General features: G+C 37.4%; 15 protein-coding genes and 2 long non-coding RNA genes across 23 annotated transcripts; 8 read left to right on the top strand and 9 right to left on the bottom strand.

Annotated features, from left to right (window-relative positions):
* Window positions 1-681: 681 nt before the first annotated feature.
* On the bottom strand, window positions 682-5,991 carry LOC119084863 (phenoloxidase-activating factor 1-like). Of its 2 annotated transcripts, none has more exons than XM_037194996.1 (8): window positions 5,617-5,991; window positions 4,982-5,265; window positions 4,600-4,703; window positions 4,458-4,540; window positions 4,229-4,399; window positions 3,981-4,158; window positions 3,754-3,915; window positions 682-898 (listed from the first exon to the last, which is right to left on the bottom strand). In XM_037194996.1, the coding sequence occupies exons 1-8, from the start codon at window positions 5,938-5,940 to the stop codon at window positions 738-740; spliced, it is 1,467 nt and encodes a 488-aa protein (XP_037050891.1). In that variant the 5' UTR covers window positions 5,941-5,991; the 3' UTR covers window positions 682-737. The 2 variants fall into 2 exon arrangements, with proteins under 2 accessions (XP_037050891.1, XP_037050892.1); XM_037194997.1 differs by having other exon boundaries at window positions 4,600-4,625; window positions 5,617-5,989.
* Window positions 5,992-19,820: 13,829 nt separating this feature from the next.
* Window positions 19,821-45,207, top strand: LOC119084837 (serine proteinase stubble-like). 2 transcript variants are annotated; one of them, XM_037194933.1, is made up of 10 exons: window positions 19,821-21,206; window positions 27,781-27,901; window positions 34,138-34,295; window positions 36,553-37,861; window positions 37,920-38,069; window positions 38,285-38,836; window positions 42,788-42,965; window positions 43,460-43,728; window positions 44,073-44,228; window positions 44,297-45,207. In XM_037194933.1, the coding sequence occupies exons 2-10, from the start codon at window positions 27,781-27,783 to the stop codon at window positions 44,455-44,457; spliced, it is 3,054 nt and encodes a 1,017-aa protein (XP_037050828.1). In that variant the 5' UTR covers window positions 19,821-21,206; the 3' UTR covers window positions 44,458-45,207. The 2 variants fall into 2 exon arrangements, with proteins under 2 accessions (XP_037050828.1, XP_037050829.1); XM_037194934.1 differs by having other exon boundaries at window positions 19,824-21,206; window positions 37,024-37,861.
* A 9,653-nt stretch (window positions 45,208-54,860) lies between these two features.
* LOC119084893 (bax inhibitor 1) lies at window positions 54,861-56,205 on the bottom strand. Its single transcript, XM_037195043.1, has 2 exons — window positions 55,589-56,205; window positions 54,861-55,516 (listed from the first exon to the last, which is right to left on the bottom strand). Exons 1-2 carry the CDS (start codon window positions 55,944-55,946, stop codon window positions 55,146-55,148), a joined length of 729 nt encoding a protein of 242 aa, XP_037050938.1. The 5' UTR covers window positions 55,947-56,205; the 3' UTR covers window positions 54,861-55,145.
* A 2,947-nt stretch (window positions 56,206-59,152) lies between these two features.
* Window positions 59,153-81,210, top strand: LOC119084885 (CYFIP-related Rac1 interactor A). The gene is made up of 4 exons (XM_037195031.1): window positions 59,153-59,727; window positions 78,512-78,775; window positions 78,900-79,162; window positions 79,235-81,210. Exons 1-4 carry the CDS (start codon window positions 59,545-59,547, stop codon window positions 79,497-79,499), a joined length of 975 nt encoding a protein of 324 aa, XP_037050926.1. The 5' UTR covers window positions 59,153-59,544; the 3' UTR covers window positions 79,500-81,210.
* A 2,224-nt stretch (window positions 81,211-83,434) lies between these two features.
* On the bottom strand, window positions 83,435-84,527 carry LOC119084906 (nuclear envelope phosphatase-regulatory subunit 1 homolog). Its single transcript, XM_037195061.1, has 5 exons — window positions 84,357-84,527; window positions 84,221-84,292; window positions 84,014-84,148; window positions 83,676-83,754; window positions 83,435-83,608 (listed from the first exon to the last, which is right to left on the bottom strand). Exons 1-5 carry the CDS (start codon window positions 84,382-84,384, stop codon window positions 83,545-83,547), a joined length of 378 nt encoding a protein of 125 aa, XP_037050956.1. The 5' UTR covers window positions 84,385-84,527; the 3' UTR covers window positions 83,435-83,544.
* Window positions 84,528-87,531: 3,004 nt separating this feature from the next.
* Window positions 87,532-88,530, bottom strand: LOC119084915. The gene is made up of 2 exons (XR_005089160.1): window positions 88,169-88,530; window positions 87,532-88,083 (listed from the first exon to the last, which is right to left on the bottom strand). It is a non-coding gene; the product is annotated as an uncharacterized LOC119084915 (long non-coding RNA).
* A 1,236-nt stretch (window positions 88,531-89,766) lies between these two features.
* Window positions 89,767-90,683, top strand: LOC119084905 (programmed cell death protein 5). The gene is made up of 3 exons (XM_037195060.1): window positions 89,767-89,988; window positions 90,102-90,216; window positions 90,287-90,683. The coding sequence occupies exons 1-3, from the start codon at window positions 89,926-89,928 to the stop codon at window positions 90,508-90,510; spliced, it is 402 nt and encodes a 133-aa protein (XP_037050955.1). The 5' UTR covers window positions 89,767-89,925; the 3' UTR covers window positions 90,511-90,683.
* On the bottom strand, window positions 90,671-93,362 carry LOC119084869 (protein disulfide-isomerase TMX3). The gene is made up of 7 exons (XM_037195006.1): window positions 93,028-93,362; window positions 92,702-92,957; window positions 92,251-92,579; window positions 92,088-92,179; window positions 91,831-92,007; window positions 91,585-91,758; window positions 90,671-91,088 (listed from the first exon to the last, which is right to left on the bottom strand). The coding sequence occupies exons 1-7, from the start codon at window positions 93,065-93,067 to the stop codon at window positions 90,873-90,875; spliced, it is 1,284 nt and encodes a 427-aa protein (XP_037050901.1). The 5' UTR covers window positions 93,068-93,362; the 3' UTR covers window positions 90,671-90,872.
* Window positions 93,363-97,420: 4,058 nt separating this feature from the next.
* LOC119084865 (rho GTPase-activating protein 68F) lies at window positions 97,421-104,146 on the bottom strand. Its single transcript, XM_037195000.1, has 9 exons — window positions 103,679-104,146; window positions 101,585-101,743; window positions 101,322-101,401; window positions 101,108-101,253; window positions 100,706-101,023; window positions 100,555-100,642; window positions 100,131-100,434; window positions 99,954-100,060; window positions 97,421-98,025 (listed from the first exon to the last, which is right to left on the bottom strand). The coding sequence occupies exons 1-9, from the start codon at window positions 103,722-103,724 to the stop codon at window positions 97,828-97,830; spliced, it is 1,446 nt and encodes a 481-aa protein (XP_037050895.1). The 5' UTR covers window positions 103,725-104,146; the 3' UTR covers window positions 97,421-97,827.
* A 1,168-nt stretch (window positions 104,147-105,314) lies between these two features.
* Window positions 105,315-106,325, top strand: LOC119084908 (autophagy protein 12-like). Its single transcript, XM_037195063.1, has 3 exons — window positions 105,315-105,513; window positions 105,613-105,749; window positions 106,108-106,325. The coding sequence occupies exons 1-3, from the start codon at window positions 105,420-105,422 to the stop codon at window positions 106,228-106,230; spliced, it is 354 nt and encodes a 117-aa protein (XP_037050958.1). The 5' UTR covers window positions 105,315-105,419; the 3' UTR covers window positions 106,231-106,325.
* Window positions 106,326-108,311: 1,986 nt separating this feature from the next.
* LOC119084829 (helicase domino) lies at window positions 108,312-139,367 on the top strand. Of its 3 annotated transcripts, none has more exons than XM_037194911.1 (19): window positions 108,312-108,551; window positions 109,341-109,453; window positions 109,652-110,139; window positions 110,205-110,373; window positions 111,605-111,719; window positions 116,488-117,458; window positions 117,523-117,613; window positions 117,692-117,831; window positions 118,136-118,270; window positions 118,378-118,817; window positions 118,988-119,311; window positions 119,378-119,564; window positions 119,632-120,783; window positions 124,506-125,357; window positions 127,678-127,896; window positions 130,812-130,847; window positions 132,995-135,628; window positions 135,797-136,162; window positions 139,117-139,367. In XM_037194911.1, exons 2-19 carry the CDS (start codon window positions 109,352-109,354, stop codon window positions 139,237-139,239), a joined length of 8,544 nt encoding a protein of 2,847 aa, XP_037050806.1. In that variant the 5' UTR covers window positions 108,312-108,551; window positions 109,341-109,351; the 3' UTR covers window positions 139,240-139,367. The 3 variants fall into 3 exon arrangements, with proteins under 3 accessions (XP_037050806.1, XP_037050805.1, XP_037050807.1); XM_037194910.1 differs by having other exon boundaries at window positions 108,377-108,555; XM_037194912.1 differs by lacking the exon at window positions 139,117-139,367 and adding an exon at window positions 137,619-137,827 and having other exon boundaries at window positions 108,377-108,555.
* Window positions 139,368-180,442: 41,075 nt separating this feature from the next.
* LOC119084833 (multidrug resistance-associated protein 4-like) lies at window positions 180,443-193,986 on the top strand. Of its 2 annotated transcripts, XM_037194918.1 has the most exons (15): window positions 180,443-180,500; window positions 187,046-187,375; window positions 188,513-188,680; window positions 188,743-188,902; window positions 189,358-189,580; window positions 189,639-189,736; window positions 190,108-190,747; window positions 190,808-191,096; window positions 191,154-191,358; window positions 191,415-191,989; window positions 192,052-192,217; window positions 192,324-192,498; window positions 192,564-192,794; window positions 192,859-193,567; window positions 193,641-193,986. In XM_037194918.1, the coding sequence occupies exons 2-15, from the start codon at window positions 187,191-187,193 to the stop codon at window positions 193,900-193,902; spliced, it is 4,086 nt and encodes a 1,361-aa protein (XP_037050813.1). In that variant the 5' UTR covers window positions 180,443-180,500; window positions 187,046-187,190; the 3' UTR covers window positions 193,903-193,986. The 2 variants fall into 2 exon arrangements, with proteins under 2 accessions (XP_037050813.1, XP_037050814.1); XM_037194919.1 differs by lacking the exons at window positions 180,443-180,500; window positions 187,046-187,375 and having other exon boundaries at window positions 188,555-188,689.
* A 10,146-nt stretch (window positions 193,987-204,132) lies between these two features.
* On the top strand, window positions 204,133-210,110 carry LOC119084848 (L-gulonolactone oxidase 5-like). Its single transcript, XM_037194965.1, has 9 exons — window positions 204,133-204,312; window positions 204,977-205,385; window positions 205,819-205,915; window positions 206,018-206,341; window positions 206,397-206,625; window positions 208,508-208,754; window positions 208,814-208,851; window positions 208,923-208,993; window positions 209,058-210,110. The coding sequence occupies exons 1-9, from the start codon at window positions 204,251-204,253 to the stop codon at window positions 209,438-209,440; spliced, it is 1,860 nt and encodes a 619-aa protein (XP_037050860.1). The 5' UTR covers window positions 204,133-204,250; the 3' UTR covers window positions 209,441-210,110.
* Window positions 210,111-219,668: 9,558 nt separating this feature from the next.
* Window positions 219,669-222,983, bottom strand: LOC119084899 (adult enhancer factor 1-like). Of its 2 annotated transcripts, XM_037195053.1 has the most exons (6): window positions 222,710-222,980; window positions 221,131-221,405; window positions 220,984-221,058; window positions 220,440-220,532; window positions 220,215-220,367; window positions 219,669-220,145 (listed from the first exon to the last, which is right to left on the bottom strand). In XM_037195053.1, exons 2-6 carry the CDS (start codon window positions 221,266-221,268, stop codon window positions 220,077-220,079), a joined length of 528 nt encoding a protein of 175 aa, XP_037050948.1. In that variant the 5' UTR covers window positions 221,269-221,405; window positions 222,710-222,980; the 3' UTR covers window positions 219,669-220,076. The 2 variants fall into 2 exon arrangements, with proteins under 2 accessions (XP_037050948.1, XP_037050947.1); XM_037195052.1 differs by having other exon boundaries at window positions 219,669-220,367; window positions 222,710-222,983.
* Window positions 222,984-227,298: 4,315 nt separating this feature from the next.
* Window positions 227,299-229,207, top strand: LOC119084856 (UDP-glucosyltransferase 2-like). The gene is made up of 3 exons (XM_037194990.1): window positions 227,299-228,272; window positions 228,333-228,775; window positions 228,839-229,207. The coding sequence occupies exons 1-3, from the start codon at window positions 227,430-227,432 to the stop codon at window positions 229,122-229,124; spliced, it is 1,572 nt and encodes a 523-aa protein (XP_037050885.1). The 5' UTR covers window positions 227,299-227,429; the 3' UTR covers window positions 229,125-229,207.
* Window positions 229,208-231,994: 2,787 nt separating this feature from the next.
* LOC119084916 lies at window positions 231,995-234,449 on the bottom strand. The gene is made up of 2 exons (XR_005089161.1): window positions 233,997-234,449; window positions 231,995-232,364 (listed from the first exon to the last, which is right to left on the bottom strand). It is a non-coding gene; the product is annotated as an uncharacterized LOC119084916 (long non-coding RNA).
* Window positions 234,450-237,741: 3,292 nt separating this feature from the next.
* On the bottom strand, window positions 237,742-241,927 carry LOC119085488. The gene is made up of 3 exons (XM_037195903.1): window positions 241,043-241,927; window positions 238,314-240,938; window positions 237,742-237,795 (listed from the first exon to the last, which is right to left on the bottom strand). Exons 1-3 carry the CDS (start codon window positions 241,925-241,927, stop codon window positions 237,742-237,744), a joined length of 3,564 nt encoding a protein of 1,187 aa, XP_037051798.1.
* Window positions 241,928-288,358: the final 46,431 nt, after the last annotated feature.

Raw genomic sequence — 288,358 nt, forward strand, 5'->3', positions numbered from 1 at the left:
ACGGCATCGTAATCCTATAAGCCCCTTCGTACTTCGTACGGGGCTAAAAATTGCGTCACAAAGTGTCAAATGATTCGGCTTTTTTCCGTTTGTCCATTGTTTCAGGACGTATTTTTTCCATATTTTAACAATTTTCTTACAGTACTTTCCTCAATATGTGCCACTTGTGACGCACAACTTTTTTGGTGAACTTTTTTTTCTAGAATTTTTGTAATCAAATTTTTGCGTACAAGCACAGAATGCGTCACCTACGACGATATCAGTTGTTTTGGAAGTATGCCCAGTGACCTGCGTTACTTGCGTCACTTTTACTCTTTTGAGTGGTTTTGACTGATTGAAATTTATATATTTTGACTTTTGTCTCACTAGTAAACGCATCTAACTTTGGGACTTAAAACTTATTAACTTACGACTTATAAAATTTTGGCTTATAAACTTATGAACTTATAACTTTTACTTTATAAGTAGTCGACTTATAACTTATGAACAGCTTAGAAGCATCGCTGAACAAAATCTCCACAAATCTAAGCAATTTGGAAGTCGAAGCTAACGGCAACAAAAGACCGCGTTCACTTGATTCACCGGAGGAACCCTAATTATCAGCACCGACCGATTCCAATTACAAGAACTCAGAAACCAATCTTAACTATGATTACTCAACATTTTCACAGATGGAAGGCATTTTATGTCCAAAAATTAAGTTTTAATAAAATGTCTATAAAAATTACGTTTCTTTTTCAATCGTCCCAAACTTTGGCTTCAATCCAGTCCACGTAAGAACTGACTCTTGAATAAACTCCCGGCAATTTCGATGGACAGCCTTTTCCAAATGATGTGACACCGACCACAGTAGCCAACGGTGAATTATCTAATAATTGTATTGGGCCGCCAGAATCACCTGTCGGGTAAATAAAAATGGTTTGTATTTAAGATAAGCAGATACACATTACTAAGAGCTTTTTTAAGTGCTCATAAGCTTACCTTTTGCTTTATGAGTTAAAATGTTGACATAGTGTGACAGTGTGTATTTTCAACGCACTCCAAGAACAGACAACCGAACAGACTTTATTTACTGTCTCATTGGGCTCATTATTTTGTATGGAACGTCTGTATAGTACAGTGGTATCATACCAATTATTAAAAAATTCTGTTTTTTCGCCTGTTCTTTGAGTGCATCGGTTTTTTTCATACGTTTTAAGATTCAAGTAGAAAATGGCAGACCCCACAATTCGTGCAGATTACTCCAAGAATATTATCTGTGTGTGTATTCAACACACTGCAAGCTTGAGTGATCTTAGTGACAGCTAACAAATAGAATACTATTTTGGATGAAATTCTTTTTCCAATTTTTGTTACATATAGTTCTAAAATTTGTATGACAAAGTGTCCAGTTTCAGTACTCATGCTTAAAGCGCATTGCTGATTTTTAGACCCGTACGAAGTACTGGGGTCTTATAGGTTTACGCATACGTTTGTAACACGTCGAATTGGACTCCCTGAGTAAGGGGAAACCTATTGTGGTTGTCTAGAGATGCCAAATCCGCGAAAAAAAAATGTCCGTCTGTCCGTCTGTCCGTCTGCACGATAACTTGAGTAAAACGCATCCGATTTTGAAAATTCTTTTTTTTTCCCGTTTGGTAATGTCAAAAGACAGGCTAAGTTCGAAGATGAGTGATTTTGGATCGACCCCTCCCGAGCTGTGGCCCAATAAGTGCTTTACGGTTTTTCGAAGATATCTCCGGACATTTAAAGGTATTTACAATACCGATCGACAAAAAAAAAGTTTATGGAAATCGGATGACCGACTCGTGAGTTAGACCCCTTGGTGTGGAACAGGCACAGGGCGGCAAGCAGTTTTTGCTTGTAGGTCGGCCACATTTGAACATATTTCGTCTGTTTTAGCTTTATTAGATAGGTATTGACCGTACCAATCAGGAATTTTTATGAAATTATGTTCTCCGGAGCGTGAGCTAGGTCTCTTGGAGTGAGCTCTTATCTGGCTACTCGGAAGTACAGTGAACGTGGTGTATTTTGACAATATCTCGAGTAAATTATGACCGAATTACCTGAGCAATCTCCGCTTCGCTGATGACATTGTACCGATAGCAGCGAATCTAGGTCAGGCTCAGCTTATGCTACAACAGTTAAGTGAAGAGGCGAGCAAAGTTGGCCTCAAGATGAACTTATCGAAAACAAAAGTCATGACCAACATCGGGGACGATAGAGAAATCAAAATTGGTGACACTGTCATTGAACGAGTCGACAGCTATGTATATCTAGGACATAAACTGAAGTTAGGTCTGGACAACCAAACTGCAGAAATAAGACGTAGGATTGGTCTTGCATGGGCAGCGTTCGGAAAACTCAGACTAATTTTCAAAAGCAAAATGAATAATAGTCTGAAACGCAAAGTTTTCGACACTTGTGTCCTTCCAGTGCTCACTTATGGAGCGGAAACGTTAACTTTAACAAAAGCATCCGAAGATAAATTGAGAGTGACACAAAGAGCCATGGAACGGAGTATGCTTGGAATAACACTCAGAGACAGAATGACGAATCAATGGATTCGACAACAAACCAGGGTCGTTGATGTCATGGAAAGAATAGCATCTCTGAAATGGAGCTGGGCGGGACATATTGCAAGAAGGACAGACGAACGTTGGACCAAAAAGATCATGAACTGGCGACCATATAAAAGACGAGCTATAGGTAGACCACCAGAGAGATGGACAAACGGAATTAAGAATATTGCAGGTACAAACTGGCAGCAAATGGCAATGGATCGTACGAAATGGAAAGAAGTTGGAGAGGCCTACATCCAGCAGTGGATAGAAACAGGCTGAAAAAGAAGAAGAAGAAGAAGAAGAAGAATTTCATGAATTTTTTTTTGTTTGAAAGGTATTAACGAATGTAAAGCGTCGGTACTATTTCCGGTCTCCTAACAAAATGGCTGCTGGCGGCCATATTGGATTTTAGTAAAATAGAAATATCTTGGGAAAAATGGTACTTACAGAGTTTCTGTTAACATGGAAATAATTTGTTATATCTGTGGGGTTTCAGTAATTCCATATATGGACATCTATATATACCTATATACAGCTATATTGAGCTATATACAGGCATTTAGAGCTATATAATAGCAAATTCATTTGTGGAATGTTTATTTATAGTGAAATATAGGTAAATATAGCGGTATATAGCTGTTTAAATAGGAATTTATGAAATTTGTCTTCGTACGGGGCTGTCTATATTGCCTCCGGCAATTTAGTTGTATATGATAACAAGGCAAAGAGTGGATAATGTAAGTGATTTTAAAGGGAGAATAGTTTTTCAGCAGAGAAGAAAATGAAGTAAGAGAAATGAAGAGTTTCACATTAAAGGCTTTTGATACGAATAGGTGTTTCGTACGGGTCGGCGTTAGCTATGTATTTTTTGTCAATTTCGATCTCGAAGAGGAAGTTGGTTTCACACTAAACCTCTCCGTGTTGCCTCCGTTTCCTTGATAGATGTGTTTAAACTTTTAACAATAGATTACATAGTCGTCTAACATGAGCTCTATTGTTTAAAAAAAATACGTGTGTCAAGCAAACGGAGTTAGAATGAAACGATTCGCTAGATGCGTTCGTGAACAAAGTACGAGCTAAAGGTTAGCTTCAATAAAATTCAAATTCTGGAACACAGTTACGTGAATTGCTAACTAGCACTATATGTAATGTGTATATAAGTTAAGCTACTGAATGCATATTTATATACCTTGACAAGCATCGCGTATTCCGTCAGGATCAATTGCACAATATTGACTATCGCTGATGTGATTTTTCGGTTCTGGTCCTTCTTTTAGGTAGTCTGCCTGACAAGAACTCAGTTGTGTAGTCCGAAGGCTGGCTTTCTTCAAAACATCCGAAAGATTTCCATCTGCAACAGTTTCTCACCATAAATAAAAATCGGTGACAGCTGACAGCGTTTATGATGTTTATAACCTTCCGTTATTCCCCATCCTGTTACGATCAGTTCTTGATTCCAAGGGAGGTCATTGCTGCTGGTCCTTAGGCAAGCCGGTAAAATTCTGTTACTGAATGTTATTCGTTTTTCTAATTTGATTAGCGCAATGTCATTTTTACGCGCTTCGAAGGAGAAATGTTCATGTTTTTGGCAACTCTAGTAATAGTCGATTATCGTAGCGTTGTTTTATCCAGATACTAATACACTTTTCAAAGCATTAACTAACCTCAACCAGCATGTTCGTCTTTTTTGCATCATTTAAGATATGCGTTCCCAATTGAACGATTTCCGGTTCCGGGTCGACACAATGAGCAGCCGTTAGTATATAGTAGTCTGAGATGATTGTTCCACCACAGCGAAACTCAATACTACCACTTAATCGATAACCTAGTGCAGCCTGTAGCGGAAATGACGAAAGATTTAGCGATGAAATGTTAACAAAAAACTCCAATTACCATCCAAGGAAACTCATTTCTCTGTGACGATTCACCAATTCTAATGCGATAGTGTGATGCAATGTCCGTGTATTCATTGCAAGCTTATTTAATAAAACATAAATACATTTCCAATTCAATTTTCATTTGAATGCAGCATTACCTAACTCAGACTTTCTTTTGTAGTCACTGCAAATGTGAGAAGAGCTGTTAAATGTTCGTAGTACAGAGAGATGATTATGATGATATGAGCGGGATAGGATGGACCCTACACTTAAACGGATTGGCGAATGATGACATAATGGTGTGTGTTGTCGATATGGTCGATATACCTTACTAGTATTAACTAATACCAGCGTATTTCGATCGTATTATGATAATGAGTCAACTATGAAACATGAAACATCTAATTTTTGGTTCCCACATAATTGTTCATAAAAGGTGTCCCCTTAATATAAATTTCGATTGCAAAGGCAGAGGCTACAACGGACCTCGACGTTCTTTAAAGTAAACTCCTTTGTCATAAGTACAACAATAATATCAACCTTGACTGCGTCGATGATCCGTAAGATGCCTTACGGCCAATAATTTCTCCACAAACACCGCCAGTTCCAGTGTAGGCAAGAATTGGATGTCCACGTGACTTCAGCCAACATGTTCCACCTTCGTAGTTGGTCCAAACAAATCCAATGCAATCCAGACGCGAAAGGCATTGTGATCCACACATTTCACCCGGAATTTTCCGTTCCTCGATATTAAGCCCTGTAAAATCACAGTTTGCAGCCCATCTGATTCGATGTGCGTCTGCCATCACCCAGCTTATGCCATCCTGTGGATTAAATTTACAAATTTCCCGAGAACGAAGGTCAAAGCCAAAATCAAAGCTCTGCAGACATATTTTTCAAAAGCCAAGCAGACACGACAGATAAGCAGTTCAGTGAAAAAAAAATTGCTTAAGTTGATTGGAAATCATATGTACTGTAAACGTAGAGTCATTTAGAACTCCTCGCGAAACTGTCAACCTCTGGGACGCTTGGTTTTCTTTTTACACGAAAATCTAACTTGACGAAAATTTTGTGTTTCTTGTCAAATTAGATTTTTCTTATAAAAATGCCAAGTGTTCCTGTTCCAACAGCTCACGAAATTATCTGTCGTCCGATCTTAACTTGTAAATATTTACCACAATAACTTTTTCCACAGCCACGTAGCCGCAAATTCCTCCATTTTCAGCAAAGAAAGCCTTTTCATTTCCACTTTTAAAATGGCAAGTTCCCCTATTTTCGTAAGTCCACAAAAAACGAGTACATTCTGGCTTTTGAAAGCACAATCCTCCACACTCTTCACCGTTTGATCTAACTTTCCCTAGATAATTGCCGTTAAAGTCGCAGTTGTGCGCCCACTTGATACGTCCGTCTTCGCCTGACTGCCAAGGTGGTAAGTAAATCGCTTGAGCTGACCATATACCAAACGATAGAAAAACTATACACTTGTGACTGTTGACCATGATGATTCTACCATTCGACTCGAACTAACTGATAAACACATTTAACACACATAGCTGATGATCTTAAAGCTATTTTGTATTGCGAATTACGTTTGAATAAACATTTCAGCTCGTTTATCAGCAAAATTATATGTAACAATGCTCTCTCTAGCACCTAAGCGAACTGTGACTGTTTTCATCATGGTTCGTTACTCGAGTGCATGAGTACTTTTAAGAACGCATTTCCTTCTACAACATTTTCATCACTTTATTCTGTATTTGACTATATTTTCTAGATAACGTTTTCTACAACTTCGAAAAGAGAGTAGAGATCTCAAGATACCTTTAAGTACAGCCTTCGTACGGGTCTCTCTTTACATTTTACTCTTCGAGGACTCCACATCGCTTCACAAAAATAAAGTAATCAACTTTGTTATGTGAGTAGTGAAATAAAACATCGTTTGATAGCAGAACAAAAGTAAACGAGCCATCAGAACAGTCGGAGTGTATATATATTGCGTATGTGACCCTAGTGCGTCTGTCACCCTACTTTGACCGTAAGCCTATTGCGCCGGTTAATGTAGTTAAAGTAAAATTATTATGGAATGTGTTCATCTTAGAAATTGCGCATAGCGTAATTACGAAGCCCCGTACGACGTTCCTTTCAAATGAAACAAAAATTTCAAATAGCCCTAAAATTTTAATTTATTGAGTATAAATACACATAGGGCCCTAGTACCGGCCTTAGTCCGAGGACACAAATTTATTTTTTTTTCAACTACATTCTATTCGGCCTTTGATTACCTTCCAAATGAAACAAAAATTACGAAAAACGGATGAAATTTGCTCGAGTTGTATGTAAAATACACATAGGGCCCTAGTACCGGCCTTAGTCCGAGGACCCAAATTTTTTTTTCAAAAACATTCTATTCGGCCTTTGATTACCTCCCAAATGAAACAAAAATTACGAAAAACGGATGAAATTTGCTCGAGTTATATGTAAAATACACATAGGGCCGGGGTAGGGTAATCTCGCACACCACACAAATTCATGGTGTGCGAGATTCACCTCTAAGTGGTGAATCTCGCACAGTCATGACTTTTCGTTACATGTCGTAAAAGGACGCATACTATGATCGCGTGTGCGAGATTCCCCGACACCATAGGGCCCTAGTAGCGGCTTAGTCCAAGGACCCAAATTAAATTTTTTTTCAACAACATTCTATTCGGCCTTCCATTACCTTCTAAATGAAACAATAATTACGACATACGGATGAAATTTACTCGAGTTGTATGTAAAATACACATAGGGCCCTAGTAGCGGCCTTAGTCCGAGGACTCAAATTAATTTTTTTTTTCAACAACATTCTATTCGGCCTTCCATTACCTTCTAAATGAAACAATAATTACGACAAACGGATGAAATTTACTCGAGTTGTATGTAAAATACACATAGGGCCCTAGTAGCTTTTCACTTCTAAGGCCCTAACTCACGGTCCACTCACCCGATTTAAAAAAAACTTTTTTTTCCTGGATTGGTATTGACAATACCTATCATTTGCCGTGTCATTTACATTTCCATCGTTTGTTTTGCCATAAATATCACCAAAAGACCTTAAATCACTTAGGTGGCCCTAACTCACGAAGGGCCGACCCGAATATGCCCATCTTCGAACTTAGCCCCATCTTCGAACTTAGCCTCACTATTTCGACTATCTTTCAGGAAAAAAAAATTTTGAAATCGTATTTGATTTACTTAAGATATCGACGTGACGGACAGACGGACAGACAAAATTTTTATTGCGGATTCGTCATCTATGAACATAGGCAAACACTTTGCCCTTACCGTCTGCTTCGAATTCCATCAATTACACACGGCATCGTAATCCTATAAGCCCCTTTGTACTTCGTACGGGGCTAAAAACAAAAACAAATTGAGTAGGAACTAGGTCACACCTTTTGGACGGGTCAGATCCCTTGAAGACTATTTTTGCAATGTTATTTTGATCAACTTATTTTTCATTCTTAAACTTCCGAAGCGGCTACTATCACCGATACAAAAATTTACATTCTAATTTATTTTTTCATATGCTATAAATTAACTTCAATCGGTTATCAGCTCTCGAAGAGTAAACCTAAACATCTTTGCCGAATCAAGGTCATTCAGTCAGTGACGAGCTGTGAAAGAGTAAACATCTCTGCCAAAACAAGGACGTACTTTAGTCGGTGATTGGCTGTCGAAGAGTAAACATCTCTGCCAAAACAAGGACGTATTTTAGTCGGAGTTCAGCTGTCGACGAGTAAACATCTCTGTCAAAACAAGGACGTACTTTAGTCGGAGTTCAGCTGTCGACGAGTAAACATCTCTGCCAAAACAAGGACGTACTTTATTCGGTGATTGGCTGCCGAAGAGTAAACATCTCTGCCAAAAACAAGGACGTATTTTAGTCGGAGTTCAGCTGTCGCCGAGTAAACATCTCTGCCAAAACAGTGACACATACTTTAGTCGTTGATTTGCTCTCAAAGAGTGAACATACAGTTTGTTCATTTCATTTTTCACAGTTTCTAAAGATTGTCGATATGTCAGAGTTTTTAATGTACCCAGTCAATTAAGTTCTTCCCAAATTGCGCAATATTTGAATTCGCGATAGAAATTTTAAATTTTGCGCCAAAAATTCATAATTTAGGAAGAACTTAATCCGTCGGGAAAATGGTATTTTTTTAATAATTTATTTTGGTTCTACAACCAAAATAAAAAATATTCGCATCATTAGAAACAATTTAAAACGAACGAATTTTTTTATAAATTCATTTCTAAATTATTTCTCACTCGAACCAAACGAAACGACATTTTTGTTAATGCTGTCTAGGAAACTGTCAGCAGACTGTCAGCAGGCAGTAAGTTGCTAACACCAATACACGTATACAAATACAAATTGAAATGTCATGAATATAAAGCGATACCATAGCCGTACTAAAAAAAAGTCGATACATTTTGTTGACACAGTGTTTCGGCGTTTTTTAAAACAGAAAATGTTGTGAGTTTTGATTTCACTTTTAGCCACCTAAAAATGCGTTTTTTCCATATATCGTTGAACAACTTTTGTCTTAAAATAAGTCAACGAATCGAATGAATCAAAAAAATTAATACAAATTTTTGATTTTCCTGACGGATTGACTGGGTACATTTAAAACTCTGACATATCTAAAACTGTGTAAAAATGACATGAACAAACTGTATATGCCAAAACAAGGACGTACTTTAGTCGGAGTTCAGCTGTCGACGAGTAAACATCTCTGCCAAAACAAGGACGTACTTTAGTCGGTGATTGGCTGTCGAAGAGTAAACATCTCTGCCAAAACAAGGACGTACTTTAGTCGGAGTTCAGCTGTCGACGAGTAAACATCTCTGCCAAAACAAGGACGTACTTTAGTCGGAGTTCAGCTGTCGACGAGTAAACATATCTGCCAAAACAAGGACGTACTTCAGTGGGTGATTGGCTGTCAAAGAGTAAATATCTTTGCCAAAACAAGGACGTACTTTAGGCGGAGTTCAGCTGTCGACGAGTAAACATACTCGAGGACGTACTTTAGTCGGAGTTCAGCTGTCGACGAGTTGACATCTCTGCCAAAACAAGGACGTACTTTAGTCGGAGTTCAGCTGTCGACGAGTAAACATCTCTGTCAAAACAAGGACGTACTTTAGTCGGAGTTCAGCTGTCGACGAGTAAACATCTCTGTCAAAACAAGGACGTACTTTAGTCGGAGTTCAGCTGTCGACGAGTAAACATATCTGCCAAAACAAGGACGTACTTCAGTGGGTGATTGGCTGTCAAAGAGTAAATATCTTTGCCAAAACAAGGACGTACTTTAGGCGGAGTTCAGCTGTCGACGAGTAAACATACTCGAGGACGTACTTTAGTCGGAGTTCAGCTGTCGACGAGTTGACATCTCTGCCAAAACAAGGACGTACTTTAGTCGGAGTTCAGCTGTCGACGAGTAAACATCTCTGTCAAAACAAGGACGTACTTTAGTCGGAGTTCAGCTGTCGACGAGTAAACATCTCTGCCAAAACAAGGACGTACTTTAGTCGGTGATTGGCTGTCGAATTGTAAACATCTATGCCAAAAACAAGGACGTATTTTAGTCGGAGTTCAGCTGTCGCCGAGTAAACATCTCTGCCAAAACAGTGACATACTTTAGTCGGTGATTTGCCCTCAAAGAGTAAACATCTCTGCCAAAACAAGGACGTATTTAGGCATGTTCGATAATTCATTCGATTGATAAAATATCGATTATTTCCTTAGAATCGATTATCGATATTTTCAAAAAATCAATATCAATCGAATGTTTTATCGATAACCGAAAATATCGATTGATAATGGTAAATATCGACTGATAAATCGATAAATAGTGACTGATAATTCGATTATCAATCAATATCTATCGATTATCGATAAAACATTCGATTGATATAGTATCGATTATTTGGAAATTTTATCATCGACTGATGATATTTTTCAGCGAACATGCCTAGACGTATTTTAGTCGGAGTTCAGCTGTCGACGAGTAAACATCTCTGCCAAAACAAGGACGTATTTTAGTCGGAGTTCAGCTGTCGACGAGTCAACATCTATGCCAAAACAGTGACATACTTTAGTCGGTGATTTGCTCTCAAAGAGTGAACATATCTACCAAAACAAGGACGTACTTTAGTCGGAGTTCAGCTGTCGACGAGTAAACATATCTGCCAAAACAAGGACGTACTTTAGTCGGAGTTTAGCTGTCGACGAGTAAACATCTCTGCCAAAACAAGGACGTACTTCAGTGGGTGATTGGCTGTCAAAGAGTAAACATATCTGCCAAAACAAGGACGTACTTTAGTCAGAGTTCAGCTGTCGACGAGTAAACATCTCTGCCAAAACAAGGACGTACTTCAGTGGGTGATTGGCTGTCAAAGAGTAAACATATCTGCCAAAACAAGGACGTACTTTAGTCAGAGTTCAGCTGTCGACGAGTAAACATCTCTGCCAAAACAAGGACGTATTTTAGTCGGAATTCAGCTCTCGAGGAGTAAATATCTCTGCCAAAACAAGGACGTACTTTAGTCGGTGATTGGCTGTCGACGAGTAAACATCTATGCCAAAACAGTGACATACTTTAGTCGGTGATTTGCTCTCAAAGAGTGAACATATCTACCAAAACAAGGACGTACTTTAGTCGGAGTTCAGCTGTCGACGAGTAAACATATCTGCCAAAACAAGGACGTACTTTAGTCGGTGATTGGCTGTCGAAGAGTGAACATCTCTGCCAAAACAAGGACGCATTTTAGTCGGAGTTCAGCTGTCGACGAGTAAACATCTATGCCAAAACAGTGACATACTTTAGTCGGTGATTTGCTCTCAAAGAGTGAACATATCTACCAAAACAAGGACGTATTTTAGTCGGAGTTCAGCTGTCGACGAGTAAACATATCTGCCGAAACAAGGACGTACTTTAGTCGGTGATTGGCTGTCGAAGAGTGAACATCTCTGCCAAAACAAGGACGCATTTTAGTCGGAGTTCAGCTGTCGACGAGTAAACATCTATGCCAAAACAGTGACATACTTTAGTCGGTGATTTGCTCTCAAAGAGTGAACATATCTACCAAAACAAGGACGTACTTTAGTCAAAGTTCAGCTGTCGACGAGTAAACATATCTGCCAAAACAAGGACGTACTTTAGTCGGTGATTGGCTGTCGAAGAGTGAACATCTCTGCCAAAACAAGGACGCATTTTAGTCGGAGTTCAGCTGTCGACGAGTAAACATCTATGCCAAAACAGTGACATACTTTAGTCGGTGATTTGCTCTCAAAGAGTGAACATATCTACCAAAACAAGGACGTACTTCAGTGGGTGATTGGCTGTCAAAGAGTAAACATATCTGCCAAAACAAGGACGTACTTTAGTCAGAGTTCAGCTGTCGACGAGTAAACATCTCTGCCAAAACAAGGACGTATTTTAGTCGGAATTCAGCTCTCGAGGAGTAAATATCTCTGCCAAAACAAGGACGTACTTTAGTCGGTGATTGGCTGTCGACGAGTAAACATCTATGCCAAAACAGTGACATACTTTAGTCGGTGATTTGCTCTCAAAGAGTGAACATATCTACCAAAACAAGGACGTACTTTAGTCAAAGTTCAGCTGTCGACGAGTAAACATATCTGCCAAAACAAGGACGTACTTTAGTCGGTGATTGGCTGTCGAAGAGTGAACATCTCTGCCAAAACAAGGACGCATTTTAGTCGGAGTTCAGCTGTCGACGAGTAAACATCTATGCCAAAACAGTGACATACTTTAGTCGGTGATTTGCTCTCAAAGAGTGAACATATCTACCAAAACAAGGACGTACTTTAGTCAGAGTTCAGCTGTCGACGAGTAAACATCTCTGCCAAAACAAGGACGTATTTTAGTCGGAATTCAGCTCTCGAGGAGTAAATATCTCTGCCAAAACAAGGACGTACTTTAGTCGGTGATTGGCTGTCGACGAGTAAACATCTATGCCAAAACAATGACATACTTTAGTCGGTGATTTGCTCTCAAAGAGTGAACATATCTACCAAAACAAGGACGTATTTTAGTCGGAGTTCAGCTGTCGACGAGCAAACATATCTGCCAAAACAAGGACGTACTTTAGTCGGTGATTGGCTGTCGAAGAGTGAACATCTCTGCCAAAACAAGGACGCATTTTAGTCGGAGTTCAGCTGTCGACGAGTAAACATCTATGCCAAAACAGTGACATACTTTAGTCGGTGATTTGCTCTCAAAGAGTGAACATATCTACCAAAACAAGGACGTACTTTAGTCGGAGTTCAGCTGTCGACGAGTAAACATATCTGCCAAAACAAGGACGTACTTTAGTCGGAGTTTAGCTGTCGACGAGTAAACATCTCTGCCAAAACAAGGACGTACTTCAGTGGGTGATTGGCTGTCAAAGAGTAAACATATCTGCCAAAACAAGGACGTACTTTAGTCAGAGTTCAGCTGTCGACGAGTAAACATCTCTGCCAAAACAGTGACATACTTTAGTCGGTGATTTGCTCTCAAAGAGTGAACATATCTACCAAAACAAGGACGTATTTTAGTCAGAGTTCAGCTGTCGACGAGTAAACATCTATGCCAAAACAGTGACATACTTTAGTCGGTGATTTGCTCTCAAAGAGTGAACATATCTACCAAAACAAGGACGTATTTTAGTCGGAGTTCAGCTGTCGACGAGTAAACATATCTGCCGAAACAAGGACGTACTTTAGTCGGTGATTGGCTGTCGAAGAGTGAACATCTCTGCCAAAACAAGGACGCATTTTAGTCGGAGTTCAGCTGTCGACGAGTAAACATCTATGCCAAAACAGTGACATACTTTAGTCGGTGATTTGCTCTCAAAGAGTGAACATATCTACCAAAACAAGGACGTACTTTAGTCAAAGTTCAGCTGTCGACGAGTAAACATATCTGCCAAAACAAGGACGTACTTTAGTCGGTGATTGGCTGTCGAAGAGTGAACATCTCTGCCAAAACAAGGACGCATTTTAGTCGGAGTTCAGCTGTCGACGAGTAAACATCTATGCCAAAACAGTGACATACTTTAGTCGGTGATTTGCTCTCAAAGAGTGAACATATCTACCAAAACAAGGACGTATTTTAGTCGGAGTTCAGCTGTCGACGAGTAAACATATCTGCCGAAACAAGGACGTACTTTAGTCGGTGATTGGCTGTCGAAGAGTGAACATCTCTGCCAAAACAAGGACGTACTTTAGTCAGAGTTCAGCTGTCGACGAGTAAACATCTATGCCAAAACAGTGACATACTTTAGTCGGTGATTTGCTCTCAAAGAGTGAACATATCTACCAAAACAAGGACGTATTTTAGTCGGAGTTCAGCTGTCGACGAGTAAACATATCTGCCGAAACAAGGACGTACTTTAGTCGGTGATTGGCTGTCGAAGAGTGAACATCTCTGCCAAAACAAGGACGCATTTTAGTCGGAGTTCAGCTGTCGACGAGTAAACATCTATGCCAAAACAGTGACATACTTTAGTCGGTGATTTGCTCTCAAAGAGTGAACATATCTACCAAAACAAGGACGTACTTTAGTCAAAGTTCAGCTGTCGACGAGTAAACATATCTGCCAAAACAAGGACGTACTTTAGTCGGTGATTGGCTGTCGAAGAGTGAACATCTCTGCCAAAACAAGGACGCATTTTAGTCGGAGTTCAGCTGTCGACGAGTAAACATCTATGCCAAAACAGTGACATACTTTAGTCGGTGATTTGCTCTCAAAGAGTGAACATATCTACCAAAACAAGGACGTACTTTAGTCAGAGTTCAGCTGTCGACGAGTAAACATCTCTGCCAAAACAAGGACGTATTTTAGTCGGAATTCAGCTCTCGAGGAGTAAATATCTCTGCCAAAACAAGGACGTACTTTAGTCGGTGATTGGCTGTCGACGAGTAAACATCTATGCCAAAACAATGACATACTTTAGTCGGTGATTTGCTCTCAAAGAGTGAACATATCTACCAAAACAAGGACGTATTTTAGTCGGAGTTCAGCTGTCGACGAGCAAACATATCTGCCAAAACAAGGACGTACTTTAGTCGGTGATTGGCTGTCGAAGAGTGAACATCTCTGCCAAAACAAGGACGCATTTTAGTCGGAGTTCAGCTGTCGACGAGTAAACATCTATGCCAAAACAGTGACATACTTTAGTCGGTGATTTGCTCTCAAAGAGTGAACATATCTACCAAAACAAGGACGTACTTTAGTCGGAGTTCAGCTGTCGACGAGTAAACATATCTGCCAAAACAAGGACGTACTTTAGTCGGAGTTTAGCTGTCGACGAGTAAACATCTCTGCCAAAACAAGGACGTACTTCAGTGGGTGATTGGCTGTCAAAGAGTAAACATATCTGCCAAAACAAGGACGTACTTTAGTCAGAGTTCAGCTGTCGACGAGTAAACATCTCTGCCAAAACAAGGACGTATTTTAGTCGGAGTTCAGCTGTCGAGGAGTAAATATCTCTGCCAAAACAAGGACGTACTTTAGTCGGTGATTGGCTGTCGAAGAGTAAACATCTCTCAATTATTTGATGTGTGAACACAGATTTTCAAATCCTCTTTAAGACGTACCATTTTTTGTTTGTCTAACGCCGTTTATTTCAAGACTTATTAAATACTAGGACCCCCGTTTTTGGTGACTGACTATAATAATAATAATAGCGAATGGTTATTGTTCAGCCGGGAGGATACATTTTAAGTGACAGATTCGGCTACCATTTGATGCTATAGCTGGTGAAGGTACTTTTACATGGTATTGTAATGACCTAACACAAGGGACTATATGCTTAACGTGAATTCCGAACCACGCTTTCTAAGTATTTTATACTCTGAAGGATTTTTGAATATTGCGCCTTAGTACCTATAGCAGGCCCGTAGCTACGGGGGGCTAGTGGGGGCTAAGCCCCCTCTGGAATTTCCAAAAAACCGGTTTTTATTTAATTTTCCCCATACTAAAAGTTTTTTAACATTGTTGAGCCCCCTCTGGGACGTCTGAGAAATGGTTTCTACCTACGGGCCTGACCTATAGCAGTGCTAAACCCACTAAAGCGCAGTAGGTGTAGAATACCGGCAGCTCCCAACAATGTATTGAGCGGTAATCGAATATTGGAAAGCAAACGTTCTAACCATTACGCCATTGAGTCGCTGACTGACTGACTGATATTTTCTCAATCGATTTTTGCAGTTGTAACAAAAACATCATAGATTGTTCTTGCTCAAAGCAGCTCTTTGTCTTACTTATTTGTCATAAATAGGTCATTTCTTTTATTTTATTGAAAATTAATTTTCATAATAAACAAAGGGAACTTATTTCGACATTTTCAAACCAAAGATCCATCAGTATAATTGTCTACTAAAAGACGTTGTAAAGAGCTAAAGAGGAGGTATTTCTTGCCTTCTTCACTTCGCTCTGGCCGCAAAGCTCATACTCGTTGAAATTTTCTAGATTTCTAGACTGGAAAGATTGGAAATCAGTTGAGGATTAGTCAAGTTATCGTATTATCAAGGAATGAACAAAGAACGACCAAGTATATTCAAGGTTTTTGGTCATACATCATGTATTTTCAATCATAGTAGTGAACATTGTGTGACAAACATGTTATCAGTGTTTATCATCCGTTAGACCCATGACTTTCAGTCAAGGGAAACTATCAAGTTGTTATTATTATTGTAAAACATTTATTTATCAATCGGTTCATAAAATACAATTACACAAACTATGCTGACAAAGATAAAAAAAGCAATACAATGAATCCAAAGCACGAGAAACGCATATATACGGGTGATGATTAAGTCTCATCAGTATTCCATTCGTCCGCCAAGGACTTAGTCCTGTTACGAAAAATCTTTTTCTATTGAGGTTTTAATCAACTATAACAATTTATTTATTCAAAGCGAAAAAAAAGACTGCTCGCATACGGCGCAGTCAGTAAAAAAACGATCTTTTCAATCAACAAATATTATAATAAATAAAAATCATCCGCTCTATACAGTATAAAATCATGTTGTTCTGGGATAGCCAAATCCTTAGCCCATCTTCGAACTTAGATTCGGGAATTTAATTCCACGTATTCGAAAAAAAAGAATCATCCAAATTGGTTAAAAATACTCAAGTTATCGTGTCCTCAACGAAAAATTGTTTTTCAATCACAGTGAACCCACATTTTTCGGTATTTTCTGGCATAAGACACTGAAGATTAGCCGACTACTTTCCGAGATATCCCGTCGATAGATAGATAGATAGATAGATAGAAACATACCGAGTAAGTTGAAGGGTTTAAAATTCCAGGTAGCTCAATCGGTAGAGCATTAGATTCATAACGTATGGGTCCCGGGATCGATTCCCGGAGTAAGCTTGCTCATGCGGTTTTTTCTAATCAAAGTGTGATTAGTTACTGCAATAGCAATGCCAATAGGCTATTTCGACAGTAATAAAGCCGTAAAAAAAATAATAACTCTACGATTTCTCATGTTTGACAATCATGCATATACACAATTGTAACTTACAGAGCCATCTGTGAAGTCACATAAACATCACACTCATACCGGATTTCAAGTCGAAATGTATCTCTCGACATAAGGATAATAAGACTTACGTTTGACAGTGGTTCCGATTCCACTTTAATCAGTAGGTCCAATTAGACGAAAAGGGGCACGCACAATAGGCCCAACGGAGGCTTAGGTGCAGAGATTCGTCTCACCCCATACAATCTAATCTAAGTCGAAAGATTTTGATTGTTTGGAAAAAGCTAACTACATAGTCGAGTGATAGCATGTTTTGCTCGTATTTGAAGCGAGAATATGATAGAATAGGTTTGGTGGCGATATAGATCTAAGGATTGAAAAACAAAATTTCAGCTATACATACTGTCGCGCCCAAAAGCATTTCTTCGTTTGCTTTTTTCTTACAGGAGGGGCTAGCGCCACGGACTCCGCTATCGATCCGTCCATGATATATTCAATATATGCAAGTTTAAGTATAAGTCGAGACTTGGAGTACCCTTATTTTGATTACAAATTGATGTGATTGCTATGTATGATCTTCAATAACGCTTGCTTAATTTCTTCGCCAATATATGCAAATTAAGAGCTTGAGTCATAGTATAGTCTCAATTATGTTTTATTCGTAAAACGGTAGGTATCTTTTTAGGTTGAAAAGAAAGTTTTTATTTTCGTCTTAAACTGAATTGGGAACACACAATATTATATCAGAACGTGTGCGATATTATTGTCATCGGAAATAATTTGCTCGAGTAAACGTTTTATGTAAAAGAAATAATTACTCACACTGTGAGTGATTCGTTTCCTTAAAAATATGGTAATAAAAGTAAAACTAATTCCAATATAAAGTATAATAGTTTGTCACTGTAAACGAAATTAGCTTATAAAGTCTGCTTCCTTTTACTTAAGATACCACATATTGCCCAAAGGAAACTAACAACAGAATTACGTAAAATGTGTGGCGTGGACTAGACATGAAATACGTAATATTTGATAGTGTGAGTTCGGATGATTAGCTAAGGCCTAACGTATATAAACACTGAAGGTAAAACAAATTATATTCACCCAGGGTTCCGTGAGTTTTTGCGGATTGGCTTTACTATCAGTGTTTATATACTTTGCATGACATAATGAACATGTGGATTGAATGTGCGCCATCTGTTTATACAAGATTCAAGTATGAGAACATTCAATTTTGCTTACCAAAAAGTATTCGAAATTGATACGTAGACTACATTACAGGGATTACAGGGCAAGGACCCATGTTTTTGTTCTGAAAGGGCCAAATCTATCTTGTAAAACAAAGCTTGAAATAATTCATCTTGTGAAAGGAGTGGTTACAGACTTTATTTTAGACTAAAATTTTTAGTTATATTCCTTAACTCAATGGTTTTAAGATTTGACAAACGAATTTGCTGAATTCGATAGATCATTCCGTCAATGCGAAGTCATTTTAGGTTTAATTTCAAATTTTTAAGATTCTATCAAGTTTCAGAATTTTTATTTTAAGGAAAAGAAATCTCGAGCGGAGCGAGCGAATTTTTTTGTTTATACTGACTTTTGATGATGCAAAGATAGGAAACTGCACAACTCTAAAAGTATAAATGAGTCTCTGATTCGAGCAAATAATTACGAAAAGGCTATTCGCACAAAGCGCGATTGTAGTCTTTATGTGAATATTCGCACTTTGTGCCATTAGTACCTTTAAGGAAAAATGTGCCGAATGCAAAATTTTTGAATTCCTAGATTTGTGCAGCTTACAAAGAATCTTCTGACCAGAAGTAGTAAAAATTCATCGGGTTGAAACTTTCTGGTGAAGAGGTTTCTATCAGTGCAGCGGTAAGAACTGATCGGGAAATATCTAAATAGATAGGTACATTATGTCTGTAAATTTGAAGTTAGAAATTTGGCATGGTAATTCAAACTTTCGAACTCATGACTCGCTAAGCGTGTCGCATTCTGCGTCTGAACTCAACCAATTTAACCAATGATTCGATTTTTGTCTCTAAATTGACTTTATCCTAAAATTTTCTTGAAAATGGCGTGGTTTCCTCAACAATTGCCATTTGTGACGCCTGTGGTGGCAAATGTCGATGGCAGTGTAGCCACTTTGAGGGGCACTGTCGCCAATTGCCTACACACTTGTTCCTTACTTTAGTCCCTGCTACATTATATGGTGAGTTTACGTTTAATTATCGATCTCGGCTCGGAGCGCATGGATACCAACAAAACAGCAATTAAAAATCTAACAGTTTTTTTGTCTTAGGCCGTATTCTTTGGGGCAACTCAAAGTTTACAGCCTTGGTTTTGTCCTTCTGAGAAGAAACATGCGCATTAAAGATACAAACCACAACATGTCTTAAAACGGAAAGCATGTCAGTATTCACTTTTCTACAACTGTACTTTAACTCAAAGCTAATTCTCAGTGAAAACATGGTCAATATTTCACACTGTTGCCACATTTCTATCTCAAATGCACATAACCACAACTACAGCAAATGATTACAGTCAGAAAGGCCCAAGAAAATCTAAAAACCGTTCATTGTTTTATTACTTTTATACGCTCTTTCTTTTTCAACATTCATCCAGCGGATATTAGTTGTATATGGTCGTAACCATTAGCTGTATTAACCTACCTGCATATAGAACATTAAATATTATACACACAGAAAAACATGTTCAATCAAAAATACAGAAAAGAAACCTCTCACTGACTGACTCAATTTACCAAATGAACATCGGAGAGATATAATCCTCCCGACCGTTCATTTTAGTTTGGTTCGGGAAAAGAAAAGAACTGTTGTTACACTAAACACAAACACACATATTATATACTCATCTTCAGCGATCGGTTGTTTGGCCCGTGTGTTGTGTTTCAAGCAAACCGCACAACGATCAACAAGTCAAGTGAAACGATTTTTGCTTTTGCCCATAGAGAAATTCTTCGGTTTCAGTGTGGATTAATCGTCTTCAGTGTCAAGGTCTTTACCACTCTTTGTTGAATGGCAAAGAAGAACTTTACCTGGCGCGGATATAAAGATTCTTTTGCTTGTTAAAAAAGTTGTTGGTTTTTTTTTTAAATTTATTAAATTTTGTGACATTGTTTTGTGAATAATTTTTTCTTTTTATTTTCGTTGGTCAAGCCATAAAATTTGCTGCGAAAACCGTACATAATTCCGTTTGGTTTAATGTTGTTGCTTTTTTGTAGTTTTGTTGTACAGAGAAGATAGGACAAATTAAAAAAAAAAATAATAATTACCAAGAACGGTGGAATTTAAGTGCTCTGGAAAACTAAGGTTCAATGAAACTAACTTGTTGGATTCCGATAGAAGTTCAATGAAAGTTTAACGTTCGAAATTACACTTGTTAACAAATTGTTGTTAAACTGGAAGAGGATAAAACGAATCGAAAAGTGTAAAATATTGTTTTTCTAAAAATAAACTGGAAAACATCCAACAACTTGATGAATAAATATTTCTTGTTGCCCATGTTCATGCAGAGAAAGAATATTTTTTTTGTCTTTTATTTTTTGAAGAAAAGTAGCATAGCACACATTTCTATATGATTCAACCAGTTAAAACCCATCTATGAATACCGTTACAACATAACAGTTCTTCTAATCAATATTTACTTTGTGCATTGCTCGCTGATAAATTATTAACCATACATAACGATATATAAATGTATACGGATGTAATACCTACAGTCCATCAAAATTTTAACATTTATGTACACGTTAAGGCGAATTTATAATATTTAAATTAAATAAGAAAAAAAAGTGAAATAAAAAGAGTTAAATTATGTCTTCCTAACGTGCCAAAGTTATAACGGAAGATTACGAAATAAAATAAAATCTAAAAGAAACAAGTGTAACAACATTTCACGAAGAAGAAGAAGTAAAAAAAAACTTGTGAAATAATTAACAGTGAGATTAACAGTGAAATTTAGCTTCTAAATAAAAAAAATTTTTAAAGTCATTTTCGTCCAAAATTAAATTTTGCATCGAATTGGAATTTCATCTAAAAAAAATAATATTCTTGCTGTGCATGGCTCCATAAAACCGTTCCATAACACAAGCATAAATTGATCCATCAGTTATGTGCAATTACGATATCGTTTCTAAGACCATTTATCGTAATTATTACAATTAATAATTCGTATTCTTTCAACATTTAATAAATATTATTCAAGGTAGGTCTTTTGTTTTGTAAAGTTTTTTTTTTTATTTATTCGATTGTAATGAACGGTTTATTACAGTCTCAGATCTTTGTTTCAAGAGGCGCATACGTAGTAGTACCGAGACTTATACTTTTCTGTAACGTTTGTTACCTTTGTTACATTTGGTATCTTAGTGTCTTGCTCCGAAATTTATTTTACTCACAGCGCCTCACGCTAACTTACATTAGCGTTATGCGTTCAAAGGATGGTCTAAGTTTTTGGTTGAGCGTTAAAAATAATTTAAATTACCAATATTTTCGGTCAATTGGTACCAAATTTATGAAAAGAACGGTCGAGTGCCCAAGAATATTTGTAAAAGGAAGATATCCAATGGTCACTCCAGAAATAGTAACGTTCGAATATAATTTTCCAATACTTCATTGTTTGGATGGAGTTATTTTGCCAGTGGCATCGTCCAAACAATGACTTATTAGTAACTTATAGCCCGAAACCACATATTTGTAACAACGAAAGTAAATGACGTGTTTACATTACATAAAGATAGATAACTGGTTTTCGTTGTCTCAGTTAAAACATACAATACAAACAGTCATAAGCGGTAGCTCTAGCCCTCCAATTTTGACACTTGTCAATTCAGTGGTCATGCTAGGAGTGTTGTGATTACTTCCACGACGCTTGCAAATTTTATTTTTACGAATGAGGAGGTTTATTTCTGTTGTTTTCACTATTAATAGTTTCCCTAGCGGTTCCTCAAGTATTCTTCAAATTCTCTAAAATTCTGGAAAATTTGGATGTAAAATCTAAATTTCAAAGAGCTTCCTTCCAGAAAGAGTCCAAGCTTATATCTACTATCTACTCGACTATCTTCAAAAATTTGTAATCCAAACTTATCCTTCTGCTTCTTGATCAAGCCGTTTTCGTTCTCTAAACATTTTGGGCGCTAATACTTTTTTCTACGCTAATCGAAGTTTTTGTCTTGTCATTGCCATTCTGAATTAATAAAATATAAAAAATCTTGTCCAATTTTTTGAGATCGCCTTCAAAAGGTCCTATGGCACTAGCTGACAGTTGCAATTTCTTCTTTTTTTTACTTTTGAATAAAAGGTTGCTAGGAATCTCGCGCCGCGTCATTCACAATAATTCACATTTTGACACATTTTGTATAAGGAAGATGTCACTTTGTGAGTTATTGTGAATGACGCGGCGCGAGATTCCCTAACACCGAATAAAATTAGTGTCGATATCATAAAAGTAAAACTTCTGGAAATATTTCTTCTGTGTTTGACATCGGTATGTTTTCTTGGAATTGAGATTTTAGCGTACAAATAAATAATCTTAAATATGCTCAATTCTTAAGTTCCGTCGATTTTGACAGTTACCGTGACGGCTGACGTTTGGTAGTTTTTACAAAAAATGGCCTTAGGGCCATTCTGATTGTCATTGAAGGTACGATCATTTCACTAAGTCAACTAAGTTCAAATATGACAGACGACAAAGAAATGTATACGAGGAGGATATTTCCAGTTTTTTATTTTATTAAAATAGGAATACGTCGTCGTCGTGCGGGTCTTATGTAGTCATCCAGTTTTGATTTTTTTTCTTTTGCATTACATTTTTATCTAGAGGAAGATTGTGTCTTTATGTATTTATTTTTTTAACTATTTTAACATCACGTTTCCGTATTTACAAGGATTTTGGGTACATCTATCAATTTATAAGTCATATACAAATTAAAAAAAATAATAATTTGTCAGTACTTGTTACCCACAGAGCTTCTATTCTATTAAAATTTTATAATTTGAATTAATGAATATTTACTTTATAAAACATGAATCAGATAGAAATAATTACTAACACTTTTCGTTCCGTACAGAAGCTGTAAAATTCAGTTATCCATTCTGTATGTGTTCTGTTGGCTGATTCATATCTATTTATACTCATTGATAAGTCATATAACTTCAAAACGTAAGAGTCTGAAGCGATTTTGATTCTACTTAAAGCACCGTTACTAGCATTAACACTGAATTGAAATTCCATGTGCTAAAAAAAGTGGATTACTTACTGGTTCGAAAACTTTCATGAGTTTGGCATTTGCAACTCGAGCCGAATGTGATATTTTACTCGCGAAAAACCCCGGAAACAAGTTGTAACCCTACCATCATTGGCGGAAAGCGAATTATCGGAGGGTGCAACGAATAAAAAAAATATGTTGCAATATATCAAGCTGAATCTTATACTTTCAAGCTCCATGCCAACAAAACTAGAACATCTGGAAACTGTGTAACCTATTCGTGCTCTTACTAATGCTGCGATTAATATATATTCAGTTTTCAGTATATGAAACTTCATAATGAAATACAACAAATCACGGACACCATAAAACTTGATCCAATCAAAATATTAAATTTAAGAGTGATATCGCCAAATCTTCAGGTGATTTTTTTAACTTTGGAAACAAGCGGTCTCCGATTTTAATGAGTGATAGCTCGTTGGATTCGTCTTTCAATTCTAGGAAACACGTGTCTTTCACTTTTTCTTAAAAAAATTTGTTTTCTGTGAAAAGCGCTCAAAAGTGAAGACATGTCAGAGGGTACCGAAAAGGGTTTTTCGGCAATAACTCAAGAAAAAATTATTTTAAATTGTTGTAATGCTGTACGATTGTCGGCCTTGATAAGACCTACAGGTAGAGTATACGCACCGCCTGTTGCTAGTTGATCCACGAGAGTTATGACTAGAAATATAGTGAATGTTCGGAGAGTCCGCCTTCTCTGCAGCTTCGATGTTCCACGGAACTGAGTACGGGGTGTTGTAGCTGGCCTCACCTACTATCGTCCCACATATAAATGAACCCAGTACTTTTGTGCTGCAAGCTTACAGAAATTTTAGAAAAAGAGTGGGTGCCGAAATGCAAATTTTTTCCTTCTTTCTGAGGGCCCAACTGCCAGAACAGCATCTGGAACGGTACTACGGCAATCATTTTTTATTGTTCGTTTTTTATGATTTCTCTGAACCAAAATCTTTTTTTGAAAAATTGAAACCATAAACGAAAAATGTGTTTCTGTTGAAGGAAAAATTGGTTTGTGGTTGATGACTTATCCAAGTTTAAGAAACCTTTGCAGATTGTGTAAATTTCTGTAACCTGCACAGGTTTCTCCAAGTGGGTTAAGTTATGACTCCTTCAAAACTAACACATTTATGCGTGCTTAATTGGTTTTACTTTTTCAAATAAATCATCGAAAAACGAAGATTTTTCCGCCTAAATGTAGGCTACAAATTTGAAAAGGGTCCATCACTCTTAATTACGATACCAAATGTTCAATCTTCATAATAAAGTTAGCCATTACCCCCTCGATATCAAAGGATATCAAGGAAATGACGGACAAAGTTAAAAAGTGTCACGATACCACAAATCACGGGCAAAGACCTTATTTAAATAAAACTGTTTCCCTTAATTTTCGAAATTCCGCTGTGAGGGTATGCTGTGCTGTCAGCACAATTGTTCGATCATTATGTTTAATATTTGAGAACAAACATTCCATCTCATCTTCTCGATCAAGTGTTTTTTCTTCAACTGTACTATTGCTGACTAACAAACACTGCTGCCAAAAACACGAAACATATTGTTACATCTGTATTGCTGGGCGATGTGTATTATATGTCAGTGTTTGTGTTAAGTATTTCTGGTTTTTTGACCCCATTTTATTGCAGTCGTTCAAATTTTAAATAACTAATTCTCATACCAATACATGTTACTGACCAAGATTGGAATATTCTTAATTTCTTTTCTTTTTTTCCATTCGACTTCTTCATATTATAATAATGGATACATCGCTGATGTAGTTGTACATATATACACAAGTCCTCAACGGTTCGATGTCAATTATATCAGAGGCAACAATAAATTTCTGTTTCGCTGTTCTGATTTTTCTTTCTTTTTCTATATACTGACTAGTTCATAAGAAGAAATAAATGATAATTTGATTGTTGAATGGGTACCTTTTTTGCACAAACAGTTTTTTTTGGACCAACAATCGTGTACTTGTAACTGATTCGTAATACCTTTGTTCGTGGTTCACGTATTTATTAATTATTTATATTACTGTTTTATTTGATTGAATTGACTTATCTTATTTTTTGTGGAAACAAAATAAAAAAGAACAACTGAGACGTATAATTTTCTCACACGACCAGAATAATAGTTTTTTTTTTAAATCTACAACTTACCATTATAATTATGACAGTTGAAATTGTAATTATTAGCGGACATTGTTCCATTCATCATGTCTCAGAAAGCGACCAAATTCGTTTCATTATTCTTAATTCAAATTTCTTGATTGCTTTTTGGCGGTGGAGGTTTGAAGGAAAGATACCCAGGCTTGCAGGGGATGGACATCGAAAATCAAGAAATGACTGTTTCCTGAGAGTAGATTTTCCGAAAGTGTCATCGAAAGAGAACTTGTCTCTTTTCGAGATGTCACTTATATATCGCTAAAAATTACTGCAATAACTATAAACAAACCGCTACCACTGGAATAGCCTACTAAAATCGATTCACGTCATGCACTACACACGGTGTGGTTGAATGGAGTTTAATTAAACATGTCGTCGCAAATTTGATATTTTTGGATATTCTAAGTCTGCTTGTGACCATTGACCATGAACAACGTTCCACAAAATTTTTTGATTTTCATCCGTGCAGTCCGGAGCACCCAGACCAAGGCTCCCTAGAGTGCTCTGTTGCAATCGATAGGATATGGAATTCTAATAGTCATAGTACAAAAAAAAATTCAGATGGATGCAAGGTGGACAGGTGGCGACTCATTGAAGTTGAAAAATGACGATCTTTGAAAGGTTCTACAGGCGTGGATACTTTAGTCACAGAGGTGGTAATTAGTTGTACAAGTAGAGGGACATTAACTCTACCAATATCCAAAAAAATACTTTTCCAAATTTTCTACATAGCAACTTTATAGTGGTTCAAAATTTTTCTCTCATTTTTGGCCATAATTGTGAAACTCAGCAACACCTAAGTGGATAATTTCTCACACATGATAATTTTTCGCAGCCAAACTGCTTAATTTTGTTTTTCTGCTAGTCTCAGCTTTCCAACAACACCCCACTTGCTATATCTCTGGTCAACAGTGCCGTTCTATTGAGTACCAGTGGACTTACATCTACGACGAAATTTTAAGCATGACCTCAGAAATTGACGTTGACTTAAATATGACTTCTAAAATTTCAAAAAAGTGTTAAACCACAGCACTGCTACTAGCACGAACATAGAAAATGTGCGGAGGCTGATGAAATCGCAGCAGGCACTGCTTTTCTGTTATGCAGATAGATGACTTGTTTTTGTTGTATGAGTTAAAACATACAATACAAACAATCCTAAGCGGTAGCTCGTATCACTAAAGCCTTTAAATTTGACACATGTCAGTTCAGTGTTCATGCTAGTAGCAGTGCTGTGGTTAAACCTAAATCAAATGCAGCGTTGTTTATGGGTAATTCACGATATCCTAACAACAGAGTGCGTTGAGATATATTTTTCAATACATTTGGTCATCCACCCAAGATTCAAATTCTAAAAGGCACATACGGCGTGAATTTTGTCGGAAATTCTACCTATAAATCCTATCCAGTTGTCGGTCTACATTCGTCTTGGTAGGATATTAATCTCAGCTGGCAGGCGCCAAGACTCTACTATGAGAAAAACACTTCCCTTTGGGAATGTTGTGAATTAATTAATCAAAAACACATTCTAATAGAACATCAGGTCATGGATTTGTTCACATTTTCACCACTTGTCAGAAAATTTTCTTTAGCTAAATATGGTGCCGTTTGCAGGGTGAAACTTCACGAAACAACCCTATTCAGCTATAGCGCTTTTGTAGTTTTCTGGGTAAACTAGTACGTCATCCCGCTCCCTATTAACGGCTGCTGGGAATCCCATCGCGCCCGCCGTCGTAATTTACAATTAGATATATCTCGATACCAGCACTAACAAGCGACAGATTTTAAGGTTAGTCGCGAGCTGCTGCTAGATATGAGATATGATAGGCGAAACTTTCAGACGTAACCTCACTTTTTATTTTCCTTAAATGTTTTGTTCATTCTTTCATTTGTATGAGATTTTTTAACGCGGATGGAATTTGTTCATGTTGATGACATTTCAAATGCACATGAAGATCAAGCCCAAGTGGAGCCCAAATTTGATCGGTACAGTGATATCAGTGGTACTGTGATCGGCGCAGAAAATTCTCTTTAACAAACGCATGAGTGGTACTCTAAATATAGTACTGAAATGGGACAGTGTTTTATATAAAGTTGTACTCTATTTGACAGCTGTCACTCGAAGCACTTTTGCTCGAAGTGCGTTGCTTTAACTCATACAACGAAAATACGTCGTCTACACCATCCAATTTTATGTTAATGCTTGGAGCACTAAGGTTCTACGTTCTATGTTCTATGTAAAAATATAATCGCCACAAAAAATAAAACAAAACCAATGCCAGCAATAAAAAACTCTTCCACCTATTTGTTACAGAAACACCAACAAAATTAACAATAATTTGTTTTATTGTTTCAGATGCGTCCTGCTAGTCACCATCGTGTTTGGTACCAGCATGTCTTCATAGCTACAGCATTAAATTTGCTTCAAATTAGTTTAGGAAGCACAGTAAATTTTTACAATCCTAGTATAGCCAATTGTAAGTATATTTTGACTGTTAATTTTTCGAGAAAATTATTATTATTTAATATCATCAATGAAAAATGTCGCTTCATTAAATAAAACAAAATCACTACGGTCCATGTCTTCGTTTAAAACATTTTACACCCGGATTTAAACTAAAAATTCCAACCGTCCCCGGCACTTATTACTCATACTGATTCTTCACTTCAAATTCGTTCAATTGTTGAATTTTGCATTTCTGACGAAAGCACGAATTCGAAAGTAGTTTCAGTGCGTAAATTAAATTATTTCCAAATAAACAAACCTTACGGTGGAATAGTTGGAATGTAGTCATATGTAGTCAATATTACTTATAGCCGATACGAAGTAATGATGGTTCCTGTTCGTCACGTTGGTCTCGTTACTAGCGCCTTCAACGTCAACCAACAGTAGTTACCTTTGATTTGTTTAAGTCCGTCGACTGATTTTACATTAACCTCAAAACAGTTGGGGGAATCGTAATTTTTTTTTACAGTGGCTCGTCATTTACGATAGGCACAATCTTCCCACTTAAATAAAAATTGAAGATTTTTCTCATAAGTAAATGGACAATATGAATAAATTCCATAATATGAATGTGTTAAGTCGATAAGACGACAAGTCCAAAAGAGTTTTATGCTTAGCTCTTTACATCGGTTACTTATAGCGTGAGGGTGACACTATTTACCCTGTAACTATGAATAAGTCTCCAGTGCCGGACTGGCTCAAAAAAGCCCTTCGGGCGTTGCATGAAGAAATTTTTCATAAGACCCTTCGTTGCCATTTCTTCAAACAAAAATTAAAAAGCCCTTCGGGAATCGCCGGAACGCCCATAGGGCCAGTTCGGCACTGTAAGTCTCTAATTCCATCGCAAGAAAACAATAAGAAATACAGCTAAATTAGCATAAAAATAACAGAAAAATACGACATTTTGTTATGAGTGATGAAAAATTCAACTTTCATCACGAGTCACAAACGACGATTTTTGTGCTTGAAAACTGAAATGAGACGTAGCCACAACACCATTAACACAGAAATCACATAAAATTGTTACTATTTGTGGGCAAGGGAACGAATTTTTAATTCAATATCATTAAAACGAAAACAAAATTGTTCATCTTCAATTGGAAACTTATTGTTCTGTCCCTCACTACTTTTATTTTTTTATTCTTTATACACCGATCTTTACTACGGCAACATTCACGATTAGAGTTGTAAAGTGTCAATGTTCCCGTTTGAAATATTTTATTAAAAGTTGAATTTTTACCGAATTACCGCAGCTCCCAGCCATTTCAACAACAAAGAATCCACACTTGATCGCGGCCGGAAAAATATATATTAAAATTGGGAGAGAATTACATACAAATTCTCTCAAGAGAGGTGCCAATTTTTTCGACATGCTCCTGCTCCTTCTATCTCAGTCTTCAAGCACAAAAAACACTTTTGACCACTTTTGACTGTTGCTGGCCTAGATATGGCATATTTGCGACATTTCTTGGATGGAAATACTTTTTATGAGCACAACAAAATTACCAATCAAATTTATCGCTTTCGCGCCATGTTGTGACGTCATTGTTTTATCCCTAGAGGTTTAAATCATTCTTTCAATTTTCATGGGAAATTGTCATTCCTCCATTTTGTTGTCTCTTTTTCGCTCATGCGATAAAGCAGTATAAGGGGAATAGTCGATGATAATCTACTATTAAATGGGGGATTGTACCTATCGTAAATGACCAGCCACTGTAAAAAATTATTAACGATTCCCGCAACTCTTACTGGAAAGAGTACACTTAGTTGTTGCTTCTTTGCAACCAAATAAATTATGAAAGAAAAGTAATTTGTATGTGAGGTGAGTGCGTAGTATATCATATTATCCACTAGCATACTGTCATACATTGAAAAAAAAATGAACAATCGGAGTGTTAAAATTGATGTGCGAATTCCAAATGTGATAAACGAAATCTTTCATTTTTGTCAAAGAAATCGCAGCAATAATTTTGCCAACATTCTAAGCGTTAACTGTACTCCCTATGTAATTGTCAAGGTTGGACTGTTTATGCAAAATATTTATAGATATAAGTCACTTCTTGTATTACCATTTATACATATTCGTCGTCCTATCAAAATAACATCATGTCGAGCAACCGGATTACTAGGTCACCTTTTTCAAAATCAAGTTCATGAAGTCTCATACTCGAACCAAAAGAAAATATTGAAATGTTAAACCACCTACACTGTCCACAACACAGTGCGGCGCGACGTTTGTTGCAGTGGCGTTGGTTGTGGTTGGGCTTTTGTGCAAACCTTATTCATCACTCATTGAATGTTCACGCCGTAAGTGCGCTTCAGAATTTTAATTTTCGATGAATCGATGGATGAACCAATGAATTAGAAAATGAATTTCAGCGCATTCTTATATGAAAATAAAGTGAGTTGACCAAATTCTAACGCTGCCTTTGATTTGGTTGCTGTGCGTTTCAATTTGAATTTGCAGCAGACTTACGGTGTGAATTGGTATACTTGTCGACCATTATTGAAAATTTTTGAAAAATTATGATAACTAAAGTAAGACTGAAGAACAAAGAAAGTAAGACTGAAGGTAATGCAATGCTACAGCGAATCATGTAAATACAAGTACTGAATAGAGATGGTCAATTTTGGGGACATGAAAGAATCCAGTCTGCAAAAAATTCTAACGATCCGTAGACCTATCTCACGATCGACAATGTCTTGCTGACTTAAATACAAATCGTTTCAACTTCAAAAATGTGCAGGAGAAAAAAATAGTACCGTCGGCGTCGCCTCTGCTTTTTTTGTACAAAAATGTTATAGTGGTCCCATCTGACTCATAGCTATGCCCAATTCACAATTTCGCACGAACGAAAAAAATCTTTACCAATAAACTGTTTAGTAATGCCGTACATCGCATATTTTGTGCGGGTCAAAAAACTGATTATTTATGTAAGCACACCAACAGCGCAACTGTGTGATGGTGCGATGACGGTGTTTATTCACAAAAGTAGGTCTTTCCTCGTCTGCTGTGTATCTTACAATTTTTGTAAAGAAAGGCAAACACATCTTATTCGTGTGACTGGTAAACTATGCATATAACATTGTACGCGTTTAGATGGTGGTATATACACGTATGACTGTAAAAATAAAATAAAAATCAACTAATACCGCAGACAGCATGGGTAATAACAATAAGGAACAAGCCACCTACAACACACTCTATGCTTCAGTTTCAGTTTTATACAATTTTATTTGTTTAAATTTTCGTTAAGTGTTTGTAGATCTGATGGTTGACTTTATTTGAATAACATTTTCATGTGTATTGACCTAATTCTTCGTACACTTATGTTTGAGGTTTGTGTCTTTTGAGAAATTTTCTTCGATTCTCATTTTTTACTTCTGTTCTGAAGTTGATAGCGAATGAAAAACAAAATTCAAAATTGCTGAATTGCTGTTGAGTCACATGTAGTAAGTTTAGGTTTTATTTAGGTTTATTCACTTGTACACTATGTACGTACATGTACAAGTATAGTTTAATGACGACGTCAACATCCACAAATAGTGTAACATAGTTCCACACTTTGTATGGATTTAAGGACTGTCAAATTTCAGTATACTGTTGCTTATACCAAAAATGCTATAAAATCACAAGAGGCCCCACCTCTTTAGTGGGTCAGGTCCCTTGACTGACTAAACTTATCAATAATTCCAGTATAAGTTCTCTTACCATTTGTAAGTGAGCTGCTGATCTTTGAGATCACAATCCAATCTTCGAACCTGTCCACAAAACTCACTGAAGCCTTCTGAAAATTACTTGACAACACGCTGATCAAGGAACCGAACAAAACCTCTTATGCCAAATACTTCGGAATTGTTAGATCAGAAATCAAAAATTTCATTTCATATCGAATAAGAAATTTGTCTGCAGATCCGTTGCGAATTAGTCAAGTTATCGTATTAGGGAATGTACAACCAAACAACGCAAAAATTTCGTCTTACCAAGGAAAAAAGTTGTGTTTACAATTACTCCGATCTCATTTCTTCAAAATTGCCCATCTGAAGAGCTTCAACAAAGCACCTAGCAGGGTAATAGATCATTTTCATTATACGGTACTCGCCAACGTAACCCCACTAAATGTTTCGTCCAGTACTCCTTAACCTCAATTAATCGACGTTGACTGCGTTCAATTTACTGGTTTTTACATGAAAATCGTTCGTTCAATTCATTCGTTATTTTTCGACATGTCTGACAGCTGGGATCGTGTCTGACGTTTACAAGGTCATAAAAATGATCTATAGAGGTTTTACCACGTCAAATACGTCAAATAGAGTAGTATTTTGATACCAATAATATCAATGGTAATTTCGCAATGACATTAAGTAAGAAAAAGGTGTGGAAATATTCGCATGCTTACCCTTTTACCCTGTTAGGTACTTTGGCTTCAATCTTCGTCGATGAAAACCAAAGTTTATTGGAAATTTACTCCAGTTATCGCGGTAACAAGTACGCTTTACGGATGTTTCTGCGTTTAACGTGTTCGCTAATGTAGAACATTTTCAAGTGAACTTTTTAGTGAACTTAGCGTTATAGCATAGCATGCACTCTCAAGCACCGATTGACAGTTTCAGGTGATTTTCTGTCATAAGACCTTGACTTTCAGTCAAGTGAATCATAGGTGCTACAAACATAGCAGTTTATTTGTGAAAATTTAAAGATTTTTTTTCTTTATAAGATTACATTGTTACTGACTTCATCTGTTAATTGTTTTTTTTTACATCAATCAATGAAACCTGAACGTATTTTGAATATGTACGTATAGTACATTTGTATAGGCCTGTAATAGTAGTAGCTCTTTTTTCTATTTGAAAAATTATTCCACTTTGAATGGTAGGTATTGACCTTTCTTTTTCATCATTTCACATTACTTGATTTATGAGATGGTCAGATAAATGGTCAATTATGTAATTTATTAGAAAACAAAATTGTTTTCAGTTTTTATTGTTTCTAGAATAGTTTGTAGCAGGTACAATGTACATACCTGATACATATACTGTCATGTTGAAGGATTTTTGATCATACGGCAATTGGACGTATTTTTATTTAAAGGTTTTTTTTTGGTATGTGGAAAAGCGGTCGAAAATGTTCTACGAATCATGTGTGATTGGAGAGCGCCTCGCGACAAGAAACCTGGAAAATCGTTAAAATTCATTTTTCTCACAAATGCTGCTGGTGCTGAAGGTTGAGGGTGTTGAGTGACCATAGAATATTTGAATAGGTGAAGTCATGTAGTTAGGGGCCATTCACAAATTACGCACTCACCTAAGAGGGGAGGGGGGGTCAGAAATTAGACATTTTTATATGAAAAACGCGTGCGAGACGGGGGGGAGGGGGTCAGAAATTAACCGTCCACCGCGTGCGTAATTTGTGAATAGCCCCTTATGAGGAACTGAGAGGGTTTCCGATTTTGTCCACCAACTGAAAGGTAATAATAAATATTGCCGGCCCTAAAATTTTCAAATTTCTGCTTCACAACATTTGTCGTATTCCCTTCAGCGCAAAGCATCGGACCACAAAAAGGGCGAAGCCCCAAGGTTCCGAAAGAACAGGTTAATACAACTCTGAGTTGATCACGAAGGCGGTGACACACAAATCGCGTCAGCGGCTACGACGTTTATATGAAAACGGGCAACTTAACAAAAACAAAATTCCGAATTTTCCTAAAAAACATTTTCTTCAAGTTGATTTTCCACACAATATGTACTGAGTGCGTTTATCAATTTCGGTGTCACCCGCCTTCGTGGCTGTCTTAACCTGTTCTTTCAGAACCTTGCGAAGCAGAAGCTTGGGGTGAATTTGTATGTTTGTTAGTTTCATACGTGAGATTTGGCGTAATAATGTTGTTAGACCCGCGTTGTGTAGCATTGAGTCTTGGCATGCGTTGCCGTTGGCGCAATTTATGTGTCACCGCCTTCGTGATCAACTCAGACTGGTCTTAACCTTGGAAAATGGCAACTGAACTTGAATTTTCAGATCACTATTATGATTTGATGGGTAACTTTGCAAGATGAGTCCGAAATAGCATTTTAACCTTTTGAAATGGAATACAATATGCATTGTGTCGGATTGTTCTGCGAAGTTGAATTTTAGTTTAAATAAATTACAATTTTTAACCTTTTTTATGGGCGATGCTAATATTTTTTCTTGTTACATTCTATTTTCAGTTCAATCACATAGGAACCAAAGAAACCTTCCTTGTGTAGTTTTACGAACCGGAATGGAGGGTACATGCATGTTCGCTATACACTGCCTTAGAGCCAATGGTACGCATTTGGGTACATGTAGAGATGGCTATTATTTCAAGTCATGCTGTCAGATTCATGTAAGTCATTATTAATTACAAAAATTTAGACACCAAAATAATGTCTGTGATGATTTTGTGTTACGAGCGATCGCCGAAACAAAAACAAATCTCATAATTTTAAATTGAGTAATGTGCATGTGCCAAAAAATTTAATTAATTTGGTTCTTTTGAAATCACACGGAAGTGAATAACACACCCAACTCCCAGACGAAAAAAACGTTAAAATTAATTGTTATATTTAAAAAAAATTTGGGCTCATGCGATTCCACTACATATAGAATCGCCTTGATCATGATTTACGATAAAAACTATATTTTAATGATTGGTTACGATAATGAAGAGAACGACCAAAAAAACAGCAAGAAGAAGAAGAAGAACTGATTTTGTTGTCGCGAATTTTTGTAATGATTACGATGAAGAACGGAAAAAATATGCTATCAATGCCAGCAAACTAGATATCGTTGTATTGGTATTGGTATTGCCAATTTGGTAATAAATTCACCAATGAATGCTGAGAAGATTAGATTCATTTTGACAAATCTATTCACGTAGTAAGTGCGCGTCCGAATTTATTTTGAATCAGTGGATATAGCTATTTTGCTAACTAGTTAGTAAATGGGCTTGTTTTGAGCACTAGATGTGAGTTTGCCGATACGAGCGGAGCGAGTTCGGCAACACATCGTGTGCGCAAAACAATCCCATTTACTAACGTGTTAGCAACAAGATTTTAGTTGAAATATGCATAATTTTCAAGCAAAACACATCAACACAAAATCCTACTTCACATGATCGTAGTAGGAATCTGTCAATTGCTTGCGCATAAGTTTCTATATTGGTTATATGCATAAAGGATTTTGTGTTGATGTGTTTTGCTTGAAAATTATGAATATTTCAACTAACAGTAGGTAAAATCTTTTTCGCAATTCCGGTCCATAATCATCACCTTTCCATGCATCCAATTAATATCGTTTTGAAGGTATTTATTTCACAGTGCGTTTTTGATTTTTTTTTCGCACTTGGGCTTTTTCACATTTTTTTCGCACGCTACAGAGCTTGGTACCTTTAAGAAAGACTAAATTTTATAAATAAAAACTTTGCACAAACCAGGATTTGAACACCCAACACCAAAATTCTTCCGTAAACCAAGCAACGACCATAGCCATTCGGCTACAGAGTCACACAATTATACAGAACGTATTGTTGAAGCGTACATACTAATCATTGACTACTTGATTTGATTTTATTTAGCACGTCTCTATACATCACATTGCAATGTGTATATAGTGCAGGTTGCTTGATCGTTCAAATGAATTCATGTTTGCATGTGAATGTTTGGTAGAAATTTTGGTAATATTTTGCATTGGAAAGGTGATTATGGCCCGAAATTGCGAAAAACGTTGTATCTACCACGGTAGGTATGCCGGTATTTTTTCGCACACGACGTCTTGTCGACCTCGGCTTCACCTCGGGTCGACAATCGACATCTAGTGCGACAAAATACCTTGGTAGATAAATAACTAGTTGCTAACACGTTAGTAAATGGGGTTTTGCGCACACGATGCATATCTAGTGCGCAAAACAAGCCCATTTACTAATTAGTTAGCAAAATAGCTATAAACGCACTCTAATGTTAGAATAACGTAGGTTGCACATATACGACGCTGCGTTTGAGCTTGACACTTTAAATTTTCAGTAGAGTTACGACTTAAATTGTGGCATGAAAAGTTGTATATGTATCACCACTGGTTGCTAGGAATCTCGCGCCGCGTCATTCACAATAATTCACATTCTGACACATTTTGTATAAGGAAGATGTCACTTTGTGAATTATTGTGAATGACGCGGCGCGAGATTCCTTAACACCATCACCACTTTCGCTTGTACAACTCGTAAAATCGTCTAAATTCAATCGTCCAAGACAGATACGTAAATAACTATTTAATAATCACTCCTTCCATTCCCATAATAGCTAGCATTCGATAATAGCGATTTTCATAGCATGTACACATAAGTTATGCTGTCAGCCCGAGTCGAAACATTAAATTCCAAGTTAGGGATAAGATTTTATTGTATAGGAGTGAGATCCTCACTCTCACAAACGCTACTTTTACGAACTAGTGCGTAAAAAAACCAATCTACTTTCATTTTGACATAAAATTCCGAATTTTCCGATGCGATTTTAATTTACACAGCTCTTGAGCGACAACCTCGAACATTCCGAAAGGAGGACGTGGCCCATGAATAATTTTTAAAAGAATTTCCAATTTACTTTCAGGACGCGTCCACCTCAGTATTAGAGCATGAAATTAGTGATAATAGCATAGACCAAAATACTATATCTCATTTCCAACATCATCAATCATCGTCATCCGCAGAAACATTAAATCATAAAAGTTCGACAACGGAACGGCCACCCATTAACATTAAGAACACGATCGTTCCATTGCATTCGGTTACAGTAACACATCACTCATCAAATAGCCGTCCGACATTGTCATCGACCAATAGTGATGATAAGTTAGTTTATAGCACGAGCAATGACCCAACTATCTGGGCAAGTAACAGTGATAACATAGTGTTGGATCTACTCACAACATATCAAAATTCCATCATAACTTCCACTGATGCCACCAAGATTGAAAGTACTAGTTCAATAATGACAACGACGCAACCGTCACCATTCACAAAATCACCCACATCGATTGCTGAAGACAATACTAAATTTCAAACCTTTCAATCAGTACAGGATACTGTGACTACAACTGTAAGTTCTCCGACAGTGATGAAAACAAAGAGCCCAAGTAGACGGCCTACGACAACAACCATGAAACCAACGAAACGACATAGGCCTTCTACGAGCGGAAGTGAAACTAGTAAGCCCACAAAGGAGGTTATTGCATCCACAACAAAAAAAGTTGTTCGGGTGCCAACGACTACATCCAAACCAATAACTATAACTCGAAGACCCACAACAACCACTGCAACAACGCTAGCGAATGTGGCTTCGTCGAAACGTCCAACTGCATCAATAATACTGACCAAGCCGACGAGACGAGTTACAGAAACACCCGTCCGACCATTGATTAACAGAAATGAAACGCTGCTCACTAGCAGACCACCTGCTACGAATCTACAAAACGATCCAATCAGTACCCTCGTGACACAATCTACTGCCAAACCAGTCCCTACGACGACAACGTCTCAGCCATTTATTACCATTTCTTATGTAGAAACAACAAAATCGCCCCGTCCGAAACCGAAACCGACTCAACAAATCGTCAAAGTATCCCCGACTAGTCTCGATCATTTAGTGGAGTTGGAGATTCCTTTGTCGACAACTCAAAGTTTTGTTTCGAGTGCTACAACCATCACTCCGTCAACTCTTCAGCAACAACACACACAGTCATCTACGATGTCCGTGGAAACGAAAACAGAGTCCAGTACAAGTGGAATTGACCAACCAATAATTGCTTACAACGAGTCGTCGGCAGAAAATGAAATCAAACCGATTGTAGGGACAACACAACCAACCATTTTGGTCACCTGGAGCAATATCCAAATCGATAACAATACCATCGAAAATGGTAAATTGTTGTCGCTGACAGGCGTGAAGCCAAATCTATTAAATTGTTCCGCTTTTAGGTTCCTATACCGAAACTCCTGCGACACCAACGGATTGGATTTTGCTACCAAGTGTGGTCCCTGTGGAAACATCAACGGCGCCAATCGTTGAACACAGTACAAATATTTCTGACAGAAATTCATCAGTTACTCAACAGACATTGCTCACAGGTAATTATCCTTTCATCATCATGAAAACGTAGAGGTTTCCAAAAGCTCTACTAAAAGCAAACACAGCTAAATTTCTGATGGGGACGGTTTCGAATATTTATGCTGAAAATTGCATTTAAACTTAGGTTTATGTTCCGATATTAAGTCCAGGCTATTATTTGTCAAAAAAGACAGTTCTCAACTAGCTTCTTGTAAATAATTACTTCTCAATTCAGAAACACCCGCTGCGACAACGATTGCCAAACCTGCAGAGACAACCAAAGTTCCCATCACAACCTCAACATCGACCCAACGAACGACCACTCACAAATCAACTTCAAAGAAACCTCCTACCATCACGACTAAACCAACAAGTAAACCAGTTACGACTAAGCCAACAAGTAAGCCCGTTACGACTAAGCCAACGAGTAAACCCTTTACGACTAAGCCAACGAGTAAACCAACTAAAGCTTCAACCACTACGAAAATAACAACAACAACCGAAACGACATCGACCACTGGCTTAGATTCAAGTTCTACACAATTTCTGGCGCCGGTCGAAAGTAATAAAACGGAAACAATTTCGTCAAATGCAACGTCATCGACAGAAGGTCCAATGTCGATAACATCGGGCACTCCAATTGTTTTCCCTACTGATGGTATAACGGAAAGTTCCTTAAATAATGAAACAGTGATCAGTGGCAATGGAACAGCAAATGGTACAACACCGAGTAAACCCCAGTCAGCCAATACAATGCCTTCTTTGGAAGGAATTGATTACAGACAAGGTAAGTAATTCGTTTTTAGACAATCGCATTGCACGTGTTAATATAATAGTTAGAATGCCGTTTCGTCCCGTAGCTGCTAGGCAGCTCGTTCTAGAGCGCGAAATTCCCACGTTTGCAAAGTGAAAAAAGGAATCTGGCAAATATGTGTAGGAATTTTGCGCCAATACATTTTGCAGTTGTGATAAAGATTGATTGATTGATTGATTTAGGGTGTTTAAACTGAAATTGGAAATGGGTGCAAGTTCGACCTAGAGTGTCAATGTAAAATTTACAATTTTTTGACTAAATTTACAGTTTGTCGAGTATCACTCCGTAAAAGAAAAAAATCCTTTCAAAATGCACTAATTCGTCTTCACCACCAATTTCCAATTTTTAGATTCAAGCATGAGTGGTACTCTAAATATGGCACTGAAACTTGACAGTGTGTCACACAACTATAAAACACTGCAAAAAAAACCATTTCATACAAAAAAGTACCTACTATATTTGACAGCTGTCGACTATGATCTCCTTATCTCCTTAGCTTGAAGTGCGTTGTTTCTCGGAAAACTCTAGATCGAGGTCACACCCATTTCCATAATAACAAAAATTAAAAGGCAAATTAATGGGCGATAATGGGGGACAAAATAATCTTTGAATTAAAAAAAAAAACTTCATGGCCAGAGTCAATGCACCATTACACTGAACTTGACAATGACAGCAATAGTGGCTTAGTTGTATAAACTTGTTTTTATTAGTGTAAGTGTACACTGTCCAATTGCGTTATCTGAAATGCAGATACGCAAGGTTCACATCACTGTCAATGAAAGTATTATTCAGTACAAATGCAATGCTTACAAGCCGCAGTAACTGCATGACGACTTCTACTTCGAGATTGGCTTCGGTTCAAATAATGTTTTAGTAATACGAATTGGCTCCAAGTTGTAAAAGATTGATTTTGTTGTGAAAAATGTTATCCGTTTTTTCGCTGATTTATTTCTTCGCCTCCGTGAACATAATAACAATCGCTATGTGTGTGAGATGAAGAACAAAAAAAATTATGTTTTGTTTATTATGTTGGCTATAAAATATGTCTGTGTTGCACAGAAGAGTGCACTTATCAATGTCGCTTGTAAAATGATAGTCAAGGTCGTGAAGATGAGTATATAGAAGATTATTACATGTTTATAAATTGAGTTAGCATTCTGTGTTGACTTGTTATAAGAGTTCATTGATTCGACAAACAACATAGATTGAACAAGAAGCTGTAGGTTAAAAATAAAATTCAGACGTGAAAAAAGCGTAAAGGAAAATGAAGTTTCTTGATGGTTATGTTATGTTATACAAGTTTTATATATTAGAAATAATTGAAAATTCGTTATTTTGATAAAAGAAAACATTTCCTATTTTTTCCAGAAATTAACACAATCTTTTTCATTAACGCGTGATGTGATGAAACAAACACATCTGTTTGTTACACTTAAAAAAACGAACGTGACAATTTGGGGGAGAAATTAAAACATTTCTCAACCAAGATGTCAGGCGCCCGTAGTGCTTTCCCCTATTTTCTCCCCTCAATAGGCCCTGAGAAATTTGCATTTTCGTCACCATTTAAAATGGTCCATTTTATGTTTTCGAAAATAGCATGGCGAATCGATGTGTTCGTTTCGTGGAGAAAAACGGCAAAACACAACATGAACGCATAAAAACGTTGTGGGAGAAAATAGGAAATTCACAAACATAGCGAAATTTCGTTTGTTTTTCCATCGGTATCTATTGTTAACCCGGGTGAAAAACGATGTAAATTTTATATCGAGGGTGTTTTTTGTAGCCAAAACGTAGCGAGCAATCAAGTCAACCCGATTTCATACTTTTTTCCTAAGTTAACACATAGTTTTTCACAACGCTTGCGAGGAAATAGTCATTTTCTACCCTTCGCTGAAACTTCAAAAGACTTTGTATTGAAGAACCAAAGAATTTGTATACTGATAGAAGACGGGTACCGAACACAAAATGCAAGATCAACACCTCGCGAGATTTTTAACCTTAGGCTACAGCAACTGTAGTCTGGTTTGTTTGAATTATATTTTTAAAATTATAGTGCGACCTTCATACATTCTTAATCAGAGTGTTCTAAAAATTTGAAAATGTGGATAACCAAAACCTCGCCTAATGTCAAAAATCTCGCGAGGTGTTGAGCTCGCATTTTGTGTTCGGTACCCGTCTGCTATCAGTATACAAATTCTTTGTTACAAACATGCATCGCGGCTTTTCGACTACTTGAAAAATAATCTGCGTATTTGTGTTGGCCAGGGACTTCTAAGCATTTTTACAACACGCAAAAAGGTCTTAAAACCGCTAACACAGATACACATAGAACTATTTGACAGCAAAGGTATCAGTAGTTTCAGCTGAGGTGAGACACTAGCTATTTTCTCACCTGCCTGCGTTGTGAATTTTTTTTCCATCTTTACTGATTGTCTGAGTTTTTTGATTAAACTCAATCGTTCTTTTTAAAAAGTATAAAATGTAAGAACCAAATTATGCTGCTTATTCCAACGTTCAAAAAGTCACTTTATCTACAGTAATGTCACAATATTCACAATTTTCGTGACACTTTTAGAATCAAAATGGGCTAGATTTAAACACGGATTTCTCAGAACGTCAATTTATAAACTGAAAATTTCGATAATGTTTCATTTACGCATTGCGATCTTCGATAATGTTTCATTTGTACACCATCTTCAATAATTTCTTATTTAGTTATTTACTGAAAATCGACAGATTCTTGACAGTGTACTAGATGTGTGATTTATTGGTGATTTGTGGGGAATATGCAAGGTAAATAGATCACTAAAATGACCGCTGGCGTGACGATCGACGGTTCGGTTTTGTGTGCAAACTAATGACAACCAACTTTGCTTCTAAGGGAATTCCCCGTATTTAGTTCATTTACATTCATTTCAAAGAATTCATTCATTACTATGTGAAATTGTGAAGTTGGTTTCAATTAGTTTGCACACTTTTCCCCACCATTCCTCACGTTTCCGTCATCAGTTTCACCAAACGAAGAGATCTATACAGTGGGAACATTACCTTTCCACACTATATCTACCTTGGGAATATGTGACGGTATCATAGCGTATTGATGTTTCAGTTGATTTTGTAAAATTCGTTATTATGGTAATTATGTAGATAAAATCTTGATTACATATCTAAGTGGTGTTGTTTTACGCATACTATGTGTTGCCGAACTCGCTTCGCTCGTATCGGCGATCTCAAATATAATGCGCAAAACAACACCATTTAGACACTTAACAGGAAAATAGCTATTATTTTCATAGACAGATGACTAGTGTGCTACAGGTTTCTTTTAATATTGTTAAATGTAAACAACAACAACAAAAATAAAGAACTTTATTTCAGCCAGATAAAAAACGCGATCTCCCCACCCCCAACTTTTATTTCAATTACAATTCCTTTTAATAAATAAAAAAAAACTTTTGCAGTTCAAGTTGTTGTACCATCTGAGTAGGAGTTGATTAGTAGTATGATCGCAGCTAACAATCAAGACAATACCAAACACAATACGTTCGATACAGCATGATGATAATATAATTTTGCTGAAAGCTACAATTAAACAATGTGAAAAATTTTCATTCGCCTTTGAAATTGAGCTGCGTATATATTGATGGTCGTCGCGAAACGAAATAAATTTACATTTTTTTAAACACCATAAAAACTGCCTAATATATGCTTTTGTGTACTTTCAACACAGAGTGTAAAATTGTTTATGATTTCAATAAATCGACCAACGCGATAAATTACAGAGGAGTCGATTATTGCTGTGCTCATACCACGATCTTCAATTGTGTGTTTGTCAATGAAAATTAATTGTTTAGAACTTTGTTAACCTAAATGAGAACAAAATGCTTTCAACCATACTAAATTCAACTTTGATCGTTATGGCAGTGTGTGGTAAACGAATGTTTCCCGAACCGCGAATCGTTGGTGGCTCGAAGGCATCCTTCGGCCGATGGCCCTGGCAAATTTCGTTGAGACAATGGAGGACATCAACATATCTGCATAAATGTGGCGCCGCTCTGTTGAATGAAAATTGGGCCATCACAGCCGCTCATTGTGTTGACAAGTAAGTATCTTTTGTTTATTACATAAATCAAGTGTTAGGTTATGTATAAGCAGGTAAACACCATGTCAAAAAAGTGATCCTCTAAGGCTTTTAGACTTTATTCCAAAAACTGGAATAAAACGATTGATGCCCAGCAAAGATATTGTGGTTAACTCTATGCTAAAGCTTAAACCCTGTGCGGCGGCTAAAATCACATAATTCCACCCTAATAAAGGCTGGACTCTTCATAATTTGTGCGCATTCACCCCTAAGTTAGCTAGCAGCACCACAGCACTGCTCCTAGCATGAACAGAAGCAGTGCTGTGGCAGCACACATCTAACTGCATAACAAAGAAATTGCTGATGTTCTAGTCTAGTACTTTTGTTGAGGCAACATTTTGTGAAAAAATCAAATATTATTAAGCTCCAGCAAGCACCATCACTACTGTTCAACCACTGGGGTCGTTGCAAATTTTCCGCATTTCTTTCAAATAATTTTTCGATTCTCATTTCAGTGTTCCACCATCAGACCTATTACTCAGATTGGGTGAATATGATTTGGCTGAAGAAGAGGAGCCGTACGGTTATCAAGAACGACGTGTCCAAATCGTAGCATCTCATCCACAATTCGATCCGCGTACATTCGAATACGATTTGGCACTGTTGAGATTTTACGAACCGGTGGAATTTCAACCTAACATTATACCAGTATGTGTCCCAGAAACTGATGAGAACTTCATCGGCCGAACAGCTTTTGTGACGGGATGGGGAAGATTGTATGAAGGTTTGTTGTTTGATGTTATTATGCTATTATTACTGTTAACACTGCGGGGTCAATATAATTTTGAGTTTGTCAATCAACAAGTAAAATGCATGTTTGTTCCCTGCATTCGAATAGATTTCAAAGTGTTTTTGGAAGAGATTGAATCACCGTAACCAACTGTATCGCCAAGTAACAATTTTAGCGAACAAGATTTTACATTCAAAATCTATAAAGGTCGAAGTAGGGATTCGAACACCTGACTTGATATACTTGACCAACGCTCTTGAATCGAGAAATCTCCGTTTGATCCCCACATACATACAGACTTTCCAGACCCTGACAATAACTGAAAATAATTTTTACAGACGGACCATTACCCAGCGTTCTCCAAGAAGTGTCAGTTCCTGTAATCAACAACACCATCTGTGAATCAATGTATCGGAATGCCGGCTACATCGAACACATACCACACATCTTCATATGCGCCGGTTGGAGGAAAGGTGGCTACGATTCGTGTGAAGGTAAAAACCACTCCACAACTTCGATTCGAATAGTTTTAATGACGAAATTTTGGAATTGTTATTTTTAGGCGACTCTGGCGGGCCGATGGTGATCCAACGGGATGATAAACGTTTCTTATTAGCCGGTGTCATATCGTGGGGTATTGGTTGTGCTGAACCAAATCAACCGGGCGTTTATACAAGAATATCGGAATTCAGAGACTGGATAAATCAAATTTTGCAATTTTAATTTATTGGACATTTATTTGGAGTGTGTGATTTGTACGACACATGCATGAGCTGTTTGTGATTTTTTTTAATCCCTTTCTTTTGAGCTTAAAAAAAGATTCATCAATAATGACAATCTGTCTAATATTTATATGTATGTGTGCGTGTGGCCAAGCATTGTATTTACATACTGTGTCCACAGTTGATATAATAAGTTAGTCGACATACTCGACGAACTATAACAGTAGGTTATATCTGAGAAGTGATAGGTGATTGATGTGTGATTAATGGGGATTCCTTCGATTTTGGTAAATTATTTTTGTCTGACCCGGGTCGTCGAATGAAAGCAGACGTTTTTTTGAAATGGGCTGTCAACGTATCATCCAACACAAATTTTATACTAAATCAGATTATCAAAATGCAAAGAGAAAATTTAAAAGTTTGAAACGTTTGATTGACTCAAAATCATTTTTTTTTTCTTTTTTAAATTTAATTAATTGACTGAAAACTAGCGCAGTATAATTGGAGTTCTTACATCGCTTGAATGTGATGCATCAGATGGGTGGTCATAGCGACGATTTTACAAAAAAATAAAGACAAGCTCTAATACAAATGAAATGAATGAATCAATTGCCCAGTGAATTAAATTTAGAGTGCTCGGATGGTGATTTAGTTAATTAGTCCAAACTCTTTCAATAAGTAAATTTTATGAAATGAACGTTCGAAATGATGGCTCGAATGAAAGCAAAAAAAGAAACTTTTGAAGTTTGATTTTAGCGTGGCCGATTGGCCAATTATTTAGATAAATTTTGTGTTTTCTTAATGTCAAAATTATCATTTTTATTTATTTATATCCTTAATTTATTTGTATTTTTAAATCAAAATTTCTTTTTTTATTTTGTAAATAAATTATTTAAATTCAACGACGAAAGAAGTTTGGAATATGAAGAGCAATCGGGCACCTGTCACACTTTGGCAGACCATCATACGAAGCATTACCAGGGCTAGTGATCGAGACTGTAAACGTTTTGGGGATCACACAGATCGTAATTTTACAACATACGCGGAAATACACCTTTTCCATACAGTGACGTTCAGCCAAAATTTTTATGGAGTGAAGAGTCAACTCTACTGGACAATTTCGAACCACAGTCTCACTTTTCCAATATTCTCTACGACTCTTTCAACCATTGAAAATTCAAGACAAGGATGAGTTTGGAACACCTGCCTGCCTTTGAGAAATTTTTTCTTGATATTCTCGCTTCAGGTGTTTTTAAACTGATCCACTCCACACATACAATCAAATTTGTTTATAATTGTTCATTAGGTTGAAGCTGCTACACCTGCTACAGACGCGCGTGCTAGTGCTAAAGATGTATAAACGTATAAACAGTTTTGATTGTTTGAGTGAATCAGCTGAAAAACAACGGAAACAATGCGACATTAGTACATTACTGCTATAAGGCTGTATATAAGAGACGTGTACGTATATGAGCTCTTGCACGAGTATTAGTACGAGTCTCTTATGTACAGCCTTATATCAGTGAGGTATTTTATCACAGTAGGCAAACATCTCAAAATACAGTGATGTAATTTTGCTTGCAAAAACGTTAGCACTCTAGGGTAAATTTGTTTACTCTTATGTATACGTCGTGTATAAAGCGTACAACACACACACACCGTATGCGATAAATGTTATTTAATTAATTGTTTTTTAGCCCCGTACGAAGTACGAAGTGGCTTATAGGATTACGATGCCGTGTGTAATTGATGGAATTCGAAGCAGACGGTAAGGGCAAAGTGTTTGCCTATGTTCATAGATGACGAATCCGCAATAAAAATTTGGGCCGTCTGTCTGTCACGTCGATATCTTGAGTAAATCAAATCCGATTTCAAAATTTTTTTTCACCTGAAAGTTAGTGAAAATAGTGAGGCTAAGTTCGAAGATGGGCGATTTTGGGTCGACCCCTCCCGAGCTGGGGCCCCATAAGTGATTTAACGTTTTCCGAAGATATATCTGGCCATTTAAAGGCTACACTTGTAAGTGATACGTCTGATACGTATGAAAGGTATTTACATTACCGATCGACGAAAAAAAAGTTTATGGTAATTGGATGACCGACTCGTGAGTTAGACCCCTTTGTGTGAACTAGGTACAGGGCGGCAACCCGTTTTTGCTTGAACGTTGGCTAAATTTGATTTTGATGAATTTTGCTTTATTAGATAGGTATTGACCGTACCAATCAGGGAAAAAAAGTTCATGAAATTCGGTTCACCGGAGCGTGAGCTAGGTCTCTTGGAGTGAGCTTATATGAGGCTACTCGGCCGTAGAGTGAAGGTGGTGGTTTTTTATTAATATCTCGAGTAAAATTTGACCAAATTTCATGAATTTTTTTTTGTTTGAAAGGTATTATTGAATGTAAAGCAGCCGTACTACTTTCCACCTCCGTCGGCCGCCATTTTGGATTTTTGTAAAAACAATATAAATCGGTGAAAATAATTCTTACAAAGTTATTGATCAGTGGGAAGTGATTGGTTATGTGTGTGTGGTGTTTCAAGGATCCCAAATATGGATATCTATTTATAAATATATACAGCTATATTGAGCTATATAACGGTATAGATAGTTATTTTGAGCTATATACTAGCATATTTATCAGTAAATTGTTTATTTATAGGTAAATATAGGTTAATATAGGACTGAGGAAATTTTAGGTCAATTTTAAATTTGTGTTAAGTTTGAAAGGAACATCGTAAGGGGCTTCGTAATTGCGCTATGCGCAATTTTTAAGACGTACAAATTTCATAAGAATTTTACTTTACCGACGTTTACGGGAAGAGTAGGGCTACGGACGAACTAGGGTCACGTGCGCAATAGATGTACGGGTTCGTATGGGGCTCAGTCGCAGCAAACGCTCCGACTGTTCTGACGGCTCGTTTTTGTGTCAAAACATTGCAGGTGTCACAGAGCTATAACTCAAAAACTTCTTTTATTCAAACCTTTATTTTCTGGCTAATCATGGGCGCGCGTTAGTATAGCGCCCGTGACGCAAGTCCTGTTACTAGAAAAAGTTTCAAAAAAAAAAAATTTGTCGTAGACTGCGGAACCATATATACAGCAAATATTGAAGCTCTACAATTCAAATATAAATGACTCCGAATTAGCTTTAAAAGAAACTAGGCAGCCGAGTTCAACGAGCTATCACACGTTCTTGTATCTTAAAATTTGGCCACGCAATAAATCTTCCAAGAAGCCCTATTTCCATACATTTCCATACTCCGTCCGTCCGTCCGTGTTTCCTATCTTCTAAAGTCTTCTTGAAATTTCGGGAGTAGATTCTAATCGTCATTCTAAGACATTCTAGAAAAAAAAATTGGGGGAACGGGCCTCGTTTGGGAGCTAGGGCTCCTCGAAGTTCCCATATATAAGCCCCATATAAGAACACCTTTAAGTGTGTTTGTGTGTGTGTATAGTAAAACAAATTTGTTTCTCGTTGGGTAAGCTCTGCTGACCTCAAACTTTTTTCCTAAATTTAGTATTTTTCAAATTTTTAAAATGTTTTAAAAAATTTTAAATGTTTCAAAATTTTTAAATTTTTCAAAATTTTCAAAATTTTGATTTTTTTTTTTATGAAAACCATTTTAAAGAAAATAGTGTAGTCGATAACGCAATTTTCAGTACAAACGTTTACAAGAGTATTCTGCTTAGATTTCACCCAAAAATACTTCTAAAAGTATTCTAACAAGAAGAGACAGGAAGCTATAGCAAAAACACAAATTTCTCTTCTTACTAGGACACATTTGGAACTTTTTAGCCCCGTTTAATATGATTAATATGCCGTTTGTAACATGTCGAATTGGAAGCAGACAGTAAGGGCAAAGCATTTGGTTATGTTAATAGATGACGAATCCGCAATAAAAAAAATGTCCGTCCGTCCGTCCGTCTGTGACCCCTCTAGCTTGAGCAAATCACAACCTTTTTTCAAAATTCTTTTTTTCCCCGATTGGTATCGACAAAAGTAAGGTCAAGTTCGAAAATGGGCATGGTAGGGTCGGCCCTTCCAGAGCTAGGGCCCAATACGTGTTTTTCAGTCTTTCGACGATATCTACCGAAATACGCACACAATAGCTGCTTGTGACATATCAAATGAAAGGTATTGTTTTTGTGTAGGATGCAACGCGAGCTTGTTGGGAGGGCTCAAAGGTCGTTACTCGGCCCTAAGTGTTTTTTCCACATAAATCGAGTAAATCTCATCCGATTTTGCCAGATTTAGTTTTTTATGGAAGGGAATTGAATACCGAAAATAACGTGGCAAAAAAAGTTTCAAATTTGGGCCCTTGGACTAAGGCCGCTACTCGGCCCTAAGGGTTTTTTGCACATAAATCGAGTAAATCTCATCCGATTTTGCTAGTTTTTGTTTCATTTGAGAGATAATTGAATACCTAATAGAAAGTTGGCAAAAAATGTTGGGTTTCTAAAATATTGTCGTAAATTGTTGGTTTTATTTGAGAGGTACTTCGTACGGGCTTTCGTAATTGCGCTGGCGCAATTTTAAAAATGAACACTTTCAGTAAATTTAACCATGCCCAACTTGACTTGCATTTTGGTAACAGACGCATTAGAGGGTTGTAGACGTATTAGGGTTCCGGGCGTATTACGGCTACGGACGTATTATGGTTACGGACGAAATAGTATTACGGGTCGTACGGGGCTAAGTCGCAGCAAACGCTCCGACTGTTCTGATGCCTTGTTTGGATGAGATATAAGCAGAAGACTCTTGTAAACGTTTTGCGTTATCGACTAGACTAAAAATGAGATTATCATCGAGATTTTTATGGATTGATTTTTTTAGGTATTCATGAGTACTTTTGTAATTAATAAAGTGAGCAACGGTTATTGCTTTTTGGGAAAAAGTGTGTTCGCGAAATTTCGCGGTTTTCGCGTTTTCGGATGGAAGACATAGAGGATATAAATTACGACCAAATAACATAACAGAAAATCAAACCAAACTTCCAAAACAACTGATATCAGTGAAAAACACTCAAAGAGTAAAAGTGACGCAAGTCCCTGGGCATACTTCCAAAACAACTGATATCGCTGTAGGTGCGCTTGTTATGTACGCAATAATTGTCAAAGCAAAAATTAGGCCTAGAAGAAAAATTTTACCAAAAAAATTTTGCGTCACAAGTGGCAGATGTTGAAGAAAGTACTGTTAAGGATATTGTTAACATAGGGAAAAATACGTCCTGAAAGATTGTACAAATGAAAAATAGCCGAATCATCTGTCACTGTGTGACGCAAAATTTTTTTGGTAAAATTTTTCTTCTAGAATTTTTTTGGCCTAATTTTGCTTTGACAATTATTGCGTACAAGCGCAGAATGCGTCACCTACAGCGATATCAGTTGTGTTGGAAGTATGCCCAGGGACTTGCGTCACTTTTACTCTTTGAGTGTTTTTGACTGATTGTTTATATTACTAGTTGCATTGCCACGTTAAAATCAGTTATTTTAAGTACTTCTTATTTCTTAAATCTCGCGTCTGTTTGTTTAATATCTACCCAAGTTGTTCTATTAAATCTTTGCACCAAGACCCCATCATTTCTACAGCAAGAACGCGGAATGGTATTATTATAATAATTACTCCGCACTGCACCCCATTTTGTCAGCCGCCGATCACTTGACTGAGGCCATTTGTAGCCGTGATAAGGAGTTATTTGACCTGCTCTGCAACTAGAACTATTTGTTTGGCCAAATTTTAGATCAACAGAATATCTTTATATCGCCGACTAAAAAAAACTTGTCGTAATGCCCGAACTTTACTTTGGATTATTTTCCTAAGGTTTCCAGTACGAGCCGGTTCGAGTTCTGGAATCGAATTCGCTCAAAAATCCTTTTAGCATAAGTTACGAGCAACGTTTTACCTAAACGACGAATAAATCTGGAGATATGTGTTCTGTGGTAAGTATCTTTCCTTCTCATCGCAGGCTTTGCGATAAATTTCAATCTTTTTTCAGTCGCAGTTGAAAGTATAGCAATCCGATTCAGTAAACATTTATCTAGTGCGACTCATTTTATTTTAAACAAAAATGAAAATACCAACAAAAACACATACAAGTGTTGTGCAAGAACGAAAGAAGAACGAAACTTCGAACGCTTACACACTTACATTTGAGTGTTTGATTTGCTAGACTTGTACATGCAACAGGGTATGACTAGCCACTTGTGGTTAGTTGTTTCCTTGGCACTGTCGCCGGCCGTGGCCTGATGAGACGTTGGCAAAAATAATTCATTAAAACTTTTGGGAAATTATGAAGTTACATTGGAGAAACCATGTCGCTTATTTTCAAAATGAAAATGAAGCAAGTACAAGTAAATACAAAAGAAATTTAAAAAAAAACTCGGAAAAACAATTCGACGGGTTAAAGGAATTGAACAGCTTATCTTTAACTCTCTTCCGCTCTTAGACCTCTTAGGTCTACTTTACACGTTTTTGATGAGTTTGACTACAGCCCTGCTACTAGCATGAACATAAAAAATATTCAGAGGCTGATGAAATCACAGTAGGCACTGCATTTCTTTTGTATAGATAGATAGATGACTTCGATGTGTGAGTTAAAACATACAATACAAACAATCTAAGCGGTAGCTCTTATCACTAAAGCCTCCAAATTTGACACTTGTCAATTCAGTGTTCATGCTAGGACAAGTGCTGTGGTTTGACCCACTCATCTCTATATTCCACAATTGAACATAATTGAAAGTGACGCATCAATTGTCTCTATCGGAGTCACATCATATCTGTATACTTCCGGTTTCCCTGTCGATGTTTAATATTCGTTTGTAATTAATGCAAAATCAAGCAATTATATCCGAAATTGCGTAAATATTTATTTTTTCCAAACATAATAACTAAATCAGCGGATGTATCGTTCAACATAAGTTTTGTAGAACTTAGTTCTACAGTAAGCTCGGCACACTTCAAATCAATTTTTCTCACGGGTCGCAAATAACTATAAAAAAAATGAAAATATCTTTACTAACAACTGTTGTTGTTATTTTAATTGGTTCGGCTAGGGAGGCCAACCAACTGCAAGAAAATATTCCCAACAATGTTATTTTCGAGAAAATGGTTTACCAAATATTCAATGAAACGTTGATCAAAGATGGAATTATCAAATGGAAAAAGGTTGCATACAATACCCTTGTGTTCAATGCAAGCATGACCATAACGGAACCACTCAACGAAATCTGGGTTCATTCCGTGCTCTACTACAAGTACAGACAATACCAAAAGTATTTGATCGATATATGGGTAGAATATTGTCGTTCCATAGTGGATCCAAAAAATCATCCCATCGTACAAGTGATTTTGGACAATTTTTTTTCGTTACGCGATTATTATGATATGAATTTCGATCTTCATTGTCCAATTTTTGGTGAAATGAAATTCCGCACAATACGCAGTCTTAACGTAAGCAAAATAGTTATACCATTGATGCAAGCTGGACGATATCGGGTTAACTTTTACTATACATTACAACAAAATGGTCCTGTTTATGCTGCAGGACGTGTTTATTTTAGCATATCCGATCTGAGAATTTGGTTTTAGTTTTTTTTTGCTATTCACCGTTTCGGTGAAAAATATCGTGCATCAATTGTATTACTGGTGAAAAGAGTAGAATGCACATCTGAGAAGCAACGCCATCTGTTATCAACTCTCTGAAGCTAAATATATCACCACCATCACCAAGGTAAATATAGTGAGGAGGTAATGCCATTCAGACGCGCGGCCTAGCACATAAGTTCGATGCCAATGACATCTTTTTTTAAAATGGTTGACTACGATTTACTTGTATTTCACAAAAATATTTTCGCTATCTCACAACAGATGGCCCGACTTTCTATTCCATTTTTTGCTTTCAACGAAGGGATGAGATGGCGTTTGTATCGAACTTTCGTGCCACCGCACATCTGATTCGGCTATATATTATATATGGCATTACCTCCTCACTATATTTACCTTGACCATTACCACATACCACTGAAATCAAATCAAATGTTTATGGACTAGATGAAAGTGATTTGAACTAAGAATTAATGAATAAATGTTCAGAGTTTTAACCACATAGGAAAAAGAATGTTTACTTTAAACCACCAGCAGTAAGTGTGGATAGAAATGCATAACATTTTTACCAAGGTTGTATTATGAGGAGGTTGGGTCGATCACCCTTCACTGGAGTTTTATCGCAAAAACAACATGGCGGATATCGGTAGCTTAAATTACCTTCGGCCTGCTTTCTCGTTACGTAAATAACTATTCAGTTCAAAATTTCGAGTGAGCTCAAATTACAGCAAAGTTTACTGGATTTTTGCGATAACAGCATGTCGAAAAATATCGAATGAATTGATCGAACGATTTTCATGTAAAAACCAGTAAATTGAACGCAATTACCGTCAATTGATTGAGGTTAAGGACTACTTGACGAAAAATTAAATGGGGTTACGTTGACGAGTACCGTATAATGAAAATGATCTACAGAAGTACATGAACGTGAAAATGGCTCATTGTTTTACAAGGGAAGATAACTTGTTTGGGAAATCACAGCATGTAATAGTTATCCATTACATAACTCGGGATAAAAAGTGAAAAGTCTCGTTTTCGTGTGTTTATTTACCTCGGCTTCGCCTCGGATCAACAAAATTCACACGAAAACTCTACTTTTCATCTTTTTATCCCTAGTCATGTAAAATACAATTACATAACAAGGGATAACAAGTTGAAAAGTAGAGTTTCCGTGTGAATTTTGTTGATCTTAGGTGCAGCCGAGTTATGAGTTATATGATTTATTTTACATGCGTTTGAAAGCTAAACCAATTTTCTTGTTTTCCCCAGGTGTGTAATAAGCCAATTTCAACCCTATTGAAAACAAAAGCATGTAAAATCCATTACAAAACTCGGGATGAAAATTAAGAGTCACTTTTTCGTCTCATTCTTAACATCGGCTTCGCCCAACGCAATGAGTGGTACTCTAAATAGAGTACTGAAACTGGACAGTGTATCCAACAAACTTTGGCGCTAAATTTGTAAACATTTTCATACAAAATAGTACTCTCTTTGGCAGCTGTCACTCAAAGGACTTTTGCTTGAAGTGCGTTGCTTCGCCCCAAATCAACACACACGATAACTTGACTTTTCATCTTTTTATCCCTTGTTATTTAAGTAACTAGTGAACAGTGTCACACCCCTGCATTGACACCGAATCCCAACCGGAGATAGAATTTTGTTCTAAAACCTAAAAATAAATGCGACCCACCCCACAAAAGGCCACGGTTGAATTGAAAGACCTACTTCAAACTCATACATTTTCTGCCGTGGTGTAATATATACTTGACTCAACGGAGTGGTTCCCTGGAGAGATAAATAGGACGTTGTTTCATTTCGTACCGTACGTGTCTATGAGATTGTGATGGTATAGATCTACTAATAAATTGAAAGAACGATACAGGACGATATAGTAACTGTAAAACGAACCCGATAGAATCACAAATGACACTTTGTCTTCACATTCATGAATTCGCTGGAAGCCGATGCGAGGGGCGGTGTAGAAACTAGCGGAAGAACAGGAAAAAGATTCTGCTACTTTGAGCAAGGTATATATAAACATACTGAAGGTAACGCAATGCCTCAGGGAATAGCAAGAAATACGGATCCCAACTTTCGGGTGAATTATAAGATTTGTTATGTTGCAACCGTGACGTTTAACATAATAATGTTGTTGGAACTGTGTTGTTTAGTATTGAGTTTTGAATGTGCTACAACATAACAAAGTGAATTACACTTGTGTTCAACATTATAATCCGTGCGTTCTTGCGGATTTGCGTTACATTCAGTATGTTTATTTACCTTGACTTTGAGGTTGAGGTCAAAATTTGAGCTGTAAGCATCGTGGTTTTTAAACATAATGTAGAGTGTTCAAGGGTTCAAGGGCAATTTTGTCCGAATTCACGCCGTAAGTGTGCCTAAAATTTGAATTTCAAGTGATGAAAAAGTGAACGAACTGAAAAATACATTTCAACGTATGAAAATGACGCTGCGTTAGAAAGAATTACGCACTTTCCATTTCGAATTTCTACCGCACTTACAGCGTCAATTGTCATCAAAGCCGTTACTATGAAAACGGTAGAAGAATTGGATCCTGTTTCACTTGAAAGAGCGGAAATGTTTGCGCTTATATAGATGTAATAATGCTAATACACATGCTTCGTTTCGGTAGAACTGCGTCACGCATCTGTATCGCGAGTCATCTGATTGATGGATTGTTTATTAAACAAATACTTAACGTTTATCGCGACATCGCCCAGATACACACAGACGATGACACACAATTATAATATTCGCTTCAAGTGAGTGTAAAAACGAATCGTTTTGCGATTACAAAAAATAATTTAATCGCACCAATGAAACAGTTTCTTTGTTTTTCCATTTTGTTTTTTAAACAGAGTAAAGATTCACAATTTTTTTCTTCTTCTTCTTTGTTTCAAATTGATTTCACACTCATAATAATCAGTAATAAGTGCCCCATAAAAATACATTAAATTTTTTTTGTTTCCAACTAAAAAACAGTCATCTAAAACACCAATGGAAAAATTAATTATTTGAATGAAAAAAAACGCCAAAAAACGGGCAAAAAATATTGCACGTCAGCCATTTACTGGTTCTTGCGTCTACGTTGATCACGTTCCTCCTTTTGCGTCAGAATGATCAATAAACGTCGGAACACGGTGGCTAAGTCGAAGAACAGATCCAATGAATGTTTCACAAAATCTGTATTGCCAGCGCGACGTTTCTCCATAATTGCCTGTGTATCGTACAAAACGAAAGCCGACATAACGAACAGTCCAATGTATAGATGCGCCTGATAGATAGCCTGTGACTGCAGGAACAAATTAGCCAAACTGACCAGTGTAACGGTGCTGAGAATGGACATCAACATGCCACCCAAAAACAGGAACTTTCCACGTTCGGCTAACAAAGCAGCACAGCTAAGCGTTATGAATACTACGCTCGTACCGACCAATGCTGTGAATATTTTTGTATTTTCACAATTTTAGCTTCTGGGTTAATAAGTCAATGTCAAATGTCCCACTCTACCTGTCATTACAATCTGTGGATTAACGGCAATCACATGATCTAGAAGCGGTCCTAGAGAATGTCCGGAGAGCGTTCCAAACCCAAGTAGCATGGCTAGGCGGGTGTAAAAATTCTTTGAATTATCAGCTGTTGTGCTGAGCAACAGAACCAGTCCCAATGAGCCTAGAGCGCTCAACAGTCCAGCTTCCCAAATACCAAATAAATGCACAAATGCACCAACCGCTGCGCATATTGTCGTGGCAGTCAGACACGAATAGACTTTCACCAAGTGATATCGAACGGTGGGCTCAATTTTAGCGTTGATATTTCCAGCCAATTTTGTGAAAAAATTCGAAAAACCATCGTTCATGGTTGCCATGATGATTTATCAACTTTTTTCTTTGTTGTTTTTTGTGTAATATTCCAATATTGAGCAATGTTTTTTTGAGTATTTCCTTTTTCTTCTTCACTAAACTTGTGTTTTGTGACAATCAGAATTGTTCACAGTAATGTTTTGGTCTGCAACAGACGTAAAAAAAATCTTTTTATGTCTTTCTTTAGTCAATGTTAACGTCGTATTACGAAATTTTTCAATGTTGAGTGTATGTATCAAGATAAGACACGTCAGTGATAAATTTTGTCGGACGACAAAATTTATGAAACACGAATAAAGTGAGTACGTTTGTTAACATATCACTCGGAGTGCAACTCTGTGAAAAATTTTCAAATCTTCATTAGCCAAACATATCATGCGACCTCTGAGTTTTTGATTATTCTGGCAGTGTATAAAAAACAATGAAAGTGTAAACCGGCAGCCCTTCAAAATTCAGTTTCTGTTCTCTTTACTGCAGGCACAACGCCATTACCATGTATCGATGACATAAACAGCTATCAAAATTGTTTGTCTACATTGGAGGCTAAATGTCCGAATGGACTTACTGTTAAACAACTCATACGACTTAAGGCGAATGGTCGCAACAAAACGTGTCTATGGGTAGCAACGTATGTTAAAGGAAACCATCGCCCCATCCCTCGGATTGAGGCGAAACAGATGATTGCAATGCTACGACAAAGTGGAAGCCCCGAAGATGGCCTATTGAAAATGGTGGGTCACTCTAAATTGAACCATTTAGAAGGAATGTTCGGTGAATGGAGAAAGGTAAACTGTAAATGCGGTTTTTTTAGACTGACAGAAGACAACAGGGACGAACCTAAGAGTAAGTTTCAAAGAATTATTGTGACACACTTCAGATTGAGAATCTGATCAAAAATACGTTTGATCAGCAGACCCAAAAATACTGACAGAAAAAAACAATCCGTTCCTTATGCCTACATTAGAATTTTCGTCGGGAAGTTCTCAAAATGGTTGCATAGCGGATTTGTCGTTGCTCGCAGCTATAGACGATGACTATTTCTGGATGACTGTCTTCGCACTGTTATCTTGCTGCCAATGGGAAAAAGCCATTATTGATCGCAACGCAACGGATCTTTATTTCATTGGGTCCCTAGTGCAATGTAATCGTTATCGTTATCGGTGGTGTTTGTAACCCCTTGATGTTGTCTGAGTATTTATCAGAAATACTTCAACACGAAGATCACAGCAATCAAACCGAAATACGTTTTTGGGTCGATGATTATGTACTGGAAATGCTTGAGTTGTACGGTGAATTCGAAGAGAATGTGATTGATGTATTCGAACCGCTAAAGACGTCAGCATTGTCATTTGCGAATCCACACTTGTACGATTTACTAACGTTGTTCATGGCAGGTAATAGCTTCATTTGTTGATAATACACTTTAAAATTGTATCTTAATCAATGTTGTTACTATTTTATATCCAAAGGAGGCGAGCATTATGTTCCGAGTCCAAATGATTCCAATGAAGAAGAAGAGCTCATCATCTGTCAACCATGAACACAATATTTTCTTGAACAACAAGCAAGGCGACTAAATATGCGAATTATTGTAGTTCAATTTTTACACTCGCCAAACCATGAAAACACTGAATATCACGCGTCAAAAGTTATCGGAAACCACACTTTTTTAGTTCTCTCTTGAGAGAATTCTATAGGAACTGACCTCCAGAGACTTTCCTCAAGTCCAAAGAAATTTCGAAAAAAAAGGATGGAAGGACCCTTCGGATGGAATTCTAGGAACTGGCAGAAAAGCATATCAAGCTTTCATCAATTCCAGAAGAGATAACAAAAAACTGCTAGAAATGCTAGTTTTCCTTGAGTTCTAGCTTTAGGATGCATTTGGGAAGACTCAGACCCAGTCGTATAGTTACATTTCATTCAAAGGTATCATTGTCTTGTAATTTCTGTGACAAAAAATCTGTGAAAAAAGTACTGGTGCTTCCTAGAGTTGTGGCGCTCGATTCTTTGATATGTCAGAGCTCGGCCAGCTATCGTTGGTAGGGTATGAAATTACCTTTCCAAAAAACCCCAACACGTCAAAATTTAATAAGGAATGGCCAGGAAAATGAGTCTTATTTTCAACGTGAGTGCGATGTTCCAAGGTTGGTCCTAGAGCCTCCTAAATTTTGGGATGACAGATGCTTCCTCTGGCACTACCTAACTTCCATCGGATTTTTCGATGGATTTGGGCTTTTTTCGATGTAAGTGAGGTGTTCTAAGATTGCTTTCTAGATTTTGGGATTCAGACTGATTTCTCTAGATTCTTTTTATTTCCTTAAGGTTTATTGATGTTTTCGAAATGACATACTTACAAAAGTGGTGATATCAGTCAAAAACCCTGATAAGGTAAATGTGACGCAAGTCCTTTATCTTACTTACAAAATAACTGATATCGCTGATGGCGTCGCATTGTGCGCCTTAAGCAAAAGTTTTATCAACAAAAATCGACCCAAAAAATTTGTGAAAGAAAATTTTACAAAAAGAAATTTGCGTCACATGTGCTGCTGTTAGGAAAATGATTAAAAAATGTACGGAAAGAATTTAAACGGAAGAAAACCGAATCATCTGCCACTTGTGACGCAAAGAAGCTTCTAGTTTTGGAAATCGTTATGGGTCTAAATAAGAAATAATTAGCGATGCAATTCGTACATATCATTTTTAGCCTAAAAATTTTAGGGCAGTACTGCGTCATTTTCATACAAGGAAGCGTTTACTTTTCGGTTCACTTTTTCATCGAATCGTTCACTAGAGATTCAAATTTTAGGCACACTTACGGATTGATTTACAAGGATAGAAACACGTTGTTGTGTTCACGGCCGAAGCCGGATTATGAATAAGTTTATTCAATATGATGTTCCGTATATACAGGCGGTTTACAGGATACTCGTACTCGATGCGATTTAAATGATTGACATACTGTGATATTCACAGTACTATTTTTTTCGAACAAAATTCACCACTGAAAAAATACTGAAATCTTATTGGCTATTGCGAAAAATGCAAAATGTCAACAATATCTCTGTAAAAAAAATTAAACTGTCGATGGAACAAAAATCTATTATGTCTCTGATACATTATGGCGAAGTGAATCGTTGAACCATTGAACGCACCTATTTGTCGGATAGCATATTCCGCGCCCATCCCACCATAAAAACGAAAACCAATCTGTCACAGCATTTTTTCCGCGGAATTCAGTTCAGCGAGATTTGTAAAGTTAGTCAGTGTATCGCGTATTTTTCGCTAATAAATAAAAAAGTCCTTTCTGCAATAAGAAAAATTTGAAGTGACCGAGAAAATCGCTGATCCAACAAAAGAAACTTGAATTAATAAAAAAAAATATGTGGGAGACAATGTGATGGTTAATGAATTTGTGTGAATCGAAGAAAAAATAATAGAAAATAAGGTTTTTTTATCTCCGCAATTATAATATATACCATACCAACCACAAGTGGTGTCTAGTGTGTTGTTTTTTTTTTCTTTATCAAACATTTGTTATCTTTTCGACTGCTAGGATTTGTAGTTAGTTTAGTGAAATAAAAATAAAAATTTATCGAATAAATAATGGGTAAATTGTTGAGTTTATTGGCAAGAGATGATTCGAATTGTTGCACCCCGAAAACGTATGATGTTTTCCTCGATTTCGAAAATGCAGCCCCTACTGACACAGAACGGGAAGTTTATGACGAAGTTGAACGTGTTTTACGAGAATCGGAGGCCGTTCTGGACGAAATACAAGTGTACAAGGTGAAGATTTTATTCTCGTTCTTTTTTAGTTATTCGTTTTTTTTTGTCCCAATCCCCATAAATTACTGATACTGTAAGTAAAAGTTGACTTGACACTCCACTAAGAATTGTGTTGCAGAAAACTCACAATGGGACACTGAACTTTTGACATTTTTTGTATTTAGATTAAGAATGTTATTGTAAACAAAAAATTGTTCCACACTATTGCCGAATTTTCAAGTTTTTTACTTTTAATTTATATTTCCATTACGACTACGACCCAAATTCAACCCAAAAGCATACCTTTTTCGTGAGAAAATTAAGAAAAAATGACATGAGAAGAAAAGAGAGGCATATATAGAAGTATAGTCTTTTTTATGTTTGAATGATATTTGAAAATCAGAAAACAATTAATTAAAAATATAAATGTTTATAATTTTACGATAGTGTAGAATAATTTTTTGCTCAGAATAATGTTGTCTATCGAAATTATTGAAACTTCAGTCCCCCATTGGTTTTAGATTACACACTTTACGTCTACCCTGTGTGTATTTTGTGTAGCGAAATTTCTTCAATTATTTTATAAATTGATTTAGGTTGACGAACTTTTCATTCAAAAATAAGAAATCTGAAAAAAATTCTTTGTCCCCTTCTTCGTTCCCTTTTTTTTTGCTCGTCGAAAATTTCTGTTTGTGTTCGTTCCATGCAGATAAAGCAATATTACAAAGTTCGGGTAATTTTTGTGGAAACACATTCAGTCAAGGTCAGTACGATGCGTGTTTTTGTTTCAATCGTTTTATTCGTATACACACCAACTACAAAATTGTTAATGTGCTCATCGTGCGGTGCTTCAATTTTTTTTTTTTCGGTGATTCATGCTCCTAACATCTTGTTTAATATTCCGTTTTTTATCCAAATTCTGATGGTCGCAGGCTGATGTGCTTTTTTAAAATTTGTTATTTTCTTGCGAGTTTGACTTCTTTTTTTAAAATTAAAAGTAGATATTTAAGTTAATGTAAATATTGTTTGCGATTGGGCTTTCGACAGTTTATAAATTAAATTGAGTTATTTTTGCTGCAGTGTTGATTTAGGTTTGATAGTTAGTTGTGCGTGACTCTAGGTGCTCTAGAATAGGTAGTGCCATAATAACATTCATGTGGATTAAAACACCCAGAAAACCATGTTAATACAAGACATAAAATTGTACCTTTTATTGAAAAATTACAGTACAAATCAACGATTAAAGGTGGCTACCACCATGCTCTGCACCCGACAGACCACATTGTTTGCTTCACAGAAATTCGGTTCAAACGCTTCGAGTCCTATAATCTCGCTAACTTCTCGTTTCTGTTTTCGTATTGGTTACTTTTGAATGGCTGAGTAATTGCAATATTTCTTAGAATTAAGATCTTCACTTCCTTCACTTATTTTTGGTTCAATCCGAGAGAATGGTGGATGTATTGTCATCGCGTAGTATCAAGAAAATTTAGATGATCGATTAGCAATTTATCTGAACGTCAGGTTAGTGCAACTAACAGAAAATTTTCATCGCGAAGTAATCTTATCAGAAATTGATTTTTTGCGTGTGTGTATATCGTCGTACACAGAACATATCGACAGTGATATCTTCTTACGGCAAATATTTATCAGCAATAAACAATTACGTACATTCCCATTACAAGCGACAACTGTGGCAAACAAGCTGTTGTTTGGAAAATAACTTATTTTAAATAAGGGAAGGGACAAAAATGTTATTTCTACCACGTAAATGTAGTGTAACAGAGGATCAATAGCGGAATTTGTGGTACAGCTCAGTCACAATATATACTAATTAGGGTGTAGCATTTTGCAGTCTTTTTTTTATTTTTTTACGGCCTGCGGGTAGGCTCGATGCAGAATGGTCCACTGATCACGAAAATAACAAAAAAAAAAAATAAAGTTCGAAACTCCCATGCGCACCTCTGAAAACCGAGGTGGTCACAGAGCCATAGTGAGAGCAGTTCTGCCGCCTGTGTTGAAACAAATTTGTTAGGTGTATATGATAACTACTCGTAGAGACTGTGGCTTCAATTTGGCATACTTTAAAATTTAAAACGAGCCATCAGAATAGAGATGTGCGGGCCGCCCGAAATTCACCTACCCGACCCGGCCCAGCCCGGCCCGACCGGGCTTGGGTCCGGGTTTCAAAAATTAGTCGGGCTCGGGCGGGCTCGGGTTTCAAAAAAAAAGATTCGGGCTGGCCCGACTTTGTTCGTCTTTTTAAAAAATGTGAAATTTTAAAGGAAAATGTAAAGAAAAATTGCAATACAGTCCGAGCGTAAGCTTACTTTCAAGTGTTCGATAGATTTGTGAGACTACATTATTATAACGATAGGTAACTGACCGATTTCCAATTGTAAGCCGCGCCAATTTTAGGTTTTTTCGCTCAGTAAAAAAAATACGGGCCGAGTCGGGCCGGGCCGGGTTTAACTACAAAATTCTCGGGTCGGGTCGGGCTCGGGCATTAAAAATTAGTCTGGGCCGGGCTGGGTCGGGTTTTGAAAATAGGTCGGCCCGCACATATCTACATCAGAACAGTCGGAGCGTTTGCTGCGACTGAGCCCCGTACAAACCCGTATATCTATTGCGTACGTGACCCTAGTGCGTCTGTCACCCTACTTTGACCGTAAGCCTATTGCGCCGGTTAATGTAGTTAAAGTAAAATTATTATGTAATGTGTACATCTTACAAATTGCGCATAGCGCAATTACGAAGCCCCGTACGACGTTCCTTTCAAATGAAACAAAAATTTCAAATCGCCCTAAAATTTTATTTTTTGAAGGGCCTAGTATTAGAGATGAGCGGGCCGACGTTTTTTCAATACCCGACCCGACCCGGCCCGATCCAATTTTTTGAACCCGAGCCCGACCCGACCCGAGACATTTCTCTTCGCGGCCCGACCCAACCCGACCCGAAAAAATCATCGGCCCGACGTGACCCGACTTTTTTTTACTATAAGAAATTTAATGAAAAATCATTTTCTACGCATAAAAGCTTTGCAATAATCTTATACGCGAAGTAAAATAATAAAATAAGTTAGTGTTTCATGCTTTATAGGCTTTTATTGGCTTACTTTAAATTTGTATTTCTAAGTCGGGCCGGCCCGAATTTTTGTTTTCAAAGCCCGACCCGACCCGGCCCGAATGAATTTTCAAAACCCGGACCCGAACCCGATCGGGCCGGGTCGGGTCGGGTCGGGCCGATGTATTTCGGGCGGCCCGCTCATCTCTACCTAGTATCGGCCTCAGTCCGAGGACCCAAATTTAAAATTTTTTTCAACTACATTCTATTCGGCCTTTGATTACCTCCCACATGAAACAAAAATTACGAAAAACGGATGAAATTTGCTCGAGTTATATGTAAAATACACATAGGGCCCTAGTAGTGGCCTTAGTCCAAGGACCCAAATTTAATTTTTTTTCAACAACATTCTATTCGGCATTCGATTACCTTCCAAATCAAACAAAAATTACGAAAAACGAATGAAATTTACTCGAGTTCTATGTAAAATATACATAGGGCCCTAGTAGCATTTCACTTCTAAGGCCCTAACTCACGGTCCACTCACCCGATTTTAAAAAACTTTTTTTTCCTGGATTGGTATTGACAATACCTATCATTTGCCGTGTCATTTACATTTATCGTTTATTTTGCCATAAATATCACCAAAAGACCTTAAATCACTTAGGTGGCCCTAACTCACGAAGGGCCGACCCGAATATGCCCATCTTCGAACTTAGCCTCACTATTTCGACTATCTTTCAGGGAAAAAAAAAATTTTTGAAATCGGATTTGATTTACTCAAGATATCGACGTGACAGACGGACAGACGGACAGACGGACAGACAAAATTTTTATTGCAGATTCGTCATCTATGAACATAGGCAAACACTTTGCCCTTACCGTCTGCTTCGAATTTCATCAATTACACACGGCATCGTAATCCTATAAGCCCCTTTGTACTTCGTACGGGGCTAAAAATTCGACTCACCGACGAAAAATTACAAAAAGTGTTCCCGAACATGACTTTTCCAGAAATTTTTTGGAGTTAAAGCTTTCCAAAATCTGTGACTGGGAAGCAAAATAGTCGTGTCGTAGCCCATTTTAAAGGGAAATTCAAGAGCTTTCAAACAAATATAGACTCGACGTAAAGTTTCACCGGGTTGCAGATTCATTCATGGAGGAATGCCTCCAAATAAATTTCTAAAAATCCAAAACTGAATTCTAGATTTTTAGAAATTTATTTGGAGGCATTCCACGACTATTTAAGTAAAGTCCAGGGTGCCGAAAGTTGACAAGCCGCAATTATTTTGAATGTGTTAAGTGATTCTCAGTATATGAAATTTTGGCACAAAATTTGAATTGGCTCAGGAATTTTCAAATTTTACGCCAAAATATCATAGCTTGGAAACACTTAATTGACTGGAACCATCAATGACTTTTAAAACTCTAAAAAAATCTAAAATATGTTCCGAAATAGAGCAAACCCACTGCAGCGAAAGTTATGCTACAAATTGTAGTGACTAGTGATGAATCCCTTGGTACAATATATATCTTTAGTTGCTGTGCCACCCAGAAACTGGTTTTCCGTCACAGACGCTAGCTTTAAATTTTAAAACGTCAGGGGTTTTCGCGAGTGAAATATTCTATCTAACGGCTTGGAGATTACTGTTTTGTGTTTTGATTTGGGCGGTTGCATCTGTCGCCTTCGCCTCTTTTAGCAAACGCCACACTTACACTACCGTATGCGTGACGTAGATTTTAAAAATTGATTTTAAGCTTTCGGCTGCTAACAGTAGCCTTCATCAGGGAATTGTGAAGATTACTTTTTGTTTGTATTGGTTACTGTGTTACTGTGTTAGTGTGTGTCTAACCATTACAATTATTAATTCATTAATTGCTCTTAAAGCAACATGCTAAAACTGTGCGTTCCTTCCGGAGTTTGCATAACTGTCGAAATGAGATTTTTTTCTACCTAAAACAGTTTTCACATTTTTACACAATATTTACGTACACACACGACTATGTGTAATCTATCGTGGCATGTGGTATAAATACTAATAAATTTATATGTGGAACTGTGCATACCGTCATTCTATTTTGAAAGAAATCAGTTTTTTTTTTGTTGCACACAATGTATTGTGCGTAGTTTATATGTTCCAGGAAATTTAAAAAAAAATTGATTTAAATCAACACAAGAATAAACGAGCACGCAACACGGGTCCCAATCTAAACAGTAACCAAATTATAAGTTTGTCTCAGCTGTGCACAACTCTTATCACAACGAAAGAAAATTTTCGTAGTAAATAAATGAACATCTGTCTGACCGTAAAAAGATGCAAATATTTATTTCAGCATTTTCATTGTTCGTAATTCAACTTCTTGTTATCTTGTGTTTCCCAATTATACTCTAAAATTTTCGTACACTATTGAAGGCTCATATTTAGCCCCTTCGTCACGTTATGCATTCCATTGCTACTACCTATTTTATGGACGTGCTACTGTCACTAATTTTTGTACAAATAATCCCATTTCCAAATTATCGTCACACCATTCTGCTTTTAGATTTATCGCACCACTTGTTCACTCACAACAGTCAACCCTCCTCGTTGCCTCTATAAATTTACCGGATAATTTGATTAAAAATGAATTTTCAAAGTTGCATTTCCAAAAGAGTTAATGTGGAACACGGGGGTGTTCAAGTTAAAAGCTTAGGCGCTCTCATATGATTGTTTTTATGAAAATCAATTTGTTCGCACAGCACATTACGAAATTAGTGTGGTATTTACAAAATAAGTCAGGTGATGTGAAAATGGCTTTGACAACTAGGTATTATGTCCTTTTCCCAGTGAAGAAGTTTACATGATGGAGAGTTAATGAATCCGGGTTTTAGAGCGGTTAGTTCATACCATAAATAAACCAGCTTCGAACGATACACGATTAATTTTTGGTAAGAGTTATTGCAATTCCAGGGCCGTACTAAGCAACAAAAACGACTGTAAAACCAACGAAGGCACTTCTATCTATTGCTATTTTAGAGAAACAGATAAAACGGGACTGAAAAATGTAGGGAATTTTCTTGACTTTAATTCTCCTAAAATATACCATGAGGGCTCATTTATCTGTTCCGTTCACCCTGTCTCGTGTTGATTTCTTCGTCTATGTCGTTTCGAATTGAGTCCAAATGTATTTGATTTGCTGCACGCACACCAACTGTTTTATTAATGATTCCTCAAACACAACAGCCTTCTTTTACAGAGCACATTTAAAATGCAATTAACATAATTAAGAATTATAAATTGTAATAAAGAGTGGATCTAAAAGCATGCACAACACCGACGGACGGTCATACATCTAAAAAAGAAAAATATTTATTTACCTAGGGAAATAAACGAATCACAACACAACAAGTTAATTAAAATTTCGTTGCCCACACGTTCGCTGCTATGGTAAATTTCATATATCCGTCGATCAATGGATTAACCGAATGTTTTTGTAGAAGAAACTATAAATCGACACAGGTTTTGCAAGAAGTGCGTGCATTGTTGTTGCTGTAGATTTGTTCCGTGTTATTTTGAGGTATTCTCACTGCGGTAGGCATATAACATACCACAGTTGATACGTTATTTAAGATGTTTTCAATTCTTTACATTGTACGGATACCAATTTTCTCATTTTATTGCATTCAACGCGCTAGTAAAAGTCTTTATTATTTAGTCATTCAATTGGACACAAATCTGTTCGCATGTTTTGTTTGCTTCAACCAGAAATTAGTAAACAATCTGTCATTCCACTAAGACTATGTTCTTGCTTGTAATTGAAATATGTCTTTGCCTAGTAGGAGGTTTGTAGTCCGAGCCGAAGGCAAGTTCAAACAATATATTTGTAAACTTTTCTGATTATTGGATACCGTTGAATGCTTAGAAGAACTAAGGTTGAATGTACTCAATTTAATTATTTTTTTTACTCGCCCTCAGGCCATCGTAATTATAAAAACTTTGAAAAACGCTAAAATAAGAAGGCTCACTCATCTTCTGAGTCCAAATCCTATATTCAGCACAGTCAGATAATGCGTAATTAAAAACCATGAAATTGATTGAATGATAAAAAACCGTTAAGAAATTCCAGCTAAAGGTTTAATGTCCACTTCAGTTTGACGATACACACAGAACGACCGCATTAATCTTAATCAATTTCTTCTCCAGTGACATTAATTTACTTTTATTGTTACTGTTCTGTTTATTGTTGACAATGTGGGGCGTTCTTTGCGCCAAATATAACAAATTGAATTCATTTTGCTGTAAATGTGTTTCTTTTAACTAGACAATGAATACACATCATCGTGTGCCTAAAACAGCATTTATCACCGAGTTGCATACAACGTTTTTCTCAAAAAAAAGCCAACGAAAGTTTTACTTTTCGTCACTGAGTTGCAAAAGAATTGATCGTTATGACACAGGAACACATACCATTATACCAAATTTATCTTGCTTTCTGTATAGAATGGACTTTAGCAAGTCTTAGCTTTTTTCGACTTGGCCTTGGACGCGAGTGTGTGTCTATTTTTGCTTTTTCCAAAAAATCTATCAAAAAATTGTAAGAAGCAAATATTTATGTGTTACCGGTAAACAACCGTTTCCGTTTCCCGGTTTTTTCCAAAATGGTCGGTCTAGTTCGAATCGAATTCGTTCCCGATCTAATCTGTCACTGGCTTTTTCACACCGAAAAGTAGTAAATAACAAACTTTGCTTTACTAGGGAGGTAATCGAGTCATTCCCTCCCTAGGGAAAACCATTTATTTCGCTCGTAAAGTAAAATAGCCTACTTTATCAATGAAGTAATCTCCTATAATTCATTTGTTCAAATTGAATGCGCGAATGCATCTCCTTAATACATCCACAATAAATTAAGAGCAGGCCCGGACTGGCTCAAAAAAGCCCTTCGGGGAAAAAGTTAAAAGGCCCTTATTTTCGGGCGACTCTTTCCAATTAGGCCCTCGATTCGTATTACTGATTACAATTGTGTAACTTACACAGTATACGTGAATCACACAGTGCCGCTACATCACACGGACAATTGCGACATTTGCCTAGGACACAACGATCTGGGGCGCAAAATTTGAAAAGAAAAATTGGAAATAGCTCAGGTAAATATTCGCTAGTGGAACATAAAAATGTTACAACTAACGAAAAATGTATTAGGCATGTTCTTTTGTAACATTTTCGTGCATGGTGTTTTTTCAATACAAAACAAAGATATTGCAAACATTGGAAATGATTTGAAAACTGTTTCTTAATGATTAATAAGGATGAATCTTCATATTAAAATAAAAAAATACAAACTGTTATGCAAAATCTGCCAAGTACAACAAAATCAATCGTCGTTCCGAACGTTTCTAAAGTGAGAAAAATTGTATGCAGTCATCAACGGCAAAGGTGTTTTCTTATAGTTTCATAATTAAATTTGAACCATTATTTAATTTAAAAATAAGAAGAAGGGCAAAACTTTATTTTAATCACGGATTAAGTTAAATTTGATTGAAAAATTAATATAAAATAATTAAAAATATCACCGTTCCGAACGTTTCCTCAGTAAAAAAATCCAAAACATCATACCGATAGACAAAATTTTTTCGAACAAACCGCTACTAAAGTGCAGTAAATTGGTATACAAATAGCCCTTTGCGCGCTATTTTACATTGAAAACAAAAGATTAATGACGCCAAATACCGGTAGCAACCAAAAATCCGCTACAAATTTCTGTAAAATACCGGTAAATGTATATTTTTAACACTAGTACGACAGTCCCTGTGTGTGTTAGTACAAATTGTGAATTCTCACTGAGCGTGGAAACTGCCATTAAGAAAATTTCGCTCACTTCGCTCGCTAGTGAAAGCAGGGCTTATTATTGAGAATTTTTTTCAGAATTTTCCGAGTTTTTTCATAATTTTTTCGGAATTATCCAATAATTAATATTCCCAATAAGCCATGTTCTATGACCGTTAGAAAATTCCCATTTTTGGTACATTTTCTGGAAACTTTATCTAAAGCCGGTAGAAAAGACCCATTTTTGGCACATTTTCTGGGAATTCTATCTATGACTGAGAGAAAATTCTTATTTTTGGCACAATTTCTGGGAATTTTATCTAAAATCGCTAGAAAATTCCCATTTTTTTGCACATTTTCTAGGAATTTATTCTATTGCAACGCTTATTATTGAGAATCTTTTTCAGAATATTCTGAATTTTTTCAAAATTTTTGGAATTTTGGAATTAAAATTCTCAGCAATAAGTCCTGAGTGAAAATATATACAAGTAATGATTAGGAGAGGAAACAATTTCGGTGTTTTCGGCAATTTGTACAATAAATGAGCAAGGAGAATGCCGTAAAATAATACAATTATATTCGAACCAAATTTAATGTGAAAAATTTGGTTCGAATACATAAATCGAATAAAAAATTAAATGAGAGGCCACAGTAGGAAATCGAAGAAAATATTGAGAGAATTGACTCAGTACGAAATCGAATAATAAATTGTTCGCTGAAATTGGCTACATTTGTTTAAAATTTTAAAAACCCCTGTCGGGACTTCGCCCAACTGAAGCAAAAGGCCCTTCGGTAATCGCCCGAATGCCCAGTATGGCCAGTCCGGGTCTGATTAAGAGATATCCCGAAAAGGGTGATTCATAGCTAGTTCGATTGCTGTAAAACCATACAGTCTACAGTCAGTCGTATTATGACATTGGCATTTATATTTCTGGGAGAATGAGACCATTTCGTGAGGGTTGCTTATCGCAAATGTTTTGAATAAAGTTGGAAAAATTACGGATGACGTAATGTTTATCAAGCAAAATCGTTTTCACTTATAGTTAATTGGTATGCTTATAATTCATAATGAGTTTCATGTTCTAAATAAACTCAAGTATTTGTTGTAAAATAGTTTTCTATATTTTATAGATTGTGATATTGCGCCAACGAATTTGTGTGTTCATTTGCGTTCGGTTAATCACAAATTGACGTATAATTAAATAATTAAATGCTGCGTGAAATTTCTTTTTGTTTTATAGTTTATGGTCTGAATGAGTTATATGAATGGCTCTCTTTTCGCACTTGAGCAGAATTCCGTTGTGAGAGACATGTGTCTGTACGATACGTAATATGTGAACGCTATTCTGTTCCAAGCAAACATAATCAATTTAACGCGTCAAGATTTAATAAAATGATATAGAAAACTGGTTTACCGACGGTACGCAATAAATTTCAAAAAAAGTTACCTACAAAGCTACAAGTACAATGGGTACAATGTCTAGAACTACTAAAGACAATATGAAACCAAAACAAAAAGTTTAGACCAGCCAGAAAAGTTGATTCTGTGAGCACGAAAATAATAAGTATGTTACTGGCCCTCGTTGTCCATAGTAAAGATTTCCATTAAGGCCTGGCTTGTGCACCGAGCGAACACAAAAATCTGACAGAAAATGTATGGGCTCTCTGTTGTTTGTTCGCTTCATCGTATGTATGTACTAGATCAGCGGAAATTTGTGTGAATTTGTTTTCGTTCGATCAATGTATATGGCAGTTTCCACGCTCAGTGAGAATTCACAATTTGTACTAACACACACAGGGACTGTCGTACTAGTGTTAAAAATATACATTTACCGGTATTTTACAGAAATTTGTAGCGGATTTTTGGTTGCTACCGGTATTTGGCGTCATTAATCTTTTGTTTTCAATGTAAAATAGCGCGCAAAGGGCTATTTGTATACCAATTTACTGCACTTTAGTAGCGGTTTGTTCGAAAAAATTTTGTCTATCGGTATGATGTTTTGGATTTTTTTACTGAGGAAACGTTCGGAACGGTGATATTTTTAATTATTTTATATTAATTTTTCAATCAAATTTAACTTAATCCGTGATTAAAATAAAGTTTTGCCCTTCTTCTTATTTTTAAATTAAATAATGGTTCAAATTTAATTATGAAACTATAAGAAAACACCTTTGCCGTTGATGACTGCATACAATTTTTCTCACTTTAGAAACGTTTGGAACGACGATTGATTTTGTTGTACTTGGCAGATTTTGCATAAAAGTTTGTATTTTTTTATTTTAATATGAAGATTCATCTTTATTTATCATTTAGAAACAGTTTTCAAATCATTTCCAATGCTTGCAATATCTTTGTTTTGTATTGAAAAAACACCATGCACGAAAATGTTACAAAAGAACATGCCATATACCAGGCTTTTAGCCAGTAAGTGTACTATACTTACCGGTCGTTATAGGTTTGGGATGTAAAGCGACGAAAAATGAAAACCGTTAAATAAAATCAATTAATGATCACCTTTTGTGAATATCACACCATGATCACTTCTTTGACTATTATTCTTAATTCCATCATCGATTGGAAATTCCCGGACATTTAAATATGTGACGCAATCGGTTGATTTGACCATTTAAAAGTAAAAATGTTCAAAATTTCTCGTCAGACTAAAATGACTAAGAAATCTTTGTTTTGCTTATGTCATTACGGTATCGTCATGAAATCGTTAGTAAGCTACCATATGTCGCATGAAGATTTTTTTTTTCTCATCACAATTTGATTCGAGAATAAATACAGACTTTTGTAGCGACTATTTGTATAAGCAGGTTTTGGTGGGCTTAATGCGAGTGCGCGTATGCGTCAGTTCGATTATGAAATGAAGGTAATACGAATGTGGTTTTAATGTACGCTACGAAGGTTTGTATGAAGATATATTGACAAGCGATCCATTCATAATGAATCAATACAACACACTTCCAGCACGAGTGTTATTCTAAAGAGGATACTGAAACTTGACAGTGTGTTATATATGAAACACTGTAAAAAACAATTACATGCAAAATAGTACTCCATTTAAAGCCCGTCATTGGGAAATGACAGGACAGTTTCCCGAAAATGTATGGAAAATTTTATCACAAAAATTCACCGAAAAGATTCAAAGAAACTCACCCATGATGCTTTCTATTGTATTCGTGCACCGTCTCTTTATGTCCCCAAGGCATATTTAAACACTAAAACACTTTTTACTCGATGCAAAAACAAAAAGTTTTTTTTTGTTTTGTCGCGATAAAACACAGAAAATATTTCGACACAACTGTGACACTCCGCTATTATAAGGACTAGAATGAATGTTTGCTGTGTTCACTTCGGCGGTAAAATATTTTCATTCAAAAAAGTGTCCGACACTTCAACGATGGTTGACATTTATTAAAATTGTAACCTCTCCCACTTCTTTAGTAAGCTAACAAGACTTCGCTGAGTCTAATTATGCCACCTCTTCGAACAAAAATATCGGCTGAGGTCGAATAATTCTCCGCTGAGCTTTAACAAACCTCCGCTGAGCTCTAATAATTCTCCGCTGAGCTTTGACAAACCTCTAATGAGTTCTAATAATTCTCCGCTAGGCTTCAGTAAGAGTCCGTCAGATCTTAGCACGTTGTAGTAAGGCAATGAAGCTAAGCGAACACTTAATAAGCATCAGAGGGTACCTAATAATTGTTGCTATGATTTAATAAGACTCCACTTAGCTTTGGCAGATCTCCGCTGAGTGTCCGATTCGCTCCATTAAGCCTTCCTGCAACTTGCTTAGGCCTAACGGACACTTCCTGAAGCCCAGCGGAGAATTATTAGAGCTCAGCGGAGGTTTGTTAAAGCTCAGCGAAGAATTATTAGAACTCAGCCGATATTTTTATTCAAAGAGGTGGCATAATTAGACTTCGCGAAGTCTTCTTAGCTTACTAAAGAGGAACGAACATTTATTTACGCTCAGCGCAGTCTTACGAGAGGCTAAATTTTTAATAAATGCTCTCCCATCGTTGAGAGAATGTCCGCTGAGCTCTCGTAAAGCTTTAAAAAATGGTCGATGAGCAATAATGTATACGCTACCCTTTGTCAACCGTTTGATGATTGTTTTTAAATGTCCGACACTTTTTTGAATGAAAATATTTTACCGCCGAAGTGAAAACAGCAAACATTGATTCTAGTACTTATAGTAGCGGAGTGTCACAGTTGTGTCGAAATATTTTTTTGTGTTTTTGTCGCGACAAAACAAAAAAAAAAAAATTTGTTTTTGCATCGAGTAAAAAGTGTTTTAGTGTTGAAATATGCCTTGGCGACCTAAAGAGACTATGCCCGAATACAATAGAAAGCATAAGAGGTGAGTTTCTTTGAATTTTTTCGGTGAATTTTTGTGATAAAATTTTACATACATTTTCGGGAAACTGTCCTGTCATTTCCCAATGACGGGCCTTAACAGCTATTGACTATGATCATTGGTCTAATTCGCATTTAACAGAAATCATTACTTTTATTCAACGCGGTCTTATAGGGGATACAAACTATGGTTGGTCTAAGATCTTCGTATTTGTAATTGACGGCTAAATATACATTGTCCATAACCAACGAACTTCAAACAAAACTGATCATAGTCAGCAGCTGCGATGCCAAATGGTATGAATGTCCAGTTTCAGTACTCTATCATGGCCCTTCCTCAACATCTGTTACTTGTTGACGCAATTTTTTTTGTTATAATTTTCTTCCTAAAATTTTTCGGGTAAAATTTTTGTTGATCAAACTTTCGCGTACTATCCTCATCAGCTGCCATTTGTGACGCATATCTTTTTGCGTGTCGAATCTGTAAGCGTCACCTACACCGATATCAGTTCTTTTATAAGTGGATAACAGGACTTGCGTCACACCTCCACTGTAAGTGGTTTTGGGCGATTTAGAGTACGTCTCTTGCTGGAAGTGGGTTGCTGTAAGGCATGTGGTTTAAATAATGTGGTGATGCTCCTCCAATACTGTCAATAGTTTCCCCAATTCAATAGACTATATTTCATTACATTATTCTAATTCGAATATCGCAGTGGCATCTAAATGTTTCGAAAGTAGTGCGCTTAAATTTTGCTTATTATAAATAGTTATAATTGAAATTATAAAAAAACATCTTTGGCTCTCCCGTCATTGTTTATGAATTTATTGGTTTTACCAAAACATCTGGCAATGAATGTATCGAAATTAAAAGTTTCGCGAGACATTTTTAATGCTCACGATATTCGTTGAATGGTTCAGTAGTAATATGAAATGCAATACATTTGTATATATCGAACAGGAGTGAGTTTATCTCATGTGAAAAATAGGGGAGCCGAATGGAATAAAATTATTTTTTTTTGTCTTCCATATCCATAAATTGAATAACTTTTTGTTGGTGTTGCTGTTGGAATTCTTCAACCAGTTACATTTCAACACATAATCACGACCGGATGTAGAATAATATTATTTTTAATTTATATTCATGAGTGACACTCGCAATTCAATTGGACAAGAGTTTTATGGATTAATGAATAGAAAGATTCTGTTCGTTTTGATGCATAAATGGGGGAACATGATTCATTTGATTCATTTTGGCGAAACATATGGTTATAACTCCGTGTCGTTTGTATTTGTTTTCTACACGCTGTAAACGCATTTGAAACGATACAATCGATAGCTGCTAAAAAAAAACCCAAATCGAATCTCTAATTCATGATTCTTTTTCAATCGAAATAGCTATTTTGCTAAGTAGTTGGTAAATAGGATGTTTTGCGCACTAGATGTGAGTTTACCGATATGAGCGAAACGTGCTCGTCAACATATTGTGTGCTAAAAATCCTCATTGCCTAATGTGTAAACAACAAGGTTTTATGTACAGTCCCTAAACCTGTAGAAATGTTTGATTTGAGTATATTTAGCTTATCCTTCTGTCACATCTTTTGACAGCTTTTATCGTTTTAGTACGTTTGTATGCTTACTAAGAGGACCGAAAGTAAAGCTGTCAATTGACATTTCTTTACTTTCGGTCCTCTTAGCAAGCATACAAAACTTAATACGTAACTCTTTCGGCCTACTCAATCGATACGTAAATAACTATTTCTCTCCCAGCAGAAAAAACCCTATCCCAGCAAAAAACGAAACTATATCGAATGCCGCAATAGCATTCAAAAACGAACATTCGGTGAAATACTTTTTTATCACACCAAATGTTTATCATTTTATACAAATATGTTCATCTCTATAATAACACAACATGTAATTTAAACAAAACCAAATCAATTGTTCATGTGTTACATTTACATTATGGAAGAGGAACGTCTTATTCTTTATCCAAATTTGTGCCCACCTAATTGTGTTTTTCTTTCTTTGTTTAACAAGTGTAACTTTCTGCAATAAGTCACTAAATACAAGGTTCTGAAAGAACAGGTTAAGACAACTCTGAGTTGATCACGAAGGCGGTGACACGCAATTGCGTCAACGGCTGCGAAGTTTGTATGTAAAATGGAACTTAACAGAAACCAAATTCTGAATTTTCAAGAAAAATATTTTCTTCAACTTGATTTCTCACACTATCTGCTTATAAAATTTGGTGTCACCCGCCTTCGTGGTTGTCTTAACCTGTTCTTTCAGAACTTTGACTAAATAAACATTTCGATAAATTTATTTAGTGTCTTATTGCTGCTGGGAGAGAAAACGTACTAAAACGATAAAAGCTGTCAAAAGATGTGACAGGAGGATAAGCTAAATATACTCAAATCAAACATTTCTACAAGTTTAGGGACTGTACTGCTAGTGGAAGCATTCAAAATTTTCATGCAAAACCATATCAACCCGTAACTAACACAGAATGCTACTTCACATGTTCGTTGTAGGATTCTGTCAATTGCGTGCGCAAATACTTATATCTTGGTTATACTTTTGTATTACATAGATTTGCGCACGACCAATAACCTCTCTAGCAAAAAAACTTCGTTTTGACGCTGTCAAAATTCCACCTTATTCCTTTGTTTGTAGGATCGTACACTGTTGACTAATATCTAATTTTACATATAAAATGCAAAGGCAAGGTGCATTTTTACCACCTTAATAAATTTAGTTAGGTTAGGTGGTTTAGGTTGACAATTGGTCGTGTTGAAATCAACTACGTTTGCTAACTAGATTGTTGAATAATCTTTTATGCCCCCAAGTATGATAAGTGCTTTTCCACTAGACGTGGGCCGTAGGCCGAGTACGAAAATATACACATCGAGTGCCGAAAAAGCATATGTCGTCCGAGTTGCACTTAATGTTTTTCTCAATAGGGCAGCGGAAATTTTACTTTTCGTCAGTATTTGCATTTAAAGAAATCCGATTCATACGCATCGAGTGAACGTGTTATTACCTCTTTTGTATCTCTAAAAAGTTTTATATCAATTGATTCCGATTTGGTAAAATATGGGTCAGTCTAAGACGTACACAGTGCAGTGAATAGACTTCTTCGACTGTATTATGGGCATCGATCAGCTATGAACTCATAACGGAAATGTACAAAACACAAACCAAACTTATGCGTTAAATAAAAAAAAACTATAATCTCAGACTTCCGGTCTTTGTTGTTCGAAATGGAATTCAATAAATTTAATCGAATTTATCCGTTTAACGTTTAAATTTGAACAAGCAACCAAAATATTAAAAAAACAAAACAATTGATAGATATTCGATGATGGCCATAGAAACGTTTTTAGTTCCGAAACACATTTTCATTAAAGTACAGCCCCAAACTTATACCGACTTAATTCTCATTCGAAATTAGGGATGGACGATAATGATTTTGATAATTATTTATAATCGATTATCGATAATCGATAAATTTTTTTATCGGAAATTAATCAAAAAAATATCGATAATCGATAATAATTGGTATTTTGATATAATATCAAAATATCGATATATAGACACATCGATATTTTCTGATAAAAACCCGATATATTTTGATATGTTTATAAATCATCATTAATTTTCCGATTAAGAGTCATATCGCCAACACGACATATCGAAGCGTTTTTCTATTGATAAGGTAAAAGAATAGTAGATGATAAAAAATTATTGCCGTAGTACCGTTCCAGATGCTGTTCCAGCTGTAGAGCCCAGAGTGGAGAGCCGAGAAATAAACGTCGGCGGCGTCTAGCCGTCCAAAAAAGCTGTGGCGGCGGCGGCTAAGTACGGCTTAGCCGTTAAAAAGTTCAGGCGGCGACTGGGCCTAGCCGCCGACCAAAAAGATCGGCTGGCGGCGGCTGGATGACAAATTTTTGTAATTTTCACGAATTTCTGCGATTTTTTACGAATTTTCACGCTTTTCACGAATTTTCGCTCTGTTCACAAGTTTTCGCGCTTTTAACGAATTTTTGCGCTTTTCATGAAATTTCCCCAAGTAGCATTTCAGAAAAAATAACTTATTCGTTAGAATAACGTTGTAGCAACGTTGTCACAACGGTTTTGCAACCGTTGTTGCCCGGTTATAGTTTAACCTAGGTCAATTAACCGTTGGATAACAGTTAAACAACGAAAAAGTTAAAAATTTAAGGTAGAGCAACTATAATTTTTAACTTTTTCGTTGTTTAACGGTTATCCAACGGTTAATTGACGTAGGTTAAACTATAACCGGGCAACAACGGTTGCACAACCGTTGTGGCAACGTTGCTACAACGTTATTTTAACGAATAAGTTATTTTTTCTGAAATGCTACTTGGGTCAAATCTTTTACGAATCGAATTTTCGCAATTTTTACGAATATTTACGATTTTCATAAAATTTTGGATTTTCACAAACAAAAGACCATGTCCATCGACAATATTTTCTACAAATTCTTGGAAATTTTCTTAAATTTCTCAATTTTTCTTGGAATGTTGTTTTGAAGAAAAAATAAAAAACTTACGAAAATCAAAGTAGAAAATATCTTAAAGATAGACATCGCAAGGGACATTAAAAGTAGGAGTACATTCTCAAGTGACGGTACTGTTCCAAAAAATGAATTTAATGTTGTTGGTTTGTGTCGTCTTTTTGACTTTTTTGGATAAAATATGCACCAGCCGCCGAGTTAGCCGACCTAAACCTCTGGCGGTGGCGGCGGGTTGTTTTGGGCCTAGCCGCCGTTTTTCGGCGGCTGATATTTGGCGGCTCTCCAGTCTGGTAGAGCCCTCAGAAAGAAGGAAAAAATCTGCATCTGTGGGCTTGCAGCACAAAATTATTGGGTTCATTTATATGTGCAACGATAGTGGGTGAGGCCAGCTACAACACCCCATACTCAGTTCCATGGAACAACGAAGCTGCAGAGAAGGCGGACTCTCCGAATATTCACTATATTTTTAGTCATAACTCTCGTGGATCAACTAGCACCAGGCGGTGCGTATACTCTACCTGTAGGTCTTTCGTAGGCCGACAATCGTACAGCATTACAACAATTTAAAATAATTTTTTCTTGAGTTATTGCCGAAAAACTGTTTTCGGTACCCTCTGACATGTCTTTAGTTTTGAGCTTATTTCACAGAAAACATTTTTTTTTAGAAAAGGTAAAAATACGTGTTTCCTAGAATTGAAAGACGAATCCAACGAGCTATCACTCATTAAAATCGGAGACCGCTTGTTCCCCAATCGCCTGAAGTCTTGGCGATATGACTCTTAATATCAAAAAATCGATATTTTGATAGTTATCGAAAATTGATATTTTGATAATTATCGATAATTATCAAATTATTGATAATGATTTGATTAATCAATTATCGATAATTTCTTTCGATCGATATTATCGATAATTTTGAACGTCTCCCATCCCTATTCGAAATTTATTTCCTCTCATTATATCTCAGTAACGAGAACTCAATATAATACCTACAAATAAACTGAAATAAATAATGACCAAAACTTCAACTGTTTACAGGGAGCTGGGAAAGAGATTCGAGAAGCCATAGCCGATCCACAGCCACAATGTCAGGAAAAGGCGTGGAATGCAGTATTACCGCTTGTGATAAAATTGAGACGGTGTTACGAACATTCATTGGAATTAGAGCGAATAGTACCGAAACTGTTGGGGCAACTAGTTGGTGGACGGTTAAATCCTACACAGCATTTGGAAACACAACAGGCGTTAGTGAAACAGCTGGCCGAAATATTGGAATTTGTTTTAAAATTTGATGAATATAAAGTGAGTCGCTAATCATTCCATGATCTGCTTAACGAGTAAAGATCGTAGTGGAAATGTGCTGCCAATTTCATTATTACCAAATGAAAGCAAACCAATCCAACCAACCAATGTTTTATTTTCGCAGATGAAAACCCCTGCTATCCAGAACGACTTCAGCTACTACAGGCGCACAGTGAGCCGGCAACGAATTGACAATACCAGTCAAATGTTGGTCAGCACGGAATTGGCTAATCGAATGTCCTTGTTCTACGCCCATGCTACTCCAATGTTGAAAGTTTTAAGCGAAGCTACGTCCAAGTTCGTCCACGATAACGCTGACGATGTGGATAATACCACGGAGACGTTGGGTACAATGGCAAAAGTTTGTCTCCGAATGCTAGAAAATCCGTAAGACTTTTGCGAAAAATGTTTGTTCGATGGGACGGAAAGTCATTTTTTTTTTCGTTTCTTTTTCAACAGAAAATTGCTATCACAAATTGAACGAGAAGAGACACATTTGCTGGTATTGCGTGTAATGGTCGGTCTGGTCATATTGTACGATCATGTGCATCCGGTCGGAGCGTTTGCTCGTGGCGCTCATGTGGATGTTAAAGGATGCGTTCGGCTGTTACAGGCTCAGCCGGCTATCAAGGCGGAGCCACTGTTGAACGCTTTGCGGTACACAACCAAGCATTTGAACGAGGAAAACACACCGAAAAATATTCGAAATTTGTTGGCGGCATAATGACAATGGTCCGACAAAATTCATTCTATCGTTTCCTGTACCGTTTTCCTTCCTTTCTGTAATTTTTGTTTTGAGCGAGAACAGTGTTTTGTTGTTTGTTTTTGTTTGTTTGAGTTTATCAGAAAATAATTTTAGACTTAATAATGGAATTGTGTAATTTTCGTTTTAATGGTATGATACGTAGACTAAGAATTGCATCTGGAAAAAATAAAGAAGAGAAAACGAAGGATTTATGAAAAAGGAAGGCAGAGAGATCAGTATATATAATAGGAATAATTTCATACAAAAAATTAGTGAATTTCTTTAGTGAATAAGGTGAATCTATCTTTAGGCAAATTTCGGACAAACTAGCAAAATTTTAAGAAAAAAACAAAATTTTTATTATTTTGAAATGGTTGATGCTTAACACGTTTCACTTAAGATTAGATTCGTTTTCTTAAAAGTAATTTTGACTCAAGAAAGACGTTGTTAAAAACGTATCGCACAAATTCACAAAAGAATAGTCTAAGTGGATGCTGCCAACAGCCCATTGTATCCAAAAATTAGAAATAAAAAATTCATTTGTGTAGAGATTGGTGACACGACCAATGAAGATAAGAGAATTACCTTAGCTACTCATTGCAACGTGAAAAAGGCCGGAGTCTAATGTTTCCTTTGTTCTACTGTCAAATTTGACAGCAGAACAAAAGAAAATTTTGAATTCGGTCTATTCTCTTCTGCGTTTCTAAGTGCAGCTGCCTGACAACTACAACACGTCTCTCGAACGTAAATTGGTTCTTTTGGAGTTTCACTTTGATTTGTTCAGTAGAGTAAATGTGAAACATTTATTCCGCCACTTAGTTGGCAGCTGGCTCGACAACCATTAGACTATCCATGTGAACTTTATAACTGACGAATTTTGCAACTCCGATGATATGGTTTTGTGTAACTGTTGTCAAAATTCTCGTGGAAATCCTCATTTTCACATACTTAATGTTTCTATTTACCTTTCTAGCCAAATTCTTCTACCCACAATAAACAACATATCCGTTTGACGCTACACCACCGATTTTACCATTAGTTTTAATCCTTATTAAGCTCATTTTGAGCATCAAATCATACATCATCATTCGCAGTGGAGTTCTTGTTGCTCAATTTTAATGACTAAGAAGACGAATTGACAAAAATGATCGCATTGTGAGATTTTAGGTTTTCGTTGGAGTTGGTTGAATTCAGAATGTTCCACATTCCAATTTAATATTCTCTTTGTAGTTGAAAATTTTATGCGTCACATCTCGTGTGAGCACTGCTCGGTGAGTGGAGTAGTGAGTGAGCGTAAGGATGAGTGTTTGTGGAACGTATTGTAAACCTAAAATGAAATTAAAATGCCATAAGTTAAGTAACACAAAAGAAAACGAATGCTCAACCAAAAACTGAACGATAAAAAGTCAGAAAATTTTGAGACCAAATTCATTTTCTGCATTTGAGTAATTTTAAAACCAAAGTGTGTTCGTTATTTGATTTGGTGGACGAAAACGAAACAGAAAATAACGTAAACGTATTTGTAAGTTTCTGGATTAATGAACGTTCGGGAAAACATTTAAATTTGTCAAATAATGCGTTCATATGAAGCAACAAAATATTTTAAAAAATTTCCTTTTAATTTTAAATCAGAGTTAACCAACCAAAATATCGTAAAGAATAAATGGACATTTTCTTCAATTAAATTATTTAAAAAAAACAAACAAAATAAAAGTTTTTGTTTTTATTAGTACACACCATGGCAACATTAAGTATTTCAAGCGTGACAACTATTTGCACCCGTATCTATTACATTTTCAACCATATATTGCATCTCTTTTTCACGGGTGATATGGTTTTTGAACGAGCCCCGTAGCCGTCGGAAAGTTTATTCTTCGAATGAATCTCGGTGAAAGACGATTATAAATCTCTGCCACACAAAATCACAAAGATCCAGAAACTTTACGTCACGAAGCCTAAACTGCTCATCTAGATGCGTTATAGTGCATTACAATGCCAGTGAACTAATTTGATATCTCGTATCCAGATGAGGAAAGAAATCTCAGGGCCTTTGTCCGAGCTACTTTTCCTCATCGTGACACGATATGTCAAATTATTTCTCGTGTATAGTACATTTTTAGACCCGTACGAAGTTGAAGAGTGTATAGTACAGCGTTTTACTTTACGAGCGAGGGAAAAACTTTTTCTTGTTGAATAGATAGGCACATTCCCTCTCTAATAAAGTAAAAACCATTATTATCCGGTAAATTCGCTTAAATGCATCGAAACCCATATGAAAAACAAGCTCAACGATCCATATTCCAACGGGCGATGAAATCATTGTTGGATGATTTTTGATAAAATTTTTGTTAATAACGTCACCTCATGCGCATGCCGCATGACGATTGAGACAAACACATCGTGAGTTTATAAAATGCATTTTTCATCGAATTGCATACAGCCGAGGAAAAATTACAATTACGATTCAATTCTTTTGCTTCAATCCACATGCATTGTAACCAAGATGATATCATTTTCTATCTCTTTTAAAAAATGTACGACCGCGAATGTGCTGGCTTTAAATAAAAATTAGTTTTGTAGTCGTTTGACCAGCTTTGAAAAAAGTCAGCAGTTTTCAGAGCTGGTGAAACCAAATAAATTTTCTGTTGAAAGCTAACAGATTCGTGGTCGTTATTACGGTCCTATATTTTTGAAAAAGGATTCTGATGGAAAGATTTCATCATAAATAATCTAAAATCCAGTACTTAAAAAACGTCCAAAATGGATGATTTTCAGCAAAGCATCGTAAGAATGGACCCTTTGCAGATTTGTAATCTACATTTAGGCGAAAAAATATTCGTCTTTTTGATGATTTCTCTGAACCTTTTTTTTAAGTAAAACCATTAAAGCCCAAAATTTGCTAGTAGCCCGACCTCGATGCAAAATCTTTATCGTAAATAGTTCTTGCTGAGAAACATATATGGCATGTTTGGTATCATTGGAAAGCTTAGACTTCAGGCTATATTTAACAAGGTATGTTGTGTTGAAATATGTCAACTGGCAAGTTATGGAAGTAGCCCAAGTTCACCGAGGGTAGCAAAAAAGTGACTTTTTTGAAAAAGTACCAAACGAGACCACTTTCGAAATTTTGTTATTGCCATTCGAAAGAGCACATTAAGTTCGTCTAGAATCGCTATTACAGTGTTACGTTGGGCGCTTTGTCGTGGAGTCATCAACCCTTGAAGTAGGTAAAATTGCGACTTTCAGCTTCTATTACTCTACGACCAAGTTCCCGAGAGAAATAAGTTTTACATGGTTGATCTTAGAATTTGTCCCCCTACCGATTCCAGCTTCATCCACTGGTCCAGCAACTTCCACGGAACCAGGCGACGATATTCCTAGTTCTCAGAAACGGCTCAGCGGTTCCGACTGAAACATGTGCCGTTGGATAGTAAATGCCTACCCTAACTCAGCTATGAAAAGAACCGAGATGGAAGTTGACATGTTTATTTAAAGTTCGTTCAGCCCCACCGTGAGGTACTTCAAAAGACTATTTTTGTAAGCAACACTAACGGCGGACTTTTCACAATAATTTCATTTTCTTTCTAGTTTAGTTGTTATAGTTGGGCCGGGTAGCTTAGCTTCACTGGGCTCACATAGCTACGCGTATTTCGTAACCTCAATTACCCAGAGAGTCGCAGTTTCAAGAGAATCGTATTTCTGTAGTTATCATGAAATCGCGATCGATTTGTGTGTGTAAAATCTACTCGTATTTTAATGGAAGGGTGAGCAGCGCCAAAACAAAACATTTTCGGCCACTGAGAAAACTTCCGATCTGATTGCTGTGCTAGGCAATGATTCGAAACTAGACCTCCATCAAAAACGCAATCACTGATAGCATATTGACATGGATCAATAAAGACACTTTCAATTTTCTTTGTGTTAATGCTTTAATTGGTCAGCACCACAATCAACATCCGCTACATAAACAAACCATAACAAAAAAGAATTGTAAACAAAACTTAAAAAAAATAATATTCAGCCGCTAGTTGGTCGGTCTCGGCATCAGAATTAATTTTCCCGTATCATCACAAGACATGTTGAAGTCGCTGAAATGTGAAAAAAATGAAATTGAGGCTGGCTACCGAAGAAAATTAATAATTTTTTTCTACCAACCTGAGGACTGATCTCGTTCTCGATGTTAATATTTGCGGTGCAACAACCAATTTATGAATTCCGAGCAAAAAAAGTGCAACTGAAAAAGTCAAGAAAGTCAGAAATTTTCAAGAATTCATCAGCAACGACTTTGATCTCTACATCGAATCGGATTGCTAAAGGAACTTAAGATACAGACGTTGGGCTTCTCAGCAGGATGTCTGAAGCATCGCTCAGAACGGAACCGCAAAACCAAAACCATTATCTTGCTGAAGGCCCCATAAACCCGAGTCGAAAACTCGTTAGAATCTGGATCGACCAACTAATGCAAATCGTACGATTTCAACATTCACACTTACTTAGCAATACTGTGGCACAGGTGAATATTGGATGGTTTAACAAAGACTCAGTTAATGGCACCACCGAGGTCCGTGGATCTGTCAGCCAATACCAAGCGCCAATTGATGTGCTTATTGACATAAGGGTAAGTACAACTGAAAGTGATATTTTTCGAACAAATTAAAGAGAACCGAATTGAGTGAACCACTACGAAGAGTGAAACTTACTGCGCCATCGAAGCGTTGAAGGGTTTAGGCAGGCTATTACTTCCGTTAGTCGTCGCTCGAATGCTTTTAAATCTGTAAGACCAAACTTTTAAAAAGAAATTCTTTGAAATAGACGAAAAACTGCAGCTTTGCTTGCCTTCACATGCCGATGGTTCTAATGACATTTTGATTTAAACTAAACTTAATATTGGGATAGCACCGAGCAAGCTACAAATTTGTTGGATTTTTGCAACAAACTTAAATCAACAAAATAAAAGTTTCTATCGCTCGCAATACTTGTCAAATACCGCGGATAATGGAAATGTCAAACGAATGCAACCACACGCGTGTGTGCATGGTGTGCATCGAAAATGCATTCTGTTGATTCTGTTCCAATATGTCACTTCGTGGCGGGAATTTCAAACTTATTGTAGAAAGGTGACGTAAGTTTACTTGTTTATCTAAAGGCTAGCATTCACCGTGTGACAGAGAATGTAAAATGCTTTGAAAATAACAAAAATCTAAGAATTATTCTTAGATACATTATCCTGATCTGATGAATGTTGGATGGTAAGAAATGCATAGGATATGCTTCTATCAACGCACTTCAAGCAAAAGTAATCATAGTTGACAGCTGCCAAATAGAGTACTGTTTTGTATGAAATGGTTTTTTACAGTTGTGTGACTTGAAGTGCCTTGCTGCTGTAGACGAAATCGTTTCTTAATTTCTGAATTTTGTTGTCATTTTCTAGTATATTTGTGAATGATAAATTAAATTGAACCGATCAAGAATTAGATTGTTTACTTTTTACATTTCACGAATTACAAGCATTTGTTTTACTCTAAATAGGGTAATGAAACTTGTACTCTATTTGGCAGCTGTCGACTGTGATCACTTTTGATTGAAGTGCGTTGATTCCATTCATATATATGAATAGCAACGCACTTTTAGTATTTCGGATGAATAGTTATTTTCCTAACGCATGCTAAAATAGCTAATTTAGCGAATTAGAAATTTTCAGCACGAGCCAGAGGCGAGTTCTAGAATCGAATTCGCTAAATGGTCCCTTAGCATAAGTTAGGAACAGCGTTTTTCCTGAACGACGTTGGATTTAATTTATCGTATGGCGTTTACAATCAACATATCACAGGTTGTAATAAACTAAATCATCAAAAAGAATTGTCAAATGTTTAAACATTAAGGTCAAGATTCAACAGCCATTCAACCGCTCCCTCATCCAAACGGTTTAGCCCATCTAATAGGCCACCTAAAAACTTCCTGATCTGGCAGTCGTTCACTATATGATCCATAGTTTGGTCCGGTGCGCCAGAGTCACATACCATTGATTCAGCTAAATTCCATCGAAACAGGAAACGTGCGCAGTTTCCGTGACCGGTTCTTATGCGGTTCAAACGAACCCATGCTTTGGAAGGTGGAAGGTTGAATCCGAGTGGTTTTTCTCGTTTCGCGCCAGTCCTAAGTTTTAGGACCTGTAAATCGTAAAGAAATGATTTTTCCCGCACGCGATATCGTTCGGGAAAATCTGACATTTCATAACAAAATATCATGGCCGGTGCATATGTCGTATTTCAGTTGCCCGGTAGGGATGGGAGGCGTTCAAAATTATCGCTAATATCAATCGAAAGAAATTATCGATAATCGATTAATCATATCATTATCAAAATATCGAAATTCGATAATTATCAAAATGTCGATATTTTGATATTTATCCGAAAATTCATGATAATATACCGATATATCGGAATATATCGATAAATATCGGATTTTTGTACCGAAATATCGATATATCGAATTATCGATATCTTGATAATTATCAAAATATCAATAATTATCGATTATCGATATTTTTTTGATAATTTTCGATAAAAAAAGTCGATAATTATCGATTATCGATAATTGACAATTATCGATAATCATTATCGATAATTGACAATTATCGATAATCATTATCGCCCATGCCTATTGCCCGGTGCACAAAGGTTTTTTCATTTTTTCAGTTGTGTGACAAACTGTCAAGTTGCAGTACACTATTTTGAGTATCAATCATGCTTGAAGTGCGTTGATGTAAATCTGAATACTGAATACAGAGATTGTGTTGGCTTTATAGCGTCGGATTTCATTTAAATTTTTGCGACAAAGTTCTATCAAATGGCTGCAGAAATCACAGGTTGAATGTGGCCACAGCACTACTAGTATAAAATATAGTTAAATTACTTTACTTTTTACATACACAAATATCCCGCATATAAGCAGTGCTGTGATGTGGCATTGTCAGCCCTTGTACAATAGCCAGTGAGTGTGGTATCACTTGAAAACTCTTACCATATAGAATGCGATGTATGTTTGCAATTGATTTTATAAAAAAACTGACGCATAGGGTTCGTTCTACGATCACGGACGTACACCAAATTTTCAAAAAATTTCATTTGTTAGAAGTTCTAATCGGAAAAAGCGGGATGACGTGTTAAGTTGTAGCTAACTTAGCTAAGCTAAGGACATCATCTATTTATTCCAGTTCGATCCACAACGTTGATTCTGTTATTGGCCATAAAAGGCTGTTGGATTAACTAAATAAATAAATAATTGGTTTATCTTTATGAATGGTATAAAGGCGTTCAAACGCCATCTGAAAAGTCATTTGTTCGGTGAAAATACGACTGCGTCATTCCTTGTGATTGGACAGTAGTCTGCTTTAGTCGGTTTCTTTTTTTTATGTTTTTGCGTTTAAACGAGTTTTTAATTTGAATTTTTATTAATTTGATTTAATTCTGTCTCTTTCTAATTTCTTAGTTATTTGATTTATTGATTCAATTTGTGTTTTTTTGTATTTTTGTTTAAATTTTATGAAATTAATTGATTTATGCTGGAGTAAGAGTTTGGTTGATTGACAACGACAACAAGATTCAATAGATATAAAAACTCCCTCTTTTTCTTATAAGAACAAATTTAATCTAAAGTAAATATGTTTCTTTGAGTCATCGTCACCTGAGAGTCGGATCATTTCGGACCATTTCTTCTCTCTCCATCCAACCCAACAGACGAAATTTCTTCCATTTTTTTATGCCAATCTTTGTTTCTCGTCATGATGGGTTTTAAGAATTGCTGGGGGAGCCCCAAGAAAATCAAACAAAGACGGAGCAAAGTATTTTGGACCACTTAAATTTTGGGAGTATTTCCGACGATGCTTTCTCTCATTCACTGGTATGGGTCCCAATTTTCAATTATGGGAGATGAATCTCCCTGGAAAATGACATCACTTTTGTCAAATCCAACATGAGAGCGTGCATGTTATGAGATTAATGACAACAAATTTCGATTTACTAAAATTACGTTTATTGTAAATGTCATGTCAAAAGAAGTTTACCCGCATAATGTTACGATTCAGTTTTTTGTCCTCTGTGCACTGGTTCTGATGACCACACACATATAAAAAAAATGTTTCCCTTAAAATATTAGGCCCTGCTTAATGAAGACGTTGAGTTAAGATTGTCCAAAGGCCAACATGTAAAACTAAATTTTGTCGTCAATCAAACTAGTGGCTGATTCGTCTGGGCCGTCTGCGTCAATTTGTCTTTCGTTTTCTTCAACGTTATCATTGTACAAATTATGCTATACGTTAGAAACAGTTCTGATGTGACGAAGTTCACCAATGTAATTACAGCGAATCGATCGCCACTGTCGTAATACTTCTCGAGCCGGAAAGCGGCCAGGCCCAAATGGAAACAGATCATTGCCATACTAGCAATACAGTAAAATTTGAGTCGTCCCAGCTTCTTGGCATCATCCTTTGAGTAGTCACTGTGTAATGTAATACCACAAGCGCATATTAGTATAACAAAGCTTAGTCCGAAGGCAGTCTGGCCTGTAATAAATAACAATGAAATCAGTCATTTTATGGTGGAAAATTCCTCAATAAAAACAAAAATTTCAAAATTAATTGCTCTCACTTTCGTCAACAAAAAACACAAGCACTCCACTTAGTCCAATAATTAACGTAGCTACAATTGATAGCATGATGATGATGGTGTGTACGGTTTTGATTTTAGCATAACTGTGCGAAGACAAAAAAAATTTCCACAAGTTAGTGTTTATCACCACACACTAGATAAACAAGTCAGAGCTAAAAATAAGCTCTCCGCTTTCAATTTCAAACTATACAAAATGTTTGCGATGTTTACTTAAATGAAAAGAGCATACGTTTTCAGTCTTCTTTTTTTTTAAATAAATAAACAAATAAACAAAAAAAAAACGAAAACAAACACTCCAAAAACTTGAAATGTCTAAATTTTATGTCACAGAAATTTTGACAATCGATGGTGCAGTATAGAATGGCTACGTTTCATGACTACCTGCGGTATAGACTGTTATGATCAGAGCGAGAAAACCGAAGGCTAGTTATTATAACTTGCCTTGGGGTACTTGTCAAAGTATTTGCTTCTCTTTCAACGTGGTACTTTGAGAGCGAGAGGACAGAAGACCAGTTTATTTTAACTTGCCTTGGGGTACTTGTCAAAATACCTTTTTCCCTTTCATCATAACACTCTATGAAAAAACTTTGTTTTCCCAAAGATTCTGAAAGGACAGGTTAAGACCAAGGTTCTGAAAGAACAGGAACCCTTTGGAAACGTGTTGTTTTAATACAAAAATTTCAAAAATTTGTGAACTAAAACACAACAAAATACAACAATCCAACACTTTTGGTTTACCGTTAGTAACCATAGAGTTTTAAGCAACTCTGAGTTGATCACGAAGGCGGTGACACGCAATTGCGTCAACGGCTGCGAAGTTAATATGTAAAATGGAACTTAACAAAAACCAAATTCTGAATTTTCGAGAAAAATGATTTCTCACACAATCTGTACTTTGTGCGTTTATCAATTTCGGTGTCACCTCCGTGGTTGTCTTGTTATTTCACAGCACGGTTCTGAAAGAACCAGGTTAAGACAATTCTGAGTTGATCACGAAGGCGGTGACACACAAATTTTGAGTTCAGCGGCTACGAAGTTTATATGAAAAACGCGACGTAACAAAAACAAAATTCCGAATTTTCCTAAAAAACATTTTCTTCAAGTTGATTCCACACACAATCTGTACTGAGTGCGTTTATCAATTTCGGTGTCACCCGCCCTCGTGGGAGTCAAACTGTTCTTTCAGAACCTTGATTTCACAGAACCTTGTAACATTTTGGATTTGAAATGATGAAACGAACTCGAAAGAAAGGCGTCAATCAAGGTTCTGAAAGAACCAGGTTAAGACAATTCTGAGTTGATCACTAAGGCGGTGACACACAAAATTTGACAGTTAGATGTTTTTTGTTGAACAGACTCATTACAGATTGTTTGAAATGTTAACTTGAAGAAAAAAAAAAGTTTTTATCAAGTTGACATTTCAAACAATCTGTAATGAGTCTGTTCAATAAAAAGCATCTAACTGTCAAAATTTGTGAGTCACCCGCCTTAGTGGGTGTCTTAACCTGTTCTTTCAGTACCTTGGCGTCAATCGCGTTAATTCACCAAGTGAGTTGGTTTGATTCCACGTTGTCAGTGTGTGAGTGTGTGCTGTGTATCTGCTTTTATTGTGGTTGATTAACCAATGTGAAATCCTATTTTGGTTCTAAGTCATCATTCGAATAGTTTTTGCATATGCTCTCAGTTTCCCGATCGCTGATCATTTTCGAGAACCAACCATTTGAACATATCGGACAATGAGTGACGCGGATTTGGAACGTATTCGGCAACAGCGGATGGCCCAAATGCAATCTCAATTTGTAAGCCCAATCAAAATTTGTTTTTCTGTTGTTGTTGATTTCAATCAACATAACCTCCGTCGGTGATTTTGATCAATCGATTCCATTGATTTTGTTATTTTCAACGTACAAAGGGTGGTGGCAATGATGCTGAAAAGCAGAAGGCACAGGAAGACCGACAGCGACAACAGGAAGATGCAAAAAATTCCATGCTGTCACAGCTATTAGATCAAAACGCACGAGCTAGACGTAAGTGCAGGGTTGATGATTCATTGGCTACCACTGTTTCACTGACTGTTTTTTTGTGTGTGTGGAACAGTGAATACGCTTAAGATTAGCAAGCCGGAGAAAGCTCAAATGGTCGAAGGAATGATTATTCGAATGGCTCAATCGGGTCAAATACCCGGTAGACTGGACGACGAACAATTGATTCAGCTGTTGGAAAGTCTGAATCAGCAAATGCCCAAAAGCAATTCGACGGTCAAATTCGATCGACGTAGAGCTGCCATGGATTCCAGTGATGACGAAGATTATGGTTTATGAGTGAGGAGCAATTGAAGAGACAATGTGGAATGTCACACCTATTCGCACGTTTCATGTATCATGTACACATTTACTCAATCCTCATCACTACACAACTTTTAACGGTAAAATGTGTGTGTTGCTTACAATTAAAAAAATTTAAATTTCGAAAAGAAACAGCTTAGTTCACAGAATTTGTATTTATTTGGAGCAGATCATTTTTGTTTGGTTTATACAGTCTCTTGCGGCTCGGTCGGAACACTCATTACTCTCGTTTGTATCCGATTTCTCTTTCTAATCTTTGAAATAAATTAATTGTTTGAAAATTAGACAAACACACCCAACTCGAAAAGCCGATAAACAATTTTCGGCTAAAATACGATTTATTCGCGTTTCTCGTGACCGTCCTCGTCATCTTCGTCTGCGTCCAGAATATCCGCACAGCAAATGGAGTACATGATCAATGACAAAAAACCCAGTGGAAGACCGAATATTACGGATGTAAGGACAGGATTTCCGCGCCACATATCATTCAGCGAACGCTTCGCTTCAAAATAGCTGCGATACAGGCGAACGCTGAACGAATTGCCACCGTAGGCCTGAAAAAGAAAGAAAATCATTTTACTACTAACTCCTGCATCGGACCCAAAGAGACCCGAGACAAACTTGGAAACGGTGGCGGGACATTTCTACACGGTTAAATATCATCAGAAAAACGATATTATCGTTTTGTGAATGACAATATTGACGATATTGAGCATGTAAAATTATTTTAAGGATTTCCTTAGGTTCACACATGGATCGCAAGCATTTTTATTCGGGATTTAGATAATAATAAGACGAGGGGGAAACTACGCGATGAAATCTTGTTCCGCCTATTTCCATTAGTGTCTATTGACGGCTATTTGCGTCTATTGCCAGTTGTTGGTTGCGTAGTTTCCTCCTCGTAATAGGAGTTGCAATTGCTGAGCTTGCTTTTTTAGACGAACAATTCAATCCCTGCCAATGTTGATGCGCTTTGATAAACTTTCACATTCAACCATCTGCGCCCAGTCAAAAACTACATTCAACCCAATCGATGTCAATGACACTCACCGTGGCTTTCTGCTGGTGTATGCTCTCCAAAAACAAATGAATCGCATCGGCCGTCAATTGCATCGGATCGTCGTCGGGTATATGGTGTTCGGAGGTGGTAGCGTTCAAAACGAGTAGATGCGGTGTGGGCAAACTGTCCATAACAATTGAATGGGCAATATCCGGACTGCCAATCTGTTTCGTTAAAATTGAAAGAAATTGATTTTCAGACACCTTGAAGATTTCCAACATTTGTTGCACATTTACCCATCCGAATTGGAATCGGGAATGATATTTGGAATGATGTTTCCGGCAGATCGACTCAATCAAATCGCGAAACTCCAGTTCGTGACTTGCAATCTCGTACAGTTTGTTCTCTTCGACCACTGCCAGAACTAAATATTTTTTCGTCAGCAACAATTGATGAATGTTGGCTCGAGTAATCTGGAAGGAGAGAAGATATTTTGTTAGAACTGAATTGGAAGCGCTGCGTGCGAAATAATGAGAACGAATGAAGATGTTACCTTAGGGAACAGCAAAAATCGTTCTTCGTTAACCCACTTGTGTAGTGACTCGTTCAGATGCGACACCTCCACTTCGTTGAAATTATTCGAGACTGCAAAGACATACAATTGAGAGACCTTTGTCTGTATGTGAAATCAAACAACAAACATGGACGATACGTACGCGGAAAGTAGTAGTGCGATTTCTCCTTGTAAACCAGTATCGATGGTACCGTGTCGACGTCGAAATGCTTTTCAGCAATCTCACCGGATGTTGCGTAGAAGAATCCGTGCGGTTGAAAGTGTTCGGCAACCGAATGGTATGCGTCCCACAAAACTCCGTCCTGCTTTCCGACAAACGTAAAGAAAATTCCATTGTTCGTTTTCAGCATGTCGATACTTTCGACCCGGGCCACTTGCTGTATGGGTGGATTGGACATTCGCGTTGCGAATGGAATTAGTTCGTCTTTGGTACGATCGCCATTGTAAATGAACTCTTGATGTCCCTTGATACTGAGAAAAGGGCAACAGTTAATGAACAATTTCACTAATCGAACTTCCTACGGTTGTTCTCTCGTTTCGAGTTCGTCGTGTCCATAGTATCGATTTTGAGCCATGTGTGTGGCAAAACTTACAACATGATCGTCGGGTAAGAATTGATCTTAAAATGTTGTCCAACTGCTGTAAAACGGGAAACATCAATGCGGCCCACTCGTACATTCGTATTGGCTAACGATTGAGCTACGTGGCCCCAAATCGGTTCGGTACGCTTACAGTGTGCACACCACGGGGCATAAAACATGATAAACCATTGGCCCTCATGTTTCACTTCTAAAAATCGATCGCTCAGCTCCAATACTCGTGAACCGGATGCGATTGATGTGATTGTGACTGTTTAATTTAGAGCTAATTTGATTAGGAACTAACGTACAACGATACAGTGGTTTGGTTGGATATTTACCTAGGATTATTGAGATCGAAAATACGAAATGTTTTTCCATTTTTAACTTTATAAAAGCCGCTTCGTTCGATTATGTTCGAATCGCTGATTTCGGAATTAAATTTGGCTCATTCCATTCAGGCTCCGTCCACTCTATGTTCACAGTTTATTTATAAATTTATAAAAATTTGCAACATTGTCACTGATGCAAAAACGTATAAACCAACAACAACAACACAAAAAACATTATATTTTTTCGTGCAGTGAAAATGTCAAGCATCCACCCTCCCATAAAATTGTAGATATGAACATTGAACGCATTCAATTTTCATATGGAATTAGGGTGTGCTGCTTTTTACAAGGTTCTGAATACAAAATTTGCAATGAAAGTATGAAGCTGAAGCAGGTATGGCCGATCCCGAGATGTGTGTGGGGAGGTTGTGCCGATAATCATTTTTCTTGTTGCCACATCGCAAGAAAAGAAAGTAATGAAAGTCGTAGACAACAATGACAGCTAACGAGTAATTTCTGATTTAGAACTCTAGGTAAGTTTCTGTCACAACATCACTCGAATGCAATAAAAGTTATATTCACCCGAAACTAGTTTCCCATGAGCTTTTGTGGAAGTACATTATCATCAGTTATTACGACTTTTGGGGCCGTTATCGCAAAAAATGCACGTTTTCTTTAATGCAATAAAGCATTGTATTTCATATGGAGTGGGATTCTCGCTATCGCTCGAAAGTACCATATGAAATAAAGTACTATTATAACGTTAGCCACAAGTCAGATTCAATTCGTTAGATTGCAACACATGCCAAAACTCAATAGATCATTTTCATGACCTTGTAAACGAAAGACACGATCCCAACTGTCAGACATGTCGAAAAATATCGAATGAATTGAACGAACGATTTTCATGTAAAAACCAGTAAATTGAACGCAATTACCGTCAATTGATTGAGGTTAAGGACTACTTGACGAAAAATTAAGTGGGGTTACGTTGACGAGTACCGTATAATGAAAATGATCTATACTAACCAACGCAGTCCCAACAACATTATCCGCTGAGCGTTGGCGTGACCTTCAGTGTGTATTCAATTTGGGCGTAGCCTCCTCATATAAAACCTTGTGCCTATTGGCCCTTTTTTTTTTCAACGCACACACAATTTATAGATCATATTCAAGGCAGTTTGGAATGCCATCCACGTTGAAAAAATCTCGTACAAATGATTGAATGAACTAAACATTTAACGAAACTTTAGTGAGGCTACGTGTGAAAGTAGCGTATCTTTGAGATGATCTGTGTCAAAATAATAAGAAAATTAGTGCGTTTTCAAAACCTCCGGGCCGACATTAGGTCATATCTTTCTAAAGATCATCTTCAAGGCCATTTCAAATAGCATCCACGTCAAGAAATACCATCCACGTTAAAAAAAATCCCATACAAATGAATGAAACCTTTAACGAAACTTAAGTGAGGTTACGTCTGAAAGTACCGTATCTTGAAGATGATCTATGCTTACATTGTCCGATGTTGAGGAAAGTTGAAAATATTTTTGAAAAAAAAGTCCTACACGCACGGAATCTTGAAAACTGACACATTTTCTGTTTCTAAGGTTTATTTGAGTTTCTGATTTCTACATATAAAAATACATGCAAAATTCACAAAAACACCAATAAATCACGAAACAGAAAGTGTGTCGGTTTTCCAAATTCCGCGAGTGTAGCAGAATATAGATTATTGATTGTATAGGTTTCTTCCAAGGTGAATTGAAATGTCAAACTGGCATCCGTAGAAGCAACGCACGGTGTGCCTTAACCAACTTTAAATGGAAGTGTCGCACCACATCGGATTTTTTTTGCTAATTCAATAGGGGGAGGTAGACTGGTTACAAAAATAGCAATAATAAGAAAAACGGCTGGGAGAATTTTTTTTGCGACCACTTTGAAGTCATTTTTCCATACATTTTCATGTATTTTATGAAAATGACAAAAATGTTTTTTTCGCCAAAATACGCATTCACAATTTTTATCATTAAAAAACATTATTTTTAGCAAAAAATTCTTCTACAGTATGCCTCTAAACACTGAGATTTCGTTTATACACCCAATTTATTTTTCATGTCCAGCAGAATTTGATATATCCAAAAAGCTGTATAAACGAAATCTCAATGTTTAGATGCATACTGTAGAAGAATTTTTTGCTAAAAATAATGTTTTTTAATGATAAAAATTGTGAATGCGTATTTTGGCGAAAAAAACATTTTTGTCATTTTCATAAAATACATGAAAATGTATGGAAAAATGACTTCAAAGTGGTCGCAAAAAAAATTCTCCCAGCCGTTTTTCTTATTATTGCTATTTTTGTAACCAGTCTACCTCCCCCTATTGAATTAGCAAAAAAAATCCGATGTGGTGCGACACTTCCATTTAAAGTTGGTTAAGGAACACCGTGAACGCACTTCAAGCAAAAGTGCTTCGATTGACACCTGCCAAATAGAGTACTATTTTGTATGAAATTTTATACCCACTCTTTTTACAGTGTAAAATTTTGTATGTAGTACTGTCAAGTTTCAGTACATTATTAACAATGAATATGTCAAATTAACAAAAGAAAAAAAAAGTTGTGGTTATGGTTCTATGGATGACATCGGTTCGCATTCGGTTAGTGTTCGGCTTTTTTATACTTTCATTGGCTTAAATAATACATACATTGATCATCTTCACGAAAATAGTTTTAGACGTAGCCTCACTTTAGTTTCGTTAGATTTTTCGTTCATTTGTTTGATATTTTGAAACATGGATGAATTTCAAACGTACTTACTGGAATATGATCTATCCACATAGCAGTGTCGCAAATCAAAATTTTATCGTTTTTTGTCGCATCGTACTAAATGTCCTAGCAAAAGTCACACATTACAAGTCGCTGCATCTTCACTTGTCAAACTTGTAGCCTACATTTGGGCTCAAAAGTTTTATATTTTTGATGATAACTTTACAATTGCCTACATTAAACTACCTCAGCAAAAGTATTGAAATGTGTCAGGTCTTTGTTAGGATGTAACCTAAGTTCGAGAAAACTCAAAATTTGTGTCAATTTTTGGTACCTATTAAGTTTTCTCTGGCTTAGGTTGCATCAGAAACAAACATTTCAATTTTTTATTCACACCTAACACATTTCAATACCAATACCTCTGCAAAGGTAAAGTAGACAATTGCAAAGTTATCATCAAAAATATAAAAATTTTGAGCCCAAATGTCTACTACAAATTTGCCTAGTGAAGATTCCTCTTAAACTAATTATATGTGGATTACAAAAACAAACCACCCCACTACCCAGATCTTCTCCTAACTCAGATAAAATGTCGGTATTTACTTTTATTCAAGTTAATACTTTTTATCTCACCCGTCCTAGACAATGAAAGTCTAGAACAGGTATGGTCGATCAGCGAATTCGTCTTAAACGCACTCACATTTTATGTCCAAATAATATGAAAATGAGTGTGTTCAAGTACGAAAATCAAATTTTTATGTCCTCCGGGCGGACAATAGACCATACCTGTTTTACACTTTCATTGGTCCTAGACATAGAAACTGTCTCTAACATTTGCTTCACATATGTGATCACATTATTTGAAGATATGTGAGTCACATGACTTTCAAAGGACACATTTGCCACTGCTACCCGCTACCGCACATCTGACGAGTTCGGACAACTTGTATTCATGATTCCCGCACCTCCCTCAGAGTTCATTAATAAGAACCAATTTTTGTTACATTAATAAATTTGTTTTTATTCCATAACATTATTACATATTCGTCTGTTTTGTTTTTATATTCTTTTTTCTTTTACACTGTTCGTTACTACAACAATTAATTTATTTTATAAAATTAATTTAAAATTAGTTTCACTTTGCGTATTTTGTTTGTTTTATAAAATAGTAGAGGTACGGGATAAAATGGTGCGATTGGTATAAGTTCGATGTGATGCATAAGGTAAATTAGTTACAGGATAGGTGATTTGTCCAGCGGTCCAGCCGGTAAATGGTTCTAATTGTAGAATTCCAATCAATTTCAACGCACTCTGATATAAGAATACCGTGAATCACTCATTACATACGACGCTGCGTAGCTTCACTGTACGTGTACATGTAAGCGAATGTGATCGGAGAAATAAGACGTGAACTGATCACGTGACCGAAAAAAAATTGTTTTTTATAGTTCAACATGTAGCCTACGGTCTGAAAGAAGGAGTTGATAAAGACAATCACGACGGCGACCGACAAGCAAAATTTAATTCAGTGGATTTTTTCAATATCAAAATTTTCGCAAACAAAACGTTCTCTTTTATGTCGACAGAGGAGCCACTAGTAAATTTTGCACCGGTAACTCTGAGGTGTCTTCAAACCGGTTCTTTCAGAACCTAGTATTAGCCTAGTGCTACTATAACTCGTACCGAGTGATGTGTCCATGTATTTTTAGGGATTTAAGATAAGGATTTCCACTTTCAATTATCATAAATATTTCTTTTTACACTTTCTAGTTGACTGAACAACATTTTATTTACACTAGAGCATTGCTTGCAATATTAATGATTTCTTTGGTTAGTACAACTGCAGTTGGTTACACATTCCATAATGATTTAATCAAAGTCGTTAGGTAACTGTGTGAGTTGTATATACGAAATGAATTTAAAAAAAAGAGTGTTAAATGTACGGCTTACTGTTCAACTGTTCAACCAACAATTAAAATAATTAAAAAGAAATGAAATTTAAGAAAAAATACACAGAAAGTAAAACTCGTTTAAAGTAGCCTGGGTTAATCGATTGACTCTTTCTGATTGATGTCGACCATGTAAATGTCTCTGTGATTTTGCAGAACAAATTCCAGGAATGCATTGATCGGTCCGATTTCTTCCAACGACATTTGATTGTGTTTTGCCCACACTAAATTCGGTCCAAAGACAATGGCCAAATTGGATGCAGTCATTTTGTTTAAGTCTTTGCATTCCATTACCTTCGTTAAAAAAATAAGAAGCGAATTTTAGACGAAGACCAACTTCAAAAATATTTCAAGAACTTTTTCGAGTGAAACATGAACTCACTGTGACACCCAATGAGGATAATAGTTATTTGTTACCGAGAAGAAAAGTTGGAAATTTCATGTCGAGGGTGTTGTTGGCAGAGCGTAGCGAGAGCCACAAGTCAACCGAGAAAAACGAGCCGTCAGAATAGTCGGAGCGTTTGCTGCGACTGAGCCCCGTACAAACCCGTACATCCATTGCGCACGTGACCCTAGTTCGTCCGTCGCCCTACTCTTACCGTAAGCCTAATGCGGCCGGAAACGTCGGTAAAGTAAAATTCTTATGAAATGTGTACGTCTTAAAAATTGCGCATAGCGCAATTACGAAGCCCCGTACGACGTTCCTTTCAAATGTAACACAGACTACACTTACCACTGATCAGTGACTTTGTAATTATCATTTTCATCGATTTATATTGTTTTTACAAAAATCCAAAATGGCGGCCGACGGCCATTTTGTTAGGAGGTGGAAAGTAGTAGGGCTGCTTTACATTCGTTAGTACCTTTCAAACAAAAAAAATTCATGAAATTCGGTCAAATTTTACTCGAGATATTAATAGAAAACCACCACCTTCACTGTACGGCCGAGTAGCCTCATATACGCTCACTCCAAGAGACCTAGCTCACGCTCCGGTGAACCGAATTTCATGTTTTCCTTGATTGGTACGGTCAATACCTATCTAATAACGCAAAATCCATCTAAATACGTTCAAATTTGGCCAACCTACAAGCAAAAACGGCTTGCCGCCCTGCACCTAGTTCACACCAAGGGGTCTAACAAACGAGTCGGTCATCCAATTTCCATAAACGTTTTCGTCGATCGGTATTGTAGATAACACAATTTATTTATTCAAAGCGAAAAAAAAGACTGCTCGCATACTTTCATTTGACGTATCATTTACAAGTGTAGCCTTTAACTGGCCAGATATATCTTCGGAAAACGTTAAATCACTTATGGGGCCCCAGCTCAGGAGGGGTCAACCCAAAATCGCCCATCTTCGAACTTAGCCTCACTATTTTGACTATCTTTCAAGGAAAAACAAATTTTGAAATCGGATTTGATTTACTCAAGACATCGACGTGACGGACAGACAGACATACGGACAGACATACAAAATTTTTATTGCGGATTCGTCATCTATGAACATAGGCAAACACTTTGCCCTTACTTACTTTGCTTCGAATTCCATCAATTACACACGGCATCGTAATCCTATAAGCCCCTTTGTACTTCGTACGGGGCTAAAAATCAAACTTTTCTTCCCTAGGTCAACGCGACACTTTTTACAACGAAGGCTACCAAAATTCCACTTGAGGTGAGAAAATGACTACAATGTTTACCTCACATCCGTTTCGAAAGCCTGTGTTGTGAAAAACGCTGACTTGTCGGCCGACAAACAACACACTCAAAATGCAATTTCTAACTTTTCCTCCTCTGTGAACAAATAACTATTGTGCCACACTTCTTGTACATCTACGACTCTCTTTCTCTTGGATTTTTGGGATTAATATGGTAATAGTGACAACACTTTTTGATGGTGCACCAACATCCTAGGTGTCGAACTCCAGGATTTCGAAAGATTCTTCGTTCTTCTTCGTTTGGTTTCTCTAACGGCTTTTGGGATTATAAAGGTGGTAGTGGCTTAGTTTCGTAAACCTCCATCACTGTCTTCTAATGATTCCATTCTATTTACTGCGGTTTGCCTTTGTCAATTTTACTCATTTCAACCATTCTAAAATTACTGAAAGGAGCCAAAGACACCCTGAAGATGAAGAATACGTCGCAAAGCTAGAGTTCTCGACCTTTTAAGATGCTTGACTCCGCGGAGTCTAACCCGAAATTGTAACGATGGACCACTTACCTTCACTAGAAATTCAATTAAATATTTAAAAAGTTCATAATTCTCAATAGGCAGTTTTTCTCGTAACATTTGTTTAACATTCCTGGATCGCTCCTCTTTGGGATATTCTAAAACGAAAAGAACAAACTGCGTTACCACTTCATTCCCGTCACACACACACTACTTAACTCAACGCACCCAAAAAGCTCGTAATTTCGTCGTACAATTCGTAGGTCAGTAACGGCTCCTCCAGATCTCGCAGGAACGTCTTCAGCAATCCAGCTATTACGTGAGTATCGACGTCCTTAAAATCGACATCGTTGCCGCCATTCACTTTCTGTTTCAATTCAACGACTTTGGCATAGTGACCGGACCGACGAAAAATGCCCTCCGTATCGATAACGCCAGTTATGGACAGTGAATCAACGCATTTCCGAACGATCGGAGGAATGTAATTCAGGCACGGACTGTTTTGATTGATGAATTTAAGTGATACGCCGAACTGTTGATAGAAAAACAGTTGGACAACGATTAAAATCACACATTCATTCGGTGAAGTAAATGAGAAAAATGAATGTTGACGATCGAGAGTCTGGCGTCAACAATAATGCGATTGTCGTACCTGTGTACTTTTGGGAATCTTATCGTCAGCTACCATTTTAGTGCCGTCCACCACCGACTTATTTCCTCTACTGTTCTTCTCGTCAAATCTGAAACCGAAAGCACAATGTACTCCACCGCCTTGGCCGCTCCAAAGAGTCAGCTACACTCACTCGTAAATGTTTTCCGGTAGTTTCAGTTGATTCAGTCCCAACGATTGCCTAAGTTCATCCAAATTTGAGATGTAAATCAATTTGTTTTTGAACTTTTCGCTGATGAACGGCTTGAAGAAATTCCAAATCAGGCGAATGAACAGCGTCGGATGAACGACATACAATTTTTTCAAATTTTTACGAAAATTGCGATCCAAATCTTTGTAGGAATTCCACAGGAACGGGATCGACGGTTTGTTGTCTTCCTTCAATCCCTGATGGAAGTAGACGATAACGTAGTCGTTTTGAACGTATGGCTCCATTTGTTTGATTATGTATCTGCGCGTTGGGTGCGAAAAAGAATTCGGTTAATTTAGACACGATCCAATACCTGTCAATAGTACAATTCACCACATAACATACTCAATGAAAGTGGTGCCATTTAGATCTTTTTTCTCGGGCAGGCGGCAGGCGTAAATGGCAAAAATGTGCTGTCCCTGTTTGTCCGTACCGTAGAAATCGATAAATTTTAATTTCGCATAATTTTCCATGGCCGACAATTCGCTGGCCTATTCATAAAATGACAAAAGAGATCATTGTCTTAAAATTGAATGATTTTTGCCCTAAATCAGCTTACATCTAACGGATTCAATTGCTCCTCATAATTGTCTGCTTCCAGTGTTTCATTAATATCGTCGTCGACATTTGCGAAGTCACCTGAAACGATGGTATTGAAAGGTGTTGGTGCTACTAGTTCACAAAGAAAATTCTTTTTAGAAAAATAGTATAAGTGGGTCAGCGGCACGTAAGAGGTGGTAATGTTTACTCAAAGGAAAAGCGTAGACGCGGACACCATACCGATCCACAAATCGTTTGTATTGCTATGCAAATGTCACTTACCAGAAACAAAGTCTTCATCGTCTAAGACAATTTGGCTAGGATCTGGTGCATGCGTCAATTCCGTATCATCAAATTCCAAATTTGGTTCATAGTCGTGCCAATCACTCAAACTGGGATGCGGTTCCTCCGAATCGGTAATGATTGGATTTATCGCGGGTCCTGCAAGTAAAGCATTAGGATGATACACTACCACGCACAGGGCTGTTTCAGACTATATTCGTTTATTCAATGTCATTAAATTGACATTCATAAGTAGTTTGGCCATTTTTCAGTATTTTTATGAGCCGCATTGGTTCCTTCACCAATGACACTCCGCACTGTCAGCTCCTTAAAGATTTTCCAATTGTAGTCAATTACGAGCACCGAAACAATAGATTTGTGCGGGCTCGTAACTGAACGTTTGCGGGATGTAACTGACAGAAATTTGAATTATTCAGTCACTTTTCTATGCAAAGCTCATCCCAGACTAATACTTGGTATCCCCTTACGCCGTTTTGCCTACATTTAGCTAAGCCACGCCTCTTTTCAGAATTGGCCGAGGTGTAAGGTAGGGTGACACTATTTCACCGAAATTATTCACGGCGATTCTGCAGAGTATTTTTAAGAAGTTAAACTGGAGTAAAATGGGAATAAAGATAAATGGAGAGTACCTGAGCAATGTCCGCTTCGCTGATGACATTGTACCGATAGCAGCGAATCTAGGTCAGGCTCAGCTTATGCTACAACAGTTAAGTGAAGAGGCAAGCAAAGTTGGCCTCAAGATGAACTTATCGAAAACAAAAGTCATGACCAACATCGGGGACGATAGAGAAATCAAAATTGGTGACACTGTCATTGAACGAGTCGACAGCTACGTATATCTAGGACATAAACTGAAGTTAGGTCTGGACAACCAAAGTGCAGAAATAATAACGAGGATTAGTCTGAAACGCAAAGTTTTCGACACTTGTGTCCTTCCAGTGCTCACTTATGGAGCGGAAACGTTAACTTTAACGAAAGCATCCGAAGATAAATTGAGAGTGACACAAAGAGCCATGGAACGGAGTATGCTTGGATTAACACTCAGAGACAGAATGACGAATCAATGGATTCGACAACAAACCAGGGTCGTTGATGTCATGGAAAGAATAGCGTCTCTGAAATGGAGCTGGGCGGGACATATTGCAAGAAGGACAGACGAACGTTGGACCAGAAAGATCATGAACTGGCGACCATATAAAAGACGAGCTATAGGTAGACCACCAGAGAGATGGACAAACGGAATTAAGAATATTGCAGGTACAAACTGGCAGCAAATGGCAATGGATCGTACGAAATGGAAAGAAGTTGGAGAGGCCTACATCCAGCAGTGGATAGAAACAGGCTGAAAAAGAAGAAGAAGAAGAAGACGCCTCTTTTTCATTGTTTTAAGAGTATACGGAGCATAAGCGCCTTAAGTGGAAATCAAGCATAAGCTTAAACGCTTCATTTCAACTTACCAGAAACGTACTCCGTGTGAGAGACAAAATTGATTTTTTTTTCAATATTTGCCTTGTTTACTTGACAGCTCGCATTCTCATGGCTCTCACACGGAGTACGGTTAATTGAGTGGAAACCATACTTAAGTGTCAAATGTTGTCCAAAATGTTTTTTTTTGTCGCTCAGAATTTTTCACCCTCTCGCCTGTCATAACGGCCAAACGATTCGTCTTAACAGCCCCTAACGATCTGGACATTTTATTTTAGAGAAAGTGAAAATTCATAACGCTAATTTTGAGAATCTTTGAATTTGAATGACACAATGACACGGTAGGGATTAAAACGTACAATTATAAATATGACTAAGCGCACACTTAAGTGTGTTCGAATGACTTGGTTGGATAATGTAATCATTAAAAATGTATTTTCAAATTTTGTTTTTACATTTTTGTGCCATTAAGACAGCTTACTGATTAGATTAAACTGGAAAATGAAACGGGACTGGGGGTCATTGCTTGCACTGATTCAAGAGTTGACAAAAAGGGATACTGACGCATACATACTTGACGATTGGGGCACACGTTTTTGGTAGATTTAATTAGAATTAATTGCGAGGAAAAAAATTATGAAAACTTACCTGGTAGCCGTGGTGGAATATTTGATTTATTAGCTAGCGGATCCATGTTTTAATTCGAAAATATAAATTATTAATCAAACAGTTTACTGAAGCCGAAGCATTCAAGCCAATTAAATGTTTGCAACAAAACGTAAAAAGTCAATAGTTTCTAACGCAATTCGTTTTCCTTTTTTTTGTAAGATTTTTGTGTGTTTTTTGGAATTAGCATAAAACGAAAATTTACGTCATTTCCATACGTATACGTCGCACAAAGTAGTCCCGACAAGATCTGAACATTAAAATTTCGATTCCAATTTAAAGAACAAAAATGATCGGAACACTTTCTTGATTCATATTGATTTCCGTTTAATTAGTGCTTATCACTCGACTGTTATTTTGTGAGATTATTTTGACTGAAATTTATTTTGTTTTTGTTCATTTTCTGATTGTATCTTTTTCTGCGTAACGTTGTTATCAATGTTTTTCGGATTATTTTTGTCAGGTTGTCCATGGTGTTGATGAGTGCGATTAAGGCTTTAAATCTGTTAACACGAGCAAGGTTCTGAAAGAACAGGTTAAGACCAAAGTATATAAACACTGAAGGTCCCGCTGATCCGCAAAAACAGTCGGATCCCTACTTTCTTCCGGGATCCGTATTTCTTGCTATTCCCTGAGGGTCTCCGGTACATACCTTCAGTGTTTATATTAGAGATGTGCGGGCCGCCGCGGGTTTTTATCCGGCCCGACCGGGCCTGGGCCGGGCAGGCTTCAAATCTGTCGGGCCGAGCTTGGACCGGACCTAAAAAATCAAATTTTTGGCCCGATTTTCAAAGTTTCGCGCACTTTTTTATATGAAATTTGCTTTCGGGCCGCCCGAAAATGTCGGCCCATCCGAGTTTTTATCCGGCCCGATCGGGCTTGGGCCGGACGGGCTATAAATACGTCGGGCCAGTTCGGGCCGGGCTTTAAAAATGAATTTCGGACCGGTGGATTATTATTATTTGCATCACGTCCGCGAACTTACGTGCGGGTATGATTTCGCAGCTGTCAGAATCTGTAGTTGAAATTTGACATTTTATATAGCTTTGGGACAAACCTATAAACCGGGACATATAGATTTTGTAAACGGTCTCATGTTTTTAATTATTTTGACATATAGTGTGAGTGCATTGAAGATAAATCGGCCATACCCGGTTTTAAGCTTTCATTGATATCGTGATTAAAGTTGAATCCGTTTTGTCTGAGTTTAGCTCCCCGTTAACGTGACGTTTCTACTGGTTAGATGACTTTTTCATTGTTTTATTCCAACTGTCATGTAAATGGCTGGAAAACGGACGACTGTGAATTCAACTTAATTGTCGTGGGGAAGGTTCTGAAAGAACAGATTAAGACACTTCTGAGTTGATTACGAAGGCAGTAGCATCAGAATTTCTCTGTGGCACCAATTTGGTTTGGAAAAGTCTAAATGACTATTCCAGCTTACAAAAAAAATAATCTTCAAGTTGACGTTCATGCAATTATGTATTGAGTGCGTTTAACAAATTTAATGCCAACCGCCTTCGTTGGTGTCTTAACCTGTTCTTTAAGAACCTTGAATAAAAGTCCAGTGGTGGGCAGGTGACAAACGCTTTCATTTCTGACATGTGTGTGTAGTGTAGTGGTCTGACATATTAAGTGTCAAGCCTGGACACAAAAAATAAATAAAAATACAGAAAAAGCATATTTCGAACGGAAAGATAATCTAATTTAAGTGAATTCTACAATGGATAATCCAACTGATGATAAAAAAGAAATGTCAATGGAACGTGAGTCTTCGACGGATACTGCACCAGAAAAGCAATCAACTTCGACAAAAAGTAAAAGGACAAATTTTATACTTTCAAAACGAACAGCATTAAATTTCACTTTTCCTGCTTTCATGTTTTCTTCTGTTTTCCCTTCCGTCTGAAAATCAGTTGACATACTTCTCAATGCGACTGGAAATGTTCCGATAATGAAAAAACGTAAATGGGCTGTAGAGGGCAACAAACCAATAGGGTCAATTATTTCCTTTATTCATAAATACCTGAAAATGGACGCGGAAGAGAAGTTGGTAAGTTTAGCCGAAATAAGGTAATTGACCGTGATCTACACATGCGAAAAGCTGACAGTGATTTGCTCCAGTAAATTTATGGGTAAAATAACCTCTGTCACAAAACACGGTCTTAAGTAACCGTGATTCGCGCTGTGGCGTTTCGCATACAGCAAATTATCGATTTTATATGAACTTCCAACTTCCACAAATCGCAGAAATTATCAAACATAATTAATAAAAATCCAATAATTCTTAATTAAAGTTCCGCAAATCACGGTCAAATACCTCACGTAAGATTCTTCATCTAACCGAAATTCGGATTCCGAATCGCCTTCAATTACCGAATCTACACAAATTGAAAATTCCATTTTTCCAGTTTTTATACGTGAATCAAACATTCGCACCGGCGCCGGATCAAATTATAAAAAATTTATATGACTGCTATGGATCGAATGGCAAATTGGTCCTGTATTACTGCAAGAGTCAAGCCTGGGGCTAATTTGCGTTACATTTTATATTATTTTCAGACTCTCATCTTAAGATTAAGCTAATTTAACGCATTTTTTATAATAAATGTTGTGTTCTTATTTTAAATTGCATTTTATCGAAGATTATTTAAGATAAGCCCCTTTGTGCTTCGTACGGGGCTAAAAAATGTTCAAATGATCTGTATGCTAAAATAACCGTACGAAAACGGAACGCTGTGAAATTCAGCATGAATTCGATTCAGCTGTTTCTCAGCTGATTCACACAAACAATCAAAACTGTTGATACGTCTTTATACGGTTTTACCACGCGAGTCCATGTAGCAGATTCAACCGGATAAACTAAACAATTTTGATTGTATCTGTGGATCAGTTGAGAAACAGCTGATTTAAATTCATGTTGAAAATTTTCACAGCCTCTGACTGTGAATTCTCCAATCAAACTCATTTCACCTAAAGGACACATATTTTCAATTTTTTTTTCTTAAGGGGCCATTCATAAAGTGTGCACGCAGTGTGCGGTCATTTTTTGACCCCCTCCCCACCGTTTCGCACACGATTTTCCATATAAAAAGTTCCAATTTCAGACCCCCCCCCCTCCCCCCTTAAGTGCGTGCGCACTATTTGAATGGCCCCTAAGTATTGTTTCCATTAAAAAACAGCACTTCGTTTAGCCTCCGTCTACATGACAGTTGTAAAATAGAACAAAAGAACTGTCACGCAAACGGAGTGGAAATTGAATTTATTTCCATTTTTTACTCCGTTTACGTGACAGTTCCTTTTGTTCTATTTTACAACTGTCATGTAGACGGAGGCTAAACGGAGTGCTCTTTTTAAGTGGAAACTATACTTTATTAGTGTTGAAATATCACGATTTCGTCGCGTATTTCCAACGTCGTTTAGGAGAAACTTATGCTAAAAGGACTATTTAGCGAATTCGCTCTCTCTTTCGCTAAAAAAGCCTTTAAATAAGTATACAACCCAATCTGGATGATTTTTATGGCGGATCTTGTGCCTAAGAATAAATAAATTAGCTTCCATTACTACAACTTTCCATATAGGGGAAAAACTATTCGATTTTTTCAAAATATTGTGTGGTCCGTTCGTAACACAAACACTTGAAATATCGGAAGAGAAGTAGAATAACAGCGAATAGTTTACCTATGCCTGCATATCGCTACGATGAAGTTGCTCTCATATGTTCATGTTCGAACAATCTGGATTGCATTCATAACTTATGCGTGACACAACGGGGGAAGGAAGTTTCTTATTTCGTGACAGACTTTCTATTAACAAATGGAGTAATTCAAAACAATCCGAACGGAAAACATCAAAACTATCCACAATGAAAACCCAGACATATTTTTGAAGCTGTCGGCACCATTTTCTAACATTTGCACAAAAAATATCCATGGTTAAAACTGTCAACTAAAACTAGAGCAAGCTAATAGAGTGTTATGATGAAAGGAGAAAGAAATATTTTGACAAGTACCCCAAGGCAAGTTATAATAAAGTGATCTGTGGTTCTCTCGCTCTCAACGTATCACGTTGAAAGAGAAGCAAATACTTTGACATGTACCACAAGCCAAGTTATAATTGACTAGTCTTCGGTTTTCTCGCTCTGATCATAACAGTCTATGTAACGAGAGAATCTACGCTGTGCTAGTTGGGAAGACCTAAACAATAGATCTATGACATACATTGCACGACTGTTACTTTTTATCTACAATCTACACCCAATGGATTTCAACAATACCCTCTCTAGCAACCTAACTACATTTATTAAGGTGGCAAAAATGCAACGTAGCCCTTGCATTTTACATGCAGAATTAGTCAACAGTTTCTTTGCTAGAGAGGGTATTGGTTTCAACCATTGAGATAGATTCATATTCTAAGTATTGGCTACACCACACCAACTATACCACTGTTAGCAGAATTTGAAAAAAAATGCTCTTTCTTCGGGCCGACATCTATGTCAATAAGAGAGAACTCAATAATGCAATTTATTGCCTCTTGTTGGGCGATAAAGGCGATAGATGGAAGTTTATAAAAATGTCAAATTTCAACGCGTTCGACCTTTTTGACAGATATTCGCATCGTGTTCGTGTATGTGTTCGGCAGACATTTCACATTGAAAGCGTTGAATAGTAAAAAGAAGTTGATGCTCTATGTGCTCTCTGTGAAAAAAACATTTTTTATTATTTCTCGGTTTAAGGTGGAATTTAATAAAAACGCGTTATAGTTATACGGTGCTTGTGATTTCCTCAACAATTCTATGCCATTTTAATTTGTTGATGGTGTCGGATCGGCCAGAAAAATTGTGATTTTACTGGGGGTAGGTAAGCGATATTTTGGATTAGATTTTTTTTTCGTCCGCTCAACACACGAAAAGAAAAAAGAAAAATGGCCACGGCAGTGAATCGAATATTCAATTCGTTCATTGTTCCGAAATTGAATTAAAAACCAATTTTTGATCAAACATAAAGAATTTTGCATGGAAGTCGTCAAATTTCGTGTTATTTTTGGTGATAGACATGAAAATATGACCGACCTTCTCTAATTGTTTCTTCTTTTTTTTCCCCGAGCGGTGACATTTATATTATTCCACTGAGCGTCTGTGAGTTGAACGAATTTTGTATACACAGCGCGAATAATTTCAGTTTGTTATTGAATGTCATTCCGGATAGTTTGAATTCCATTCGGGATAGTAGCACCGTTGTAAGGCAGATTATGCAAAAGTGATGTAATGTTACATTTTCGTCACTGTAATGTCATTTTTCATTGTTTTGGAAGATGTTACTATTTCAGCTGTGAAAATTCATCTCACATCTCGAGGACAAGGTATTCTCGGCACTGTCGTTGCCGTAAAAGTTTTTTTTTCACAGCCTTTGAAGGCTGAAACTCTAAATCCAAAAAATTCTCTTTCTTTCTGGTTCCGTGAAATTTCACCCGAAGTAATTAAAGTAGAAAAAAAACCTCAACCACTTGTATTAAAAGGGCGAAGGCTTCAAAAACATTAAAATTTCCCGCTTTTTACAGCTTCGGAATAGTTTTTAGTCCGTTCAACAAACAAACAAAAGTGCTTTTCGTCCCGATGTTAAAAAATGTTTTGTTTCTGTTTCAGATGCATGAAAAATGAATGAAGCCGGTTCAGCAGGAGGGGGGCAAAAAGGGCATGTCTCTGCCCCTCCTGCTGTGTTTTCTGACCGCAGATCAAACTACAGCGAAACCACACAGGTGAGAGAGATGTGTATTACCGCTAGTATTTATGAACGCAGAAGAGATTGTGTAATGGAAATTGGTGTAAAATGTTAAAAATGTTGTAAAACTTGCGCGAAATTTTACTCATACAACCTTCCAAAGTGACCTACTCCATAACGTTTCCTGAATTCATCAATTGATTAATTTTAACAAAAAATTCATTTCCCCATAAAGATGTCCAACGTTGGATCTGCGGTGCCTGCCACACAAATGTCACAGATTGGTAGCGTTGAAAAAATTAACCCATCCGATCAGAACTCTATGCAAACGGCAGCAGCATCCAGAACATCGGCACATTACGAATCTGGTGATAATCCGGGCCGTCAGAATATTAAATCGGTCGAAACGGTACAACAAAATAGTGCATTAGTTAAAAGCGGTATTAGCATCGGTGGAGGAGGTGGTGGCTGCTTAACACGAACACAAAGTGCGGTCACCAGTACGAGTGGTAGCAGTATTGTCTCAAGCAACAGTCATTTAGTCACAACAACGTCAACATCATCATCATCATCACTGTCGAGTCAGTCGGCTGATTTGAATTTATCGCCGCCTAAGAAACGTGTTAAAATATCCGATGACAGTGACATTATTAATGACGCGGTGGCATTAGAGAAAGCCATTTTAGAGTACAACTTTACGAAGTTAAAGAATATAAAATACAGGTAAATGATAAAGCTAGCAAATGTCCGACGGGAAGGATTATTTTCATTTCCTTTCATTTGACCAGGCACTCTGAGTATGTTGCTGAACTGTTTTTTCTGCAAAACAATGGAAATATGATGGAATATCCGACGTGGAGAAAGAAGTCGAACACACAGCAACAATTTATACATTTTATGAAATCTCATCGCTTGGAACCGCCTCCGTTGGAGGAAAGTGACCAAAGCAGTCGTCCGGTATGTACTCCATTCGTTTTCTTTCTTTTTTTTTGTATGTTCACGAGTCATTCTTACTGGCGTTAATCCGTTGCACGATTCTTCTTCCCTTTCGACATAAAGTTTTCACAGACTCGGACCTTATATGACTTGTTTAGTGCAGAGTAGTGCTATAACATCTCGCTCGCTAGGGAGTTCTAATGTTCAAATGCGCAAAGATCGATTCAATACCTAAAACATATGACAACTTTTTCTGTCAAGTGAGCAGAATAGTCTGGGTTATGGAGGATTCCCAGAAAAGTGTCACGAAACAACAGCTAACTTTGAAGCTCATTTCCCTTGCCATTTTTTAACCAATTTTGAGCCTCAGCTCTAGGAAGCATCAGTATTTTTCTCGTGCATTTTTTTTAATGAATAGTGTGAGAATTAATGGTTGTTTCGAGCGATTTCCACCATTATTACTTGAAAAATCACAAGACAAAAATGTCTTTGTATGATCTGCGACGTTGCGATTAATCCTAAGTACTCCCACATGCACCCCAAAGCTAGAAATCAAAGGTACTTCGCTCGGTTTTATTAATTTCTCTTCTGAACTTAGCGAAAGTTTGAGGTCTCCAGCAGAGGTTGGTTCCTCTAATTCCATCACACCTCTTCCATCTTCTAGAACTCAAGGATGGCAGGCACTTCGATCAGCATTTCTTTAAGACTTCTTTCTAGATATGGAATCAACCGTTGATAATCCGTTCAAAGCATCTAAAAATATTTGACGGAAATGTTTGAGTTTTCAGTTTTACAGAAAAACCGATTTTTATCGGTAATTACCGGTTCATGGGACCCAAAAAACCAATTTAGTCAGGAAACTTTGACCCCTCCCTGGTATCCAATAGACAAAAAACATTAAAATTTCCTAGCGAGAGAGACGACTTTTTTGACATAGCAGCCCGGACTAGATAGGACAAAAGGAACCGTCTAAAATTCTACATTTCCGACACTTCCGAATTCCAAACACCTTTACCATACAACCTGATCGAGCTTCTCACTGTGACTGAAATCCATCAATTTTCCGTCAACAAAGTGAACATTTGCGAGCTCGTAGAATAAAACTTGTTTGTTTAGCAGGTGATAATTTTATCATAAAATTATTCACAAGATACATTCAAACATCATCATCATTGCGTCCACTGGTGGATTGTCAAATCCCGAAAGTTATACTTTCCTAACACTTTATTAACACGAACACTTATCATTCCAGCCGCAACAAACAATCTTGCCTCATGGAGCTGAAATTAAAATTCCCGGCGTTGGTGCGACACCGGTAGCGGTATCGACAACGTTACCAGCTGCAGTTGTTCAACTCAGCCAGCAAGGTAAGCGAACGCTAATTTTTCCACGCCAAACTTTGTATCTGTACATTTTATGACTAAACACACAAGACATCTAGTTTATTTTGGTTTTTATTTTTATTTTTGTTTTTTACTATTGTTTCGAACGCAAATAATCCAAAAATCTATGATTTTACATACTCTATGGTATACATGCACCCATCAATTTCATTAGGATTTTATCTTTCGTTTTTCTTTAATGGACCAAACAAACCCTGCAGCATATTTTGTTCGTTGAGACGGTTTTTATTTCAATCGAATTCGTTTTTGTTTTATTTATTTATTTATTTTTTAAACACAATTCGTTGAAACAGTGCAAGTGCACCGAAATTTGGATTTAGAATGTAATGGAACATCATTGTCTTCCTGGTGAAGTAGTAGACTCAATTAATTCATTTCAATGTTCAATGTGACGGCTTTTCTTTTGAAAGTCGCAGGGGAAAATATCAAATCATCATTTCAGTTTCGTTGATTGAACTATTTTAATAAATTCCGATTATTTGATGTAATCAAACGTAAGGTTCGAAACCGACTCAAAGAAAAGTTTGGTTTGGAAAAGTCCTATTAGCCTCAGTCCTCATCCCACAATGCAGAAAATCGATTTTTTTCTGTCAAAATGAAGGTGTTAGAGCCAACGGAAGAATGAAATATAAAAAAATCAATTTTTTTTAAAGTCTGGCATGCGTGAAAACTCCAATATCCGAATCTTTAAGTCGTCAAGCACAACATTTTTTTTTTTTTCAATTTCATTCTTCATTGAAAAAATTCTGACAAATTCATTTTGAAAAAAATTTGGACTTTCTACGTGATGGCTGAGGAATACATTTTGGGTCCATTTCCATAAAGTCGTAGAACAAATTAACGTTCGTACCCGATGAGCGTCGATAAAAGCCGTTGGTTCTCTCCATGTAAACTGAATGCCAAAAGTAATTTTAACATTTAATTAATCGTCGGAATGAAACAACTAAAGAATTCAATTTAAATTTAAGTTGGGTCCTCTAATCTATATCTACACGTCCTTATCACTGCTTCAACGAATTGGCTGCCAAATTTAAATTATTTTGATCATAGGTCGTTTATCATTCGCGGCTATAAATAGGAAGCACGTCCATATTGGATAATTGGTATTGCGAGCAATCAACATTATGCGCTGAAATTTAGCCTTAAAAAACTGTCTTTTGATGATCACGTTGCTTATGATTGGATGAGTGGAGGGACCAAATGCTTACTCATCCCTCATACGAAATGGATTATTTTTCTGGCACTTTGCTAATTCCGATAGCTGGATCCCAACGAGGGCCACCTTCAGCTTAAAAACATAGTCAACATTCCAAGTTAATGTAAACGTGATTCAATTATTGTGACGTGAGCAATGAAAGAAAATCAAATTTCTATTGGTAGTCCAGTCCCTTGTGTCAATCCGCTCGCTTTAACTCCGCTTTTGTGGAACAAATTTTTTTCATGGCTCCATTTTCCCAAAAAAATCCGAAAAATTGCCACACTTTTAGCTCGCCTCACTCCGTCAATTCGAAATCGATTTCATTGAATAAGGGCTTTCTGGAAAGTTGAAAGGCCAAAAAAACATGAACAAATTCGATAAAAATACGTGAAAGCTTTATGTTCTAGAGCTGGGGAAGATGATAGAGCATCAGGAAGGTACTTAACACTTCTGGTGTTCAATCTGGAATTGAAAGTATTTCAGTGCAAAAATAATAGTTATAAAAACGAGTTATACAAGTTTCAAAAGCTTAAAGCGAGCGAGCCGACTTTTTCTGACACAAGGGCAATTGAGGTCACCTTGGAAATTCGAAAAAGAAAGTTGAGATGCCTTTAATATTGTGAAATGCAACCATCGTTTCTGCCTTCAAAAACTGTTTCAGACGATTACGTTTCAAAGGATCCTCTGTGATGAACCGTAACACCCAGTTTTCAACATCCAAATATTTCATTTAATTTCAGCGTTTCATTTCCACTGATTGTTCTTAATATTTATCACGCGCAGGCATGAATGCGATAAATATCGATATTAAATCAATGCAATATGGATGCTTCAAACGATGCGTAATATAATATTTAAGCGGAGAGTATAACTGTGATCCTCGTGTTACCAATTTTTCTTATTGCACACACTAACTTTGATTGTATTTGGGGTTGTGTTTTTTTTGTTATGTCTTTAGGTAATATACCCGGAAGACCCCAAGGGGGTCGTCACGGTATGGTTTTTGGACAAATTCCTGCACCGTCCATCATTGGCAGTCTTCCTGTACTTCTGGTGCCAGGTAGCACCTCTCTAAATTTATTTTTCTTATATATTTCTCAGTTTAAATGTCGTTGTTCCAGAATTGTTTCTTCTGTTAAAGTTTTCTTATTTTTCGTATTGATTGGCTGAATTAAATTCAACAGAAATAAATTTTGCTTTTCCAATTTAATTTGATATTGCTGTCGTCAACTGTATTACATATACTTATACTTATGCAGTGCATGAAGAAAATGTTTGTTTTTAATTTATTTTCATTTTCTAGTTTCTCTGGAATTACATTTTCTATTTTAAATTAAAAGAAAAATTCAAACGATTTTTCTCAATTGTAAGTAACGAAACTGCACAATTGATTTTTTTGATTAAGTAGAATTCTTTTCAAAAAAAACTTGATAAACTGACCGGTCATAGACTTAACTCTATCCATAACGATTCACTTAAACACATCCTTGATTAATAACTGAATCCGCCCGTTTAAGAAATCCAGCGATATTGGCGCCATTTTGTATATTACCCGGTGTAGCATAAGCTGAGACTGCTTCCATGCTCGAACTGTATATGTTTTTCATAATTTCTCTCAGTCTTGTATGTACTTCGTCTTTTTGCCAATGGCTCTTTGTCGAATTTTGTGTCATTTCCAGGCCCGAATCGGCACCCCCACGTTATGTAAGTTTTTTCTTCGACTGTGAACCGAAGACATTGTTCGTATACTTGCGTAACGAGGTTAACATTCTCTTGGGACGTAACGCATTAGTTTTTGAAAGAGACGAAATATCATTCTGACAGAATCTGTTGCCTGATTTCGTCGTTTACATCTTTCGCCCCATAAACACTGGGACACTTACGCTGTAGAAGAAAGCGGGACGACTCTATACGGAGAATCTGCGTATAGTGTTTCTTGGTTAGTCCAGACCCTTGTGTAAGAAAAAATGGCTCCGTTCGCCAAAAATCTACTGAAAATGTCGATTTTCGAAAAAGAAAATTTGTTCCACACATTTTCCTTCCCAATAATGTTAGATAACTGAAAAACTCGAAAAACATAGAGTGAGCGGATTGTCACAAGGGACCCGACTGTGGTGACTAATCGCACCACTTCAACTGAAGATTCTATTATTCGGATTGTCGAGGTGAGAAGAAAAAAATCGCTGGTACTGAACGAGCGTCTAAGATCCAAAAGCGCCATCCGTGGTATGCCGTTTTTCACTGTCCATTGAAAAAACTAAATATTTCCGTTAAACATGATTAAGAGCAATGGACCCTTTGCAAATTTGTAGCCTACATTTAGGCGGAAAAATATTCGTTTTCTGATGATTTTTCTGAACCAAAATCTTTTCTTGAAAAAGTAAAACCATTAACGCAAAATGTGTTACTTTTAAGAGGCATCGGTGCTTTGCTGAAAAGCATACATTAGGGCGATTTTTAAATGCTGGATTTTAGTTTACTTTTGATGATATCTTTCCATCAGAATCCTTTTTGAAAAATGTACGACCGCAATTCCGACCACGAATGTGGTAGCTTTTAACAGAAAATAGATTTGGTTGTAGCAGTTTGACCGGCTCTGAGAAACGTTTGCAGTTTATGAAAATTTCGTTAAACTGCTCACTTATCTCAGAGCTGGTTAAACGATGAGAAGCAAAACTAATTTTTATTTAAAGCTAACATCTTCGTCGTCGGAATTGCGGTCGTACATTTTTGAAAAAGGATTCTGATGGAAAGATATCATTAAAAATGAAATATGAGGCACACAAATGTAGGCTACAATTTTAGCTAAGTACCGGTGCCTCTTAAAAGGAAAAATTGGTTTGTCAGTCATAACTTATCCCACTTGAAGCGACCTTTGCAAATTGTGTAAATTTTTCTAATTCTTCTAATTTTTCCTTTAGTTTTTGCGTGCTTCAATGTTTTCATTTTTCAAAAAAAAGACTTTCCTTCAGATAAATCTAAAAAAAGAATATTTTCTGCCTAAATGTAGGCTACGAATTTGCAAAGGATCCATTGCTCTTAATGCATCAATGTATGTATAGGAATGTTGTCTTCTTTCTCATGATTTTTATAAATCAAATGATGATTTAGCTAAAATTGATTTCGAATTCTCAAAACTCTACTCAGACTCTAATTGTATCTTCGTGGTAAATGAAAAGTAAAAATAGACAAATCGAATCCAGTGGAAATTGACCACTTGTGCAGCCGATTGGTCGAATCATAGTTGTATTTCGGCTTTACACAGAGCCGACGTGAGATGCATTCAATAGTAATACTCACCATTTCTCTGTATTACCATACGAATTGTAGCTATTTAGATTTTGCTTTTCAAGATCGCATAATGTTTGAAACATTGCATTGTACGCTGCTTACGATTTCACGTTTTTATGTTGTTTTTTTGCCATATCTATAATTGCCGTTTGTGTTTCATTTACAATTTGACTGTACGTTCAATTTGATATTTGATACCATGGAATGAACTAATAACGTCAACTATTCTATTTCAACAAACAGGTGGAACTCCATTAGTGCCCGATGTGGCGTCAACCGATAAACGTAAAATGGCGTTGCCAGTCAGCGCTCAATCCCCATCACAAGAACAATTCTCGGTCAAGGCCCGCCAAGAAGTCTATGTGTTGCAACGAGTATCCGAGCTTCAGCGTGAAGGACTATGGATGGAAAAACGACTGCCTAAAGTACAGGAACCACAACGGCCGAAAGCTCATTGGGACTATTTACTGGAAGAGATGGCCTGGATGGCCACCGATTTTGCGCAAGAACGAAAATGGAAAAAAGCGGCAGCCAAAAAGTGTGCTCGAATGGTACAAAAACATTTCCAAGAAAAGGCATTGGCCGCCCAGAAAGCCGAAAAAGCGCAGGAGATGCAACTGAAGCGTATAGCCAGTTTTATTGCAAAAGAAATTAAAATATTTTGGTCGGATGTCGAGAAGCTGGTCGCATTCAAGCAACAACAGAAAATCGAACTGAAAAAGAAGATCGCGATGGACCAGCAGCTGAGCTACATTGTTAGTCAATCGGAAAAGCTTTCCATAAAAATTGTTGAGGGGTTGAACAGAACAGCCAACGATGCTAGTGCAGCAGCTAGTCTAAATTCAAGTCGAATATCATCGCCGAAACCAAATACCGCCTCAGACGATGAATTTGAACCGGATAATGTGTCCGACGATGATGAGGAAACGATTTCAAAGGCCGAATTGGAAGACGTAGAAAATGTGGACGATGAGGTGGCCGCATTGCAAAAAGAATCCGAAATGGAATTGGATGCGTTCATAAGTGGTCTACCAAAAGACTATCTGCAGAATCGTGATAAAATCGTTCTCAGCGACGATGACGAACAATCGGATGAACAGTCCGATGAAGAATTCAAAGCAACCGGCGATAGTGATGACGATGAGGATACAATTATCGAACAAGAACAAAATGAGAACAAAGACGATCACCAAATGGAAATCGACGAACTGAATGTAAGTTGAATGGAAATGATGGAATGTTGGGATGACTAAGGTGTGTTTGGTGTTTGATTTTCAGGCTGAAAATAATCTGACAATAGATGAACTAATGGCAAAATATAAATCAGCTCCAAAGTCGTCGAGAATGGACATTGATTCCGATGATGATTGTGAGTAAATCATCCAATTAACTTCAGTTAAATGGACCCATTGATGTGATTTTTTACTCTTCCGCTTTTGTTTCACAGCCACTGACAACGAAAGTTCTGAGGAGTCCAATCAATCCGATGACGACGAAGACGTCGAAAAATCGGACAAAGAAGACACTTTGAACGAAAGTTTCGGTCTGAAGAGTCTATTGGAGGAAGATTCGAATAAGCTATCACAGGTGAGTTGTCTCGTTTGTCTCGCATACGCCAACTGAATGTGTAAAATTGCACCTCAATCACTTTTGCGAATCGAAATATTTGACTGTGTTCGTAGAAGTACGCTACGGTGCATACATTATGAATTGGCAATAATTCAATCAATTTGTTCATTTTCGTTTTGATTGATAAACATTTGGATCAACGAGTTGATGCTACAAATTTATGTACTTTGCTGTGACTGTATTTGTTATGAAACGTCTGCGCGTTCAAGCAATGACGGACGGACTTTCGATTCAATTTTAAATTTATAAAAATTCTCTCAAGGCCGACAAAGATGATCTAATCAACGATGCCGCCGCAATTGCTGAAAGAATCCAGCCCAAGGGGAATACACTGTCGTCAACAAATGTCATCACACCGGTGCCAGTTTTGCTGAAGCATACGCTGAGAGAGTATCAGGTCAGTAACTTCATAGTTTGCAACTTCCCCAACTTGAAAGTCAATGTTCGAGGCCCCATGGCCCGAGAAATCCATGTTTGACAAACTTCTCCATTCCCCACTTGTAGCACATCGGCTTGGATTGGCTGGTGACGATGCACGATCAGAAACTGAATGGCATCCTGGCAGACGAAATGGGTCTGGGCAAAACCATCCAAACAATTTCGCTACTGGCCCATTTGGCATGCGTCAAAGGTAATTGGGGTCCGCATCTGATTGTCGTGCCGTCATCGGTGATGTTGAATTGGGAAATGGAATTCAAGAAATGGTGTCCCGGATTCAAAATTCTCACGTATTATGGGACGCAAAAGGAACGGAAACAGAAACGTATTGGCTGGACCAAAGTCAACGCATTTCACATATGTATCACATCGTACAAATTAGTCATTCAAGACCATCAAAGTTTTCGACGGAAGAAGTGGAAGTATTTGATATTGGATGAGGCGCAAAACATTAAAAATTTCAAGTCACAACGATGGCAGTTGCTGTTGAACTTCTCCACTGAACAGTGAGTGTTACTGGTTGCACACAAAATTATTATTTTTCTGACTTGAGTAGAAAGTTGGTCTTAAGCCGCGTTTCTTTGTTTGGTTGACGTTGTCATATAAATAGCTTTTGGAACGCCTTTCTGCTTCAATTCTTTAGCAAGAATAATAAACAAATCGTTTTCCCGTACAGGCGCTTGCTGTTAACCGGTACACCGTTACAAAACAATTTGATGGAGCTGTGGTCACTCATGCACTTCCTTATGCCGCACGTGTTCCAATCTCATCGAGAATTCAAAGAGTGGTTCTCCAATCCAATGACTGGCATGATCGAAGGCAACACCGAGTACAATAACTCAATCATACAACGGCTGCACAAGGTGTTGCGACCATTTCTGCTGCGTCGACTGAAATCGGAGGTGGAAAAGCAAATGCCGAAAAAGTATGAGCACGTTGTGATGTGTCGTTTGTCGAACCGACAGCGATATCTGTACGATGATTTTATGAGTAGAGCAAAGTGAGTTTTCTTTTGGTTCAAGCAACGACCGAGACGGACAGTTCTGAAATCATTTTCTCTTTACAGGACCAAAGAAACGCTGGCATCCGGAAATCTGTTGAGTGTGATAAATGTGTTGATGCAGCTGCGAAAAGTGTGCAACCATCCCAATATGTTTGAGGTGCGTCCAACTATTTCACCGTTTCGCATGGATGGGCTGAGCCTACGAACTACATCCTTAGTTGCCAACATGTTGGACTATGATCCATTCAATGTAAGAGCTCATTTTTGTTACACTCACCTCCTCCACTTGGTGTTAACGGATTAATTCTAAATTGCAGCAAATCGACTTGAATGCTTTCAATCTCGTACTCGTACAATTAGAAATGTGTTTGACCGCCTACGTGGCGTATCGGATCAAACGGCTACAGACACCGAAAAGATTAATCGAAGAAATCGATTCGTCGTCGGATCCTCCGCCACAACCACCATCGATTTCGTTTAAAATGCATCTGTCGTTGCTCGCAAATGGCATGCAGAAAGGCACAGCGAACTCAAATTGCGTTAAAGTTGGCACCAGTCCAGCTATGAAGACTGAACGAACGAAAAGTGTTCCACAATCATCTAGTTTAGTAAATACAAAGTCGAACCATCCAATTCCAGTAGCTGACATCATCATTCCGCCGTTGACCACATCCACACCGACGCAATCACAAAATATGAGTTTGCGAAAGCGATCGGATATACAGGACGTACAGTCACCACAATCGATAACTCCCGTTCGACGACAAGTTCTCTTAACACCGACCACCGGTCCGAAATCGTCAACCATTCTGACTACATCGAGTGGTCAGCGATTGACTTTCGTTAAAAGTTCAACGCCGCAACGACCGCATGGAGCTATTTTAACCAACAGCAACCGGGTTGTTCCACAACAATCGCTCAGCACATCGCTGGGTCAACAGTTCAAACAGCCCTACACTCAAAGTGCCAGCAAATCGTCACCGATTCTGCCGGACGAACAAAGTGAATTCCTAATCGTCGAATCTGAAGCGTTGCGCAAAGAGAGACGCGTTCAAAAGTTGCAGCTACTGTCCAAACTGAATGGACGGAAGTGTGACGTATCGCCAGTATACGGCAATGATCTCAGAGAAACAATGTTTCAATTGTGTAAGATGTGCGAAAATGCCGAGAATATACCGTGGAATTCCCGCGGCTATGTGCACTGTCAGCATGCCGTGCTGAAGCGTGATTCATGGAGTCTAACCGCTGCCATTAAATCGTTTGAGCAACGAACCGATGAGATGCGATCGCTGTTCGGTAATTTTGTGATTTTCGTGCCGGCCGTTTCGGCGCCGGAACCGTGTTTGACGATAACGCATCCTAGTCCGTGGAAGATAAACGAACAATTGACTAGAGAACGGATTATCCGGACTGAAATGTCACCGAAATTAGCTCTGCTGCATCCGATCATTTCAGCTATGAGTACCCAGGTGAGTTTCGATCATCTTCTTTTATCTCCCTCCGCACTTTCTAATCAGTTTTAGCATACACTCAATTGTGCCTAGACTTTTGCAAAAGTGCCAGAAAAAGTATGAGCAACTTTCCAGCTTTAGAACATTATTTTCATTAACTTAAAATGTTCTTCATCCTACTAGTTGCCACAAAATCAATTAACTCGCTCATTCACTTATTGGTGGGCATGGAAATAAATGCGGTATCCTAGATACCGGGAAGGAAGTTTGATTATGAATTTGAATCTCGATTTTATTGCTAAAATGTACAAATTTTAATGTTTTTAACTCGCTATCGACGGGAACTACTCTTCGGGGATTCGCTAATCGAGAAGTCAAATGAACGAGAAGAGCTTGTAGGGAAATCCTTATTGGCGGGAAGAACTCTTCGGAACTCTCTTATGAGCGATAAGAACTTGCAGGGAAGCCTATATCAGCGGAAAGAACTTATTGGGAAGTCTTTATCAGAGGGAAGAACTTATCGGATGGAAAGTCTTTATCGGCGCGAAGGACTAAGTCATGGATAAGTCCCTTTCCGCGGGAAGTCTTTATCAGTTCAAAGAACGCATCGGGAAGTCTTAATCAGATCTGATCCTCATTTACTTTGTTCAAATTTTTGCCCTTGACCCTTGACTGTTTATCACGGGTCTTCAGAAAATACACCGTACGCAACACGATCTTACTTACTTACTTAGGCGGGCACTACAACCTACTATTGGTTTTGGCCTCCTCCAGCAATCTTCTCCAATCGGACCTATTCTGCGCCAACGTTCTCCAGTCGCTCACTCTTAGTACTTTTAGATCAGACTCAATTGCATCTTTCCATCTCGCTCTTGGTCTTCCTGGTCTACGTCTTCCATCGGGATTTGAATTTAGCAGTTTCAGTGGTACACGTTCTTCGTTCATTCTTTGTACATGACCGAGCTATCTTAATCGATTGATTTTGATGAATTTGACTATATCAGGCTCCTTGTGAAGCTGATACAGCTCATGGTTGTATCTTCTTCTCCAGTTGCCGTTCACATTGACACCTCCAAAAATTGATCGAAGAATTCTCCTTTCAAAAACCAAAAGTGTCTGTTCGTCACTTTTTGTCATGCACCAAGCTTCCGATCCATATGCTACAACTGGTCGAATCAGTGATCTGTACAATTCGCACTTAAGATTGCGGTTGAGTGTTTTTGACCGGATGAGTTTTTGAAGACTGTCCTGTTACCAAGCGTTACCCTTCTACGTATTTCCTCTCCGATGCTATTATCACTATTGACCAGCGACCCAAGGTAAATAAAGCTGTCGACAGTCTCGAAGTGTTTTCCATTCACCTCCAGCGTATGGTCCATTGATCTGCCATCAGACAATGAAGTTGTCATGTACTTGGTTTTTCTCTCACTGACCTTGAGATCGAACTCAGCACCCCTATCTTCAATTTTCGTGAAATTCTCTTTAACGATGTCAATGTTCCGTCCAATTAGGTCTAGGTCATCAGCATATCCTAACAACTGACTCAACTTTCTGAAGATTGTACCGCTGGTTTCCACGTCGCTCTCTCTTATCATCTTCTCAAGAACAATGTTGAAGAATAAAGCTGCCAGTCCTTCGCCTTGTCTAAGTCCTTCCAAGGCTTCAAAGGTATCAGATAGATTGTTCCGAATTCTGACCTTGGCTCTCACATGTGACAGGGTCATTCTAGCCAAATGAATAAGTTTTTTGGGGTAACCAAGTTCCACCATCGCATTCCATAGTTTCCCCCGAAAAACCCTGTCATATGCCGTTTCAAAATCAACAAACAAATGGTGTAGAGCAACATTGAACTCTCTGCATTTCTCCATCCTGGTATCCACCCTGGTATTCACCAGTTGCTGGTTCCGAATACGCCATGAGACGCTACCGTAAAATATCCGCAAATATTTTGTACATGTGTTCAATAGATTATATCCTCTGTAGTTGCTACAATCCAATTTGTCACCCTTCTTATACACTGGACAAATGATTCCGAGTTCCCATTCTTCTGGAATTTCTTCACGTTCCCAAATCTTCACAATCAGCTCATGTAACCGTGCACACAGCGCATCACCTCCGTATTTAAAAAGTTCTCCGGGTAGATTGTCTGATCCAGGGGCCTTGTTATTATTGAGTTTGAGAACAGAAGCCCCAACTTCCTCCAGTGTAGGTTCCGTCACACCTTGTGCGCTCGATTGTGAATCCGGTTCCGCTACTTCTTCTGGAGCTGTTGACTGTTTCCGTTTTTAATGTTTTAACGTAACACGATCACTATGATTAAAACAGTTATTTATGACTGTCATAATGACATCGAGTGTAAAAACGTCAAATGAAACATTTTTGGGCTCTCTGTTAACACGATAAATTGAGCGAATAAACAGAACAAAAGGAAACGAGTTTACGGCCAGAGCGGAGCGAGCACCATAGTTCATACGAATTTAAGGTTTATTAAAGACACCCGGCATTTGTTAACCGCGTCATTTCATAGATAATAACACTCTAATGTGAGCATAATACCAGACGTGTATTTACCAAAAAATAGGTTATCAAGTCAAGTATTGATTTATGACGTAACGTTTCAGGATGTTTCGAAGAGAAACTAAACAGAGTTAAACTATTAAGGCCAGGTTTTGCGATAGTAAACACCTTCACCTGGCCTGAACGAGACACTTGAACTGTTTTAGTAGCTCTTCTAATTATGCTTTTGTGGTCATTAAAAGTACATTTCATTGAAATCAATCAATAAATCATTACCCATACAATAAAAGAAGTTCAGATAGTCACCCAACAGGTGGGGCCTAGTTTTTATTATAATGGTGAGTTTTACTTCCCGATGAATTACACTATAGCGAGCTATATTTCTGGTGAGACACTTGGCAGCACACTGCACAAATTTAAGAATTTAAAGATTTCGCCAGCGGCGTATTTCTTATTTGAATATTTTGCCCGAACTTAAGTTTCTCTGAAACTTCTTGCATCATCAAAACCTAAATTTTCAACAAATCTCTCTCGCTCCGCTCGCGAATCTGCTTTTCCCTTAGTTGACATTTAGCTTGATTAAGTCAGAACTTGAAAGATTTTTGATTTATTTTTTACGGCCACACATCGGACAAACGCTTTTTTACTGGTTGCGTCTTACAACCTTTTTTTCGCTTTCAAATACACGAACAAAAACTTTTGGTACGAAGAATGGATGGAATTTCTTCAGTCGAACAAAGACCTTGCAATTAGCTTCTTCACAAAGTTTCTCTCAGACAAATTGAAGAGCGCAAAGTCAAAATTAGAAAGTCCTGAAAAGATTACAACATTGAAGTAACTACATTCACACCAAGATTCACACTAGAGTCTTCACGAGAAGTAACGAAATGAACAGATAAATCATATCGACGCCACCGCGAAATTTTGGTCATAATTTTCGGATACCGGAAAGTTTAGACTTGGTTGCCGGGAGGAAAACATTATTTCCATGTCCGCTACGCACTTTCTAATCAGTTTTAGCATAGACTCAATTGTGCCTAGACTTTTGCAAAAGTGCCAGAAAAAGTATGAGCAACTTTCCAGCTTTAGAACATTATTTTCATTAACTTAAAATGTTCTTCATCCTACTAGTTGCCACAAAATCAATTAACTCACTCACTCACTCATTGGATGCAGCTCGATTACAAATCTCATAACAATTTCAATTTTATTTCCCTTTCCAGTTTCCCGATCCGCGACTCATTCAATACGACTGTGGTAAATTGCAAACATTGGACCGCCTGTTACGACAGTTAAAATCTGAAAGTCATCGCGTTCTCATATTCACGCAAATGACAAGGATGCTGGATGTATTGGAAGCTTTTCTGAATTATCACGGTCACATCTATCTGCGGCTGGACGGTACGACACGTATTGAACAACGGCAGGTCTTGATGGACCGATTCAACAACGACAAACGCATTTTCGTATTCATTCTGTCGACCCGATCGGGCGGCGTTGGTGTTAATTTAACTGGTGCTGATACTGTGATATTTTACGATTCCGATTGGAATCCGACGATGGATGCCCAGGCTCAGGATCGATGTCATCGAATCGGCCAGACGCGCGATGTGCATATTTATCGGTTGGTTAGTGAGAAAACCATCGAAGAAAACATTTTGAAGAAGGCGAACCAGAAACGATTGCTTGGTGATCTGGCTATTGAGGGTGGCAATTTTACGACCGCTTACTTCAAGGGATCAACGATTCAGGATTTGTTTTCGGTCGACAACAATGATGAAGACGCTTCGTCACGATTGGCCGAAGTGCTGGATCGAGACCGTGATCGACGGCATAGATTGCAAGAGAATTTGGCAACAACATCCAATGGGAGTGCTGACGAGAAATCGGCAATCGGTGCACTGGAGTCTGCATTGGCTGCCGCTGAAGATGAACAGGATGTTGAAGCCACTAAAATAGCTAGTGCAGAAGTTGCAGCTGATTTGGTAGAATTCGATGAGAGCATTCCGATTGAAGAAGGCGATACGAGCAAAGTGGTAGAAATGAGCAAGGCTGAACAAGAAGTGGAGAATATGGTGAGTTAACTTAAATTTCTTTCTGTTTATGTGTTTACTTAGTGGATGATTTGCAACAATTCTTTACGCTGACAACTCTACGAATGTGTCGTAGAATCTAGACACTCGAGTGCTCAATGTATGCATTTCACAAAACATGGATTTAAGATTTTCAATTTTTAAATTCAAGGATCGGGAATGCAATAGCAAATTTAAAAGTCTTTCAGACATAGTTCAATGATCCAATTAATTGAATTATATCACTCAAAGTCTGACAAAATTTAGTTTTCAACTGAAATGTTTGTGGACACTCCTGATAATGTGGTTGGCGCCATATCCTTCCTCCAAAAAGTTGCTATGTTGAATGGGCAATTGATTTTAATAAAAACACTTTTCTTCACAATGATTCAACGTCATTTTCTCCTTTTAACAACCTCTTCTCTTCACCCCAGCCTTCAAACTTATATTTCTACGTGAATTATCAGCTTCACCAATTATTTTCAGTTTATCCTTTAGCCTTCTCGTCAGCTCTGTGCTCTGTCCTGAATCCATTCCTGTACAACGATAACAGGTTTCTTAACTCACAATCAACGGTTCATTTTGTCCATAATTATTTTCGCGTCTTTCTTCAGTTAAGGGACTTCTCGTTTCACATCAAGCGATGCGGTTTTTCACTTTTCTGAGAGTTGATAGTGTGTGATTGGCAAATATGTCTCCTACATCTTTGTTCGTAATCCTTCGTCGATAGGGCGGAATAAGATTTGTGTCTCCAAATGACATATTAATGGCTAAGTGCCTCTCTGGACACACTTTTGATATCGTTAATGTAATTTTGCTGGTATTCGATCGAACCTACGATTTGCACCAGAAATAGCGGAAACAGCGTACAGCATCCCGTGTCAAGTTGTCCTTTCAAAACTGTTTTAATCAGTTCAAATCGAGCTCTGTTCCTTTCGCTCCAAGACAACGTTGGTATCAGTTCGAGTCTGAATGCAAAATACATCGAGTGCTGCGCTGCGACCGACAAATTGAGCAGAGAAAAATTGGAACATTTGATATAAGTAGGTTAATGTCTTGGGTTAGATTCTTAGCGTTGACTAAATTTTTCCATTTATTTTGGATGTAGTATCTCGAGTGACCACACTAGAACGTCCACACATTTTTTTTCAGGATAGTCAGTGCATCATCAGGATCAGAACGCTGCTCTTGACATCTAAATTGTCTACGGATTTTTCAAATTTTCTTGAATGTTTCGTTTGGCTTGATCGATTTTTGGATTTTGATGTGCAAGACAAGATCTCAAGTTCCGTTTCTGTTACTTCTTCGAGTGTTTAGGAAATGTCACAGATATCAAGCAAAATATGTAACTCGAAGCGGGTTACGTTTAATTCTTACTGACACTCAATGTACCTATGCATTTCACAAAACATGGATTTAAGATTTTCAATATTTAAATTCAAGGATCGGGAATGCGATAGCAAATTTAAAAGTCTTTCAGACATAGTTCAATGATCCAATTAATTGAATTATATCACTCAAAGTCTGACAAAAGTTTGTTAAGTTTTTTAAGTGCGAATACGGCATTGCCATTCTTTCCTACCACCGCCAGATGCATTCTCAAAATTAACATAAAAACATCGAGTGTCTGCTACTTGGAAAATACATCGTGTGCTGCGTTGCGACCGATAAATTGAGCAGAAAAAAGAGTAGGACATTTGATACAAGTGGGTTAATGTCCTGGGTTAGATTCTTAGCGTTGACTAAATTTTTCCATTGTCTTTCGATCTAGTATCCAGAGTGGCCGCACATTGTTTTCAGGTAAATCGGCGCATCATCAGGACCAGAATTGCTCTTGACATCTAAATTGTCTATTGATTTTCGTATCCACCTCGTCTCTCGTCTTCTGCTTCTGTTGCTACTCTGGAATAGTCCACCACTTCAGTTTGTTGCTAGTTCTGACGATACGAGTGTTTAGAATATTGGATTTTGGTCAAAATCACAAAATCGGGCCACATGTAAATGTCACAGATTACAAAGAGAAATTGCAGACCCTCAATGTACCTATGCATTTCATAAAACATGGATTTAAGATTTTCAATTTTTAAATTCAAGGATCGGGAATGCGATAGCAAATTTAAAAGTCTTTCAGACATAGTTCAATGATCCAATTAATTGAATTATATCACTCAAAGTCTGACAAAAGTTTGTTTTCAACTGGAATGTTTGTTGGAAGTCTGCTCGATACTCCACATCAGTTGCAGATCGTGCAAATAATTATGTTGAAATGTTAATGTGCAATCAACTCTTTCTTGATCATAATTCGTCTGTTTTCACCTTTCAGCTAAGTCCAATCGAACGGTACGCAATGCGCTTCGTAGAGGAGACTGGTGGTTTGTGGACTGAACAATTGCGCTCCGCTGAGGCCGAGATTGAACAGCAAAGGCGTGAATGGGAGGCGAATCGGCTGGCTGCACTCCGCAAAGAAGAAGAAGAAGCAAAGCGAGCCGAAGAGGAGGAAAATCAACTGTTAACATACTCCGGCGTGGATGCTAGAAATCAGGTTAATAACAAGTCTAAGAAACCAGCTAATCGTAATTTAGGTAGAAATAAGCGTTTAGCCAGTAAGCGTCGACAAACCGAAATTGTTAAACCGAATCGACGATCCAGAAATATGACTCCCAGTCGCCGTTCGCTATCGAACAGGCGCTCCCAATCAGCAAATGCAAGCCCGAAGAAACGAAAGATCGAAGAGACGAACGCAACGAAAAATCAGACCATTTCGCGTAGCATTCCGAAGCGTTTGTGTCGGCAGACCAATAACAGTCGCTCGGAGACCACGGACAATGACAACGATGTGTCTTCAGATGGCGGTAATGCCAGTTCGAACGAGTCGAAAAAGGGGACTTCGGACAGTTTCGTTGATAGTGAGGAAGATAGCTTGGATGTGTGCAGTTTGGACGTTATGTACGACGAACAACAATCCGAATCGAATAGCAATCAAGCTCCGTCCTCATCAGGCGTTGATAATGAGAAGAGCGATGTTTCAGATAATAACAGTGACAATGCTGAGAGTGATAGTGACCTGAATGGCAAAGAATGTAATGCTAAACAGGCGAGTGGGGAAAAGCGTCGAACGTCATCTACTAATCGACTGGACATAAACAGTCCACGAACACGATCCCGGGGAACTGTTAAACTGAATCTGTGGACTCTCGATGACTCGCCAATTTTGCCAAGTTATGGCGGTCGGTCAAAACGAAATCAGACCAAATCCTTTTCGAATGAGTTGAACGATAAAAGTGTTAGCGAAAATACGAATCAGTTGAAAGCCACACGTAGCCGATCGAACAGCCCGTCAGAAAAGTCGAACGGAAACGATGAGTTAACGGTCCGATCGAGACGAAATCGTTCGAAAAGTCAATCAAATGAACGAAGTAGGTCGCCGAGCTTGTCCAACGATACGGACGGAAATGCTGAGGACGGCTCAAAAAGCCATTCGACCGAAGCATCGTGTGTTCCGACGAATTGCATCGGTTTGAATAGTCTAGACTGCCAATCGAATCACAAACTGAACCAAGATCGACGCAATACAATAACGGTAATGAAATTAGCCCAAATCAAAGACGGCTTAGACGGATCGAAGCCACTGAAAACGAAACGATCAGCCGCGAAAAAAATTACGACCACGAACGGTAGATCATCATCGACGTTGGACTCGTGGCTATCGTCATCAAAATCGGCGAAAATCGTGTTAAACAAAGACGACGATGCAATTGCAAAGCATCTGACAGAAATGGCTGGACGAACACGACGCTCGTCAACACTCAAAATTCATTCGGAAAATGGTCCGTCCTGATAGGACGGCGACCATCATACCAATGAAATTGAACGGTTGGCCAAAAATGAGAAGGCATAATTGGTCTGTAGATACAGAGAGAGAGTGGAACGAATTGAATCGATCGTATTATTATTATCGTTTTTATTATTACAAATTATTATGATTACACGCTGAACCACTGAACCACACTGTCTGTGGTATGTTGAGTTTTTTTACAAAAACAGTTTACTGAAGAGAGAGAACCACAAAAAAAACTCATTGAGTCTGTGAAAGAGAAATTATATTTTTTTTACATTAAAAATGCGAAGAAGCCTGGTTGTTGCAGTATATATATTGAAGTGAATGGATGAATTCGAAGTAATTATCGAATTTAGCTTTGAATTATTGCCAATTTTTTTCTTTTAAAATAAGTGGGAGCCATATAGAACATTGTGTGTCCATACCCATGTAAAGTTTGACTTTCAGACAAAACTTTTAAACCGGTTAAAACAAAAAAAAAATAAAAAAAAAGTTGTGCCAGACGTGCCTGGTTGAAATATAGGTAAATTTCGCGAAACGGACGCTCTCACCTTCAAAATCCGTGTTTTTTTACTGAATAGAACCAGAGATAGAAAACGACTTTCTTCGAGACATAGGTATGGATGCAAAATGTTCTATGGCTCCTAGACTACTACAGAGATGAACTCTCTAAATGACCGTCTTTTTCTAAATCGCTTATTTCTCCAACTTGTCTCATTTCCCCATAACGAATATAGAGAAATGATAGAAGTAAAAGAAATAAGAAATTTAGAAAAAGACTGTCATTTAGAGAGTTTATCGCTGTAAAGTAAGAAGAGCAACTAATTTTGTTTTTGAGAATGTAAGTGACCATGTCGCAAAGAACCTATAAAATGTTCACCTCTATCGAACTAATAATAAAACCTACTACTACTTATACTTATTAATTGTGTATAGATAGCGTTAAACCTGTGACATTAGTTTAAACAATTAACAGCATCAATGAATTGTAAAGTAATTTATATGAAAGAGAAAAAAAAACAATTTTTTTTTGGTAATTTTAAGGAAAACTCCTTGCTAAAAAGAAAAAACAAATAAAAGAAAAACGAAAAGTTAAAAAAAAATGATTTTAAGAAAGTTGTGTTGTTTTATTTTATAAATGCGACGGCATTGGAATTGCAAATTAATTAAAAAAACGAAAAAAAAAGCTCTGTTTTGGTGTTACATACTTGCACTGTGTTTTAGTAAACAAATTCAGAAGTATTGATGAAAATATGTTTGGCAATGGCACGAGAGGCTTTAACAATTCAATTGAGAAAAATCTCATTTTTCTAGATTAATTTAACGTTTAAAGCGATTGATTGTAAAGAAATTTATTTTATTATTTTTTTGAAATTGCGGCACCAAAACAGCCATTTTGCGCCATTCCCAACTGCCTCGTAATTCTATATATTTGAAACAACACAGCGGCAAGGTTGCAATAAATTTAAATTTAACGAAAAAAGACGAAAAAATTTTGATGAAAAGAACAAAAAATTAATTTCTGTTTCTGAAACAAAATCGATTTTTCCAAACAAAAAATAAGAAACCAATTTACAGAGCCTTTTTGATATTAATTTGCAATTTCTCTCTTTTTATAGATTTGGATAAGCGACAATACCATGGAAGAAATGCCGGTGAGTATTTAACATAGCTTTTTGTCAGGTGCTGGAAAAACATTTGTAGACAAGATCGATAGAGTATGTTGAAAATGGAAACTATCGGTTTTTCTTTTCAACTGTTGGGGAGGTGCGGGAAAACAGGAAAAGTATACCAAATAGTATAAACACTCAAGTTGTGACAACAACATCTTTTACTTCGTTAACTAATTTGTCAACAATTATTTCATCTTAAGATTTACGCAAGAAAATTGCACAAAAAAGGAAATTCGCTGTTTTCCTGACTCCTGGCTACCGATCTACGAACTCAATTTTTAAAGACCTTAGATTTTTCTGATTGATCTGTCATTTGACATAACAACACATCAATGTTAAGCAGATTGTTCTAAAGTTATCCGATGAAAATTTAAGAAAACAGGCGAAAACACACAAAAACAGGCTGACTCCGGGCACAATGGCTATTGATCTACGAGCCTGACACTAAGGCTGTCAGCGGACTTAAACCGTTTAGCTCTCCGTTTACGTTCTAACAATGGAAAGTGGGAGGAGCTTCAATTGTTCACTCGTAAACGGAGTGCTAAAACGACGTAGGTCCGCTGACAGCTTAAATCCATAAATATTTTTTGATTCGTCTTGTAAATATCTTTCATTTGAGACATCGGCCATATTTTTTGAGCGACAACGTCCGGAGATTCACATGAAAAACAAGCAAAACACGCTGTTTTACATATTCTGATTCGTCTCGTCAATAATTTACATTTGACATATCGCACACGATTTTTGTCACTGTTTTGGAGCACTTCCCATTGCGTTTCGATACATTTTTTTACGGCAGATAGTTAGGTGGGCACCCAAAACAGAGGTAAACAACGTAAAGCTCTTAATTTTTTTTTGTGGTGGGTCTTTTTTCATACACATTGCCTACATTAGGAATAAAGAAAACTATTTTTTCGAAAACTAAATATCGAGCTGCCACCACAATATTTACTATTCACGGCTCACGTTAATACTTTGTCGATATTGCACAAACTGGTTGTACTCGTATGTGTTCACGGTATTTACTTCCATGCCTTAGGTTTATCAGTAAACCTTGGAACTCCCTATGCAACTCTCTCGAATCGTAAACAAGTAGCAGAGTTTCACAGACGTCTTTACCACCTTAATAAATGCAGTTTGTTTGCTAGAGAGGGTATAGAGTGTTAAAAGAGGGGAATAACATGGGGAAAAAACAGTTAATTTAACTGGGCTCCTTGACACTATAGGTAAATCATAACAACACTGTGTGGTGAAATGACGCTTACAGCAGAACAAATCAATGTTGAGACTTTCGAACAGTTCATAGGCATGGTGTGAGACTTTGAGAGACTATTTGCATATAAGCCTTCTATTACCCATCCATTAAAAAAAAATCGATTCGGCTAAATTTGACACAAACTGCACCAAAAATTCGAATGTCTTTTGGGTGGTTGAGTTTTCTCTTTTGCTTGATCTATCTTAGGTAAAATGTATGTGAAATGTATGTTCCAGATCATTAGTTTTGGAAATCTAGGAGGGTAGACTGGTGTACATCTCACTCAATCATCCAAACCACAACAGAAAAGCTTAGCTATTTCTACAGTTTCTCTGGAAGGAATATTTAATGATACGAAGTGTTGTTACGAACAGCTCGACCACTATCAGAGCTCAAAGTTTAAGTTTAAAAAAAGTGAAATTCTACATTTATAGTTCCAAGTACGAGCTTAGTTCTGAGGAGGAGTATAGGGACTATTTTGAGGAAAACGTTCTCCCAAATTTTCCCATATTTTTTCAAAAACTATTTCCGGAAAAATAGAAAAAAAATAGTGAAAAGTGGGAAAACATTTTTCTCAAAATAGTCTCTGGAGGAGAATAAGTCGTTAACTCAATATCGTTACAGAGTGCTAAAGGAGAGCCATTTCTGCCTAGGCTACTTCCACTTCAAAATGAAAGAAATTTCAAATACAAATTTAAACTGAGTCTGGCTTTCAATTCGTTTATTCATAAATTTTTGACAGCTCACCTCGAGATCAGTTAAATTAAACTGATTTTCGCTCTCATCTACACATCGAGTAGCCTTGTGACTTAGATGAATAAATTTTACACTCTTGATTGGTACCTTGAGGTTCATAAAATTCCTTTTTTTACAGCTATGGGGTCCACCAACGCCACCACAGGACGACAATGACATATACATCGATTATTCTCTCCTATTTCTGTACGAACCCACTCCTATGACGGAATCGGAGCTACCTCCGGTCTATGTGAAAAAGGAGTTCAAACGCAGCCGTGTCGACGCTGGCTTCTTCATTGACAATCGTCGGCCACTTAAAATGCGCAAAGAAGACAATTACAATCCTCCACGATCCTTGTTCGATAAACCGAGTCCAGCACTGGCTAAATTGAGGAAAGACTTGAAACTGCAACGGTACAGAGGCATTTTCAAGACTCCACTGCAGATTCCCGCTCTAAAGCAGCAAGTCCCACTGAAACCGTTAGTAGAGCCCGAAGGTATGGTGGATTGGATCATTCACGAGGACATTGAGTTGTTGAACGTTATTCAACAGTTGCAAGGGCTGCCATTAAATTTAATGTTGTTATCGCCTGGACACACTCCGAATTGGGACTTGGTGGCTGATATCATAAATCAAACATCTAGAGTGTATCGCACCGCGAAGCATTGCCGGTATCGCTATGAGGCTGTTATCGTTCCTCGAGAAGAGGGAAAACTAATCGAATCTCCGAAGAAGCAAAAGAAAACGAAGAATCCGCTAAAGACATCCACCAAGAATCTGCGTACGTCGCAACTTTACGCCAACGACAAAAACAGTTCGTTCTCAAAATTGCTTAAAGTTAAATACGACAACATCAAAACAGCGTACTTGAAGAGGGGACCCCAACTAAAGCGAATGCTGGTGAATCCAACGCTAAGGAATCCAAAGCATACAAGCATTCTAAACGATTTTGGTGTCATAAATTACGATAGTCCGATTACGCCGCAAGAAATAGCAGTTCGACGTGTGGAAAAGCTAAAGGAAAAACAGAGGAGCGCAATGCCCAATTCGGTACCGGATCTGGTACAACAACAATCTATACAAACAGCGACACTCCCGTCGCAAATCATAGCGACCCAATCGCCTACAGCGATCATAGTACAACAACAAGCTTCTTCGCAACAAAGTCAACAACAGCAACCACAATTACAACCGATACCATCGAATGTTCAGTCTGTCACAACGTTGGTACAGTCTCAGCAAATACAATCGCAACGTACCTCCATCAACATACAGCATCAACAATCTCCGCAAATAGTGAAAGCGATTGTTGCCTCTCCTCAACAGCCATCGTTGATTGCAAGTACCGTACAACATATTCCAATTAGCCAAGCGCAACAAATCCAACACGTACAGGCCATTCAGCAACAACAGCAGCAGCAACAGGCGCAGCAAAACATTGTATCTCAGTCACCCGTGTCGGTTGTACTTACTACACCGATTTCCGTCATGACATCTGTACCTCAACAAATGCAGCCGCAAATCGTTTCCATTCAACAAAGTGTTATACCCAGCAGTACAGCGATCATAAGCCAATCAACTGGTACGATAGTGCAGTCCGTTACACCACAACAGCAAACCGGTCAGGTCGTTTCTGTTTCACAATTGGCTGGAGTCGGTACTGTTTTCACCACATCCTGTCTACCGACGAATGCAACGGTGGCTACGTTATCTACATCTTCGTTACGCGGACAAAGAATCGTCACGGCACCAGGATTACAAGAAGTGGTTTTACATCAACGTTCAAATGCACAAAGTCCAACGGTTGTTTCGGTCAGCGGAATAACTGGACAAGCGTTTACACAAGCACAACTCCAGGCATCTCAATTACGATTAGCTGTTAGCGGTGGCCAGCAGGTGACTGGTGTTGTGACTAAAGGTATTCCAGTCAATTCGGTGACTGGCAAACCAATCAATCAAGGCACTCAGTCCATATTTTTCCGACCGCAATTGCGACAACAACAACTGAAAGTTATCCATCCAGGACAAGCTGGTCAAAATATTGTTGGCCCAGCTGGTACAATCATATCCGGAGGAATTGTACAAACTGCAAGTGGTCAGACCGTTCAACTTCAGCAGCAGGTGGGGCAAAAGGTTACCGTTGCTACGGCAGGAACACCAGTTCAAATGGCAACCGGTCAAACGAAGACGCAATTCGTTAAACAAATTGGTGGCAAACAAACGATTACACGGCAAGCAACTGAAGCTGAAATGTTAATTGTGAAAAGGCAATTGATTGCGCAACCGCAACAGCAACAGCAGAAAACGCAGTTAATTAATCAGTCGCAGATATTCACACCATCGAGCTTACAAATCCAGCAAGCTGGTTCAAGTGGTCAACAACAAATTGCTACGTTGGTGAAGACATCTGTTGGTGGTGCTGGAACTGTCGGTATGACATTGTCACAAATCAAACCTGGCCAACTGAAAGCAACGATCCCGAGCCAAGGGTCAATGCGACAAATTCAAATCCAACAGCCCGTGGCTATTGGTCAGCATCGAAAAACTGGCAAAATGACGCAGATTACTCAGGTGACGGCTAAGCCGGGTACTAGCGGTGGCATACCAACACAATTGATTGTACAGAATCCCAACAAGCTGGCAAACACAGTGACCGTTCAGCAAATTCAACAAGTGATACGACAACCAACTGGTCAAATTGTATTGGGCAAAGCGAGCGTCGGACGAGTCATTCCAGTGACGATGTCTTCACAAGCCCGTCAAATACAGGTAAGTTTCCCATATACGTCTCCATTTCGATAATCAAACGTTAAGAACGTGCATGCTTTCGCTAAAGAGTTGCACTCTCAATTCAAAACAATTCTGTTGCAATCAAAGGTCCAAGTATGTCCAAGCCATTTCGTTCATTTCGTTTTCTTTTCGTTTTCCAACAATTAGGTTGTCTCGTCGTCAGCTATTGCTGGAAATACTATTCGAACACATCCGACGCAAACGAGTATGGGTACAACGCATACGATCAAAGTCGCACCGGGTACAACGCCTCAACAGACACAAGCGATTTTCTCCGCTTTGCATCAGGTGCAGCGACAGAATGCTAGCCCAGTTCGCTTGCAACAAACCGCTTCCGGTTCTCTGGTTGCGTTAACGGTTCAACAACCACAAGGCGGAGGCAATATTGTTGTTTCGACTCAAAATACTGGCACCGTTGATGCATCACCCTCAAATGCCATTGTACAATCGGTGCAACACATTCAACAACAGCAGCAGCAGCAGCAACAACAACAACAACAACAATCAACACAGGTAAGAAATGTTGTGAAGAAGCGACTGCAATCAGTTAGAATTAGCAAAATTTCGTAAAGAATTTGTGTTTTCACATCTTTCATTTTTTTCGGTGTTGTGTTGTCCCGCCTTCCGTTTGTGCTTGTCTCATTTTATATTATTCGCATTTTTTTGTTGATTTTTGTCCATTTTGAATTGAACAACACGTAATGGTGTCCTTAACGCAGAAGAGCTTGTGATGTCCTTTAACACATTATTCATTACCTGTAAGTGTCCTCACACGCAGTGACGTACGTATCGAATTTCTTTTGTTATAATTTATAACAAAAGATATTCGATATGTAGGTCGCTGAGTGTGAGGCATCGAAATAATGCGGTATCGTGTGGTATCATAGATACCGGGAAGGAATTCTGGTTACAAGCCGAAGCCGATTCTTTTCCCCAAGTGTGCAGCAGGAAGAAATCATCGGAAAGTTTTTATGAGCGGGAAGGTCTTGAAGGGAAGTCATTATAAGCTGTAAGAACTAATTGGGAAGTCTTTATCAGCGAGAAGAACTTACTGGGAAGTCTGTCTTTATGGACAGGAAGAACCTGTAGGGAACTCTTCATCAGCGGGAACAACTTATCGGAAGTTCTTTGTAAGCGAGAAGAACTTGTTGTCAAGTCTTTATGAACGAGATGAACTTGTGGCAAAGTCTTTACAAGCGGGAAGAACTTATTAGGAAGTCTTTTTGAGAGGGAAGAATTTATAGGGAACTCTTTAGCAGCGGGAAAGACTGATGGAGAAGTCTTTTTCAGCGGGAAGTCTTTATCAGATCCGATTCAATTTTACTTTATTCAAATTTAATTTTTATGAAATAGTGACTTACACTTCCTGATGAATTATACTTTACAACGAACTATACTTCTCACTAGTTACTCCATCTAGACACTTCTTTGCTCGAACTTAAGTTTCACGAAGACTTTGCATCATCAAAAAATTTAAAAAGAAAAATTGCTCCGCTCGCGAGTCTACTTTTCCCTTCGTTAACATTTAGGTGGATTAAGTCAGAACTTTTAGGTTTTTTAACGATTTGCAATTAGCTTCTTAACAAAGTTTCTCTTCGACAAATTGAAGAATGCGAAATCAAAATTAGAAAGTCCTAAAAAGATTGCAACAAGTCGTCACGAAAAGTAACGAAAAGGCCAGAGAAATCAAATTGACTCCACCGAGAAATTTTGATACCGGAAAGTTCTGACGTCGTTACCGTGCCCGGTAATAAACGTCAGATTTCTGTCGTGTGTTTATCGATTGGTTTAAGGACACCGTTGTCGGATGTTGTTCAAATGAAATTTGAATTTTATTTTATTTTTTTTAATTTTTGGTTTGTTGTGTGAATGTGATCATTTCAGACAATTAATGTTTAAATTAACTTTAGAAAAACGAAAAAGAAATTTATTTTTATATTTAACATGATAAACATTTGGTTGGTTTCAGCCTCTAAAACAGTGAATCTTCTGTTACTACTCGCTCATCCTTCAATTCAACATATTTACAAGAATTAATTTACTTTTGTTTTTTGGTTTTTTTTTTTAAATTATTATTTTGTACTTGTAAACCAAAAACATTATGTGTGTCCGCGACGAACACGTTTTTATTTAAATTTAATTTCTGTTCCGACATTATAAGTGATTTTTGTCAAAGCAGTATTCTTTGTGGATTTAAAATTCCGTATAAAAATGTCATTGAAAGTCCGTCAGATGCTTTGTGAAAACATGTTAACGAAGACCGTGTTACGTTTAATTTTATCTTAATAAATTGAAATCGATCTGTTCGTTTTCGAAAACATAAGAACAATTTTACGGATCAACTCGAAAGCCAATGTACCTTGAATGTTGTAATTCAATTCGTGCTGTCAACACAGGACTTTATTTTGTCCAAAAATGTGGTCAATTTTTGTATGTTTCAATCGGTATTTTCCTAGAAAAAACCACTGGAATGATGTAATGCAAAAACCAGCGCAACCCCACTTTCTAGTGTATTCGAGTGCTTCGTAAAATAAAGTGTAAATCAATGAAAATGTGCAGCACTTACGATTTTAACAGAACTTCTTCAACGTCAAGTTATACTTTTCTACAACTAACAAATTCTACTGAATCCGTTGTGACTGAAGGAAACATTGCGCTGTACTCGAATTCATCCGGAAATAGGGTTTCGTTATTTATTTAATCATCCGAAGGTTTGCATTACATACGGTCCAATTGACGTTTTTCGTTGTAGTTTATCGTAACAAAAGGAAAACTAGTTGTGGTACTGTTGCATTCACAATCTATCGGTGTTATACATAAAAATCCGATAGAAAAGTTCTTTTTCATAAGTTTAACGTACAACTAAAGTCAGCCAAATTTGTTGCTATAATTTCGCTTTAGTGGTTTTATCAGCTGACCACACTCATGTACGTTAAAGTCAGCCAGAGTTGCTATTATTTTGCAGCAGCTGTTTTTGCCAGCTGTCCCACTCGTGCAATCACACTGCTTAAATACGGTTTCTAGGCGTACGAGTGACTTCTAAACCATTATAAAGACGTACAGTTAATGTTTTTGTTTGAGTGACCCAGTTGGTAAAACAGCTATGAAGCAAATTTAGTGTTACGTAAAGCAATGAAGAAGAAGTGACTCTCTATCACATGCGTCTAAATTAACTAAAATTAGTTTAAAAAATAAATTCAAATTACAGTCAGAGGCAGTGAAATTTCAGCATAAATTCTCTTCAGCTGTTTTCCAGCTGATCCACACATACAATCAATACTGTTCGTTCGTCTTTATACGGTTTTATCACTGCCACGCGCGTATAAAACCTTTTTACTGTGAGTGTGGATCAGCTGAAAAACACCTGAAGCAAATTTATGCTGAAATTTCACTGCCTCTGACTGTATGTCTTGGAACGGTATAAAGCCAACTTTATTAATGTAAAATTTTGTATTTGAATTTCATAGAAAAAACAAAAGCAAAAATCTCTTTGCGTTTTGATTGATCCTCCGCAAGACAGAATATCCGCAACGGCAAAAAAAGACAAGAACTCAATCAAATTAAAAAAACTTTTCAAGAAAAGCCAATAAATGTCAGAGTAAAATATGGCATGGGTTGCGTATTGGAGGCGTGAATGTTGTAGTACTTAAAGGAAAGAAATTGCAACTTTCAGTCGGACTTCAGAAATTAACTGAACAATTGTTGCTTTGAAAGAAATGTGAAGGAAAAAAAATGAAAGAAAATTTAGCCACTTATGTACGTACACTCATATAGGTTTTGATAAATTTATTATCGTTTTCGAATTGAATTAATGCACAGAATGAATAAATGATTAATTTGCAGAAAAGTCGCTTATTCTGATTTCAATTGTAACTCGTTGTAGAGATTTAAATTAAATTAATTTAAAACAAAAAAAAAAATTGTGAAAAGAACGTAGCTTAAAGAGAAATATTTTGTAAATTTGATCCTAATTTTTTCTACCATTTTTTTTAGTTATTATAAAATAATTAAATGTGTAAGATCTTCGGTTCCAAACATTTTTGGATAGTAAAATTAATGAAGTTTTATATTCCTGTAAATAAATTATGTAAATTTTTATTTAGCGATAATTATTTTAAGTTCTGTAATAATTATCCAGTGAAAACAAATAAAAAAATGTAAAATTAAAATCGATTGGTTTCTTCCTGCCTGCCCGTTTTCTTCATGGATCTGTGCTAACAAGTAGTCACTTGAAAGGGACCTGGCTGGCAACACGGAGGTAAATTTATTTAAACACATGTCACATGTCAGTGCTTCCAGTGTTGAAAAGAAAAATGGTAACAGCTGATACCGGTCATATGCGAGTCTTGTTCTCATTGTGGCTCCCCGAATAGCGAACGAACACTCACCAGTCACCAAAAGCCTTGGATGATCGGTTTAGTCGCATCGGTGTTTAACGGTTGTCATGCCGCACGTTAGTAAGACCTCTATTACAAAATTTAAAAAAAAGTTTGGTTCTAAGGAACATATTCACAGCAACTTTTTGACTTCCACCACTTGGTACCGATATTCCAAATGGAATTTGATTAAAATCATTTCTAATCCACGCCATTAGTCGTATAAATTTATACGTCAGAGAGAGCTTTTTTCTCCTTTGTTACGATCTGTCAGTTTTTCTATTTTGCGATTTTGTATGGAAATGAAAACTACAATTGAGATATCTTTGCTGTTTTAAGTAGTTTTTCATATTTTTTTGGAGAGAGTCTGACGTATAAATTTATACGACTAATGGCGTGGATTAATCAAAAACGTTGTAGCGCTTTTTTTTATACCATCAACTAGTTTTATACAATTCATAATACTCTGCAAATGAAAGCTCAAGAATTTAAAAATGGCAGTTCTTCAATCATTTCTTGTTTCATTTACTGTTTTTGATTAATTAGAAATGATTTTAATCAAATTTCATTTGGAATATCGATTTCAATAATAAAATAATGGTCCCAAAGCATCTATATGTGTAAATAATGTGAAATTCTACATGTTTCGTGCCCAGTGTAGTGCTGTTTTAATAGTAGATTACATTGGATGCTGCGGAGGTAGTTGATTATATGAGGGGAAGCTTTGGAAACGGTTATTTTGACAAGTGTAGAGTTTACATATCCGAGCCGAAGGCGAGGTATGCTACTACACGAGTCAAAATAACCGTTTCCAAAGCGAGTTGCTTAAACGAATCTAGCAGAGAGATGCTAATATGACGGCTGGGACGCCGTTTCGACGGATAGAGGGAATTTGTCCATTATTTCTGAAAAAAATTGAACCGTATGCGACCAGCTGTCAAATTGAAAAAGACATAACCCCAGATTTTTTTTTATACTTCCAGCATCACCAATTTTAATGAAATAAATTGCTAACATGATCCTTGTGAGATCAGAATGAACGTAAGTCCATTTATTTATAACTCAGATTCAGTATTCGTACACAATTTCCGAATTGAACTTTTTTCAATTTTGGAGACCAATTTTTGAACGCGTATATCTCAGATAATACGAAAGTACCTTGCAAATAAAACCCTTTACGTTAATTTTGACACCGATGCAAACGTATTTCCATATTCTGCTTCTCGAATCATTGTAGTCAAAAATTAATTATTTTGTAAACAACCGACCAATTTTGGAAAAAGTCAGCCATTTTTGACATTTCATTCGTTATATGAAAAAGGCTGACAAATTCCTTCTATCCGTCGAAACGGCGTCCCAGTCGTTATCTTAGCATCTCTCTGGAATCTAGTCTGCTCATGAAATCGGCTCACACTTCTTCATAACAATAGTCCCGAAAGCATCACTGGCTGTTACCAAAAAAATATTGACTGAAAACAAAAAAAAATACCAAAAAAATCTGATTCGCAAAGTGGCAGATCTACAAGAAAATTTATTGTGTACAATTTAATTTTTGCGAAGCTGAAAGCGTCAACTCTAGCGATATCATTTATTTTAGAAATTGTGCTACAAAGATTGCGTCACACTTTTCTTGTAAAGGTTTTGTTGAGATATCACCCGTTTTGGAAGTTTTAAGTCAACAATTTGACGAAAATAAAAAATTTGACGAAATTCGAATATTGGACGAAATTCGAAAGACAAAAGTTGAAAATTTGACGAAATTTGGTGAAAATCAGCTACTTCGAAAGTGACCAACTTTTTCCAGCTGCCCAACATACCCTAAAAGTGACCAAATTTTTCTAATTTCCCACCATGTAAACCATAATGTTCAAAAACTTTGAATTTTGATATCTCGACCAAATTACAACCAACTTCACAACAATCATCACAACACTATCAACACAAAATGGCTTTACATTTTTATATGAGAGAAATTGTTCCGAAAATTAATTAATTAATTCTACAAAATTCTGATCTTTCCTGTGATAATGATGAATGAAACTTAAGTTCTAATGGCTTGACTAAGGTTCGTGCAAAGTTTCATGGAGATTGGATTGGATTCCTGCGGATTTTTCGAGATCGACCATCGATAGATAGATAGATAGAAATATACAGAGTAAGTTGAAAGATTTTGATTGTTTGGAGAATGCCATTTTTCAAGTATTCGTACTAAAAACTAGAAGCCATCTCTTTGGTAACGACGACCCACAGAATAACAAAAGTAATGGTAGGAAAACTCATGAGGAGTACATACCAGACCATTCTTAAAAAAATTAACAATGTGGACGCCCAGTCCATCAACGACGCAATTAAGTTGACGAGTCCGGCGATGGCAGGTATATTGGCAAGGCTGCAAGCAAATCGGGTGCTCCTGGGTTTTAGTCCGGACAGAAATCAACCAGCTGTTCTACCGCCACCACCAGCAGTCCCATCGCAACCACCAGTAGTCGCATCGCAATCACCAGTAGTCGCATTGCAACCACCAGTAGTCGCATCGCCACCCACAAGACCACCAATGAAAGTGTAAAACAGGTATGGTCTGTTGGATATCACTTGATAATAACTTATGTTGAGTGAATGAACATAGTAATCTAATTGAATGTGTAAATCTAGTAACCTTAGTTAAGGACTAAAATCATATAAATACGGTGTATTTGCTATAATAAATTCAGTCAATAAATTTCGAGACGACAAACTGGTCGTTTCATTATAGATTCCGGATTGGAATCCGTGAAATTTCAACATGGTCTACTTAAACGCACTCATTTTCATATTATTTTGACATAAAATGTGAGTGCGTTTAAGACGAATTCGGCGATCGACCATACCTGTTCATTACTTTCATTGAAGACCACCACCACCACCACCCCCTCCACAACCGACATACCAGTCAATGAAAGTCGATGCCTTATACTGACTCGGACAGAAAAGATTTAAAAGAACAAATCCAAAAACTGCAGATAGATTTAGAGAAGATGTCAGAACTACACTTCGAGAAATCTATCCAGCTTTCGGAGACTCAAGTTATAATTAAAAGGCAACAGCAAGAAATCAGGGAATTGAAGGAAATGTTAGGAGTCAAAAGACTAAATTTTTTAGTTTTTTGTTTGTGTAAATTCTGGTATTTGAATGTATGAGCCGAAAACCATTTTTTTATTATTTTTTTGAGTCATTCCCAACATCCTGATCCTGCACTCCTCGCATATTACTTTCTCAAGACTTTTGTGTTCCGTATCACGGAGAGTCACAAAAAGGGTCGCTGCCAGATGTGCAGATATAAGAAAAACTATTTTTTCCTTGTATTCTTCAACTTTCCTTGTATCAACAGCATCGGTTCAGGTGTTCCTCGAAAATCAGAGCCAGCATATTTGAGTTGTCTCTTGTATTGTAAGTTGATGTGTTGTGGTCATCTTTTCTTTTCTGTGGTTTTCTACACACGGCCACGATCATAAATTTTTGATTTTAGATGTGTTGATGCGAGGGGTGACTCACTTCTAGATTAAATGGAATAAAAATTGGATTAAATGGATTAAATAGGAAAAAAGTTCATTTTACCAAATACTGTAAAAGTCTTAAAAACTGCTGATTTTGATCGAACCACGTACTACAACTCATACTACAATGTTAAAAAGCGAAAAAATCCACTTTTAGGAGTTTTTGGTGTAAAGTGGATTAAATGGATTAAATAAATTTAATACCATTTTTAACAAAAACAAGGCATCAGAACAGTCGGAGCGTTTGCTGCGACTTAGCCCCATACGATCCGTAATCCTATTTCGTCCGTAACCATAATACGTCCGTAGCCGTAATACGCCCGGAACCCTAATACGTCTACAACCCTCTAATGCGTCTGTTACCAAAATGAAAGTCAAGTTGGGCATGGTCAAATTTACTGAAAGTGTTCATTTTTAAAATTGCGCATAGCGCAATTACGAAAGCCCGTACGAAGTACCTCTCAAATAAAACCAACAATTTACGACATTATTTTATAAACCCAAATTTTTTTGCCAACTTTCCATTGGGTATTCAATTACCTCTCAAATAAAACAAAAACTAGCAAAATCGGTTGAGATTTACTCGATTTATGTGCAAAAAGCACTTAGGGCCGAGTAGCGGCCTTAGTCCAAGGGCGCAAATTTGAAACTTTTTTTGCCATCATTCTATTCGGCATTCAATTATCTCTCAAATGAAACAAAAACTAGCAAAATCGGATGAGATTTACTCGATTTATGTGCAAAAAACACTTAGGGCCGAGTAGCGGCCTTAGTCCAAGGGCCCAAATTTGAAAAATTTTTCGCCACGTTCTTTTCGGTATTCAATTACCTTCCATAAAAAACTAAATCTAGCAAAATCGGATGAGATTTACTCGATTTATGTGCAAAAAACACTTAGGGCCGAGTAGCGGCCTTAGTCCAAGGGCCCAAATTTGAAACTTTTTTTGCCATCATTCTATTCGGCATTCAACTATCTCTCAAATGAAACAAAATCTAGCAAAATCGGATGAGATTTACTCGATTTATGTGCAAAAAACACTTAGGGCCGAGTAGCGGCCTTAGTCCAAGGGCCCAAATTTGAAACTTTTTTCGCCACGTTCTTTTCGGTATTCAATTACCTTCCATAAAAAACTAAATCTGGCAAAATCGGATGAGATTTACTCGATTTATGTGGAAAAAACACTTAGGGCCGAGTAACGACCTTTGAGCCCTCCCAACAAGCCCGGGTTGCATCTTACTTAAAAACAATGTTCAGCAACTTTGTTCTACTCGTCAATACCTTTCATTTGATATATTACAAGCAGCCATTGCGTGCGTATTTCGGTAGATATCGTCGAAAGACTGAAAAACACCTATAGGGCCCTAGCTCTGGAAGGGCCGACCCTACCATGCCCATTTTCGAACTTGACCTTACTTTTGTCGATACCAATCGGGGAAAAAAAGAATTTTGAAAAAAGGTTGTGATTTGCTCAAGCTAGAGGGGTCACGGACGGACGGACGGACGGACGGACATTTTTTTTATTGCGGATTCGTCATCTATGAACATAACCAAAAGCTTTGCCCTTACTGTCTGCTTCCAATTCGACGTGTTACAAACGGCATATTAATCTTATAAGCCCCCAGTACTTCGTACGGGGCTAAAAATTTTCCTATACCTCACGAGTACTTAAACGAGCTGGGGATCGTGCAAATCTATTTTTCGCAATTACTTTACAAATTTTTCAGGTGGGTAGCCTAATTATTTCGGTAAAACAAAAAATTTTTTTTTTGGATTAAATGGATTAAATGGATTAAATGGATTTAATGGATTAAATGGATTAAATGGATTAAATGGAAGTGCGTCACCCCTCGTGTTGATGTCAAAACATACATAAACCGCGAACATATAATATTCAGCGAATAAAGTGTTTTGTTTCCTTTTGTGACTGCCGTGACAAACTCAAGTGTCAAAAAAGCGATGTGCATCGATGATGACGATCAATTTTAATATCGAGTAGAAAGTCACCTATCCCAGCCGAGAAAAGGTGTGGAGAAATTCACCGTCCTTTTTTGACATCGATAGCTGCATGAAAACATCTATAATAAAAAACACGGTGCACGCGTCACCTCGGTGCACCACGCGTCACTTTGGTGCACCACGCGCCATCTCGGTGCACCACGCATCACCTCTGTGCACTACGGCCTCTGAAGGCCATCCATCCGATGGTGTTTTCCAGAATCGACCTCCGACGTATTACCGGAGCAGATCCCCGAGGATGTTTTTCAGAAACGGCCTGCTTGCAATCTGCCGGTAAAGCCTCCGTTGCAGTTTTTCTAAATTGGCCTCTGTCTCACGCGCACGTATGATTACTAAATTTTTCTAGGCGATTGATTGTATAATTGGACCAACTGAAAATCAGTAAAAAGTTGAAGCAACAACAATCACTCGTAGGCTCTAGCTCGAATCGAATTCAAACGGAAAATCAAATCAAATCTATTCGATTTAATTGCAAAAACACGAACAACGGTTTCAATCGGAGCACCTCAATTAATAACTTTTTAGCCCCGTACGAAGTACTGGGGGCTTATAAGATTAATATGCCGTTTGTAACACGTCGAATTGGAAGCAGACAGTAAGGGCAAAGCTTTTGGTTATGTTCATAGATGACGAATCCGCAATAAAAAAAATGTCCGTCCGTCCGTCCGTCCGTCCGTCCGTGACCCCTCTAGCTTGAGCAAATCACAACCTTTTTTCAAAATTCTTTTTTTCCCCGATTGGTATCGACAAAAGTAAGGTCAAGTTCGAAAATGGGCATGGTAGGGTCGGCCCTTCCAGAGCTAGGGCCCTATAGGTGTTTTTCAGTCTTTCGACGATATCTACCGAAATACGCACGTAATAGCTGCTTGTGATATATCAAATGAAAGGTATTGACGAGTAGAACAAAGTTGCTGAACATTGTTTTTGTGTAGGATGCAACGCGAGCTTGTTGGGAGGGCTCAAAGGTCGTTACTCGGCCCTAAGTGTTTTTTCCACATAAATCGAGTAAATCTCATCCGATTTTGCTAGATTTTGTTTTATTTGAGAGATAATTGAATACCGAATAGAATGATGGCAAAAAATGTTTCAAATTTGGGCCCTTGGACTAAGGCCGCTACTCGGCCCTAAGTGTTTTTTGCACATAAATCGAGTAAATCTCATCCGATTTTGCTAGATTTTGTTTCATTTGAGAGATAGTTGAATGCCGAATAGAATGATGGCAAAAAAAGTTTCAAATTTGGGCCCTTGGACTAAGGCCGCTACTCGGCCCTAAGTGTTTTTTGCACATAAATCGAGTAAATCTCATCCGATTTTGCTAGATTTAGTTTTTTATGGAAGGTAATTGAATACCGAAAAGAACGTGGCGAAAAAAGTTTAAAATTTGGGCCCTTGGACTAAGGCCGCTACTCGGCCCTAAGTGTTTTTTGCACATAAATCGAGTAAATCTCATCCGATTTTGCTAGATTTAGTTTTTATGGAAGGTAATTGAATACCGAAAAGAACGTGGCGAAAAAAGTTTCAAATTTGGGCCCTTGGACTAAGGCCGCTACTCGGCCCTAAGTGTTTTTTGCACATAAATCGAGTAAATCTCATCCGATTTTGCTAGATTTTGTTTTATTTGAGAGATAATTGAATACCGAATAGAATGATGGCAAAAAATGTTTCAAATTTGGGCCCTTGGACTAAGGCCGCTACTCGGCCCTAAGTGTTTTTTGCACATAAATCGAGTAAATCTCATCCGATTTTGCTAGATTTTGTTTCATTTGAGAGATAGTTGAATGCCGAATAGAATGATGGCAAAAAAAGTTTCAAATTTGGGCCCTTGGACTAAGGCCGCTACTCGGCCCTAAGTGTTTTTTGCACATAAATCGAGTAAATCTCATCCGATTTTGCTAGATTTAGTTTTTTATGGAAGGTAATTGAATACCGAAAAGAACGTGGCGAAAAAAGTTTAAAATTTGGGCCCTTGGACTAAGGCCGCTACTCGGCCCTAAGTGTTTTTTGCACATAAATCGAGTAAATCTCATCCGATTTTGCTAGATTTAGTTTTTTATGGAAGGTAATTGAATACCGAAAAGAACGTGGCGAAAAATTTTTCAAATTTGGGCCCTTGGACTAAGGCCGCTACTCGGCCCTAAGTGTTTTTTGCACATAAATCGAGTAAATCTCATCCGATTTTGCTAGTTTTTGTTTCATTTGAGAGATAATTGAATGCCGAATAGAATGATGGCAAAAAAAGTTTCAAATTTGCGCCCTTGGACTAAGGCCGCTACTCGGCCCTAAGTGCTTTTTGCACATAAATCGAGTAAATCTCAACCGATTTTGCTAGTTTTTGTTTTATTTGAGAGGTAATTGAATACCCAATGGAAAGTTGGCAAAAAAATTTGGGTTTATAAAATAATGTCGTAAATTGTTGGTTTTATTTGAGAGGTACTTCGTACGGGCTTTCGTAATTGCGCTATGCGCAATTTTAAAAATGAACACTTTCAGTAAATTTGACCATGCCCAACTTGACTTGCATTTTGGTAACAGACGCATTAGAGGGTTGTAGACGTATTAGGGTTCCGGGCGTATTACGGCTACGGACGTATTATGGTTACGGACGAAATAGGATTACGGATCGTACGGGGCTAAGTCGCAGCAAACGCTCCGACTGTTCTGATGCCTTGTTTATCAACATTCTGTTCGGTGTTCAATTAGCTAAATGCAAAAAAAAATTGAAGGAGAAACACTTGGAGTCGCCCAGCCTATCACTCTAAGAACCCTCACACGTGGTCCACTTAGTCTGCTTTACCGAACTTTATTTTCTGGGTTGGTATCGACAAGACATATCTTTTTTAGCAATACTCAAAAAATCTTAAAACATTTAGGGGGCCAATTTTCATAAAATAACCCAGAATTGTCACTATCTTTCAAAAAAAACGAGCCGTCAGAACAGTCGGAGCGTTTGCTGCGACTGAGCCCCGTACAAACCCGTACATCCATTGCGCGGCAATGGGTCAAAATAACTAAGAAATAATAACTAACGACCAAAATAACTAATACCAAAATAACTAAATACAAATTTAACTATATGAACCAAATAACTAATTTCCAAAATTACTAGTAACAAAATAACTAAAAAGTCGAAAAAACTAGGAAAAAAATAACTAGTGCCAAAATATTTAAATTGAATTATAACGATGTGAATTGCAAAATTTTTGCTATCTCGCATCACTGATAACATCAATTGGTTCATACTTCACTTTGTACTATTTACAATCATTATTAAGCAAATGATTGGTTAATATCTTCAGCAAATATTTTTGGTCAACACTGTTAGGGCTATTGTTTAAATTTAATGTAATTGGTCCACCTCTCATTACACATTAAATCGTCAACCGTTCAACTAGTCAACTTTTGATAAAAAAATTTCATTTTCATTAATTGTGTTCCGTTATGTCTTTGTTTGAAGTTGTTACTAATCAAAAAAATGGGCTTGTCGCTCTTCATAACGGATTCGAATATATTAAACACGGGAAATCTAAAGAAACCCAGTATTGGAGATGTACAAAGTAAGTAAATTGTAATGCATTTCTGGCAATGTGGAAAATTTTCAATTCTTTTGTGTTTTTGAACAAAAGTTATGCCACGTCTCGGTGTCCAGGGCGCATGAATACCGTTGGCAATAATGTTAGAAAAGTGCTGGATCACTCTCACGCTCCTGATGTTCGGAATGGAAATGTTCGGAGGGTACTACAAAATATTCGTCATCAAGCTGTTACCACAACCGAACCACCCAGAAAGATATTACGTAACACAACCAGTTTGATTGGCAGAGTGTCGTCAGTGGAACTACCCTCCAACGCCAACATAACACGTGCGATACGCCGGATTCGCAATAAAGTTGGTGGTCATCCGAAAAATCCTAAAACATTGGAGGAAATAATTTTGGAAGGTGAACACTTGGTGACTTTGAAAGGTGAAAAATTTCTTTTCCACGATAACGGATCGGATAGTAAGCGAATCTTGATATTCACAACCAACACCAATTTATCGTTCTTGTCATATTGCGATGAATGGTACATGGATGGTACTTTTGATGTCGCTCCAGTGATATTTAAGCAATTGTACACCATACATGGTAAGGCCAAAAAACCAAAATTTTTATTTCTAATATTGTTACCATTTTGGTAATCATTTTTGTATGAGTAATCATCAGGTAGACGAAACAAAACTTATGTGCCGTGTGTGTATGTTTTGGCATCTGGGAAGGATTTCTTCACATACGCTGAGATTTTTTCGCAGTTAAAAGAATACCAACCAAGATTGAACCCAAAAACAGTTATGTGTGACTTTGAACAGGCTGCTATAAAGGCAATTAAGCAAATATTTCCCGAAGTTCAAGTCTACGGTTGCTTCTTCCATTTGTGTCAATGTATTTACCGGCACATACAAGCATACGGCCTTCAAAGTGTTTATGGTGAAGATGAAGAGTTTGCTCAATATATGAGGTGTTTAGCTGCATTAGCTTTCGTCCCTCCAGAGGATGTTTTAAATCGATTTGAAGAATTGAAAAAATTAGATTATTTTGAGAAGAAGTTGACCGGTTCATCTACTGTTGATGTTGGTGTACAAAAGCTTTTTGATTACTTTGAAAAAACTTGGGTCGGGCACTTTGCTCGCAATAGATTTATCAAGCCATTGTTTTCAATTAGTTTGTGGAATGTGTATAATCTAACTTTAGCCTTTTTTCCAAGAACAAACAATGCTGTGGAAGCATGGCACAATGCAATCGCAATATTGTTCGGTGTGCATCATCCGTGTATTTATAAATTAATTGAAGGTATTAAGAAGGAACAAGATAATACCGAAATTACCATTGCTAAAATGATGTCCGGCTTACCAACTGACAATCCGCCAAGTAAAAAACAAATTGCACTTGGTGATCGATTGGTCGCAGTAGTAAAAATGTACAAGGTTGCACACTTCGACATTAAAGATTACTTATTCGGAATAAGCAGTGCTATTTCTTACCCTACCACTAAGAAAAGCGATAAGTGATGCACACACAGCAACATTGCAATTGAATTGTGTCCACATGTAATTGTAACATATTTTGTGATGTATTTTATATAGAAATCAGTCATAATTTGTAATTGATCGCAATGCCATTGTTGTAATTGTAGGTGTAATAAAATTTATCAATTTATTTATATTATTAAGGTGAAAAATAAATAGAATAAGGATTCAGTATGAATAAATGCGTTTGACATGAGCATGCCTGTTACTATAAAGAATATGTGAAGCGCCGCAGGCCGTGAACCTAATGGAAAAATAAAAAAGCGGGGTCGAGGGGCGGCAGCCCCCGCTGTGGGGGTCAAGGGGGTACACCCCCCTTTGCGGGGTCTAAGGGGCAGAGCCCCTAGCGGGGTTTGGGGCAGAGCCCCATGCTCGTAAGGCCACCTGCAAGGTGTTATACGGCTCACCGCAGGTGCGGGGGTTTGGGGGCAGAGCCCCCGCTACATAAAATATATATATTTCTGAATTTATAGTCATTTTATGCATCAGTTGTTTATGCAGTTAATCATTTTGTGTATTAGTTATTTTGGCAATTAGTTATTTTGGTATTAGTTATTTTGGTAACAGTCATTTGTGCATTAGTTATTTTGGTATTAGTTATTTTGGTAGTTAGTTATTATTTCTTAGTTATTTCGACACCAAGCCCATTGCGCACGTGACCCTAGTTCGTCCGTCGCCCTACTCTTACCGTAAGTCTACTGCGGCCGTAAACGTCGGTAAACTAAAATTCTTATGAAATGTGTACGTCTTAAAAATTGCGCATAGCGCAATTACGAAGCCCCGTACGACGTTCCTTTCAAATGCAACACAAACTACACTTCTCACTGATCAGTGACTTTGTAATTATCATTTTCATCGATTTATATTGTTTTTACAAAAATCCAAAATGGCGGCCGACGGCCATTTTGTTAGGAGGTGGAATAGTACGGCTGCTTTACATTCGTTAGTATCAAACATAAAAAAATCATGAAATTCTGTCAAATTTTACTCGAGATATTAACAAAAAACACCACCTTCACTGTACGGCCGAGTAGCCACATATAAGCTCACTCCAAGAGACCTAGCTCACGCTCCGGTGAATCGAATTACATAAACTTTTTTTTCCCTGATTGGTACGGTCAATACCTATCTAATAAAGCAAAATCTATCTAAATCCGTTCAAATTTGGCCAACGTTCAAGCAAAAACGGCTTGCCGCCCTGTACCTAGTTCACACCAAGGGGTCTAACTCACGAGTCGGTCATCCAATTTCCATGAACTCTTTTTTCGTCGATCGGTATTGTAAATACCTTTCATTTGACGTATCACTTACAAGTGTAGCCTTTAAATGGTCAGAGATATCTTCGAAAAACGTTAAAACACTTATGGGGCCCCAGCTCGGGAGAGGTCGACCCAAAATCGCCCATCTTCGAACTTAGCCTCACTATTTTGACTATCTTTCAGGGAAAAATTTTGAAATCGGATTTGATTTACTCAAGATATCGACGTGACAGACGGACGGACAGACGGTAAAAAATTTTATTGCATCTTCGTCATCTATGAACATAGGCAAACACTTTGCCCTTACCGTCTGCTTCGAATTCCATCAATTACACACGGCATCGTAATCCTATAAGCCCCTTCGTACTTCGTACGGGGCTAAAAAGTTCAATATCTGATGCGTTTCACATAACTTATCGTATATACATATGGATACACAGACGTACAACAGACAAATCGTTTTTGAGCTCCAATTGTTATGCACTAATCCTATAATCACAATCGTCACGTGACAATAATCCCACGACATCGATGTTCAGCAAATTAGCGAAAAAAAGATATTTTTTACATATCAAAGTTTGCAACGTTCGAAAAATCCAAATAGTGCGTACAACAGTTGTTACTGCAACTTAAATTTATTGATTCAATGATAAAATATAACAATCAGTTTCCCTTTGCATGTGAAGTTACGAACATGAACTTTTAAAAATTTTAGCGCTCACAAAAAGCGTACCATTTTTGACACCTTTTGATCTAGTACGTTTAGCACTACCATTTTGACGTATATCTATCAGAAACATTGTTGATGTTTACAAAACCACCTTTGATGCAATTGGAATTTTGTAAAGTTTGAAACGAAACTCAAATATTTTTATATAAATGTTTAGTGTTTGATGACCAAATGTTGTACAATCGATAGGCCTTATCTTTTCGCAGGTAATTTAACGCCCTCACTTGGAAGGGCTGACATTTAGGGTTTAGCAAAATGTCAGGATTCGGCACATTTCAAGTGAATGAACATGCACTGATTCAAATTTTTATTTTCGAAAAAAATTGTTTTAGGAAAATGATCCAGCAGCAACTGCTTACATTATGCTTGATTTCCTCTTACGCCGTTTACGCTCCGTTTGCACTCCGTTTACTCTTTAAACAATCAAAAAGAGGCGTGGTTTAGCTAAACGAAGCCTAAACGGCGTAAGAGGAAATCAACCTTTAGATTAGAACTTTAGAAACCAGATACCTTTTCTTTGAATCGATGCTGATGATGAGGCCAATGTTGATATTGTCTGTGTAAACACGAAATTTAAGCGACACAAAGAACTCAACTATAAAATGTCATTTTGATGTCCCTTGAGGCGCTTGGAATATCGTGTAGCTCAAAATCTCAAATCGGTCTACTGACCTCAAGCATAAAAATTTTGTTCTAGGACCCCCCTCGACTTTCATTTTTGAACAATTGTTCCGAAGAGACCAATGCTCTACGACGCCATCTTGTGGGCGTACTAACTTCAAAGTTGGTCCCCTTTTTTGGCACTTTCTTTCACTTTTCTCGGAAACTAAACCATGGAATCTATTGATATGCACCTTAATCGATAGGTATTTTCAGTGCCTAACTACGATTTTAGTTTCATCTAATCCTATGGATACGTTTTCGAGAAAATCAAGAAAAACCACCCAAAAACCACGTTTTGGTAATTTGCGGTGGCTCACATGCCTGTGGCAGCTCTTAAATGTTGTTATTTGGAAGCGCCGACCTCGAAAATCCTTTAGACACAAATTTCACGCCAATCCATTGATTTTACGCGAAATGCCAGCCATTTTTATTTTCAAAAATTCTGACTTTGAAGCCACCTAGCGGCCAAGCGACACATAAAATTTTTTTTTCCTGAATCAGCATCTAGAAAGTACGATGCCCTGCGAGCATCGTATAATAGATGCCGGGACAGTTATGAATTAAGGCCACTTTGGTAGTCAACTACCACTTTGGTAGTCAACTACCACTTTGGTAGTCAACTACCACTTTGGTAGTCAACTACCACTTTGGTAGTCAACTACCACTTTGGTAGTCAACTACCACTTTGGTAGTCAACTACCACTTTGTAGTCAACTACCACTTTGGTAGTCAACTACCACTTTGGTAGTCAACTACCACTTTGGTAGTCAACTACCACTTTGGTAGTCAACTACCACTTTGGTAGTCAACTACCACTTTGGTAGTCAACTACCACTTTGGTAGTCAACTACCACTTTGGTAGTCAACTACCACTTTGGTAGTCAACTACCACTTTGGCCGCTATCACGCTGAACACCGAAGTGGATAAATTTCACGTGCCGATTGAATTATCTTTTGAATATTGCTCTGAAGATAATCCCCAAATAGCAAATGATTTCGTCGAAGTATTTTCATACAAGACAGCAGACTATGAACGAATAATAAGGCGATTGGATTCCATTAATTTTGCAGAAATTTTTGATCGTATGGACGTAGAAGAATCGTTTAATTATTTCTTTGAATTAATCGACAGATTGATAGTCGAGTATGTGCCAAAAATTCATATCAGACGACAAAATAATAGGCCAAAATGGTGGACTAGAGAGTGGCAACAGAAGTTGAACAAGAAGAAAAAAATGTACAAACGGAAACCGAAGAATGAGATGACACCAGAATATACAGAAGCCGTAAAGGATTTCAATGAATTAAACGAAAGGCTGAACGAAGAATATATTGATCGAATCCAGCAAGGTATCATTGAAGATCCAGCGAAGTTTTGGTCATATGCTAAATCGAAAAAGAAAACTGCGACGTATCCACGTGAAATGGCATTTGGTGAAAGGAAAGCAGACAGCCCGCAGCAAGTAGTTGAAATGTTTGCAGATTACTTCGAGGGACTATACACAAAAGACGAGGAACCGTTCGATTTTGACGACGAGTACGGTACAGAACCTGATGATGCATGGGAAGTCGAGCTGTCGATGTCTGATATTGATACAGCGATTGAGAGGTTGGATGCTAAAGGTAGTGCTGGATCCGGTAATATTCCGCCAATTTTTGTGAAAAAATGCAAGGACGTATTGGTTTGGCCACTTTGGATTTTGTTTCGTAAGTCGATGGAACTTGGGATAATATCTTCAAAGTTAAAGATCTCAAAAGTGGTGCCTGTTTACAAGAAGAAAGGGAAGAAGAACGACGTTACGAACTATCGCATCACAGCCATCAGTTCAGTCATATTAAAAGTCTATGAGAGTGCGATTCAGCCGAAGCTTTTAAGCGGAATAAACCCAAAAGTTTGTAACGCGCAGCATGGGTTTAGGCCTAGACGATCAGTGGAAACGAATTTACTAAATGTGTCCATCGCAGCACATGATGCTTTCTTTAAGAAGCGGCAACTGGATGCTTTCTACGGTGATTTTCAAAATGCGTTCGATAAACTTTGGCATCGGATGTTAATAAGAAAGATGAAATGGTTTAGCATAGGAAGAAGAACGGCAAAGTGGTTATTTGAATTTGTCAGTGGACGGCAATTTTATGTGGCTATTGGCGATGTCAAATCAAGAACCTATGTAGCGACTTCGGGTGTTCCAGCTGGTAGCATTCTCGGCCCAACGTTGTTTTTAATTGGTGTCAACGACATAGTTGAATGTGTGGTATTTGCACTTCCACTTCTGTTTGCAGATGATATAAAGTTACTCATGCAAGTTGGTTCGACCGCTGATGCGAGAGAACTTCAAACTGATATCAACAATGTTCTGAGATGGAGTGAAATAAACAGGCTTCCATTCAACCAGGCGAAATGTGAAGTAATCACGTTGGCACGAATAAATGATCCGTATTACGTCACGTATTTCATGGGTGAAAATGTCATCGAACGCAAACAGGAAGTTAGAGATCTCGGTATTCCAGTAGATACTAAATTCGATCTACTAGCACACATGGAACGAAGTATTACTAGGGCGAGGCAGTCAATGGGCTACATAAAGTCGATATCGAAAGGGCAGTTTGGTACGAGAGCATTAGTGGTGCTATACAACGCCTATGTGAGATCGAAACTAGAATTTGCTTCTGTCATTTGGGATCCATATCAACAGAATTATAGCGATGATATCGAGTCCGTCCAAAAACAGTTCGTGATGTATGCATTGGGTGACACAAATCGTATTCCGCCATACCGATTGTTACCATATGAAGAGCGATGTGAAAAACTTGGATTGGATAAACTATCAACCCGTAGAAAGATAAACAATGCATTAATGGCATATGATTTGTACAACGGAAGGATCAATGATGTGAACATTGAGACGAGATTCATCAGAAGACAACACCATCGACAGCTTCGGAACGAAAGACCACTAGCTGAGACCATCTATGAAACGAGATATGGGTATAATCAACCGCTTGCTAAGATTATTCGGACAGTGAATGAATTTGGTGGTCTAATGGCGATGAATCGAAATGAGTTCAAAGTGCAAATAACGAAGAAACTGAAAGAACAGCCTCATGATGAATTGGATGATGGAACGTAGATTTTTTTTTTTTTTTCTTCGTGTTTTTTATTAGAATGTTATTAGAATTTTTATTAGAATTTGACGAAATTTTCCGTGATGTGTTCATTGTATTTGACTTTAATGATTTTTTGCTTCAAATTTGTATGGATTTTTGTAAATCGATGTTTGTATACAGCTGATTACATTGGCGGTGAAATAAATGAAATTGAAATTGAAATTGTAGTCAACTACCACTTTGGTAGTCAACTACCACTTTGGTAGTCAACTACCACTTTGGTAGTCAACTACCACTTTGGTAGTCAACTACCACTTTGGTAGTCAACTACCACTTTGGTAGTCAACTACCACTTTGGTAGTCAACTACCACTTTGGTAGTCAACTACCACTTTGGTAGTCAACTACCACTTTGGTAGTCAACTAATAATTTGGTAGTCAACTACCACTTTGGTAGTCAACTACCACTTTGGTAGTCAACTACCACTTTGGTAGTCAACTACCACTTTGGTAGTCAACTACCACTTTGGTAGTCAACTACCACTTTGGTAGTCAACTACCACTTTGGTAGTCAACTACCACTTTGGTATTCAACTACTACTTTGGTATTCAACTACTACTTTGGTTAGCAACTAGCACTTTGATAGTCAACTACCAAATACTCGATTTACAAATAGACCAGCAGGCAGAATAATTTCTTCAGTCGGTGTGCATCTTTCGAGGAAGAAACATCTTTGCTACTAAATATTTTGGGGGTCCAACTAGCAACAACTACCAAACTTTCAAATTGCAATGTCTGCTATGAGCGATCGGTTACCAGATAACAAATAATAATTGATTTGTCTGGTGTTGGTTTGCTCATAGTAGCATTGCAATTTTAACTTTTATCAATCGAATTTTATTTGTGACACAGACGGACGGACGGACGGACAGATGAAGTGCCCACAATAGGTCTTTTTTTCCTATGGAAAAAAGACCTAAAAATCCTGTGTAAAAAAGAGAACGAACAATAGGCGGCGGTTCAAAATCTTTCGTTCAAATGACATTATTTTTAACGTGGATGGCAGTTCTTAACGTGAATGGCATTTCAAACGGCCTTGAAGACAATAATTTAAAAACTAGGTCACACCTTTTGGGCGGGTCAGGTCCCTTGACTACTAAATGTATTTTTGACGTATTCATAAAAACTTGTCACATTTAATACATATTTACTATAGTAATGGCTCCACGCAAATGACAGTAAAATTTGACAAAAAAATCATCGAGCGTAAGGTGGAATGATTTTTGACCACTTTTTGAGCTCTCAATTTTCTGATAAATTTTCAATTTTCAAGATTTTCAATCAACCTCAAATCATAAAATATGAGTCGTGTAGATTACGGCCCTCGCTTCGCTCTGACCGTAAACTTCCAACTCGTATGAGCTGTCTATTATTCTGTTTGATTGCCTTTTTGTTACATCAGAGTAGATGCGAAGTTTGTTTTGTGATCCACAAATTTAACAAAATAAAAAAGTGCGATGGATGTTCTTCTCTTACACATTTGCGAATGAACTTTATTAGTTTTTGGTTCATCGTTAAAAATAGCTCAGTTTACCAATATTTTCGGTTAATTGGTACCATAAAATGTCACGACTCGTGTGAATTACGGCCCTCGCTTCGCTCCGGCCGCAAACTTCACACTCGTAAAATTTTTACAATATTCTCTTTGATTCGTTTAATCCATGTATTTAACAAAATCTTCAGAAATTAGTTGAGATAATGCATCTTATCTTATATTATTAATATTTCTTACACTTTTTAATCAAAGTGTGCTAATTTGATAACAGGCATTTTGCTGGCGTAAGATGTGGTCGTAAAGGGAATAAAAAACTACCAACTTGATAAATGACAAACAACTTGATAGTTGACTATCAAATTTGTTAGTCAAGTATCAAGATGTTAGTAGTTTACTAGCAAGAGATGTTTACACGTTGAAAGATGGGCATCAAATGATGAAATTATTCTTCCTACTAGTTTCATGCACGTCGAAAATAAACTTCAAACTTTCATCAAAGTAATCTTTTTTAATTGAGGCTTTGATCAACAGTATAAAACCCCTTTTTTCTCGGATAGCTTCCAGATCCTTTGTCCTACATAGCCCATCTTCGAACTTAGCATCGGGATTTTAATTCCACGTATTTAAAAAAAAGAGTCATCCAAATTGGTTCCGAATTACTCAAGTTATCGTGCCATCAACGATTTTTTGTTACCCACATTTAACGTTTTTCATACATTTTCAATCACAGTGAACCTTTTTGTTACCCACATTTTTCGGTATTTTCTGGTGTAAGACCCTGACTTTCAGTCAAGGGAATAATTTGGTTACGATATTGGACATTTTGGCGAAAGTAGAATTCTCGCCTATACATAGTTCCCGCGTCTCAAAAAAATTTCTTCGTTCTTTTTTTGGAAGTTAGACTGCGTCGAGTCCTCCGCTATCGCTCCGGACATGACATATCCACTCGTTTAGTGGTATGGTACATAGAGCTGCATAAAATAGCGGTCGAATCCAGTATTTCATATTTTTGTATGGGAATTCACATTCAAACGTTGATATCTTCTTTGTTTTTGAGCCAGATTCTGCTAGGTTTGCATCTTTCAGTGAGTTTTATCGACTTAAATCCCCATTTGTGGAAAATGTTGAGTAAAAAAATTTCTATTTAGTCTGAGACTTTGATGAATTTAAAATTCTGTGTTAAAAAGGTTAAATTGTGTGTACATTCTGTGCCATGTCATAATGCGAACGCACTAGTTATATTTTCACAGTGCCTTACGCCCAAAAAGGCCAATCAATTTCAATTCTTTAAATTCAAATTTAATTTGGATGCATTATAACGGTTCTTAATAATTTATCGATTCTTTGATCGCTTTAAATTCTTTGTATAAGGTTCAGTGTGTGAGATACTTTAATTCAAAAAAAAACCCTAAAATCTGTTGCATATGCAGAGTCTGCATTGCAGACGGAAAACCTTACAGACAATTGGTTCTACTAGAGTCCATCCGCCATAACCATTACCGGATGCGCTATCGAAAAATATCAATTCACTGTCATCTATGGCTCTCAATCCATCGTCTAAATAAGCTAGACCAAGCTATTTCACAATATTATACAACATACTAACGGCGTATGGCTTTGAAATGACTTGCAAAAAAGAAAAACGTTCAACAATTAAACTGAATGTGAGAGTGTATTTCAGTATTTCATGGATCTGTGATTGTATTTTACACAACAATATCTTCGTTATAGTCAAACAATTATTTGTGACCATCATCAGCAACGGAACAATGTTGGCAATACAAAATATTTTCCCATAGCAGTTACGTATCTGGTATAGTTAGTCCAATCTGCAGATCCTGTGCATACTGATAGCTTAGTAGATAATGCCAAATAGGAACAGACTTATAAAAAAATAGTCGTCCTACGGGCTAAACAAACTGAATAAATCTCGTTCTGATTTTTTTCTATAACTGTGTGGAGCTACTATATTTATTGGACGAGGTCTTGAACTTAACAAGCATAAACGCTTTGTAATTACACAACATGGAAAGCAATTGAAATTATCGATGAACTTATATCGCAGCTGCATATTTGACACTAAGTCGATTGATTGTTTCAATTAGCTCTCGGTTTCTATGTACAAAAATCTTGCGAACGACTACACAAAGAACCAATTTCTATGCCTAACACAACAAAGCGCAAAAAATCACTTGTTGCCTATATTCACTCGACGAGATGGAAAAGATAAAAGAAAATACAAAAATAGCTGCACACAGAGATACTATTGACTATAATATTACATTACTCTGACATTGATAACTATATGTATGCCCGGCATTGGGCAACGGTTTTCTTTGACATAATACAAAAATGTTCAGCTCCCTCGTGGAGAGCATTTTTCATTGAATTTTGACTCCATTGGATCATGAAATCTTTTTTATCATACATGAAATTGGATACATGAAATCTTTATCTATCACGAAGTTGCAGTTAGAGTATACCATAAACAATTGAATAGGTTTCTTCGGTTGCTAGGAATCTCGCGCCGCGTCATTCACAATAATTCACATTTTGACACATTTTGTATAAGGAAGATGTCACTTTGTGAATTATTGTGAATGACGCGGCGCGAGATTCCTTAACACCGTTTCTTCCAATGTGAATTGAAATGTCAAACTGTCATCCATAGAAGCATAACCTCAACATTATTAACAATTAATATGTCAAATTAACAAAAGAAAAAAGTTGTGGTTATGGTTCTGTGGATGACATCGGTTCGTATTCGGTTAGTGTTCGGTTCATTCTTTTCCGGGAAACCGTTGCTTGAAAGAAACCTTTTAATGAGAAATACTATCAGATGGTACACGATATGAGTTCTGTCATTTCGATCTTATAGGTTTCAATGATATTTGACAGATAAAAAATATGGCCAGGCAACATCGCAAGGATATGTCTAGGACATTATAGCAAAATGAGAGGCTCACGTGGTTTTGAATAATAGCAATAGTTTATTGCCACCATGAATTGGCTGTTGAGATAAAAAAAACTGGTCACTGGCGCGGTGATCGAGTCTTCAGATGGTTCTCGACACAGGTTAACCCGACCAGACTCTGGAACGTGACTGCCCATTTAGCTGGGTCCCGGTAAAAATTGTCCTGTGGGACATAAGCAGGTCAGAGCAAGGCACGAGTCAAAACAACGGACACTTGCCAAAGCGTTCACCCCGTCGACGTTTGTCCATGTCGGGCGCCACTTCAATGAAAGGATGGCGCCGACAGTGCTTTTTCCAGAATTGCAAAGAAAATACGTACCGGTTTGGCTCACGAATCGATAACACGGAATTATTCACGGTCGCTGACACGGAGACACAACAAGGATACTTATACAGCAAAGACAAACCGGGAAAAAAAACGAAGCGAAAGTTTGACAAGAGGGTCGAAAAAGCTCAACGTAACGATCCGAAATCCAAAATTCAGAATCGCAATGACGGAGAGATTCGATAGAGAATGGCGGTGATGCACGTGTCAACAGATGAAGAATGTGAAAACGAAGTGGTATGTGACAGTTTGGGTCGGTAATGAATGGAGTGAGTGAGATAGCGACGACGTCGGAGTGTGCAGTGAGGGGTTTGACAGGTCGGTGTGGTAGAATGAGCCGCGATCGTTTGAGTGAGGGCGGGTGACGAATGTCTGCTGAAATGTACAATGGAATGCGGGAAGGATGTCATCAAAACACGCGGAATAGAACAGATAAGCAGACAGCGGTACGGGAGGAACGCGAGGATGGCGGAAAGCCACGTGTGTGGTAAGTACACTGGCTAGAAAGGTAATTTGGATGGTTGAGTTGAATGATTGACGTGTGATATTTGTAGTTAGTCCGACTGTTAGACCGAGCGGCGGCAGTTGTTGTTAGTTATCTCTGTAACATACGGAGATATATAAGTTCTAGCAACTTGAGTGGCGGCCCAGCGCTGCTGACCTCAGACTGGCCTGGGGAATTCTCGCGAGACAACCAGGACAGTCTATGGTCAGCTTGGATGGCCGAAATGTAGCAGGAAAACCCGACGCGCTTTTCCCTTACTGTTCTAAGAGAGCCTCACTAGGATCAGGGCCTGGTCCCCAACTCAAGATGTGAAGTCTGAGTCTGAGTCACTGGCGCGGTGATCGGGAAATCTGTTTTGTCATAACACTGTCGTCCCAGCCCTCTATTTGAGTGAAGTCAAAGTCAGCTTCGGTGCTTGAGAGTGCAATGCTTTTGTGCTACAAACCAGAGAATTCATAACAGGTGGAGCAGCGCCTTACACTTGCATAGTTTATCTTTATTCTTTTTTTGTAATATAAGCCACTCAGTTACTTATTGCTAAAATAATATTCAGTTATCACATACGCGCGGTGTTCGGATGTCAAAATTACTTAACTAGAAGAATAATTCAAAAATTACACTTCAGTTCTATGTTGTTGTCTAGTTTTCGCTTATGTGATAAAATAGAGTACACACTTGTCACTTTCAGTCTCGCCAAACCTCGACTTCTTCGTGACAAGTGTGTAATATATATTAATGCTAAGTGCTACATTGTGATGTTTGTATTTTACACATGTCTGTCATAAGTTTCGCTGACTGAAGAGATCTATACATTGTCCTTATTATCAGAATGTGGCGATTTAACGCTGCGTTACGCTTTCCATTTTTAATTTCTGATAGCTAACGTACATCGCGAATTGCAAATAAAGAACATTTTAACTTTTAAATTAGACTCTACCTTGCGGTTATGAAGAGTCTGTTTTTTTTTGTTGGAGTTAGCTTGCTTTATAATATAAGACTTTTTGTAACGATCCGCAACATACCCAATGAAATTTCGACTATTTATTGATATATGTTTTAGTTTACTATTGATTGTCGTCGTGTACAGACATAAAACACGCATATTCGATAGCGGCAATTTGTAATTAATTAATTATACGGTAATGCTTGTTATTTGCTTATATTGCTTATCAGTGAAAATTGAGCAGACAGTTTACAATATTAAAAACATTATAATAAACTGTCTGCATCAAAGGCCACGATTATTATAAAAATCAAATTAAATTAAAACATGCCTCGTCACGTCTGTTATGTTGATATATCAAGCATTAATGATACGTCACTGTTGTGGCATATAATTTTTGACGATGATAAAATAGCACACAAATTGTATAGTCGCTGTCCGAATGGTACTAATTGACTGTTTCATAATCACATGCGTACGCATGTTTACTATACTGTAACGTTCAGCTGTGCAAAGAAAACAAACTGTCGGTGCATTGTAAAATGATTTACCGGAAATTGATATTTACTTTACAAAATCCGATCATTGATTGTTATCTTACATCTGAAATACGAATTCAGATAAATTTGTACAGGCCAAAAACAGCCTCAGACATAGTTTTCTAATAAAACAACTGAGATTGATTTCGTTCGCCACCACTTTGACGATATTATTGTGACGAGTAAGTTATTTTTAACGTCAAACTCAATGCTCGAAATTTTATTTTTAATTGTGATGAAATTGAAGTGTAGTGATATTATGGTATCGTAGGTTAAGCAGTGTAGATACTTTGAATTTGCGTGTATTTTTCATAGATACTGTATCACACGTACACGTACAGTAATACTCTTACTCTGACTGTCAATCTGACAATCATCTGTTTAATGTCAAAAACCAATGACTTGACTTGACTTGACTTGACTTGACTTGAGTAACCAAAACGTGCTCCTGTGAGCGATCCCATGAGAACATTGGACGTGAGGATTTTGGTTTGATTGTGAGTCAGACCCTAATCCCCCCTTTTCGTTCTCCTTGATTACATTCAAAGCACACATTAGTATGTCTCCACTCTCCCCGTTCAACTTTCACCTTTCGAACTTAATGTGTGTTCTGAATGCTATCAGTGTAGGGCACACCACTCTGGTTTACTATTTTCTTATATACCACAGAGTACTTTCTGTGGTAACTAACTCAACCACCGTCGCTCGATCTATGTGGTCGGACTAGCTACTTTATCATCTTTTATCAATTACCTTTTCCCTTTGATTTTACCTTTTCTTATTTTGTCACGCTCTGTACCTTTTTAGTTCTTTCATATTTATTTTGTTTCAAGTGTCCTTCCTTCGTCATCTGCAACATCCGAGCTGGCTCCTGTGAACATTCCCAGAGAGTTCGAACGTGAAAACACTGACAATGGAGTTACCACTTGGTTTTCCCTCTTACACTCACAATTCTTATTGCTAAGAAAGCGCTGGGTCGCTACTCGGTATGCAGTAGACTTATATACTAACAACAATCACCGTCGCTCGACCAAGTGATCGGACTATCTACTTTTGTTTCATTTTATTTCAATCAATTACCTTAGTCCACAACCCACATACTTACTAATCACTGTCGCGTGTCAATGATCATTCTGTTCAAGTTTGTTTGTTTGTCAATCATAGTGTCCTGAATATTCCATTTTTGCTTTTCATTCATTCATTTTCATACCCCATTCATTCATCATTGTTTCATCCATTGATACACTTCGTAACATCCCACGATTTTTAGTTCTTATATACCATTTGCGTCCCATTATCATTCAAGTGTAAGTGCCATGAGAGTCGCAGTGGAAGGTAATATTGGTTCGGGGAAGAGCACTTTTCTTGGTTATTGTGCTTCTTTGCCGAACTACGCCGTTTATCCGATTCTTAGCATATTCCTCATTCATCCTCAGTTGTTATTTCTTTCCATTCTTTGCACATTCGTTCATCCTTTTGATTCCGCTTGCGCATGCATACAATCACTCCATTACAGAAAAAGACAGAAACAGAAATGTATTAGCATTGCTTCCCTCTCTCCCGACATTAATATTTCTACAGTGTACAGTGTACTCTGATCTCCGCTTCTTGTGACCTCAGTCAACAACCTGCAATCCCTCAGCATCACCAAACATCATAAGAAATTACATACCAAGGTTTTGAAAGAACAGGCAAAGCCTCTAAGTCGATCACGAAGGCGGTGTCACAAAAACCGGGCCAACGGCTGGGAAGTTTATTCCCTTTACCGCATCACGGGTTTTACAAAAGAAAACACACCGTACATAACACGTTCACCATGATTAAAATGCATGGAAATGTGATGAAAAAACGTCAAACGTAACAACTTTGTGCTCTTTGTCAACACGATAACTTGAGTAAATCTCAACGGATTTTCGCAAAAATTATTTTATTCGACGAAGAATGGAAATCCTCAGGTAAAGTCCGGAAATGAGCGGTATCGCTTCAACCATCTGATTGCAGTTCTCAGAAGAAGTATCTTCTGCTCTTCGTTAACACGATAATCGGAGTAATTCTCAACCGATTCAAAAAAATCATTTGGTAGAGAATGGAATTCCCGAGGTCAGGTTCCAAGACAGCCTAACGTTAGCCTAACGATCTAGCTGCTGTTGATACAAATGAATTTTTGTATCTATTTCAATAGCACCTTTTTGCCATGTGATTTTGCCTTCTAAACAAAACCGAACAAACAGAACAAAAATCAACGAGTGGGAAGTTTGCCAGAGCGAAGCGAGGGCCGTAATTCACACGAGTTTAAGTTTTATTGAAAACATATACGCAAACCCTTACCGTGTCATTTCATAGACAACGTTTTGAAGATTTTCAGTGAAACCAAACCGAATTAAATTACTAATGAGAGATTTAGACAGTTCTAGTAGTCCTTCTTCTAAACACGCTTTTTTGCCATCAAAATTACATTTCATTGCAATAGATCATGGCTAATAAAAATACCATTGACACGTTCAGACATCAAAGGATCTGTCCCACCCAAAAGGTGGGATCTAGCATGAGAAATGCAACTTAACAAAAGCAAAACACTGAGCATCCGAAAGAAAACACTTTCTTCAAGTCGACCTTCCACACTACCCGTAGTGAGTGCCTTCGTGGTAGACTTAAACTGTTCTTTCAGAACCTTGGTCAAAAAATATATAAAATACAAAAACGCTTGAGCGCTTTCACACACCATGCGCACGCCCAAACGAAACAAATCATACATGCGCCACTGGCAATTAACAACCAGCGTCGTCCGTTTCCAAACATGATTACGCGGGAACTACATGTCTAATTGAAACCGTCGAAACTATCTTATCGATAGATCATCATCAAGGATGTCCGAAATGACATCCACGTTAAAATACAAATGAATAAATGAACGAAACATTTAACGAAACTAAAATGAGGCTACGCCTGAAAGTACTGTCACCTGAAGATGATCCACGGCATGAATTGCGTTACATGCTTCGTTCATTCACTTGTATGATTCTTCCCCAAGGCGCATTTCAGACATCCCTGGATACGACCCACGGACAGCTGCAACAAAAAGAAGCTCTGGCTATTGCACTCACTCACAGTAACACGAACTAACGAAGCAACAGACGTGGCACAGCGAACTCTGTAAACTACCACGCAGCAAAGCCTACTTAGAAGAAGAATCGGCCGACGTTCACTTTCCGCTCAATGCAGACGGAGCCAAGCGTCTCTCATACAGAGTGCTTCTTCGGCAAGCGGAAACCAAGCCTGACCCAGGCTGAAAACTACACAAAAATTGCTGGAAATTCTGCGACGTCAAGAAATCCAACAAATTCGAGAAACTCAAGAAACTCATTTCAGGCGCCAGGTAAATGACATTACTAGTCTGCCATTACCATCGTACACATCCAGAGCTCTTGGGCACTTTCCACATTTTGCAAACTTTCGCAGAGCACAACCAAAAAGGTCAAAATGCCTCAGGATTTTGCTGTAAGTGCCACATGGCTCACCTTCGGAAAATTCAACTGCCATTTGCTAAAAACTTTGGAGAACCTTAGTAAAATTCAGCGCTCAGTCGGAAGTCATTGTCGTCGTAAGCATTTGGGCAGAACGACTATACGACCACAAAAGCGACAGAAGAGTGCGAAGAAGCAACAAAAGAGCGTGAATGTCTACAAACGATAGCCGTGAAGCACAACTAAAGCCAAATCGTCAAGACCCTTTTCGGTGATCCGTCACACTTTGGCAAGAAAAATCCCCAGAGAGCGAAGAAACCTCTGGCGATTTTTCCTGGCGCTTCTTCACACTCTATCGATTTCTAGCGACAATTCATCACTCTTGACAGATTTGTTAATTTGACAAGAATAACAAAGACCTGAATGCGAAAAACGCCAAGAAAAGTCAGCAGAAAGTGAAGAAACGTCATAAAGACACATTCGCAACTCCCTTCTTCGTCATTTAACCGAAGCACCTTACGGAGAAAAAAGCCGAAACGTATTACTTTCATAAAAAACGCTTCCACTTCGTGAAAAACGACTCTCGTTTACCTCAAAGAAATTTCTTCCGCAGCAAAGGGAAATCCGTTCACACAAAAAGATTCTCCTTTGGACTAGTTCCGTTGGCCACTTTCTTTTGGGATAACGGCAAGTTAACGCTTCTCACAAACGATCGGATCTAACACAAACGTCGAGGAACACATCTGCCGTAATTTGCATAAGAAACCTAGTGAAAAATTTAAACAAAAGAATTCTATTGTTTAAAACTTCCACCAAGCTTCCCATACAAACCACGGCAGACATTAACATAGGCTTATGAACACCAGGTAGCTAATAAGTTGAGGCAGGAAATGGGAAACGACGAGAAATCTAGAAAATTCGGAAACCGACTGAAATCGGGAAAAAGAACAAAAATGGGAAAACGACCAACAATCGGGAAATTACGAAAAAACGGAAAAACTGTAAACCTGTCGAGAATTCATCGGAAAACTAGAAAACCGTAAAAACATTTCGGAAAAGCTGAAACAGCTTCAGACAACATACTTCTTCCTCCATACTTCTTTCAACGCTTGCCAATGCTCTCACCGCACAGATTCCGCCTTTCTTTAGACCGATTTGAGGATTCTCGCATCGCGGCATTCACAACAATCCACAAAGTGATATCTTCCTTAGACAGAATGTGTCACCCTGCCAATTATTGTGTATCACTCGTTGCGGTATCCTCAACAGTCTGGACAGCGTTTCTGTCGTATCGCTCCCACACATGCTGACTCACAGGGCAAAATCCACAGATGGTTCACTAATAACGCTTCTTGGATTAAAGTATACTAAACGCCAGCGCTCCTGGATACTAACGACTGCATCCAGCTAACTAAGTCATGTCAACTAGTACATACCTATGATACTGCATTGGTAACCGTACATGGAAGCATCAGAACTTGTAATTGGTTGTGTCCCGCCCAAGATCCAGTACTCTTCCATTGTTTTCTTTTCTTTTCTCGTTCTCGCAGTACAACTTTCTTTGACAGTTCGTGAGCCCAAAACGATACGAATCCGGGGCATAATTCGATATTATTTCGCGTGTGTCTCCCTGGTGTCATTTCCATCATAGTCGTGGTCCATTTAGTCGTCAATTACCCCATATTTTATTAACTTTTCACAATATTTTCGCGGAGCTCAAATATTTTTCGACCGGTCGGCTTCGCCGCCTACCAATCATCCTCTTTTCTTAGACATCTTGTGAATACCTTTTATTGATTAGGAAGTACCCTTAATTCCTAATAGGATCTTTCAACAAGATAAAAGTCTCGAAAAAGTAAACTTGACTATTTTCAGGCATATCCTGGTGATAATAGGTTAAGTTAATAGGTTAATAGGTTACTCTCGTAAAAGGCGTCATGGAGAGCGGACGTGTTTCATCACAGCTCTCATAAACAAATTATTTCTTGTGCAACTTCATTTATTCTGTGACAATTTTCTTAATTTTAATAATTTTACATCCGTGATTAATAGTGAACAGTGATTCCACCTTGCAATTTTATAGATTTTTGACAAAATCAAAATTTATTTCTTTTCATTTTTCAACTCGCTATACAATTGTGTATGAATTTGGTCTTTTGTGTGTGACCTTTGTAATATTTTAATTGTTTGCGTACATGTGCTTCGAGTGAGTAAAAATCAGTGTTTCGAATTGGATCGCTAAATGCCATCATAATGCGATGAGTGATGCAATTGGTTCGAAAGAACTTTTGCCGGAAGGCGTAATGGTTGGTCTCTCATAAAGTCCGACTTTAATGTTCCTAGGAACTTTTTGGCCTTTGGGCTTTCGGTTCGAATGTGAACTTTTCTTTTGTTTTACAGATTTGGACATTCATTTATTTGTCTCTTCTACATGAAAAACAATGCAGCTTAAATTACATTTATGCTGTGTGTATGTATGTGTCATTGTTGTTTTTAGAGTTCGGGAACACAATGACTTCGTTTTTATTGTCACGCTTTCATTACTAATAATATGAAAAAATATGTTGACAAAACCGAATGCTTTCTCAGGTGCGGCCTGGAGAAACAGATCTTTGCAACCGGAGGAAATTCCAAACTACTTAGCTAGCTTGGATGATCCCAAAAAACTGCAAATGTCTAACCAAAAAATAGTGAGCACAATAGGCCCAACGGAGGCCTCCGTGCGCGTTCTGCACAGAAATGAGCAGAACAACACTACCCTTAATAAAAAAAAAAAAAAAAAAAAAAAAGGTCAAGTTCGAAAATGGGCGAAAATGGTAGGGTCGGCCCTTCCAGAGCTAGGGCCCTATAGGTGTTTTTCAGTCTTTCGACGATATCTACCGAAATACGCACGCAATAGCTGCTTGTGATATATCAAGCTAAATACTAAAGGTATTGACGAGTAGAACATTGTTTTTGGGTAAGATGCAACCCGGGCTTGTTGGGAGGGCTCAAAGGTCGGTACTCGGCCCTAAGTGTTTTTTGCACATAAATCGAGTAAATCTCATCCGATTTTGTTTCGTTTGAGAGATAATTGAATACCGAAAAGAACGTGGCGAAAAAAGTTTCAAATTTGGGCCCTTGGACTAAGGCCGCTACGCGGCCCTAAGTGTTTTTTGCACATAAATCGAGTAAATCTCATCCGATTTTGCTAGATTTAGTTTTTTATGGCATCTAATTGAATACCGAAAAGAACGTGGCGGAAAAAGTTTCAAATTTGGGCCCTTGGACTAAGGCCGCTACTCGGCCCTAAGTGTTTTTTGCACATAAATCGAGTAAATCTCATCCGATTTTGCTAGATTTAGTTTTTTATGGAAGGTAATTGAATGCCGAATAGAATGATGGCGAAAAAAGTTTCAAATTTGGGCCCTTGGACCAAGGCCGCTACTCGGCACTAAGTGCTCTTTGCACATAAATCGAGTAAATCTCAACCGATTTTGCTAATTTTTGTTTTATTTGAGAGGTAATTGAATACCCAATGGAAAGTTGGCAAAAAATTTTGGGTTTCTAAAATAATGTCGTAAATTGTTGGTTTTATTTGAGAGGTACTTCGTACGGGCTTTCGTAATTGCGCTCTGCGCAATTTTAAAAATGAACACTTTCAGTAAATTTGTCTTGCATTTTGGTAACAGACGCATTAGAGGGTTGTAGACGTATTAGGGTTCCGGGCGTATTACGGCTACGGACGTATTATGGTTACGGACGAAATAGGATTACGGGTCGTACGGGGCTAAGTCGCAGCAAACGCTCCGACTGTTCTGATGCCTTGTTTATAAGGGGGGAGTACTCGAAACGTGACGTAATTCTTAGGGGGGGTAGCGTGAATATGACTCAGCGTGACAAGGGGAGAGAGGGTGTCGAAAATTCGATAAAATAGCGTGACGTCATATGTGAACAGCCCCTTATTCTCCTCCAGAGACTATTTTGAGAAAAATGTTTTCCCATTTTTATCCAATTTTTCCTACATTTTCCCGCTTTTCCCTATTTTTTTTTGTATTTTTCCGGAAATAGTTTTTGAAAAAATATGGGAAAATTGGGAGAACGTTTTCCTCAAAATAGTCCCTATACTCCTCCTCAGAACTAAGCTCGTACGTTGAACTATAAATGTAGAATTTCATTTTTTTTAAATACTTAAACTTTGAGCTCTGATAGTGGTCGAGCTGTTCGTAACAACACTTCGTATCATTAATTATTCCTTCCAGAGAAACTGTAGAAACAGCTAAGCTTTTCTGTTGTGGTTTGGATGATTGAGTGAGATGTACACCAGTCTACCCTCCTATATTTCCAAAACTAATTATCTGGAACATACATTTTACCTAAGAAAGATCAAGCAAAAGAGAAAACTCAACCACCCAAAAGACATTCGAATTTTTGGTGCAGTTTGTGTCAAATTTAGCCGAGTCGATTTTTTTTAATGGATGGGTAATAGAAGGCTTATATGCAAATAGTCTCTCAAAGTCTCACACCATGCCTATGAACTGTTCGAAAGTCTCAACATTGATTTGTTCTGCTGTAAGCATCATTTCACCACACAGTGTTGTTATGATTTACCTATAGTGTCAAGGAGCCCAGTTAAATTAACTGTTTTTCCCCATGTTTTTCCCCTCTTTTAATACTTTATACCCTCTCTAGCAAACAAACTGCATTTATTAAGGTGGTAAAGACGTCTGTGAAACTCTGCTACTTGTTTACGATTCGAGAGAGTTGCATAGGGAGTTCCAAGGTTTACTGATAAACCTAATGCATGGCAAAAAATACCGTGAACACATACGAGTGCAACCAGTTTGTGCAATATCCACAAAGTATTAACGTGAGCCGTGAATAGTAAATATTGTGGTAGCAGCTCGATATTTTGTTTTCGAAAAAATAGTTTTCTTTATTCCTAATGTAGGCAATGTGTATGAAAACAGACCCCACCACAAAAAAAAATTAAGAGTTTTACGTTGTTTACCTCTGTTTTGGGTGCCCACCTAAAGTATAGTTTCCACTCAAAAAGAGCACTCCGTTCAGTCCCCGTTTACATGACAGTTGCAAAATATAACAAAGGAACTGTCACGTAAACGGAGTAAAAAATTGAAATAAGTTCAATTTCCACTCCGTCTGCGTGACAGTTCCTTTGTTCTACCTTACAACTGTCATGTAAACGTAGGCTAAACGGAGTGCTCTTTCCAAGTGGAAACTACACTTAACTATCTGCCGTAAAAAAATGTATCGAAACGCAATGGGAAGTGCTCCAAAACAGTGACAAAAATCGTGTGCGATATGTCAAATGTAAATTATTGACGAGACGAATCAGAATATGTAAAACAGCGTGTTTTGCTTGTTTTTCATGTGAATCTCCGGACGTTGTCGCTCAAAAAATATGGCCGATGTCTCAAATGAAAGATATTTACAAGACGAATCAAAAAATATTTATGGATTTAAGCTGTCAGCGGACCTACGTCGTTTTAGCACTCCGTTTATGAGTGAACAATTGAAGCTCCTCCCACTTTCCATTGTTAGAACGTAAACGGAGAGCTAAACGGTTTAAGTCCGCTGACAGCCTTAGTGTCAGGCTCGTAGATCAATAGCCATTGTGCCCGGAGTCAGCCTGTTTTTGTGTGTTTTCGCCTGTTTTCTTAAATTTTCATCGGATAACTTTAGAACAATCTGCTTAACATTGATGTGTTGTTATGTCAAATGACAGATCAATCAGAAAAATCTAAGTTCTTTAAAAATTGAGTTCGTAGATCGGTAGCCAGGAGTCAGGAAAACAGCGAATTTCCTTTTTTGTGCAATTTTCTTGCGTAAATCTTCAGATGAAATAATTGTTGACAAATTAGTTAACGAAGTGAAATATGTTGTTGTCACAACGTGAGTGTTTATACTATTTGGTGGTATACTTTTCCTGTTTTCCCGCACCTCCCCAACAGTTGGAAAACCGATAATTTCCATTTTAAACATACTCTATCGATCTTGTCTACAAATGTTTTTCCAGCACCCGACAAAAAGCTATGTTAAATACTCACCGGCATTTCTTCCATGGTATTGTCGCTTATCCAAATCTGATTTCTAGCTTTTAAGCGGAATAAACCCAAAAGTTTGTAACGCGCAGCATGGGTTTAGGCCTAGACGATCAGTGGAAACGAATTTACTAAATGTGTCCATCGCAGCACATGATGCTTTCTTTAAGAAGCGGCAACTGGATGCTTTCTACGGTGATTTTCAAAATGCGTTCGATAAACTTTGGCATCGGATGTTAATAAGAAAGATGAAATGGTTTAGCATAGGAAGAAGAACGGCAAAGTGGTTATTTGAATTTGTCAGTGGACGGCAATTTTATGTGGCTATTGGCGATGTCAAATCAAGAACCTATGTAGCGACTTCGGGTGTTCCAGCTGGTAGCATTCTCGGCCCAACGTTGTTTTTAATTGGTGTCAACGACATAGTTGAATGTGTGGTATTTGCACTTCCACTTCTGTTTGCAGATGATATAAAGTTACTCATGCAAGTTGGTTCGACCGCTGATGCGAGAGAACTTCAAACTGATATCAACAATGTTCTGAGATGGAGTGAAATAAACAGGCTTCCATTCAACCAGGCGAAATGTGAAGTAATCACGTTGGCACGAATAAATGATCCGTATTACGTCACGTATTTCATGGGTGAAAATGTCATCGAACGCAAACAGGAAGTTAGAGATCTCGGTATTCCAGTAGATACTAAATTCGATCTACTAGCACACATGGAACGAAGTATTACTAGGGCGAGGCAGTCAATGGGCTACATAAAGTCGATATCGAAAGGGCAGTTTGGTACGAGAGCATTAGTGGTGCTATACAACGCCTATGTGAGATCGAAACTAGAATTTGCTTCTGTCATTTGGGATCCATATCAACAGAATTATAGCGATGATATCGAGTCCGTCCAAAAACAGTTCGTGATGTATGCATTGGGTGACACAAATCGTATTCCGCCATACCGATTGTTACCATATGAAGAGCGATGTGAAAAACTTGGATTGGATAAACTATCAACCCGTAGAAAGATAAACAATGCATTAATGGCATATGATTTGTACAACGGAAGGATCAATGATGTGAACATTGAGACGAGATTCATCAGAAGACAACACCATCGACAGCTTCGGAACGAAAGACCACTAGCTGAGACCATCTATGAAACGAGATATGGGTATAATCAACCGCTTGCTAAGATTATTCGGACAGTGAATGAATTTGGTGGTCTAATGGCGATGAATCGAAATGAGTTCAAAGTGCAAATAACGAAGAAACTGAAAGAACAGCCTCATGATGAATTGGATGATGGAACGTAGATTTTTTTTTTTTTTCTTCGTGTTTTTTATTAGAATGTTATTAGAATTTTTATTAGAATTTGACGAAATTTTCCGTGATGTGTTCATTGTATTTGACTTTAATGATTTTTTGCTTCAAATTTGTATGGATTTTTGTAAATCGATGTTTGTATACAGCTGATTACATTGGCGGTGAAATAAATGAAATTGAAATTGAAATTGTAGTCAACTACCACTTTGGTAGTCAACTACCACTTTGGTAGTCAACTACCACTTTGGTAGTCAACTACCACTTTGGTAGTCAACTACCACTTTGGTAGTCAACTACCACTTTGGTAGTCAACTACCACTTTGGTAGTCAACTACCACTTTGGTAGTCAACTAATAATTTGGTAGTCAACTACCACTTTGGTAGTCAACTACCACTTTGGTAGTCAACTACCACTTTGGTAGTCAACTACCACTTTGGTAGTCAACTACCACTTTGGTAGTCAACTACCACTTTGGTAGTCAACTACCACTTTGGTAGTCAACTACCACTTTGGTATTCAACTACTACTTTGGTATTCAACTACTACTTTGGTTAGCAACTAGCACTTTGATAGTCAACTACCAAATACTCGATTTACAAATAGACCAGCAGGCAGAATAATTTCTTCAGTCGGTGTGCATCTTTCGAGGAAGAAACATCTTTGCTACTAAATATTTTGGGGGTCCAACTAGCAACAACTACCAAACTTTCAAATTGCAATGTCTGCTATGAGCGATCGGTTACCAGATAACAAATAATAATTGATTTGTCTGGTGTTGGTTTGCTCATAGTAGCATTGCAATTTTAACTTTTATCAATCGAATTTTATTTGTGACACAGACGGACGGACGGACGGACAGATGAAGTGCCCACAATAGGTCTTTTTTTCCTATGGAAAAAAGACCTAAAAATCCTGTGTAAAAAAGAGAACGAACAATAGGCGGCGGTTCAAAATCTTTCGTTCAAATGACATTATTTTTAACGTGGATGGCAGTTCTTAACGTGAATGGCATTTCAAACGGCCTTGAAGACAATAATTTAAAAACTAGGTCACACCTTTTGGGCGGGTCAGGTCCCTTGACTACTAAATGTATTTTTGACGTATTCATAAAAACTTGTCACATTTAATACATATTTACTATAGTAATGGCTCCACGCAAATGACAGTAAAATTTGACAAAAAAATCATCGAGCGTAAGGTGGAATGATTTTTGACCACTTTTTGAGCTCTCAATTTTCTGATAAATTTTCAATTTTCAAGATTTTCAATCAACCTCAAATCATAAAATATGAGTCGTGTAGATTACGGCCCTCGCTTCGCTCTGACCGTAAACTTCCAACTCGTATGAGCTGTCTATTATTCTGTTTGATTGCCTTTTTGTTACATCAGAGTAGATGCGAAGTTTGTTTTGTGATCCACAAATTTAACAAAATAAAAAAGTGCGATGGATGTTCTTCTCTTACACATTTGCGAATGAACTTTATTAGTTTTTGGTTCATCGTTAAAAATAGCTCAGTTTACCAATATTTTCGGTTAATTGGTACCATAAAATGTCACGACTCGTGTGAATTACGGCCCTCGCTTCGCTCCGGCCGCAAACTTCACACTCGTAAAATTTTTACAATATTCTCTTTGATTCGTTTAATCCATGTATTTAACAAAATCTTCAGAAATTAGTTGAGATAATGCATCTTATCTTATATTATTAATATTTCTTACACTTTTTAATCAAAGTGTGCTAATTTGATAACAGGCATTTTGCTGGCGTAAGATGTGGTCGTAAAGGGAATAAAAAACTACCAACTTGATAAATGACAAACAACTTGATAGTTGACTATCAAATTTGTTAGTCAAGTATCAAGATGTTAGTAGTTTACTAGCAAGAGATGTTTACACGTTGAAAGATGGGCATCAAATGATGAAATTATTCTTCCTACTAGTTTCATGCACGTCGAAAATAAACTTCAAACTTTCATCAAAGTAATCTTTTTTAATTGAGGCTTTGATCAACAGTATAAAACCCCTTTTTTCTCGGATAGCTTCCAGATCCTTTGTCCTACATAGCCCATCTTCGAACTTAGCATCGGGATTTTAATTCCACGTATTTAAAAAAAAGAGTCATCCAAATTGGTTCCGAATTACTCAAGTTATCGTGCCATCAACGATTTTTTGTTACCCACATTTAACGTTTTTCATACATTTTCAATCACAGTGAACCTTTTTGTTACCCACATTTTTCGGTATTTTCTGGTGTAAGACCCTGACTTTCAGTCAAGGGAATAATTTGGTTACGATATTGGACATTTTGGCGAAAGTAGAATTCTCGCCTATACATAGTTCCCGCGTCTCAAAAAAATTTCTTCGTTCTTTTTTTGGAAGTTAGACTGCGTCGAGTCCTCCGCTATCGCTCCGGACATGACATATCCACTCGTTTAGTGGTATGGTACATAGAGCTGCATAAAATAGCGGTCGAATCCAGTATTTCATATTTTTGTATGGGAATTCACATTCAAACGTTGATATCTTCTTTGTTTTTGAGCCAGATTCTGCTAGGTTTGCATCTTTCAGTGAGTTTTATCGACTTAAATCCCCATTTGTGGAAAATGTTGAGTAAAAAAATTTCTATTTAGTCTGAGACTTTGATGAATTTAAAATTCTGTGTTAAAAAGGTTAAATTGTGTGTACATTCTGTGCCATGTCATAATGCGAACGCACTAGTTATATTTTCACAGTGCCTTACGCCCAAAAAGGCCAATCAATTTCAATTCTTTAAATTCAAATTTAATTTGGATGCATTATAACGGTTCTTAATAATTTATCGATTCTTTGATCGCTTTAAATTCTTTGTATAAGGTTCAGTGTGTGAGATACTTTAATTCAAAAAAAAACCCTAAAATCTGTTGCATATGCAGAGTCTGCATTGCAGACGGAAAACCTTACAGACAATTGGTTCTACTAGAGTCCATCCGCCATAACCATTACCGGATGCGCTATCGAAAAATATCAATTCACTGTCATCTATGGCTCTCAATCCATCGTCTAAATAAGCTAGACCAAGCTATTTCACAATATTATACAACATACTAACGGCGTATGGCTTTGAAATGACTTGCAAAAAAGAAAAACGTTCAACAATTAAACTGAATGTGAGAGTGTATTTCAGTATTTCATGGATCTGTGATTGTATTTTACACAACAATATCTTCGTTATAGTCAAACAATTATTTGTGACCATCATCAGCAACGGAACAATGTTGGCAATACAAAATATTTTCCCATAGCAGTTACGTATCTGGTATAGTTAGTCCAATCTGCAGATCCTGTGCATACTGATAGCTTAGTAGATAATGCCAAATAGGAACAGACTTATAAAAAAATAGTCGTCCTACGGGCTAAACAAACTGAATAAATCTCGTTCTGATTTTTTTCTATAACTGTGTGGAGCTACTATATTTATTGGACGAGGTCTTGAACTTAACAAGCATAAACGCTTTGTAATTACACAACATGGAAAGCAATTGAAATTATCGATGAACTTATATCGCAGCTGCATATTTGACACTAAGTCGATTGATTGTTTCAATTAGCTCTCGGTTTCTATGTACAAAAATCTTGCGAACGACTACACAAAGAACCAATTTCTATGCCTAACACAACAAAGCGCAAAAAATCACTTGTTGCCTATATTCACTCGACGAGATGGAAAAGATAAAAGAAAATACAAAAATAGCTGCACACAGAGATACTATTGACTATAATATTACATTACTCTGACATTGATAACTATATGTATGCCCGGCATTGGGCAACGGTTTTCTTTGACATAATACAAAAATGTTCAGCTCCCTCGTGGAGAGCATTTTTCATTGAATTTTGACTCCATTGGATCATGAAATCTTTTTTATCATACATGAAATTGGATACATGAAATCTTTATCTATCACGAAGTTGCAGTTAGAGTATACCATAAACAATTGAATAGGTTTCTTCGGTTGCTAGGAATCTCGCGCCGCGTCATTCACAATAATTCACATTTTGACACATTTTGTATAAGGAAGATGTCACTTTGTGAATTATTGTGAATGACGCGGCGCGAGATTCCTTAACACCGTTTCTTCCAATGTGAATTGAAATGTCAAACTGTCATCCATAGAAGCATAACCTCAACATTATTAACAATTAATATGTCAAATTAACAAAAGAAAAAAGTTGTGGTTATGGTTCTGTGGATGACATCGGTTCGTATTCGGTTAGTGTTCGGTTCATTCTTTTCCGGGAAACCGTTGCTTGAAAGAAACCTTTTAATGAGAAATACTATCAGATGGTACACGATATGAGTTCTGTCATTTCGATCTTATAGGTTTCAATGATATTTGACAGATAAAAAATATGGCCAGGCAACATCGCAAGGATATGTCTAGGACATTATAGCAAAATGAGAGGCTCACGTGGTTTTGAATAATAGCAATAGTTTATTGCCACCATGAATTGGCTGTTGAGATAAAAAAAACTGGTCACTGGCGCGGTGATCGAGTCTTCAGATGGTTCTCGACACAGGTTAACCCGACCAGACTCTGGAACGTGACTGCCCATTTAGCTGGGTCCCGGTAAAAATTGTCCTGTGGGACATAAGCAGGTCAGAGCAAGGCACGAGTCAAAACAACGGACACTTGCCAAAGCGTTCACCCCGTCGACGTTTGTCCATGTGGCAACGGGCTCGGGCGCCACTTCAATGAAAGGATGGCGCCGACAGTGCTTTTTCCAGAATTGCAAAGAAAATACGTACCGGTTTGGCTCACGAATCGATAACACGGAATTATTCACGGTCGCTGACACGGAGACACAACAAGGATACTTATACAGCAAAGACAAACCGGGAAAAAAAACGAAGCGAAAGTTTGACAAGAGGGTCGAAAAAGCTCAACGTAACGATCCGAAATCCAAAATTCAGAATCGCAATGACGGAGAGATTCGATAGAGAATGGCGGTGATGCACGTGTCAACAGATGAAGAATGTGAAAACGAAGTGGTATGTGACAGTTTGGGTCGGTAATGAATGGAGTGAGTGAGATAGCGACGACGTCGGAGTGTGCAGTGAGGGGTTTGACAGGTCGGTGTGGTAGAATGAGCCGCGATCGTTTGAGTGAGGGCGGGTGACGAATGTCTGCTGAAATGTACAATGGAATGCGGGAAGGATGTCATCAAAACACGCGGAATAGAACAGATAAGCAGACAGCGGTACGGGAGGAACGCGAGGATGGCGGAAAGCCACGTGTGTGGTAAGTACACTGGCTAGAAAGGTAATTTGGATGGTTGAGTTGAATGATTGACGTGTGATATTTGTAGTTAGTCCGACTGTTAGACCGAGCGGCGGCAGTTGTTGTTAGTTATCTCTGTAACATACGGAGATATATAAGTTCTAGCAACTTGAGTGGCGGCCCAGCGCTGCTGACCTCAGACTGGCCTGGGGAATTCTCGCGAGACAACCAGGACAGTCTATGGTCAGCTTGGATGGCCGAAATGTAGCAGGAAAACCCGACGCGCTTTTCCCTTACTGTTCTAAGAGAGCCTCACTAGGATCAGGGCCTGGTCCCCAACTCAAGATGTGAAGTCTGAGTCTGAGTCACTGGCGCGGTGATCGGGAAATCTGTTTTGTCATAACACTGTCGTCCCAGCCCTCTATTTGAGTGAAGTCAAAGTCAGCTTCGGTGCTTGAGAGTGCAATGCTTTTGTGCTACAAACCAGAGAATTCATAACAGGTGGAGCAGCGCCTTACACTTGCATAGTTTATCTTTATTCTTTTTTTGTAATATAAGCCACTCAGTTACTTATTGCTAAAATAATATTCAGTTATCACATACGCGCGGTGTTCGGATGTCAAAATTACTTAACTAGAAGAATAATTCAAAAATTACACTTCAGTTCTATGTTGTTGTCTAGTTTTCGCTTATGTGATAAAATAGAGTACACACTTGTCACTTTCAGTCTCGCCAAACCTCGACTTCTTCGTGACAAGTGTGTAATATATATTAATGCTAAGTGCTACATTGTGATGTTTGTATTTTACACATGTCTGTCATAAGTTTCGCTGACTGAAGAGATCTATACATTGTCCTTATTATCAGAATGTGGCGATTTAACGCTGCGTTACGCTTTCCATTTTTAATTTCTGATAGCTAACGTACATCGCGAATTGCAAATAAAGAACATTTTAACTTTTAAATTAGACTCTACCTTGCGGTTATGAAGAGTCTGTTTTTTTTTTGTTGGAGTTAGCTTGCTTTATAATATAAGACTTTTTGTAACGATCCGCAACATACCCAATGAAATTTCGACTATTTATTGATATATGTTTTAGTTTACTATTGATTGTCGTCGTGTACAGACATAAAACACGCATATTCGATAGCGGCAATTTGTAATTAATTAATTATACGGTAATGCTTGTTATTTGCTTATATTGCTTATCAGTGAAAATTGAGCAGACAGTTTACAATATTAAAAACATTATAATAAACTGTCTGCATCAAAGGCCACGATTATTATAAAAATCAAATTAAATTAAAACATGCCTCGTCACGTCTGTTATGTTGATATATCAAGCATTAATGATACGTCACTGTTGTGGCATATAATTTTTGACGATGATAAAATAGCACACAAATTGTATAGTCGCTGTCCGAATGGTACTAATTGACTGTTTCATAATCACATGCGTACGCATGTTTACTATACTGTAACGTTCAGCTGTGCAAAGAAAACAAACTGTCGGTGCATTGTAAAATGATTTACCGGAAATTGATATTTACTTTACAAAATCCGATCATTGATTGTTATCTTACATCTGAAATACGAATTCAGATAAATTTGTACAGGCCAAAAACAGCCTCAGACATAGTTTTCTAATAAAACAACTGAGATTGATTTCGTTCGCCACCACTTTGACGATATTATTGTGACGAGTAAGTTATTTTTAACGTCAAACTCAATGCTCGAAATTTTATTTTTAATTGTGATGAAATTGAAGTGTAGTGATATTATGGTATCGTAGGTTAAGCAGTGTAGATACTTTGAATTTGCGTGTATTTTTCATAGATACTGTATCACACGTACACGTACAGTAATACTCTTACTCTGACTGTCAATCTGACAATCATCTGTTTAATGTCAAAAACCAATGCACCGCAAACCATGTTGTAAACGAAAGCAATCACTAGTTTTAACAGCAAATCCACAGACAATGAATGCGACGCAATTCTTCCAAAAAAATCCATTTATTTGTTAACGTTGGAATTATATCAGAAAATATAAATCTTAGTGGAAAACCGCTTTAAAATGACGAACAAATGAATACCGGCACATGAAAATTATACAAAAAAGTTCTTTACGTCTAGTGTAACAGGTACATATTCGCCTACAACATCAATGTATCAATAATACGAAACTTATTCAAGACTCCGTCTCCTACCAATTAATTACGTAAAATGACAAAATTGTCCTCTGACAAACAAAATTTACATAAATAAGTGTCATGCGAAATTCATCTGGCAATATCGATGTTTAGACGATCAGTGGCGTCACATTCATTTCCAACAAACCAAGCACCAAAGCACCTAGTAGGGTAATAGAAAAAAATAGAGTAATCTAAGTTTGCGATTATTTCCATACCTTCTTTTACTTAATGTCATTGCAAAATTGCCATTAAGGCTGCTAATGGTATTATTGGTATCAAAAAACCACTCTATTTGACGTGGTAAAACCTCTATTACCCTGTTAGGTGCTTTGCAAGTACCAATGCCACTGCGTTCCGCAGTTTCATACACAATAAGGGGGCTAAATGACCTTAAAAAATCTCTTCTAATGTTTATTTTTTAGTGCGTTGCAAACACTTCTTACGATTATTCTTAAGGGACAAACAATTACATCTGCACATTGATTCACATTACTTGGTATTTATGTTAATTTATAAAGTTATTTGTAAAGTTATTTTGAGGGATTCTTTTGAAAAACAGCCTACCGAAATCGGACGCATTTTCTAGTGGACTTTTTTACATGTGCCTAAGAAAGGTATTCGACCCTAGAAGCCAAAACCACTTTCAAAAAAATTCTTCGAAGTTTGTGTGGCTGGTGAAAGGTGAGCCGTGCAGGGTCGTGTGCAAAGTTCTGAAAGAACAGGTTAAGACAACCACGAAGGCGGTTGACACCAAATTTTATAAGGAAACAGATAGTGTGATAAATCAACTTGAAGAAAATATTTTTCTCGAAAATTCAGAATTTTGTTTTTTTTTAAGTTCCGTTTTACATATAAACATCGCAGCCGTTGACGCAATTGTGTGTCAACGGCCTCGTGATCAACTCAGAGTTGTCTTAACCTCCGTTGACGCAATTGTGTGTCACCGCCCTTGTGATCAACTCAGAGTTGTATGAACCTGTTCTTTCAGAACCTTGGTCGTGTGTGGTGTCATTAGAAAGGTAATCACACGTACTATTGAGCCAAATAGGGACTTATTGTGTTTAAAATTCATCGACACTGAAATATGTGCAGTTGAAGTTTTCAACCGAAGACTTACACTATTCTTACTGAAATTTCCCGAGGTACACAAAACGTACATGGTCGTGTGGGGTATCGATTGACAGGTAATTTAATGTGCTTTTGGGCCAAATAGGGTCTCATGTAGTTTGGATGCATCTATGATGAAATATGTACACCTAAACATTTCAACTTCTATTTCATCGTAGATGCATCCAAATCACATAGTAAGACCCTATTTGGCCCAAAAGCACATTAAATTACCTGTCAATCGATACCCCACACGACCATGTACGTTTTGTGTACCTCGGGAAATTTCAGTAAGAATAGTGTAAGTCTTCGGTTGAAAACTTCAACTGCACATATTTCCAAGGCTGTATACTTTGGGGAGGTAACGCAGATCGCCATTTTATTAGATACGCGGGAACACACCTTTTCCATACAAACAAATTCACCAAAATTGAATTTGTATGGCGTGGTGAATTTTTTGTATGAAACGTGGTGTGTAACCCGCGTATCTGCATCTGCGTGACCTCCCCAATTTTAAACACAATAAGTCCCTATTTGGCTCAATAGTACGTGTGATTACCTTTCTAATGACACCCCACACGACCCTGTACGGCTCGTGTAACTGGAGAAATTTTTGTAAGAAAAGTTCAAGTTTTCGGTTTTTGATCACCTTTCACCAGTCACAAAAGCTTCGAAGAATTTTTTTGAAAGTGGTTTTGGGTTCTAGGGTCGAAGTCCTTTCTAGGCACATATAAAAAAGTCCACTGGGAAATGCGTCCGATTTCGGCAGGCTGTTTTTCAAAAGAATCCCTCTTTGATTTATTTACTACAGTGAACGACATCTCAAATGTCTCACTGTCAAATTTTTCTGAGAATTTTATTGTGTCATTGCAAATTCACAATGACATTCTCTGAAAAAAATGACAGTGAGACATTTGAGATGTTGTTCACTGTAATTTATGGAGTTTTTGATTTATTGCAATGGTGGCCCAGAATATAAACAATTCGGTTTTAAAATTGACAACATAAATATCAATACATTTTTCGATACGTTGTTGTTTAAATAGTCAATTAAGTCAATTTATAAGCATATATCTTCTCGAGAAATAACGTTCATAATAAATAAAGCTCACTCTATGGCAACAGATGTATTTAGTGCATCCAATACGGCACGCCACCTGTTATCATTGCTCTGTCTACGAAATATGGACAGATTATATTGCACTGAGTCACCATGGCAAATGTTTCGGTTAGCGTAACACTGTAGAGAAGTACAATTTGCTGATAAAAATGTACTTGGCTTTAATTTGACGCATCGGGGATAATACGAAAGTATATTAAATAACGGAACTGTTCTTATCGTTCTGTTATCTAAATGACACGATAAGAATTTGCATAATTAATTAGATATAATTATTATAATGGATTCGATAAAGCTACCGTTATTGCTCACGCTGGAGGTGAGTGAGAATAAATGCCCAGCTCAATGCCCACAATTTTTTTAATGTTCAAAATAATTTGAGAATTGGTAATAGAGTGTAGAAGTGAGAGAGATGGCGAAATAACAACCTATTGTTCCATCTCGGGTCTTCTGTCAGATTCTTTTGTATTATCGATGACAGCAGACCCCGAGTTGATTTTCCATCTCTAAAGCTCAAATGTGATAGATTTTTGTAAAATTCTAGTACATTTACACTAATTTCAGCGATCTATTTATTTGTCAACTAACTTCACTGCTATGTGACATTTCATGGATATTTACCAGAAGTTCAAATTCTAAGACGTTCTGATTGCTGTTCTAAATCCAAAACAGTTATGTATAAATATCAGTTTTAATAACCTTTCCCATTCACTTATTGTTAACATTATTCTCTATTATCAACAATGCGATGACAAAGACAAAAATGAGACAAACAATGAATGACTGTTATCTTAATTTACAATGACGTGACGGATAACCTGTTAATGATATGACAACCAGATACAAACAATTCCTCTATGCAATTTATTTACACACATTAGACTGATACGATGCGACGTAATCGAAGAGGTCTCTTTTTCTTTTACTTATATTTCGATGGTGTTAGTTTGAGAAATAATCGAAAACGACATTAGAGTGGCCGATACAACGTCAGCTGCCAAAACCGAAAGTACAGATCTCGTATGGGTGTTACGGAAATAAACCTTGACAAGGCAGCTCTCAAGGCAACCGCATACACCTTGTTTGCAAAATTAGGAACCCTAAAATCGGACTGTGCAAATTTCATAGGACTATCACGGTGGGGCTGAACCACATTATTTTGAGACTTCCGTGAACATGGGGATATTGGTTTGGAAATGATTGGAGAATGTTTTTTGAGTGATTTGACCGCAAAATCAAAATCGTTTGGGTGGGAATGCTCGCAAAAGCTATATTTGTTGCTCAAAATGTAATCGATGGAACACTCCTGATTAAGCCACGAATCAGAATGTCTTAGAATAATGTTTTAAGGTTGTAAAATGATTTGTATGACTCAAATAAGTCTCTACCATTCAACTGAAACCCATTTCACAGGTAATTAGACGATAAAAACTTAATTTTAAGATATTTAGTGTCCCCAACGCCCCTCCTCAGCAAAAAAGAAGTTTTTCCGAAATGTACCCAAAAACTAAAAACGCACATCGATTCAGGGACCTTTTCGGAGCTCAGAACAGCATTCAGTAAAATCGGACCAGCTCCTTCCCTATACAAAATTTTTCATTTCATGAAATTTCATGCACCCCTTCGAAACCATTTTGTCACAAAAGTTCAGTGTCCACTGGACATATTTTGATCGAAGTTAATTTGTATCTTATAGTCAGAGGTCATACCTTTCTAACGATACCCCACTCAATAAATCGAGTCGCTAACTCGAAAACAGGCTAAATAGTTAGGACACTCATATTGAGTAAATAAAACGTTTTTTAAAGACAAATTTATGAAAATGAAAACTATACTTTCTTTGATTACTCCGTTTACTCTATTTTCGAGTTGGTCGACTTCGCGACAATTTTCAAGGCAACAAACTCACATGAAATACATTGAGTGGGGTATCGTTAGAAAGGTATGACCTCTGACTATAAGATACAAATTAACTTCGATCAAAATATGTCCACTCACTGAACTTCTGTGACAAAATGGTTTCGAAGGGGTGCATGAAATTTCATGAAATGAAAAATGAGCTCCCAAAAGGTCCCTGAATCGATGCGCGTTTTTAGTTTTTGGGTACATTTCGGAAAAACTTCTTTTTTGCTGAGGAGGGGCGTGGGGGACACTAAATATCTTAAAATTAAGTTTTTATCGTCTAATTACCTGTGAAATGGGTTTCAGTTGAATGGTAGAGACTTATTTGAGTCATACAAATCATTTTACAACCTTAAAACATTATTCTAAGACATTCTGATTCGTGGCTTAATCAGGAGTGTTCCATCGATTACATTTTGAGCAACAAATATAGCTTTTGCGAGCATTCCCACCCAAACGATTTTGATTTTGCGGTCAAATCACTCAAAAAACATTCTCCAATCATTTCCAAACCAATATCCACATGTTCACGGAAGTCTCAAAATAATGTGGTTCAGCCCCACCGTGCTATACGTAATGTTCATGAGGGACTTAGTAAAAAATTTAAACAAAAGAATTTTTGTGCAACGGACAACTGAAATACGACATATTTTGCCATTCGATTGAACAACGAAGTAAATTGATGTGTGTTGTCTATTTCAGTTGTCCGGTGCACAAAACGTTGTTCGTACCTCGACAGGAAACAAAACATAAAAGGCTTTTTTAGCGAACTCGATTCCAGAACTCGCCTCCGGTCATTTACTGGCTTGGTACGAAAAATGCTATTTTGTTTAATACTTTCACTAAGTCTCTTATGCAAATTACGGCAATGTATTCGTACGCTTCTAAAGTAACGACATTTGCAAGGGAACAGCGTTTGATATTAGGTTTTGTGAAGAAGGTGTTTGCTGGAGAGCTGCTTTGACCTTGACCTGAATCAATGCACCAGTTCCTTTTTCATGTGGTCTGCATGTGAATATGACCCCCATTGAGAATGAATACAACGTTTTTTCAAAAACGGCAACAGAAGTTCTGTTTTTCATCAGTGATAGTTGTAAAATAGTTATTTATGTAACTCAGTAAGTATCATAATGTTCAAAATTTCCAAACTTTAGATGCCTCTGTTGCATAAATCGTTACAAAGGATCGGCCTCGTGTCATAATTGCACATCTAGAGCTTAATAAAATATTTTGCATTCGATGTCATAAATAACCATTATACCACAGAGAGTTAAAATGTTTTAGTTGCGTTTTCTAGCTTCTTGTTATGTGGCATTGTGGTCATTGTATCCATTATAATTATCAAATGAGAAATAATAAGTATCTCAAACTAATTTTTAAGTTTTTTTTTTAATTTACAGATAAACAGCTTAAGGAAAAACTGTCTGTGATAACGGTGCACTTAAACAACATAATGATTTTAAATAAAACTGAACAAAATAGAATTTAAATGAACGTCCCGTCACATAATAATAATAGAAGTAATAAAAAGTCAATCAATACAATATGGAATCGGTGAGACGAACTTTACAGCCAAATCCCCGGGAAAAGGCAAACATAATATCGGTGTTATTGTTCTGGTGGACTGTCGGTATATTTAAAAAGGGGTACAAAAAGGTTCTGGAACTTCATGATTTATGCCAACCATTGAGTGTAGATCATTCCGAAAAGCTTGGCAATCGTCTAGATGTGTAAGTCACTACTTTTTTTTTAAAGTTTGGATACTGTTAATAAGAGCGTTAGGTTCAGCTTATCTGAAGAGCAATGGACTCGTTACAAATTTCTAGCCTATATTTAGGCGGAAAAATATTTTTTTTTTGATGATTTCTCTGAGTTGAAGAAACCATTGCAGATTGTGTAAATTTATGTAAACTGCACAGGTTTCTAAACGTCGAATCTACACATGGCTAAATTGTTGCCTACATTTCGGGGCAAAATTATTATTATTTTGATTTTGGACTCGCATCATTTTTCGAAAATGTACGACCATCGTTTAGTGTTAAAATGGGTTAGCTCTCAGTAAAAATTTAAATGTTTGTGGTGATGTAACCCAACCCCGAGAAAACTCAAAATATGTGCCGATTTTCGTGAAATATTGAGTTTTCTCGGACTGAGGTTACATCTCCACAAACATTTAAATTTTTACTGAAAGCTAACACATTTTAACACCAAACGTTGGTCATACTTTTTGCGAAAAGTATGCGAGTCCAAAATTATCATCAAAATAATAATAACTTTGCCCCGAAATGTGGGCAATTTAGCCATGTGTAGATTCCTCTTAAAGTGAAATAAGTTATCACCCGCAAACCAATTTTTCCTTTAAGAGCGCTCACCCCTTGGTAATTTTCGAGCCTACATTTGTGCGCAAAAATATTGGTTTTTTGATGATTTCTCTGAACCAAAATCTTTTTTTGAAAAAGTAAAACCATTAAAGAGCGCAAAAATGTGGTACTTTTAAGGGAAAAATTGGTTTGTGGTAGATAGCTTAACCCATTTGGAGAAACCTTTGCAAAACACATAAATTTACACATTTGCAAAGGTTTCTCAAAGTGGAATAAGTTACCATCCACAAACCAATTTTTCTCTTAAACGTAACACATTTTTGTTTTTTGGTTTTGGTTTTACTTTTTCAAAATAAAAGATTTTGGTTCAGAGAAATCATCAAAAAACGAATATTTTTGCGCACAAATGTAGGCTAAAAATTGTCAAATGGTTCATTGGTCGTAATATCTGTGTTTGAAATCATTAATAAAGGCTTCGAAATTTTCGAAGAAAGTTTTTCCTCTATAGTACGGTAAAATTGTTAGAATAATAGTTTGACCTTTCAGAAAATGGCGGAAACAAGTAAACAGCCCTGGCCGGCCATCTTTAATTTTAGCAATCGTAGCCACATTTTGGCGAGAATATTTACTGCTTGGATGCATTTGCATATTCAATGACATTTTCATTCGCTTAGCTCAACCATTTTTACTCGGTCGCCTGTTGCTATACTTTAGGTAAAGTTGGTATGTCAGTGGTTTTTTACCTCTGCTGTTAACTAAACAATTCACGTTCGCAGACCTAATTCGACTATGCCCCATGAAGAAGCCGTGTATTACGCTGTTGGAATTGTTGGCCTTAATGCTCTCAGTGCCATTGTGATTAATCAATTTTTTATAGGAGGATTCCACAATGGCATGAAGGTTCGGGTTGCCGTTTGCAGTATTATTTACAGAAAGGTGATTAAATATTGTTTCATATTTACGAAAGAATTTTTCACATTCTTTTGTCTCATTTTGAATAACGAGAACAAGAAGACTTCAAGCATGAGAGTACCACTATAATAGTGTTTAAACTGAACAGTGTGTCATTGTCATGCAAATGTTTTCATACAAAGTAGTGTAATCTGTCCACTAGCACAATACTCTAATATGAACGTTACTGGTCATTTGCCTAAGCGTAACGTTAAATATATCAAATCAAACCTCGCCTTCGGCTCGTGCTAGGATCCCATTTGCTAAAAACATAAGTTAGGAATAACATTTTCTCTAATGTGTGTCGAAAATGAGCGGAGAATTCGGGATATTTCTTCACTAGATTAAGGTTGTTTTTGGGCTGACCACTGATGCCACTTTTGGTTGATCTTAAAATTGAAAGTTCATAGAGAAAGTTAACACTTTAATTCCACCATCAGGCGTTAAGACTGTCACAAACTGCTTTGGGAGAAACGGCTCTAGGAAAAGTGGTCAATTTGTTGTCGAACGATGTGGGCCGCTTCGATATCGTTTCAATGTTCTTACATTCAATGTGGTCGGCACCATTAATGGCAATAATTGTCGGCTATCTGCTTTGGATAGAAGCCGGATGGGCTGGAATGATCGGTATTCTTGTAGTTTTTGTGGTAGTTCCTCTCCAGTGTAAGTGCACATTCCGTTTCTAAGTATTTAGACTGAAAATAATTTTCCAATTTTTCAGCATACACGGGCAAATTGTCGTCAATATTTCGACTGCAAACAGCGCTGCGAACCGATGAGCGTGTACGGTTTATGGACGAAATTATTTCGGGTGTTCAGGTGAGAATAATAGACAGCTTGCCCTTGCCCTTATAAAACTGTAGTAAAACATGTTTACTGCCTGCCCCATGCGAAAGTTGAACATTAAATAGCAATTTGTGAAATTCAACTGTCGCATTTGATATGCAGTAAAACAGAATAAATAAGATGCTGCGAAAGTAATTCATTACATGAGGATAACAATTTTATGATAAAAGTGAATTACTTCAGCTAATATTCACTAGCATTTGTACTTTACGCATTCTTTACGATTCACGAAAATTCAGAAAATTAAGTGAAAACTCGCTTACAAATTGTCACACTCCCTTGTGACCAGACACATACCTGGAAAACTCAAAATTTTTCGATTTCAATTTCCTTATCTTGCGCAGGTTATCAAAATGTATGCCTGGGAAAAACCATTTGCTAAACTAATTGCTCACGCCAGAAAACTGGAACTCAACATCGTACGAAAAAATTCGTACGTTCGTGGCCTCTACATGACGTTCTTGTTGTTCACTACGCGCATGGCTATTTTCTGCACAATGCTTTCCATTGTACTGCTGTCGGGCAGTGATCAATTAACTGCATCCAAGGTATTTGTTATAGCGGCGTACTTTAACATTGTCGCCAGCACAATGTCTCAGATGTTTGTCCGTGGTGTGGCTGAAATTGCTGAGGCATTGGTTGCGTTCCGACGGTTGCAGAACTTTTTGGAGTATGAGGAAAAAGATTTGTGTCGATTGGAATATTTGAAAATAGCTGGTACTGGCTTGGAGTTGACGGACAATAAAAAGTCCAATAATAGTGGAATGGGAGACAATGCAGTTTTGATCAAAAATGCAACAGCTCGTTGGATTCCGCTGAACAAAACGGAAGTACAGAAAGATGGCGAGAAAAATGGGCACAAATCTGATTCGAACGGAACAGGCAACAAGAAAATGGAGAATGAAACTCGACAGAATCCAACTTTGGATTGCGTGAATATTGATTTCAGGAAAGGCACACTGATTGGTATAGTTGGACCAGTAGGTTTGTAAAGTAAATCTAATGGCTAAGTCAGTGCATGTGATTGTTAATTATCATCCGTAGGAGCTGGAAAATCGACTCTGCTACAAACGATCCTAAACGAATTACCTTTAGAGTCGGGCGCCATTTCCGTAAATGGTATCGTTTCCTATGCCGCTCAAGAACCATGGATTTTCGCTGGATCAGCAAGGCAAAATATTTTGTTCGGACAGGAAATGAATCGTCATCGATATGACGATGTGGTGAAAGTATGTGCGCTAAACAAAGATTTCGAACAGTTTGAGTTCGGTGACAGGACAGTCATCGGAGAAAAGGGTACGTCGTTATCTGGTGGTCAAAAGGCTAGAGTTAAGTGAGTTTATTATGGGCGGAAAATGTAAATTTAAAAATTAACATTTCGCCCTTTCAGTCTGGCGAGGGCTGTGTACCGGGAGGCGGATGTTTATCTATTAGATGATCCTTTGAGTGCAGTGGATGCGCACGTTGGTAAACATTTGTTCAACGAATGCATCGGACCACATGGTCGTTTGGCGAAAAGAGGTGCCACCCGAGTGCTTGTCACTCATCAAGTGCATTTCCTTAAAGATGCTGATTGGGTGGTCGTCATTAGAGATGTACTGCTACTCTATTTTAGTTTCTCAACCATGCATTTCTAACCTACTCATTGCAGGGCAAAGTCGAAATACAAGGTGCTCCCAACGATTTATCGAAGAGTGGTATTGATTTCGCTTCACTCCTCACTTCCGACGATGTCATAACTGAAGGAACTGATGAAAATTCACTGACTGCTAGAAGACTTAGTCGTACCGATTCAAGGTCGTCTATCAAGTCTTCGAAACAATCGTTAACAGAGAACGACATTAAGTTAGCCGATGAAAGTAAAGCAAACGGAAAATCGGTCGAAGCACTGCAGCAGATGGAAGCTTCATCGAAGGGACAAGTAAAAGGATCGGTCAGCGGAACGTATTTCACGTCAGGGGCAAATTTTTTCGTCCTCATCGTTGTCTTCATTTTGTTCGCTCTGACACAGGTGTTGGCTAGTGGTGCCGATTATTGGGTGTCTTTTTGGACCAGTCAAGAGGAGCTCAGAAGTTACTACGCGAACGTAAATAACTCTGAAGCGGAATCGTCCTTTAACGAAACTGAGCCAATCGATTCAAATGCAAGCCATTTACTTACTACGGAAACTCTTATTAACATACATGGCGGATTGATGGCCGCGCTGTTCACTATAGCCTTATGCAGGTAATTGGAGAAATGATTTTCTTGAACGTTGAAACGATTTTCCTCACTGCCTATCGTCACAGATCGCTCAGCTTCTATACCATTTGCGTTCGGGCGTCGCAGAAATTGCACGATTTCATGTTCGACGGCATCATTTCAACGTCAATGCGTTTCTTCGATACGAATCCATCGGGGAGAATTTTGAACCGATTTTCAAAGGACATGGGTGCAACGGATGAATTTTTGCCGGTATGGTAACTCCCATAGCACACGCAAGACATATTCCAAATCTTCTATGAAATGGAAGCGACGACACTTGACACAGCCATCTTACTCTGCGTTCAATTACTTTCAGAAAGCGATATTGGATGCAACTCAAATTATTTTGAACATGTTTGGTGCGATCATTGTCACAGCCATAGTAAATCCCCTATTTTTGATACCAGTCGGAGTTTTAGGCATCTTCTTCATTTACGTCCGGAAAGTCTATTTGAAAACTGGCAAAAATATCAAACGTTTGGAAGGGATCAGTAAGTTCGATTCGGTTTTACTTGGCTTTTCCTAGCAGCTACTTTACGTACCTATGCAATTCCAGCTCGATCACCCGTTTTCACACATCTGGCTGCTTCGTTGGGCGGTTTATCGACAATCCGTGCCTTTGGTGCTCAGAAAATTTTAATCGAAGAATTCGACAACCACCAAGATATTCACTCCGGAGCCTGGTACATGTTCATAACAACAAGTTCAGCGTTCGGACTTAGCCTGGATGTCATGGCACTTATTTTTGTGGCTGTCATAACGTTCACCTTTCTGGTAGCCGGTGAAGGTGACATAACAGCAACCTTTTCCATTTTTCGTCAATTTTATCCTTCTTTCCTTTCTGCTCGAAGGAATGATGGGTGGTGAGGTCGGATTGGCAATAACGCAAGCAATGGCTTTAACCGGGATGCTTCAGTGGGGTATCCGCCAAAGTGCTGAAGTTGCCAATCAACTAATGGCAGTCGAAAGAATTCTCGAATACCGAGATTTGAAGCCTGAAACGACACCGGAAAAACCTCAAACACTAGCTAGCCAGTGGCCGGACAGCGGTAAAATCGAATTCCGAAACGTCGTTTACCGCTACTTTCCGGAAGCAGAACCAGTGCTAAAAGGACTTACGTTCGTCGTAAACCCGAAGGAAAAAATTGGTATCGTGGGCCGAACCGGCGCTGGCAAGTCATCGTTGATTGGTGCGATCTTTCGATTGGCTGTTGTTGATGGCGAAATTCTCATCGATAACATTGATACTTCGACCATTAAGTTGAACGATTTAAGGTCAAAGATAGCAATTATTCCCCAAGATCCTGTGCTATTCTCGGGAACGTTGCGGAGGAACTTGGATCCGTTTGAGGAATATCCGGACTCGAACATTTGGCAAGCATTGGATGAGGTTGAATTGAAAGATATTGCTAGTGGACCACTGGGGCTTCAGAGTTCCGTTATGGCTGGCGGAAGCAATTACAGCGTTGGTCAAAGACAGTTGATCTGTTTGGCACGAGCAATATTGCGCAAGAATAATATTCTTGTTTTAGATGAAGCTACAGCGAATGTGGACCCCCAGTGAGTAGCTTACTTATTCTTCGTAGGCAAGACTGTCTACAATTCCGTTATTATCTCCATCTTTTTTTTGCAGCACTGACACACTAATTCAGCAAACAATACGAGAAAAATTTGCAGATTGCAGTGTGCTCACAGTGGCACATCGTCTGCATACCATTATGGACTCAGACCGTGTCCTGGTCATGGACTCGGGCAAAGCTATTGAATTTGCGGCACCGCACGAATTGATGCAAACGAAAAACGGAATATTTTATGAAATGGTACACACATTGGGTCCTCAGGAAGTTGACCGATTGACGAGAATTGCAGCTGAGAAGTTTAAGTCCACCCACTGAATTTGTAATTACTTAATTTCGTTTCTTAATTTTACTGTCACTTGCGTGTATACTTAAATTGATTAAATAAAAACAAAACAAAAAACTTACAATTTCCGTTTGCATCAGGGCTTATTTTTGGGAGTTTTTTTTAAATACAAATTTTCAGAAATAAAATTCGCAAAAATGAGCCCTATCCCAAACGCAAAGCCTATTTATCTTTTCTTTCCATGGGAAGACTCACCTTTTATTAATATAGCTGCATGACCTTGACCATTCTCTCCAGATCGACATTAACCTGTCACATACGTATGATACGACTATCCATCTGTTACCGATAATGACGACAAAAAAATTGACAAGCTCTGGGTAGTATTGGTCCTTTATAGAGTAAAATTCTTATTAAAATAAATTGAAGTACAAGATTTGAAATCAACCGAATAAAACTACTTTGATCGATGGAAGTAATAGACCCGATAATAATATTCGTGATTTTTTCGTCAGGTCTCATCTTTTGCTCTAAAAAACCTAGGTCCCACCTTCTGGATGGATCAGATGACTTGACTGAATTTTTCATGAATTACATATTGTATACCGTAACACCAACAGTCTTCCTTTGTGGTACATCGGCAAGTCACTTTTGATGAATTTTTTCAATGCCCAAAACGATTTCCACGCTGCGGAGATTCGAGCATCTATTGCTATCTCTTCGGTATTATTGCATGACGTAACCTAGCCGAGGTTGTTATAACTCCCCCAAATCGTACGTCGATGGTCATGGGATCACGCATAGTTTCCATTAAATACCGAAACTTACGTGGATGGTCCTAGGACCTTCGTAGGATCAAGCATAGTTTCCATTATACCGAAACGTTCGTGAATGGTTGTAGGAACAAGCTTAGTAGAACAAAAATTGACGAGTTTAAGTTTTAATGAAAACATACTCCATTTCTTACCGACCCGGAGCATTTTATAGACAACGTTTCGAAATTTTCAGTGAAACTAAACAGAATTAACTTCTTAATGAGAGAACGTTCTAGTAGTTCTTCTCCTAAATACGTTTTTGTGGCCATCAAAAATACAAAATTACATTTCATTGAAACAAATCATTGCCAATACTATCGGGAAGTTCAGACAGTCAAGGGATCTGATCCACCCTACATGTAGGACCTAGTTCTTTTAAAGCAGCAATAGTATTTTGCATAACAAGGGGCGAAAGTAAAAAAATTCAAACGTGTGAAGTTTGCAGCCCGCGCCGCAGGCAATCACACGATTTGAATTTTTTTACTTTTGCCCCGAGTGATACATACTATTTTTTATGCCAGATACTGCGGAAAATTTTTATTTTCGCGTCCGAAACAAAACATAAATTTAATTAAACTGTTGAGTCATCAACAAAAGTTGCGGCAGCCTCCTGGTATAAAAATAAAAATAATTTAATTTGCTCATAAGACATTTGGTTATCGTCAACACAACACTACACTCAATACGTACTTTCAATCAAGTGAACATGTGCTTTCGTTACATATGAGGACCGAAAGTAAAATGATGACAGTGACATTTACTTTCGGCCCTAGGCCTGAATTTTTTTACTTTCGGTTTTACTTTACCATTTGAGGACCGAAAATACAAACTTTCGCAGTATTTGGCATAAAAAATAACTTTTCATGGGGGAGTTTCGAGATTATTCTCGGGTTTTCGACCCGAGTTATTTTTTATGCCAAATACTGCGAAAGTTTGTATTTTCGGTCCTCAAATGGTGACCGAAAGTAAAAAAATTCAGGCCTTGGGCCGAAAGTAAATGTCACTGTCATCATTTTACTTTCGCCCCGTGGGCTTGCGTATTTGCGGGCCGAAAGTAAATGTCACTGTCATCATTTTACTTTCGGTCCTCATATGTCTCGAAAACACATGTTCACTTGATTGAAAGTACGCATTGAGTGTAGTGTTGTGTTGACGATAGCCAAATGTTTTGTGAGCAAGTGAATGTATGTTTACAGTAATTTCATTTGTTAAATTGTTTTTATTTTTATACCAGGGGGCTGCCGCCTCCTGGACCCCCGCGCTTTTCGGAATTTTGGTGTTTCTACAGCAAATTTTGTTGATAACTCAACAGTTTAATTTAAATTATGTTTTGTTTCGGACCGAAAATACAAATCTTCCGCAGTATTTGGCATAAAAAATAGTATGCATCACTCGGGGCAAAAGTAAAAAAATTCAAATCGTGTGATTGCCGCCCTTGCCTGCGGCGCGGGCTGCAAACTTCACACGTTTGAATTTTTTTACTTTCGCCCCTTGTTATGCAAAATACTATTGTATGCTCGCTAAGAGGACCGAAAGTAAAGCTGTCAATTCGCGGGTCAATTGACATTTCTTTACTTTCGGTCCTCTTAGCAAGCATACAAAACTTAATACGTAACTCTTTCGGCCTACTCAATCGATACGTAAATTAGTTATTTGTGTATCTGTTTTGGACGATTGTTTTTAGGCAATTTCGCGAATTGTGCGAAAGTGCCTAAAATCAATCGTCCAAAACAGATATTCAAAAAAAATTTCATGTAAGGGGTCGAAAACCAGAGAAAAATCTCAAAACTCACTCATTTTCGGCCCCGACACATGAAAAACTATTTTTCATCTGCAAATTTGTTCCTTTTTTTTGTAAGCAATTTTATTTTTTGCTCAAGTTGTCGTGTTAACAAAGAGCAAAAAACTGTGTTACATTTAACGTTTTTTAATCACATTTCCATACATTTTCATCAAAGTGAATAAGGCTTGGAACAGGTCAGGTCAGGTCAGTAGAAAAAATACCTGAGGGAATCAGGTCAGGTTCAGGTAATTTCCAGACCTGACCTGACCTGAACCTGAAATAATATAAAAAATACCTCATCTGACCTGATCTGACCTGAATTTGATAAAAGAATATTTTGGGTATTATGGGCGTTTTCAGCTTAGATTTGAGTCAGGAGGCATTGTTTTGGAGAGAATACACTGAGAAAAATGTTGACAGTTCTGTCCCCAGGTAATGTAATTTTTGATATAAAAATCACATTACCTGTGACAGGTAATGCTGTTTTTGTATGAGAATAGTATATTACTTCCGAGGTTGTGTATTTGATAAGTGGGGTGTTACAGCCCGACCCGAAGGGGAGGGCTGTATTCCCCACTTGTCAAATAACAACTTGGAACCTCGTAAGTACAATGCTTTACGTGATTAGGCAATGTAAATGAAAATGAAACATGCCGTTACACGTAAATTACATTCCATGGGGAAAGATTATCTGTCACAGGCACGGGCTTTTTTAAGCGAGTGTTTCACACATTGTGTGTAAAAACTTTTTACATGCTGCATGCGTCGAAAACCGTACTTTTCATGTTTGAACCATGTCTTTCGACGCCCTCAACATGTAAAATCTATTACATAACTCGGAATAAAAGTGAAAAGTCTCGTTTTCGTGTGTTTATTGACCTCGGCTTCGCCTCGGATCAACAAAATTCATACGAAAACTCTACTTTTCATCTTTTTATCCCTAGTGTAAAATACTATTAAAAGTGTGTATTTTACACACTTTCGGGTTTACACAAAAAGTGTGTATGTTACACACTTCTCTCCTTAAAAAATATATTTGCAAATTTTTCCATTCTGAGGTCTTCAGAATTAATCGTTTTGAGGGATTCTTTTGAAAAACCGCCTACCGAAATCGGACGCATTTTCCAGTGGACTTTTTTATATGTGCCTAGAAAGGACTTCGACCCTAGAACCCAAAACCACTTTTAAAAAAATTCTTCGAAGCTTTTGTGACTGGTGAAAGGTGATCAAAAACCGAAAACTTGCACTTTTCTTACCAATATTTCTCCAGTTACACGAGCCGTACAGGGTCGTGTGGGGTGTCATTAGAAAGGTAATTTTATGTGCTTTTGGGCCAAATAGGGTCTCGCTTTTTGCGATTTTTTTTTTGTTCTAAATACGAGGATAGATCGATCAAGAACCTTTCTCCGCAATCGGTTTTGCGGAATTTATTAGTTTATAAGGTACATAGTCAATAAGGGTGGATGTAAGTGAAGAAGAGTTATGATTTCGGCATGAAGAGCACTTTTTCAACGGTTCTTCCCTTGCGGGTGAGATTTTCGGAATAATTTGCCGTCTTAATTCGCATCGCTCATACTCTCAACATTTATATGTAGATATGGAAGAATCAACAAGAAAAATATATTCAAAATGCAGCAGGTGCTTGCCACGAAATTAATAAATAAATACCACGGTAAGATACAATTTGGCTGGCGTATAAAAATCTGTGATAATTGGCCACTTCGCTGGTTTATTATTTTTTATTTTACGGATAAGATAAATAACTGCAGGCAGAATGTTCACACAAGAAGGTATCGCTGTGCACACATTTTAATAACAAATCGAAGAGACATGATATTTTATCATTTTTGATGATATTGCGCATAATGCATCTTTGTCGTCTGTAATATAAATTTTGGTTTTGAGCAAGAAAAAAAGAGGAACCGAAAGTACGGGGCGCATTATTCGCATAGTAATTATTCATTTTTTGTTTGCTCTGACGCGTCTTAGAGATGAATTTTAAATATTTTTTTTGACTTCATTGCATCGTAAAAAATAATGATTTTGATGAACCGGCCTCTTAAGCAAAGAGGACATCAATCAAGTGTCAGTCATTGACTTTTAGGTGTAATTGTAATTTATACGGCCGATTGATTGGTCAGGTATGTATACCATGCAAAAGCAGACAAATAATAGGTTTATTAAAAAAAGGAAGAAATTAACAGTAACCACAGCAGACTTATCGAAAACAAAAGTCATGACCAACATCGGGGGCGATAGAGAAATCAAAATTGGTGACACTGTCATTGAACGAGTCGACAGCTACGTATATCTAGGACATAAACTGAAGTTAGGTCTCGACAACCAAACTGCAGAAATAAGACGTATGATTGGTCTTGCATGGGCAGCGTTCGGAAAACTCAGGCTAATTTTCAAAAGCAAAATGAATAATAGTCTGAAACGTAAAGTTTTCGACACTTGTGTCCTTCCAGTGCTCAATTATGGAGCGGAAACGTTAACTTTAACGAAAGCATCCGAAGATAAATTGAGAGTGGCACAAAGAGCCATGGAACGGAGTATGCTTGGAATAACACTCAGAGACAGAATGACGAATCAATGGATTGACTTGACTTGACTTGAGTAACCAAAACGTGCTCCTGTGAGCGATCCCATGAGAACATTGGACGTGAGGATTTTGGTTTGATTGTGAGTCAGACCCTAATCCCCCCTTTTCGTTCTCCTTGATTACATTCAAAGCACACAGTAAAACGTCTTCACTCTCCCTGTCTAACTCCCACCTTTCGACCCTTACGTGTGTTCTGAATGGTATCAGTGTAGGGCACACCATTCTGGTCTACTATTTTCTTATATACCACAGAGTACTTTCTGTGGTAACTAACTCAACCACCGTCGCACGATCTATGTGGTCGGACTAACTACTAAATTTGTGAATGTGCATAGTTACAATACAATGTGGAATAATATAATGCCACAAGGAGAAAAACAATTACCTGATAATAAGCCGTTTACATTTTACCTGATACCACACTACTTACAGGCTTTTCTTCATTTTCCGCACATTTCATTCATGCTTGCCAGCACTTTCAAGCCTAAGTGATTTGGCCAGATACGGATCTACATGCACGAAATCAGCGTAGACCCGTAATTGTTATAATTGTTATAACAATTGTCGGCAGTGGGGAGATGAACCAACCGCCTGAGCTTTTTCAGTACTCTGCAATATTTCAGCATATTTGACTTCTATCATCCTCCTACTTGCAATCTTTTCCTAGATTATTCGCGAAACTTCATCCTTCAATTGTACACTCTCTTCTTCGAACCGGGAATACACGTAGGATGGGTGTGAGTTTCAAAATCACATTCATTCATGGCAGTGACTTCGTCATTTATCGTGTGTACTGTGTACGTTTCAATTCAGCTATTTGCATCCTCAGTGCGGAAACATCCATTGGCTCATCAATATGTTACATATAAAATAGAGAAAGAGGGAAATATAGTGAGAGAGAAAATTGAGAAATTCAACCGCTAATCTGGTTTCTCAGGTTCTTTGGTCAGATATCCCGGAATTCGGTCCAAATGCAGATTCATGGTAACTGTCCCGCAATAAGGTGACAATTCTTTTATTACTGTTCATCAAGCACTCCTTTGCGAGTTATACCGGTTGTCTTATAAAACCATTCAGAATGAAAGAATTCAACCAAAGCGGCAGCGGGGAGATGTACCGACTGCTAGCGACTCTAAAAATAATCTTCTCAAGGGGGAAGCAAACGCATCCATCACGAATAACTTTCACACACGACTTCCTATAAGTCGCTTCTCGTCACACTGTTAGGACGTTAACTTGGAATGAGTCAAATCCTGACATTTTTCTTAATGCTAAATGACATTTCTTCCAAGTGAGGGTCTTAGGCTAAAATCACCCGGTTTGCAATATCATAACGCAAAGACTGAAAGAGCTCACAACAACAACGATCGCCGTCGCAAGACAAACTGATCGGTCTAGCTATAAACCTTCTGTGGCAAGGAAAGTCACCTGATTCATAGCTCATACAAGCCAGACAGTCACAGCTCAGCATGCCAATCCAACATGGGGGCACACTCACTCCATTGCATCCCATAAAGAGAACAGTGGTACTACCTGCAACGTTCCTCGCACGAATTGTCAGTCAAAGCAATTATGTCAACGAAAAGGTCATGGAGCTACACACCGCAGACAATTCTCCTCGTAATAAATGCCCGAGCCAGAGAATGTTCCTTGTACGAATCGTCAGTCAAAAGTATGTCAACGGAAAAGTAATTCAAACAAGCACCGCAGAGAATCATCCTCGTAATAAATGTCCGAACTGGGGATGTTCCTTATACGAATTGTCCGTTAAAAGTACGTCAACAGAAAAGCAATTGAGCTACACACCGCAGTGAACTCTCCTCGTAATAAATGTCCGAATTAGGGAAGGATCCCCGCGCGAATCGTCAGTCAAAAGCACGTGGTTCAGATCCACCTAGGCAGCCGCACAGTTTTGAGAACAACAAGTTCTACCAAGGAGTCCCATTCACAGCACAGACAAACGCAATTCGCTAAAGCAAAGCACCTAGCAGGGTAATAGAGGTTTTTACACGTCAAATAGAGTAGTATTTTGATACCAATAATACCATTAGCAGCCTTAATGGTAATTTTGCAATGACATTATGAAAAAAAAGGTATGGAAATATTCGCATACTTCGATTAAAGTACTACTTTATTTTTTTCTATTACCCTGCTAGGTGCTTTGGCTAAAGTCACACCACATCCTCATCGTAGATATGCAATGGATCAGTCTACTCCAAATTCGGTTCTTTAGACAGCACGATTCCTATCCTTCAGGTGAGGAGCCTGCCAATATTCCTACATCGTCTTTAATGATCACGTCCACAATTCGGTCAGATGATTCAATAGAAAAGAGGGTTGTCCATTGGTTCTCTAGCACATTCATTCAAGCGCTCTTGCTGGCAGTTCGTCTTTAGATTTCCATATTTATCCAGCGGTATTCTCAGTTTTCAAAGAAAATTTTTCACGAGCAAAATTTTTTACATCCGTTCATTTTCACACCGCCTACTACAACACACATTGCCAGCGCAAATTACTAGCCAGGTGAACCGAACTGAACTGAATTGAGCCGTAACGGATACGTCTATGTCTCTTCAAGCGTTTCTGTCAGTGTGTCTGTTAGTTTAGTGACCTACAGAATGACGAATCAATGGATTCGACAAAAAACCAGGGTCGTTGATGTCATGGAAAGAATAGCATCTCTGAAATGGAGCTGGGCGGGACATATTGCAAGAAGGACAGACGAACGTTGGACCAAAAAGATCATGAACTGGCGACCATATAAAAGACGAGCTATAGGTAGACCACCAGAGAGATGGACAAACGGAATTAAGAATATTGCAGGTACAAACTGGCAGCAAATGGCAATGGATCGTACGAAATGGAAAGAAGTTGGAGAGGCCTACATCCAGCAGTGGATAGAAACAGGCTGAAAAAGAAGAAGAAGAAGAAAGAAGAAAAAGAGAAGAAGACAGCAGACTATTGAAAAGATAGAAAATTTGATCACGCGTATTACGCGGTATGGGCCGAGGGATTTGTTTACGATAAAGTTGCTTGGCAGCATTTTCATGAAGTTCTTTTCACGAAATGGCCGTATTTAAACGAAAATCTGTAAGTCGATAGCAGAAAATCGGTTCCTTATTTTATAGAGATGATGCATAGTCAGGTTATATATATACGTATATATATAGTCATACGCACGAGTGGTATTGGTAAACCCATATGAACACGTATAGGACAGTGTGGTTGTATGAGTGGATCAGCTGAAATACAGCTGAATCAAATTGCTTCATAGATTTAGTAGATGAAGGCAACTGTAAGCACAATAATTCTAATTTCAACAAATTAAAGTTGCAATCAACCCTCGGTGTGACTTTGCTTACCGGAACTTGATTTACGTAAAATATTTTCTCCTTAGAAGTACTTACGAACATTGCTATTGGCCTTCACTAATTATGAAGGGAATCAAGCTTCTGATTTATTTAATTAATTGCATGTTTGTTGCCTACCTTTTATATCATCATTTCACCTACCTGTGAAGGTCATATTGTTTCATTCAAGATATCAATACAATTACTCACTGAATGTTAATCAATAAAATCGTAAATTGTGTCAACATAACAATGTCTCGAAACCACATAAAAGTATCAATAACTGGGGCCATGAACTCTACACTTACAGAGCAAATATGAACTATATTTTGTTGCATTGGTAATTAATATTCATATAACTTACAGCACAGGCAATTAAATAGAAACTTGCGTGTAGGAAACATGAATAGACATATCCAACAATTTCTTTCTTCAAATAGTGCAGTAAATTGGGACCACAACACTGCATTTACAATTGTCTCTAAAGACCGTGTGATAACACAAAATATAAGATTTATGTTAGCGCCTGATTAAAATCAATTTGGCGGCCTTTACATTTTCTGAGATTTTTTTGGTGATTTCCCAACAAAAAAAAATCAAAGAATCTGTCAGTTTCAGAGCAAATTTGTAGCCTACATTTAGGCGGAAAAATATTCGTTTTTTGATGATTTCTGTGAACCAAAATCTTTTTTTGAAAAGGTAAAACCATTAAAGCACGCAAAAATGTATTACTTTTAAAGGAAAAATTGGTTTGTCAGTCATAACTTAACCCACTTGGAGAAACCTGGCAGATTACACAATTGGGATAAGTTACCAAACCAATTTTTCCTTTAAAAGTAACACATTTTTCGAGCTTTTTTACAGGCTTTAACATTTGAAATGTCTCACTGTCATTTTTTTTCTTCAAAGAATGCCATTGTGAATTCGCAATGACACAATGAAATTCTCAGAATAATTTGACAGCGAGACATTTGAAATGTCCAAGACTGTAATGGTTTTACTTTTTCAAAAAAAAAACATTTTGGTTAAGAGAGAACCAACAGCATAAAACTAATATTTTTCCGCCCAAATGTAGGCTACAAAGCAAAGGGTCCGTTGCTCATAACTTGATTTCTGATCCAATCCTCAAAGTATGCAAACTCTCTGAGTAAAGTTAGGCACTTAATTGATCTCTTATCGTATTGGGGTTACGTCATACGAGTCATTCAATATGTAATATCGTTGCAGCCGTCAAACACACTGCAATTACCCGAATTACCCGACTTCAGTACGTTACTAATGCGATATTAATCGCTAAAAAAAATTCCTTTGGAATCGAACCCTAGTAATTTTGGAGGAAGGCTGTGGTAATAAAATAACAAATCTACAAGCAACAGCCAAAATCAAACACATTTTGGCACTGTAAAAAAAATCCGTAAAAATTGTTCATACAAAATAGAACTCTATTTGGCAGATGTCAAAGGAAGCACTTTTGCTTGGAGTGCGTTGGTTACTATCCTAAATGCTAGAGTATTCTACGGAGGTCACAGTTTAGGCACACGTGCTGCATATATTAAATTTTCACTTCAATATTGAACCTTTTGACATTTGTATTATGCAAGGTGGAAAGCTAATTAAATTGCAAACCGGTTTCGAAAAATGTTTCTACAATTACATTAATTACACAATTGTTTTTCCTTATTTTCGTTGGCATTCGTAAAACGTTTGAACATTTGCTTGGAACAGTGTTAACAGGTTAACAACGCTATACAGACATTTTTCGCAATCACTAATTATATTTTTTGCAAATTTATTGAGATCAGCGTCGAAGTGGAATTCGGAACAGATATGAATTTTACTTCGATCTGCCTATTTCTAATCGGACTGACTTTCGTGCGATCGGGAGGAAGGTATGGTATGTGTGTCGTACGTAATTTGGCTATTCTACCTAATGTAAGCTTAGAGGAAGGCGAGTCGTTCGAGTCCAATCCGAATTAGAAACACATCTAGGCCTATAACCTGTGATGATCAATTATCATGTTTTCCTATTAATTTAATTTTGTCGGACCCGGATACAATTTGGCAATTGATTTTTCTAATTTAATTTGATCTGGCTTGGTTCGATTCGGACATCGATAGATCTGAACGTTTTTTCAGTCTTATTCTATATCGTTTATAAACCGAGTAACAGCAAAAGTGATCATCGCCGACAGCTGCCGAATAGAGTACTACTTTGTATAAAATGGTTTTTTACAGTGTTTTACAGTTGTGTGACACACTGTCAAGTTTAGGTGGCCTATTTAGAGTACAACGCATGCTTGAAGTGCGTTGCCGAGTAGCATACAACAAAGCCAACGAAACTTTTTCTCTTCGTCACTGAGTTAAGGAAATGGATGTTCAGATTCGCACTGCACAAATTATACAAAAGTCATATCTTCCTTGCGCCCTGTGCCATTGGTATCATTGCCAAATTTATCGATCTCTTATTCTTAGCTCTATAATGAGAACTCTATCTTAAAATACAGGCCACCTGCCATTCGAATTGTTCTAATTGAAATTCGCTCTGACCTACAGCATAACCACCAAAGAATACACTTCATACAGACGAATACCATTGTGTACACCATCCGATGATATACGATACCCGAACACTAAAGAACAAGTGGTCGACATTGTCAAAGAGGCAATATCCCGGAATGTCACAGTTAAGGCGTTTGGAGCCCGTCACTCTCAAACAGATATAATATGTACGGAAGGCATACCGGTCGATGTTCAGGGTATTCAACATTTTCGCCTGCACGACGATGGAGTCACTGCCACATTCGGAGCAGGAGTAAATTTAAGAGATGCTACTGAATTCCTTCGACGACACAAGCGTGGTTTACGAACCACACCGGCATACGGGAATATAACATTAAGCGGTGCTATTGGCACCGGAGCGCACGGCTCGACGATTAGATATAACGCATCCATTTCGTCGCAGGTAACCAATGAGTACAAACATTTTATCGAAATGAAGGGATATCCCCAAGCAATGCAACAAATTCCATATAATGTTCACCAATTATTGCGAACGTTGAAATGCATTATTGAATTGATTGAATTAAAAAAAAAATGTTTTGAGCACAGATGAGGCTCACAGCTTCAAATAACCGCGGCATTGCTTTGTCATTCAGAAATCGATTCAAGTGTACTTGAATGTTCGAAGAAATGCGATTTAAAATCTCGTCGCGGAATATAGCCATCAATCAAGGGTATTCACTCTGCGAAATGTAAATTGATAAAAACCATAACCCTTTCAGAGGGTATTGTAAAAACGTTTGCCGTTTGCTTTGTTCATCATTTTAAATTCAACCTGTGAGGCACTCTTTAACCCTTTATGTTGATGGACATTTTCCCATATTTTTTCATCACAGGTCATCGGCCTAACGATCGTTGATGGTACAGGAATGGTGCGAAGCATTACTGATCCAAGCGATCTGAGGTCCTATCGACTAAATTTAGGATTGTTGGGTAAGACTAGCTTCGTCAAGTAGGGACTATTGTTAGAAATCGCTAAAATACTCCCTCTGTCGTCAAGTGTAGACAGTCAAGATCTAAACTTTCTATTTGTAGGCATCGTGGTTGACATAACACTGTACACAGTTCCTCTGTATAAAACACGTGCCCATAATTATGCCGTTCCCGACGAAGTACTAACAAACGGTGTAGGAACAAACTGGGCTAAGACCACAGACCAAATCGCTTTTTATTGGTTTCCCGCCTTCCATGAAGTAGTTATTGCCAACTGGACCATTGTCGACGTTCACACACAGGGAAACGCAAAGACAAATGATCACGTACCATCGTCTTATGCCAGTTTCAATGCACTTGCGGCCTTCGGAAAGGAGATCATTTTTGGCCTCACTTCCAGTACGTGCGCTGTAGCTAATTCGCTTGGTATGTTCGTGAAATTATTTATTTTTGAGAGACACCACAAGCATCCTCTGTTTAGGCTACACAATTCTTCACGCCGTTGAATATTACATGCAATTGTCGCTGTTGATTCAAACACCGAATTTTGCGCCAATTTATACAGAAGACGAGTATACCGTCACGAATCCGGCAATTGGATATTACGATCTAATGTTCGCTCCAATTTGTTATGACGATGAAAGAGGTCCGCTAGGATCAGCCTGTGTGTGGGCACACGGAGAGAATGAGATCACAATTCTTGATAACGAGTTAGTTAAATTGTTTGGTAAAATCCGATGCACCATGCACATGTGCTTCGCAGTTCAAGTCTGAGAAATTGCAGATGATAACAAAACGCTTCCAAACTTCAAAATATTTGATTGAGTATGTGAACTCACTCAGATTGTAGCAGAAGTGAGGCACTTTATCTATTACACTGCACTGCAGAGGGCGTTATTTTTCTACGAAAAAACAAAGAATCCGAGTTAGAATGTCATCCCCTGCCATCCGAAGACCAGTTGCAGGGTACTTCTCATTGAATATTTTCATATAAATTTGTGACATGCCCCCAAGGCAGTCAGAATAACTGGTCAAAGTTTTATTTCCTTATCTCTCAATACTTCCATGTAGCCTTTAAAAGTAAAAATTTATTTTCTTTTTACGAATTTTCGTAGATTTCTTCTGAGCAAGTTTTAACTTCGAGATATTCCAAAGAAAGAATTGAAACATAGCTAACGCCGACCCGTACGAAACACCTATTCGTATCAAAAGCCTGAAAAACTATTCTTCCTTTTAAATCACTTACATTATCCACTCTTTGCCTTGTTATCATATACAATTAAATTGCCGGAGGCAATATAGACAGCCCCGTACGAAGTCAAATCTCATAAATTCCTATTTAAACAGCTATATACCGCTATATTTAACTATATTTCACTATAAATAAACATTTCACAGATAAATATATGCTATTATATAGCTCTATATGCCTGTATATAGCTCAATATAGCTGTATATAGGTATATATAGATGTCCATATATGGAATCCCTGAAACCCCTCACACTTACCACATTATTTCCATGTTAACAGAAACTCTCTTAGTACCATTTTCCCCAAGATACTTCAATTTTACTAAAATCCAATATGGCCGCCGGCAGCCATTTTGTTAGGAGACCGGAAATAGTACCGACGCTTTACATTCGTTAATACCTTTCAAACAAAAAAAAATTCATGAAATTCGGTCAAAATTTACTCGAGATATTGTCAAAATACACCACGTTCACTGTACTTCCGAGTAGCCAGATAAGAGCTCACTCCAAGAGACCTAGCTCACGCTCCGGAGAACATAATTTCATAAAAATTTTTTTCCCTGATTGGTACGGTCAATACCTATCTAATAAAGCTAAAACAGACGAAATATGTTCAAATGTGGCCGACCTACAAGCAAAAACTGCTTGCCGCCCTGTGCCTGTTCCACACCAAGGGGTCTAACTCACGAGTCGGTCATCCGATTTCCATAAACTTTTTTTTTGTTGATCGGTATTGTAAATACCTTTTATTTGACGTATCACTTACAAGTTTAACGTTTAAATGTCCGGAGATATCTTCGAAAAACCGTAAAGCACTTATTGGGCCACAGCTCGGGAGGGGTCGATCCAAAATCACTCATCTTCGAACTTAGCCTGTCTTTTGACATTACCAAACGGGAAAAAAAAGAATTTTCAAAATCGGATGCGTTTTACTCAAGTTATCGTGCAGACAGACAGACGGACAGACAGACGGACATTTTTTTTCGCGGATTTGGCATCTCTAGACAACCACAATAGGTTTCCCCTTACTCAGGGAGTCCAATTCGACGTGTTACAAACGTATGCGTAAACCTATAAGACCCCAGTACTTCGTACGGGTCTAAAAATAGTTTGAGCCGAGCCACTTAAATTTTTGGTTGGACCGCAGAGCCCATTATTTAGAACGTTTATCAAAAGTCCTTCTTACGCTATGTTCTTCGCTTAACATAACCTATGTACCTATCGATATAACTAAAAACGATACTCCAATAGAACGTAGTACTGCGACAGCGCGTGTGCAAAGCACGGATTTAAGTTTTTTTTTTCAATTTTTTTTTTTTCATATTTTAAGTCTACTTTAAGGTTTGCCCTTGACCTAGCTGATATGCCAAACTTCATCAAAGATGTGAAAGGTGTTCTAAGTAAAACTCCAACGGCCTTTCCTCTGCAAGGTATTCTAATGCGGTTTTCAGATTCATCAGACATTTTCCTGTCAACAGCTTACGGTCGCCAGACAGTTCACTTTGAATTCTACGTTTGGAACAGAAATGATCCGTACAACGATCCATCGGGATGTTTAGCAGGATATCAGACGATTCTACAAATTCTAGTAATTGAAGTGCCACACGCTCGAATGTCCGAATGATTTGGGTTTTCATTTATTTTTAGACTCGAAAATATCGAGCCCGTTCGCATTGGGGGAAGAGGTATCTATATTCAATGTTGTTACTCTAAATTACGAAATAGTTCTTAAACCGGTTGAACCATTTATATCAAGCGGATTGGTTTATCACAATAGTGAAAGCATCGATCTGAAATTGGATAGGGATGCTCGTCGAGGATTCATTGGTAATTTTAGTTCTTGTACATAAGATCACCGCAAATAACATCGAAAAATGGGTTTATCATTTAGCCGCGATGAATAAATTTGATCCGAATGAGATTTTCATTAACAATTTCGGGCGCCGCATCAAACGTAAAGGAACAACAGTTGACATTGACCCGTTGACAGTGCATTGTGCCTTATTGGACAATTGCATTTGCTCCAAAGACACCGACTGTGGAATAGATCAAATGTGTACAACGTTGCCGGGATATACTTACAACGTTTGCAGGACAATAAATGAAGTGCCAGAATTTACGGTCGATAGGAGCGTTTTCCCACCCCCACTCGGTGTTTTGGGATTCCTTTTAAACAATATTCACACGCTGGCCGGCGCAGTCCTTGCAAACTGCTCTCTAAGTGATATGGTTGGTGGAGTACTGGGTGTACTTGGAAAAGTTGGTAAATTTTAGTCTAATATTAGGCAAATCGTTTTTACGTTTTCCGATCCAAAAAGTCTGATGAAATTGGTTTTGGTCAGTATACAGATGGGCGTCCATTTTCGGTAAATTTATTTGGAAAAATAATTCTACCAACATGGGTCCTGGCATAAAGCGCGTCACATTTTTTAGTTAACTTTTAATTTATGTTCCCCTCCTCCGGTCTAATACCACATGGTGTCAGTTGTTTAATTTTATGTGACTCCACATTGTGACGCATGTTGTTGTCGTAGAACTGTGATATTACACTACAATCGCTAAACCTACAAATAGCAAACCGGTGCAACTTTCTCAAATCTTAAGTTCAAGGTTGGTAAAGACCAAGGTATATGCTGGAGAGGTAATGTCATTCAGTCGCGAGTTTCACAAAATATTGAGTGTGTCTATCTCAAGACAGTTGGCCCACCAGGTCTCTACATTTATTTTTTTGTTTCTAACGAGAGGAAGAGATGGCATTTGGCTCATTTGGTTAAATGTATCGTATCAGTACCCACGAAATCCACCTTGGAAAAGACTTGATTTTGCTAAATTTGCATGTAATTACGACGTTTAGCTGTTGTGAAAGGTGTAGTGAGCTGAAATGTACTTAGTTTCACATAAATAAAATCAAATTTAAGACGAAAAATTTATTAATATTGAAAACAACGCAGCGATTTAGTCTTCATAGTTGGATTTTATGATTGACCTAATTTTATAGTATGCAGGACGATAGCATTCAAGATTCTACTTGTTGTAGCGTCTTCACTCTACAATTAACTTCTTTTTTTGCGAACTGAATAACGACGATGCACAAAAAGTTTGAAAGGTAATATTAAACGAGAGCTGAATGTTAAGCAAAAATGCACAAATGTTTTAACGCCACAAAGTAACAACAAAACACCTTTGTGCGAACCTTATAATTTACCAATCAAAAATTACCAGTTATGACAATGGGTGTTTGGTTTTCACATTGTGAATAATTTAATATTTTTATAACAAATATTTCGATGGCCAATGTAAATACTACTTGCGGTGGCTATATAGTTTCGATTACATTTTGCATCGAACGATTTTTCGGTGTTCAACATCACACGATCCAGCAGCACTTTGTTTTGTAAAATATACGTTGCATTTTAATTTTCTTATTATATGCTAGCGGTAAAGAGAATCGCCTTTATTGCCTACACGCCACGGAACATTATCATTACATGCAAATCGACCAACAATGGAAAGCGTTCATTATATTCAGTGAAAATCGCTTTTTGGTGTTTTGATAGGAAGTTTATATAAAAGGATAATGTCTGCTGAACCGTTGAAATCATGTTTTCGGTCTCATTTGTAACCTGATTTTAGAATTCTGGATTCAATCAATCCTCTCTAGTAAACAGATTTCATTTTGACGCTGTCAAAATTCCACCTTATTCCTTTGTTTGACTAATTTCTAATTTTACATTTTACCACTTTAATAACAGTAGCTAGAGAGGGTATTCTTTCGATGAACAAAATAAATTTTTAATTTGTTGAAAGCGAAGAGACACTAGTATCCGTTGGACCGTTCGTAAAAGCGTGCCTAAAACATTTTTGCGACCTACAGCGGACGAAACTAGCATCGAAACTTTTGTCGGTTTCGATGACTGAGGATAAATAATTTTGGTGTACCGATCTAGCAACAGCTGATTTTGTATCAGCTGGTGTCTATAGATCATCTTCAAGGCCGTTTAAAATGCCATTCACGTTAAAAAATCTCATACAAATGAATGAATGAACGAAACATTTAACGAAACTTAAGTGAGGTTACGTCTGAAAGTACCGTATCTTGAAGATAATCTATTTCATTGTCAGTACGATATAAAGCGGACAACAAGATAAACACAAAAGTAAACAATCGTTACAATGAGCATTTCACCAGCTGATACAAAATCAGCTGTTGCTAGATCGCCACATCGAAATTATTTTTTCATCCCTAGGACCCGAAAAGTCCGTCGGATATGAAAAATATTATTCGTACCTTCGTCGCCTTCGGCTCTGTCTGGAAACCTCTCACACGCTAAAAAAGACTTTTAGTCCTAGATACGAAATATACTATTTTTTGTTAGCATTGTTAGCGTTATCAACCAGGTCAAGCATAGTTGTTTGAGTTATTATTTGAGTACAAAATACTCGCGTTTGGCTCGTCACGCAAATCACACTTTATGAAAAAAGCAAACATCAGAGCGCGGAACGTAATGTAGTATTAAAATTGAAAACATGAAAAATTGCTGAATGAAAAGACCTCAATAATTACGCGCTGGTGAATCTAAAATCAGTGCAGTGCGGAATATAAATTAAATTCTGAGATAATGTTTCTTCTGCAAACATGAAATTATAACTTTGAAATTATAAGCAAGAGGACGACAACGCGCTCATCTCGTATCATATATCCGCCACACTTTTACGCAAAAAAACAAAAAACAAATTGTGTAGCGAATGTTCTTTGTGATTGAAAAAGGAATGAAGAAGATTTGACCGGTGAAATAGATTGAAATCGATTTCTAAGTACGTTGAAGAAAGAGTGATGTTGTAACGCCCGCTTGATGTATAATTATTAGTTATTTGCGTATCTGTTGTGGACGATTTTAGGCAATTTCGTGAGTTGTACCCCGAACGAAGTGCCTAAAATAAACAGATACGTATACAACTTTTCATGCTGAGGGTACTTATCACGAGAAAAATTCCGTAATTTATGCCCAAAGCATGAAAACATTTATTATCTACCCTTAACAACTTCTCAAGTACACAAACAGTCTGGATTAACTTTCACTACTAGATAGATGGAATGCGCTCTCTAGCAACGTCAAAATGTCGTTTTTGCTATTTACAAATTAGTGAATGTGCAGTGTTGTTCAACTACTGTATCCACGCTTCCATTTTGGAACGTGTGACGCTTATTCGCGATCTTGGAGTCTTTCTTGACTGTGCACTCAATTTTAATTTTCACTTTAAATATGTTGTATTGAAAGCGTGCTCGATGCTTGGATTCATGAAACGAATGTGTTACGGCTTCACCAACTTGAGAGGGCTTGTTAGTGTCTACTGTGCACTCGTTCGCTCGCATCACGAGTATGCCTCAGTTGTATCTTATCCCTGGCAAACCGACAGAGTAGCCAAGGTCGAGTCGATACAAAAGAACATTGTCATTTATGCCCTCCGTAGGACTGTTAGGAGAGACGCTAATTACAGGCTTCCCTCCTATGTGTCTAGGTGTAAAACTCTCGGGATCGAGACTCTGTCGAGGCGAAGACTAAATCTGTGCGCATTTTTCGTGAATGATCTTCTCAGCGGTCGTATTGATTCTCCCGACCTTGCTTTCGTCGTTAACCGACCTTCCAGGTCCCTCCGTTTTCATGAGTGTTTGCACGTTCCGACTCATCGCACGTTTTACGGCTTTTTCGAGCCGGTTTACAATTTGTTCAGGATTTTTAACAATTTTAGTCGTTTAGTTGACCCGCGAGTCAATAGGGCCACGTATCGCCGTTTGATCAAGTCTCTGTCAATTGATTGTGAACTGAAATTCGCTGTTGGCTCATATGTTTTCTGATACCATAGCCGAGTAGTTGGATAAAGATTGGTTTCAGTATTGCTAAGACGCGATCGTTTATTTTTCTTATTCAAGTTTTTTGTAGTGATAGTTGGTTTTCGTTCTAAGTTTCGTCAGGTTTCATTTGAGGAATTGTCTTGGTTTATAATTTTTAAGAGTTTGATTGTTAATCGTTGTAATCGGTTATCATCAGTTGGCAAACATGCTGTCGATGATTATTCCGAAAAAAATAAAATTAAATTAAATGCGTACTTACGTCCTTATTAAACTCGTGTACCCGACCGCGTTTTCACACTATAATGACGAAAGCTCAGAAAACATCGGAAAACAGAATAGAATGAAGAGCCGCCGTATGTATGGTTAACCTTTCAGAAACTACTATGTCATATGTTATCGAGTGAAACGACAAAAAAGAGCGTGACCTCCTGTTAAGGTTATTTTTTACACTAACGTTATTTGTTGAGCGAATGAAGTAATAGATTTTGTATCTAAAGAAGGGCGATACCTTGAACAGATCTGTTACCGATTATATCGCGATAGGCTTGCCGTTTCTGACAGGTTAACATTCCTCTGTCTAAGAAACATTCCTCTGTCTAAGTTAAAGCTAAAGTGGTATTAATAGTTATTTATGTCCCTCACTGAAATATGCTTCTTTAAGCACTAGATGGGTGAACATCATGTGCCTAAAATCATTAGTAAACAAGTTATTAGAAAGTAAAAAATATCTTTGCAGATGGACGAGTATCCAAACGTAATTTACACAATATGTCATAAGCACGTCTTTTAATTCAGAAATAACACTTGGTCCTTCACTGTACTATTTCACCTTTTCACTGCATAAGTTGGGTAAATATGGGTAAATGCATAAGTAGGCCTTTGATTTTGGTGCAAAACGCTTACTAATTCAAACCCTTCTTCGAATGTATTTGCGTCCTCTGCTCCTGCCTGATTTACTTTACTTTGCCGTGTTAAAACTAAATTCGAAGAAAAATTCTGTTTCCTGTTTATAAAGCGTAGTCGAACGATGTCCTGTTATAAGGGTTCAAGCCACACATGTTTTCTGTCTCGTTTTTTCGCACAGCTGTCAAATTTGAAAATGAGACAACAAATGGCTTGCACCATTATAACAGAATATCGTTCGCACTAAGCACGAGAATAGTAATTTATGCAACTAGTTGCGACCTTTGCAACGTGTTGCGTACAACGTTTTCTGCAACCAGCTGCGAAAAATGAAAATGAAATGCAAAACATAACTCTATCTTTAACATACATTCCACTATGTGAACGATCAAGTAGACTGCATTTATGTACGCTTCAAAAATTGGTTCACTCACTGAGATAATATATCTCAATAGCCGAATGCGTTAGAGGTGTTGCTCGATAAGCATTGGCTTTTGGTGTCGAGAGTTAGAAATTTGGTCGGGGCAGAATTTTTATTTACTGTTAATAGTTCAGAAGGAGCGGTCAAAAGTAAATCCATTTCACCGCTAGTGGCGAAAATAGTTATTTGTGTATTTGGTTTGGACGACGTGTTTAAGCTATTTTTGCGAGTTGTTACAAGCGAAAATAGCTTAAAAACATAGCTAACGCCGACCCGTACGAAACACCTATTCGTATCAAAAGCCTTTAATGTGAAACTCTTCATTTCTCTTACTTCATTTTCTTCTCTGCTGAAAAACTATTCTTCCTTTTAAATCACTTACATTATCCACTCTTTGCCTTGTTATCATATACAATTAAATTGCCGGAGGCAATATAGACAGCCCCGTACGAAGACAAATTTCATAAATTCCTATTTAAACAGCTATATACCGCTATATACCGCTATATTTTCCTATAAATAAACATTTCACAGATGAATATGCTATTATATAGCTCTATATGCCTGTATATAGCTCAATATAGCTGTATATAGGTATATATAGATGTCCATATATGGAATTACTGAAACACCCCACAGACATAACAAATTATTTCCATGTTAACAGAAACTCTCTAAGTACCATTTTTCCCAAGATATATCACTTTTAATAAAATCCAATATGGCCGCCGGCAGCCATTTTGTTAGGAAACCGAAAATAGTACCGACGCTTTACATCCGTTATGCCAACGGCGACAAGACAGAAATGTCAAGCAATAAATGGATGGGAAAAAACGTTGGCACACTCCCCACTACTCCCCCATAGATGGCGCTGTACTGGACATACATCACATTTGAAAAATATGGCGGGACAACGAACATGGTGTGAACGATGATGGCCATTCTCAATGGATCGCACAAAATGGACAACATCATCACTTTGGCTTATCGGACCTGTTACGACGTAACCTCCCGATGAAGTGCTCATCGTAAATATCAACAGAACAAACAGAATACATAACTTAGACATAAGACATTGTAATAAGAATAGAAAAATGTTAGATATTAGATGACATAACATGTAACCATACGATTAATAACATTCGTTAATACCTCTCAAACAAAAAAAAAATCATGAAATTCGGTCAAAATTTACTCGAGATATTGTCAAAATACACCACGTTCACTGTACTTCCGAGTAGCCAGATAAGAGCTCACTCCAAGAGACCTAGCTCACGCTCCGGAGAACATAATTTCATAAAAATTTTTTTCCCTGATTGGTACGGTCAATACCTATCTAATAAAGCTAAAACAGACGAAATATGTTCAAATGTGGCCGACCTACAAGCAAAAACTGCTTGCCGCCCTGTGCCTGTTCCACACCAAGGGGTCTAACTCACGAGTCGGTCATCCGATTTCCATAAACTTTTTTTTGTCGATCGGTATTGTAAATACCTTTTATTTGACGTATCACTTACAAGTTTAACGTTTAAATGTCCGGAGATATCTTCGAAAAACCGTAAAGCACTTATTGGGCCACAGCTCGGGAGGGGTCGATCCAAAATCACTCATCTTCGAACTTAGCCTGTCTTTTGACATTACCAAACGGGAAAAAAAGAATTTTCAAAATCGGATGCGTTTTACTCAAGTTATCGTGCAGACAGACAGACGGACATTTTTTTTTTCGCGGATTTGGCATCTCTAGACAACCACAATAGGTTTCCCCTTACTCAGGGAGTCCAATTCAACGTGTTACAAACGTATGCGTAAACCTATAAGACCCCAGTACTTCGTACGGGTCTAAACATCGTCCAAACCAAGTCTTTAATAGTCATTTGTGTACCTGATTTGCACGATTAATTTTAGGCAATTTCACGAGTTATAGGCCGAACGAAGTGAGGCTTACAAGCGAAAGTGCCTAAAATCAATCGTCCAAAGCATGTGAGTTTTCATGCAAAAAAAGACTCTTCGATCACCACCTAAATTACGCATGTAAAAGTTCAGTTTTCGCAGCACAGTTGCATACTAGAATTATCAAGAGGGACATCCTCGACTCAGTAGACAAAATTTCTCTGATAAATTAAGTTTGAAATGTTGTTGTAATGCTACTGTGTCGCAACTTTATGTATGAATATTTTGAATTTTTCAATGTATTCCGCAGGACAATTCTACGCTAAATTGCGACAAATGCTGGATTTCGAGTTGCTTTAATCGATGCAAAACATGGAATAATGTCAAAGAAACTTGACGATATAGGTCGGCCAAATCGTCATCCATAGAGCCCTAACCAAAAAATTATTATTGACAAATTGTTCGCAAAAGCGTTTAGGTTAGTTATGGTACTGTGGATACTCTCATTCGTTTTCGGTTTGTCAAAAATGGTTTTTACCGTACGATGGAACTAACCAACGCAACTGAATTTATATGATAATTGTGCACTACTGTGTCGTGGGGGTCTCTTATTTAAATTCTGTTCTCGTATCTGTTCTTGGAATGCGTTGAACAAATCTATTGTTGTGCAGTTTGAGTGTGGGTTGAATTTTCACGTTATAAATAGTTCTTAGTCATTCAATCAATCTGTTCGGACGTCCTTCAAGAAATTCTTATGTTCCTTTCGTATTCTCGTTGTTATTACTGCCTCCGGAGTTGTGAAAACCAACAGGTTATGGGCCCAGAAGACGCGTTGTAGGACAGGGATGAATTTGTTTGAAATCGAAAATTATTGAAAATCAAAATTACGGAAGTGGTTGGTGGTGACATGATACTGGAATGATCAGGACCGGAATCGGTGCAATCGGAAGTAGTACAATTAGAAGTGGTCCAATTGGAAGTGGTACAACTGATATTAACACAATCGCAATGGCACACGATTATAAATCGGAATCGGCTGGAAATTGTGCACGATTTGGACATAATGAATCGTGGAAGTCGAAAACGGAATGTGAATGCTTAAAAATGTCAGTGGTGTTGGGAGTGGCGCAAGCCATAGTCCAGCTGACATTCGTATCGAAAATGTATTGGAAGGGATGGAAGAGGGAATCGACTTATTCGTTGAAAAAATGGGTGCTCGTCTAGTCGCAAACATTTTTAAGTCTGGTGTTCTGCATAAGGTGTCCGTCGCTGTGGATCGAATGGTGTGCAATCTTGAATTAGAATGCGGGAGTGAAATGAACAATTTTAGGTTAAAAAAAATCTAGTTAAAGAGGTGTTTGGCTGTTTAGTGGAAAGGTATAACTCATGATTAAACAATTAGAGATGAGAACGGTAGATTTGATCATTACAATTAAGGAGGTGTTTTGGATTATGGATAATTGTAATTCCCTTGACTGAAAGTCAGGGTCTTACACCAGAAAATACCGAAAAATGATTGAAAATGTATGAAAAACGTTAAATGTGGGTAACAAAAAATCGTTGAGGGCACGATAACGTGAGTAACTCTCAACCAATTTGGATGATTCTTTTTTTTTAAATACGTGGAATTAAAATCCCAAGGCTAAGTTCGAAGATGGGCTATGTAGGACTAAGGATCTTGAAGCTATCCGAGAAAAACGGGATTTTATACTGTTGATCAAAGCCTCAATTAAAAAAGATTACTTTGATGAAATTTGATTTTGTTTGGTAGTTTGGGTAAATCATATAAGTTTGTTTTCGACGTGCATGAAACTAGCAGGAAGAATAATTTCATCATTCGATGCCCAACTATCAGTGATAGTTTGATAGTTGACTATCAAATTTGATAGTTGACTAACAGCTTGATAGTTGACTATCAAGTTGTTTTGTCATTTATCAAGTTGGTAGTTTTTTATTCCCTTTACGACCACATCTTACGCCAGCAAAATGCCTGTTATCAAATTAGCAAACTTTGATTAAGAAGTCTGTCAAATTTTAATAAAAAAGTTAAAGTTTTGTAGGGAATATAAGATGAATTATCTAAACTAATTTCTGAAGATTTTTTTTTAATTCATGGAATTAAATGAATCAAAGAGAATATTGTAAAAATTTTACGAGTGTGAAGTTTGCGGCCAGAGCGAAGCGAGGGCCGTAATTCACACGAGTCGTGACATTTTATGGTACGAATTAACCGAAAATATTGGTAAACTGAGCTATTTTTAACGATGAACCAAAAACTAATAAAGTTCATTTATTACCATGTCACCATGTGAAGGTATATTAAGTACCGGGGACTTCCTATTTTTACGCAAAAGTGGAAGAGACGAACATCTATCGCACTCTTTTATTTCGTGAAAAAGTCCTCGTTCCACATTCACAAAAGAAACTTCACATCTACTCTGATGTAACAAAATGGCGATCAAACAGAATAATAGACAGCTTATACGAGTGGGAAGTTTTCGCTCGCTTCGCTCTGGCCGTAATCTACACGAGTCATGTTTCATTTATGATTTGAAGTTGATTGAAAATCTTGAAAATTGAAAATTTTTAAGTAAATTGAGAGCTGAAAAAGTGACAAATTTTACTCTCATTTGCATGGAGTCATTAATATAGAAAACATATCATGTATTAAATGTGACAAGTTTTTATGAATACGTCAAAAATACATTTAGAAAAGTGTCAGTCAAGGGACCTGACCCGAGCAAAAGGTGGGACCTAGTGATCAAGTAGTCCTTTAGTGAGTTTGAGTGTGCGTTGGATTTTCACGTTATAAATAGTTCTTAGTCATTCAATCAATCTGTTCCATCTGTTCGGACGTCCTTCAATAAATTCTCATGTTCCTTTCGTATTCTCGTTGTTATTACTGCCTCCGGAGTTGGGAAAACCAACAAATGACAGTTATTAAAATCTGTTCGTTTGCCTGTTCTTGTAGTGCGTTGGTATAGCATAGAAAGTAGTATACGTGCGGATTAATTTGTATAGTTTTAGATTTAATTTTTAGCTTCCATATTTATGAGTTGTGAGGTCTCATGACATCATTTTAATGCTCGATCAATTAATGAAAAATTTCGGCGATTTCGTGAAACATACAAAACAATCTCAAGTTCCAGCCTCAAAAACGACTAAACGAACTGCCAACGAATGAATTCAATGAAACAACTGTGAGGGTTTTGTTAAAAAACATTAAATATATTTTCAATACATTAATAAAATGTTAATATTTTGAATTTCCTTATTACATTTTCGGCTTAGCTTTAATAGTAATTGTATGGCCCTGTACGGAGGTTTCTAATCGTGACTAAAAACACATAAGTTCTCTTCGCTAAATGTTTACACCTGCTTAATTTATCGTTCCATTCAAGTTTTTGCTTCTTCTTTTTTTAATTCAATATTCCGTTTTAAATAGAAAAATCGTCGGTTTGCTGTACAATTACATTTTCAGTTCTTTATTTATAATGTGTTCTCTTACGAAGGTATTTCTTGTAGTAAAGGTATTCTCTTCATTAAAATTAGTGGATGTAACGTCAATAGAATTTCGGCATAATCCGATTTCTTATTTTATTTACAACTTCTTGTCTAACTGATCAAATGTTTTTTTTCTCCTCTCTCTTCTCTTTCTTTAGTAAAACAAAACTTAAGTACTAAAGTGTTCAAATAATAATAGAAAAAGAAATAATAAAAAGAAAAACAAACGAAAAAGTATACTCACAATTCGAGCATCAATTTGGGGAGGGGCGCTGTGTCGTTTCTTTTCATTCTCCTAAGTTTTTCTCATCCGCATCCCGATTCGCACATACTTTCAATCATGTACTCGCTTCCGATTTTACTGGTTCCGCTTTCGAATGTTCCATTTGCACCACAATATGCTGTGCCTGTTGATCAACATTATCGACAATCAAATCGGCTTCCGTTTTTAATGCGTCCAAATGACCACTCATTACCAGGATATGATCGCCTTGCTGCTGTTGATTGTGCAAATTTTGCAGTTCTTGCATTTCTTGCATAAACGGCTTGTCGCCCACATGGATTTTTATGTGATTGTTTAGCGTACTCGACTGACGGAATTGCTTTTTACACACGGCACACTCGAACGGCTGTAAGAAAAGAAAAAGCGGAACCGATATGATCGAGCAGAACAACGAGAAGGGGGAGCCGTCTAAGTATACCTTTTCGCCGGTGTGAATCTTTTGGTGATTAGTTAGTGTGCTGAGCTGTCGAAACGGTTTATGGCAAAAATTGCAGCAAAAAGGCTTCTCTCCCTGGAATAAAAGTGGATATAAAATTCCTCCGCCAATTTTAATGATAGCAAATAGTCAGACATGCTCTGCACATGTTCAACAATTTTTAAAGAAAATTAAACTTCGCACAAAAGCCCATGTGACGCATAAAAACCCACACAATGATAAGCAGAGCGCAGTGTTTATTTGCTACAACAAAGTGGAACTCCACACGTCCAAAACTCCCATTTTCTTTGGCTTTATTTCGAACAAGTTTCCTGCGACACTGAGCGACGTTTTCCTATACAGTGTTTAAAGAGCGTAAAAGAGAGAAAAATTAACTGGTTCCGTTGGGTGATACGTCAAAATTTGTATGTAAAAGTCCAGTTAACTAGGAAAAAACCAGTTAATTTAACTGAGCTCGATGGGTGAACACTCTTTTTGACATTCTCTTTGAACACTATATACAGTTTAATGATCCAGCATTACTCACCGTATGTATTTTTGAATGGTTTGTTAGAGTGCTGGACTGACGGAATTTTTTGTCGCATGTTGAGCATTTGAATGGCTGCAATAATGGACAACGGAAAGTAATGGTCAATTACCGCGTGATTGCAGAACGTTTCGGAAAATATTTTACCTTTTCTCCTGTGTGGATTTTAAAGTGATTTGTTAGCGTGCTTAATTGACGAAATGTTTTCTCGCAGATGGCGCATTGAAACGGTTTCTGTTGGTCATTGGTGATCGTCATCTTTTTGGGAGATATTTGTGTCGACATAGGCCCTCTTTTCGGTTGATGTCCCAAAGGTAAAGCGCAGCGTTAGTATGGGATGCTGAAGTTTTTGTTTTTCGCGAAGATTGGACTACAGCTGTGACGACGTTAAAATCATCATGGAAGTGACTGATTGATTTCGGCTAGAATGAATTTTTTGACGTTAAAACAACAAGAAAAAGTTGGGGATTTTATGTGATCAGGTTGCAGAAATCATTAGGGCTGAGAAACTGAATTCAGTCCAGAGGGAAAAAGTGCTAGGCTGTAAACTACATCATCAGGGGTGAGGGATCTAGTATACAGAAACTGATCTCATTCAAAATTCGCCGTCCAACGCATCAGAATGTTCTGACATTTGAAACAGAGCGTTTTCAACGGATCTCCAAAGACTTCGTGGTCTCCCCCGAATGAAATCTATTCCAAATCCAAGTCGACAGGTAGACTTTCAAAAATTTTCTACAATTGTGACTGTTAATAGAATTACTATTTCAATCAATTCTACACGCCCTCCCAAATCTTATGCACTGTGACAACTATAGTGCACGTGAAATGAAGTCAACAAGAATTGGATTGAAATTTGTCGATTTTCGACTTGAAATGGTAGGCTGACACTTCGATCCCTCTTCTAATATCTCTCTCAACTCCTTTCACTGATATCTTTGAATTAGAACACTCGTCAGACGATCATAATTGTAAGAGATGATTCTCTACATCAAATGCAGGGCAATCACTAAAAGTATTTTCAGTTTCGTCTGAAAAGTGCTGAATTTCGCTGACGTCCACTGTAATCATGATATTTATCTAATAGAAACATTCAGCTTAGAAAATTCTCTTTTCATTTAAATTAAGAAAATCTAAATCCATCGAAATAACGTGAATAACATGAGATATGGAGCACCGTGACCGTAATCAGTGAGCAGAATGTTCATTCAAAATTGATTGTGCTCAGTGTATGATCTTGAACATAGTAACTACACTACCGTCTAATACATATTCAAGAAAATAAAATTATGAGCTCACTACTGTAGAGAACGCAACGTCCCCTTGAACTTGGCTAACTTAAGATTATGGAGACTGTTTTTCGTGTACTTTGCAGAACTTTTTCGTTATGAAGAAAACCGTAAAAGGAGTTATATAAGCCGACAACGTTGGGCTCCAAAAATAACAACTATTTGCAATACCGTCGATAATATTTTAATAAATGCAAAGTGTGTATTAATCGACATACCAAATAAAAATAACAAGAACGTTGACGTCACAAACAAAATCAAAAACAACAAAATCCAAGTAAACAAGTCTAACTTTGGAGTGAGGTTATGTTGAACATAATCGAAAGATCAGTCACAGCCTGAAAGAATCGCACCGATTTTACATAGAATTTTAGTCGAAAATCGATTGCAGCTTAAATGCTAACAGATTTCAATTTCCAATTATTTGATTTGCTTACAAGTTTCGTTGTTTCATTTAAAATTACGAGCAATTCTCTCGTTCACCACATCGTACATTTGGAACGAACACTTAAACTGATTTATTAACCGATATGGACGCACTCTACAATTACGTTAATATACAATGCCGGCTTAATTTTGATAATGAAAGGGTTTACTGGCCGATAGCATTACAATTTTTACAAAATTTACTGAATAATTGCCTTCAAGTTTTACAAATTTTTCTTTATTTTTCTTTTCAGATGACAGTTGACAGTTTACCATCGGTATGACACTTCAAACGAAAATGGTACAACGAATTGTAGAAATTTGGTTTTGTCAAGTTTATCTCTCCAAAGACTTGCTACAACTGGAGCTGGATTATCGTTCATATCGGATTGGGATTCCATTCCACGAACATCGGTATAAATAATGGATATAAATGTGTAGTACATTGTGTACATTTTCATAGTGTTTTCTGTTTGTTTGTTTTATCATGTCAATTTTTATTTTTATCTGTCTAGCTCATCGATATAATATAGGGAAGATAAACAAACACAAAGAACGTTTATGCGGAAAAAATGTATAAATGTGTGTAACGCAACTTAAGTTCTATAAGAAAGCACCATACAAAAAGCGGAATGAAGCCATACAAATATTTGAAAATATGTCAAATCTAAATGTCCCTTTCCCTTTTTGAATGTACTTTTTAATATCCTTTCGCTTTACAGTTACCAAGCTAGACCACGAATATGTTATTGACAGTCAACGAAAGCCCACGTAATGTTCACATTTCGTCACTGAGTTGCATACAACTGCAAAACATAGCTCTACATTCAACATGATGTCTATTTTACTGTGTAGAGAACCTCAGTTGGCCTCGTTGGCCTCTACAGCAATACAATTTTTTTTTTCAATGCCGTCATTCGTTGCACTATATTTTCTAGTGCAATAATTGCACTGTGCTTCTGGTAAAATGTCACATCAGTGAAGTTGGTCCTCATAAAAATAGAGTAGTTTGTTTACCATCTTGTCAGCAATTTTTCTGCAGCTGAATTGGCGCTTTTGTAGTTTTCAGTATAAGTTAGTACTGCTCGCCAACCTCAGACATATTTGTGAATTTCCATTTGCATCCAACAAGTAGCAAGGGGATTATCGTCAAGCTTCAAATAGCTCTATTTCAATTTACAGCTACCGATCCGTATTTGGTGCACGAGGTAGATTTATACACTATGAAGAGAGAGAGATAAAGAGAGGGAGAGAGAGAGAGAGAGAGTAGCGTTCACATGCCAATTCATCTTTATGCAACTCGGAACGATTCTATCCAGGCTATGTGTATCTTTTTCAATGTCGACTTCACAAAGTCAGAAAAACGGTTGGGTTTCAGTAACGGATCAATGGCACCCCGAACAAATTGGAAGCCATTAATATTTTATCTTGACGAATTTTTGACAGTAACAGAGGGTGAGGAGATTTACGGCACGATCAAGATGAATCGAAACGAATTCAACAAATTTACCTTTAAGATTGTTATCGATTAAATAAGAGAACTTGTACCGAATTCGGTGTAAAATGCGAGGTTGTAAATAAATGAAAATTTAATCCATGAGTTGGCGTGTTTTGATGACCGGAAGTTGAGAACATCAGTGATGGGAAACGACTTTCAACGAAAAATCAAAACTAGAGATGTCAAAGTAAGAGGTAAGCAATGACCAACCTTTATCTAACAAAGGACTTAAGACACCGCGGCATCCTGGTTAGCTTTATCGCTCGAATTTTTTTTTTTAATATTTCTGAAATTCGCTGAGAATTGTGTCCGTCTATCGTTCAATTAGTGATCCTTCGGAGAATACATTTACAGACTACCCATTTGTAGTTATTTAGAGACACTCAGTCATTGACACGACATCGATCCAAATATTGAACTAGTCACTTTGAATGTTCGTTTTTTAGACGTTTTTAGAGCTCTTAAAGGTTTTCTTTTCGAGTACCGATAAAAGTTCAACGAACCGATATATGGATAAGGCCACAATTGAAACAGTAAATTCCAACTTCTCGACATTTTTCATTAATGGCCCGGTTATGCAACGTGAAGTTGGCTTGGGTCATCGTAACAAATTCATGAATACACACACATGACAGCAGATGGGTATTTTCACAAAATGTAAACAAGTGCGCACCATTAGCTCTGGTCTTTTACACACAAACCGTTTACACGTTTTACGTACGAATCAGGATACATAGGAACCACGGCAGAGTAAAATAAACCAGTCAGTAGCGGTTCATTTTCGAAACGTCAAATAAGGGATTTAATACACTAGACAGTTTGCGCAAGTGACATATAAATTATAAGTCAACTTATAGCTTCGAAATTATAAGTTATAAGTCAGTCACTTATCAGTTATAAGTTAGGTGGTTATAAGTCATAAGTCGGCTACATATAAAGTGTTTATAAGTTATAAGTCAGTGAGTTATAAGTTATAAGTGCATTTTCAAAATCTCTCAGAAACGTCCAAAAGTATCAAAAAAGTGTGAATTCGACGTTTTTGAGAGATTTTGAAAATTCACTTATAAATTTCACTTTATATGTAGCCGACTTATATCTTACGACTTATAACCACCTAACTTATAACTGATAACTGACTGACTTATAACTTATAATTTCGAAGTTATAAGTTGACTTATAAGTTATATGTCATTTGCGCAAACTGTCTACTCTATGAAAATGAAGTCATGTGAACACTGACATAAATTGAAAAATTTTATTCGCAAAAAATATAGGGCTACTAGATTATTCAGGTCCCTGGTCCAATCGGCGCTACTGCCTGCTCAACTTTACTCTGTCGTGATACGAACTTTACAAATCATAATGGTTTACCCCTGATGTGTCATAGATTTCATGGTAAAACATCGATTTAAAGAATGTTTTTATCAAAAATACGTCACTAAGTCTCATGATTTGTTATTTATCAGTTAAAGTATAGTTTCCACTTAAAAAGAGCACTCCGTTTAGCCTCCATTTACATGACAGTTGTAAAATAGAACAAAAGAACTGTCACGTAAACGGAGTAAAAAATGGAAATAAATTCAATTTCCACTCCGTTTGCGTGACAGTTCTTTTGCTCTATTTTACAACTGTCATGTAGACGGAGGCTAAACGAAGTGGAAACTATACTTAAAGCAGGAGTATACTGTGATGTGGTTAGTAGAATTGACTGTATTAAATGTACGCAGTTCTACTGATTATTGCTAGTCAATATTCACCAAACTCCTATATTTCGTAACTATTACGTAAGTCGAAGATATTTTGTGTAATTAGTCATGGGCACAGTGCATGACACCATCTTCAAAACTCGGGAATCTTGTAGAAAACTGAAAGAAATAGATACAATCGAAGCTATTGATTAGTTTAACGTTCGATTAGATAAAAAAAAGAATGTTTAGCGATGTCTATTGAACTCAAACGACTTATGTAAGTTCTTCCATTGAATTTCTTGTGGACGAGCGTTATTACTATGATTGTTGTCAAGTCGAAAACAAAACTAAACTTATCCATGCTATATCTACGATAATTTTTATCGAAGTCATTATCTAAGTAAAAAAAAGAAGAGAAAAACATTAGGGGTAGACCAAAAGACTATATCGTAGTAAAATCCTACTTTTCGTCGCTGAGTTGCATAGATACCTATTCATTTTTGTTACAGTTACAGGCAGTGAATGTTCATCATGAATTTGCTTCTGCTGTTTTTTTTTAGCTCATCCACACACACAGTTTTGCTGAAATTTCACTGCCTCTGACTGTAATTGAAACATTTCTTTTTTCAAACTACAACACCTCTCGAATCAGAAAAGATGACTAAACTCAAGTATCTTAAAGTTTGATTCACATCACACGCAATTTTATGAATATCCCCAAATAACAGATGATTTTGGTTTACCCTTACCAATACTTTACGCTCCTATGAGTAAGCTACGTTTTACATGTAGACGGAAAACTGTTTGTCATTCAATCAAATCGCATCTCACCGATTACAAATAAACATTTTTTTTATCATAATTTTCAATATCTTGGACATTCAACACATTCACAATAACAAAGTTAATAATCGTACAAAATCAAGGTTTTGCTTCGGACATGTCAGCCGCCAAAATCGAATGCAGCCATGCTTGCGTAGATGATCTATAGATATGTAGAACGTCTTATAAAGCTTGTCACGTTCGTCATGTTCATGTTCATAATTAAAATGAAATGGCTGTATGTAACAACCCAATCCTTCCATTCTCATTTTTTCTTTATATTTGAGAGGTGATGGTGCTGCGACCGAAGTAAATTACAACCAGATACATGAAAATCCAATGGCTAATTTTGCTGTGCATTCATTTGATAAGCAGATCCATTGCCTTGATCGTATCAGACGGTCAATGTAAAGTGCATAGTGCACCCTATGCGTCATTGGAGCGTATCATAATAATCACCAAATAATCTCTCACTTTCCTATAATTTTGTGTAGCTGTGCCTCATAAGATTTTATTATCGGCTGACACATCTCGAATTTACATAGATAGCATATGGTATGGTTTCACATACAAATGAATTCAGTATTGAGATAAATCCCAACGTATAACACAGTAATAAGGTAGTCGTAGTTGTTACAGAATTTTGTAAATTAGTTGCTATAAAACTAAGGCTTAAGACAGAAAGGTGTCGTCGAAACCAGAAGTGCAAGTTGAGGAATTAAAATGAGAGCTTTGTGCATTACTGTGATAACATGCATCTGGCTGTTAAGTTTAAGTGAAAGTGTCGACGGTGCCAAAATTCTTTCATTTTCGTTCATGTCCAGTAAAAGTCATAAAATCACTTACGAACCACTGCTTCGGGAACTGGCTCGAAGGGGCCATCAAGTGACGGTATTAAGTCCTATTGCATCGAAGAATGAAACGAATTTCGTTAACATTCCCACCGTTGATCCGGACCTAGCGTTCGGCAGCGCTCCAAATTTTTTCGAAATGAAGCAATCTATGAGTCCGCTGATTACTGCTATATTCAATCCATTTCTCATGATGAGAAGCTTGATGACACCAGTCTGCCAAATAGGCTACGCACTTCCCATCATAAACAAAGTGTTGGAAGAAAAATGGGATTTGGTATTCTTTACACCGTTGTTCAACGAATGCTTGTATGGATTGGTTCATAAGCTCAACACCAGTACTGTACTCTATACACAAACAACCGTTCCGACTTGGATAGCTGACAATTTGGGTAGTCCAAATCCACCGTCTTACGTATCAAGTATGTTGGTTGGTTACGAAGAGCGAATGTCTCTATGGGAAAGAATGTTCAACTGCTTTCGAACAGTTTTCGACTGGATTGTAATGAATTGGTTTTATTTCCCAAGAATGGAGGCAATCTATCGCGATGCGTTCAATGACCCGCAGATGCCAGGAATTAAAGAAATCGAGAGAAACGCGAGTATTCTTCTAATGAATAGCCAGATCAGTTTCTCATCTCCACGACCTTATCTACCCGATTTGATTGAAGTTGGAGGATTGCATTTGGTGCCTGCAAAACCTGTACAGCCAAAGGTTATTTCATTCTTTATTTTATAGTTACCAACTGTGTTCAATGGAAAATATAACTTGCAGGAACTGGACGATTTTCTGAATGGAGGTAAAGACGGTTTCATACTGTTCAGTATGGGCTCTGCTCTACAAGGAGTTGACATGCCGGAAAACTACCGAAAACTGTTCCTCGGCGCTTTTTCCAAATTGAAGCAACGAGTTATTTGGAAATGGGAGACCGAAGAGATGGATGATCTCCCGCCGAACGTAAAGCTAAGCAAATGGCTTCCACAGCAAGATGTCTTAGGCCATAAAAACATTAAACTATTCCTAACGCACGGAGGTTTCGGAAGTACAATGGAAGCACTTTACCATGGAGTACCCTTAGTTGGCATACCAATGCTCGGGGATCAGCCCAGTAATATGAAGAAAGCGGAGAAAAAAGGATTTGCCATTCCGTTAGACTTCAATACGTTAACCGAAGAAATTCTTCTCAATGCAATTAACAAAGCCATCAATGATCCCAGGTGAGTAGCAGCAGTCAGCCGAATATTTTTAGGTTTTTAATTTTCTCCACTTTCATTGGTCAGCTATCGCCAAACCGTTAAAAAACTTTCGAGCGTTTTCTTAGACCAAATGGAAAAACCATTAGACCGAGCAGTTTTCTGGATTGAGTATGTACTTCGACACCACGGAGCCGTCCATTTGCGATCAGCAGCCAGAGAATTGAACTATTTCCAATATTTCTCGGTTGATGTTTTTGTTATTTTTGTAGCCATAATTGTTATCGATATTTTGATTTTGAGAGCAATATTGAAGAAATGCTTCAGCTCGAAGTCGAAACCAGGGGCCAGCAAGAAGAAGAAGGCCCAATAATTTGGTCGATTCTTATTTTCGATTCTTTTTTAGTTTAAATTATAATTAAAATGAATTTTCAACTGTAGTTACCAGGAAGTAAATAGCCTCAATACAAACAACACATACTCTTCGGGGTTGGACTCATTTTGTATAAGGAAGATGTCGAAGATGTCACTTTGTAAATTATTGTGAATGACGCGGCGCGAGATTCCTTAACACCAGTTCTCGTCTTCGGCTTGAATTTACGAACTGTGCGTTTGTTGAAAAGACAGTTGACGCTCAGAAACACTTGTGAGTTTTCGTTTATGACAAAACTGTTTCCTCATGTAATGAATTGCTTTCGCAGCATCCAAAGTAACACATGATTGCGTGTTGTTAAATAATAACTTGCTTTGCTTGTCTAACAAAATAGCGATCCGAACGCCATCTAACTGTTTTGGGTCGATATTGAATTTTAGCAGTTTGCACAACATTCAAGCTGTGATATTCTTGTATTTCAAGTGTAACATGAAACAACACAACTTTTGATGGCTGAACCAGACATTAGAGGGAAATTGTCAAGTCAAGACAACCAGCTTGGCCTCTAGAATAGCTATGATAGACACCCGAAAAATTGTAAAATGTCTAAAACTAAAATCAGATGCGCAGAAACTTCTAAATTAACGCCAAGGTTCTGAAAGACGATTTCAACTTAACAAAAAAAAATGTTTTCAAGTTGACTTTTCAAACAATATACATGTCTGAATTGTCAAGATTTGTGTTTCACCCGCCTTCGTAAGTGTCTTAACCTGTTCTTTCAGAACCTTGGTAAGTGCGGTCGAAATTGAAAATGGAAAGTGCGGAGGTCTTTCTAACGTAGCGTCATTTTCATATAATGAAGCGTTGAAATGTATTTTTCTTCCTGTAGTACCAACACCGTCACATTCACTCACCAAATTTAGTACCGAAAGAGCAACATTCTCCCCTACTATTTTCTCTCAATTTTCATTCCCGCTTATGTCATTTTCGATCCTATCTTTATTCTTTCCCAAATGTGTCAAGTTGTTGTATGTACGCGAATGTAATGTTTTTAGTGTTTTGTGACAATGCATTCATAAGGATTGCTTTCAGCATTCATACGGACTGCTTTCGGCATTCATTCGGATGTCTTTCGGCATTCCTACAGATTGCTTATTTTTCGACATTTGTGAGAATACATGCATTGCACACGGAACGGACTTCTTTAGGCATTCATACGGATTACTTTCGGCATTAATATGGAATGCTTTTGCACCGGTATGTTGTTCAGTTTTGTTGTTATGTTTTGTTCGGAATGTGACTTTGGTACTCCAGGAAGAAAAATAGTATACAAACCACGGATCAAAAAGGTGTGTTTTAGACCCAGGTGGTGAAAACGTCCAGGGATGGAGCGACGCGAAGCCTTTTTGATCCTTGGTATGTAACATACTATTTCGGTTCACTTTTTCATCGAATCGTTCACTTAAAATTCAAATTTTAGGCAAACTTACGGCTTGCAAGAAATTGAAAATATTTTTGATAGTTTTTCTGGGGGAAGTTATTACATCCACTCGGTAGATTGTTTTGCAAACTTTTTTATGCTGTTGATTGTCGGCGTTCCAGAAGAAAGTTAAGATGGAAAATCGGAAATGGATCGGTTTTTTGCAACGGGGGTAGCGGTAAGTCATTATGTGCCTAGTAACTTCCACATTTATTGCTGTGTTGAATAATATTAGAAATACATTAGATTGTGTCGTGGTTCAGTGCTGCTTTGAGTAGAATAATGTTAGCTGCTAAACCTAACTGGATAACTTAAACTCGGGTCTATTATGAACACTGACACTGATGAACGTTGTTAGATTTACCAAGTCGAATATTTTAATGTTTTATCCTAAGAAGACAGAGCACTGCTCCTAGCATGAACACTAAATTGAAAAGTGTCAAATTTTGAGGCTTAAGTGAAGAAGTTCCCGTTTATTATTGTTGATAACTCATTCATCGAAATCAAGTTATCCATCTTTACAAAAGAAACGCAGTGCCTACTGTGATTTGATTCCGAATATGTTCTATGTCATAGCACTGCTACACTACACGTAGCAGAGCTGTGTCTTTGTTCATGCTAGTATCACTGCTGTGCCTACGATCATATTACTGTACCGGTTGCTCTTAGGCTGATCTATACGTGTTGGAGGTCCGAATTCGCAGTCACTAATGCTATTTCTGCCAAAAGAGACGGCAGATATGAGGTCGTAGTTCACCCAACTTTATCAATTACGCAAAAGTATGTAGCCCAGCACAAACAGTCATTTTTCGATTATGTGTTGTGTTTTTAGTCACAACAAGAAATCATGACTCATGTCTTAGCACAAGGAATGCAAAACATACTTTGATAGAAAAGTCCTCCGCATATTTCGTATGTTCATGCTAGGAGCAGGGCTATGATAATGTGCTATGTATGTCGCGTGGAATAGGTTTGTCCCAAGTAACTGTAAACACGACTAGTCGTAAGAACACGATTTCATCCACAGAGATCGGTTTTCACGCAAATATTGATGACGTTATGTCTCTATGTATGAATTTTGACAATTGACGCCGTAAGTGCGGTTGATATTCAAAATGAAATGTGTGCAACACTTTCTAACGCAGTGTCATTTTCATACAAGGAAGCGTTGAAATGTATTTTTCGGTTCACTTTTTCATCGAATCGTTCACTTGAAATTCAAATTTTAGGCACACTTACGGCGTGAATTAGTATGGCCTTGGAACAGACGAATTTTGAGACAATTTAGCTGAGAAAACATTAAGTCGACTGTCCCATGTCTCAGGAACATTGTAACAATGAAAATGACTCACATAAATAATTCTAGCCAAAAATGATTGAAGGGATTTCATACTTTCGACTTGTAGTTTATTCGGACTTGATATAAATATTAAACTTAACAACTACTGTACAATTCAACATTCTGTCAATAAATCAATTGAAATAAAGTCTTAGTCATCGTAGCGTCGACCTCTTTTTTTGACACACTTAACAACCGTCACTGCTGCGATAATAATCACAATAAATCCAAATAGAGCCCAGTTAATTGAAATACATATCCAGGCTGGAGTTATATTGTCGCATTTTGAGGTTACAATTGTCACAGTAGCCGTTATCAACCAAGCAACACGAATGATGACGATGATGGCCAAGGAGTAGTTTACGTAAGCTACATTTTCTGGTTTAATTTGGATGAAATTGCGGTAAAATTCTGGAATTTGCTGTAGGATGAAAGTTGTCATTTTGATTGATTACTGAATTACTTGCGGTTTTCACGTCAAATCAGGTCAGTCCAATATTATTTCAATCCGATTCAGATTAGAAAACCTGGACTCAGGTTAGTATCAAGTTTGACAAGATAACAATAGAAAAGTTTGAATTAGGTCTCTTTTGCGTCTTCTCGTCACGTGTAGATTCAATTGGCATCGGAGAATCTAGCACACGCGATCATAGTATGAGCCCTTTTACTGCATGTAACGAAAAGTCATGACTGTGTCAGATTCGCCCCTTAGAGGTGAATCTGACACACCATAAATTTGTATGATGTGCTAGACTACTCCACGCCCGTGTTTTTAGCCCCGTACGAAGTACTGGGGGCTTATAAGATTAATATGCCGTTTGTAACACGTCGAATTGGAAGCAGACAGTAAGGGCAAAGCATTTGGTTATGTTAATAGATGACGAATCCGCAATAAAAAAAATGTCCGTCCGTCCGTCCGTCTGTGATCCCTCTAGCTTGAGCAAATCACAACCTTTTTTCAAAATTCTTTTTTTCCCCGATTGGTATCGACAAAAGTAAGGTCAAGTTCGGAAATAGGCATGGTAGGGTCGGCCCTTCCAGAGCTAGGGCCCTATAGGTGTTTTTCAGTCTTTCGACGATATCTACCGAAATACGCACGCAATAGCTGCTTGTGATATATCAAATGAAAGGTATTGACGAGTAGAACAAAGTTGCTGAACATTGTTTTTGGGTAAGATGCAACTCGAGCTTATTGGGAGGGCTCAAAGGTCGTTACTCGGCCCTAAGTGTTTTTTGCACATAAATCGAGTAAATCTCATCCGATTTTGTTAGATTTAGTTTTTTATGGAAGGGAATTGAATACCGAAAATAACGTGGCGAAAAAAGTTTCAAATTTGGGCCCTTGGACTAAGGCTGCTACTCGGCCCTAAGGGTTTTTTGCACATAAATCGAGTAAATCTCATCCGATTTTGCTAGTTTTTGTTTCATTTGAGAGATAATTGAATACCTAATAGAAAGTTGGCAAAAAATGTTGGGTTTCTAAAATAATATCGTAAATTGTTGGTTTTATTTGAGAGGTACTTCCTACGGGCTTTCGTAATTGCGCTATGCGCAATTTTAAAAATGAACAGTTTCAGTAAATTTGACCATGCCCAACTTGACTTGCATTCTGGTAACAGACGCATTAGAGGGTTGTAGACGTATTAGGGTTCCGGGCGTATTACGGCTACGGATGTATTATGGTTACGGACGAAATAGGATTACGGGTCGTGCGGGGCTAAGTCGCAGCAAACGCTCCGACTGTTCTGATGCCTTGTTTTTTTTGATGACTTATGGCGATACCCTTGAAATGTAATTAACACCTTTGTTTTTCTCTTGGTGAACAAAGAACTATTTTTAACCTAAATATATAGCTACGCAACCGGAGTTGTAAAAACTTTGATTTTATGTAATTACTGGCAAACTTAACGAATCGATGTTGCTTATTTGATCATTTTATTTATTTTTAATTTCAAAGGGACATCGCAAGCCAACACATCGAATGGTTTCTCAATTTTGAGATTTTAAAACTATTTATTTGTTCACAATCATTTAGTAAATTAATAACATTTACCTGCAAAATTCCCAGGACAGTTCCGAGAATCATGACTATTAAAGCAACATTATGACAATGCCTTAACATCGGAACACCCAATGCTATTGTAATAATATGCCCGATAGATGTACCAACGAAAAAAATCAAGAGAACCACGAACTTTCCCTTCTTTATTCTTTCATTTCTAACATCATTATCATCTGTTACAATAGCACGTTGAGAACTCGATTCCGGATCCATTGATCTATCTATTTCCAGCATTGAAGCTATTCATTGCCTCGAATTTATTGATTTTATTAGATTCAGAGTCGTTAATGGTGACAACGAAATGATCCGTTGCCTTTATGGTACATTCTAATTGTAATAAACACGAAGCTAGTTCCAGAGTTTGGTGTGATTGCTACACTTTTAAATTGTCTGACTTATCTCTTTTGAGTTATTTTGCCAACACTAACTAATAATGACAATTTGAATCAATACCTTTCCTCCACACAAACAGTGTGTTAATTTCGACATTGTGACGCTACAGCAGATAAAATTGATAAGAGAAAATTTATCAACTTTTTCTCTATGAACGTATTTATGTACTCCTCATTGATATGGTGTTAGTCACTCAGTGTGTACTTGGGACAAATGACTAAACTTACATCGGTATCAGGGCCTATTATTGGAGAAAATCGATTTCTTCAACTTCGGTATGTACATTTTTGGACACTCAAGAAACCAATGATTCCCCTAGCTTATCCTAAGATATGGTAGTCCTGCCAGCCAAATAGAGGGATTTAATCAGATTGAATTTTACTTTTCGTTTTCTGTTCGTCATAGGTACCCAAAAAAAGGTGAATGTCGTCAGAACTACCCTTAATGTGTGCTGCAGGAAATTCCGCCTAAATCTGTGTTGTCAAATAATATAATTGTTGCATTTTCATGATTTTTACATTGGAATCCACTTCATTAAATATCCTTTACTGCAGACTACCGCAGCACTAATCAGTGCTTAATTTGTGCTGACAAATGGCATTACTATAATTCTTCAAATTGTCGCACTTATACCTTCAGACAACAACGAAAACGTCGTTCCTCATTGGATTATTGGTTACTTCGAATTGCCACTAATATCGTTTTCATCATTTTTATTGCCTGAACATATACACAAAAGAATCGCGGAGTCTCGAAGATACACAAATATCCAAAAATCCAAATATCGTTGCTAAGTCCAAGGTTGTATTGAGTGGGCTACGCCGATTACCATTTTTAGCCCCGTACGAAGTACTGGGGGCTTATAAGATTAATATGCCGTTTGTAACACGTCGAATTGGAAGCAGACAGTAAGGGCAAAGCATTTCGTTGTGTTCATAGATGACGAATCCGCAATAAAAAAAATGTCCGTCCGTCCGTCCGTCCATCCGTCCGTCCGTCTGTGACCCCTCTAGCTTGAGCAAATCACAACCTTTTTTCAAAATTCTTTTTTTTCCTTGATTGGTATCGACAAAAGTAAGGTCAAGTTCGGAAATGGGCATGGTAGGGTCGGCCCTTCCAGAGCTAGGGCCCTATAGGTGTTTTTCAGTCTTTCGACGATATCTACCCAAATACGCACGCAATAGCTGCTTCTGATATATCAAATGAAAGGTATTGACGAGTAGAACAAAGTTGCTGAACATTGTTTTTGGGTAAGATGCAACGCGAGCTTGTTGGGAGGGCTCAAAGGTCGTTACTCGGCCCTAAGTGTTTTTTGCACATAAATCGAGTAAATCTCATCCGATTTTGCTAGATTTTGTTCCATTTGAGAGATAATTGAATGCCGAATAGAATGGTGGCAAAAAAAGTTTTAAATTTGGGCCCTTGGACTAAGGCCGCTACTCGGCCCTAAGTTTTGCACATAAATCGAGGAAATCTCATCCGATTTTGCTAGTTTTTGTTTCATTTCTGAGATAATTGAATGCCGAATAGAATGATGGCAAAAAAGTTTCAAATTTGGGCCCTTGGACTAAGGCCGCTACTCGGCCCTAAGTGTTTTTTGCACATAAATCGAGTAAATCTCATCCGATTTTGCTAGTTTTTGTTTCATTTGAGAGATAATTGAATACCGAATAGAATGATGGCAAAAAAAGTTTTAAATTTGGGCCCTTGGACTAAGGCCGCTACTCGGCCCTAAGTGTTTTTTGCACATAAATCGAATAAATCTCATCCGATTTTGCTAGATTTTGTTTCATTTGAGAGATAATTGAATGCCGAATAGAATGATGGCAAAAAAAAGTTTCAATTTTGGGCCCTTGGACTAAGGCCGCTACTCGGCCCTAAGTGTTTTTTGCACATAAATAGAATAAATCTCATCCGATTTTGCTAGATTTTGTTTCATTTGAGAGATAATTGAATGCCGAATAGAATGATGGCAAAAAAAAGTTTCAAATTTGGGCCCTTGGACTAAGGCCGCTACTCGGCCCTAAGTGTTTTTTGCACATAAATCGAATAAATCTCATCCGATTTTGCTAGATTTTGTTTCATTTGAGAGATAATTGAATGCCGAATAGAATGATGGCAAAAAAAGTTTTAAATTTGGGCCCTTGGACTGAGGCCGCTACTCGACCCTAAGTGTTTTTTGCACATAAATCGAATAAATCTCATCCGATTTTGCTAGATTTTGTTTCATTTGAGAGATAATTGAATGCCGAATAGAATGATGGCAAAAAAAAGTTTCAAATTTGGGCCCTTGGACTAAGGCCGCTACTCGGCCCTAAGTGTTTTTTGCACATAAATCGAATAAATCTCATCCGATTTTGCTAGATTTTGTTTCATTTGAGAGATAATTGAATGCCGAATAGAATGATGGCAAAAAAAGTTTTAAATTTGGGCCCTTGGACTAAGGCCGATACTCGGCCCTAAGTGTTTTTTGCACATAAATCGAATAAATCTCATCCGATTTTGCTAGTTTTTGTTTCATTTGAGAGGTAATTGAATACCCAATGGAAAGTTGGCAAAAAATGTTGGGTTTCTAAAATAATGTCGTAAATTGTTGGTTTTATTTGAGAGGTACTTCGTACGGGCTTCCGTAATTGCGCTATGCGCAATTTTAAAAATGAACACTTTTGGTAAATTTGACCATGCCCAACTTGATTTGCATTTTGGTAACAGACGCATTAGAGGGTTGTAGACCAGTTCAACGGCGCGAGTAGATTACAAACAAGCCATACAAGACAAGAACGAAATCTTCAAACAGCACGAGCAGAAAGACATCCAGGAATTCTTTGAAAATCTGGAGGGACATGACCCCCAAGTCCGCATAAGATTAACATTTAAATTTCTCAGGCGTTATCGTCAACAGAAAAGTGGCACAAACAAAGGAATTAAAATACCACTAAGCTCTTGGGAATCAGCACTCAGGGATACAAGCACTGAACCACGAATACATACTATTGAAGAAACAGACCACTGGCCGATAGGACCACCACCAACAGAGGAGCACATTCAGTCCTTCTTACGCCGAATGAGAAATGGTACTGCTGCCGGTGTCGATACAGTAAATGTGGAATTGCTCAAGGCCGCACCAGAACCGCTCATTAAAGAACTTACTGAACTAATAAGTGACATCTGGTTCCAAAACAAAGTTCCATCAGAATGGTTGACAACCATACAGATACCGATCCCGAAAAAAGGGCGACCAAAACGGATTGAGGATTTTAGAAGAATCACACTGTGTTCCGTTGCATACAAGGTCTATACGATGTTCTTGCTTGAAAGATTACTAGGACACGTACATATTCCATTATACCAAGCTGGATTTCAGCGGAACAGATCGTGCGATGATCAAATATTTGTGCTAAAAAGAATATTGAATTGAATTGAATTTATTTCCACCGCCAAAGACTGGCTGAATAATCTGATACATTTACATAAATACAAACATAGTTTAACTAATACTATCATACAACAAATCTGTACAAACAATCACAGCAGATTAATACCTAATTTATCAATAATCACACTTTTAAAAGACAGTCTATTATTACACTTCGTCACTTCCGTTTTATGTTCATTAATGAGCCTAATTAGACGAACTAAAGTCTGATTAGTTAAGTACATATTGGAATACCTTGGCTCGATCAATAGTTGCATCGTAGACTCTCTAAAATTGTAAGCACTTTGGACGTTTCGAACAAATCTTGGTGATATCAAATCGTCGACAATATTACGTTTGTAAATGTCGAAGGCGAGTATTGCATCTGCAACAGTACGTCGTTTTTCCAAACTTTGTAGCTTCAGTTGTTTGCATCGATCTTCATACGGTGCAAGTCTGTATGTTGTCGCGTTGCTTCGGCTTTCCAATAAGTAGATTACGAACTGCTTCTGTACGGATTCGATATCGTCTTTGTATACTTGTGCTGCTGGGTTCCAAATGGGCGATGCGAACTCAAGCCTCGACCGAACGTATGCCACATAGAGTATTCGCTGCGTTTCTTTCGTAAAATTGCCATTTGAAAAGTGTTTTATGCAGCCAATTGTCTGGCGACACTTCATTGTCATCTGTTCGATGTGACTACCCGGATGAAACCATCTATTAACCAATACGCCCAAATCGCTCGTTTCCTCGACTCTGCTGATGATCTTATCGCCCATTGTATAATCGGCACGGATGAACGATGGTTCGTGTCGATATAAACTGAATATGTAGCATTTTTCCTCGTTGAAGAATAGACGGTTCGCTGTATTCCAGTTTACTACATTGTCGATGTCGCGCTGCATTTTACGTGTGTCGTAGTGGTCAGAAATTATGGACGCCAATTTAATATCATCCGCAAACAGTAGAGTATTCGCGAATTCCACTGAGTCAACAATGTCATTTATGAACACAATAAACATAAGCGGTCCGAGTGAACTCCCAGGCGGTACTCCTGATGGTGACTCATAGCATCTTGATTTGGAATTGCCAATTTGAACGTAATTGGTCCTACCAACCAAATATTGACAAATCCATCGTGCAGTTTTCTTACCGATTCCAAATCTAGCTAACTTGATAATTAACAACAAAATTACTAACTTATCGAATGCCGTCTTGTAGTCGCCGTAGAATATGTCAAGCTGTGCTAAACGTTCAAAAGCGGCATGTGCCAGTATAGACAACCCTAGCAGATTCGTGACAACTGATCTTTTGTCTCTGAAACCATGTTGTGCACTTTTCAATTGAGGCTGGATCTTTTCACTGACTTTACGTTTCATGGCAATTTCGTGGATTTTAAGAAGCAGCGTTTGAATGGCAACGACTCTGTAGTTCGTAACGTTAGCTTTGTCACCTTTCTTATGGACAGGAACAACCCGCGACATTTTTGCTGCGGCCGCAATCTTTCCAGAATCAAATGATTTTTGATGCAGCAGCCAAATAGGCCATACGATCGTTGGTGCACACATTTTGATAACCAATGGCTTAATGTCATCCGGACCAGCACCACTTTTCCAATCAAGCGAATGAATTGCTGCCTCAATGTCGAACAACGATAAATTTATTTCCTCAGCGCCACTTATAGGAACATAAACATCGTCGAAGTTCCAGTTTCCTTCGTCCTTTACATAAATCGATTCGAAGTAATCAGCGAATAAGTTGACAGTTTCTTCCGTTGATGTGCCAATTTTATCGCCATATTTCATTACGTCAGGATACCTCTCGTTACGACCGTTCATTTTGACAAATTTCCAAAATTCCGACGGATTTGACTTGATGTTCTCTTGTGTGCGTAGATTGAATTCATCGAATTGACGGTCACATTCTTCACTAAATACCTTTTCTGCTGCCTCATATTCGGTCATTGATGCCTGCCCATCACCCTTGCGCTTGTGCAGTTTGTTCCGACGATTCTTTAGATGCTGAATGTCCTGATTCCACCATTTCGGTTTGTTCGAATACTTTTTAATCGTTCTCGTTGGTATGTTTTGCTCAATGAGAGACTGCATCGTTTGAGTGAAAAATTCGTACGCTGATTCGTCATTTCTCATGTTGAATTCGTGCTGGAAATTTATTGCTTCCAATTGTTGTGCCATCCTTACATAATTTCCACGTTTGTATTGACGAACAGTGACGGTTTCCGTATACGACGATGATTTCGAATAATCCAATTTGATTTCATACGGAATGTGTCTGGCGTCTTGCTGTGACTGCTCGATGATAGTATGTCGGTCACTTGTTACGTTTACTGCATCAGACTCATTCACGAATACCAAGTCCAAAACGTTTGAAGCATTATTGCGGAAATTCGAGAGTTGTGATAGTGGCAGGCTAAGCATTTTGTCCAAAAAGTCGAGCGCATCAGTTTGGAAGCACGAACGATTTCCATTAGCATTGTGATCGGTCGAAGCATACGGTAGATAGGCGTTTTCATCGTCATCATCGAGAGACCAGTTTATGTCATGTAGATTGAAGTCGCCCAGGACAATTATTCGGTGATTACGATACTTCTCTACGATGAGTTTCACATGATGATAATGTTTCAGAGCAATGCTCAGGTCAAATACACTCATGTAGCAGACGTATAGGATTAATGACCGAGGTTTGATGTGTATCTCGACCACCACGAATTCGCTCGCCTCCTCCGGTCCAATTTCAGAATTGATCGGAACTGAATTACTTCTCAATGTATAATGCACCAATACTGCAACTCCACCCGATCGTCTCAACATTTGTACAATTCTGTCACACCGGTAAACATTGAATTTGTCTGGAAAATATACACTGCTGGATTGTCCATTGCCAAACATGGTTTCGGTGAAACAGAGCGCCTTGTAAATGGATAATTCGATTTTCATGTTGATATTTCGTTTGTTCATGATGCTGCGGACGTTGTTAAAGTAGATCGGTAATGTATGCAAACGTTCGGTATCTTCAACTGATTGTGATAGTTCCAATGGCAAGGTTTGACGGGTTGCTGAATTACCACTTGCGTTTTGGAAAAATGACGTGATGAGCGATTGTAACTTCGGCATACGATTTGGACATGCGACAATAGAATTTATTTTCAAATCAATTGGTGTAGTGTCAACGATTGCTTGGCGAGAACATATACTGTTTAATTTGTTACCTGAGCGGTATCCATCGCTGTTTGATCTGGATCCTTCGGTAGGCGTTCCGAGTTTTTTGATGCTTCCACTTGTTGCGAAGTTTGTCCCACACGTGCTCCAGTTGACGGTTTATGTTCAATTTCGAATTCACGGATCTGACTGTTTGACGGCCAATACATCGGTTGCATCAGAGTACTGAAATTCGCTTGTTTGCATCCAATGAAGAAGGATACGAACGAATACGTTGTGATGTCGCGATTCTTCTTGACCAGTTTACGAACTTCAAATTCAGTTGAAGCGATTCCAGTCGACCCCTTGATGTGCTCCGTTATTTCTGCTTCCGTCGTATCTCGATGAATACCAGAAATCCAGACACCCTTCTCGTGTTCCAGTCGACCAGCTCGCTTTTGTTTGGGCGGTGAAAGAGGTTTTCCAATCAAGATATTAGAAGTACCGGCAGTCACAGGCTTCGACATTTTCGGCGTTTTCATTGGCTTCAATGATTTCGGTATTTCCATACGCTTAGTAGACCTTGGCGTTCCAATCGAATCGATTCCTTTCCGTTCTATGCTGGCATATGTGGCTTTGGACTCATTGGTAGATTCAACAACTGCGGCTGTATTTTCTCGAACCGTTCCATTCATTTTCTCCACCGATATCTGCAGACCAGCGATCGTGTTCGTTTGAGAATCGATTTTCTGAACCAAAGCGTCGATTGCAGTTTGAAGTTGTTGATTCTGCTTAACAGACGTAACTTTTGGCGATGTAACAACAAAAGCCGGTGACTTCGACAATGCCAACGTTGAATTTTGAATATCAATCGTACGCTGAACCATATTTCCTGATCCATTCGGTTGTTTACGTTTCGGCGATTTCGGATAGGCCAGGCACTCATCACAAACCATCCTGATGTTGTCGATAATAAAAATTTCCTCGGGATTTCTTCCTTCAAGTCCGTAGCATCGCCAATGTATCGGCTCTTGACAAATGATACATTGCCAGTCCATATTCACATCCCGGTTTTCCTTCGGACACTCGTTTGAACATTTCCGGATCGACGGCATGATCAGTTAATTAAAATCGTTCGACAGGTTGAAAGTTCACTGCTATGGGACTATAGACGGCTGCGGTCGAAATTTTTTGACAGCGACGGGTGGCGTCTGGACAATCAAATTGCGGTTATGTCCTTTCACACAAAGTTGTCTGCGGCTTACGAAGCAAAAACACTTTAATTCACTATAACTCCAACAATTTACTATACTACAACACTTGCTGAGTAACTTCAAACACAAAAAACGTACAAAAACTTTTCATAAAACAGTCAATTTGACGATCAAAATAGGCGTTACAAAAACTTGTTGTTGTTATTCTTCTTCTTCTTCACTTCAAATCCCGAAAAAAGGGCGACCAAAACGGATTGAGGATTTTAGAAGAATCACACTGTGTTCCGTTGCATACAAGGTCTATACGATGTTCTTGCTTGAAAGATTACTAGGACACGTACATATTCCATTATACCAAGCTGGATTTCAGCGGAACAGATCGTGCGATGATCAAATATTTGTGCTAAAAAGAATACTAGAAGAACGCTGGAGGAAAGGACTGACAACATACGTCCTAGCTATCGACCTGAAACAAGCCTTTGACCAAGTGCTACTGAAAGATATGGCAACAATCCTTGGACATTATGGAGTACCACAACATCTTACCAATCGAATCATCAACGCTTGTCTCTACGAGGAAACAATATTACAAGATAATGGACGCAGGACAACAAAGTACCGCAAAACGACAGGCGTTAACCAGGGGTGTCCTCTTTCTCCCAATCTGTTCGTTATTATACTCTGTAAAGCCTGTGGCTTTAATCAAAAGACCGGTGGATTGTATTTTGTTTTAACAATTTATTGCTCGAAACTAATTTACTTGTTATCACTACGACAGCAGAGCAAGGAATGAATCTCGTCTGCCGAGCACTCTCAATATATGCAACTCATTCGATTTGCATATATTGAGAGCGCACTGACAGAGAGAGTGGCCGCGATGTTTTACATGTTCTGACACTTACTAGTAGTAGCCCCATCTATGGGTCGCTACATTACTCCCCTTTCAGCGAAGCGAACACAGAATTTATAATAAAAAAAATTAAACTTTATATTTGGTTCATATTCAACTGATCAATTGAGCGGGCAAACAATAATAAAAATTCTTGAACAGACAGGGTTTCACTTGAAGGTCACTGACTTCTTCCTATCTGCCTTATCCACCTTAGTCACTGACAAAATTCCAAACGCCGGCTTTAGCCTATCTATGGATACCGTGTCATTCTTTCCATTCATATTCAGCACAAATCCCTTCCTTAACCTTTTAACTACTTCGAAAGGTCCATCGTAACGGGGGTACAGACTAGGTTTCACCTTGTCAATCCTAACGAAGACGTGCGTACACGTGCTTAACGCTTTCGGAACATGTACTTGAACTTGTCTCGTCACTGCTGGTTCCACTGGCTTAACACTCCTCATATGTCTACGCAGCTTGTCGACAAAACTGGAAGTATCTATCGGGTCGCTCAGAGGTGTATCGACAAAAAATTCTCCCGGAATCTTTAGCGTCTGCCCATACACCAATTCAGCTGGTGAACAACCTAGTCCTTCTTTTACTGTGGCTCTTATTCCTAGGAGGACTATAGGTAACTCATCACACCAATGGACCGTATTGCATCTAGCTACTATCGCGTCCTTGAAATTCCTGTGAAAGCGTTCCACCAAGCCATTAGCTTGAGGATGATAGGACGTCGTCCGAACCCTACTTGAACCTAACAACCTACATAGCTCAGCAAATAGCCTAGACTCGAACTGTTTACCTCTGTCGGTTGTGATTTCCAACGGCACACCAAACCGCGAAATGTATTGGCTCACAAGGCATCTAGCTACCGTTTCGGCGGTCTGATCCATTATCGGATAAGCCTCAGGCCAACGAGTGAATCTGTCTACAACAGTGAGAACATTTGTGTACCCATTGGAAACGGGCAAAGGACCAACTAGGTCAATATGAATATGATCGAATCTACTGGCTGGTGGTACAAACTTCCCTATTGGCGATTTAGTATGTTTCACTACTTTGGCTTTCTGACATGCTATACAAGCCCTAGTCCAGTGATTTATATCTTTGTTGACACTCGGCCAGAAATATCTGGATGTCACTAACTTTCGCGTTCCCCGAATCCCAGGGTGCGACAACGAATGAAATTGTTCGAAGATAGCTCTTCTAAGCGGCTCTGGTACAAACGGACGATTTCGGCCCGTACTAACTTCGCACCAAAGCTTGCCCATGGATAGTGGCAAATCTATTTCCTTCAAATCACATTTAGAGCTTTTTCCTTGCCTTTGCATCAACTGCGTTATCTCATCATCATCCTTTTGGAGTTCGACCAATGCCTTTAACTCTAAATTTAATTTCAATGAAGCTAACTCTGGCTCATCTATTCGGGATAGAAAATCAGCAACTACATTGTTCTTTCCTTTAACGTGCTGAATATTCGTAGTAAACTGAGAAATGAACTCTAAGTGACGGCTTTGCCTTGGACTTCGCTCAGCTATTGAAGTCATAATCGTGGTTAAAGGTTTGTGATCCGTATAGACAACGAAATCTCTTCCTTCTAAAAAGTACCGGAAGTGTTTTATTGACAAATAGATTGCCAAAAGTTCCCTGTCAAGAGCACTGTACTTGACTTCCGCTGCGCTCAACTTTTTAGAAAAATAGCCTAACGGTTGCCAGATGCCTTTGTGGTATTGTTGCACCACTGAACCTACAGCTTTACCAGAAGCGTCTGTGAACAAACTGATAATTAAACCCTTCTTCTTCGGATGGACCAACAACGTCGCATTAGCTAGGGCTTCTTTGGCTTGATTAAACGCGTTATTACAACTATCAGGCCAAGTAAATTTAAAATCGCGAGTCTTCTTTCTCAGTTTCTCCATCTCTGCCATATGAGCATGCAATGGAATCAAAATCTCTGCTAATTTAGGTACAAATCTGAAGTAGTAATTGATCATGCCAACAAAACGTTGGGCTTTCTTAAGAGAATCCGGTGCAGGGAAACTGGTAATTGCTTCGACTCTCTCTGATGCGGGCAAAATGCCATTCTCGTCAATGAAATGACCTAAGAATTCCAATGCCCTCACACCTAAAAGACACTTGGATGGCTTGACGTTAAGACCATATTCGGCTAGACGTTCGAAAAGCTTGTCCAAATGAGCTTTATGTTCTTCTGGCGATTTACTGAAAACCAAAATGTCGTCTATGTATACAAAGACGAAATCTAACCCTTTGCAAACTTCATTCATGAATCGTTGGAACGTCTGAGCCGCATTACGCAGGCCAAATGGCATCCTAGGGAATTCAAACAACCCAAAAGGAGTTATGATGGCAGTCTTGTGCACATCTTCTGGTGCTACTGGAATATTGTGGAAAGCCCTCACTAGATCAATTTTTGAAAATATCTTACACCCATCCACTTTGGCATTGAAGTCTTGAATGTGTGGGAGAGGGTATCTGTCCGGAATTGTCGCAGCGTTCAACCTACGATAGTCACCACATGGACGGTGATCCGGACTACGTGGTTTCGGTGCCATGTGTAATGGCGAAGATGTCTGCGACGACGATGGTTGGCAAATACCAACTTCATTCATGTAATTGAACTCTGTTTGAGCAACTTTGAACATATCCGGCCTGAGTCTTCGTGCTTTAGAATATGGCAACGGACCTGTTGTATGGATATAGTGAAGGACATTGTGCTTAACTGGCAAATTGAAATTTGGTGGAGCAACTAACGACGGATATTTTTTCAATACATCGCCAAACTCGGTGGCAATGGAATACAATCTCGGAGTCGGCTCGAAGCAATTGTCAGCCCTCATAGCGTTAACCTCTAGTGAAGTCATTGGGTCAATTAACTTTCTGTTCCTTAAATCTGGCAAAAGTCCGTGCTTAGCCAAAAAATCAGCTCCTATTATCGGTTTGTTCACATCAGCTAGGATAAACTCGTGAGAATAATTTCTCTTTAATCCCAGCTCCACTTCCATAACCAAAGTACCGTACGTTTTTATCACTGAGCCGTTTGCTGCCGTAAGTTGAAAATCTTTATTTAATTTGAAAAATTTAGCGAAAGTCTTCGGAATAACGGAAACGTCCGCTCCGGTATCTATCAGAAACAACATCTTACTTTTCTTATCTCTAACAAAAAGGCGGCAAGATTTTAATAGAATCCCGCTGCTGGCCGCTTCTACAGCAGGATTTTTTAGTTTGGGTTATTGGCTTTGCCTGAAGGTTGGCTACTATTGAAAGCACACGGCTGAGTGCACTTCGTAGATCCACTTCCAAACTTAAAATGATCGTAACAGAATCTGCCTCTGGGATTGAATCGTGGACCTCGTGAACGATTGCGATTTCTGTTATTAGAGCGAGCACGAGAATTAAAGTTCGCCTGTGGAGAATAGCTTCTACTGCGATTTCGTGATCGATCAAAGGAAAGTTTTTCTATCATTGCTCGCAGCTCGCTAATTTCAGCTCTCAAATCACCGTTACTCGAGCTGGCAGCCACAGCAGAAATGTTAGCTGTTTTAATGGCTTCCCACACTTGGTCAGCTAGCTTTGTTAATTTATCTACGCCCTCGCTCTTCTGAGGAATCAGAGCTATACCGATTGACTGAGGGAGCCTATTCATCCACAACTCTTTCAACAAATCTTCACCCACTGCGGTGATGCTACCGGACAACTTCTTTAACGTCCTATAATACTCCGATGGCTTTTTGTCTCCCATCTCTTCTTCCGACACTAACTTTCTAATCCGAGCCTCTGTACTCAAAGAGTGACGCTTAATCAAAGTATCCTTCAAATTCGCATACAAGTCAGTATCCGGTGGATTTAGCAAAACGTCAGAGATTGAATCGGCAATGTGCTCGGGCAATGTGCCCACAACGTAATTGTATTTGCTAAGGTCCGCAGTGATTTTACCCAACGCAAATTGCGCCTCAGCCTGTATGAACCAAATATTCGGATTATTCGACCAAAACGTCGGAAGTTTAACAATTAACGCGTTAACATCAGTTGGAGTATTGCCTCCTTGTTCACCAGTAGGCGGAACAGGTAGACCGTTCTGCTCATTAGTCATTCTGTTGCACTATTCACTCTCAAACCGCAAACAATGTCAGAAAATATAATAATCGCAAACACTCACCCCAGTCTGGTCGACGAGACAGTCTTCAATCCGTTAGCTCAAATCTAGATCCCTAAGTTCAGTCGTTTCGAGAGCAAAATCTACACTTAACTCTACGATGATGACTGGTGAAATGTAAATTCCCTAATCCAAGCTCTACGTTATGGTGATGATCAAGAACAAAATTTAATTTCTCGAAACGCTGCCTAACTTTGAGCAAATTATGATGAAACCGTTATATAATACAAATGAATATGGATTACAATATGATGAAATGATTTGATTGATTGGGTGTCTCGTGTTCCTTTGTGTCGTCGCAACCGTTACGCCTCTATTGAAAATGGCGCGCCCAAATTTTGGAATTTTCCAGCACTCAGATACGTTGTCGCGCCCAAAATTTTCAAGGTCGTTGTCCCTTTGTGTTGTAACTTTCCAGCACTCAGATACGTTGTCGAACTCAAAATTGTTGATCCACGAAAAAATAACGCACCGAATGAATCTCAGCGTAGAATTCAACTTTAGTTTCTAGGTCACGTACCTTTTATCCCCACAGGTTTTGTGCCTGTGGAGATTTCCAATTGACTGGGCTTTCAATAACAATGAAATGTATCTCTTCCGTGTCCAACCACTCGGCCGGATGAATTGTGCTCGGTTACCAGAAATTGAACTTGTCCTTGACTGCTACACGCCGATCCAAACTTGTAACCAGAAATGTTTCCAGAAATGATTTGCTGATCCCGTTATGACGCCCTAGCTCACACCAAAATTTTTTGTATTTGGCGGCCAGAGAAATGGTTCGATGGTCTCGTTGTTTTGTACTAGCTCACACCAAAGTTTATTGTATTTGGCGGCCAGAAAATCGTATACATCCACTCGGTTATAAAATTGAACTCGATTTGCTTTACACAACTACGTATTACACACTTGGGGTCACCAATGTAAAGCCTGTGGCTTTAATCAAAAGACCGGTGGATTGTATTTTGTTTTAACAGTTTATTGCTCGAAACTAATTTACTTGTTATCACTACGACAGCAGAGCAAGGAATGAATCTCGTCTGCCGAGCACTCTCAATATATGCAACTCATTCGATTTGCATATATTGAGAGCGCACTGACAGAGAGAGTGGCCGCGATGTTTTACATGTTCTGACACTTACTAGTAGTAGCCCCATCTATGGGTCGCTACAACTCCATGCGATCTTGGAAACAGTTACAGAAGTCTTGGGCAACTACGACCTTAGCGGAATTAATCTATCACTTCCTCTTCTCCTAGCATATGCCGATGATTTGATACTGCTGACAGACAACAAAAATGACCTCGACCGATTCGTAGAAGAATTTTCAGATGTAGCTCAGGAGGTAGGACTTCGTATCAACCCCGAGAAATGCGAGCTGTTAATCCGAGATCCACACAAAGTCGAATTGAACGATGTACCAACGCTTCAAGTGGGCAAACTAAACATCAAAGTAGTGGAGAAAATGAAATACTTGGGCACATACATAACCAGCAATCTAAACCGGCCTTTGGTAGTACGCGACAGAATCAAAATGGCATATAAAATTACGCATTCACTTCTGCCGTTCTTACGCTTGCACAAACTTCCAATGAACTTAATAACGAAAATATACAATACCGTTATCGCACCAGTAGCTATATATGGATTGAAAGCATCAACGATGACACGCCGAAACAGAATCTCGCTTACAAATATGGAACGTCAGATACTACGAATTATGTCCGATACGTCGAGTGACAAGCCATCCAGCACGCAACCAAAAATAATGCTACAAAATAAAACGATAGTCAAAAGGGTGATGGTTCAACGAATACGCTACCACCGGCACATTGAACGAAGACCACACGATCATATTCTTAAAGTCGCGAGACGCTTTCGAATCAATAGCAAGTACAAAGTGGGTCGGCCGTGTTTCATATGGGAAGACACATTACTTAAAGAAGCAGCAAAATCGGGAACCACCGATCTGTTACCAAATGTGGGAGACGACGAATTCGATATGAAAGCTGTAGAACAGGCCATATACGACGGCAATATATCCGAAGAAGAAGAAGAATAATACCACAAGTTTGTATCGTTATAATCTGTTATTAAATTCTTAACAGCTAAACCTGAGTATTCAAGAAAGGTGAATCTCACAAGGAGATCTTAAATAAAGACAATTAATATGAACCATTCTCAGAGCAAACGCACGATAGTCATCATAGATGAAAGGTGAATCTCTCAGAGAGACCGGAAACTCGTCACTAATGTGATAGATGGTGAATCTCCCACGGAGATCGGAATAGCAACAACAAACTAAACATAAATGTCGTAGTTAGTCGAACTGTACACCAGCTGAGGGTCAGTTCTTTGTGTGTTTGTCCATTTTCCACATACCTGGTTGGCCTAGCGTAATCTAGGAGGCATAGCGAATGGAATACATCGCTCGCTGGGTATAGTGAAGTCGGAGTCGGAGTCGGAGACGCATTAGAGGGTTGTAGACGTATGAGGGTTCCGGGCGTATTACGGCTACGGACGTATTATGTATACGGACGAAATAGGATTACGGGTCGTACGGGGCTAAGTCGCAGCAAACGCTCCGACTGTTCTGATGCCTTGTTTCACTGGGGCCGTTTCGCAAAAAAAAACCATGGCGGCTATCTTGGGCAAAGTATATAAACACTGAAGGTAATGCAAATCCACAGTTACACACGGATCCAAACTTTCAGGTGAATTTTAGCTCTGTCATGTTGCACACGTATTGAATTCGTTTGCGTCAAATTGCATCAAGTCGTGAATTTGGAACGATTTAGCAGTGTTATGTTGCACAAGTCTAAGTTAGACAACATACGAAAATGGATTGACCTGAAAGTTTGGATCCGTAATATCTCTGATCCGCTGAGGGTAATTTCTCTGATCCGCTGAGTTTCTGCATTACCTTCAGTATTTATATACTTTGATCTTGTTAACTCTAACTGCATTTCAGTAAGAAATTTGAACTGAACTGAAATTGCGCCATAATTTTGATTGACAATTACAGCACAGCGATTGGCGTAACCTAATCATTTACAATCTTGAATAAGTCGAATAATGACTGAAATCCAATAGAGTGTTATGATGAAAGAGAAGAAGATATTTTGACAAGTACCCCAAGGCAAGTTAAAATAAATTGGTCTTCTGTCCTCTCGCTCTCAACGTACCACGTTGAAAGAGAAGCAAATACTTTGACAAGTACCCCAGGGCAAGTTATAATAACTAGTTTTCGGTTTTCTCGCTCTGATCATGCTTTTAGTGCTGCTAGAGGTTTTCTTATGAAAGCTTTTAGGTACGGAACAGAATTTGAAAGAGAAAACTCTACATTTTGAATAGCAAGCGCTATTCACTGCCCAGCAAAATAATAGGTGTATTCCCATCAGATTTATCAGCGGCTGATAAATTTAACTTGCCGATAAACTTGACGTCTAGATAAATTTGACAGAGAAGTTAAATTTAATTTTGATATTTCACGGGAAGACCGGAAATTTTTTTAAGTTCATCCGAATTTCCGCACAAACAGAAATTGCGTATTTAGTGATACAATCAAATTTACCAGCAAATAAATTCATAATTTGTCACTACTTACTTCTTACATTCATTCCGATATAAAATTTTAAGGAAGAGACTATTGGCACCGGGTGCCAATAGTCTCTTTATAATACTGTGGCTAATGGCACCGGGTGCCAATAGTCTCTTTATTTTACTGCGGCTAATGTCACCGGGTGCCAATAGTCTCTTTGCTATACTAATGCTAATCGCACCCGGTGCCATTAGCCATAGTATTATAAAGAGACTATTGGCACCCGGTGACATTAGCCACAGTATTACAAAAAAATTATTGGCACCCGGAAAAATTAAAATTTGAATAGAAAATCCGGATTTTTTGAAAATAAAACTTTACGAAATGTAACGTAAAGGGGGATTTTCGATCCTGAGGAATTCATCGTTTTACGAAATGTTCGATACCTTTACGTTACATATCTCAATAGGATGAATTCCCTAAGATCGAAGAAACTACCTTTTCGTTACATTTCGTAAAAGGATGAATTCCTCAGGATTTAACAATCCGCCTTTACGTTAAATTGTGTAAAAGGACTAATTCTTTAAGATCGAACAAACTATCATTACGTTACATTTCGTAATAGGAATAATTTGTTAGGATCGAACAATCCGCCTTTACGTTACATTTCGTAGAAAGATGAATTCCATAACATCGAACAAACTACTTTTACGTTACATTTCGTAAAAGGATTAATTCCCTGGTATCGAACAACCTGTCTTTACGTTAAATTTCGTAAAGGGACGAATTCCGTAACATCGACCAAACTACCTTTATATGTATATATACATTTATTCATTCAATAAACACTGACATTACAACAAGGTTTGCCGTTACATACAGTATATTTTACAAATTGGTCATCGCTTTCATTAGTTTTAAATTGCGTTAAATTTCGTAAAAAGACGAACTCCCTAAGATCGAACAAAATACCAAACTAATTTGCATAAGAAACACTTAACTGTACTCTACTTTACTCAATTTTTAATTTCATAAGAAACTACTTGATCGAAAATGCAAATAAATAATTTTCAAAAGTAACTTTTTCTACAAATAATTTTCAAAATATCCAGATTTCTTATTCAAATTTTAATTTTTCCGGGTGCCAATAGTCTCTTTATTATTTTGTGGCTAATGGCACCCGGTGTCAATAGTCTCTTTATAATACTGTGCCTAATGGAACCGGGTGCGATTAGCATTAGTATAATAAAGAGACTATTGGCACCTGGTGCCATTAGCCACAGTATTAATAAAGAGACTATTGGCACCCGGTGACATTAGCCACAGTATTATCAAGAGACTATTGGCACCCGGTGCCGATAGCATATTCGAAATTTTAAACTTCATGCGTTGTTTATCTCAATAAAATAAACAAAAAAGTAGCTCCGAGGCTACAATAAAGTTATCGGCATTTATCCGGTTAAATTTACTGATGAGTGCGTTTGACGTGGAAATGTCATATTTATCGACGGTTAAATTCAATGAAAGTCTAGAACAGGTATGGTCGATCGGCGAATTCGTCTTAAACGCGCTCACATTTTATGTCAAAATAATATGAAAATGAGTGTGTTTAAGTACGAAAATCAAATTGTTATGTCCTCCGGGCGGACAATAGACCATACCTCTTTTACACTTTCATTGGTTAAATTTATCAGCATTTACTAGCAAGGTTCAGAACTTTGTTTACTAGCGCTGATGGGAATACAGCTAATGAAATTAAATTCTGTTTCGGCATTGAAAACCTCTTCCTATAAAATGATAGAACTTTTGACCTCTCAACGTAAATTTCTGATTTCGGCAATGGCAATTGGGCGTCAGCACTTGAGCTGCACTGTCACGTTTCTATGAAAACGCAAAGATCATGAGCTTCGTTTTCGGGTGTTAATATGTTCTCGGTTTTACCGAAGAATAGTAGCTTTATGGATTACAATAAACTTCTTACCTTTCCAAGATCTTGATCTTTTAGTTCTACCATTTGTTTGTTTGGCGAGCACGATTTGAGGCGTTCATAAATTATGTAACGCAAGAAGGGAAGTGTGGGACTTACGGAACTGTTCATTTTTTTTTTAAAGTCTTATACATTTTGCGTAACGGGGGAGGAAATCTTTAAAATATGTCGAAGCTCTACACTCAACAAGCCATTCAATTCAAATCAAATCAATCATCGATCAAGATCGAGTAAAATTCTGAAAATCTATTCTTCGTTGTTTGGTGAGACTTTTGTCTGCTTCATTTTTCCATGAGGTGGTAACAACAAGTGCCTCGATCACTTCTCACTCTCTTTTGAGCTTCGATAATTCACATTTTTCATTATTTTATGTGATTGTTTCATGGTTATCAGTGTGTCAGAATTGAAAACAAAATTGAGAAGGTCCGCGGTACATAATTTTTTATGGATAATAATATACAATCGCTGTGTGTACGTGTATTGTTAAATTTGATTTATCTTTCATATAATTCTTTGACAACGGCAGGTGTTTCATATTTATGTAATATTTTATTCGTTTCGTTTTAGGTGTGAAGTTATTTATTAGCAAACGTTACATATTGCCCATATTCTACGTGTGAACGGTATATAACACATAAATATATTGGAATCAATGGTCTCTTCAATAAAATTTGTGGTTTATGAACGCTTAGAACAGCATGAAAAACACTTGTTAAGTACAAAATCGTGCAATGCGAATCGAACTGTGCATTGAAGGGCAAGGCATTCATTATATTTCTGAGAGAATCGTGAGTAAATGAATTTTAGCATTTCAGTATAAATCTGACCGATTCGTTTTAACGAAATGTGGGACTTAGCAACGATAGTACGATATTATATAAATTTTGAAATCCTTCCAAGATAACCATTTCGCAATTGAACACATTTGATTCGCACCATGGCAGAGTAAATTAAACCAGGCAGTAGCGCTTGATTTGACTAGCTCATTTTCATACAGTGTATTAGGTCCCTCATTTGACGTTTCGAAAATGCACCGCTCCTGCCTGGTTTATTTTACTCTGCCGTGTACGTACACATTCCATTTGTTTGAAGGTAATGATTACATATGGACAACATTTTCGACAAAATTAATTTGTCATAACTTCAATCCCTTACTGTTGTCTTGACTGATGTGACACTCCGAAGACTACAACAAAATTTATGTTTCGGAATTTGCTGGCGGTCTTTGGTAAAATACAAAAAAATAGCATGAACGTTTACCAACGCAGTATATTTGTGCCAATATGCAGAAGGCGTATTTCCAACGTTTACGTAAGAAATATCCGGTCTATTTTTAATATGTTGCGCAAAAATGTTGTGCAACCATAAAATTATTCGTTTTGGTCTACATTAAAAACAAGGTTGAAACATTTTAAGGGATTTTATTGCAACGTTTGAACGACGGTTTTTTACTTCGCCTATTTAACAAGTAAAAAATGCATTTGCCTGAACATTTTCGGTTGATTGTATTTTAACCAGAGTCGTTTTATTACAGAGGTCATATCTTAATTTTTTTATGGTTCTGCATTCTATTACAGTTTAGATTAGTAATAACAGTCGTAAGCTTTCAACAGATTTTCGAAAATAATTTTTTTGCCATCACTGAAAATTTGGGACATCAAAGGTAATCAAAATTGGATTTTTTTCAATTTTTCCTTTGTTTATTTGACAGCTTTCGCACGGAATACTTTTTGTTGAGCGGACATCATACTTAATGCATGCTGAAAGGCTTTTTTTAGCGAATGAGAGTTTTCCAGCACAAAACAGATGTGATATTTGGAATCCTTTCAGCATGCGTTGGGAACAACATTTTTTCGGAAATACGCGACGAAGTCGAAACATTTCTACACTACTAATGGGTCTTCACTCTTCAATTCTCGACTGCAGAAATTAATGATTTAACTATTTTCGTTAAACGGTTTGTCTGTATGTTGTATGGTAATTCGGTTTAAATTCATTGAAAAACATTTTTTTTTTGAAATCATAAAATCATTTAAAAAAATGCATTTCAGATCAAATAAAAAGGAAATATACCGAAAGCATGCTAGAAGGCGGCAGATTGTTATGTAACAAGAAGATTGGAGATTTTTTTCTAATGCAATTTTTAAAAGGTCGAACAATAAACGGAAAAAAATGAGAGTTTTATGAAACGTTGAACTAAAAAAAAGTTTATTGAGCAATTACCCAAAAAATTGGTATTGCCGTCGATTTATTTTTTTCGATTTACTTTTTTATGGACTCTTTTTACAGGCCATGGAACGGGGATGGAAGAACTAAAATTTTATTGGACTTTTTTAAGTTTTATTTTCACATTTTTTTCACGTTGCTGTAAAAAACGTGACACACTTTTTTAACGAAAATGGAACAATCGACAGTTGTGATCGCTTTTTTTGAAAGAAGCCATTTTTTATGAATAGAAATGTGGTCTGTTTTTTACCATTGTGGCAACTTGTTGTTTGAAGAAGAAGAAAAAAATGGTAATTTAATTTATAGAGCGCACACTTATGGAATAACGTTCACAAAAAGGTCCAACAAAAAAAAAGTTCAAAAATGCTATTTATAACGCTACCGGTAAGTAATTAGGATGAATGGAATAGATTACGAGCTCGTTGATGATGGGTTCAATAATGATCACAATAATTACTGTTGCTTTGACAGTAGATCAAATGAAAATCCCTCTTTCGAGTCGTGAATCCAAATTAGTCGAAAATGATAAAAAGCGATTCTTCTTCTTCTTCTTCTTTGTCAGCCATTGTATATTCACTGCTGGATGTAGGTCTGTTGCCACTTGCTGCCAATTTGCTCCTACTGCTCTATTGATGCTATTTGCCCAACGTTCTGGTGGTCTTCCCATAGGTCGGGTTGTTGGTGGTCTCCAGTTCATTATCGATTTTGTCCAACGTTTATCCGTCATTTTTGCAATATGACCTGTCCAATTCCACTTTAGAGACGCTATCCTTTCCATGACATCGACGATTCTTGTCTGTTGTCGGATCCATTCGTTTGTCATTTTGTCTCTGAGCGAAATTCCCAACATACTTCGTTCCATGGCCCTTTGTGCAACCTTCAGCTTGTTTTCTGATGCTTTCGTTAATGTCAACGTTTCCGCTCCATATGTTAGGACTGGGAGGACACACGAATCGAACACTTTCCGTTTCAAGCTATTATTCATCTTGCTCTTGAAGATTAGCCTGAGTTTACCGAATGCTGCCCAACCTAGACCAATTCTTCGCTTTGATTGTCCAATCCCAATTTCAGTTTGTGACCAATTAAAACGTAACTATCGACTCTTTCAATCACTGTGTCTCCAATTTTAATTTCTCTGTCGTCGTCGATGTTCGCCATGACCTTAAACCCACTTTACTCGATTCTTCGTTCAACTGCTGTAGCATTGTTTGTGCTTGATCCAGATCAACTGCTATAAGGACAATGTCGTCTGCAAAACGGAGCAGACTCAGGTACTTGCCGTTAACGTTCATTCCCATCCTTCTCCAATTCAATTTATTAAAAACACTTTCGAGGACTGATGTGAATAACTTCGGAGAGATGGTGTCTCCTTGTCTTACAACTCGACCGATTTTGAAATTATCCGTGTTCTCACCAAGTCTTACACACGACGTGGTATTTTCGTACACATATCGAATTGTATTAGAGGACCTCGATTGCAATACCAATACCTACTACGGTTGAGGAAATTTCTTCTACTCAATACGTTCAGTAATAACTGTTTATGCCACCGAGTTGCATACAACGTTTTTCCCAAAAAAGCCAATGAAATCAATTTTTGTCACGGAGGTGAGAAAAACGATTTCTAGTGCGACTAATGCACATCTGCGGATAAACATCTTCAAGGGGAAAGCTTATTTCCCGAGCCGAAGTCAAACGATATAGTCCTAATCGATGATAAACCAAAACCAGAACCAGAACGTAACAGAACCAAGTACACTGTCATATCTGCCGTATATCAGAAGAAAAACAATTTCCAATAAAATAACAAAAGATTTACTGGAAATTGTTTTTTATCCAAATTACGGCAGATATGTGTGTAATACTCAGTGACGAAAAGTTGGATGCAACTCGGTGAAAAGTGTATTTTTAACACACGATACAATGTATTCAACTGTTTGATAGTTTGCATATTGCCATGCGTGCTTACCCCACTCACACTACGCAATTTAAAGGTTTAATTACCTAGTATACATGTGACTTAGACCTTTCACATTTTAATTCTAATTTTATCTGGAAACTAGAAAATTATCTGACCAATTTTTTTAGATTCACAAAATTTGACTATATATAAGGAACCATCAGAAATTCCACTGACGCTTTGTACTGCATATTAAATAGCCTCAATATTTACAACCTACACACACACTCCCCGAGGAGTATATACTGCATATATATGCCTAACCTAACATCCATCACACTGTAACGATTTCTGGTATTATACTCGTTCATCTGACATACAAAAAAACCTTAAACTCTTTTTCTACTCGTCCTTGAACCCTAAACATATTTTCAGCATCCATAAAACTTTGCTTCACAATGGATTTATATCGTAAAGTTAAAGTGTTGTGCCTTACGCTCGCTCTGCACAAACGTAACGAAAAACGAGAGCAACGAGTAATACATTGACATAAAAAAAAGAGTAATAAAGTATTAACAACTAAGTAAACAACCAGGAAATGTACCTACCTCCGTATCAGTTAAAATAAATCAAAAACAAAATTGCAATGACGAGTTAAACATAAAATTTTATTGCATCTTGGGAAAGGGATAATTGTACTAGACGTTCTTCGGTTCATTTTGCTCTAGTTTTGACGCAGATCGGAATAAGTTTTATTTGTCGGTCTCGCTTCAAGGACAATTGAAGCTAAACACGGAACAATTTTGTCTGTGATTCATTTCTTATTTCGATTTTTAGTTTGTGGTTTTATAAAATGGATATAACGAGAAGTCAATCTGTCGATTTTTCTGTTCAGATAAAAATGAGTTTGATGCGACATGTTGACCGGTTGTACAATCGTCCTATTATCACCGAAAATTCAAAATTATAAGTGTCAAATCCAAATCAAACGCAGCGCCAATAATGTGGGTTATTCAGGTAATTCACGATATTTTCATACCAGAAAGTGTTGATTTTTCAATTCACTTGTTTATCCACTGAATCGCCCAAAATTCGAATTCTGAAACGCGCTTCTTGAGTGCAATTACAAAGCAAATCCGCTTTATATAAACACTTTTCGACAAATATACCTCATTAACAGATTACAGATTCGTCTGCAAATCAATTTCAAGAATCAATAGGTTGATATGACGCCATATCAACATTCCGTTATTCGACAACATCTATGTGACGTCATTGAAATCGATATTTAAAATACTTCAAAATTGATCACGATTAAAATTTTACTTCGATTGTTTGGAAATATGAACAAGAAATAAGTAATTTTACGACAAAATGTACTAGAATTATAGGAAAATGTATTACATTTGAGCTTCAGTTTCCAAACAAACGAGTCGATTGGCCTGTAGAGGCGCCATATTCTCACTGGACTATTTTTTTGTGTAACAACTTCACATTGATTCATTCCCATGAAATGTCACAGCAGTGAAGTTTGTTCATGAAAAAATAATTCAGTGACAGCAGTATTTTTATGAAGAAAAGTACTAAATTGTTATAGATTTTACCCTTAGTTTCTAAACTCCATTCTCCTATAGCAGGAGTGGTACTGAAACGTTACAGTGTTTCACCCAACTGTAAGAACATTTTCATATAAAATAGAGTACTTTCTGCAGCTGACCACTATGATCACTTTTGCTTGAAGTGCGTTGATAGCATTCATTAATCCATTTCAACGCACTTTAAGAATGAGTGGTACTCTAAATAGAGTACTGAAACGGGACAGTGTATCAAACAAATTTTGGCAGCGTAATAAATTCTCATACAAATTAGTACTCTATTTGGCAGCTGTCACTCGAAGCACTTTTGCTTGAAGTGCGTTGTCCATATCCATCATTCCGATCTTGAAGGTCAGATAGTAGTGCAGATCATTGCGACACAGCGAATGCAGATCACTGTTGCCGTGAAAGCAGCCATAGCTGTTGTTTGTAAATTAAAAACTTGAGTCACACTGGACTTGTATGGACCCAAAAAAAAATTGTTTCTACAAATTTATCAACTAATCACGTGCCTACTTGATGATTGATATTTCCTCTCAATTTATTTTTCCTTTATCGACATGTTCTTGAATCATTGCACACCCATACCCAGCCACGAAAAGATTAAAAATTTTCCATTTCAATAAAATTGTTTGAAATAACAAAAATGTATAAATAATAACAAAAAAGTGGCATAAAAAAAACACATTTCGAAAATATAATCAAATTAACGTCATCACACAGCCTATCAACATCATAATAAGCACTGACCTCTACACATTTTTCGGTTATTGATTTTACTATGAACCGCATAGAAAAAAAGCTCTACGCTCCGACGATAGAGGCACATACGAAAAAGCCACACAAATCATTTTAATTAGCATATCAGTTGATGTTTATTGAATTACAATATACTTCCGAGTGGCAATGGAAAAAAATATTCTTTCATGTTATCACAAATATTAATAGATTAGACCTCTAACAAGAAAAGTTAACACATTTTTTTCTCAGTCGAACTCCACCAAACTTAAATATTATGCGAACTGAGTACTCAGGTCTAACACTACTGACACACAATCAATCGAGAAGGTCGTACGAAATTTGTTTTCAAAGTAACTTGTGTATGGAAAACGAACAAGAGTTTGTATTTTTGTCTGCTCTGTCGAAGGTTTAATCACTTTTACGTTGTTTTGGTCGATTTTTCGGTTCATTGTTTAAAAGTAAGTAAAAATAGATGATTTATATACTGACGACGAAGAAGCTTATTCATTCGGATGAGTTGATTCATATTGAAATTTATTCGAATAAAATTGATTGAGTAATCGGATGGTTCGTTCATGAATGGATTGATCGAATATTTTAGGTTTTCTTTTCATTGATTTAGGCATCTGAGAAATAAGACAAACTCCTGCAGATTGAGTTTTTGAAAAAAATTCAGACCTCCTACTTCTCCTTATTTTCCTTATTTGTGATGAACCCTCCTTAACCTTCCTTATTTTTAAAAAATTCTCCTATTTTCCTACTTTTTCGACAAAAAAAACGAATGAACATGGGAAATGAAAAATTTTCGCTCGCTTCGCTCAAAATATTACTTTATATCCACTCACTTGTACCAAACAGGTACCAATTATTGATTAAGAACAGTAGAACACTTTCAATGTCGTTGTATGAGCTAGACCTAGAGAGAATCATTGTGATATGAATAGTTCTATCAAGGCCAGGTTATTTGGGAATTAATTCCCAAAATTCAGAAATATTCCCAAATATTGAACTGAATTAAAGAAGTCGTCTGTAGAGACGCAGACGTCGTTTCACGGTTCATATCATTTTGTACACAAAAAGTCAGTTTTGTACACAAAACTTACATTTTGTACACACATAAAACGCATTTTGTACACAAAAAAAATGATTTTGTACACAAAATGTTCATTTTGTACACAAATAAAAAGATTTTGTACACAAACATAACTGATTTTGTACACGGAAACCATAACATTGTACACACAAAATATTATTCATACACAAAATTGTTTATCTTTTTAAGCTTCGTGCAATTTTTTGAATTAACTTTGCGCGATCTCAGCTCATAAGTTATCAAGTGTGACAAAAAAAAGAAGCTTTATCTCAATGAACCGATTAATATGTCAAAAGTTTGTTATCATTTACTGCATTTACTCCTCTCACCTCTGACATTGCTGTAGTATGTTGTATTTTCTTTGTGCGGGGGCTCCGCCCCCAAACCCCCGCGCCTGCGGCGGGCTTTTCTTTACGCCCTGCAGGCTGCCGTACGTTCATGGGGCTCTGCCCCAAACCCCGCTAGGGGCTCCGCCCCTTAGACCCCGCAAGGGGGGCTGTACCACCCTTGACCCCCCACTGCGGGGGCTGCCGCCCCTCGACCCCGCTTTTTTTTTTTTTTAATATTCCACGGCCTGCGGCGCTGCTACATAAATAAATAATTTTTACCAATTACTTTCTCATCTCAAACAGCTCATTATTAAAACACGCTAACGTCGCTGAATCAATATATTCTTATATCTCTCAAAATCATCAAATTTATGTACAAAATGATATTTCTATGTGTACAAAATTATACTTCTTTGTGTACAACACGAACTTACTGTGTACAAAATGAACTTTTTGTGTCCAAATTGATCATTTTTGTGTACAAAATAAGCATTTTGGTGTACAAAATAATCATTTTTGTGTACAAAATCATGGTTTAATAATAAACAATAAACTTTTTGTGTACAAAATGTAAGTTTTGTGTACAAAACTGACTTTTTGTGTACAAAAAGAAATAAACCTCGTTTCACTCAGGAACTACCCCTTAAATATTTGAACGATCAGTGGATATTATCCTTATAAACTTTTTAATACACAAAATGACCTGTTTTAAGCCGATGGAGGAGCCCCAGAAGATTTAAGTGTCAAGTGCAATGAAACTAACACTTTGTTCATAAGGAATATGCTTTGACATTGCCTAATCACGTCAAGCACATTAGATTTCGTCAGTTTGGGCTGATCATTTCTGATCAATGCACACAGGTCACGTGCGGACACTTTGTACTACCCAGTCATCATTAAAATCTAGAAGCCCTTTTTAGGACCTCTTCTCCACCTAACCCATACACACAGGGCCTATTTGAGGGAATTGACTTTTAGAAAATTGATTTTTTTTACTCGCCAGAATTCTCTCAAAAATAGGCCCAGTCCACGTCGCAAGCCTAGCAAAAGAGCCTGCTAACGGGTACTACCAGGTCTAGTCGCATTCTCTACATTTTATAGAAGCATATGACTTTCCTGTGGGTTTCCGACCTCATCGCTAGCCTCATACCATAGCCAGCAGTCGGATAATATCCGGCGGATATTGAATTCAATCCAGGTCTAGTCGCTTTATAATTTACAAAACAAAAGACTTTCCTGCTTGCACCTCGACCAAAACACTACAGAGCCACGAGTCATTCATTCTCTGCGGCCTGTCATTACTTATCTACTCGTCGCTCTCGGCCGCCCTATAGCCCGAAGGTTTTCGCTCATTGGAATAGTCCCGCTTTGACAGCTGGCGATCCACATCCAAGGCAAAAATCTCCGGTCCACGAACCGAGTTGAGAGTTGACTCGGCGGGTAACACAAGACAACGGAGTATCAAAATAGTGGCATAATCGCTGAGTAGAACGACAGCTAGACAATGTATTGCCTCAGTCGTACGACTGCCTAATCGATATTCCGAAATCGATACAAATTCACCCGATTTGCCACGTGCAAACATAGCTTGGAGCAAATTTGACCGATTTACCTCGGAGCGTCGTTGACAGTTAATCACACCATTGCTATTGTATGCATGTGCATCTAAAACAATCGACGCGCCATTTACTTGTTCATGCAAAGCTGTGTGTCTTCACTGAAATAATTCGATTGCAAGTTATCCTTGCTAAATTATTTCAGTGCTAGAACATACCAGATACCTTTAGGCAGGAAGCTGGTAGTTTATTTCCTGAAAATAATTTCAGGCAAACAGTGAAAGGTTACCCGTTCCTACACATTCACGGCAAACAAAGGCACGATTGTACAGTTTGTAACAAAAGAACGCGTTCGCCATGCGTGCATTTCAATGCGGTCCAAACAATTCACTTTAAACTCACAAGAATAAGGCAAAATTCTAGCACAAAACTAAAATATAGGCAAAGCACAAAATATAACACTTCGGCCATAGCACACAATTAAAGAATTTCGGCCAATTTTCGCCTTATTCTTAGCGATCGAGCTTAGCTCATGATTTTGATGTTCACTCGGTGACGGTCTAAACTAAACCGTCAAGCACATTACGTCCGAGGTTCCAAATTTTTGCTTTGACTTCAAAAACCTTGTCATCTAAGTCCCTAAATTGATTTCTGATAAATTAATCTGATTTTAGTCGGCCGTGATTCTAGAAAAGAGATGATCCAGTAGAGCTGAGTCCGTAGAACGGCAATTATTTTCTATCGTATTCTCTTCTTCAAGTCTTCCGATATAAATACGCTTTGCTTCTTCGCGAATAGATGTCGTTCATGGCTTATTATTTGTTTATCGATTTTAGAAATATTTGAGAATATCTGTGAATATTTGGGAATATTGGGAATATTTGGGAAGTAGAAGATTGGAGAAGTGTAGACGATAGAAAATACCTGCTGTAATGTCGCTGGATATGGATATTCCTTAGTCACTCGTGAACAGCTACTCTTAGCTTTCTTTTGAATTTCGACTGACCGAAATCAGCCCCATTTTATACTACCAACCGCGATTTGCACGCGATTTACGTGATTTGTTCGTGATTTATAAAATCTACAAATAGTTTGTCGGTGATACATGAAATTAAACACAGCAGTGCACTAAACAGAGTACTGAAACTGGACAGTGTAACATACAAATTTTGACACTGTAAAAAATTTGGAATATTTCTTCATACAAAATGGTGCTCTATTTGGCAGCTGTCACTACGATCACTCATGATCACAGTGCGTTGCTTAAAGCCAAATGATGTTTTCCAAATTTTAGTATTTAAGTTTTGTTTTCTAATTGTCAGTGCGTCGTGACATAGTATTAAATCTGCTACTTTTTTACTTTCAAAGTATCTTCTATTGTTTGATTTAAAATCTTTGACTTCATTTGATTTAACATTGACTTTGCTATGTAGAATCCCCCGGAGTCGCTTATTTTTGTCGTCACAGTTTGTGAAACGAAAATGATGAGAATCATCATCAGACTATCTCCTACGACCTTGCGAATTTCAGCAAATAGTAAAAATATAAACGCCTAAAGTTAGGGCCCAAAAGATTAAAATTTAATTCCTCTAGGGATTACTCATTCGGGAATAAATTTAATTAATCCATGAGGGAATTAAATTTCAATTCTAAAAAAGATTCGGTTGCGTAATGTTAATCTCAAAAAGATTTTCCACACAGCGCACAGCCAATCGATATACGACGTATCGATTAATCAAATTTCTCAGCAAAAGAGATTTATTGCCGATATCCACGAAATATTTGCTCAGTTTAATTATTCATTTACGTAGTGCTTGCTTCTTTCACATGAATAACATATTTGTTCAGAAACATTTTTGAAGGAGGTTCATTTCGATATGTTACCAGTCACACCGAAGCAATGGTCGAAGTACCGCATACATTCTTCATCATTACACACACTTGATTTTGTTTCATAAACAATTTTATTTAACAATGAAAAATCTAAAAGGATTTTTTTCGTTAAAATTTTATCCAATCAATTTGATTGAGGTCTTATGGAGAATTTAAAAAAATCCATGCATGATCATGATCAAACCAGCAAAGCGAAAAATAAAAGATTATGAAAACTTGGCGAATATTAACTTGTACATTTTTATGAAAGGTAATATACCGCCAGTTGTACATATTAACCATATAAACCGTGTATGTATAAGTATATAGGTATACATGGATACACAGGTGTGTCTTGCATATCGTCAGATATGCGCTCCACGTTGCATATACTACACTTTAAGGGTCAAAAGGTTGCTGATTTCTCGAGCTGCGTACGTTCTTACGCGTTTTATTTTATAAGAAAGTGTTCGTTCAATCTTAATTTAATTTGATATTTTTGTGTGGTTTCATCATTTTTCGGCCATAAAACGAATAGCCGCTGTAATTTCGAAACGAAATTAGGTTACCCTTGATGCCGAAGAGAGTTACACCATTAATGTAGACTTGCAGCGATTGGAGCGAGTAGTTAAAATGATAACCTGTATGTCCATAGTCCAATTAAATCAAATGCAATATTTACCAATATTTACCACGAAGAAGAGGTATGCATGAACCGAAAATTTGTTATTTGGGAAATGTCTTTTTGTGACGGTTAGTGCATAACTCTTCTCAACTGTGGGAGTTCATGGGGATTATAATACACGACTGGCACACCATTTTCTCTATGCAAAAAGAAAAGAAAAATCGACAAGTCGTACCTACTACTCGTACTTTTTATGGAAAAGGTGTGTTTCGCCTGACCTCTCCAACCTGTGAATAGTCAGTCCCTGTATTTGCCTCACTGGGAGAAAAATTGTGTGCGACGTGTGTAAATATATAGAAACCGTCATGATTTAGCCGCATTCATTTCAATCGGAAAGTGTAGAAATATACTTGGAAAAGATATGGATATTGCGTTGTATCGTCATTCGCCTTGGAAAAGTGTTCATTGCATTCTCATCCGGAAAATTGTTGTTGTAAATTTCGCTCCAATTGACCTAAGGATGTAATATTTCCAGTAGATAGTGTTATGCAACTCTACACTTGTCAAAGTAGCAGTTTTGAAACCTATAGTTGCTTAAAGTCACACTTGTAAGTTTGGTTCGTATCACAAAATTTATCCCTCAAATAATGAATTTCTTCCACAGCATCGAATGTAATCTATTCGAGTGGTACTCAGTACAATCAATTCTCGATGAAATTAGTGTTGTAGAAACGGTTAACTGTGAAAGTGGTTGTTGTGTCAACTGTTCTCAAGCTCACAACAAATTTGCATGCAGTAGTAGCTGCTGCTGTTTAGTAATGATTAAGTAATGTACAATATCTTTCTATTCCAAGGTATTTTCGTTATTCGATTTGGTTTATTGTCCATAAAGTAGCTCCGAATTGAGCATCTAAAGTAAATATATTTTAGTGGATCTGTGTCTGCGCTCGATTCTATGAATTTAATTGTAAATTACTATTTTTTTTAGTAAGTTGCAATTGATATGGCATCATGCAGAGCAGAACCCAAAACTATGAATTGTCTTTTTTTAAAGTCGCAAAAAAGCAGTCCACACAAAATTTAAAAAAAAACGAACACAAAAGCGAATATCCCTCAAAATTATTACGTTTATTTGAATATATTTTTGTCACATAATTTGTTCTTCTCTCTCCCTGGGCCGACTGGTTTACGATGCACGTGAAAAATGCGTATATAATGCCCCGATCATAAAATCCTCATTTAAATTTATTTTTATGGTTTCTTCTTTTCAAAAACCGATATGCCCTTGTTAAGCGTAATATGTTTATTGCACACAACGTATATATACTGAGCTACAGTGATGATGGCTTTCTCGTCGGATAGTTGTACGCTATTTTTTAGCCGAATTTTTTGTAATTCGTTAATTTGATGTGCATTCTGTTAACATGACATTACTGCGCACATTTAAATATGATTCCGTGCTATGCATTGGATTGTTAATGGTACAAAATGTCTTAAAAGGGCATAATAATCTATATTATAACAAGAATTGATGATCTAAAGAAATTATAATTAACCGAATTACATTCGCTTCATCGAGATACAATCACTACCTACTGTTTATGGTAATGTCCATTGGCTAATACAGTTATTTCAAAAATAGCATCAATTTAGCGATGCGTTGAAAGTGCTAAAAAAAGTGAAGAGATGCAAGGTGTTTGACGTGGATTTTAACACAATTTCACGAGATAGACGATACATAAAAATGTCGGTTTTTGTGTTCTTTTTCGATGATTAAAAAAAATCGAGGCTCATAGGAATGTCGCTCCGGTGTGAATAACAATGACACACAAATTGACACATTTTGTATTAGGGGACATTCAAAAAGGACGTCCGCGGTTTTTCCTATATTTTCGACACCCCCCTACCCCCTGTCCGAATGAGTCCACTTTTCGATACACCCCCCCCCCCGGTGGACGTCCGAAAAACGAAATTTTCCACCTTTTTTATTGATTAACAAATTGTTTTCGTAACTGAGACTTTACGCACTAACTAAATACTTTTCCGCGATAAACAGAATGATGAAATTGCTTCGTTACGACAAATCGTGTTCCTAACTTGTGTCTAATCTGGAGTTCACATCCTATCACATCTTTTGTGCGAAATCTCCATTTAGGCACTTGTTATAAAATAGCTATTTTACTAACTTGTTAGTAAATGGGATGTTTTGCGCCATAGATGTGAGATTGCCAATACGAGCTGAGGGCGAGTTTGGCAACACATCGTGTGCGCAAAACCCCCATTTACTAACATGTTTGCAACAAAATTTTATGTACAGGAGTGGGATCTTCATTTTTTATAAACGTTAATTTACGTCCTTGTGCGCAAATATATATATGAGAATCCATTTACGCACTACTTTGATCGCACTTCTGTGCATAAACAGCTATTGTAAAATGGTATTAACAATATTATTAAAATTGTGCATGTACGTCAAATTAAGCCTTTTTTTCTCATCAGCTCAAGATTTACATCAACTTAAGTGGTATTGTAGATGTAAAGCATAAAAATTTGAAGGAAATTTGATTTTGCCACATTGAATAGAGTTCATAAATTAATGACAAACAAATAGAGTTCCAACGAAAATTCTTTTCGCAACGCTGGTGGTTGTACAATTATGGCTAAGTTAATAAAATTATAAAAGTTATCGTCATATGATTAACCGTATGGCATTACTACGTTACTTTTGACCATTTTGTTATACATTGAAAAAAGTGGACGTCCGAATTCGCAAATACCCCCCCCCCCGTTGTCCGAATCTGTCCGGTTTTCAGCTACCTCCCCCCCACCCCCTAGTCGCGGACGTCCTTTTTGAATGTCCCCTTAGGAAAATGTCACAATTATATGAGCCACACCTTAGCGAGATTTCTCATTATTGGCGCACCTCGCTTATATCGAAAGTAACCCAAATCCATCGAAAAATCCGATGGAAGTTAGGAAGTGCTAGAGGAATCATCTGTTATCCCAAAATTTAGGAACCAACCTTGCAACACCTCACTCATGTCGAAAAAAAAACAAAATCCATCAAAAAATCCGATGGAAGTTAGGTAGTGCCAGAGGAATCATCTGTCATCCCAAAATTTATAGAACCAACCTTGGAACACATCACTCATGTCGAAAATAGCCCAAATCCATCGAAAAATCCGATGGAAGTTAGGAAGTGCCAGAGGAATCATCTGTCATCCCAAAATTTAGGAACCAACCTTGGAACAACTCACTAATGTCGAATATAACCCAAATCCATCAAAAAATCCGATGAAAGTTAGGTAATTTCAGAGGAATCACCTGTCATCCCAAAATTTAGGAACTGACCTAGTGGAAGTTAATACTTAATGATCCCAACAATTTCCTACAAGAAATACACACCAAAACAACACACACCATTCACCAAATTACCATCCATATCATGCAACAAAATATACAACTCACTCACACACACATACAAATTGGCTTTTATATGGCAAGCAAAACCACAAGTAAAAGTTATGGCATTCGTATGGAGACTTTGGGGAGCTCCAGCTCCCAAGATATGGGTTTTTCCAACTTTTGAAAATTCCATTCTTATTTTTGGGCCAGTATTAGCCTATAACCAAAATTTCAGGAAAATCTATAGACACGTTTAGGAGTTGCTGGATCCACTAAGTAAGTAACTAACTAACGTAGGCGATTTCAGTTATCTGAAAAAACGAAATTTTGCTTATTTCATACAAACATCAATATTTCGAAGTTCAATATCTCGGCCAATTTTGAAGCTGCAGTAACGTGTGAAAGCTCGTTGAACTCGTATGGATTCCTAGATTATCCTAGTTTGGGGGTCGTTGGAGTTAAGGGGGAGACGTCGAAAAGTTGCTGTAAATATGCTCCGCCGCGCCTTCCTCAAAAAATTTTGTTAGAACATTTTTGGTAGTGGACTTGCGTCACTTACTAACGTGCGGGCATGATTTTCTCGCCTGCGTTGTGAAAAACTAATTTTAATACTGAAAAAATTGCAAAAATGTAAATTGCGATGGCCCAGCATATTTTTGAAATATTAAACTAAATTTCGCATCTTTTTGCATTAAAATTTGGACATTTACAGCTTCATTTTGATTGTTATAAATATGAAATATTATCGTTATGCTAAAATAAAATATCTTGCAGTTAATATTAAGTGAGGAAGTTTAGGTATGAGAAAGTAGCCTCTTTTAACTGTGTATGAGTGGAGAAAAACCAAGTTAAAAATTAGCAGAAACTAACTATCCTGTCTCCAAAAATAATAGTGTGCTTGATGATAACTTTGTTCTATGTAACTACTAAAAATACGTTCCTGATTCTATCAAATTTTGGCACTTACTAATTCCCTCAACATTCATTTTACCATTAATTTTGCACACACTAGGCATTAATCTTTTTTTTTAGCAGAAAAGGCTTCGTCTTTCATTGTCCATTAAATGTTGAACGAGCGATTATGCTTTTCAGCAGCACCTGCAACTGAAGCGTACCTCTCACGTAATTATTATTTCTAAATGGTGCCGTTTCGCACGAATATCACAGCCAAGGCGCAAAAATAGTTCTCACAAAAAACAGTGATGAAAAAACAAAATTCAAAAAGTTTATTAGTTCGAGTGATGAAAATATCAGACGCGTATTCATCACGAAATACATAACAAGGTGTCTAAAGGTCTATTACACATCATTTATGACTATAGGCATATAGACTTTATTACCCTACGGGACTCATTAAATTCCAGCAACCCATCAATTTACGCCCATTTCATTATTACTTTTCGCGAGAAAAAGAGAGCAATTTTTAATAGACGTGTGTACGTTCCATTGGTTAGGTGAATTTAGCTAAAGGGACTTGAGCATATTCTCTAAAAGTATGTTAGTGGGCCATTCTGCCTTTCGGGGCATAATGTCGCTGTTGAAGATACTTCTCTGCATATAATTCTTAGACTGTAAACCTTCCACTTGGAAAAATAGAAAGTCCTAAACAAGGACGTAATCTCTAGTTCCTAAAATGAACTTAAAAGAATATTTGACAGACCTTTGATTGCGTCCTTCCGAAAAAAAAAATATTTCCGACGCTTACGAGTACAACGTTGAATTGATACGGTTAAACAGTTCTCTTCGTTTAATTTTTTCGTTTTTTTTTTTTAAATTGCGTTTGTATATTGGCAAAATTATCTATTCTGACCGCATAAATATGATTGGAGAAGAATGGAAAGTGTTAAGTTTTTATATTCAACGGCGCGGCACGATAGCGTACATTTCGACAATATACTCCTGAGAAAAAAAAAAGATTAGCAGAAATAGGTCTTTATGCCACCGAGTGATAACGGTTATTTATGCCATCGACTGCAAAGTACTTTTTTAGGCTCTATAGATGTGTAATTGTGACACGAGACCGGGATACATCGATTTATGCATTCAAAGTTGGCAAATGCAACATTATGATGCTGAGTTGCAGAAATGATTTTTTAGGCACCAGATGTATATTTCAACATTTCCTTACGTACGTACGTGAAGTGACAGTTTGCGATATTCACGATTATGTGTACCATCAACGCACTTCAAGCAAAAGTGTTACTTTAAATAGGGTACTAAAACGTGACAGTGCTCCATACAAAATTTTACACTGTAAAAAGAGTGGGGATAAAATTTCATACAAAATAGTACTCTATTTGGCAGCTGTCATTAATAGCACTTTTGCTTGAAGTGCGTTGGTACCACCAATGTCCACAAATGTACACTCATTAGTTTCAGTATATAATTGAAGGGGTACTGCACTTCTTTGATTTATTCCAATATTAATCGTAATCTTCTATTTTGCAGCAAAATAAAAATCAAATGAGCAGCGGCTGCACAAAATCTGCATAAGAAATTAATTTAAAAATTCTTTGTGATTCCGATTATCGTTCGTTCACTCACTGAGAATACTACTCTTCTGCTTCTTGTGTGCATCGCTTATGGTAAGCAATATTTTCTTTTTGCATCAATTGCATTTTAATAAGTTCCTCACCAGGTCAGAGGGCCGGTGAATAATGAAATCCGATAAAAAACATAAAACTCATTAGCTTTATTATCCCTCATGAACATGATTCAACAACACTTAAACATACACGTATCGATGCGCGCAATGTGAATGGTAAATACCCATAAAGCTAAGCATAATTGCGATGAGAAGTTTTTCAAAGGAGAGAGAAAAAAAATGCATCTTTTAAAGCCTCATCAAGAAAATACAATTTAAACAGAAAAATCAAATATAACTTAACTCCAATGCTGGTTATTAAATATAATTGCTTGTAATTTTTGTGAAGACAACAAAAAAAACGTTGTGACTAAAGGCTAGTACGCATCACACGATGAACAATTATTGTGTACGGATATTTTGTAATCATTTTTCACGTACTGTATACTCGTCTTAAGTTTTCTTAAATCTTTAATTTATTTTTAAGCGAAAGGTAACCATATAACTGGACGTTTTGTGTGTTGGTTCAGAGAATGTTAAGGAAATAATAAGCAATGGAGGGGAAGCAATATTGAAATATCTTCGATTTTTAGCGGTATTTAAATGCAATTGAAAATTAGAGAAGGCATGAGAACTTGTTTTATCTACTCCGATTGCGCAATACTTACTTCATTCCGCACCAGTTGGAGCGCATGGCTAGGTACTGGGAATACCTTGCATCTATTTGTTTACACAATTTATTCTTTATTTTAAGATAAGCGAAAAAAAGACTGCTCAAATTGCACAGCCAGTAAAAAATCGATCTTTTCAAAAACAGAAATTACAATAAATAAAAATCGTCAACTCTATTCCTTCCCAATGTTTTAAGAATACATGCTGCGTTTCCTCTTTGAATAGCAATTGAAATTCTTTGCAATAAGTAATCCGTTGAACGCTTTTCCCCTGATGCTTTTTTCATCAACGATCCTAATTTCGTGACAAATTTCTTTGTTTCTGGACCCGTGCAACCTAAATCAAAATGATTATGCTTTAATCTTGCCGCTTTCTCTGCGATTGATCGTGCTTTTTTAGAAGTTATAATAATAATAATAATCTTTATTTAGTTCGAAAAAACTATTCAAAAACAACAAAATTCACATTCAACAATCATTTTAAATATCCAGTCTCTTAACATAACTTACGCAATACTCTTTGAAATTACGAAAATTATTATTTCTCACTTCCACTGGAATTTTATTAAACTCTTTAACACCGTTATACAACAACGATCGCTGCGTCGAACTTTTCCTGAACAATGGGAGACGTAGGTGCTCGTTGGTTACGCTCCTCGTCACATGGTTCCTCCCTTCATTTGATTGGAACGAATTCTTCAGATATTTCGGCAGCATTCCATTCGTCACTTTGTAGATAAACAGCAGCACTTGGAGATTGATCCTTTGCCTCACCGACATCCAATCGAGTTGTTGCAGCATATCGATACCGCTCGTCCACCAACTTTTTTTGAGAATAATTCTCATTGCACGGTTTTGTAGTTTCTGGATACGATCCAATTGCGTTTCATTGCTCAGGTAGAGAATCGTTGAGCAATATACGATATGCGGCTCGATGATGCTTTTGTACAAAATTTGCTTCGTTTGCATATCCAATTTGTCCGCGATACGCCCCATGAAACTGATTTTCTTCGCCATTTTTTTGCATGTTTTATCGGCATTAGCGTTGAAATTTAGCCCTTCGTCAACTACGCATCCTAAGTAGTCAAACTCCTTCACACGTTTTATGTTTTCACCGTCAATAATTATGTTCAAATCACCAATGTTTCTATGTGTTATCACCATGTATTTCGTCTTCTCAATATTAAGTTTCAGTTTGTTACACTTTAACCATTTACCGAATTCGTTCAAGTCACTGTTGATATGTTGCACCATCTCTTCGATGTTTGTACCAATGATATACGTTAATGTGTCATCCGCGAATAATTTTATTTTGCAGTTCTTGAACACAGATTTAATGTTGTTTATGTAAAGCACAAATAATATTGCTCCCAAAACGGACCCTTGCGGAATACCAAGCAAATTCTCTGCCAACGTTGAAAATTCTGAACCGAATTTTGTCCTTTGAAAGCGATCGGTAAGATACATCCTGAACCAGTTCAGTTCGTCACCCCTGATTCCATAATTCGCTAACTTTCTCAGCAACAAATCACGATCTATAGTTTCGAACGCACGTTTCAGATCAATGAAGACGCAAATTATGACCTTCCTGTTGTCGAGTTCAACTTTCCAATCTGTTATTACGTAATTTAGGGCTGTTTCGCAAGAATGTTTCCCCCGATAGCCTGATTGTTCCTCGATAACTATGTCATTGTCGTCTAAGTATTTCACAAGCTGAACTTTAACAACTGTCTCGAGGATTTTTTCACACGTGCACAACATATTCACTGGTCGAAAATCTTGGCATTTAATGGAGTTCAGTACTTTTATCACCGGAACCACTAGAGATTCTTTCCAAATAGACGCAATTTCACTCGATGTAATCGAATCATTCATAATACTTAACAAGCACTCACCGACTGTTTCAAAACAGTCCAATAAAAATGTTTTATTCACACCTTCAAAATCCTTTTTGTTGTTCATGTTCACAATGATCGATTTCAACTGATCGATATTTAGCCGTTCGAATTTGAATTCACAATTATAACTTTCAATCCTCTCTTCGAAGTCACTCATTCCTATACTTTCATTGATTTGCTTGATGCTGTCTATGTAAAATCTATTGAAACTTTCGGCTATGTCTTTCTCATTGACCGATTTCACACCGTTGAATTCGATGCACTCAAATTTGGCCTTCGTTTTGTTCTTTACTAATTTTTTTAATATTTTCCACATACCTTTTTGATCGCCGTCCTTCTCTCTGATGCTATTTCGTACGTACTGGTTATTTGATTGCAACAACTTTCGGCTGTAATCGTTCCTTTTCCTTCTGTATTCCGACCAATTTTCGTTTGTATCTTCGTACACCGCTCCACCAATGTATGAAGGAGCCAACGTATCACGCACTGTCACATCCCAAAAAAGAGATTTACCATGACTCCACGGAATTAGAGTCATGCCATCAGGTCTTTTACCGTCATCTCTAGAAATTCCTGGTGGCTGTAACAAAGTTGGAACATCTGCAGCAGAAAAAGCATAAGAAAACTCTCTGTTCACAGAATCTTGCCGCGGTGTTATCCCTGTCTTAAGCTTGCATCATAAGGCATGCAGACTAACTCACCATAGACACACCTATACTCCTCGCATAATTGGGATCCTAAACGCAGACCAACAGCAATTCTCGCAGCATTGTTATCTAATAGCAAACCTAGCTGACTTGACGGGACAACAAGTTTACATAATAAACCAGAATACACAATCATCGATAGTTTATAAACGATTCGGATTCGGTTCGAAAATCTCTACTCAGTGTTTGCAGAAGTGTAAATAGCGTAAACCGTTGTTCCTAACTTATGCTATGGATACAGGACGTTTGGGTTCTCTGAAAATACCACCTGTTGAAATGCTTCCAGATAAATTGCTAAATAAAAGTCAGAAAAACGAAATCAAACAGAGACATCAATTATTTTCCCTCCCACGGCTCACGTGAAGTGAATTTTGCTGTTTTGACCTCAGCTCCTGACATCACTTACTGGCCAGCGTGGTCTGACCATCCTCAGTTGCTATGTCAACGCCATTCACAAGGCAGCTTATTGGGGGTATTTTCAGAGATCTCAAACGTCCTAGGACGCAACGTTTGATCTACGTTGGATCTTCAATCCACAATAAAATTTAAAGCAATTTTGTTTTAATTTCTCGGCTGCTACCTTCACTTATGTATCCTCAGCCCGTTGCCCAATCGTAACGTAAAAAAAACTCAATTTGTTTCAGTTTCAATAGACCTCGACTACATTGACTATTCAGTCCGACTACCACTACTCCAAGATCGAAATTTCATCTCAGTGATTTTCATGCAGTGATTTCTTGGTGTTTTCGGCACAACTCCCCGCTCCGCACGTAGGGAAAATTTGGACTAGTGAAAGTCAACATTCGAAAACTTGATTCACCAGATTTCTACCAACTCTCTACAAATGAATAGAGAATTTCATTTTTCTACTAATAACCAAAATAAAGTTGGAACCTCATCTTCCATCCCATTCCAGTGTACGGGGAAAAAGAGTCAATGTTACTGTTTGTTCTTCTAAGAAACAGTGTGCTCAAAGTCACTCCACACAGAAACCAATTTGCCAATAGATCAAACACCAAAACCCGATTTTATATGAAACCTTATTCTCCTTAATAAATTAAAATTATTTGTCAAAATATTTAATGATGCAAAACTTTCAGTCAGCATTAAAACTCCAAATAAAAGGAAGCCGAAACGAAAGTCCTTGACATCAATTTTATTCGTTACTTCCATGCGATATCTTTTACCATATTGCAAAAAAATATACGTTTCAAGAATACAACAAAAATTTGTGTTCTATTCAGTAATGTAAATGAAACAACCTTATAATAAGATGATGATTTTGTGGTAATGTGGTGACCATATGTCGGTGTAGTATTTATCTTTTTGGTGAAAAATGATTTGTTTTTGAACAGATTCAACAACAACAAAGTTTTTTTTTTCTTTTTCACTTTTTTACATTTCATTTTAGTGTTGTGCAAAGAAGTCACCGAATGCAGTTTGAATGCAATTCTTTAAGACCACATTTTTAAATGTCGGAAATCGATTATTGGAGTTTAATTGGTTCGATAACAGGACAATTATCTCAGTAAAATTTATGGTTTTATTTTGACCGGAAAAGTAAAGCGATTTGAAAGCGAATCAAATAATGATTTATTGATTCTGACAATGATCAGAATTTTATGTTGAACCTGCTGGACCAATGTATATTGTTTTAGGATACCATTGCGTTAGTCTATGTATCAAAATGAGGTTTTGTTTAAACTAGACAACAGTTGAACTTTTTGATCTCACAAATTTTCCTTTAGCTGAATATGGCGTTTTTGTAGTTTTTAGCGTAAAACTTCATGAAAAAACAGTATTGAGCTACAAGGATGGCGCATTTGTAGTTTTCAGGGTAAACTAATACGTCGTGACATGCCTTAGAGAATGGTTTCCAAAAATGATTGAATCCCGAGACACATGCAATGTAAAGGCACCTACACAGGCACAGGCCCGTATCTAGGGGGGGCTCAGCCCCACTAGCGAGCCAACCTAGATGATAGAGAGGAATGTTTTTGTTTTGCATTGTGATATTGTCATTCACATTATCGAAAACTCATTGACTTCTTACTGAATTACATTCGGCGATTTTGAGTCTAAACATTTTGCTCCTTTTTCGAAAATATCTCCGCTCATTTTACAACAAGAAAACCTCGAAAGCGCTTATAGGTGAAACATGACTAATAAAATTGCTTAAAAATCGCCTCCGAATTTTCGTAGCCTAGACATACGAAACGCTTACAATGAAACATTTCTTCTGGTCGAATGGTTAGCACTGCTTGCTTTCACGCAAAGTTTCCGAGTTCGGTTCTCGCTGGGGTCAGGATTTTTTCCGAGTTTCTTTCATATATGCGAATGCAACACAACAATTGAACAGTTTCGTTTCTTTCATTTAAATGCAGAGTAAAGCAAAACTCCCTAGGGACGGGTCGCGGTCGACGATAGATTAATGTATCATATACAGAACCGTTTAATGTATGACATACTCACTCCGGAACGATAATATTATGCTACGAGAACTTGGAACCGGTATATCGTAATGGTATTAACGAATCCCCACCAGCTTACACCGATGAGACAATTGGTTTGTAACATTTCTGTTTGCAACACAGATCATTTTTTCACGGCAAAACTCCCGTAGCCTGGCTACCATTAATAGGGTCTACTGCATCCAATGGATGAAAATCAAAACATTTTTATTGATTAATTATTTATAAACACCATCGACAGCATTCACATCCAACGAGTGAAAATCTATGTTTTGAAAAAGGTTCGTGCTAATTGATGTCCTTCGTTTTGCTGATAAGCTTCAAGGACAACAAAAAACGAGATGAATTAAATAAAAGTTCGAGTGTGGTATGCAGTTCTCTCTTCTTTTGCGACTAATTTATTTTGTAACACAATACTCTGTATTGAATACAGTAAATTTCATTCCATGTACTCATGCATCGTTAAACCATCGTTCACATTTCATTAAATTAAAGTAAAATTCTGTCGCGTCGGCACGTCTTTTAACACTAAAATACACCCGAAAAAATGCCTGCTGTATAAACAGTTTTATAAAATATGAAAATGATCACGCGGCAGCATCACAAAAAACATTATACAAAAGTAAATGAGAACAAACAGAAAACAAAACAGAAAGGAAAAAAAATATTCTCAAAATGTCTAACTCCTACACGCATATAGACCACGTATCATTACCAATTCACATTCTAAAGTCTCGTTTCCTTCGTAGCAGTCTTTCAACCCTTTTTTCAAGATTGTGTTGTGTACTTAAAATATTTACGAAACTAAACAAAGCCGAAAATGTGTGTTTTACACTCGAAGTATTTCCATAGCAATTTGCAATGGACTATTTCTGCTGCTACTTAGGAAGACACCTTTTCGACTAACAAGAGCGGAAGCCAGTAAATTTGTTACTATATTTACCGTCGGACACGAAACAGAGGACAAGCATACTGACAGTTTTACTAATCAAGCTGTTATTTCATTTGATCGAAGATTTTCATAGATTGATTTCAGAAATCTTTTACTTCATTTGTTTTGAACATGCTTTTCGTTTGTTCTTGCTGTCGTTGTCGATAACAGGTTAACATTCTTGAAATTTACATACAGAAGATTTATCCTATAGATTCTTTAGTAGGTGTATCTAGGGTTACCAGACCGAAAATTTCAAAAAGAGTACATTTTTCACTTGAAAAAGAGTGCAATGTGCTGTCAAAGGAGAAAAAAACATTTAAAAAAACTGTTTTTCAGTAATAGCTTTGCATTCGAACTCTTTTTGAACGAAGTACAGCGTACGAAATAACACAATACAAATAAAATTTGCAGAATTTTTCATCTGATCCACACATTCAATCAAAACTTTTTATACAGTGGAAGCTACTACACGCATGCGCGATGTTGGGGAAAAATCATATATAAAGATGTATAAAAAGTTTTGGTTGTATGTGTGGATCAGCTGATTAACAGCTGAAGCAAATTCATGCTGGAATTTCACTGCCTCTGACTGTAAATTTGCTGATAAGAAAAACAAGTTTGCTGACAAAAAATACCAAATGCCAAAAATTAAATTGTTTTCAACTCCAGCGATTTTAACAAAACATACTGCATGTTGATTGTGATAACTAAATGACCGTAGTGGAATTTATTCATAAATCGGATAACTATTGGTCAGCGAATTTGCTTTTGAAAAATGCACAGTTGCGACACTTATTTTTGGACACGTACCGTCAGTAATGTGGAAATTCATTGCGAGGCGGGAGCAACGCCATCTGTTATCAACTATCTGCTATAAGCAAAAGAAAAGTCAGATTTGCAGTACGCAATGCACGCTTGAATTCCTTTGTGTTTTTTAATGCATGTCTATTTTTTGACATTTTGAAAATTTCTATTGATTTGATTTGATTTGATTTATTAAAGATCAAATTTGTGTAAGGTGATATACCTTATAGAGTTACATATTATACGCGAAACAAAACAACGCGAGTACATAAATTACCGCTTTTTTTTTCAAAAAAAGTTAAGTTGTAACAATTGTCAAAATGAAAACAAAACTTCAAAATTTGCGTCATTTGCATACAATAGTATTTTCCGTACCAACACAGGAAATGACGATTTTTTCAGCACCAGTCCTAAGTTAAGGAAAATTAGGATGTGTGCTGAAAAAATCCATTTCCTGTCGAGGTACGAACAACGTTTTGTGCATCGGACAACTGAAATAGACAAAACACATCAATTTACTTGAAAACATACACACTTCACATTCACCATATTAAATTTAATCAATCGTATAGTCATAGAAAAATTCATGTAATTCTTTTCCCGCACTAAGAAATGAAGTTTTTTCCCGCACGATATATAGTTCGGGAAAAATTGACATTTCTTAATGAAAAATCATGGCAAAATAGGTCGTATTTCAGTTGTCGGATGCACAAAATATTTTTTTTTTAAGAGGGTTTATATCGCTTCATTTATCACTCTATCGTGTATATTAAAAACAAAAACAAAGAGCAAACATTGACCTTTGAAAAAGCGAAAAACATTAAAAATTATTTTTTTTTTAACCGAACATTATTTAAGTCAATAAAGCAACCAAATTTAATCCATTTTCTTATATAAAATTGATTTTTATCAATAAAAAGTTACGATTTCTTATTTCGTTATTCTGAGCTTATTTCAATTGTTTCATTCTTTTCGCGTTTAAAAATTTATTGTATTGTTTTGAGTAAAGAGAAATTTTTATTTTATTTTTCTTATATTCAGATTACATATATTTTTGGGCTGCCTCAGAAGCAAAGGCATGCAATATTTATGTCGAGTAATCTGCTGAAATGAATTGAATTTAATGCAAAAGTTTAATGTCTTTTCTTTTTCTTCGCTTGTTGTTTGTATTTTTGATTATTATTTTTTTTTGTCTTGCTTGTTTTTCGAAACCAATCCCAAAGAAGGTGAAACACCAATAATTTGCACCTGAGGCATATTAAAAAGATGTAAGATGGTTAACATGAAAAAAGAAATATTTATTTTTTTTTGAATATCGTGCAAATGCAATTAAACAAGTTGTGAATGGAAAATTTACTATGTGGCTTATGTTCCTTTCGGAATTTAATTTTTTTTTTTTTTACTTTTACGTTGACCATCGAAATTCTTATAATAAAAAACCTGTAATTTTCGGTTTAATATCGAGTGCAATATCGGTTTTATGACCGCAGAGGGTGCTGTGAACTCGTTCGTACATTTGTGTCTTTTATTGCGTGCAAATTGCAAATTTTTGACTTTAAAAATATAAAAATTTCAGGTCAGTCCAAAGTAAGTTTCTTTTTAACAGGTCAACCTTTCGTAAGCCCCCTTAATTAAACCAACCAGATCATATTCGACGCATTTACATGACAATTCAAGAAAATCTGGATTTCATAACCTATGAACATTAAACTAAAAATTATGTTCTACATTCGACACTACTCATTATGAACAATGTCACCGTTAGCAATGCTGCCGCATTTGGTGGCAAAGTTAAGATTGTAAAATGTGAAATCAAATCAATTAATTGGAATGAGGAAATGACCGGGTACGTACGAAAATAATGATTATGAGTATATTTAACATTTGGTACTTTATGAAGACGTGAATTGAATGAGTACAAAGAATTTCACATGTTACAGCCGTTTCAGAAGTTTCAGAACTGTCTGTGTCATTCTTTGTCGGAAAGGAAAACAAACTCGGCAAATTCCTTTTTGTAAAACTTTCTTTCACAAATTTTTTGAGTCAATTATTTGTAGATAAAATTTTTGCGTACGACGCACAATGCGTCACCCTCAGCGATATCAGTTATTTTGTAAGTAAGATAAAGTACTTGCGTCACACTTACCCTTTAAGGGTTTTTTGACTGATTGTCTATTCATGGCTACAATTAAATATGGTTTCCATTCGACAAAAATTAATTCGAGTGAGAGCCGTGAGAGAGCAGGCTGTCAAGTGAACAAAGCAAAAAATGGACAAATTCAAGTTTGTCTCTTCACATGGAGTACTTTTTTGGTAAGTGGAAATCATGCTTTATTGGTACAATTTGGATTTTCTCATTTCAGCTGGATCTGTTTCATATTTACAAGTTTCAGATTAAATTCAGGTCCAGGCAATGTATTGATTTCTCATGTGAAATACGAAAATCTCAGATTCGCTTTCCTCAGATCACAATCTGTTCCAAGTGCTAGTATGTTTGTATCGATTACACTCTACAGTGTCTACATTTATTATAGGTAATAGTAGATTACATTGGATGCTGCGGAGGTAGTTCATTACATGAGGGATCAATTTTGTGATACGAGCCGAACTCACAAGTGTGGTTTTAAGCAACAAGCTTTGGAAACGGTTATTTTGACAAGTGTAGAGTTTGCATATCCGAGCCGAAGGCGAGGTATGCAACTACACGAGTCAAAATAACCGTTTCCAAAGCTTGTTGCTTAAAACCAAGCGAGTGAGTTCGCGAGTTCACAAAATTGATTCCGAGTGTAATGAACTACCAAGCAGGAATTCCGCGAGTGTTTCCACTGTTCAAACTGAAATGAATCTAGCAACCTCTTGAATTGAAAATGGTCAACGTAGACCTAGACGTTGCCTTAAATACGAGGTGCTTGTGTGAAACAGATTCAGAATAAACATGAACGTTAAACGGGCAGCATGCCCTAATAGAAGTGTTTCATTCTCAAGTAGAAAGAATTTAGCTTTCTGGCACTGACAAAGTGCGGGGAGAATATCCCTACCAGTGGCTAGAATTCTGTTGTTAGTGTAGCTGTACCGGCCTATATCTAAAATTTCGAACATGGCGACCGAGACAGGACCGGTTCAGTCGCGCTGAAGTAATCAGAGATTTGGACCAATGGTGTGAAGAGAATGGTCATTCCTGAAAAATTGGTGCACTCATTGACTACGAATGACGATTCTGGTCAACGAATTGAAATGTTTGCACAATCGACAGAGGGTTTGGTCATTCGGGGAGAAGAATTGGTTCAATCTTCCAATGGTATGAAGAGTTTGGTCATTCCTAAAAAATTGATGCACTCAGTGACTGCGAAAAAGGATTCGAGTCAACGAATGAAAATGTTTGCACAATCGACAGAGGGTTTGGTCATTCCGTGAGAAGAATTGGTTCAATGTCATAGTCAATGTATAACCGGGGATTTGCATCCGGCATTGGCAAGACGAAAATTGAAATGATGGGAGAAACAAAGGCAGTGGAATTGGCTAGTGTGGTTTCCTCTCTTCGCTCGAAAACCACAGATGGGAGTGTTAGGAATTCCGCGAGTGTTTCCACTGTTCAAACTGAAATGAATCTAGCAACCTCTTGAATTGAAAATGGTCAACGTAGACCTAGACGTTGCCTTAAATACGAGGTGCTTGTGTGAAACAGATTCAGAATAAACATGCACGTTAAACGGGCAGCATGCCCTAATAGAAGTGTTTCATTCTCAAGTAGAAAGAATTTAGCTTTCTGGCACTGACAAAGTGCGGGGAGAATATCCCTACCAGTGGCTAGAATTCTGTTGTTAGTGTAGCTGTACCGGCCTATATCTAAAATTTCGAACAACATCTATGTCGCGCTGCCAGACTAATAATAAACATAAAAAATGCCGATAGCACAAAACCAACAAAAATAGTACATTACTATACCAGTAATGGGCTTCAGCTCGAGGTACTTTTACTCATCGGGATACGAGATATCAAATTATTTCACGTGTAAAGTATGGCGTTTTACTTTACGAGCGAGGGAAAGGGTCTTCACTAGTGAGGGAAAGGCCACATTACCTCACTAGTAAAGTAAAATCTGTTGTTGCATTGAAACGTTTATAAACGAATCTAGTCTGCTCATGAAATCGGCTCACACTTCTTCATAACATTAATCCCGAAAGCATCACTGGCAACACTACTGTTTTGGTGACATGTTGACAAATTACTTCGACAGTTTTGTTTTTGTGAAGTGCTAGATTCATATTTTGCGTAATATTTGTCGATTTTGGTGGTGTTACAATAAATTCTGCTGTGAAGTGAAGTGAATACATGATAATAAAGACAAAAGTGTTGATTGTTTTTGAAAATAAGTGAAAAATGCAAAAATTAAAATTGTTTGGCCATCGTCGAAGTTGAAAAAATTGAAATTATGGCTATAGACAAAATGGCCGTCTCTTTCATTTTTGTGTTTTAATTTAATTTTTATTTTTATTTTGCATAGATTGTGATATCAAAACTAAAATAACATCGCGAGTAATGTTTCGATTTCAGTGTTAAAGAATATTTCATGTGATACATTTTTACTGACAAGTAATGAAAATCTCCTGATATGTAATGAATTTTCATATGAATATTCCTTCACTTGTGATGTAATGAAAAAGTTCCCACATGTAACGATCGCTTTCCGCGGGTGGGAAATGTACGTGTAACAACAATATTCCGGGTGAATAGGCAATAAAATTAATTTAATTATATAAGTCAATTCTGTAACAACAACGCACTCCAAGAACAGGCACAAGAACAGAGTTTTTTAACTGTCAAAAAGCCTCTTATTTTGGTCCCCGACATAAAAATGGTAGGGCGAGTAGGCCAAGATACATACACATACTGAAGGTAACGCAAATCCTCAGGGAATAGCAAGAAATGCGGATCTAAAGTTTTTTAAATCTGTTCTTGTGCCTGTTTTGGAGTGCGTTGGTACAATGGCTAAGTCAAATTCTGCTGCTCTATTTTAACTGCGAGCAACAATCACTCACAACACTGCCCCGTTCTGATTCAGCTTAATTTAAGTTTTAATGCCTTTTTAACTACATCATGTTTTGTGCAGTCTTCAGTTGATGGATTCTATCCCCGAGGTATAAGTATTCTTATATGTACAAAGAAACCTATCAACAAGATTATTTATGTGTGCCAAATATGCTACGCGGTGAGAGGTGGTACAATTTTACAGACACAACAACAATGCGATGCCTTGTTATGCATAGTGTTGAAGAAGAAAAAAAAATCAAAGAAAATAAATTAACATTAATTTGAATTTAACAAACAAAAGTAAGACCGGCAACAATAAAAAACTGTTTTTTTCGTATTGGTACACATATGGACGAGCATAATGTATAATCATAGGTATATACGTAACACAACATGGAATGGGTGCTCATCAACAGTATTTCTAACACCACATCAAAATTTGATATAATGTGGCGTTTAACGATTTATACATAACATGATAAATGGTGTTGAATGGTAAACTGGAGGCTAAACTACTGGGTATGGACCGATGTACCCTTTTTTTTATTTATTTTAAATTTTTGGTTGTTGTTGTTAGTCTTCGTAGCTATTTTGATTTTTTTCCGAAATAAATTACCCATTCCTGATCATCACGTATGAACACATTATAAGTCGCGGCAGTAATGTAAGCTATAGATATAAATGTACAGTGCCACACAGCATTTATAACAGCGTCGATTTCCTTTTATATTCCATAAAATTATTGGACGAATAAAAGATCTTTCGTAACGTGAAATCAAAATAATAAAAAAAAACCTGATGTAACCCGCAGGTTACCAAATTGGTTCTATTGTATTTACAACACTGCCATTGTCCGGGAAGAAGATACGAGATAATATAGGCACTTATGGGATGAAACTGATTAAAGTGTTTGCATACAATTCTCGTTAAGCTAAATCGGTTTTCCATTCAAATGCCAAAAAAAAGTGGTTTTTTGTTTGGCGCGGCCAGACCTTCTTTGTACTTGATTGTGAATATATATCGAAGAGAATAAAAAAAATTGTTTCAAATTAAAATATTTTACGTACTTTGTGTGTATGCTGCAACCAAATGCGGTTTTTAAAAGATTTTTTTTTTATTCATAAATTCATGATTTCCAGACCATATGTAGGTAGTTAACACTTTTTTCTTCAAAATCAGAACAGAAAATTAGAAAAAACGAAATGCGGTCAGATGCAAACAACAAACTGCCCAATTCAAAAATACAGTTAAATCAATAAATTTTCTTTTCCCTTCTACAAATGTTTGCATTACTTTTAGTCCAGTCGGTCCCTAGTGTCTACCCGCTCGCTTTAAGTTTTTTGAATTTTTTTATCAATCACATTGAGCATGACAAACTGTGTTCCTAATTTTTCATGCTAGCGATGCGAAAATCATTATTTTGTCCACCATGAAGCATTGTGAAAATGTTGTCATTCTGAGAGGGGACATTTCAGGTGAGAAAATAATCATTTTCTCCCCTAAAATCGAGGGGTAGCCATGTTGGGTGAGAAAATGATTATTTTCTCACCAAAAATGGCTGACTACCAAAACTACTATTTGCTTCAAAGTGGACAAAAATGCGGGCTTTCGCAAAACGCTAGCATGAAAACCGTTGTGTTCACCTCTTGAAGAAATAGGAAATTTCACCTTGAGTGAATTACGGCTCTCGCTTCGCTCTGGCCGCAAACTTTCAATCAATAGTGCAATTTCCTACCTTCTCCCCTTGGTAAACGTGTAACTATTTTTCTTGAAAACCTACCGACTGTGACCACTTTCTTCGAATTTTTCTCCTTGAAGACCTGATTAAATACCAACCTTTATTCAAGCATACAACCAGCCAATGAAATGAAATTCTCAAACATTTTTCCATGCTAGCTGAAAATGTTGACAGATTGGCCATACATTTTCTGTCAAAATGTCATTGCGCTGACTAGTTTTATACTTGACTTTTCTTGGAACAACTTCTTTCATGTGAAACAAAATGGTGTCGATGAATGTATTTTCCCGAAAAGTGACCACAAAAAATTTCTAAACTTGGAATTTATCTGACACCGTCAATTCGAAACCGATTTCATAAAATGAGGGTTTTTTAAAAGCTTCAGAATACTCACATTTACAAGCTTACAATAGGGTTCCAGAACCTCTGTTCCAGAGCTGGGAAGACACTAAAAAATTTTGAGCCTCATATTTTACCTGGTGTGGCAAACTCCACACTTAATAAATTAAAAAAGTTCCAAACACGGACGTAGCCTATGAATTGTCTCAGTTTATTGGAGACATAAACCTAAAAATTTACTAACCCGTTTTGTGATCCTACAAGTATAAATGGACAATTAACTGATGTCAGTTTCGAACTGGTGTTCTGTGTGTGGCATTACTTCAGGCCAATTCTGCATAAATCCATCAAATGCCATTAAAATTTGTGCCTATGTGGGTAAACGATGTGGGTAATAGATATGACACAGCAACCAAATTATGTTATCATCATACTGACTGTTTTTGCCCGCAACAATTCATATAATATTCGTTCACAATTTCTATTCGTCACTTCAACCAACCACTTCGTTCGAAGAAATGCATTAACATCCATGACCAATAGCTGTGACCATTGACTATTTTTCTTCTTTTTCATTCTTTTCCCTGCTTCTTCTTCATAGTTCAGAAAAGAAAAAACAAATTATTCATGGAGATGACATGTATAGTATTGTACATAAGTATTATGCTGTCCATTTCAGCCTTCAACGAAATTGCTTTACTGCTCCTGAAGAATTTCATCATTTGCAAAACCATTACACAAAACCACAGTGCAAGACCTCAACTATAAATATGTGGGCATGTGACAATAATTGACTTCTGAGTAGAGAAAAATAAAACTTAAAAAATCATTTTTTTTGCGTTCGAAATTTGTTTGCTTTTTTCATTGTTAAAGCATGACAAAAATCATTCCGTGTAGTAAAACATTGTTTCTGCTTCTTGTGCACCTATAAATTTCGTATAAATATATTATCCATGTCGAATTTGTGACGTGTTATGTCCTGTTTCGAATACACATAACAGCCAAAACTTAAATGTACGAAAACTATGAAAAGCTTAGTTTTGTATAGTTCGTCCACGCTAAGTGTCTAAATAGTTATTTGTTGACAAAGGGGAGAATCTAGAAAATTCCAAGAAGAGCGATGTTTGCAGCAGAGCTAAGCGAGGGCCGCAATTTCACTCGATTGGGAATTTCCTATATCTCCCAGAGATGAGCACAACGTTTTTCATGATGTGTTTTGCAAGGTTCTGAAAGAACAGGCCCAGACACTTCTGAATTAATCACGAAGGGTGAAACAGAGATTTTTAAAATTTTGACAGGTTTTGTTAAACACACTCATTTAAGATTGTGTGAAATGTCAACTTGATAAAAACCATTTTTTTACTTTAAGCTTTCTTTTCACAGTATACTTATTAGGGTGTTTAACAAAACATGCCTAAATTGCCAAAATTTGTGTTTCATCCGCCTTCGTAACTGTCTTAACCTGTTCTTTCAGAACCTTGGTGTTTTGTGGTTTTTCTCCACGAAAACATAAACAATGTTACAGTTCGAATGAGAAAAGTTCTATTTTATCCCCAACATGGGAGGTAAAGTATGTTGCACTTTTCTCACTAGAAATCCTGCTAAAAATGTCATTTGACCAGTCGTCAAGAAAACACAGTTTTTTCATGGAATTGGAATATTGAGGGTAGGAAATAAGGCAAAACACTACGCGAGTCTGAAACATTAATTTATTTCTGTGTAAGGCATATGTTACGTCACAGCCGTGTTGTATTACCTAGATTGTGATTTTCACTTATAAGTTGACGTGTTGACGTCACACTTGAAAATTCCAAGTTGAATCTACATTCGAAACTGGTTATGAGAGAAAATAACCACAAACCTAAACCTATTAGAAAAGGTCTTGCCATTCAAGGATGCCAAGGTCCATCGATGAACTTTGGTACAGATGGAAGCAATGGATGGAAGCCCATTATACTGAAACTTTCAGAATTCATACAGACACCAATACATCTGCTTTTGTTACTGTTAAGTATGGTTTCCGCTAAAGAAAAAGTACTCTGTGTGAGAACCGTGAGAAAGCAAACGTTTTCAATTTTGGTTCAATTTCCTTTATCACATCAGCGCCCGGTAAGTTGACTTTGCTGTGTATGATACCACCTCTCGTAAGAGTCCCTTGACATCACTGCTGTTGCTGAATGCGACTCAGTAGGGATGGGAGACGTTCAAAATTGCCGATAATATCGATCGAAAGAAATTATCGATAATTGATTGATAAAAACAAAAATTTTAAAAAAAAATTAAAAAAATCGATAATTTGATAATTATTAAAATATCAATTTTCGATAACTATCAAAATATCGATTTTTTGATGATTTAACAACATGTCGAAATATATCGGGTTTTTATAAGAAAATCGATATATCGATATTTTGATAATACATCAAAATACCAATTATTATCGATTATCGATATATTTTTGATTAATTTCCGATAAAAAAATGTATCGATTATTGATAATCGATTATCAAAATCATTATCGCCCATCCCTACGACTCAGTGACGGTAAAGTACTTTACCGTCACTACTAACCCTACTAACTGTGATGGTAAAGTGCGGCCATTTTAATTTATTTCAAAGCTCATTGTTTATGTGGCGAAGTGTATACCGATAAATTGATGGTTTGATAATGGTTGGCTATTGCTTAGTCAACTGTTCTCTCAAAATTCAATGTTTTAGATTTTCAACTGTAGCGAACTCCATGCCGTTGTGATGAATAAATAAAATGTTCTTGTAAATTGTGTGGTGCAAATAATTTTATAGTTGAATTTTGTGCAGCTCATTTATATAAATAATCGTTGAATTAAAATAATTGATCGATGGTGTCTTGCGTGTTGTGTGTGTGATCAAAATTTATTGTTGTGGTTTCAACGTTACCGAACGCTAATATGATAATATATATTATGTACCAGTTGCCAAAATTGTTATTTTGACGTGTAGGACATTATTGCCAGAGCCGAAGGCGTGGGCAATAATAACTACACGTCAAAACAACAGTCTGGCAATAGGTGCATACCATATT

Source organism: Bradysia coprophila, unplaced genomic scaffold (assembly GCF_014529535.1).
Source record: "Bradysia coprophila strain Holo2 unplaced genomic scaffold, BU_Bcop_v1 contig_94, whole genome shotgun sequence".
NCBI lineage: Eukaryota > Metazoa > Arthropoda > Insecta > Diptera > Sciaridae > Bradysia > Bradysia coprophila.

Bases quoted from the DNA above. Each gene is read 5' to 3' on its own strand.
- LOC119084893 (XM_037195043.1), bottom strand. From the start codon at position 55,946: ATGGCAACCATGAACGATGGTTTTTCGAATTTTTTCACAAAATTGGCT. The intron at 55,517-55,588 runs GTAGAGTGGGAC...AAATATTCACAG, and splicing joins TCCACAGATTGTAATGACAG to CATTGGTCGGTACGAGCGTA.
- LOC119084833 (XM_037194918.1), top strand. From the start codon at position 187,191: ATGGAATCGGTGAGACGAACTTTACAGCCAAATCCCCGGGAAAAGGCA. The intron at 189,737-190,107 runs GTGAGAATAATA...TATCTTGCGCAG, and splicing joins AAATTATTTCGGGTGTTCAG to GTTATCAAAATGTATGCCTG. The intron at 193,568-193,640 runs GTGAGTAGCTTA...TTTTTTTTGCAG, and splicing joins ACAGCGAATGTGGACCCCCA to CACTGACACACTAATTCAGC.
- LOC119084848 (XM_037194965.1), top strand. From the start codon at position 204,251: ATGAATTTTACTTCGATCTGCCTATTTCTAATCGGACTGACTTTCGTG. The intron at 206,342-206,396 runs GTATGTTCGTGA...TCCTCTGTTTAG, and splicing joins CGCTGTAGCTAATTCGCTTG to GCTACACAATTCTTCACGCC. The intron at 208,994-209,057 runs GTAATTTTAGTT...TTTATCATTTAG, and splicing joins TGCTCGTCGAGGATTCATTG to CCGCGATGAATAAATTTGAT.
- LOC119084869 (XM_037195006.1), bottom strand. From the start codon at position 93,067: ATGGAAAAACATTTCGTATTTTCGATCTCAATAATCCTAG. The intron at 92,958-93,027 runs GTAAATATCCAA...TAAATTAAACAG, and splicing joins TTCGATCTCAATAATCCTAG to TCACAATCACATCAATCGCA. The intron at 91,759-91,830 runs GTAAATGTGCAA...TTAACGAAACAG, and splicing joins CCCGATTCCAATTCGGATGG to ATTGGCAGTCCGGATATTGC.
- LOC119085488 (XM_037195903.1), bottom strand. From the start codon at position 241,927: ATGGTTTGTGATGAGTGCCTGGCCTATCCGAAATCGCCGAAACGTAAA. The intron at 240,939-241,042 runs GTAACAAATTAA...CGTATGCCGAAG, and splicing joins CAGCGATGGATACCGCTCAG to TTACAATCGCTCATCACGTC. The intron at 237,796-238,313 runs GTAATCTACTTA...TATTCTTTTTAG, and splicing joins AATCCGTACAGAAGCAGTTC to CACAAATATTTGATCATCGC.
- LOC119084837 (XM_037194933.1), top strand. From the start codon at position 27,781: ATGCGTCCTGCTAGTCACCATCGTGTTTGGTACCAGCATGTCTTCATA. The intron at 37,862-37,919 runs GTAAATTGTTGT...TTCCGCTTTTAG, and splicing joins TAACAATACCATCGAAAATG to GTTCCTATACCGAAACTCCT. The intron at 38,837-42,787 runs GTAAGTAATTCG...TCGTTATGGCAG, and splicing joins AGGAATTGATTACAGACAAG to TGTGTGGTAAACGAATGTTT.
- LOC119084865 (XM_037195000.1), bottom strand. From the start codon at position 103,724: ATGGATCCGCTAGCTAATAAATCAAATATTCCACCACGGCTACCAG. The intron at 101,402-101,584 runs GTAAGTGACATT...CCATCGTTTCAG, and splicing joins CGATGAAGACTTTGTTTCTG to GTGACTTCGCAAATGTCGAC. The intron at 101,024-101,107 runs GTATGTTATGTG...CCCAACGCGCAG, and splicing joins AATGGCACCACTTTCATTGA to ATACATAATCAAACAAATGG.
- LOC119084856 (XM_037194990.1), top strand. From the start codon at position 227,430: ATGAGAGCTTTGTGCATTACTGTGATAACATGCATCTGGCTGTTAAGT. The intron at 228,273-228,332 runs GTTATTTCATTC...TATAACTTGCAG, and splicing joins CAAAACCTGTACAGCCAAAG to GAACTGGACGATTTTCTGAA. The intron at 228,776-228,838 runs GTGAGTAGCAGC...TTCATTGGTCAG, and splicing joins AAAGCCATCAATGATCCCAG to CTATCGCCAAACCGTTAAAA.
- LOC119084885 (XM_037195031.1), top strand. From the start codon at position 59,545: ATGGGTAAATTGTTGAGTTTATTGGCAAGAGATGATTCGAATTGTTGC. The intron at 59,728-78,511 runs GTGAAGATTTTA...AACTGTTTACAG, and splicing joins ACGAAATACAAGTGTACAAG to GGAGCTGGGAAAGAGATTCG. The intron at 78,776-78,899 runs GTGAGTCGCTAA...TTATTTTCGCAG, and splicing joins TAAAATTTGATGAATATAAA to ATGAAAACCCCTGCTATCCA.
- LOC119084829 (XM_037194911.1), top strand. From the start codon at position 109,352: ATGAATGAAGCCGGTTCAGCAGGAGGGGGGCAAAAAGGGCATGTCTCT. The intron at 118,271-118,377 runs GTCAGTAACTTC...CCCCACTTGTAG, and splicing joins ATACGCTGAGAGAGTATCAG to CACATCGGCTTGGATTGGCT. The intron at 120,784-124,505 runs GTGAGTTTCGAT...TTCCCTTTCCAG, and splicing joins TTTCAGCTATGAGTACCCAG to TTTCCCGATCCGCGACTCAT.
- LOC119084908 (XM_037195063.1), top strand. From the start codon at position 105,420: ATGGATAATCCAACTGATGATAAAAAAGAAATGTCAATGGAACGTGAG. The intron at 105,514-105,612 runs GTAAAAGGACAA...TCTGAAAATCAG, and splicing joins GCAATCAACTTCGACAAAAA to TTGACATACTTCTCAATGCG. The intron at 105,750-106,107 runs GTAAGTTTAGCC...CCATTTTTCCAG, and splicing joins TGGACGCGGAAGAGAAGTTG to TTTTTATACGTGAATCAAAC.
- LOC119084863 (XM_037194996.1), bottom strand. From the start codon at position 5,940: ATGGTCAACAGTCACAAGTGTATAGTTTTTCTATCGTTTGGTATATGG. The intron at 4,704-4,981 runs GTTGATATTATT...TTTAAGTGTAGG, and splicing joins GGATCATCGACGCAGTCAAG to GTCCATCCTATCCCGCTCAT. The intron at 4,159-4,228 runs GTTAGTTAATGC...GACTATTACTAG, and splicing joins AGACGAACATGCTGGTTGAG to AGTTGCCAAAAACATGAACA.
- LOC119084906 (XM_037195061.1), bottom strand. From the start codon at position 84,384: ATGTCATTAGAACCATCGGCATGTGAAG. The intron at 84,293-84,356 runs GCAAGCAAAGCT...TTGGTCTTACAG, and splicing joins AGAACCATCGGCATGTGAAG to ATTTAAAAGCATTCGAGCGA. The intron at 83,609-83,675 runs GTTGGTAGAAAA...TTCACATTTCAG, and splicing joins AGAACGAGATCAGTCCTCAG to CGACTTCAACATGTCTTGTG.
- LOC119084905 (XM_037195060.1), top strand. From the start codon at position 89,926: ATGAGTGACGCGGATTTGGAACGTATTCGGCAACAGCGGATGGCCCAA. The intron at 89,989-90,101 runs GTAAGCCCAATC...CAACGTACAAAG, and splicing joins CCCAAATGCAATCTCAATTT to GGTGGTGGCAATGATGCTGA. The intron at 90,217-90,286 runs GTAAGTGCAGGG...TGTGTGGAACAG, and splicing joins TCAAAACGCACGAGCTAGAC to TGAATACGCTTAAGATTAGC.
- LOC119084899 (XM_037195052.1), bottom strand. From the start codon at position 221,268: ATGTCGACACAAATATCTCCCAAAAAGATGACGATCACCAATGACCAA. The intron at 221,059-221,130 runs GTAAAATATTTT...CCATTATTGCAG, and splicing joins AAATCCACACAGGAGAAAAG to CCATTCAAATGCTCAACATG. The intron at 220,368-220,439 runs GTATACTTAGAC...CTTTTCTTACAG, and splicing joins AGATTCACACCGGCGAAAAG to CCGTTCGAGTGTGCCGTGTG.